Genomic DNA, 288,358 nt, shown 5'->3' on the forward strand with positions numbered 1-288,358 from the left:
GGATCAAGTCACATGCTAAATATGCTTCATACTATAGGTTACAATAAAAAAGATTAAAAATCACTACTGTCATATAATTAATTCTTTCAGATAATATTACAGTATTTTTTCCAAGTTCCAATGCCCCCTACCAAAATTTGTCCATATGGATATGTACTGGCATTATATTAAGGATCACCACCTTTACTTCTCATTTTTTTTTTAAAGATTTTATTTATTTATTCTTGAGAGATAGAAGGAGAGACAGAGCCAGAGACACAGGCAGAGACATAGCCAGAGGGAGAAGCAGGCTCCATGCACCGGGAGCCCGACGTGGGATTCGATCCCGGGTCTCCAGGATCGCGCCCTGGGCCAAAGGCAGGCGCCAAACCGCTGCGCCACCCAGGGATCCCTTTACTTCTCATTTTAAAAAACAGTTTGTCCAAAGTAGTATGCAGGACGTATCCATTCCCATTACATTTTAGCATTTTTCAACATGTTAAAGAAATCTAATTTGGATCTAATATGGATTTGTCTTCTGTAATTTCTTCTCTGCATCTCCCTGAATTTTATTCACTACTAGGCAATATAACAATTACTGAATTTACGAGCACCCTTCACATCAAGAAAATCTTATTCCAAGGGTGCCAGGGTGGCTCAGTCAGTTGAGCAACAAACATTTGGTTTCAGCTCAAGTCATGATCTCAGGGACCTAGCACAAGCCCATCAGGTGCCAAGCTCTACTGAAAGTCAGCTCCAGATTCTCTCTCCTTCCTATTCTTCTCTCTCCCCATTCCTCTCACTCACCCCCCTCACCCTGCTTGTGCATACACATGTGCGCTCTTTCTCTCAAATAAATAAATAAATGACCTTAAAAAAAAAAAGAAAATTTTGTTCCATTGCCACATAGGTAAGAGCCATTTTCCCTGTCAAATGAATGGGCATTTTTATCCTATAATTTTTTTAAGATTTTATTTATTCATGAGAGACACAGAGAGATTGGCAGAGACACAGGCAGAAGGAGAAGCAGGCTGCCCTCAGGATGCTGGATGAGGGACTTGATCCAGAACTCCAGGATCACTCCCTGAGCCCAAGGCAGATGCTCAACCGCTGAGCCACCCAGGCGACCTTATCCTAGAATTTAAAAAGCAACTGACATGTCACTGAGAGTTACAAATAACAATGAAACATCTGCCTACACTGAGAAATTGAAGAAGTAAAGCTTTCACATGTTACCTGGTGCTATATAAACTGTGATAGGAAAACAGTGATGCAATTAAACTCTTTTCTAAACTGAGCATTCATAAATTAATTGTCTCAGTGTTTGAGATACATGCATAAATATAGTTATATAAAGAGTTCTTTTTTTAAGATTTTATTTGTTTGTTCATGAGAGACACACACACACACACACAGAGAAAGAGAGAGGCAGACACAGGCAGAGGGAGAAGCAGGCTCCATTCAGGGAGCCCGATTCAGGACTCTATTCCGGGTCTCCAGGATCATGCCCTGAGCCAAAGGCAGACGCTCAACCACTGAGCCACCCATGGGTCCCTATAAAGTTCTTTATGGTACACTCACCATCACCAAAGCCTCACGTCAGCATGTAATATGTGCCTGAGATGTGCTAAGAACTCGGTATGCATCACCATATTTCAACCCATTCGACCCAGCCAGTGAAGTTTAAATCTCCATTGTACAAATGATGCAACTGATCCTTATGAGTTTACAGACTCACCTAAGTACACAAAACTGGAATGTGGCAGATCCAAGACCAGAAGTCAGAGTTGCTCACTCTTCTGCACTTCAAAAAGGGCAGGCAAAAAATAAAAAAAGAGAGAGAGAGAGAGAGAGAGAGAGTTATTTTATGGGTTCTATTGTTCTGGAAGCCAAGAGACAGGGAGATTTTTTCCCAATGCCAAAATCCCCTTGTGGCACCTGATGCTCTCTCTGGGGGGACTGGTTCCCATTCTCTCCCAGCCATTCCTTCTGCAGCAGCTGGCCCACGTTCAATCTCTCTCCTTTTCCCCCTTTTTCCTGAATTCTCATTTTTCATTCATGTAACTTTTTGAGAGAATAAATGATTCATCTAATTGAACTTCATATTCAGGACAAAGCAAGACAAGTTGAATGTTTTCATTTTTCACTTTGGGGGAAAAAATAAGCTTTTAGTCAAATCAACTTAAGAAACAGCTTGAATTGCAAGATAATACTGCTCCTGTAAGTAATTGCTTATGTGCTTGTCCTATTCATAGTGGAAGAGCTGTGATTTATGAACATTTTTATTTAAAGTATAATCTTGGATTTATTCCAAATAATTGTCATCTTTGAAATGTTGTCAACCTGGCTAGCCACAGGGATGCCAGAATTAAAGTATATATCAGCTCACCACATGGTCCGCCCATTGGGCTCAAGTACGTTTTTATCCGCTTCTCTTTTATCGCAGATTTCCTTACTTCACATTTATATTTAATCCATTGGCTTCTGTGATTTCTTTTATACCAGAGAGCATGTAAAACACAGGAGAAAATGAGTAGACATATTCACTTAGCAGGAGCTTTCTCCCTGATTCTCTCTCACTCTCTCTCTCTCTTTCCGGCTGAAACTCCATTAGGCAAAAGCGCCCCTGGTATTAATCTAAGATGATTAGCTGTGAAGTGGCACACAAAGGCAAGCCCGGGGTGGAGCCATCTAAGGGTGGGAAGATACTTTAGAGCAAAAGGATCAAGAAGAACATGAGTTTAAGAGGCAAACTTTCAAATAATACTAGGCACAGGAAATAACATTAGCTACAGCTGCAAACCAAATGGGAAAATAGATCCACCAGGGTAGAGATGAATACGGGCCTCACAGAAGCTGTGCGGGGAGCCCAGAGAGCTGGGCTGTTGTTGTTATACTTCAGTTACGTTGTTTTACCCTCTCCTTCCCTCTCTCTTCTTTTCTTAAAAATTTAAGCATTTGACACCTTTTCTCCTACATCCTGGCCACATCTTACTCCTGTATCTAGCCTAACTCACCATTGATGTTGTGTTTACAGGCAGCACTGCTCACCATATATACCACACACTCCCCCAAACTGTATATTATATACTCCCCTTGCAATTACATCAGGCCATGAAACTGGTTCCAGCCAATACTAATTTATCAGAGGTGATTTGTTTCACTTCTAGGCCAAAAAGTTAAGAGCTACCGTGCCATCACCACCTCCCTGGGGAGAGGTTAACTAACATTACAACATGTAGGAACCCGAATGGGTCACGTGATGAAAGAGCATCTCCATTCACTGGCATCAGACTTCCCATGAATAATTATTAAAAGTTGTATGTTAGGGGAGGCCTGAGTGGCTCAGTGGCTGAGCATCTGCCTTGGGCTCAGGCCATACTCCTAGGTCCAGGGATCAAGTCCCACATCAGGCTACCCACAGGGAACCTGCTTCTCTCTCTGCCTATGTCTCTGTCTCTCTTGGTATAATAAATAAATAAATAAATAAATAAATAAATAAATAAATAAATAAAATCTTTAGAAAAATAGTTGTATGTTAAACTATTGAGATCCTGAGGTTAGTTTGTTCCTAATCTAGTATATACATTAAGCTATGTTTTATTTTATCTTATGGCGGGTGGGGGGGTGTTAGTGTTATTTATTTACTCAACAAATACATGCAGGGAGAAAGGAGAAGTCACAGCTCTCATGGAACTATCACTCTAATCGGGGTCAAATACAAAGCTGTATAATGTGGCAGGTTGTATTCTTCCAAAAATGACCACAGAGATATTTCTTATATCTTTTCTTAATTTTTTTATTTGCTTATTTTAATTTTTTATTTGAGTATACTTGACACATATGAAGCTACACTTTATTTTTTTTATTTTTTCTAAAGATTTTATTTATTCATTCATGAGAGACACAGAAAGAGAGAGAGAGAGAGAGAGAGAGGCAGAGACACAGGCAGAGGGAAAAGCAGGCTCCATGCAAGGAGCCCGACGTGGGACTTGATCCCAGGACTCCGGGATCACACCCCGGGCGGAAGCCAGGTGCTAAACCACTGAGCCACCCAGGGATCCCCCCAAAGCTACATTTTAAACTAACATGTACATTGGTATTCATTTCTAACATACAAATTAAATGTACAGAATACACCGGCCACATTTTAGGAAACTGGGATTTGACTTCCATCCATTTGATATTCCTTCAAACAATATGTATAGAGTTTCTACAGTACTTTATTAATTGTTTCAGCTATGCCCTGGGAATAGTAAATAAGACAGTTCCTTGTTCTCAGAAAAAGGGTAGGATAAAAATTAGGCAAACAAATAAATTAGTGAGGTAATTCAAAAATTAATGTTTGTTAAAGGTAATGCCCATATTATGTGAGAGAGCTGCAGTAAAATTTTGCAATTTTTAAAGGAATTTTGTGAGTATTAAAGAAATTTTAGTAGGAAAACATACTAATCATGTTTGCATTTTCATCAATTCATTCTGAGCATAGTGCAGAGAATGGATATATTTTTAAGGCAAAACTGACCAGAACTCTAATAAGTTAGATGTGCAAGGTGAAGAAATAAATAAATCAATAAAAGTTCCTAGGATCCAGATCCATGATGATACCATTTGCTAAGAAGAAGGAAGCTGAGAGAAGTACTTGTTTCCAGAGGGATTTATGATGTCAATTACTCATCCAAGTGGAGTTGTTTAATAAGAAATCAGTTGTAAAATACAGAGCACTATGGAAAAGTTAGAGTGAGATAAAATTTGGGGATATATTTATGAAAATTTCATATAACTGGATTTGGTTAAGATCACTTAGTGAGAAGGCTTAGAGAAGAAGAGTCAGCTGAGGATAGAATTCTGGAATATTCCAGTATTTGGTAATTCAGAGTCTCAATTCCTCAATCTCTTACTCAGCCTCAAAGCAGACTACTCAAAATTGCTAAAAGCTTTGCCTTGATGGGATCCAGAGGAGAGATTCTAGTGAAAATTTCAGGTAGGGTGGTAAGCTATTGGGAGAAATAAAATCAGTAGGAAAACACTTTTGAAAAATCTATAAATCATGTTGTTTAGGGGGTTGCTCACTCTATCTGCAGCCTAGGCTTAGGTATGAAATTGTTACCTAACTCAGAGAATCCTCATCATATGGCTCTACATAGGGAAAGTCAGGGCAAACCACTTCCTTTAACACATACAGGCCATACAATCATAAATTCGAAATAAATTATCACCCTGCCACAAATCTTGATTGGGTTCCAATGAACAGCCCACTAGTGAAATATTCACTTGGCTAGTCAAGGAAGTGATAAGGGGGCCAAAGAAATGAGTGATTGTTCCAAGAATGATCTGACCTAGTTTGTTATATGGCTTGGGGACATCACTCAAATTTTCTGTCTGTGTTTTGAAGCAAGTGCTATGAAATGACCAGCAGAAGAAGTTCCATTTGCCATCTTCATGGCCTATTTTCACAGGGAAACCACCATCATTGCCTACCAGGTAGCACATGTAGAGTTGTTATTGGTAACAAAAGAGACATCAGGGACAGAGGCAAAAGATTTCTCCATGAAATAATGATGTTCAGCTCTTGAAAGACCGTTGATGAATTCCAGAACCCCAGCAATAGGACTTTCCATAACACTGCAAGAACTGTATCCTGAACAAACCAGAGAACGAAAAATGTTTGTTTTGCAGTCTTAATTAGCAATCTCATGAAGGATCTAAATAGGAAAGAATTGTTTGAGAAGGAGAAAAATTGTTCACTCAATTTATTTTGGTAATTTCTTGCATATAACTAGTCAATCTCTTATAAATATACTTAGCAAAAGTAGACTTACAGAATGAGCATGGATTGTTTTGATTTGTCATGAGAGATCTTAGTGCCACAGATTAAATGTTGCTTACATTGGATTGCAGTGCAATATGTAGTTGCTGTTATCAGTTCGAAGAGGAATAAAAACAAAGAGAAAGGGAGAAATGGAAAGAGTATAAAGGGACAAATGAATCTTCACCTTAGATGAAGCCTTAGCTCCAGGAATCCAGCAGTCTTCAGATTCATATGAAAGTTAGGATCCTGCCATTCACCATCTCTTCTACAAAGTTTCTCCCATCCCAACACATGCCTAATTTACTTAACAATCTTCCATAAGATTTACCATTTTTTAAAATTTATTTCCCAGTTATACCTCTCACACCTGGAGTTCCAATTCCCTCTGCCTTCCCAGCAAAAATTAAGCTAGTTAGGAATTGGGTGACTTTGAATGTACCAAAGTTTATATCCATTACTAGTGGAACATCTTAGAAGCCAAGATAATACATGGGCTTAGCTTGATGAATATGGTATATCCAGTCATATTGTCTTACTTTTAGATTTAGGATTTATTTTTTTAATTTAAGTAAGCTCTAGGCCCAACATGGGGCTTAAACTCACAACCCTGAGATCAAGAGTTGAATGTTCTACCTACTGAGCAAGCCAGGAACCCTAGATTTTTGTTTAATTTTGCCTGAAATTTTAAATACCAAATACCTTTAGATGGTCAACCAATTAATTAATTTAACTATTAAACATTTATTGAGCACTTATGCTATACCAGGGATCCCCTTATGATATGCTGGGTATTAAGCAGTGAGCAAGATAGATGTGTTCTATGCCCACAGACAACATGTGGTCTTGCATGGAAGTTGGCATTCTATAAAAAATTTCAATGAAATTAGATGACAGTTATGTACAGAGTGATTCTGAAGCTCATTGTAACTATCATTAGGAGCATCAAACAAATCATGTCCTGTCTTAATATGCAGAAAGTCTATGGAGAAATGAATCCCAACCCTCTCCTGAATTCTGATTCACACTGGCATAAATTCCTGACTTTCAAATAAATTAGTATCACTAAATTCTTTGTCTTCAAGGTAATCAACTGATGCATTTCCCTGACATCCCTAAAATGCACACTTTGTTTCCAATCCATGTAAATCCTGAATACATAATATCAGACACAGAAATATCATAGAATAAATACTGTCCAGTAAATCAGAGATGGCAATGTAGTTTGAACTTAGGTGCCAGTCTATACTTTTGAGAAAGATATTTGAATCACACATGAGATCAGCAAGAAAAAGGACCAATAGAAGTATGAGTGATGTGGACCTAAGAAACATAACTCATAACATAATTTTCCATCCCTACGCTACATGGAGCACACCCTTTTGGACTAGATGGAGAACACCTCTATAAGACTGAATTTCTTGAGGGCTAGACAGGGTCCTATTCATTTCTGCATTTATTGAGGAGCTTAATAACTGTAAATGCAAAGACAGTTCTAGACAACCTCCCTCTACTGAGAATTATTGCTAGGAAAGTTCTTTGAAACCTCATATTTTTTAAACAAATGGAAGAAGATTTGTTGGGTTTTTCTTGGAAAATGATTTATCGCTCCACTCTTCACTACTGCGTGATCAAACTGCACCTTTCTAATTCATACGATGTGTCTCACATTCATATGTTGATGACATTATTCTCTAAATTCATGCTCTACTCAGAGAAGATGGAAGCACCAAATGCAGAAAAAATAAGCTATATCAATTTGGCAAGATATGACATATATGCAATAAAAGGGAAACAGTCTTTTCTACTTTTTTAGTGTATTTATCCAACAATTCAAGCTCTTATAGGATAAAAATTTATAGAATAGAGAGAAAAAAGAAAAAATATACATTTGTACTCAAATAAACCATGTATAACTCCTTATAAAAAAAACTCCAAGTTCTGATAGTTTTCTCTCCATTAAAAACATTTTATTGGTAAAGGATCACCTGGGTGGCTCAGTGGTTGAGCATCTGCCTTTAGCTCAGGGCATGATCCTGGGGTCCTGGGATTGAGTCCTGCATCTGGCTCCCCACAGGGAGCCTGTTTCTCCCTCTGCCTATGTCTCTGCCTCTCCTTCTGTGTCTCTCCTGAATAAATAACTAAAATCTTTTTAAAAACACACATTTAAAAAATAAATAAAAAACACACATTTTATTGGTATGAATGCATAATAATTGAATTTTTTACCTGAACAAAATGGCAAATTATTGTGATGTTTGTTCTAATAAGATTTTCTTTGTTTCTTCAGGTAAAAGTGTTTTCACGATTTTCTCTTTACCAGTACATTTCTTAGATCTTTCTCCCCCGGTATTTCTAAGCAACTTGTCATTTCACATGCTTATTTGGCACTTCCCTAAGTGCTTATAAAAAGCCTCTCAAATAATCATTCAACCAGATTAAAATTTTAGAAGAGAATGCAATCGGTAGTTTTGTTGGAGATAGGGTCGGCAACATTAAAAGAAAATTGTTAATGTTGTCTATACCACTTACATTGATTCATGGTGAAAAATGTTTCTTAGTTTATTGCCTCCATCTGAACAGCAAATCTATGTAGAAAATCTGATCAAAGCACACTCTTTAATAATGCATCATGTCTCACTATTGACATTCTTAAGTTGTGTTGACTTTTACAACACTGGTAATGGTAGGAAAAGCCTAACATTAATAAGTAGACTGATATTTAAAATATATATGCTCCACCTGAGTATTTGGAAAGTCATTTGAATGCTGTCTGAGGTCAAATATATTGTAGAAGAAAAAAGTCTTTCCAATGGCTGATGGAATAAATGTAGATGAATGCAGACTAGTATTTGTCTCTATGCATTTTCTTCTCATCTAGTAGAAACATGAGGCTGTGTATCAGAGTTGCACTTTAGCTATTGGGTACCCAGTGGATTGGTCATGAAGTGGCTGATTTGTGAGTGGTGAGTTTTCTGATTTCAACACTAGCAAAGGTGTTCCAAGAGTGTTGTCTCCTCAGTCGGTATTCTAATAACCTTTCAGCGCTGAATTGAGATAAAGCAATGGACGCTACTAATAGAATTTGCTGCAGGGAGGCCCATGGTGAATTGCTGACTTCATCATGAACTCTAGTGGTATAGGACACTAAAACAAAGCTATAGTGAAGGGAAAAAAAGTGAATAGAACATAAAGAGGAAATATAATTTACAAAAATTCTGTATATTCAGAGACTGTGTAAAACATTATGTGGTCTAACATACAACAACTTTGTTCAATAAATCTGGCATCCTCTTAGGTTATATAAGCACTATGGCAATGCACATGTTTTTTATGCTGTTTTGCAGTACTTAAGATGGTATTATACATTATAATAAACAAAATGCAGGAATGTCACAGTTGGCTAAATTCCTATCAATTATGAACTTAATTTTTACACACATTTAATACTTATCTCATTTCAGACTTTGCTATACTGAGAAATTTTCTTTTAAAGAAAAATGGTTTATACAGTTCACTTCCTGCCATAATCAAGGTCTTTCTAACCTGATATCTGAAGGTTATGCTTCAGTGAATAATTCAGTAGGTTAGTGAAACTCTGGCAGCAAAGAAAGTGCTAATCTTAGATGGAAGCTGTGAGGGATATTAAGAAACAATTGCAAAAAGTGACATATTTAATAGAGAAAGATTACGCCGTGCTACATCTATTTAATTTGAATTGATAAATTTTGCCAGTATTTTATGAGATGCAGACTAGAAATTATGTGAAACTTCAGAGTGTCACTTTAGTCTAGGAGAGAGAATAAAGACCTTAAAAATATTTTATTGTGATTTGGAAGACATCTCGACCACTGAAGAGAATTTTGAAGAAACTGAAAATGAATTCACTGTAGGTGTTTATTAATTCGAATTTTAAAAATAAACGATATAGAAGATGATTTGCCAACAGACACATAAGGTATGGAACCAAAAAAGAAATAGTGTCATGTGAGTCCTTGAAATGTGGGAATTCCTTCTGGACTATGACCGAATGCAACTGGCTTCTCTCTCCATTTTTCAAGGGAAATTTAGTTGATCTGGTTGAGACAAGTCTGAAATTATGAATAATTGCAAGTGTGAAAATGATATTGGGCAGTTTGTGGCCTTAATCACTAAATAGATCCACATATGAACCCATCTTTGACATTTATAATTATCTTTTGCAATGTGTTCACCTGACAGTATTTCTAAAAAGAAGGCATACATTCTTCTAATGCTTCAGCTAACAGTCCTTAATTCAGGAAATGTAAAATGGAAAATTTCTTAACAAATGAACTTGAACAACATTTATGTGTGGAGAAAGATATCTAGGATAAAATATCCCAGAATCCATTCTTCCTACCCAGAATACAGTCCATGAAAAGTAGGAGTCCACATCAAATAATCTTGGGGGAAATACATACTCTGTTCTTCCTGACTAGTCAAAATATAATTTAACAAATTAAAAAATCTGAAGTGTCCTGCAGGAAAACAAATACAATTTTTTAAAGTATATATTAACTGAAAATCACATCACTTAGACATATCTCCCTAACTTGTTTGACTTTTGTAGTCAATCCTCTTCCATTTAATACCTATTAATATTCTGCAAAATATATTTTTTTAAAAATTGCTCCTTATATTACCAAACATTTGTTGAACTGAAATTCATATGTTTAAGTCCTAGCCCTCAATGTGATGGTATTCAGAGGTGACACCTTTGGAGACTAACTAGGTTTTAAATGAGATCTTGAAAGTAGAGCCCCTCATGATAGGATTAGTGCCCTTATAAGAAAAGGAAGAGACACCAGAGCTCTCTCTATCCATGCACATGTACCCAGGAAAGGCCAGGTGAATGCACAGAAAGAGGGTGGCCATCTGCAAGCCAGGAAGAAGCCTCTCACCAGAACCCAGTTCTACTGGTACCCTAATCTTGGACTTTCAGTCTCCAGGAATATAATGGAATAAATGTGTCTTGTTAAGCCAGTCAGTCTATGGTGTGTTGTCATAACAGTCCAAACAGATGAAGACAATTGTTTTATCATTTCTCATTTTATATCTTATTTTATCCATATCATATCCTTGGATCACCAAAGTGTCTTCTGTCCTTAACCCACACAGAGACATGCATCTCAATCTTGTAAAAGATAGGGCCTTTTAAAAGTAGAAAGGACAGAGGCCTTGGCATTTATTTTCATATGCAGGTTTTGCTGCTATGTATCCTGGAATAATTTCCATACTGAGTAGTAGTCTTCTCACCTCAAGTTTAGTATAGTAACATTACATTGTAAAAATTAAACAAGTCGCTTTATATAAAGATTAGAACAGATTCTGTAGTCGGTAGACAATTAGTGTGTACCAGGACATCATTATGATCATCATTACGGAAAATCCAAAAACCAAACCAACCAACTCAACTATTACTAGTATGCATGTGTGTGCTATAATAATACCACAGCAACTTTGCAGTATTGCGATATAGTAGGTAGCCTTAGGAAAGAAGTCTGCTGGTTTTCTGATCCCTTTCCTTCCTAGCCCTCTGGCAGATTGAGAGAAGTAACCTTGACTATTTAGTTACAGTGACATGCTGTCAGTGCCTTTGCTCACATCCTGTGGATCTTAATCTTTCAAGATACTCCTGCCAACCTACAGTCTGTAGGCTACGAATGCTTGAGTGGGCTTTTTATCTGGCCACTTGGCCCGTAAGAAGCAGGTTGGACATACTGGTGAAATCAATTATCTAACACCCCCGTTATTCTTTAAGAAATGAGAAGAATAGAGGATGAGAAGGTAATCTGGCTGCAACATATGTTACCCCATTGATCGTCAGAGTTGATTAGGATGATCGTCAGGGTTGATTAGGGTAGGCGGGTGTCACCTTCCTCCCTCACCACTCCAAGTGCATCCCTCTCTCCAGAAGCTGCACCCTCAGGAGAAGAGGACAATCTTCCCCATAGAGGAGGACCTATCTTCCATCAAGATATAGGAGTAGCCACAGTCTCCTGCTAGAACCTCCAAACAAGCTCTCAAGGTCCATTTGCAAGACAATGTAGGGTAGTCAAACTTCCAAGACTCCAGACACATCCAAATGAGATGCTGCATGTGGTAGTCTAACTTTCCTGAAAGAAAGAAAGAAAGAAAGAAAGAAAGAAAGAAAGAAAGAAAGAAGAAAGAAAGAAAGAAAGAAAGAAAGAAAAAGAAGAAGGAAGAAAGAAAGAAAGAAAGAAAGAAAGAAAGAAAGAAAGAAGAAAGAAAGAAAGAAAGAAAGAAAGAAAAGAAAGAAAGGAAGGAAAAGTACTCTTGAGAGTACTCATTTGCCATTGAGTGGGATAATTCTGAGATACGTCCATTTCTGAATTTCCTTGGGGAAAAGAAGCTCACTTCTCAATTTTCTTTTGGTGTTTACTTCATATTCCAAGTAAACTATTTGCACTTGCAGCTTTGTCTCAAAATCTGGTTCTAGAAGAACCCAATCTTGGGATCCCTGGGTGGCGCAGCGGTTTGGCGCCTGCCTTTGGCCCGGGGCGCGATCCTGGAGACCCGGGATCGAATCCCACATCAGGCTCCCGGTGCATGGAGCCTGCTTCTCCCTCTGCCTATGTCTCTGCTTCTCTCTCTCTCACTGTGTGCCTATCGTAAAATAAATAAAAAAATTTAAAAAAAAACAGTTGCACCTTCTTAGAGTGAGTAGGAGGCATTTGTGATATAGTTGTGACACACACAGAAACAGCTTCCTCAGGGATGCTAATTTTTTGATCAACATACTCTGAAATCTAGGCTAGTGACTGCAATTGTTACAAATTCCATTGATTTCATTGCCTTTTCCTAAAAATCTTGAAGACTTATTTTCTGGGAACATTATGAAAACTACCAAAACCAAATGAACAAGCTGGGAACTGAATGTGCACTTTATGTAATGGAAGCACTAAATGTAATATAATTGACCCAGAGTCTGAAATCATCTCAGATCCCTGAATTCCACCATAGGAGAGTCCAAAGTACTTCACAAATTTCTTGAAATTTCTAGGGAAAATTGTGAATTTGTATAATCACCTGTGTCTCGGGGACCATACTTCTATGTCAGATCTTTAATTTATACAAAATCCCTACTCATACAACTTAGCAGTAAGTGATAACTTTACTGAAAACTGGCACAAGTGGAAAATAGTTTGTACTGTAACAAGGAAGAGAGTCATTTTTCTCTCATAGAGCATTACACAACCCATTGTCAAAATATTACCTGGCTATTTTTACACTGTAACAGATTTTACCCTGGTTTTACCGAAAGCCATCCCCTGAAGCATACTCTTTCATGCCCCAATCTCTCTCCCTTCCTTTCTCTTTATACCTCCTCTTTGAGAACCAAATTATTTGTTGCCTAGACCTTCAGGATTTCACCATCTTCCCCAAAGTCACTACAAGATATTTTCCCTTCTCTTAAAGAATTCTGGTGCTACTTCTTTACATCTATAATGTTTATCTTTATCTCAATAGAACAGCAACTGCCAAAATAATGGGTGTTTGTAATTACCTATCTCTTCTCACTCTGCCTGTGGTTAAATTATAGTGTTCAACACAACTTTAGAAGATAAACAAGTGAATATTGTTCATTGGTTATATATTTATTGTATCTCTAGTTGAAGTAATATAACTATAATATTGAGTTTTAAAGAAATTCTTGTGTAGGAAAAAACTACCTTTATAAATTCAAATTAAAATCGATGAAAAATTTTATAAAGTATTCAGTAATACTTCTGACATGGGCAAACTGACATGGCAAGAATTACAAAGGTAGTGTTTGAATAAATGAATGAAATTTTTGAAATATTTCCCTAGGGTAATGGTGACATTTTTGTTTTTGTTTTTAATAGGAACCTAATGTGGGGCTTGAACTCAAGAGCCTGAGATCATGACTTGAGCTGAATTCAAGAGTGGGATGGTTAACTGACTGAGCCACCCAGGAGCCCCTATGGTGATGTACTTAACAAAAAGTGTTTGGGGTTCATCGTGATTCAGATTCTATTTTATTTATTTCAAATTTTTATATATTTAAAAAATGTATTTGCTATTCCCAATTGTACCATTAAATTTATTTTATCAGAGCTAATATACTAACTCCAATTAGTTGTGACTCTGCACTTTACCAATTGTTCAAAGTTTAATACTGACCCTATTACGGAAAGTTAGATTGCTTTTCTTATTTAACATGTCATACACACCCATGCATAGATACACAGATAGAAGATGATAGATGATAGGTGTATAGCTAGATATATGAGAGAGAGAGAGAGAGAGAGAGAGAGTTCCAACTGTGGTATTCTTTCAATGAATTGTCTTCAATATTTCTACTTTCAAAATGTCATCTTCTACCCTTTCCTAAAGTGAGTCAGCTTCTATAGTCTACTGAATATTTGAAATAAAAAGAGTAAATCCCAGGCTAAGTATTTCCTCAAAGAGGTTTCCTCTCTACTTATTCCATGCTTCTTTAATACAAGATTCTTATTCCTTAGCCTCCAAATTTCAGAAACAGTGACAAAAATGACCTTCATGCTGCTCCACTAAGCTTTCATTATTTAACACCTTTTGGATACTTAGTTACATTTAGATTGCTTCAAAAGTTTGGAACAGGAGAGGGTGAAGGTCAGAGCAACCCTCCAGAATGCTTCTCAACATCAGCAGTCATTCATCCACCAAATATGTATACAACATTATGCTATGAAGACAAAATGGATTTTGTTTTACAACAAATATAAATTTTATTTTTTACTTGCCGATTTTCAGAGTGAATGCAGTAAAGTACTCACATTTCTATTAAATGTTAAAACATTTGTCTTTGGACTGAATGAGCCACAGCTTAATTTCAAACTTCACCATCAGTGCAACAGATTTCAGAGACTAAAATAATTAAGCAAAATCTCCTCCATCTGTATTTTGTTTCCTACCTGTCTTTCAATATACATTACACTTTTTTTTTTTCCAAAATATTGCCCTTATATTGACCAATTCTATCCTCACAAAAAATGGGTAGGTTACGTCATTGCCCCAAATTCATCAATGAAGTAATAGATGAGAAAAGCAGCTGGCCCTTAAGAAGGGCAAATATATTTCCATCCCAGCCCCTCCCATTTTGACTGTATCCCCTATTACCTGGTTAGTTATGAACAAACAGTTCTATGAAGAAGTAGTGGCTAGGGAAGCAGTCATTCAGTTGTAAACCTCAACTATCCAACCATTATCTTAAAGCAATTGTGCTTTCACCTTTGTACCCGGTAAAACAGTCCGCCAACACATCTCTCCAATCACTGCTATTGATAGAAAAACAAACAAAAGAACGACCCATCAGCTTTTGTCCAAAATATGTGATTCAGTGGCTCTGTTTAGACACCATATAGAAAGGACATTTGTCTTGTAAGATACCAGCCTTTCCACTTCTGCCCTAAATCCTATAATTTTCACTTACCTTCTATTTCATTTCCTCTCCATCCATCCATCTCCTCACTTCTGCCTTCGAGCACACCCAGGACATTTACTATTAAAGAAAAAAAGAAAAAAAACACTGTAGCTTCGAACTAGTATGTATCTTATTTTTCTTCCCATTGTGTTTTCAAAAGCTTAACTTTTCACCATGTCTCTTAATAAACTTCAAAAGATATGTATTATAAATACTTGAATGTATCTAACATTTGAAATATATTAAATAGCACTCAGTGAAAAATACTTCTTTCTCCCAACGACTGCCCAGCCCCCCTCCCCAAAGGAAATCACTTTTAACAGGGAATACATCCAGAGATAGTCTAAACGTATTTAGGCATGTATGTTTATATCCTGATTGTTTTTTACACAATGGATTACATACAATGTGCATTGTTCTGAATTGCTTTTTTTTTCACCTGATATTAATTATCTTGAAGGCTGCAGCATATCAGAACTTATGAAACAGTCTCGGTTTATGTTTGGTGTTTGTTTTATTTGTTTGCTTATTTGTTTTAATAGCTGCTCAGCTGTCATTGGGTAAGAATACTATAATTTATTTACCTGTCAATGAGCACTTAGGTGTCTCAAAATTTAGATATTTCAATAATACTGCAAAGGTTATACTCTAGAGATACCATTGCTCACATGGGCAAGTACGTATACCAGATAAATTTCTAGGCGTAAAATCCCTTATTTATTTATTTATTTATTTATTTATTTATTTATTTATTTAAGATTTTATTTATTTATTCATGAAAGACCCAGAGAGAGAGAGAGAGGCCGAGACATAGGCAGAGGGAGAAGCAGGCTTCCTGCAGGGAGCCCAATGTGGCACTCTATCCTAGGACCCTGGGATCACAACCTGAGCCAAAGGCAGATCCTCAACCACTGAGCCAGTCAGGCATCTCAAATTGCTTATTTAAATACAGAAAACAAAAACTTCTTTTAAATCTTTTCTCCCAATGTATTACTGAATTATTCTATGCTTTAGTAAAAATAATGACCTACTAATCACTAATCTTCACTACCCTCTTGTTTGCCTGCCTTTCTGCTGATATTCATTTTATGCCCTTTTCTTTATTTGCCTTGACCACTATTTGCAGACTCAGGTCATCTTTTTAGTTAACCAGAATTCACCTGCTTCATGAACCATTCTCTAATTCTTCATTCCTTGGAAACACACCCCTGTCTCTTAAGATCTCCATGAAATCTTCTTTACAGTGAACTTTTATGACACTTATTGGTCCCAGCTTTATAATGCAGTCATTTGTGTTAATATTTCAGTAGATCCCCCCTGGTTTCTGAGAGGGCAGTCTATACCTTTTTTATTTGCTTGTTCCTTAGTTGTGCTTGGCACAGACCAGTGTATTAATAGACTCAATAAACATTTGCTGAATGAATATACATATTACTAAACAAATGAATGAAAAGACATGAATGAGTAAATGAAAGAAATATAAGTTTTGCAGAGAATAACATTTAATTCAGTCTGAGAGGGCTAGGTGCATCTTTCTGGACTCTTCAGTTTGTATCTACTTGATAAATTTTTATCTTCAAAGCCTTTGTTAAGTGAATAAACTCAGGGTTCTCTACCTACTAAAAAACAGAGATAAATTGTAATCTCTTCAATAGTGTTATCCTTATACATTTAACATCCAAATAAAGACGTCGTTTGGAAAGTATTATTCTACTATGATCATACATATATGGTCTACATATGAATCTCTGTGTAGTATTTGAGAACAAATGCATTGTTCATGAGGCAGTGTCTCTACAGCTCATCACGGCTTGAGGAAGTTTTGCCTTCTCTGCATCCCCTGCATTGTTTCATGTTAAAGTCTAGATTCTAGTGGGGTTTGGGGAAAAAAAAAAAAACCACCTGGGCTCCATATAAAGCAAACTCCAGGGTTTCTGATTAGTTCTGTGAGAATTCTACAATTGAGAGAACTGCTATCATGAGGCACTGCTAACCTCATTTGCTAGCCCCACTGTACAAATAACAGAATGTGGAATCTTATGAGATAAAGCACTGTCCTTCACAGACAGCCCATGGAGGCCACTTTCTTATCTCTGACTCAAAGGATTGAGTCAATTGTGCAATATTATAAGCATTAGGAGGGCTTCAAAAAGAAGTTCAGACATGCTCAAATTTTGTAGGAAAAAAAAACTATTTAAAATGCAGTTCATAGGATATGGGAGTATAGAAAAAAAAGACCAATGAAATACAAATTACAATGAAGGGATCTTGTCCTAATTCTACTTCTTTCTCACATTGTCCAGGTCCTTTTCCTCTCTGTCCTCCATCTTCTCATTGAATAAATAACGATTTAGACTAGAAAATGTGAAGGTCCATTTAAGTCCTAATGATCTATTTAGGAGTGGGAGCTCTGCAGATAGAAAACCTGCCTCCCAGATACAGTTCCACTATTTCGTGCTAAGTGAGTCTTGGCAAGTTATTTAAGTCTCTGAGCTTCTGTTGCCTTATTTTTTTTTTTATTTGGAGCTAATGATGCCTACTTTACACAGTTATTTTGAGATTCAAACAAAGCAAAATAAGGAAAAATAGTTGTAAATTCAAAGTCTATTCAAATGTAGCTATTATAACACTATCATTATTTCTCAATTATGAATTGAGACAATTCTCATTCTCATTGCACATAGATAGCGTATGTGGTGAGTAAGCACGATAGGGTTTTTTGATGATGATGATTGGTTTCCATAACCTCAGCTCTATTGTATGTATAAGGTTTAAACCTTTGGGAAAGTCACATTGTCTTCCACCTACAAGCTTTCAATACTTCTGGAAAACAAGCAAACAAAAAATAAGAGAAAGGAACATATGATAATATAAAGGTGTCAAATACCACGCAGAAAATTTTGAAAATAAGCCATCTAATGCCAAAATGTGCTAAAAACATTTCCAGATTCCATATAGTCACTGCCATCATCGTCATAATCACCATCATCATCATTGGTAACATTTTACATTTGAGCTCCAGATACTTTTTAAGGATTTTGCATGCATTAACTCAATTAGTAGTAAAATCAGGTATATATCATTTTCATTTTGCAGGTGAAATTATAAGGAATAGCTTCTTTGATCAAAGTCACATTAGCAGTAAATGTCATTTTAGTTCACACAGTCCGGTTCATAATCTGAGATTATCAATGTAAACAACCTTAATTTGTTGAATAACAACAACAAAAAAAATATAACTTAATAGTAAGAATTACTCCAGTTCATAGAAATAAAATGCAGTATTGAAGCTTTTCTGATTACTCCTGTGTTTTCAAATATAACATGGAAAGAATGAAGAGACAGAGTGTGTGTCTGTGTGAGATGGGAGGTCAGCAAAGCAGAAGAAAACATTGGGAAAAATTACTTGAGAGTTCATGTTGATTTTTGTCTCTTTAAGGTAAACTAAAGAACCACTCTTTCTAATTTATCATTTCTGCGGAAGATGAATATTGATGTTAATTGCAGTTTGGGGACCATTATCAATGACAACAATAATGGATTCAGTACGGAAACAGTATTAGTACATAGCATTAATGCATAAAAGATATTTCCATGCATCAAAATGTAAACAGAATGCATTAGTCAGTTATTTTCTTTGTTTTTCTGCTTTGATTATTTGCATATCTTAAAAAGACTGCCAAAAATATAGAGAGGGAAAATGATGAAGAAATGCTCATTATTAAGCCCATGTGCCTATGCCGAAACAGGAATAGGATGTTATTACTGTTTTTTGTTTCTTTATCCAAGTGTGAAGATTGACACTATTTTTCTTTTTGAAGACTTATTTTATTTGGTAATAGAACGCAACATTTTCATAATCAGTAACATTTGTCTCTCCTCCAATTAAGAATTAAATGAAAAGTCTAAAACCATCAAACATTATTATTGCACTAATGCTACCAACTGGAAGCAATTTGAAATTTTGAGAAACTAACTTGCCTTAAATGCTTTAGGCTTAAAAAGCTTTTAGAATCTAAGGGCAATTATATCACTGATTTTAACAACATGGATTGGTCAAAGACTCAAATTGGTAAAGGTTGTGTTTCACTGAGCATGATTTATTTACTTTCCATATAGAAAATTCTATTTTATTTTTAAAATAATAGGCTGCTTGACATATGCCTGGCTAAAGTTACCATGAGTGTGGGTAATATAGAATTGAAAGGACCATCCGCACAGATAACCACAGAGAATAAGAGAAAACTATTTCCTCAAACCTCAAAGACGTTGAGTTCATTTGCATATGATCAAATGTACTTAATGGGTTTAAACAATTTACCAAAGTGAAGCAATTGAGTTTCTTTGCTTTTGTGTGTTTGCTTGTATGGACTTTGGGGTAGGTGCCTTCATTTACAAATGAACCTTTGTACGTGTATATCCCAAGAGATGAGAAGTGGTATTGTGAGAGAGATCCTTGAACTTCAGGATTCTATTTCTTGGGAAGAGAGGAAGAGATCCTGACCTCCAAGTGTTAGTTACTGTGCTTGGTAACTCAGAGCTTCACATTAAAAACTAGCTCTTCAAGTGTTGCCATCCCTAGATTCCAGGCAGTTATAGAAGTCCTTTGTTTTTAAGTTTAGTCTGTTCTTACCCAGGAAAGAGCATCCGTCTGCCTGAAAATTTAAAAGTCCCAGTTTCCTGGAAAGCACTTGAATAAGATTCACAGGAAACATTCTGTTCTCTAACAAAACAAGAAAGAAGGAGGAAATAAAATGCCTAGATTTCTAATAATATGTAATTAGCAAATTGTTTCCCCTAAAACAAGACAGAAAAAGGAGTCCTCTTAAAAGTACTTCTTTTATTTCTTGCCTTTTAAAAACAAAGTTCTTAACTGTGTTTGTTTATAGGATATGCATACAAGACATAAATTGCATTATATAAAATTCTAATATACATTCAGATATGTGCATATGTATATGTACATGGATCTATATCCATCTAGATGGATAGGAGTATCCTTATGGTAGATATAGAGAGAAAGCCAGAGGGAAAAGAGAAGAAAAGAGAGGAGAAAGCAAATAGAAAAAAAAAAAAGGATAGAGAAGAGACAGATCTTTATGACTTGGGATCTTGCAAGATCTGATAACCGCTTCATTTGCTTTCATTCCCTTTGCTTCCTAGGAGTCATAGAGCTAAGTGGAGCATTCTTACCTGACTCAGAAAAAAGGAAAATCTACCTCTTCTCTAACTCCTCCAATTAAATCCCTGCCAACAACCTGTACTTAGTCTCAAAGCATCGGTACATAATGCTGGGGATTACATTTTATTCTACTCCAGAATTGTGAATACTCATTCAATAGTATTTTCCCACAAATAAAAGTAAATCATAAAACTGAAATCAATTCGATTTGTAGTCTATATTTTTAAATCTATAATACAACACAGAAACAAAAAAGGAAATGTAGACCGATATAAAAATAATATTCAGGAAAAATATAGATTAAGATAAGAGCATTTATGAAGCAACAATTAGCCGGTGCATGTTCAAATTGTGAAAATGAATATTCCTTTCATAGAGCATCATAAACGTTCAGGTCGGCCTAAACCTAAAGAAATATATAATTTTATCTCCACCTAGTGGATACTGATGGTAAGGCAGGTATTAGAAGTAAAATCTAAGAAATTCCCAGCATATAGTATAGCAAAGTAGGTTTGCCCTAAAAATCTTGGAAATGAACCCCAAATTGGTTTATGACGTCTTGAGGAATTCTAAGGAATGCTTCAGTACTCATGTGTTTCATTTTTTTTAAATCTAGGACCAGATAATTCTGTCTCTGGATGTTGGAAAATGGGCCCTGCTCCTCTTTATGAGTGACGGGTCTTTTTTTAACAACATTAAACCAACTTTATATTTGTACATTTGAACTATGTATTGCAGTTGGTCTTAATAGGAAAATATGAACTCTCAATGGAATTGGGATTGCTTTATTTGATTTGGTGGATATTTGGGTGAAATTTTTGTCTAAAGAAAACAGCAAGGTTGATGATTAACATTGGAAGCTGAAGGGAATTCCAGGTAAAATAAAAGCTAAAAGATAGAAAGTGATCCTTAGATTGTATTGAGGACCTGCCTCTTAGCCATTATTTTGATGCTCAGGAAGGAAAAGCTGAACACTCAGGAATACTCATCCAATACCAAAGATTTAAATAGGGGTTATTTAGTCTAACTTAATTTCTTTTTTTAAAAAAATATAAAACTATTTTTTTAACCAGCAAAAGCATTTTTACTCTAAGAGCAAATGAAAAATTTTATTTTGGCTTTCTCCTTTAAGTGTTCAAGGGAATGTTATAAATATTTAAAAGCTGTGATTTACGGCTATAAGATCTAGAAGTACTGGACTGAGGTAATCTGCACCATGTAATATATTTAGCACAATAATGTTCATCACAAAGACAGATATCTGGGGTATGTGTTGGGGGGAGGGTAAAATGCACTTCCTGGAAAGCCAAAGAATAGATGGCATTAAAATACCATGATTTCTGAACACACAAAAATGTGCATTAAAATAAATCATTGCTAGAAAAACAAGGTCATTGGTAGTTTAAAAAAAAAATATTGGGCCCAAACTAAGGAAGACTTCAAAAATCAAAAATTTCGTTTCAAAAATATAGCAAGAGAAAAAAGAGAAAAATTCTTTGGTATCAAACAGTGAAAAATGTTAGAACCTATAGATTTTCCATGGTAGAAAGGGATGAAGACAAGTAATTGAAGGACTAGATAGCCACATATATAGAAAGGTATATTAATACCAGCAAAATATTATTCAAGAATATAAAAATTTTATCACTTAAAACTGTAATTACAGGTAAAAAATAAAATAAAATGACACCAGAAAAATAAATAAAATTCCAAAGTGGTCCAGCAACTGATACATAAAGATTTATTTTGTTTGTGCTTTCATTGTTTGTTTCTTTAGATTGCTCTTTGGTTTTTGTTTTTAATTTCCCAAACTTCTTATATATAACTTATTCCATTCTTTCCATTTAGAAATCTTGGGACACATTAGTTCTTACTTTATAGATCAGACTTACTTTATTGAAACCATACTTTCAATTGATAGTTTCAAATAAAATTTCCTATCCAATTATATTTTCCCTTTGATTAAACGTTATTTATAGCTCTGTACTATCCACCATCCTGCTTATTTTTTATTATTTCTCACAATCCTTTACTGGTTTTATATTTGGAAAAGGTTTTGGATATCATTTTCATAATGTTAGCATATTTAATTTCCCGCTACTTTATTCTACTATTTTCAAATTGGTATTAAAAACAATATTCAGTGAAGATTTAGTAAAGATTTTTATTAAAAGCTTGAAAATGTGGCAAAGATTCCTCTTCTAAAACACTATAATTGGCAAATCTTATACCTCAAATCCCAAACTGAACTATGCCTATCAGTATTTAGTATATTTTTTCAGGCCTGTGTCATGGTAGCTGAGAAAACTAATTTAGTCACATAGTTGCTTTCAATACGTAATAACAGCAATGAAACTTTTTTCTATATACACTTGCAAATGTTTTTGAAATTGTTCCTGGGCCTTCTTCTCATTTCTTGTGAAACTAAATATAGATCCTATGCCTGCTGTTGTCCTTCTACTAAAGATTTAAATTTAAGAAATAATAAATGCCTGTCTAGACAACCCTAAAATTGTTTTAGTTACTGATGTATGGATGACTGATAAATGTCATCTTTTCTGCCTGCAGTGCATTTTGAATCTACTCTACTGACATTTGTCTATAGCTGACCTGTGTCTGCATTTTAGATTTACATGAAACATTTAAGTTTTACAACTATAAACTTTCAATTTCATTGTTCCTACTCTACATCCAATACAATAAAACAATTAGATCCTCTACCATGTTTCTTCCTCCTCACATGGATATTTTTAATTAAACCAGCAGGGAAGATTGTAATCAAACGAAAGGCAATGGAATTTACTTCATCCCTTACCTAGTGAAACAATTATTAAATTCCCTAGCTTCATATTTCTCATACCGATAAAATTAAATCTGCAGCTCTGCTAGGAAGGGCAAAAAAAAAAAAAAAAAAAAAAAAAAAGCAGTCCCAAGTAATCAAAGCCTATAGGTCTTCAGAACAATAATGCAAAATATATAACTCTGTTGTCTGGAAAATTGTTAGCTTACTCCTGTAGATATCATATCAGTTTTCCTCATTTTCACTTTATTGGGAAGTGTTCCTATATTTTACACATAATAACAGAACAGTAGCCCTTAGAAATGTGGTTATAAGACCTAATTAGGTTATTTCTGAACAATGTTTTTATAGAATAATGGCTTACCTTGAGTTGACCCACAATTCTACTGAAAGAAATAGTTTTCTTGGCTTATGTTATATTATAAACAAGAAATTATCAAGAACATGAATATGAAGAAGAGTTTTCCAGGCTGTATGTCTATGAGTCTTTGTTAGACATCTCATTAGCCTGATACACTGTGACATGTGACATTCCCACTTTTCACCCTTTACACTGTTTACAATGCTTGGACAAGTTTAAAAATTTATATAAAAAACAATCATCCTTACATTTTAAACATATGGAGAAAGCAATTTACATAATTCCTAGCCAATAAAGAAACAAAGGCTGAGCGGCTGTAGAAGTGATCACTTCAGCAACATGAGCAATGATTCCTGACAGCCCTCCATCTGATTTAGGTTTACACCAGACATTTAGCTGGCAATGGCCAGTGAAGATGTTCTTTCCAAGTACATATTTCGTTTACAGAGCTTATCTCAAATGTATCAGTATTTGTCTCCATCACTTGACTGAGATTAAGAGCAGAAAACATAACGTTTATCACCATCAAATACTTGACTCAGGGTAGGCACTAAATGAATGTTAAATGAATTAATGAATTAATTAATATTAAAAGAATGAATACACATGGTGATAGTTGAAATGTTGATATTGTTAACAAATCCAGACTCCATTGTCTTTAATGTTAAAATACAGAAATGCTTATTAAGTTTCTGCAGGATCCTATAAAGAAACCTGAAAGTTGCAAATGAGATTAAGCAGCCTATAAAAGCACAAAGACCCTGAAAACAAAGGGAGAAAAACCTCCTAAATGAATACTATATGTGGATAAGATGGGAAGAAAAATAAACAATTACTATGGACGTAATTTTACAACATTTTGATTATGAATTGAAGCTTTAAACTATGTTAATGAAGGAGCTTAATGAAAATTAGGCTGCAATCCTAACTTCATGACTCTCCTATATGATTTATTTTGTTTGGATTCAAAAACGAATCCATTTTCTGTGAGGAATGCAGACTCTAATTTATGGAGTGATTTATATGGGCAGATGCAGACAACGTTGGCTGAAACTGGTATTTGGTCAGAGATCCAGGAAATGGAGTTATATCTGTGGTAAATGTGACTAGAGTCAATGCAAATTTTGCAGACAATATAATTAGTAAGATGATAATGATTTTTGAAAGCAATTTACAAAGATAAATTATGCTATCTTGTACTGTTTGGAATATGGATATGGATATAGGAAATCAAGAATACAGTACAAAAGAAAGTAAAAGGAAATCTTCTCAGGAAAAAAAAAAAAGAATATTCCCCAAAGAGGATATAATGAATGAAATTTTAAAAATGTAGGTGAATCCATTATTATTCTCCTTAAAGGGATTATTATTATCTTCATTAATTTCCTTAGTTATTTTTTAATCAATTTCTTACTTATTCTCTACTAGTTAACATAAAAGGAAAGTATAAAAAAATCCTTGCAACCTGAATAGATAATAAATGAGAAGATAGAGTCAATAAATTTGCTCAGAATGCATTACAGAGAGATTAAAACAAAAACGTACGTACAAGACTTTGAAATATCGTGATCAGAATAGATACTAGAAATGTCTAACAAGTGGTACTAAGTTTAACTTTTGATAATGCCATAAGTTTTCAGTGAACTGACCTTTCGACAACTATTTATTGTTATAAACTCTGGGCAAAATACCATAAACAGGGTTTAAAGAGTCAACAAAAGTAAGCCTGTTTTGGTTGAGACCAGAGCATTGGACATAGAAACTTTCAAAGGATGCTTTGCCTATCCTTGTGGCTTTGGCCTGAAGGCAGGCTGAGCTCAGAACCTGGCACAACAAATCGAGAATATCTGCCATCTTTTTGGCCTCAGGAAAAGGAAGACAGGACAACCAGAGAAGCCAGAAAGCAAGGGAGGAATTTGCACAGAGAAATCTAGAAAAAGGGAGCCCAGTTCTCTATATAAAATCTATCCTAGTCTTAGACACTGGACCCTGCATGTAAGAAGTCCAGAAACCTCCCTGCTAATATAAACCCTCAAACTGAGCTGCCCACAGCAGTTGGAACAGAGTTTGCTGTTTGAGTCTAACCACATTAATTAGATGGCAGATCAAGTGTCGTATTTTTTGGAGGAAGCTAACAGAATCCAGAGACTCCACAACCCAACATGCAAAATGCAAATAATGCAATCCCAAATTGTTCATTGCATAAAGCACTCGGGAACTGTGATTTGTTCCAAAGACAGAAGATAATCAACAGCAATGACTGTGACACTGCACAGATGTTGAGATGAGATAAGGATTTTACAGCAGCTAATATAACTCTGCTCAATGAGACAAGAAAAATATTTTTGTAATTGAAGATAGTAAACTTTCAGCCACAAGCAGAAAGTGTAAAAAAGAATTGAAGATTGAACTGTGTCTCCCCAAAAGTATGTTGGAGTCCTAACCGCTGGTACCTATGAATGCAACCTCCTTTGGATATAGGGCTTTTGTTAAGATGAGGCCAAACTGGATTAGCATAGGCTCTAAATGCAATAAATAGTGTCTTTCTAAGAAAAGACCCAAATGAAGAAGAGACTGAGGGAAGAATGCCACGGGAAGAGGGAGGCAGAGATTCACGGGAGGTTACCACAAGGAGAGGAATGCTAAGAACTGCTAGCGATCACCAGAAGCTAGAAGAGTCAAGGAAGGATTCTTCCCCAGAGCCTTCTGATAGAGGGTGGCCCTGCTAACATCTTGATTTCAGACTCATAGAACTGGGAGAGAATAAATTTCTATTGTTTGAAGTCACCCAGTTTGTGTTAATTAATTTGCAGCTACCCGAGGAAACCGAAACAATAATCAAATGGAAATGTTAAGACTGAAAAGCAATATAAAAAAAATTTAACATTCACTGCATGGGCAAAATAGAATAGAACAAAAAGTCAGTAACTTTGAATCAACCCGGTGGAAAGCATCCAACTGGAAGACTATACAGGGACCTGCAAGAGAAGTGAAACTATCATAAAAAAGAAAGTTGAAAAGCATAAGACAATGTAACCTAGATGAATAACTGTTTCTCTACCAAGGTGTAGGACTTTGAAAGAATCTGCAAGAACTATAAATTCAAAGAAAAAAAATGTGAGAATATACTTATAAGTTTATAGACTTTTTTTTATTGGGACCAAGAAACCAATGATCAAAAGAGGAATAAAAGTGTATTTATATAGAAATGAAAGTAAGGGAAAGGTACCTTGCAGAAGATGCTGGGGATGACCCATTCTGAATGATAGTGTGGTCTCAGTTATAGGTGTGCTCGTGGATAATTGAAGTAGTTGAGAAATTTTCCTGGAATATAAGGATTTTGGAAAATGAGGAACAGCATTAATAATAGAGGCATTAACATAGATATGAAAATCACAGAGGCTGGTGAGAGGCAAGACAGGGAAGGATTAGGGGAGGTAATAAAACAAGTCTTGTTCTAAAATTTCAGAATAAACTCATTTAAATAATATTTGTTGAGCTCCTACTTAGTACCAGTCACTGGGTATAATAAAGAAAAAAAAATAGCTGGTCTAATTTTTAAGAGCCCGATACATAGTAGGAAGTCGAGAAGTGGGAAGTGAAGGGTGGTCCCACTTCTAGGAGTGGGAAATGAAGGGTGGTCCCACTTCTGGGTACTGAAGAAGAAACGGCTGCACTCTTAAAGGGAAATGGTAGAGACAGGAAGAGAAGTACAAATTAGGAAGAAGAGATAAAAAGATGGGAGAAACAATTGTATCATTTCAGAGAAGTCAGAAGGAATTGAAAGCTGTCCCTTAAAGAATCCATAAAGTAGAAGGAAAAATAGTCACAAGCAATTGGTCAAAGGTTGATTTTGAAAGGGACAAATTGAGCTGAATAGAAGTGAGGGAAGTAGGAAATAGATTTTTGTAATTAATAAGTCGGTTACCCAATGGGGTATAAGTCGGTTACCCAATCGGGTATAACTGTAGATAACGGATGGAAGGAACTGCACTGTAGGTGAGTGTTCATGTGACTGTGTACATGTATATGCTTGTGTGTAAGTGTGGGTATAGTGAGAAAAAGCGAGCTTAAGAAATATAAAGGCTAGAGAGTTAGTGTAGCCGATATATTTTTCTTCTAAAAATTGCTTAGATTAATTTAATGAAATCTGGTCGCAATAGAATAGAGTAAGATATTTTTCCAAAGAGTAAGAACAAAGGCATAATGTTGGTATGTGAGTGCAGGTGGTAAGCAATTCAATTTTTAGAAGCTTTTCTTTTCAACAATTAGCCAACCATACCCATCTACTCATTTAAAGTCACTGCTTTTTATTTGTGATGGTACCCCTTGAACTAACACAATATCATAATAACATCTCAGTGGTTTTTAGAAAGAGAATATCTGACTTAAATAAATTGTTGTCTCTATCTTCTGCAAGTACAAATTTACAAATAACAATGTGGTGGGTAAAAATTTACGTGACACAGAATTGAAAGCAGTAGCACATGGAGCAGGAGATGGTAGGAAAGCATAAAAAGAATTTTATAATTTAGCAAACAATCACTATATGTTTTGTTCTGTAACAATAAGAACAAACGTACATCATTATATTTATGAATAGCAAAACTTGTTGCTTTTATGGTTGTAGTTATTTAATCAAGGAATAGTTAGTCCTTTTCACCCAAAATAAAAGCGTTGCCATTTATCACCACTCTGCAGAGGGCGCTGTTGACCTGGTTTCCCACACCGGTCACTGCAATGGGGATAGACAGTCATTTGATCTATTCAGTTTTTTTTTAAGAGTGGGGAGAGGCCGTGGGAGCGGGAAGGAAAGAATCCTAAGCAATTTCCACGCCCCAAGGTGGAGCTGGACCCGGGCTCAATCCCATAACCCTGAGACCATGACCTAAGCAAAAATCAAGGTTGGTCGTTTAACCAACTGAGACTCCCAGGCACCCTAATCTACTTAATCTTTTTTCTTTTTCTTTTTCTTTTTTTTTTTTTTTTTTTTAGATTTTATTTATTTATTCATGAGAGACAGAGAGAGAGGGGGGGGGGGGAGGCAGGGACACAGGCAGAGGGAGAAACAGGCTCCATGCAGGGAGCCCGACGTGGGACTCAATCCCAGGACCCCAGGACTGAGCTGAAGGCAGGTGCCAAGCCACTGGGCCGTCCAGGGATGCCCTAATCTACTTAATCTTAATAGCTTAATATCTAAACTGGTTCCTCAAAGAAATGGAAACTTTTAAAAAACGTTTTTAATAATGCATACTCATCTTTTTAAAAAGGAAATTAATCATAACATCATTTCAAAATAAGCAGGGCTACAATATCTTCTCATATTTTAGAATCTTTAACAATTTCTGCCTTATCACATATAATTTGCTGCCCGATTATTATTCATTTTATGTTATATTGCAAAGCATTTTGCTATGTTTCTAAATTTTTTTTTAAATGGCTTTAAATATGTGACTACCCCATTATTTATTTGAAAGGTATTTTTTTCTTTTTTTTTTTTTCAGTTCATATCCTTAGTGAAAAAGTTAATTACAACACACAATGCTGTCAAAAATATGTCAGCTTGAGCATAAATCTAGAAAACAATTTGTTTGGATACATACAACACACGCATAGATGCATATGAACTGTAGAATTGACCTGGTACTCTGGTGTTAACTACTGAATCCTTCTCATGAAAATTCATAAAATCCCCAGTCAGTTGTGGCTCTGGAGAACATCTCTCTTCTGATTCTGGGTTAGGTCCTCAAATTCTGTTATTCTGGCTTTCAGTTATCTGATTTCCATCTGCCTCTCCTGTAAGAATAAAAACAAATTTGCAAAGAATTCCTTTCCAAGTTTATAAATGTTCAACAGTAATTTTTAAAAGTAAAACATATGTTATAGGCAGTATTTCCAAAGCTCTGGCCATCCCTGTTTCTCCTCACTACTGTACAGGCCTCAGAGGTTCCAAGTCCCAGTGGTCCTTTGCAGGTGACTGGGACTTCTGGGGAAAGCCTTCCTCTAGGTGTTGATAGGGTGACAGAATTTTTGAGTCCTCCAAACCACTCAGTGATCTGGAAAGAGCTGCTCCTACTGGTTCTGTTTGGAATGGAGAAATCCTATAGTTGCATTTTGTGTTGTGTCACCAACATTTCTCCCAGTGGCTGTGATTTGATTAAATAGCCCAAATATTACTTAGGGGTTTGTGTTGTAACTATCTATCCCTGTGAATATTTAAATTAACCTAATCTTTTTTGGAGTGCATAGCACAAATATAAATACAGTTTTCTACAGACCAAATATCCCCTCACAAGGATCTAGAGAGATCTAGAGGCAATTGTGTATGAATGGAACAACGGTCAATCTCCGTTCAGATATTCTAGTTCACTGTAAAGATGACAAACTTATTTTACCGATTTAACCTGCAGAGGTGAAGTGATGGTTTATTTAGAGGATGCTTATCCAGTACTAAAAGATTGATGTGATAAAAAGATATACAGTGGGAAGGAGAAGTATGGTATGAACTTTTCTTGCTGATTTCTTTGTGTTGGTTGGGGTTTCATCACTTGATTGGTTTTATTATCACGTAAGTATTTGCTTAAAACAGTGGGAGTAGGGTATTCTTGCATTGCTTCCTCTGATTCTGCAGTGATTGGAGCTGCTTTAAGACATATGGCTACCCAGAGAAGGCTCACAACCTGATGCCCCTTCAAATAAATGTCAGACTCCTGTTTTACATTTATTTATTTATTATTTATTTATTTATTTATTTATTTATTTTAAAATTTTATTTATTTATTATGAGAGACACAGAGAGAGAGTCAGAGACATAGGTAGAGAGAGAAGCAGGCTCCATGCAGGAGCCTGATGTGGAACCCGATGTGGGACCCGATCCCAGAACTCCAGATCACGCCCTCAGCCAAAGGCAGACGCTCAACCTCTGAGCCACTCAGGCATCCCCTGTTTTACTTTTTTTTTAATAAGAAAGATGCTGGGATCTATAGGTAGAAGGAGGGAAAACAGAATTGTTTGTGGCAATACTATAATGCCTTGAAGGATTCCTCTCCAAAGTCCAAGCTCTAATTTGCATTTTTCTCTTAGCAGAAGACTAAAATTTCTTGAGTCAAGAGGCTAGCATGACCGCTGGGAACGAGGGGTGGGGTGGTGCAGACAGGCTAAGCTCACCCTAAGTATTCCATCTTTCCACTATTGACAGAACTTCCCATGAAGAGAGTTCACGGAAATACAATTTCCTTCATCCTCTAGTGTTTCTGGTGGTGTTTAAGTGTCTAGAGAATATTGAGCAACTTCCATTCTTGTCTTCTCCTTAAACCAGGTCTCATATTTTTAACATTTTAACCTTAGTTGTCTGAATTATTTGGCAAGGATTACTTCTGTGTCTTATAAGCATTACAGATATGATGATTTTTTAAAAAATTTCTTTACTTGCTCAATATACAAATGGGCATTAAAAACATTGGATAGATATGAGTAGTACCAATCCTAAACCAAAGAGAAAGTTAAGCTTACTTTCATCAGTTTTGTCTCTCTCCTTCCATCCCTCCCAGTCTCTGCCTCTCTTCCTCTCTCTCCTTCTGCCTCTATCTTTGTCTTTATCTATCCTATTTCTCTTTCAGCAATCTTCTTCTTCTTCTTCTTCTTCTTCTTCTTCTTCTTCTTCTTCTTCTTCTTCTTCTTCTTCTTCTTCTTCTTCTTCTTCTTCTTCTTCTTCTTTTTCTTCTTCTTCTTCTTTTCTTCCTTTCACAAAGCCCCATGTCACAGCTTCCTTCCCTGGCTTCATTGCCACATGCTAATCCTTTCAGTAAGATTTGTCCCAGCCTTACCTACTCCCTCGAAATTTATCCTTTGGTGTCATGTATCTTTGGAATAATAGTTATGGATATAATGAATAAAAGACACAATGGGATATGGGTAAGTTCCTCAATAATTTATTTGTATTATTGAATTAATTGATATAAATTTTCAACCAGGTCCACAGTGAAGTTTCCTTCTTTCTTTTCTTGTTTTCTAATGGGTAGACCATTTCAAATCCCTTCAATACACCAGGTAGAAAATTTGCAATATTTTTAAGGTAATTATTTATCTAGGTAATGAGAATAAACAGCTGTCAAACATCTCTATATGAATCCAGGTAGGCTATGATTAAGAATCACCTGTGAGTACCAATTACTGACTTTGTGCTCTGAGAAAGCCATGAAGCCTCTCTAAGCTTCAGTGTCCTCACTGCAAAATGGATACTAATGGTACCTATTTCACAGAAGGGTTTCAGAGTCGAAGGAAAAAAATGTACATAAAGTACTTAATATAGCATGTGAGAAATAAAAGACTTATGATAAATATTATCTTTGTTACTTGTCTTAAGTCATCATGAAAATAATCAGATCTTGTTGGTTTAATGGCTTAATTTAATATATTCTGTATTCAAATGTTATAGAATACAGGAATAGCAGAATTAAAAGTGACATAATCTTGAAAGTATCTTCAAACTCTAGGGTCTAATGACTCTATGATTCATACAACTATGAATTACCCTTGCGAATAAGTTCCAGTCAAATACACCTCTAAATATAATATTATTAATGGTTTTTGTTGTTGTTGTTTTCTATTCTTCTTTGTAGATGTTTAACAGAAACCTGATGAAACTCAAAAGCAATGAGATTCTAGGATCAATTTTCTTAGATTTGCTTGAGTATCAGATAAAATAAATGTGGGGAGGGTCCCTGTTTATTGATGTTGAGAAAGTGTAACTAAAATCACCATTGAAACAAATGGAGGTTGATGACTCCCCCATCACTTTAGATGACATCATTGTTAAAGATCATTTCTTTGGGGATGTGTTTGCTGTCGAGTCCTATTGACATCAGTGAGGATGCCTTCATTATCTGGTTGCCCTGACTGGATGTTCATGCCGTGAAACTTAGAGAATGCTTCTGCCAGTACACAGCAACAATTTGATGATTTTAATGTTTTGCTCTTTCAAAACTCAGAGTTGTGGGTTTTTTTTTTTTCTAAATGGCCAAAGGCAGTAATGCCAGACAGGCTGTCCGATTATTTGGTTTAAAAATCAAACTAAACTCCTAAGTCCAGTTATCATCTTTCTGACAGATTTTGAAACAGAGCACCAGAGCTACACTACAAACTGTCAAAAAAAAGTTGTGTTTCAATTCTATAGTTTCCCCAAGGCCTGGTTACCATTTGGTATTCTTAACTTACTTATTGAATTTTCACTCAAGTAGTCTGGGTTTCTGAGAATTGTCAGGCTGTTCTATTAGGAAGAAAAGCTCGTTTGTAGAATGGCAATGTAAACATAGCTGAACTAGATTTATGTCAATTCACTAATTTTTACCTCTTATAGGAATATGTGTCATATTTGAACATGATTGTCACTTGACTCAGGACGATCAATTTCTAGAGAGTTCTCAGTGCAATGAATACAAATAAAAGAGGGATGGGGTTTAATTTTATGCCAAATTTAAATATTTTGTTTCAAATTAGTATATCTATTGCAAAATGGTTTTATGAATTATATTAATAGAATGTAGTTATTTTCTAAAGAGAGGAACATTTGGAATATGTTTTTCCCCCTCAAAAACTAAATGAGTGACAGTAGTAATTTTGCTCTACATTCTTGACATATTTCATTTTCAGGACATTTTTATACTTTCCTATATTCCTTTCAAAATGGAAACATTATGGAAATACCAGTTATTAATGGCCCTAGAAATTCAAGTAATTTATAGATTATGAATAATCTAGATACAAACAAAAGCAAGCAAGCCAAACTTCCAGGTATGTGGCAAATGTTTGCTTATAAATGATTCAGGTGGTTTCTTTGTTTTGTTTAAAAAAAAAAAACAAGAAATCAGGTAGATTTTTAGATGTTCATTTTAGAAAATATATAGCATAAACTTCTCATTTTACAGATATGAGGAAAATACACCAAAGAAGGCAATGAACTTACTCATAGCCAGTCTATAGTGTCACAACAGAAGCTGTCCTATATGGTTTCCAAGAGCTCATGCTGCCACATGTGATCTTTTATTCATTCCAACTTTGTTGACCCACACCAATGAATATAGCAATGAGGATAACTAAGAAGAGTTCTGATAACCATTCACCAACACAAATATCCCAAGATTCTCCATTTATTTCAAAACATCTTGCAAAGAATAGAAAGGCAATTTGAAACAGGTTTATGATGTGAAACTTGGTTCCCTCTAAGATGGAGAGGTCACTGTGGAAACAAATTAAAGCTCCAGTATACTTTTCTTTTAAGTAAACATGGTGATAAATGAGGTGGGAAAGATACAATGGAAAAGGAAAATATTTTATACCTTAAAAATGGAAAGTTGGATATTGATTGACATAAATTCTTCATCTTTGCCCCAAATGTACATCTAGCTGGCAGCTGCTTCACAGCACTACTACTTTTGTATATTTGCATATGTCTATATGCCTACAAAAATAGGCAGAAAAAATAAAGAGGAGAATAAAATTAATCTCAGTGAGTTCATCTGTATGTAATTCATTTCTCATAGCATTTTTGATGTTGTTGTTAATTGTTGACTTTAAAATTGTTGGGTTTTTTAAAGATTATGAGCTCAACATCCAGGATATATTCTTCTCTTCCTTAAGTATTTAGACGTGTCTCCAAAGGTCCACAACTTCACACTATGTTTCCCAACAGTAAAATGCAATGATAGAAAAAACCAATTACCTGGAGTACTGTGTGGATACCATATTAATATTTTCTGTCATTTTTATTCAGGTGCATGAATGATGTACTGTGCAGTTTGTTTGATATTCAATGATAATCTATTTTAATTAAAATGTGTCTGTCCAAATAAACATTATGGAACATATAGTAATTTTACATGCAAATGGAATGAGATGATTTTCTTTTATACCATTTGCTAAGGTGTATTTTATCATTTGGATTTTAAATAAAGCTCTTGCTATATTGTAATGATTTGGCATGAGTTAGTTACAGCATTAGCCCTTTATGAAATCCTCCAGAACCTCTTTGACTAGTTTTGACCATTCTGTCAGGAAAGGAATGAGAGAGACGAGGCAGAGCAAGGGAAGAGTATTTGATATTTCATTCTATGACCAGCAGGCTAATTTGCAATTTGCAGAGTCTATAGCCCAACATTTCCTATCTGCCATGTACATGTGGAAATATGACACATAATGCATATATCTTAATTCCAGAAATTGAGAAGTAAAATTAATTATTTTAATTTATCTTCCTTAAAAGATAGCAATAAAATATAACAATATCACTGTGTCATGCAATTTTTAAACTTAAAACAAAAATCAGTTTTTATCTGTTTCCCTCATTTGTCATAATCTTGCCAGTCAGATTATTGAAGGGTGTCACCATAGTATTAAATAATTTAAGTTTGTGTGCTGCATAAAGTGAATATCGACAATACCCAGTAACTCAAACTCAGATCATACGCACTGGCTTCAAATAACTTTGCTGTGCCAAATGTGCTCTTTCCTTTATAATAGCTCTTTGCCTCTGTCTCTCTGTCTCTCTGTCTCTCTCTCTCTCTCTTTAGGTCAGTAACATATGTACTGTTTCAAAAAGTAAACTTTATTTTTTGTCATAGCTTGGCAGTGTCTTTAACTTTTAATTATTTAAACTAATCTTTGGAGACAAACTTTACTTTTGCAAATGACTGTGTGGAAGATTATATAACTCTCTCTATTATTCTTTCATTATTAATTTTAACAGAGCATTTGCTTTGCTTTGCTTTCCTGAGTAGGTTATGGCAGTCTGAAATCTGCTCAATTGCATGGGTGCTCTGCAAGCAATTTGTATTCATTTCACTTGAAAAGACAAAACACATTTTGAAGCTGTACAAAATATTAAGCCAAAACAAGCAGAAGCTGATCTGGTTTGAAAAATGAAAAGCAAAAGCAAAATTTGGAAAATTCTCTATGGAGTCACTTGATGATATGATGTAGGTAGGAGTCTGAGAGAAGAACAGTTAAGATGGTGCTGGCAAGATTTGTATCCTTTAGAGGTAGCAAGACAGATACCAGGCAGGATTTTGAACATGCAGTAACAACTAAAAAGTTGTAAGGCTAAAAGAGTTTGTACAAAGTTGTATTATTCACAAAAGTTTGTGGAATTATTAGCAATTTCTTCTATATGGATCAGATAAGGATAATTGAGGGTGTAACAGCTAACTGTTGGTTAGCTGTTGGATGATCGGTCTTAAGGTGAGTGGGAACAAAAGCTTTTCCATTTTTAAATACCAAAATCATTTAATCATTTAGTTTCAATTCCTTATGTGGGCATTCTTATCTTGTTCTTGATCTTAACATGATGTAATATATAATATTGGAATACTCTAATATTGTCATATGGTAATATTCTAATATGTAAAATAAAAAGAAAAGAATAAGCTAGGCCCAATGTTAGTATAAGAAGGAAAATAACTACAATCAGAATAGAAATAGATAAAATAGAGAAAAGAAAAACAAACAACCAAAAAAAAATCAATGAAATTAAAAGATTTTTTTGAAAAGATAAAAAGAAAACCTGACACATTTTTACTAGACTAAGAAAAGAGAAGACTCAAATAAATGAAATCAGAAGCAAAAGATGAGACATCACAACTGATAACAAAAATACAAAGTATCAAGAAAATACTATGACCAATTACATGCCCATAAATTGAATAACCTAGAAAAAAGTGGACAAATTGCTAGAAACAAACATCCTATGAAAACTGAATCATGAGAAGATGAAAAGCCTGAAAAAATGAAAAATGAGCAAGGAGATTGAATCAGTAATCAGAAACCTCCCAAGAAAGAAAAGTCCAGGATCTGATTGCTTTAGTGGTGAATTCTACTAAACATTTAAATAAGGATTAATGCTAATGATTCTAAAAGTCTTCCAAAAAATTGAAAAGGGGAGAACAATACAAATTCATTTTATGAGGCCAGCATTATCCTTATACATAAGCCAGACAAGGAACCACAAGAAAGAAAATTACAAGCAAATATCTCTGATAAGTATAGATGCAAAAATCATCAATGAAATACTAGCAAACAGAGTTCAACAACATGGTAAAATGATCATACGCCATGATCAAGTTTGACTTACCAGGTAGGAATTATCCCTGGAATGCAAGGACAGTTCAATAAACATCAAAGAATATGAGACACCACATTAATAGGGTGAAGGATAAAAATCATGTGGTCACCTCAATAGATGCAGAAAATACACTTGATAGTGTTCAAAGTTTTTTCATGTTAAAAACTCTCAAAACATTAGGTATAGAAGCACTAAAATAATATGTATTCTCAATATAATAAAGACCATATATAACAAGCCATAGCTAATGTTAGGCTAAGATCAGGAACAAGACAAAGATGCTCACTCTTGCCACATCTGTTCAACATAGTATTGGAAGTCTATTTAGGCTTCCTAAGTTCAGAAAGAAAGAAAGAGGGAGAGAGGAAGGAAGAAAGAGATGTGGACAGGGGGGAGGGAGGGAGGGAAGAAGGAAGAAAAGAAAGAAGGAAAGAAAGGTTTCCCAATTGGAAAGCAAGAAGAAAAATTGTGTTTGCATATGACATGATCTTGTATATAGAAAACCTGAAAAGACTCCACCAAAAAACTGTTGGGACTAATAAATTAACTCAATAAATTTGCAGGATACATACAATATTACAAAGCTATAGTAACCAAAACACAATGGTACTGACATAAAAGCAGACACACAGATCATAGAACAAAGTCAGAGGGACACTCAGGTGGCTCAGTGGTTGAGCATCTGCCTTCAGCCCAGGGCATGACCCCAGCATCCTGGGATCGAGTCTCACAGCCGACTCCCCACAGAAAGCCTGCTTCCCCCCTCCCCCACCTGTGTCTCTGCCCCTCTCTCTGTGTCTCTCATGAATAAATAAAATCTTAAAAAAAAAAAAAGAACTGAGTCAGAGTCCGGATATATAGGTCAATAATTTTTTTAAAAGATTGCTAAGAGCACAATAGGAAAAAGATAGTCTCTTTAATAAATGGTACTGGAAAACTGGATATCCAAAACTGGTATCCAAAACTGGATATCCTGTAAAAGGAAACTGTATCTGTATCTTACACTATTCCCAAAAAATTAACTTGAAATGAGTTAAAGACCTAAATGTAAGACCTGAAACCATAAACTCCTAGAGGAAACATAGGGAAGAAGCTTCTTGAAATTGGTTTGGCAATGATTTTTTATTATTTTTTCCTTATTTTTATTTTTAGAGATTTTATTTATTTATTCATGAGAGATATATAGAGAGAGGCAGAGACATAGGCAGAGGGAGAAGCAGACTCCATGCAGGGAGCCCAATGTGAGACTTGATCCTGGGACCACAGGATCACGCCCTGAGTTGAAGGCAGGGGCTCAACCGATGAGTCACCCAGGCATCCCTGGCAATGATTTTTTAGATATGATATAAATAAATAAATAAATAAATAAATAAATAAATAAATAAAATAACAACAACAAAAAAAGCAAGTAGGATTATATCAAACCGAAGAAGCTTCTACACAGCAAAGGAAACAATCAGCCAAATGAAAAAGCAACCTATGGAATGGAAGAAAATACTTACCAACCATGTATCTGATAAGGAGTTAATATCCAAAATATATAAGGATCTTCTACAACACAAAAGCAAAATAATAATAATAATAATAATAATAATAATAATAATAATCTGATTTTAAAATGGGCAAAGGACTTGAATAGACATTTTTTTTCCAAAAAATGATATACAAATGCCCAATAGGTACTTGAACAGATTCTCAGTATCACTAATCATTAGGGAAATGTAAACCAAATCCACAATGAAATATCTCACAACCATTAGGATGGCTTTTATCAAAAAGACAAAAGATAACAAATAGAAATGGTGGTAATGTACCACCACGTAAAATGGAACTGACATTTCTCCAAAAATTAAAATAGAACTACCATATGATCCAATAATCTTTTTCCAGGTATATATCCAAAGGAAATGAAATCAGTGTTTTGAAAAGATATCTTCATTCCCATGTTCATTATAAGATTATTCATGATAATCAAAATATGTAAAACAACTTATATTGATGATGAATGCATAAAGAAGATGTGGTATATATAGACAATAAAATATATAATGGAATATTGTTCAGTCATGAAATGGAAGTCTTGCCACTTGCAACAACATGGGCAAATCTAGAGTCATGGATGAATCACATTATATTAAGTGAAATTAGCCAGATAGAGAAAGACAAATAGTTATAATCTCACTTATATGTGGAAACTAAAAAAAAAAAAAAAAAAGGTGGAACTTCTAGAAATAGAGAGTAGAATGGTGCTTACCAGGGGCTAGGGGATGGGAAAGGATTGATGAGGGGAGATGGGGAGATCCTAGTCAAAGAGTTCAAGCTCTGGGTTTCTATCGTACATGGTGACTGTAGTTAATAATAGTGTGTGATATACTTGAATTTGCTGAGTGAGTAGACCTTAAGCCCTCTCACTATACCTACATATTCATAAAAACTTAAGTATGTGTATGATGGATGTGTTAATTAACCTGATTGTGGTAATCATTTTGCAAATATAGAGGTCAAATAATCACATTGTATACTTTAAATAGATACAATTTTATTGGAGTGCTGGTTGAGCAGCTATCTTTGGCTCTGGTCATGGTCCCAGGGTCCTGGAATGGAGCCCTGTGTGGGGCTCACTGCTCAGCAGGGAGTCTTCTTCTCCCTCTCCCTCTGCCTCTCACCCCCACATGCTTTTTCTCTCTCTTTCTCTCTCTCTCTCTCTCAGATAAATAAATGAGATCTTTATTTTTTTAAGATTTTATTTATTCATGAGACACACACACACACACAGAGAGAGAGAGAGACAGAGAGACAGACAGACAGACATAGGCAGAGGAAGAGACAGGCTCCATGCAGGGATCCTGATGTGGGACTCCATCCCAGGACTCCAGGATCACGCCCTGGGCCAAAGGCTGGTGCTCAACCACTGAGCCACCCAGGCGTCCCACTAAATGAAAGCTATATATATATAAAAAGATACAATTTGGGATCCCTGGGTGGCGCAGCGGTTTGGCGCCTGCCTTTGGCCCAGGGCGCGATCCTGGAGACCCGGGATCGAATCCCACGTCAGGCTCCCGGTGCATGGAGCCTGCTTCTCCCTCTGCCTGTGTCTCTGCCTCTCTCTCTCTGTGTGTGTGACTATCATAAATAAATAAAAATTAAAAAAAAAAAGATACAATTTTATGTCAATTATACCTCCAAAAAACTGAAAAATAAAGAAAACTCTATGTGAGTAATATTACCATCCAAAGCAACAAGAGAACACAGAAGACTAGTTAGTGATTTTATGAAGTCATAAACCAATAAATGACTGTCACAGGGCTTCAGAATAAAAGAAAAATGATCTTTATAGATATTTTTGAATAGCAAAAATTGGGATACATTTAGTCACTAAATAAAAGTCTTTTAGCTAGTCAATGTCTTATAAATATTTGACATAACAGGCAAAGTCAATTAAAAATATTATCTACAGAAACATCTCTTGGTTAGCCAATTGATGATACAGTGAACCTATAAAATTTCACCAAAATACCTTGCCAACAAAATGACAAAAACAACATTCAAATTAACATTCTTATCCTTGGTTTTCTGCTTCCACACAAATTGTAGTTAAGTTCTCAAGTAAGGTGATAGTCTTAATACATTTACTCTATAGAAATGCGGCTATGAAAAGAAAACTTTCTGTTTTCTTTAATTTTGTTTTTGGTAAAGTTTGGAAGCATCTGTGAAGTATATAGGGGGTTACAGTCACCCGTTAGCTAATACATCTAAGCTAACTGAAAGTTCCATGAAAAATATATCTGCTCACAATACATTAGAACACAATACATTAGGATGGAAGAGGTGCTTCTATGACTAAGAAATTTAAAATGCTCTTTATTTGTTTCTCAACGAGCTTTTCAAAAATAAAGCTCTATTTATAACATTTCTTTGGCGAATGCTTCCCATGGTAGCTCTTCAAGGGATGTTTAGTAAGTTCTAATGATCCTAAACTGACAGAAATCCTTACAATGGAAAATTCAGATCAGACTAACACCCATTCTTTAAGACTTAAGCTGAGTGAACATCTAAGACGGTTTTTCTCTATTTCTTATGCGTGAATTGTTGTTGCTTTTAGTTGTTTCCATTAATATGCTCATTAGTTGATCTAACGGCTTTTGAAGGAAAAAATTACACTGTGGCAAAGTCATTGAAACCAGCAGATAGACCATTCCATAGTGTGGATGCACATCTCCTCAAGTACCTGAACAAATATTGTAGGAAGTAGGATTGAAAATAATTCTCTCGTTTGTAATATTCCATTGTCTGTCTTTTCTTGTTAGGTATTTTAACATTAATTTTGTGCCTCACTCTTCTCTGTCCCTCTGCCTCTCATAAAATAATCACAATTACCATTTATACATTGACAAAACTGAATTCACTTCCAAATATCTACCTGGTAGTATAAACTCAATACCATTGGACTCCTCGTGCCTTTTTCTGGGCTAGGATCAGTTGTCATATTGAAGGTATTTTCTCTGCATTTGGTTGGAAAGAAAATTTTAACTCTACCTTTTAGCACATTGTTATCATTCCCTCTAGTTAATTATTACTCTACAGTTTAAAGCAAGGGTTTGTATCTGATATTTCTAAATTTCCTTTCATCATCTAAATTATGTACTAATTTTTTGTCATATATAAGTTAGTATATGGGCCCATCGATTTCACGGGATTTTCAAAGTTTTTAGTTGGTTACCTTCGTCAATATCTTACGTAACAAGCAGGAATAATTAACAAAACTATTAACTGATGTGTCCCTTGACTAGCCATCTGATCACATACTGAATCTAACAATTTTCCTCATGCAACACTTACCCAAAAAACCCCACAAGTTATCATCCTAACATACAAATTAGCTCCGGGTTTTCTCTTATTGATGTTTTTGTTTTTAGAAGTTGAAAACCTCAGGTTAGTAGGCAGCAAATATTACCATCAATGATACTGAGTTCTTAAGAAATTACTGAGGATATGAATAATGAAGGCAATAGATAAGAGGATACAAATATTTCTGTACTTAATTTTGCCAAGAACTTTTTAATGATTTATATACTACTGTATGAGCTCTTTTTTTTGGGGGGGGGGGTCCTTGTATGAACTATTAATGGTAGCCACATTTTTAAAAAAATACAACAACCTCATGGACAATGTTATTTCTTCCATTGGAACTCAAACTATTAAATCCATTACCCATTTTTGTTTCCTTGTCAATGCAATCTGTCTCTTTGCTTTGCCCCTATTAACGCCACATTGAAAAATTGAATCTGTTCCTTAAGCTCGTCTCTAACCTCTTTTATTATTTGAAAGAGAGTTTAGTGCTTGGAAACTTGCTCAGGGAAATAGAATTCCCTTCCTAAAATTTTCCACAGCACAAACATCAGTATTGCAAGCATGTTCAGCAGTGAGCCCCTGGCCTGCTTTTGAAGAATTGCTGAACAAAATGACTGAGGTCAATATGGGGCCTCTCAGAGGCTCAGCTAATTCATATGTTACAGGTGATGCAGATCCCATCAGACTAAGAGAAAAGCCACTGTTCTCCAAGGTCCATTGTGTGTGTGGGGTGTAGGAATGGAGAGGGAGAAGGGAAGATTGTTTGTCTGGTCTGTGTGCTTTCTGGACCTAAAGGAAAAAACCTTAATAAATTCAAAGCCAGTTTCAGATACCTTAAAAGCCCATTGCTTTTCTAGTCTAAGCTAGATTCTGTTTATATATATATATATTTATATATATATATATATATTAAATTGTTTTATCACTTGACAAAATTATTGATCATTATTAAATGTAATTTACATATATTGAATCAGCTAGAATAATTTGAGTGCTCAGTATTGAACACGTTCTGTGAATGAGGTCATCTATAAAACAGGTCAAGGTTTTTTTTTTTTTTTTTTCCTCAGATGTATGGGGAGAAAGATAAGCCTAGCAAATTTCAGCCATCTGAGCTGTCCTGAACCCTGATCTCTGCCTTCTGGCCTCCTCAATTCAGTGAGACCACTTTGCTTTGCTTTGGAGTCCTTTCCCAACCTCCTACAGGATTTGGCTGTTTTCTTCACTTAAGGAACTGAGGTGATTGTAGGAATCACATGATTTTTTTTTCCTAAGGGATCATGATCTTGAACTTTCAGCTCTCCAATGCCTAAAAACAGTAGTTGCATTTACTTTATCCACTTTTCTCTCTTTTTAATTATTTTTACAGTAGCAGAGAAAGTCCATTCTCAATGGCTTCCTCAGGACAAGAAGCAGAAATCCCTACATTCATTTTTTAATTCTAAACATTTAATTGCAGTGTAGCCAGTATATAAAAAAAGTACACAAGTCATAAACTCATGGACTAATTTTAATAAAAGAGACATCCATTCACCCAGATTAAAAATAAAACATTACCAATTGCCCAAAGCCCTCTGCATGCCCTTTTCACCTGCCATAACCACTATTTTGACCTCCAACAACATTACCTGTTTTTGACTTTATTTATAGTACATATTCTTGTGCCTTACTTCTTTTACTTGGCATTATGTTTTTGTGACTGTGTGATTGCATGTGGCTCATTTATCTTATTGTCGCAGAATATTCTAGTCTCTTCCATATACATACCACAATTGGGCAATCTGATTTGAAGCTATTACTAGTGGTGCTGCTATAATCATTCCCAAAGAGCTTGTTTAAAAAAACACATGCACATATCCCGTTAGCTATCGCCCTAGAAATTAAATTGTTGGGCCATAAGACATACATTCATTTAATATAAGTATATGTTGAAAAATATTGTCTTCTTCTTCTTTTCATTCTTTTCCTTCCCCTCTTTCTTCTTCTCTTTTGATTGATACTGCATTTACTACATTCACTACTACTGAAAATTCACTATTGTATAGCAGTATGGGAATAAACACTATTGGGTCTTGCAATCTATACATTGGTATATCTTTCCTCTCTACTTTTTTCTCAAAATATTTTTGGTACTCAATATGTGGGTCTTGCATATATTTTAATTTTTTTCTTAACTAAATTTTGATATTCCTGTAAATGGTATTTTTATTTTATTTCCCAGTTGTTATTTGATATACAGAAATAATTGCTTTCTGTTTTCTTCATTCTTTATAGTCTTTATGTCATTTCTTTCTTTTTTTTTTTAGATTTTATTTATTTATTCATGAGAGAGAGAGGCAGAGACACAGGCAGAGGGAGAAGCAGGCTCCATGCAGGGAGCCCCATATGGGATTGGATCCCGGGTCCCCAGGATCAGGCCCTGGACTGAAGGCAGCGCTAAACCTCTGGGCCACCCAGGCTGCTCTGTGTCATTTATTTCTTTTTCTTACTTTAGCCCACTGGATTTAACTTCCAGTAAAATTTTGAATAGAAGTGGTAAGAATAGATATTTTTGACCAGCTCCTCAAAAGAAGAAAATGACTGATATTTTATTATGCCTTTGCAGACTGAAGAAGTTCCACTCTTGCTTTTGTTTTCTGAGAGTTTTGAAATTAATTTTACCAGTTTTTCTCTGCATGTACTGAGATTATCAGATGAGTTTCCTCCTTTATCCCGTTACTGTGCTGAATTACATTTGTTGAATGTTAAAACAACCTTGCATTCTTGGGATAAATTTCTCTTCTTTGTGATATATTATCCTTTAAATATATTGTCAGAACTTATTTGAAAATATTTTGTTCAGGATTTTTGCATCTGTGTTCATGAAAACTATGTCTGTCAGCTTTTTTACTTAAATTGTCCTTTTCAAGGTTAGCTCTCAGGGTTATTCTGGCTTCAGAAGGAAATTGGGAAACATTTTGTCCTCATTTATTTTCTTAAAGGTGTGTACAAAGCCAGTCATATTTCTACTTTAGATGCTTAATAGAATTTGCCACTAAAGTCTTCTGGGCCTGGAAGAAGGTTTTGCATTAAGAATTCAATTGCTTTGATAAATATATGGTTACTTAAATGTTATAGTTCTTCTTATATCTATTACAGAAATTTTTAAAAGAAACATCCATTTCTTATAAATTCTTGTATATTCCCATAAATTGTTAATGATTTTCTGTTTTACTTTAATGTATGAAGAACTTATATTGATGATTACTCTTTCTTCCCTTATGTTGGTACTATGTGTTTTCTCTCATTTTTTCTTTATTATCCTTTAAGGGTTTATCAATTTCATGAATGTTTCCAAGAACAAATTTTTGCATATATTAATTTTCTTGAATATGTGCCTCATCTTATTTCATTGATTTTTCTTCCTCCAGTATTTGTTATTTTTTCTAATTATTTTGGATTTACTTTATTTTGTTTTTCTAGCTTCTTAAGGAGCAAGGGTACTTCCTTATGTTTTTCAACATTTGTTTTATAAAACAAGCATTTAAAACTATACCTTTTTTTCTAAGCAGTGCCGTAGCTACATTCCACAAGTTTGGACATGTTATGCTTTCATGAGATTTCAGCACAAATGTATTCTAATTTTCCTTGTGATTTCTTTTTTGACCTAAGGGTTATAGAACCATGCCACTTAACTTTAAATATCTGTGACTTCCTAGATATGCTAATTTTATTGGTTTCTAATTTGATTTTGTTGGAGTCAGAAATCATATTCTATATGATTTCAGAAATTTGAAAATTATCAAGACATATATTAATGGTACCACATATTGTTTATCTTTGTGAATGGTCCATCTGGTTTTGAAGAGGGCCTAATCTGGTTATTAGGTGTAATATGTCTCAATTAAATAAAATTGGATAATTTTGTTTACATCCCTTCTATCCTTACTGATTGTCTATTTCTCAATAGATTTTTGTCTCTATCAATTACAAAAAGATGAGTGCAAAATCTCCTCTAGCTATGACCGTGAATTTGTCCATTTCCCTCTCTAATTATCAATTTATTTCATTTAGTTTTTAGCTCTGATATTAAATGATGCAGATTTATTATTGTTGTGTTCTTGATTAATTGAATCTTTAATATTATAAAATGTCTCATTAACATAGCCAATAATTTTTTATTATTGAATTTTTAAAGAACATTTCTATCCTTTATTTTTAGTATATTTGTGGCTTCATTTTTAAAGTATAACATCGTATAGTTGGATCTTGCTCTGTATTCAGCCCAAGCATCTCTAACTTTAAATGTTAATTTATGTTAAAGGCTATTATTGATAGATCTGTGTTTATCATTTTGTATTTGTTTTTTATATATCCAATATCTTCTTTTTCCCTCCTTTTCTCATTTCTACTTTGATAGTTTAATTCAGTATTTTTAAGTATATCCCATTTTGTCTCTGTCATTTTATTGACAGCTCTTTGTAGTACTTTTTTGTGGTTGCTCTAGGGATCAAAGTACTGCTGTATGCAATACTTCTGAATTGAATGTCTCTCTTTTAATTAGTGAATTCAACAAACACTTGTTTATGTAAGCTTCATTCCATGTAGCTCCACTAGCAGTACAATGGTGAATAAATTGGACATGATTTCTTGTCTCATATAGCTTACATTCTAAATGGGAGAGAGGGCAAGACAGGAGGTGGATGAACAAATAATAAAATGATCGTTAGTTGAGATACACTGTGTCAACGACAGGGAAGATAACTCTCAGGGGACAGAGTCAAGGAAAGTCTCTCTGAAGAAGTGACATAGAGTGGACACATCAATTATTAACAATATGTTAACCATGTGAAAAGTATTCTGGATAGAGAAAACAGCATGGCCAAAAGCCCTAAATATCACTAATCAAAACTGTCCAATTTTGTAATTTCCTCATGTGTTTTTCTGCGCCAAATTTTTTTAAATGGCTTTTTCAAAAGCTATTTAAAACCTAACAAAATATCTTCACTTGCATGAATTGTAATTTCATTTGTTAAGATGTAACTGTTAATAGTCTTTTTTTTTTATACTTATTGCTACCAAAATGTCAGGATTTTGTAGCTCTTTCTATGCACAAGGTGAATAAATAATTTTTCAGTTTTTCAGGTGGTTTCCTAGAAAAGGCTGTTCTTTGTATCTCACCTTATCTGAATCCACCTGGGAGTCAGGAGGCAGTCTTGGCCCAGAATGACTTGCTGTGAATACTTGGCCAGGTCTCAAAATCTATGTGTGACCAGCACCCTGAACTGTTGGTAATTATAGAAAATTCTCAACCTATAGGAATTAACTTAGAGTGATTCTCATTTACAGCACTCTTGCAATTGCACTTGTGTAATTATTTATGGCACTTAGGGCAGCAAGAACACAGACTATGTCACTCAGACTGTCTGGATCTTAAAGATTGCCACATAAAATTTGGACTCTTGGGGTGTGTACTGGGGGTCATGCTAGCTACCTGGTTCAGGTGCACTATTAATTCTTGGATGAGGATTAACCACTTCCTTGCATATCTATCATTCTCTTTTTTGCCGGATGTTTCTTATATAATAATAGAAATATGTATTAAAGTAGATATTGTATATCCCCTTTAATTATTGTTTATAATGTCAAAATGCTTTTTTCTATACAATACACAGATGATTATTTTTCATTTCTTAGTTCAATGATTATGTTTCTATTCATGTTTGTAAAATGTTGGTCAGCAGGTCCTTTAGCGAGTTTATGGAATTTCCTATTGCAATGCTTTATCACAATATGAAAATAGCATTATCATTTTAGAGTACCATATAAAAAAAGCATAGGCAATATTTTTTTGAGAATTCCTGTATGGGGATGCCTGGGTGGCTCAGTGGTTGAGTGTCTGCCTTTAGCTCAAGGCATGATCCGGATCAAGTCCAACATCAGGCTTCATGCATGGCGCTTGCTTCTCCCTGTGTCTCTGCCTCTCCCTCTTTGTCTCTCATGAATAAATAAATAAATAAAATCTTAAAAAAAAGATTTCCTGTATGCATTTGAGTTATGATCAATACCGGGTTTTGGGGATCACATTTTAATCTGAGATTTTATTTAACTATTTAGAAAAATAGATTTATTCCTTGAAATTCACATGACAGCATTATGAAGATGATTTATCATAAATAGCATGAAAAAGAACTTCATTATTTTCTAAGATGATATTTTAAAGAGAATTTTCTCCAAAACATGTTCTAAGAAACTTGGAAAGGAATATGTAGATGTCAAAATATATTTAAGACAAATATCTAATACTTGCCTTAGATCATGATTTTGAACTAAACATTCAATAATCATAATCAGATATTACTGATTTTTTAAATCTGTGCTCTCAAGCTTCATCCTGTGTACCTATAATAATTGTTGTGAATATTCTTTTTAGTATTTTCTAAGCCTCAGATTCCATGATAACCACATTTTAGAAACTCTCTCAATTCATCCTTATCATAGCCTACCCAATGTTAATAGTATAATCACTCAGTTGTTTGTGTTTTTGTTTAAAGATGAGGAAATTGATACACAAGAAGAAGCTGCAATAATTTTACAGATACTGCACACTAGAGCCCACATTTGAATATAGGCTGAGCCATAATCTTTATGGTACACTGCATCCTAACTTACTGCTTTGTCTGTCATAAATATTAATAACTTGTCAATTTTCCTCACTAAATTTCAAACTCCTTAAGAACAAAAATGTACTTTCTTTATTTTTTGTATTTCTGTCCAAATTCAGCTTAGTACATTAGTTCATTCTTTGAACCTAGTAAGTCTAAAATAAATATTTGTGAGGTATTAGATAGGCTTTATATTAAAATTCACCTTAATTTTATTTTTATTCAAGAATTATCAAGATATATTTTATGGTAAAAATATTTTCTGCATATTGGTAAAGAAATGTAGAGGCGATTCTACAGCAGTTGTGTAGCACAATACTTTCATTTTGCTGCAGAGATGCTGTCATGTTGTGGGTCTTGTGATGGGATTATGAAATGGGATTATGAAATGAAATCATTTCAGATTTTCCTCTGTAGACAAAGCAAACCAACCCTAGATTAAGATCAGTGTTTTTCTAAACACACACCACTACGTTTTGATTTGTGTTTCTGATCTTATTCATCTGCCAGATAACTGCTCATTAGATCTTTACATTTATATTTAAATTGAATTATTATGCAGTACAAGGGCACCAATGACTTATAAATAAAATAATCAATAATATAACCTAATTTCATTTCTCTCTTTTACTATCATTATCTTAGGGTAAATGGGCTTTACATGTTTTTCCTAAATTATCAGTATATTAAATCAACATCATTCCATAGCTTTAAAAAATAAACAGGCAATATTGTAACTATCTACTAACCTGCCTGCAGCCCTAATGTCTGGTATAAGCAGGTGAATGACTTGTGTGAATTACAATTTAGATTAAATGAGCACAAACCCCTAATATAATAAAAAACCCTTTGTGTCTTGATGGTTGTTTTGCTGTATAAAATATCTTTGTGCTGCAAAATATCTTTTTAACAAAGTTTGTATTTTAAAATATGAAAAATAAGTTGATGAAACTGTCTTAAAGTCTCTGAAAAAGATCACAATTTAATAATATAGCAGGGATTAGGTGATAATGTTCCACTTATTAGCAGTAAGTTGAAGGGCACCTGGGTGGCTCAGTGGTTGAGCATCTGCCTTCTGCTCAGGTTGTGATCATGGGGTCCTGGGATCGAGTCCTGCATCAGGCTCCCTGGGAGGAGCCTGCTTCTCCCTCTGCCTATGTCTCTGCCTCTCTCTGTGTGTCTCTCATTAATAATTAAATAAATAAAATCCTTTAAAAAAGTTGATTTTTTTTACTATTTTCACTTTTAAAAGTTAATGTGATAAACTGATTATCTTATAATAATAATGTTACCATTAGCTAAAAATAATCCATTGAATTAGAAGTAAATATATTCTCTTCAGCTTTTTTGCTTTTTGAGCTTTACTACTAACAAAAAAGAATTCACAACTGTGACTAATCTTCTGTCTAACTTAGAAATCACTACTGATCACCTAATAATTGCCAGGAATTTGGTTGAATCTTGGGAATGCAAAATGAACCCAACTTGTACCTGCTCTTCTGGGTTCATTCTAATTGGCAATAAGCAATAATTTATAGCATTGCAATAAGTGCTATAAACAGTATAAACAACAAACAGTAAAACATGTAAAGAAGTCCTTAATTTTACCTGAGAAGGTTATAAAAATGTTTACAGAGGGGTGAAGGTGGTAATGTTACTACATCTTATAGGACAAGTAGGAGCATGCAGAGAGGCTAAAGAAGAGAAGAAAACATCAGCAAAAACAGAAATAGTGTGAAAAGGGGAAGCTAGAAGTTTGTCATCCAGGACTCTTCCATTACAAAATCCTTAACTATCATAACTTTTTAAAAATTTTTTTATTTTAGGGGAGGCAGAGGGAAAGAGAATCCCAAGCAGGCTCCATACCCAGCACAGAGCCTCACTTGGGGCTCATCTCCCTACCCTGAGATCATGATCTGAGATGGAATCAAAAGTCCGTTGCTTAACTGGCTGAGCACCCAGGTGCCCCTTGGTAACTTTTTCTAATGAAAACTCAGATCTCACCAGCTTTTTCACTTCCATTACTATTTCCATACATCTGTAATTCGACTTTGTCGACACTTTCCATGCTTTCTTTGCCTTCTCGTCCATGCTGTAATTGGTACCTTAATTTATCTGAAGATAAATTTCAGAAATGTTTCATGGTTTTCAACATTTCAACATCAATAATTTCATTAGATTATTTTTTATAAGTTTGACTTCTGATGGTATTGTAATCTACACCTCATAAATCTGATTTTCACCAATTTTGTTTTTGATGATCTTGTAATCTGCAGGATTGATTAATTTCATTTTACAATTGCCTATGATAGCATATAAATATAAATGAATTCTTAAATTCATTTCATTCATTTCATTCATTCTTATAAATGAATTCAGGTTGATTTCCCTAGGAATCAGACTCTGAGATTAGGAGGGAAGATATTTAGTGCAGAATGCTTTAGGATGCACACCCAAAAGGGAGCACCCAGCCCACCTTTAGCAGAACAGAAGCTGTGAGATTGATGGTCAAATAGTAACCCAATCATGCATTTCTGGAAGAAAGTCCACTTGAATATGTTATAATATCCTTTCGTTATAGCATTGAATTTAATTTTCCAGTATTTTGTTTAGACATTTTGCAGTTATAGCCATAAGAGTTATCAGCCTGTATGTTTCTTTCAGCTCCCTCCATTTATCTTGGGTAGTTTAATCAAAGATTTCACCTAATTTACTTGTCATTTCAGAGCACTAGTAACTGGATTTATTACAAATTGTATATTTTTTCTATTTCTTAAGTTATATTTTTTTTTACTTTCTTGTTTATGTATTATTTTTATAGCATTAATTAGGTTTATTTCTTGTTCTTTTTGTAATTTTTAAATAATATAGTGCATTTCTCTTTTGTGAACTTTATTGAGATATAATTTATATACAGTAAAATACATACATTTAAATGTAAAGCTTGGCTGGGCACCTGGGTGGCTCAGTGGTTGGGAGGCTGCCTCTGGCTCAGGTTGTGATCTCAAGGTCCTAGGATCAAGTCCCGCATCAGGCTCCCTGCCGGGAGCCTGCTTCTCCCCCTGCCTCTGCCTGTGTCTCTTTCTCTCTCTCTGTGTCTCTCATGAATAAGTAATTAAAATCTTTTTAAAAAAATAAATGTAAAGGTTGGCAAAGTTTGACAAATAATGAACACCACCAAAATCAAGCTGTAATCTATCACTACCCTCACACCCTCAAATGTCCTCCTGCCTCTTTGAAATCAGATTCAAACCTAGGCAATAATTGATTTGCTTTCTCTCAGTATAGACCAGTTATCCTTTCTTTCTTTTTGTTTTTTTTCCACAGTGTATACTTTTGTCTGGTTTCATTTGCTCATCATGTTTTCAAGATTTGTCCATTTTGTAATGCTTATCAGTAATTCATCTTTTAATTTCTGTATTAATTTAATCTGTGTGCATGTACCACAGTTTCCCCACTAACAGTTTTGGATGTTTAGGTTGTTTCCAGTTTTCAGCCATAACGAATAAAAAACTCTGCACAAGTCTTTATTTGAAACATATTTTCAATTCTTTTGGGCAATATCTAAGACTGGTATTTCAGGCTAATATGGTAATTGTATGTGTGTTTTTTTTGTATGTTTAATTCATGTAAGAATATGAAAATTCTTTCCAAAGCTGCTGTACTATTGTACATACCCAATATCAAATTTGGAAGAAGTCTCACTGTGTCTGCTTCCAAAACAGTGATATATATTGGTATATATTTAGTTGCATGTATTTGTACCAAATTTTTGGTACTTTTACCCTAATCCAGAATACAAATATTTCTTTTTATTCCTTTCAGTGAGGATGTTTCTGGTCCAATTTGACTCATTTTCCATTTAGCAGAGTGATTGATTGCAAAAAATCAGTGTGGATCATATTCTGTCCTACTTAAAACCAATTGGTGAATCACATGGAAATAAATTAAAATCTGAAATCCTTAGCATGGCCCTTTAGGAACTGTGTTGTCTGCCCTCCACCCACCTTTATACCTTCTGGTTTTGGCCCTAATGGTTTTTTGTTTGTTTGTTTTGTGTTTTTGTTTAATATTTTATTTATTTATTTATTCATGAGAGCTCAGAGAGAGAGGCAGAGACATAGGCAGAGGGAGAAGCAGGCTTCTTGAGGGGAACTTGATGTAGATTCCATCTACATAGAACTAGAATTCTAGGACCGCAGGATCATGACCTGAACCAAAGGCAGACATTCAACCACTGAGCCACCCAGGTGCCCCAGCCTTCACGTTCTTATTCACTGAGCCTTAGGTACAGTCTTCTTTCAATTTTTCCTGAGAGCTCTTTCCTGATCTCAATGTAAATTTATCTAGGCAACTCAAAATGTCTGGTTATTGGACTACAAAGTAATGATTGGTTATCTGTAATTATTTGTATGACTATGGCTTAATGTTTTTCCTCTTCAAAATTCCCTTAGAAACTGAGAGCTCCAGTGCCTACAAATTTGTGGCAAAGTGTAGAGGTTTAATATATTTCGTATATTATATAGCATCAATGTCACTTACTGGATCACTTTGTAAAGAATTATGTACTAAAGAATTATGTGATAAAGACATAAATGAACTTGTATTCTAATCTAATCTAAAAATAATTATGTCATATCAGGTGATTTTTTTCAACCTATAAAACTTAATGAGATATCAAAGTTTTGTCATATATCTCCCATGTTATTTTTAGTTTTCTGTTTCCTTGATATTTTTTAAGACTCCTCTTTCACGAGGCTGCTCGATTTTTCTTATTCTTATTTTCTACAATGGTATATTCAATTAACCCTATTTTATTTTTTTTAAAGATTTTATTTATTTATTCATGAGAGACACAGAGAGAGAGAGGCAGAGACACAGGCAGAGGGAGAGGCAGGCTCCATGGAGGGAGCCTGACAAGGGACTTGAACCTGGGTCTCCAGGATCATACCTCAGGCTGAAGGAAGCGCTAACCACTGAGCCACCAGGGCTGCCCCACCTAGTACTTTTTTGTCTTGTAGGGCAAACTTTGTGTTTTCTAAAGAATTGTTTTTTCCAAAAAAATGGATCCAGCCGGATATAAGAAATGGAGCACTGGCTACTTTTGACAGGTGGTCACCACAGGAAAGTTCACAGATTTCTTTGGTAACTGTTTATTTTGTTTCCATGTCTGGGTGGGTAGAAAGAATTGTCTTTGTCCCTCATCCTATCCAGTTCCATCCTCCCCACCCAAGGCATTGCCTTCTACTTAAATATGCCTATGTATTTTACAACTTTATCTGTGCCTGTAAGGAAGAACGAGGTCGGGGGATGACAGGGAAGAAGGAAAGCTGTAGGGGACAAGTTCACTATTGAATCGAGTCCCTTCTTTCATATAATTATTACACTACTCCGAAGTTAGGATTGCTCTATCTCTTCTGTAACTGAATACAACTCTCACAACTTGGAAATTGCTGTGGCTTAGACCCTCCTTTCCTGACAACCCATCTGCCTCAAGGGAAATCAGGTGAATCACACTATGAGCCCCCCCGCAGTGGGTCACTGCTGTTGCTCTTTATGTCCTTTGATTTGACTTTCATTGGCTGTCACAAGCTCTTCTCTTGGTCTTAGCCTCTCCTGTAACAACTTTGAAGTTTTTGAGGATTCTATATCTGGAATTTCATATCACTTTCACAGATGCACCATTATGCTTTTGGTTAATCATGGGCAAGTGTGCATTTCTTTTACTCTGATGTCGTCTGCCTTGTATTTTGCAGAAAAAGAATTGAAAATTTCAGGACACGTATAGATTTTTCTTACTCTTAAAAGGCTTTCTTTCTGGGCAGTTCAATGAGATCTTGGAGGGAAGAAAGTGACGTAAGTTAAAAAAGATCAGCTCAAATGCCCCAGTTGAAATGGATGTCAAATTGCACTGGAGTATAGAGTACAATACACCTTATTATTAATATATGCAACATTTTATCTTTATTCTAAATTGCAATCCTCCTGTGACTTAGAGCAAGAACTCTTCTTTCTCTTCTGAATTTCTCTATAAAATTAGAGTATATTTCTTATATTCTCCACAAAAATATAAAAACTATGTTTCATATTTTAACAAGATACACAGTTACTTAAGTAGTAACTACTAAGGAAGTAAAAAAATATATTGATTTGTAAAAAAAAATTGGGAGAATATGGTAGGAGTTGAGTGTTTGCCCAGAGATAGAGCCTAAGACTGAAAAAAAAAATTGAAAAATGGTGATATGATCTAATGCTTTCAAACTATGGAGAAAAACACCAGATAAAACAGCTACACTATTGGAGTGTTTTCGCTGAAAGACAGAATGTGGAGGCAGTGGTCAAATGGGAGTACTGCAGGTTTGCACTATAAATCTTAAATATAATTTGTGTTTTTAAATGATGTGGACATGTTACCATGATAAGAGTAAAAATAAAAGTAGAATCTTAGAAAAATAAAATTTAAAGTCTTCATATTTTAAGAGATTTTACAAAAAAGGTTTAAATACGAATGGAGGACAATAGCAATGAAAACATCTAAGTTAAAAAAGCATTGCCAGAGTATATGTACACAACATTTAAGACAGGCTGGCTCATTTATTTTAATTACTGTCACAAAATTCTCAAGAAAAACTACACAATGAAGTGTAAATGTGAGTATTCTCCCTTTAATCAGTGTCCAATTCTGTGATTATTTGGAGATGTGCTAATTAATTTTGCTCCGGCTTCTAAAGATCAATATTGGTGAACTCTATTTGAATTTAATTAAATGTCCACATAAAAAATATTATCAGTATCTCTAGAATTTCAAAATCATTTTAAACAATAATGAAGCACTCTACTACAGGTTTTTTTTCCTCAATTTTTATTTAGAAAGTTCAGTGAAACAACATATCACAGTTTAGAAATATTTTAATCTCACTATAATTTAACACTTACAAAATTTAGTAAGTTTTGATTTTCAACAATAAAATTTATAAAAATAATTTTACATTTATAAAATGAATCACTATTTCACAATAAATTATTCATACTTATTACCTGAAAAAAGTTTTGTGCTATATAAAAGCAATGTTTTTCATTACCAGTATTTTCAAAATATGCTGAAAACTTTAGTTCCTCTTTGGCCAGCATTTTTGGCAGTTAAGTATACAAAAATATTACATTAAAAATTCCCTGACCATAGTTATTAAAACAAAGTCGTTAGCAATAATTTCTAAAACAAAGCTGTTTAGTAAATGTATGCAGATAAGTTAAAAGGCTCACTAAAAATGAATCTTCTGGTTTTATGTTTTAAAGGTTTTTTTAATATCTATTAAGAGAACAGCACAAAAAGTTAAACAGAACCTACAAAGGATATTTGTATTTTTAAAGATGAAAAGCATGAAATTGAGATGCTAAATTTCCACAAAATAATAATTAAATAAACTTTGCTCTTCCCTCACTCACTCTCAAAGATACATTTTATAGTTTGCAGGTACCAGGTATTGAAGGAATTTTGATTTTATTAACTCAATGATACCTTCTAATCAGTATTCTACTCTGGGTTAATAAGTTAGTTAATAATAACAGAACATTTTTATTTGTAGGGTAAATGGGGGTTATGAAATTTTAGAACTTTTGAGGCTCTGTAAAAATCATTGAATTCAGTCTCTTACAGACTGGGACACTTTCTTATATCGCTGATAATTACTCAACCAGTTTTTCACTACTTCAGGAAATGTGTGTGTGAGAGAGAGAGAGAGAGACCACTGTTTCTTGACGTGGCCCATCATAATTGTTTTTAAATAAGTTTCACTTTACATCAAATAGGGCTCCAATGAACTATACTCCTCAGTCCACTTGATTTTTGGAAATCTGCCGAGTCAGTGATTTGAATTTGTGTTTGTTTTCATCATAACCTATTTTGGATCATATCTTTTATTTTCTTTAATTTGTTTTAAAGTGTTTTTTAAATAAAGTTTTTTTAAAATAAAGTTTTGTGTTTTTTTTTTCCAGAGAGAAGGCATTAAAACCACAGTGGTTTCTTATTCATGCTGCAACAAATTTACACTCATTGATTACATGTGAATATGTGCTAAGGTAAAAGATGGATAGGATTCCGTCATTGCTCAATTGCATATATTTAAAACCATAGTGAAAAATTCACATTTTTCATTCCACCGCAAAGATTTGTTTTCCTTAATGTCAAGCAGACCTGGGCATAAAGGTGGTGGCTATCCTACTCTTCAGGTTTAAGAACTTTGGTTACATATCCTCAAAGCAATAGATGTCTTCATTTGTAAGTGAAAGATAATAATAGCTCTTTGACAGGTACTTGTGAGGATTAAATGAGGCAACGCATATGTGACAGATGGTGGTCTGTCGGCCAATAACAGTCTCTCAAACTGGTGCAGTTTCAGTGGGCACAAAGTTTATCACCTAAACACTGCTCTCTCAGCCTCCCTGGGAACTGGATGCACGTATTCGGTAAGTTTCTAGTCAATAGATGCTGACTTCTAGACTGTTTTAGGAAAGAAAATCAGTGTCTCTCTTGGTCGAGACACTGTATTAAGGGTTTCCCCTTTTTTTTTTTTAACCTTTTATCCAGTATCTTAACTGTTAAAACAAACATGCTTTATCTTAAGATACATCTTCAAATAGAGGCAGATTTCAAGGAAGAACCAGTCATCCTTGGAATGGTTATTTATAATTTCCTAAGCTAAAGACAGGCATATTTAACTGTGAGCCAGAAAGATATTTCTTAGCCACAGGATATCCAAAAGTGATTCTTCTTCAAAGAAATATTTCCTCTTCAATAGCAACTGCTTTATTTTTCTAATTTGCAAGTTTAAAATTGATAAAAACAAAACAAAACAAACAAAACAACTTGGCTTATTTTACACTGATCTGGAGTTGCTGATCTACTGTTCTTAGTCAAAAAAGAACACTTAATTCTACATCACATCACAATGAAGCAATTATTTACAGATTTAAATTAATATCAAGACAACAAATGAAAGTAGTACATGAGATTCAACTAGTTGGGGAACAGTGCGAGGGAAGTTGGAAAAATATATACAAACATACTGAAACTCAGATACACATTGTTTGTATCTGAAAGTTTTAAACAACAGCAACAACAAAAAACATGAGCCTATACACAAAAAAACAAGATACCATCTTATAACAGCACCATGCAGAAGCCTTGGCTAACAGTTTGCCAAAAGTACTATCCTGAGTTATTTCAAGATCAACAAGTTTTCACATTTATGCAGTGCCGTTTGCGAGTAGACACATCCTCACAATTGCTTTTGTTTGGAGAGAGGCTGGTGTGAAATCACTGAAGCTTGGTTGGCAGCTATTTTGTACTGTTCTTGTCCAGAGCCTTGTGGTGGGGAAGGGAGTGGGGTCTCAGGAGTTGCTAAAAAAGAAGCAGAGAGTTGTATGTGATTGTCATCCTAGCCCAACCCATTAAGTCCTGCATGATATCAATATGCATTATTTTTATTTTGGAGATATTTTTAAAAGCCATATATAAAGTATGATTATAGAATACGAGCTCATTGAGGTCCTTTTGGAGTTGCACTGCCTTCTGAACTCCTAGATAGCATTCAAATGGAATAGAGCATGCTTAAACATCTTAATAGTTACTTAATAGTCCCTTATAAGTCACTTCCTGCCTTTCTTAATAGCATTTATGAGTATTTCATTCTTAGAGACAGACCCAGCAGAAAAAAAGTCAATGAAAAGAATTAACAGAAGGTCAGTTCTTTTTTTTTCAAATCTTAAAAAACAACTTCACATTTTTTTCAATAAAAAAATGCACATAAAATAAAATAACTTTGGCTTGGATTCCACTAACTCAAACATATTAGATGATATAATAAGGTAAGATACTTTTCAAGTGTTCTGAAACCTATACTGTAGTTAAAAGCATCTAAAAACTAATGGCTTTTCAGCTTCAAAATTACTATTACAGTTGAGCTCACCCTTCCCTTCCCCATCAATGCAAAGAGCAAGCCCAAGTAATTAAAAAACAAAGTTACGGTTTGAATACTTCATTGTCTTGAAGAGTATTTCCTCCATATTGCAAACTTTTACTGTACAAAGGCCAGGAAAATACACATGAACTTAATTTTTGTGTGTGAATGTGTTTAATGTTTTGCTTTGCATGATTTATGAACTATTCCAAATAGGGGCAAACAGAGCGAATTTTCCTTGAAAAATGATTCTTGTAAAATATTTTGTTGAAAGAGGGAAAATAAAAAATAGGATGTGAATTTTAAAAGATGAGGGTCAGCAAATATGCTTTTAAAAATACTAGAAAACTAACATTTAAAAAGTAAAAGATTCAACCACCAGCAGAATTGTTAAACTTTCTTGCCAGTTGATGCCTATAATGTTTAATATGTTGTTAATGTGTTTTATTTTCTTGGTTTATGAATAACTAATCTCTAAGAGAGATGGTATTGGGTTTGTCTCTCTCTGCTTTTGACTGAAATGAAAATGTTAACATTTACCTCACAAAGATGGTTCCAAATTGTCTTTCAAGTACATTTATATCCACAGGTTAAGTATGTCCTGCTATTTCCATAATTTGTATATTTTTCTAATAATTGTATTTCTACCTGTATGATATAATCAAAGAACTCTGTGTTTCAGATATAATTTACACATGGGTTTACTAGTGCTTGTATCTAAGGGATAGCAGTGGTAATAAGTATTTGATTTAGTGTTAGGAGGAGATAGGTCAAAGGCAAATCTGGGATAACAGTATAAATTCAGAAACAATTCTAGAAATTTTGTCAAATACAGATTTTTAACCAAGGGGTAGCTTATAAACAGAATTTGTGTTAAATCTGTAATACTATCAGATTAACTTAGCTACTAACCTCTACTATTTATAACCATTTTAGTTCCAAAGAGCTTTCTCAGCAGTCCTCACTTTGCACAAATTTCACACACACGAATTTCAGTTATCACAGCTTAGCTAAATAGCACCAGTCTGTGGTTTGAATTTCAGTGAGCCTGGTAACTCAAGGTTAACTGCGAGTAACTGCATATGTACAAACTTCACTGCTAAATCTTTGGTCTATTAATTACTTTGATGACAGATGTGCATTATGATCAGTAACCAATCACATCACATCATTCAGTCTGTTAGTGATTGGCCACTGAATATGTTTTATTCAGTGCATGTACCGACAACTTAAATGTGTAGTTGTGCTGCCTCCTTGTCTCCTAGTGATTAATTATCATGATATTTTGCAAAAAAAAAAGAAAGAAAGAAAGAAAAGAAAGAAAGAAGAGCAAAAAGTCATAATACAGGAGGTGAATGGAGCATGGATGGAGTTACAGAAGTAGCTGCCCCTAGGAATGCAGACACTGCTACTGTTTGAGTCTCTAAATCTGCATTCTGGAGCTTAGTGAAGGAAAACTGATGGACATTAGTGAAAAAACTGATCGTGTTGAAAAAGATGAAGACATGGAAAGTACAAAAGGTAAAATGCTGGCAGCTGATCCAAACTTTCAAAAAAGGAAAATTCATCAAGGCAAAGAAAGGGTACCCACTTCCACTTGCACGTTAGAGGACGGAAAAGCAGCAAGCGCTGTTTAAACTACACGTTATAATATATTTTTAAAGATTTTATTTATTTATTTGAGAGAGAGAGAGAGCATGAGTGGCGGGGAGGGGTAGAGGTAAAAGCTAGGTGTGGCTCAGGGAGCATAACTTGGGCTGAATCCCAGAACCCCGGGATCATGACTTGAGCCAAAGGCAGGTGCTTATTTAACTGACTGAGTCACCCAGGAGCCCCTACACTTCATATATATTTTTAAATTTTTATTTATTTATTTATTCATGAGAGAGAGAGAGAGGGAGAGAAGTAGAGACACAGGCAGAGGGAGAAGCAGGCTCCATGCAGGGAACCCGACGTGGGACTGGATCCTGGATCTCCAGGATCACGCCTTGGGCTGAAGGCGGCACCAAACCACTGAGCCACCCGGGCTGCCTCACTTCATAATTTTTTTTAACAAAGAAATAAAACTCATTAATTCTCAGTGAATCTAATGTTTACATTACCATGTACCAAATAAATATCAGGATTCTTATTTTTCAATTTCCCTCTACATTTATATCCTGTAGTTAAGAGAGTCCTTAATGTTGTGGCAAGCCTTTTTTAAAGGTCACAAGCAAACTATAATTTTCCTATTGATTATTAAGATTCCTTTGCATGGTTCCAGTTTGCAAAGTCCTTTTTACGATCCTACACTACCAGACAAAACCAGGACTGCGTGTAGATCCTGTCATACTTTAGAAACATTTATGCACTCACATCCCATTTCAGGAAGCAAACCTGTGCCTAAGGAGAATAAGTGATTTGCTGAACACCACAATCTCCCACTGTTGAGTCCTAGATAGGAAACTGTACTTGAGTTTTGCAGTTCCTGGGTACTGACAGATTCTTTCCCAAATGCCACTTTTTCTCAGTTAATTAAGTTTAAAAGTTATTATGGTTGAAAAGTAGCTCAGGTACTTACAGATCTGGTCTGTATGAACCAGTGATGACATGGGACCTAAAAGTATAGTTTGTCCAGTTAATGGATCTTGAGACAAATGTGGATGCATGGGATGATGGAGATGACTAGCGTCATTGGAAGCACCTACAGAAGATAAAAAGATGCTTGCGTTAGTGATATTTAATCAGGGACGGCAAGTTTACCTTGCAACAAATGTTTTGATTGACAGCGTGGATATTGCTATTTTTGCAAAGTGCTTTTTGGGATTTCAAAAATAAATTAATAGAACTGCTGCCATATTAAGGACAAGGGCAGCTTTCACTGTGCATTGGCTAGATTAATGTTGTATCATATTATGGTGTGTATTAATAATGGACCTTGTGTGCCGTTTCCTGGAATCATTAGGTTTGCTGCCTGTTGTTAAGGCAATTCCAAGAATCACTTACCTCAAGTTGATAATATTTGGGATCACACTGATAGCATAAACAACTTTTATTTCAGAAAGATGTCATTAGGAACACATTAAGAACCAGAAAACTAAAACTAAAATAAAATAAAATAAAGTGATTTTACAAGGAAATGTAATCTAGATCAGAACACAAAATAAATGATTTCTTAACTTATTCCTGACATTTATTGCAGCAACGAAATCTCATTTTTTCCTTTCTCATTGTGTTATGTCAATTAATTACTTCAGGAGGAAAGTGTTTATTTTTAAGGTATTTACTATGAACATTTCTAGGTTATGTTGCCATGCTGGTATCTTTGAGCTTTGAAAGGAGTCAAGGCTTAGAAAAAAATAATACACTCCGAGGAGAACTAAATATAGGAAATATATTTCTATTTACCACCTTCGAAAAGATAAAAACTAAGGCGAGAGGAACTGGGTGGCACAAAGATGGTGGAAACTAGTAAGAACGAGGATTTCAACACATTCAAGTATTTTTGTCTCCATCCAATGAGTTTTGCAGACTTTCTAAATGTAAAAAATTGGGTTCATTATGCCATGGACAAACAGTAAATAGGTCAACTCTGTATAGAGTGCGATGCTAATAAGTAAAGTGGAAATTGTCAAATGTACTCACCACCCAGTAGCATTTCCTGAAGTAGGTTGTCAATTTTAACCATTCCAAAGAGCTTAACGAACTGTATTTGCTCAATCATTTGCCAAGTGATGCTCTGCAGTGTGGGCAGGAGCAGAAGCAGCTCTCCAAACCGCCCCCGGGAGTCATACTGCCTGTCGTTGATGTAATCCTCCAAACTGAGCTGCACCTGGAACCGCATGTTCTTAATCTTTACTGGATCACTTAGTCCCTTTGCATCTAATAAAGGAAAACAAAGGGCAATCTAAAGATCGAATCTTACTAAAGTGTGAGGAGTAAATGTTCTAATATGAAATTGTTTACTTTTCATTATAATTATTTTTCTAATGGAAATCTGAAAACAAACCTGGATCAAAAAATACAATTGCCTTCAAACAAGCATATTCGTTGTCATCAATCTGAATTTCTTGAAATGGTCGTACTAGCTCGTCTAGAACCCGGTTGGCCACACGGCTGATCTCGACTTCACTGCTGTTGCGGTGAATTACGTAGTTGTTTCCTAGGAGAAAAAAAGATCAGCCGCTGTCCAACAAAAAGATCATCAGATGGGATTTAGGGGTTCTTCCCTTGAAGGAGTAGTAATAGTACTTCCTTCCAGTACTGTTAGCTGGTTATGTTAGAAAAGTTTAAGAACACGTCAAGGATCAATGACATTGATAATATGATCACATGCATTTTAACAGCCCCAGTCACTAGTGATAACACGAAAGTACAGACCAATAACAAGCTAATAATTGACAAGGGAGACACAAAATATAATGATTAGCCTGCCACTGTGTCAGTTATCTATTAGTGTCTTACTCATTAATGAGCGTAACACAAAACCTAAAGAAACTTTCTTGCTTACACTGGATAAAACTAGGACTCCTTTACTGATGTAGGGGTGTGTAGCTGTAACAACTCTTGGGACGCAATTTTAACAACTAGAAGTAGATGAATTCAAGAAAATTCAGAAACTGAATTGAGACTAGACTACCTAATCCCTAAATTCAGAAAATCCCTATCTAATTCAGAAAGTCTCTGGCTCTAAAAGACAAAAACTCCTAGGATAACAGCCTAAACTGTTATTTTCTGGTTTTATAAAAAGCAGTATATTCTGAATTTTTTCACTGCAGGCAAAGACGATTTTCAGTGTAACAACATGTGCAAAATGAACTTAAAAAAATGTAGCCTTGCTTTTTTATGAAAAGTTAGTTATCTAATTATTTGAGGTAAAACACTTTAGAATTAGGTAGCAAGGACATTTGGGTTTTTAAGTATATTGTATTCACATCTATAATGTGTTATAGATGTGAATTTACAATTTAAGTATATTGTATTCACACCTCTTGCAGTTTTCTAAATGCAAGAGAGTGTTTAATAGAATCTAACAGCATAGTCTATGCAGTCATATGCGCTTTAGAATCCTGGCTCTATCCCTTAAGAGATTTGTGATCTTAGGTAAACATTCTCTGCCTGCATTTCTTCACCTGCAGAATAACAGTACCTACCTCTTGGGTTATCATGAAGATTACATGAGGTGTGTGTATTTACATGTAAAGCACTTAGAGCAATGCATCTTACATAGTAAGTCCTCAACAAATATTAGCTATTGTTATATCACATTCAATTTATTTCTATTTTGAGACACAGTATCTATCAAAAAATAGGATAAACAATCTGGTCATCATTTCATACAGCCAGAGAGAGGTGGGGGTAATAATTATTAGAGGGATCTCAACTCTCTCAATAGGAAACCTAATTTAAAAGGCAAGTAAGACTTGGGGATTGGAACAATTGCTTAAGGAAAACAAAAGCTTTCCCTTTGTGCCTTATCCCATTCAACCTGCCATCTTACTTTGCCTCTTCCAGCACTGCAACTTAACTATCAGAATTTTCAGACATAGTCACCAAATTATTTTTTTTAACCTGGGATGTTGCATCATACTGTAAGCAATAAGATTATGGGAAATAAACATGTTCCTTGGAAGTGTATAAAGCAATATAATTATAAGTATTAAGTAGACACTGAAAGAATGTGAAACAACACTGAGATTCCAATAAAGTGGTCACATGAATCACTAATTCTTTGTCCTGATATGATTTAAACATAATTCAATTTACCTTTATTGAGCAACATCTTTTATTTTTAAACATTCTCCCCTAGTTTTATTGAGATAATTGACATACATCACAGTATAAATTTAAGGTGTAGAGCATGATGGTTTGATTTACATATATGGTGAAATGATTACCATAATAGGTTCAGCTAACATCCATCATCTCACTGATAACCCTGAGTGTCTCAATGCCCTCTAAACTTCCTTGTAATCAAGTCAAGGAAATATAGGGCCTTGAGTGAGGACAATATCAATTAAATCCAATTTGTGAAGTGAGAGTACCATTTGACAGTGTCTACGAATGCTTGTTACATACAGAATAGATCCTGTGTAAGGATGAAGCATGCATAATTTCTTTTTAAATTAAAAAAAAAAAACTTACCCAAAAGCAAAATATCTTTATACATCATGGATCTCTTCGTAGCTCCAAGCAGTAAATGTTCCCCTGCGTGAGCTCTCAACAGTGCCACCTTAATGAAAAATTTCAAGTTTAACAATTAATTATAAAATATAGTGATTAAAAGACGCTATAATATATATCTGATTAACTCCGTGTTCTTTAAGTCTGGGACCTTTTTTTTTGTTTTAATAAACTATAATCTCATAGATACTTGCCATCGTGAATGCTTCTATTTTTCCACCTTAGCATGTCAATAGAGTTTTACTTTTCAAAATTTCTAAAACTTCCAAGTCAATACAATGGAAAGAAACAAACAAAAAAGTAGAACAAAAAAGAAAGAAAAGTGTTTTGGAGTGAAATAGAATCTAACAAATCAGAATTCACATTGTGGCTTGGCCACATACTACTATTTCACCTTAGATAAACTAAACTGAAGGTTTGGGACTCATTTGTTTTCATCTCTCACAGGGAGGCAATGATAAAAATCTCAAAGTGTGGTCATGAGGACGACATAAGAAAATATATGTAAAACACTCTGTTACACATAAACTGAATAAATAAAAACAACGCAAAGACTTGTGACATACTGAGAAGAGGATGAGTGATTTGCTTGCTGACACACTTTCTAGACCGAACCTCTCTTTGCACTAAGCTCTCAACTAAGCCTTAAGTGTGTACTCAATTGCCTACTTTAACCTCCACCGCAAAGAACAGGAAGCATTCCAAATATGACACATCAAAGTAACGTGTCTCCAACATCTTCAGCATCTTAGTCAATGGCCCCATCACCTGAAATGCTTGTTAGGTCAGAAACAGAGTCCATTTTTATTCCTTTCTAATCATACAGCAAATCTGGGTGCTGCTTCTCCATTACTACCACCCCAGCCAGAGCCTTTACCATTCTTCTTCTTGCTTGCCTCAAGGCCCTTCACTGAGCTAATGCATATTCCTGCTTCCTTTCTGGCTCCCCAATCCTAAATCCTTCTTGATGGAGTTTCCCAGATAATATTTGTAAAATAATAATCACTTAATATCACTCCTCTGCTGAAAACTTCTACCTGGCTTCTTATTGTCTTTACAATAAAACTCAAACTCCTTAACAGTGGCCTCACGGGGGCTAGCTCAATGCTTTGCCCCCCCACTAACTTCTCTGGTTTCATCTTGTGACAGCCCTTACTCACTTTTCTCCAGGCACATTACTCCTACTTGCCTCAGAGCCTTTGAACATGCTGTTCCTGTTGGTGGAATGCTTTGTCCTCAGATCTGGGCATGCCTCGTCCCTTGTCATTCAGGTGTCAGGAAAAATCTCTGATCTCCAATTTAAAGTGTGTCTTACCATCCCACCCCAGTCATTCTCCAACAACTCATTCCATTCCATTTTATAGAACTTCCCCCACCTAGAATTCACTTAGTCATAATCTGTATATTTTTTATTGTCTGTCTCTCCCAAAGAGAGTGCAGACTTTATGGGAATAGTGACGCAATGTGTATTTTTTACTGCCAAATCCTTACAGTTCCTAACACTGAACTGTAGTCCGACTAAATATTTGTTTGATGAATTTCCTGAGTGAATTTCACTGATCTAGGATCATTTTGAAACACTGTTGATTGGAGATAATAACATTCATGAACTCCAGAGAAGATTAAATAAAATAATATGATATATAATGCAACTGCAAGCTACTTCGCTAGGGCCTTAACCACAATGGGTATTTGCCAACCCATGGCTATTAATTATATTGTTAGTATTCAAGTGTCATTTAGTAAATAAAAACTATTTCTGACGGCTTACTGGATTTTAGTTTTCAAATTTTAAGTCATCGTCTTCATACATAAGTCAGCAACTTTTAAAGAGGAGTGATAATAAAAATATAAAACTGATAAATAACATAACCCTACTTATATGGCTTGGGGTGAGACACGTAGGTTTTAGCAATTTAGCATTATTCACTATGAAATAACCTTCTGAGCCAGCTATCTTTATGGTATGTCAATAACCATGACTCACACCAGGAAGGCAGTTACAGAATACTTTAAGAATGATTTCAGATTTCATAGCACTTTTTATTTTTTTTTGGTCACCGTATGAAACGCTGTCCTAGAAATATAATTGCTAACTTCCTATGATCACTTTTCATTCTGGTTGTGTAAATATTTTGCCTTTCTTGGGTTTTTAAACAATCATGCACCTTTCCTTTTCATTGTTTCTTTGTTTTTATATATTAGTGGTAAAGAGCACTGGTCAGAGGGTGCAAAAATATGCACTGGCTATAATACACACTATGGTTTACTCAATGTGGGGAATTAAAATTTTTCAAATTTCATCTACAAAATATTAACTACTTAGATGTAGGCATTCAAAATGAATCTGAAGCTAATCATCTAGTTTTTACAGACTAGGAAATTAAAATTCTTAACTATTAATTAAAATGTCTTAAGATATATCTGACAAAATATGAAAATATATGTATTAGGGAAAGATAATTGTATCTGAATTCTATTTCTCTGTAGATTTCAGAGTATGATTCTAGAAACATTTTTGCCAGACCTATTATTTTTATATAGTAAGTGTTAGAATAAAATTGACAACATAAAAGGCAAACTTTTATGTTAATTGAATAAAGTACCTACAAAGACACCAACACAACCTATGTGGTTTCTGTCCAGGAGTGGCCTGGTATTTCGGTGGAATTTTATATGGAACCTTCCATAAACACCACGACACAATAGTGTACCATTGCCTCCCAGATATTTACTCTGCCAATACTTTTCTCACAATGGCAGTTCCTTGCTATTTGTTTTTCCTCTTTACTTAAGCTTTTTAAACTCCAAAAGGGAAAAACTGTGTCTTCCTCAACTTCACCCAATTAATACATTTGCAGGACCCCTAAAAGAGAAGTTAAACAGTTGTGCCTCTTGAGAGAACAAAGTGAATGGACAAGAAAACCAATTATTTTTCTCATTATTTAACCTTTCTTAAAGATGGTCAAGTCTATTACACATATAATTTAAAAAACACAAAAACTTAGTAAAGTTCCAAAGACATTTCCAAAAGCTTTCATCAAATCCTTTTAATTTATACCTGATCATCCAGTGGCAACTCAGAGAAGGCAGGAATATATTTAGCCCATTCCACCAAGACTAAGAGCTGTTGTTTCATAGATTCACAGACATCACCGATACTGGCAATTTTCTTAACATTTATGTCAGTGCTTGCACCAGGGCTTGAGACTGAGATCTAGCATTAAGAAGATCACATTAATTTTTCATTTAACATAATATGTGAGCAATACTTCCATGACTGCAATAAGTAAACACCTTTGAAGTGGGCACTCTCATTGCCACAGTATCTTGAGATATATGAAACATTTTAAAATTGAGAAAAAAAAAAAACCTATCAGCACAAGCTACATTGAAAACATTCACTTGTGGGACTCCTGGGTGGCTCAGTGGTTGAGCATTTGCCTTTGGCTCATGGTGTGATCCCAGGGTCCCAGGATGGAGTCCCACATCGGGCTCTCCCCAGGGAGCCTGCTTCTCCCTCTCTGCCTGTGTCTCTGCTTCTTTCCCTGTATCTCTCATGAATAAATAGGTAAAATCTTTACAAAAAAAAAAAAGAAAAAGAAAAGGAAAGGAAAGGAAACATTCACTGCACAGTACCATACTCTGGGAGCAGTACCTTTTTTTTTCCCTCACTGGCAAAACCATAAAAAAAGTTACTCAACTTTCAGGATTTTCCTAATTCACAATGACTATACAAAACGATATGCCACAGTCACATGAAATATGCTCTGTGATATTATTTTTAATTAAAAAATGGTATTTCCACTAAGAAAGCTTATCTATAACTTTTTGAAATATATGAGGAAAATTTTTTCAGTGGATATAGTTTACTAAACTGAAGAAAAAAGATTTAGAAGAGAAGCCAGAACTAGTTATGTTGCTGCATTAAAGGGAGGCCATCAAAGTAAAATTAAGAAACCAACTTTTGACTTAGCAATATTGAAAAGCTTAATGTGTGGAAAAAAATTTCAAATTATATATGATTTCTAAGTGGTTGAACTGTATAAAATATGACTGTATATAAATATAAGTTTTAAAATGTTTTTCTGCTAAAAATTACTTTCTAAAAGTTCTTATAAACTTAATTTTTGGACATGTATGTGGGTGAGTGTGACTTTCTATGCTTATGTTTATTTCTTCACAGCTTCCTTTTAAGGTATTCTGTAAATGCTCTACAGGATCATCAAGTAATCTTCAGTACTGATGATAATGGTGATGTTAGCCTCATCATTCCACCCTCATGCTATCAAAATAGAAAGTAGTTGTGCTGACTCATTATAGAACCTGATTAATAGTTAGCTATTTCATCATTTTTTATAATAGAGAAATATCATTAACTTTTCTAATGGGGCAATGCTAAAATAAACTGTCTTCAAATGTTTCTTCTTTGATACTTTTTTTTTTTTTTTTCCTTAAGGTAGGCTCCATGTCCAGTGTGGAGCCCACATGGGGCTTGAGTTCACAATCCTGAGATCAAGACCTGAGTTGAGATCCAGTCAGATGCTCAACTGAATGAGCTATCCAGTCATCCTTCTTCATTTGATTTTTTTTAAAGATTCTTTTTTTATTTAATCATGAGAGACAGAGAGAGAGAGAGAGAGAGAGAGAGAGAGAGAGGCAGAGACACAGGCAGAGGGAGAAGCAGGCTCCGTGCAGGGAGCCCGACGTGGGACTTGATCCCAGGTCTCCAGGATCACGCCCTGGGCTGAAGGCAATGCTAAACCGCTGAGCCACCCGGGCTGCCCTCTTCATTTGATTTTTAAATGATTTATTTTTATGTATACAACTAATGACAGATATTTTTAGACTTTGGAACTGATATTCTCATTTAGGAATTTAAAATAATTAACCTTTTTCATTGGTTTCTGAATTCTGGCTCTTCCCTTAAATATTTGTTTCCAAAGCAGATGCCAAGGTGAGTTCTTGAGTTCAGAAACCATTTTCATGGAAGGAAGCTCTGATGATAGGAGTCAACCAAGCTCCCCAAAAGTCATAGTAACTGATTTGACAGATTTTATTAGTAAACAACCTACTGTCTCCAGAGCATTGTGCTATGCATTTAGTATTTTAAATCAACCTTGTAAACAAACTTTTATTTAACAATATTAGACTGAAATGCATTGCATTTTTTTCGTTTAAAGACAGAAGTTATTCAGGAAGTATAAAAATTAAGTCAATAGTCCATCTAATATTTTCAAAGTAAAACTGTAATTTATTTTAGAAATGAGCCCATTTAAATGAACTCAAATTATTTTCTAATTATGCCTAAATAGACATTTGATTCTGTTGAACAGGACTAGATACTGAAGTGCAGCAGGTTACCTGGCGAGACCGAATTTCTGCTTGTGCCAGCGTGTTAATGGAGGGGATGTTGCTGCCATCAAATGTGCTTCTTCTGGTGCTTATTCTATCGCGTTCGTTTTGCACAGCTAGGGGAGAAAAATCACAGTATTCACTGGTCAGTTCTTTTCGATATATGTCAGGAAAAATAGTTCAAAGTTTAAAAGTAATAGTATAAAAAATAAGAAGGGGCTAAGGGGCAGAGGGGAAAGTATGGTACAACTGAAGATATTTATCATTTTGTACCACTTTCAAAAAGTAGAAGGCCAGTCCTGTCATTAGAATTCATGAAATATTGCCTTTTGAAGCTTCATGATCATATGCATGTCAGAAAGTGTTGGGTCAGTCAGTTCAACCATGCTGTATCTGTAATAGGACGGCCTTCCATTCTCTCCAAGTTAATAAAACTGTAAGATAAGTAGAGGAAGAGAATTGCCCCTATGATTGACCAACTCAAAGATTATATTCACTGTCAGAAGATATGAGTCATAGATTTTGAAATGTTCATTTTTTTTTCTAAAATAGTAACAGAAATGGAAAGTAAATTTATTTAGTTAAGGTGGTTTTAAGCTTGCAATCTTATGATCTCTCATGAAACAATGTCCTTGGGACATTTTATAAACATTATTAATAAAGCAAAAGTTACAGTAATGGGTGTTTTTTGAGGAGACTGAGATTTGAACATCAGCATTTTGGAAAGGTGGAGACATCTTCAGTATTATATAAAAAGCTTCTTAGAGGGAGCCAGATCTACTTGTTGCAGAAAAGAAAGGAAAAGCAATGTGTATTGAATTCCTTATTGAAATTCCTTATTGAAAACTACATTTTAAATATAAGGAAGAGTGAGAGAGGGAGTATTACCTTGTATATATCAAAGTTAGATTTTGTTTATTTAATTATTTTTTAAAGATTTATTTTGAGAGAGAGAATGAGAGAGAGAGAGCAACCACAGAAGCAGGAAAGGCAGAAGGAGAAAGAAAACATCTCAAGCAGACTGATGTGGGGCTGGATCCCACGACCTGGAGATAACGACCTAAGCCAAAACCAAGAGTTGGATGCTAAAGTGACTGAGTCTCCCAGATGCCTTTCCATGTTAAGTTTTAAAACTTCAGGGATTATATATTCTGTTAACCAAAAAGGATGAAAACAAGGCCTGTACCCCTAAATTATTTACATCAATGCTCTATTCTATTCTGCTGGAGAGATAAGATGTAAAACTATTAGAAATTCTGATGCAATTATTCTTTCTGTAAAGAGATTCACCAATTTCTAAGGATGCCAAAATCTACTATTTACCCAAAACTTAGTATCAACCATCAACCCATTAATCTGGGAGAGAAAATACTGGACTTTTGCCTTTAAGAGTGAGTAGTGTTTAAGTTGGAGTGTATCATTAATATTTTATCTTAAAATCATATTTACTGGTAGCTTACAGTTTTTTCCCCATAGAAATTGTCATTGATTTTCAGCCTAAACTGACTCATATGGAAATGCATATGTAGAGATAAAAAATTAAAAAGTAAGCTATGCTTTTATGAATTTCATTTACATGATCAATCCTCAGAAATGCGGCAAGATATTGTGAACATTTGTAATCTTTTTACTGCTATCATTTTTGACATAAAACCATGTTTATATAGGTTTCTATCTGAATAACCTTGATATTATGCCATTACTGTAAATATGAGAAATATATCTACTGTGAAGCCCAAAAGTTTCTTCCTAATCTATTTGGAAAAAAACTAATGCATTATTCTATGAATGGTTGGAGACATAATTTAACTATTTTAAAGTAATTTTATTTCAAAACTTGTAAACTTTTTTTTTTAAGATTTTATTTATTTATTCATGAGAGACACAGAGAGAGAGAGAGTCAGAGACACAGGCAGAGGGATAAGCAGGCCCCATGCAGGGAGCCCGATGCAGGACTTGATCTTGAGTCTCCAGGATCATGCCCTGGGCTGAAGGCAGACGCTAACCCCCTGAGCCACCCGAGCTGCCCAAAACTTGTAAACTCTTAAAGGAAATAGAGGGTTGTGACTTCCTTATACTTTTGTAGGAGTAACGCTGGAATTCAAGTAGAAATAGATGAAGTTGATTGATGAAGTATGTAATTAATCTCATAAACTATGAAATAGGCCATTAGAAATAAGTCATTTTATAATAACAAAATGCCTCTCTTTTAATTTTGTAAACTTCCTTTTGCCTTCTTTTGTTGACGAGCAATCTGAATGAAACCAATGGAATTTTTGTCTATTTAAAATATTGTGACAATGACAAAATAGGTTCAAGATAAGCTTGATATGTTTTACATTTCCATAGTATATTAATTTGATTTCATTTTTTTATGGTTTCTGAAATAGTCCTGAAAAATATTTCTTTGTATATAATAGGCATAAGCATGTGACAAAACTGATAAGCATATTATGTCGGCAGTGGCTGTCCTCTGCCAAATGTTAAAATGTGTTCAACAGAATTGTTTCCAAATTAACCATAGTAAGAATGTCAGATAATATAATAAGATTATTTACTATGTTCAAAATGAAATTAATGTACACTAATATAGAATCTCTAGTCCACTGTTTCTGTTTCTCCATAGAATATAAACTCCCTGAGAGGAAGGATTCTTTTTCAGTTATGTTCACTATTGAAGCCTTAGCATCTGGAACAGGTTTGAGAAGGAAGTGCTCAATAAGTATTTTTTAGATAAATCAATGAACAAAAAGCAAACATTCAATCAATATTTATGAGATGAATAAAGATATTCAATTGTTATTGACAACAAAAGCGTGTTTAAAAATACATTTATAATTTCAACCTATTAATAGATTTTGCCTTCTGTCTTTTGAACTGGATATCAGGATATTATTTAGATAATGATTTTGTTTCCAGGTATATCACAGTAGTAGAGGTAATAGTGTCTGGAATCAGATAGTCATCAAAGACTGGTGTCAGTGTCCTTGGGTAAATTCTTAAATTGAGGGAATTAAAGATTCTTCACTGAGGAAAATCAGAACTCCTGTGAAAAGGTTATGATTAAATGAAGATGTATGTGTATAACACTTTTCATCAATAATTATCATTATTATACTATATATTGTTACCTTCTTTTTTCATTCCTGCTCTAAAACACTTTCTTAATCGACAATATCTACATTGATTCCTTTTGTCCTTGTCAACAACGCATTGCCGACTGAACCTATAATATCAAACAAAGATATATTAGTTTGCAGAAAACTATTTATCAAAAACAGCAACAACAAACATGCACAAATAAATAGATAAATAGATCTTGCATAAAATAGGTATGGTCAAATTTGGCCCAACAGGAAGAATGTGTAAGAACAATTACCTGCAAATTTTCCAGTCTAATGATCAGCATATACATGGAAATACAAGCCTCACTTCTTTTTTCTTTTTTTTTTTTTTTTGCAAGATTTTATTTATTTACTTGAGATGGAGTACAAGCAAGGGGAGGGGCTGAGAGAGAGGGAGAAGCAGACTCTCTGCTGATCACGGAGCCTGATTCAGGGCTTGATCCCAGGATCCTGGGATCATGACCTGAGCGGAAGGCAGATGCTTAATCAACTGAGCCACGCATGCACCCCACCCCCCCACTTCTCATGTAGTCTTTATAATAAAACAAACCTGAATGATATCTCACTTTCTGCCAGTATACATAGTATACATTATTACTTCTATCCTGAGTCACAAAAGCCAAACCTAGTTTAAAACTCTTTGGCATGTGAATTCTAATTGCTTATTGCTAAATGATTTCAGTGTAATAGAGAATATATCAGAACTTCATTCCTCTGCACTTTTATGCTTTTCTCTTTTTAAATATTCTTCTATTAATTTTAAATGTGCCTCACATGCAATTGAAATCTACTCTGCCAAATTACATATCCAGAGTCAAGTGAGAACAGCATTTAGAGTATGGTCTCTGCACAATTGGTACTACCTCACACCCAATAAAATGGCTATAATCAGAAATAAAAGGAAAAAAAAACAGACACTAACAAGTGTCAATGAGGATGTGGAAAAATTGGAACCCTTATAATTTGCTTTTTTGTAATATAAAATGATGCAGCTGCTTGCAAAGAAAGTTTGGCACTTTTTAAGAGAAGTTAGGCATTAGAATTACCATATGACCCAGCAATTTCACTCCTAGGTATATACACAAAAGAAATGAAAACATATGTTTCCATTGGAACTTGTACACAAATGTCCAAATCATCATTATTCATAACAGCCAAAATGCAGGGACAACCCAAATGCCCATCAGCTGTATAAAATGTGGTATACTTAGACAATGGATATTATTGCTGGGCAATGAACAAGAATGGAGTACTGATACATGCTACAAACATGGATGAACCTTGAGAACACTTCTAAGTGAAAGAAGTCAGACACAATAGGCTACGTTTTATATACAGGCATACCTGAGAAATTCTACCTGTTTCGGTTTCAGACCACCACCATAAAGCAAGTATCATAATAAAGTGAGTCAAATGAAATTTCATGCTTTCTCAGTGTATATTGTTATGTTTACACTATACTGTAATCTATAAACTGTGCAAGAGTATTGTCTAAAATAGCAGTGTAATACCTTAATCAAAAATACTTTATTGCTAAAAACTGCTAACCACTATCTAAATTTTCAACGAGCCACAATCACTGATCACAGATCACCATAATCAACAGAATAATAATGAAAATGTTTGAAATATCACAAGAATTACCCAAATATGACTCACAGACACAAAGTAAACCAATACTGTTGGGATAATGGTGCCAACACTCCCTCAATGCAGGGTTGCCAGAAACCTTCCATTTGAAGAGGAAAAAAAAAAAAGCAATGTCTGCAAAGTGCAATAAAGTGAGGTGTGCCTGTAATTTAATTTCTATCAAATGTCCAGAAGAGGCAAATCTATAGAAACAGAAAGTGGATTAGTCCTTGCCTGTCATTGGAAGGGAGGGAGTCAGGGGAAATGGAGAGGCACAGTTTAAGGGTAGGTCTCTTTACAGGTGATGAAAATGTTCTAAGTTGATGGTGGTGATGGGTGCACAATTCTGTGAACATACTCAAAACCTGAATTTTCCACAGAATGAAAAAGAGTACAGTCTATGGAATTAGATGTGAACTTAATTCCCAGGTCCACTAATTCACTCTTGATGGAACCTGGGATGGTATTTAACAATCTCAAATTAATTTACAGTTGTCAAATTGGAAGGATTTTTTTCTTTTTTTTTAAACTAAAGTTGTTGTGTGAATGTACTTTTGTGGTTTTGGGGCAAATATTATTCAATCATATGGTAAAATAATAACATTTCTTCAAAATTGTGTCATAAAATTACCCATATCTACATGTATTGCTATAATACTGATTATTTGTGACTAATTATTAATGATGGGAATAAAAGAACATTTCTAGTGATCTATAAAAGAAGATATTTCTTCTAAAAATGATGGGTAGCCACTTCAAATGGCACGAATATAAAGCCTCCTATAAAGGAACTGAGTGGGAAGAGAGATATATCTTCAGGATGAGGAAAAAAAAAAAGAATTGTTCACTTGGGAACTCATGGCTGAGGAGACTTCAGGAGAGGGAACTAGATTACCAATATATACCAGATGGAAACACACTCAATTAACATTGATGCAAGAACTGAATAAACATGTTAAGCATCTTCTGTTACAAGATCCTGGGATAGGGATTGAACAAAGGAATATGACTTGTCTCTTCCATTCAGGGAAGCAACAATCTAATAGTGTATACATACAAGTTTGCAAATAGTCATAATAAAGGAAACATGATTTAAGAAGTATTGAATCAGCAATTTAAAGTGCTTTGGGAAGGAAAGCCCAACTTTTGTGTGACGGAAGTTAGGGTGGAAATGAAATCTGTACATCTGAGGAAATGGATCAATTTGAGACCAGCAAAATCTGAGCTTAAAAGACCTTGATGCTCCTACACTTTCATCATTATAATAACTATTTTCCAAATGGAAAATCATAGCATTTGCTTAATACCAAAATATGTAAAGAAGGCTAAGTTGGCAGCAATACTCATGATGGGAAGGTGTGAGGAGTTAAACTGTCCATGTGGTGGGAGTATTTTTTAAATTCCAAGAGTTGCTATGGGAACCTCCTTTCTCATTTTTCCCATACAAGATGGGAAGAAATATTGGTGCTGTTATTTTCTGATTCTTAAAAGTATTTGTTGGATTAGTTGTTTGGATCACACCATTTTTCATATATATGTATTTCATCTTCAATAGAATACATGACTCAAAATATATTGTTTACATGTTATTTTGTATTTATTTTTATTCTTCATTTTGTAAAAGCACTGAATATTTAATGTAATTATAGAAATTAGAGAAAATGCTTTTAATGAGGCAAATTTGGGATGCTTCGGTGTCTCATCGGTTGAGCATCTGCCTTTAGCTCAGGGCATGATCCTGTAGTCCCAGGATCGAGTCCCACATCTCGGACTCCCTGCATGGAGCCTGCTTCTCCCTCTGCCTGTGTCTCTCATGAATAAATAAATAAAATCTTAAAAAAATAATGAGACAAATTTACTTGGTTTATATTTTGTCTCTAGAGCTTTGATGTACATAAAAACAAGAATTATCTAAATATATTTTTGTTTGTTTATCAAGAAGGTTTTAAAGTAGATAACTAACATTTTTTTTTTAAACCAACTTTAAGCTATCCTGGAAAAAATTACTAGAGAACACTAGTTAGGTATTTGGAGAGTTATGTATTAACTTTTCCCAGATTCCTAGAAACCAAATGGCAACATATTGCCAGAGAGGTAACTTCTTTCCAAATGTCTAGCTTGTTTATAAAACAACACAGCAACATGCTTTTCATCAATTGAGCATTGATATTTTTCTGTTAGCTTCAGTCATCTTTTTAATAGTCCATATTTCACATAGATGTAATCTGCATTCCAGAACTGTCGCTCTGAATACTCGAGGTGGAATATTTAATCCTAACTTACACTATGATGTTGACTATTTTTTTAAAAGCCTAGTAGAAACATGTGACATATACAGTATAGTTAAATACATTTTAGACAAAACATTAAGTTCAATGGCAAAATTGTGGCATGAGAAATACATTTAAAATTTTAGGACTGAAAATTTAATTTCATTCATTTACACTGACAAGCTACCAGAAATCATCCCCACTTTTATAATCTTGTTCAAAAGACTCAGGATGTAGAGATGTCGAAAAGAAAATCAATGTGCAGGAAAACACACAGATTTAAATATGTCCACTGGTCCGTGAATATGTGGTTAAACAATAAAAGAACACAAGAAAAGACAAACACCAAATTTCAGACAGTAGTTATCCCTGGGAGAGAAGAGAGAAAGTGATACAGAGGTGTGTTCACTAGAGGCTTTGATTATATTGGCCTAGGTTGGGTGATAACTTTGTGGATTTTTTAAATACATTTTTAAGCCTAAAATATTTAATAAAAAACGAACCACCTGTGGGAATACAACCTGCACTGGCATCCACATATCCTTTTAACACAGCTTGTGGATTTTGTCTTAGAATTACAGAAACATGAAAGCTCTGATTTTTATTTATTTGTTTATTTATTTAAGAGAGAGCGAGATAGTGAGTGGGAGGAGGAGCAGAGGACAAGCACTCTGTGCTGAGTGGGGAACCTGATGTGGGGATTGATCTCATGACCTGAGCCGCAATCAAGAGTTGGGCACTTAACCAACTGAGGCACCCAGGTGCCCCAAAAGCTCTGATTTTATTCCCTTACTTCTTGCACACCATTTTGAAACTCTTCTCAAAGTAACTTTCTCAAAAGGAGCATCTCAAATACCTGCAGGAATATACGTGACTCTTGCGTATGCTGCGTCTGAAGAAGCCCTTGCACCCATCACAGCTTGATGCTCCATAATGCTTTCCTGTGGCTCTGTCCCCACATATAGCACATAGACAGTTGACACCATTGTCTGTGGCATTCATACTTGTTGTCTCTGGAGCAGAGCTATCTGTTAAAGAAAAAGCAGAGTAGGCTTCAAGTTAATACAGAGTATTTCTGATTTATATTACCCTACTAATGATTCACAGGCTCAAAGCAGTCCATTCCTTGACCTCTTGGAGCATACCTATGCTCTCCCTTGAACCACTGGCCACTTCTGCCCATCTCTATTCCAGTCTTCCCTCTCATATTTCTGAAAATCAAACTTTGGGACACCATAGGTCTCAGTCCCTCCAAATATACTCTTTCCCTAGGAAAGCTCTTCTAATTCCATGATGTTAAATACAAATGTATGAGAGAAAATCCACAGATTTTATCTCTAGCCCTGATGTCTTCCACGGGCATCAGTCTGAAATGCCCAAATACCTATTTAACAACTTCACCTTGAGGTTTAATAAGAATTGCAAATTAATGTTTCAAAAGCCAGAACTCTTCTATTTTTCCCCTTGAATTTGTTCTTCCTTCAGTCTTCTCCATGTCACTCAATGGTACCATCCAGTACCTAGGACCAATACCCTGGTGGTCTTCATTGGATTTTCTCCTTCATTATTCATATCCAATCTAATACTAAGTCTATATTTGAAAGACATATCGAATCCATAATTTTTCCCTTTTACCATAGCCACCCTTATCCAATCAACTATAATCTTTCCCCTAGATTACTGCAATAGCCTCTTATCTAATTTTTCTGTTTCCACCCTTGCTCCCCTACTGTTTATTACCCCAAAGTGCTCTTGGAATAAGAAATTCACATCATATTAGCCTTCTGTACCTAACCCTCAGAAACAGAATAAAGCCTATACATCTTAGGGCTGCTATAAAGCCTTGTGTGGTAAAGCCCCCTCCAACCTCTCCGATCCCATTACTTGGTACTACTTTCCATCAGCTCACTGCTCAACAGTATTGCCATTTTAACCCCCTTGGAGTCTGCTCCCATCTTATCTGTTCCTTCTGCTGGAAGGATAGTTCTTCCTCAACAAAGCCTTTGAGCTGGCTACCTGATTTCTGCTCCAATCTCACACTTTCTGTGAAATATTCTCTGAACACACATCTAAGAGTCATTGTTCATCTGCCTTTCAAGTAGAATCTAGAACCCTGATTATTTTTTAAATAACTATTTCATTTTTAAAAATGATATTATGTATTGGTATGTTCTTTCATCATCCCACTTTACCTATAGAATATAAACTTCATGATGTTAGAGAACTCAGATTTGTCATATGCACTCCTGTCTTCCAGCTCTCAGAACTGTGTCTGGCATAAAGTACATGTCTAATCCATAGTTTTGAAGGAAGAGACTTTAAGAAATCCACATAAATATTTTAATTTAAATATTTCTTAAATGGATTACCATTATTGATTATACCTTTAAAATCTGTATGTACTCAAAAGACAATGAATACTTTAAGGTAATTTACTAAAAATTATAAAATTGGGGCAGCCTAGGTGGCTCTTCGGTTTAGCGCTGCCTTCAGGGTGTGATCCTGGAGACATGGGATCGAGTCCCATGTCAGGCTCCCTGCATGGAGCCTGCTTCTCCCTCTGCCTGTGTCTCTGCCTCTCTGTCTCTCTCTTTCTCTGTGTCTCTCATGAATAAACAAATAAAATCTTTTTAAAAATTTATAAAATTGTAAGATAATATAGGCATAGTAACAATTTACCATATCTTGAATATAACAGAAGATAAAATAAAGGCTGTCATGCACCAATTATATTTCGTGAAAACACACATATTCTACTTATTAAAACTTCTGAATAGACAGACATTAACCATACAGAATTTGGTCAAGTTGAGAAAAACCTTAATGAGAATATGTTTAAGGGTTTATCATGTGATGTTATAGAGTTTAAAGCTAGGAATTCTTCTTTTTGGTAACATACATAAAATAGATATTAGAAATATGACAAAAATGTTAGGATTGATTGTATTCTAGGATATTATGGAAATACGAAAAAATTCAACTCTTGCTTTCTGTTTAATGCCATACTTACGTATTGTTAATATTATTACAAAACAAACAAGTTAGACAACACAAAATTCAGTTATGTTAAATACTTATGCTAAATCTGTCCTTATTTAGTAATATACAGTCTTTTTTAAAAAAAATCGTGATCCTCTTGAGACAAATACTATTAAATATCTTAGTCAAATCTAAACATAAGGAATAAAAAAACTGACTTCCTAAGATTTGAACACAGGTTTCTTTCAATTCTCCCTGTGCTAAAATCTCAGAATTCATCTTCTGATGATTAAAAAGAATATTTGCACTAATAAGCTATTGTTTACTATAAATATAATGAGAACAGCAGTTGTAAAATTGAGGAGCACAGCAGAACATTCCCATATCCTGAGTACAAGATACATTCTCAGTCCTGAACTACACACACACACACACACACACACACACACACAGGTTTTTCAAAGTATACATAATTAGTAGATTTCAGGTGTTCTAACAATTATAAGTAATCTTGGACAAGATTTTACCTTGGGAAAAAATTTAAATACAAAGTCAACAGTAAACTGTATTATATAAAGACATGAACTCTAAACAACTCATGCCTTATTTAAAGTTAAAAAGTTACAGTAGATAAATGCCAAGAGCTTCGTGAGGCTAAACATTAGCTTGTCAAGTAGTAAGGTTATAATATAAGCCTTTAATTCCTTTCATATTGTGTTTGGTGCAAAAACTTGATAGTGATTTTAGATGCAGTTTCTCATCAGTGGCCATGGAGAACTGAAATGACAGGAGGAGGCGACCAGTAAGTGCCTCCAGCGTTCCATATGTCATTTTAAATACTGCATAGAAAATGTACTTCACAGCCAGTCTGCCAATATTACTTACTACTGTGATTTACAGTAAATAAAGTAACTGCTAAAACTGTTCTTTTTACCTTAACTGGCCCATGACGGAACGCTGAGGTCACGTTATTATGCATAACTAGACTTTTAAAGAGTCTCAACACAAACCAGCCATAACATTACTAACTTAAATTTTGTGATGAAATGCACAGGCTCAGATATGTGGTCTTAAGAAGCAAGAAAACACAGAGCTGCCAGCTGGGACACTCAGCATTGCCCCTCCCATTATACCCGCTTTCCTTTATATCTGCAAGCAGATGAGAACTCACCATTTGAATTATATAGAATCTGCATAGTTTCAAACTCCAACGTTGTGTAAGTTGGATCCAAAACCTCGCTGTAATTTGCCATCTCCATGTCCAGTATCGGTTCCGATACCCTCATCATTGATTTAGAGACACACATACAAGTGGCACCGCAGGCCAGTGCGTGTGATGGCTGTTGGGCTTCCGATCTGTGAGTGGTAATCCAAAGTTAACTGTAACTGTTAGCAGTGGGTTATGTGCTGCAGTGGGAGGAGCTGTAAAACTGTAAACTCCTCCACGGGCCATATTCTGCTCATTTCTTTCTCTTTTATGGCATGCGAAAGCAATTCCTTGTGATAATCTTGGAATGCTTCATGGAATCACCTTATCTGAAGTGCTTAGTGGACTAACATGATTTCCTAAATTGATATCCAGTAGACAATAAATGATGTCATTAAGTAGTTAAAAATAGAAGAGAGAATCTCTTGGGTTTCAAGCATTTATAGCATGATTTATCCTATGTAAGAGGATGAAAGCACCTACCACATGTTCTAAAAGATGGGCTTTTACTGTTAGAAATTTGATGTTAAGATGGTAAGTGGACACTTGACATAGGCACTTAACAATTTCAATTTTTCTTACTGTAGAATCAAGCTAACTTTGTTTATTTTGGGGTAAAACATTTATGATTTGAAATGACGGGGATTTAGGATATATTCCAGTAGTAGCCTGGACATAACCTAATATGACTTAACATATTCTCCTTCACTATCTACTTACATTCGAATCTGTGTCCCTTGAATGTTTGGAAACTTCCCAAGGACTAGCACTATAGTTGCTAGTACATTGTAGCCACTCTAATAAACAAGAGCCATGTGAGTAAGGTTCCATTTCTTTTGGCTTCTAATGGCTATTAAATTCTAGGCCCTAAACTGAAATAAAATTATCCCTAACACGTGTGGATCTATATACATTCCCATCATCAACCTAATATCAAGCATCCATATAGCACATATAGCTTTTACATGCACATGTGATAGGGGACATTTAGAATTTGGGGGAACATTTAGAAGAGAGTATTCAATGGTTATATTTTACTTCTGAGAATATGTTTATTGATTTTATATTCCAAGAAAGAATTCTAGCCACATTTGTATAATATAAAGTCAGAATCTCATTTCCTTACATTTGTTAAAAACTATGGCATAGAAATATTTCTAATTCAATTTCTTAATACCATTAATTTTGTGAATATTATATCTTAGAAATACTTATATTTTTCATCTGGGAAGCCCGGTCTCTTAAAATAAACTCAAAACCATGTGAAGAATTTGTGAAGAAAACAGTGGAGTCATTTTAGCAACCAGATTCACTCAATCAAACAGTGATCACTGGAATAGTCGCTTGTCTTCATATCTTGTAGCACTCCTAATTGTGAGGGTACTATCTGAAGGATCTATTAGAGGGACTGATTCTCTCTAGTGAAGGCCAACTGTACTTAATCGGTTTTTGGAGACATGGGCAGTATCCCATGGTTTTCATTTGCATGAATTAGTTCTCACTTGTGGTGAAATGACACGGACATGTTTCCTTGTGAACCAAAGCAGTGAACTGTGCATAGCCCACAGTCTTTCTCGTCTGTGTAGTAACTAAACAAGGAGAGGAATATCACCCATAAAAGTGTTCCAACAGAAGGAAAAGAAGAAAAAGGTAGACAGTCATTAATTTATAGGACTCAAAACACTAAGAGAAGTGTGGGTATAGCTCAAGAGAACAACACCATCGTTCTACTTCTCCCGTGCCCACGAGTGGCATCACTATTGAATCAGGGCATTTTCATTGAGTGGAGAAGGGGCTACAGATTTATCTCAGAACAGATCCTCAAGTAGTCACTAGCAATTAATCAGAGCTGGCTTTCAAGATAAAACCTGTTTCCCATCCATGCTATTGTAAATTATTTTCTCCATTTTATAGAGTCAAAAACTTGAGAATTTCCAGAAGATATAGCAGATCCAAATAGCAGGCATATCTCCTCAAGTGGGCAGTTTGTCTTCCTAATGATATTCAGATGTGGAAACACCCACAGCATCCAGTCAGCCTCAGTCTAGCAAAGGGAAATTTCTCTTTAGGTTTTAGAGTCTCAAGAAATTACAAAGTACAGTAGAAGTCTTCTTTTCTTAAATGCTGGCATTGGTAGTCTACTGAACTGGTTAAGCAAATAAAATAATTAAAACAGAATTGAGAATATGGTGTATCCATACTTAATAGAGTATTTGACTTAAATTTGTAAATTGCTACTGTTTTGTTGGATAACCAAGACTTTTTGTTCAAATAAGTATTCACTGCTTGTGATTCTTTATTAAATTTTTGTTTGTATAAATCTCACACACTGCCTTTGACGTCTAGTTCCCCTTTTTTTTAAATGGAGGATAAAAGTCAAAGCTAGCAGTAAAACCTAAATGCAGAAGCCTTCTAGAATTTTATATGTTTTTCAAAACATTTTATACATTTTAATCAACTTGCTTTTAGCCACTTCCAAAGTATTCCGCTAGGTTTTTATTGGGGAAAAAAAATCTCTTTTAACATTCATGTTTTAGCAAATTATGCAATGTTTAACTAAATCATGATGAAATAACAAGAACAGATAACATAACCATGCTATATAATGAATACAATTGATGACTATATATAGTTGGTCAGATGGTGGTCAGGGTACATTGCAATACTATTCAGAATAGCCAAGTTGGAAATAATATAAATGTCCATAAATGGAAGGAAAAGAGTATGCTATACAATGAAATACTATTCAGCCTTAAAAAGGAATAAACTATTGATACATACTACACCAAGGAGAAGCCTTAAAAATGTTATGCTCGGGCAGCCCCGGTGGCTCAGTGGTTTAGCACCACCTTCCACCCAGGGCGTGATCCTGGAGACCAGGGATCGAGTCCCATGTCGGGCTCCCTGCATGGAGCCTGCTTCTCCCTCTGCCTCTCTCTCTCACTCTCCCTCTCTCTGTCTCTAATAAATTAATAAAATCTTTTAAAAAAAGCCATTATGCTCAATAAAATAGGCCAGTCACAGAAAAAGATACTACATAATTACACCAAAATGAGAAATCTATAGTCAAACTCATAGATCCAAAGAGAAGAATGGGGTTGCCAGGGGGAGGGAGAAATGGGGGGGGTGACTAATCAAAAAGTATAAAATTTCAGTTAAGGAAGATGAATAAGCTATAAACAATCACTGTACAACACTGTAACTGTCAATAATATGGTACTGTACACTTAGAATTTTGTTAAAAGAGTAGGACTCATGTTACTGTTCTTACTAAAATAAAATAAACTAGATTTATGAAGAAAATCTAAACTATAACATGGGAAAATGATCAACCTTATCAGTAATCAGAAAAAATGTAAAATAAAACAATGAAGGCTGTTAAACAAAAAAAAAAGAGATTCCTACTACTTAAGGAAGTTAGCCTACCCTGGAAATGAATTAGTACATTCCACAAAAGGAAGTTGAAAACTGAGTTAACCCAGGAAGTTGGCTAAAGGGAGATTAGAGTTTTTCTCATATTGATTTTAACATGAGATAACTTGTTAGTAGTTGATTTCCTTATGACTAATCCCTCCTCTCTACTTCTAAAGTTAATTGGGCTAAATTCAGAATATTTCTATTTGCTTAAAAAAAGAGTAGGGGAAGGACAATGAGATGGATGAGGAAGCAAAGAAAAAAGGAAAAGAAGAAAATGTCAGAGAGAAGCAATTTTAGTCATGGTTACTTTTAGATTTCTAGCTATGTCTCATATCAAAGCAAATATCACATTCTTTAGTATTTTTTGTGTTTTCCATACTATAGTGATTGTGGAATTTTCATAATTTAGTGGAAGTGATTTTTGGAAACATTGTCCATGGCATAATTGTACAAAATAAAAATTATATAATTTGAATGTATAAACCTTAAATACACAAAGTTATGGTATTTGCATATTTTCACATTGAAGTTCAGTTATTTTCAGGAAAAAGACAGATGGAAAACATACAGGGAGCCTTTCATTATTGCTTTACCAAGTACTTCTTAAAGGTAACATTCATTAAGGCTACATTAGATTAAAAGCTTAAGTAGTTATTAAAAGAACTACATTAATTTTATGCCTAGGTGATATAGAAACAATTATCCTTAAGTAAATGAGACTTACTAAACCCGACATTCATCATTAATTTATGAGTACTTTTAAGCTTACTATGAAAGGTTTAATTGGGAAAAACATCAAAAATTCATGCTAATTCCTACAAGTAATTTATAATAAGTAGCATACATTTTCTAAAGTAGAAATATATTAAGTTAATCTTGGTCCAAAAATATAAATGTATATGATAAACTATGACCTACTGAAACTCTCTCTTAACAGAGGTCACTTTGTAGTATATGTTCGGTAAGCTGGGCAAAATATCGCTGTTCTTCAGGGTGCTATCATGGTTTGCAGACAAAGATGTACCCTCTTAGCCTGGTCAGGGTGAATACCCCATAGAGAAAGACACGGACTTGTAGATAAAAGGTCTATTTAAAAAAGTGCAACTTATATTCTTGAAGAATGTTTCTCTCAGAGCAATGGTTTTCTAAGCCAATATGTGAAATACGATATTTAAATTTCTTTAAAGATGAAAACTACATGGTGTTTAAAGAAGACAACAACTCACTTCACTATTGACTATTCAGGATAACAGCAGAAGCATTTCTATCTTATCTGTAAGACTATTAAGTCTGTTAAATTGTTCTATATTCCATATTTGATTTAATCATTCCTTCATAGCATGAGTTAAAGTAGAAAACAGGTAATAAAAATCAAGGTTATTTTCATAAAATAATTTTCGTGAAAATGATCTTGACTTTTCTTAGCCTGTTTTCTAAATTATGTAAAATAATTTTCATGAAAATAATTTGGAATGTTAATATCAATATTAAAACATTACACTTTAAAGTTAGAGTTAGTAAACTTTGTTCTGTAAGCTGATTTCTTTGAGGTTACTTTTCGTTAGCAAAAATATTGTATTAACCCCAAAAGCACATTAGTAGTTTCTCTTCTTCCTATATTTCACCTTTTCAAGTATGACGATTACATAAATGTGATCTCTAAAGGTTAGATGAAGAAGAATAACTATCCACATCAGCTCAGTGTGGTTTTCAATGTAAGGAAACCATTAAGTAGAGAATCTGCCCAGTAAAATGATGTATTAATCTAAAGCAAAGCCACCTTCCACTTCTCAAAAATGACTTAACTAAAAAAAAAAAAAAATCATTATTTTCCTTGCTGTCACTGTCTTAACCTAACCATCAGTCTTCTTTTGAAACAGAAATTTTGTCTCTTCTCTACTTTAATAGGGAAAACAAGCATATTAAAAAATTTAAAGAAACAAAACAGACATTTTAATCTTCAGAGCAAGTTGCGATTACCAACATGCAAAGAAAGAAATTTGGAACTGACTGTAATGATGAGATTCTATTTTCAAAGAGCTTCATAAATCCTTTCTTAAAGTCCAGATTATATAGCATTTGTATATAAACCAAAACAATTTTCCTTGTCTTTTTTTCTTTTTACATCTGACAATCAAGCAATAATCAGCAGAACCACATAACTCGCTTAATCAAAGTCATTCCCAACGTTAAAAATGATCTACTACGATTATTTTGAAACACACTTCTAACCTAAAATTGCTGAAAACTTTTAGTATTTAAACTGAACTTATGGAGATTTTGTTTACATATTTTTATAATTCTCTTTATAAATAATAATAATTATCCATGGCTCATTGTTCGATTTATATTGCTTTTTAAATCATGATCATAGTCCAAGGAAGTAACTGTAAATTGTTATTTTAGATTCATCTTTTATCTGATCAATGCAAATAATTCCCATCACTACTAAAAGAATGCCATTTTCTAGTAAAATCTAAGTACACTGGACAAAGATGCACCCTATGAAACAGCTGAATTAGTTTAAAAATATGTTACTATTCTTTATAATATTCATGATTTACTTCAACTATTCATATTTTTCCGATTTTCTCATTAAAACATCAGATTATTATTTAAAAGTAGTTATAGAAATAAATAAGATACAGTTTTAACTTTAGTCAAAACTGAAAAATAGTGGAGACTGTATTAGCATGAAATAAGTTACTGTTAGGCTAGACCAAGAAGGACTGTACAGCCAAGTTGTAAATGTGACCAAGAAAACATTCTGAGAAACAGCGAAATGGTGATAGGAGAAATCTGCATATATTAAACCTACTTTCAAGGTCAGTTGCCTTGTGATTCAAAACAGACTCTCCTTTTCAGAAGATAAGGAGCTGATTAGTACTAAATTATTAACTGGAATATAGATTATACTGTACGGAAAATAAAAAAAAATCTGGATATAAGGGACGTTAGGATTCGACAGCTACTTATTTCTGCATCGCCTTTTTACAATGGCTATTACCATTGTTGCTACTGTCAACTCAGCAAAGTTAGTCAGAATATTCAAGATTGTGGTTGCATTCTGATATCAAAGTTGCTGCATTATGCAAAATGAAGGGAAGGAAGTTATCAGTGTTGGCCAGTACCTATTTCAAATATGTTCTGAAGAAGTATAATGTTTAATAAAAATAGCAGCAGTTTTACTAGCTGGGTGCAAAGTTAAGATTTGAATATTTTGAACAAACATATTGTGGCCATAAAATTCAGATAGGAACCGTATCTATCCATCCATCTAGCTAGCCATCCATCCATCCATCCATCCATCCATCCATCCATCCACCCAGCCTACTTACATAATACATACATGAGAGTTATTGTTTCTTCATTTAAAAAAAAGTAGTAACAGACTATACACACAGAGTAAAGAACTGCTCAACATTCCTCTTTAATGCTTTTTTATATAATAAAAAGGAACAACATATTAATGTGATACTTGATTTAGATAAAACTAAATAATATTTGCCACTCTGTTTAATAAAGGTAGGTATGTGATTGACTCAACTGAAATATTACATTTATTCCACCTCCTTGTATATACATTTCTTTTTGAAAAAAGCAATTGGGTTTTTGAAAATACCATAATGAAGTGTTTCTTTTGGGATAAAAATACAGGACAAAATTAAAATGATATTAATAGCAAGCAAATATTAATGTAATTTGAACTATACATCATAGTAAGCTTGTGGCCTTTGGCAAAGTGTTGAATTTCAAAATTAAAGTAACACAGGCTATTATCACTCTCAAATAAGTAATTTGCAATTGTTTAATGTTTAACTTGTACATTAGGTCAGTGATTCACAAATTCTGCTATGCATTAGAATCATCTGGAAAAGTTTTGAAGACCTCAAGGCCCAAGTTACATCATATACTAATTAAATTAGAATGTAGGGTGGAGTCAGGTATCGGAGTTTCAAAAAATCTGTAGGTGATTCCAATGTGCAAGAAAGTCTAGAAACCACTGCTTTAAGCTGTAAGTTCCTGAAGGCAAAAACTTTATATTCTTTACTTATTATTATATCTCCAGGCCCAGAATAGTGTTTGCCATATGGTCAACAGTCCCCAAATAATTATTGAAAGTATGAATAAAATACATATGCAAATAATTAACTTTGACACAGCAGAGCATTTATATGGAGTACATAAGTATATTTTGTATGCCAAGCACTTTTCGAGTCATTATGTATTTTTACGTGAACAATGAGAAAATTTCTGCCCTCATGAAACTTATAATCATGTAATAATAATTATATCTTTATAAAGAGATGGATAATTAAAACCACTGTCTTTCCACTGGATCTACAAAGCTGGGCTGAAAAATATCATTAGCATTTTATACACTTAGACTTTGAAATAGCTAACTTACTGCTTTGTAGGTAAATATAAAGAGGTATAAATCCTCTTATTCACTAATTCCTCAATGACTGTCTTAATTTACACTATTGTTTATTCTTAGGTATTTCAGAGGGACCATGCTGCAAAAACTGAATTGGCAAATAGAACCTTTGCTCCTAGGAGAAACAGAGGATTAAGTTCCTGTGAGCCTCTGATCCCATTTTTATCAACCAATCAATTTGCAACCTGGCTTTATGTGGTTTCTGTTCAAGACCCCATTGTATGTATTATCTAATACATACATGTACATATCGTTGATTCATTAACATTGAACTCGCAGCATTATAACTCATGCTTGAATGAAGCTGATCTAAAATGTATTTTCTCTGTAAGGCATATCCCAGCCTTCCTGCAGTTTAGGAATACTAGACAGTACTTTAGCACCACACTTGGGGGGGGCCTTTAAAATAGCAAAATCACCAACAAAAAGCACAAATATGAGAAAAACATGGTATTAAATATGTTATGAAAAGGATATTTATTGGTATGAGAGCTGAAACATGAAGGCAGAGCATTGCCTTATATAATCTCAACTGGGAACATGCTCATCCAGCAACTTAAATTTTTTACCAGTCAGCAGATCCACGAATGACTGCAAACGGACCTTGAATATTGATTTTGAGGTTAGAATATATTTTACAAGTAGGCATATGTGTAATCACGGAATCTGCATATAATAAGGATCCAGTATATATATATATATATATATATATATATATATATATATATATATATATATATACATGCATTATTACTGACGTTTTCAATATGCAAGAAAAAGAAAGATATTCATTGGTGGTGTAACATATTAATTATACATTGAAACAAAGAAAACTTCCTGAGAATTATAAAGTTTTTTGTAGTCTTTCAAATAGAAAGTTTCAAATAGAAGCTATATATATATATATATATATATATATATATATATAGTTTTTAAATTCAATTTTTAAAAAGCTATGTGACCATATATCTGTTATTAGTATTTGGGTTTAAATGTAAAGAAACAATTGATAGATATTAATAAATTCTTTCTCTTTGAGGTTTGTCCATTTCTGTTGATCCAACCTCCTAATGTTTCTAAGTCATTTTATTTGATACAAGAAATCAAACAATAACTTTCAATACTAGGCCCTTAAAAGTAAAACTCTATTTCTAAATCTTTAATATAAAAAAAAAAATCAGCCAGGGCACCTGGGTGGCACAGTTGGTTAAGCACGCGATCCTTGGTTTTGCCTCAGATGGAGCCTGGCGTCAGGTCCGTGCTCAGCACTGAGTCTACTTAAGATTCTCTCTCTCTCTCTCTCTGTGCCCCTCCCCTGCCTAAGATAAATAAATAAATCTTTAAAAAAAATCAGCCAGTAATTTCACTGTGATATTGGGTTATGACAGTAAATGGAATGTTTGTTCAGACAAGCACCTGAACCTTTGCTCCTTGCAGAAATAGAGGGTTAAGTTCCTGTGAACTTCTGATTGCATTCTCATCAACAATCAATCTGCAACCTGGCTTTTTGTGGGTTTCTGTTCAAAGACCCCTTATCTAATTATATTATATCTATATATTATATAGATATAAAATATATATATACACTAACTTTAATTAGAGCAATTTCATGTTTCAGTGATTAATATGCATCATGATAGCAGAAATATTTTCTTCTAACTGTTCTCCTCTCAGTTGTGGAAAAGAAAATGAAAAAGAACGAGCAATTTAGGTTAGAATTATGGACCTTCTGGAAAAATATAAAACACAAATATGTAAAATTTAAATAAATATTTGTATCAGAATACTAGGAGCAAAAACTTATTTTGCTTAAGTGTTAAAAGCACATCATAATAATTTTTATTGTATTATCACTATTTTTAAATGAAAATGAGTAAAAAATTAATATCAAGTAGAGAAAGCTATATAGTAAAGTTGTATAGTATCTGATCTATTTTTCACAAGAGCTGAAGCTTATACAGTTTTGATGGGACTCTTGAAAAGAAATAAATTTCTGGAAACACACTGCCAAGGCCTGGACAGGAACCAGAAGGGGCTCATGCCAGTGATGGTCCTTGAAATTGAAGTTTCATTAGCTTCTCTTGAAATCTAACCCTGACTTACCAAATACAATAACTGTCTTTATTTAAAATTATATTTTCTGATTCTTCCTTTACCTGTGGGGCAACTCCCCCTTTTTTCTTCCTTATCCACCTCATAAATATTTTTTTTTAGCTTACTGCTTATTTTCTTTTGGAATCTCATGCATTTAAAATTACCATCACTATTTAGAAATATGATTCCAAATTTTTATCATGATTACTCCATTGCAAAATATAATTTTGCATCATCTACCAATTGAGCCAACCAGGTGTCCTAAACCTTAATCTTTGGTTAATCCTTTTTACCCTAGAATGCTTTTCTGTCATATACAGTAAAAGTTTTTCACAGTATTATAAGTGGGGACCAAAAACTTCAATCTGGTTACTGTGAAGTTAAAAAAATGATCCAGGTGAGCCTACAGAACTAGTTGGTTTAGAGGTGAAATGTCAGGTGGCTTAATCCAAGTCTTTCCAGGTTTCAGAGGTAGTTTGGACATGATAACATTTGTCCACTATGGCTAAAATATTAATGGAGAAGGTTCTGGATATTGTCATTGGTTAGAATTACACCAAGAATATAAGAATTGCCAAATATTATCCCCAAACTCTTATTATTGTGAAACTGGTCATTGCACATCGTATACATATACATATACATATACATATACATATATATGCATATACATAAAATTATAAATATAAAGTACAACTCATTTTACCACAGCAAACAAAAAGTTTTCCTTGCTGATTTTCCTAACTTGATCCTGGTATAATTATTCTTCCAGTAATACACACACACACACACACACACACAATATTAACAATTACAGCAAATTTAGCCCACTTTAATCTTATCAATTCAATAACCAAGTCAGATTTATCCTAAATAATACGTTTCTCATTTATCCCTAGCTATTCATTCTGTTTCCTAACGCAAGATACAATCACTTCCTGTGTGAGCTATTGCAACAGCCTCCTAATCTTTCACTTGCCCCTCATTCATTTCATTATGTTTATTCTATTCTGTGTATAGGTGACTATTTCTAAAATAACTTTTTTATGATGTTATTCTGATAAAAAATGTAATGACTCTAAGAACTTAAAAAGCACATAGCATGGACATAAACGCATAAGGTAGGTTTTCAAAATTACCCATGATACAACATTAAATGATGAAATATTTCTCAAGACAATCATTTTAGGTCAGACTGATCTTGTAATTTCTGGAGTCTTTTCTCCTCACTGAGGAAGAGGTTAGGTATGTAATTATAGAATGTTTTGAATGGGTTACTCATATCTCCTTTTATTGTCTCCAAACTCAATGCAATTCTTTCTAGGGTTATATAATCTTACCTAGTTATTCATATTCCTTATTGTATCTAGCACAATACTATGCATATAATGCACGTAACAAATTCTTATTTAACGAATATATTAATAGAAAGTCAACCCAAATGAATATCATAGGTTTCTAAAAGGTTCTCATATCTCTGTGTTCAAATTCTAATCTATGGCTAGATGGGAGTGTATAGTTGCAAAACCTTATCATGCTATACTTATGTATCTGTATTATACTTCAATAGAGTATAAAAATTAATCCGCCATAAGATTGTACCTTAAAGAAGTGTTACTATTTCTAGCAGTTTAAGGTAGCCCATATAAAGTGTTTTTATTAAATGTTTTCATTTTTTGGCACACAGCAGCCCATTAAGAATATTCTTGGAGAAGTGACAGTGATTAACAGTTTTATGAAAAATACAGAATAGCAAATATACATACAGAGAGCTATTTTTTCTGGTCAGTTATAATCAATTCATTTTGTTAATGAAATGTCTTGGCAATTTTTTTTACTAAGTTTAACACACTCTTCAGTATTATGGATTTTGGGGAGGTTTTAAAAAATCCATTGAGTCCCTCTATGTAAAAAAAAAAAATCTTCAGTAACTCCCTAGTTCCTTATAAACTACTAGTTTCTTGTATAATGCTATTGTACATATGAGCTTCCCCGTAAATTTAATGTACTCAAAGAAGATTCACATATATACCTCTTCACTTCTTTATTTATTGTTCATCACCAGGGTCCAGAATTCTTTTTTTAAGATTTTATTTATTCCTGAGAGACACACAGAGAGAGCCAGAGACACAGGCAGAAGGAGAAGCAGGCTCCCTGCAGGGAGCCTGATGTGGGACTCGATCCTGGATCCCGGGATCACGTCCTGAGCCAAAGGTAGATGCTCAACAACTGAGCCACCCAGATGCTTCCGGGGTCCAGAATATGGAGACAATTACTTTATTATGTATGTAGCAATGGAATCAATGTGTTTTGTTTGTATGACTGAGGGAAGAAGAAAATGAATTTTTTTTTTTCTATAAGAAGAAGCCATTGCAGCAATAGGACTTAGGGATTACTTAGCCTATCAGAAAATTATGGAGATATAACGTTCAAATCCTTGATTCTAGAAGGCTAAATTAGCATCTAGAAAATGCATGACGGAGGAAGAAATTCATCATCCTATGGATTCAAGGAGGTTACTATTCCTTCGCATCTTTGACTGACTTTCCCTTTTTTATGCCATCTGTTTCATGGTATGCTTCAGTTCACTTTGTCTACCTATTTAAAGACAAGAACCAAACTCCAGTGAAAGTATTTCCATTATGTAGGCATGACATAATTCCAGCTTTATATTAACTTATATGTAATATCTCTCTTGAAAAAAAATGGAATATCATGTTTGAAATACCACTCCACCAAAATTTAGGTGGGCATATTAGGAAAATCATCAAACCATAGCAGTAGTTCTCAATGAATGGTGGTTTTTGCCAGCCCCAGGGAACATCTAAAGATGTCTGGAAACATTTTTGGTTGTGACAACTGAGAGAGAAAGGGAGGTGATACTGATATTTAGTGGGTATAGGCCAGAGATGCTGCAAACACCTTCCAGTGACAGAGTGATGATGGCTCAGGGCAAAGAATCACTAGGTCAAATGTCAATAATGCTGAGGTTGGGAAACCTTGACCTACACCTGGGTTATGTGTCCTCATTTAAAATTAAAAATATTTTGAATGTGGATCAATAGTAATAATGTATTAAGCATTTTGAAAATAGCAAGGATCAACTGTGATCATATGCTTGAGCCTTTTGGAAATTATAAAGAACTACTTAATCATTATTTATTTAAACTTATTATAAATAAATGTTTACATAAATATACTGTGATATATATTCTAAGCTATATATACATAGCCCCTTAAACAGTATCTCCATAGACAGGCAGTAATACATACATAAAAACTTAAATAGGGGTGCCTGGGTGGCTCAGATAGTTAAATGTCTGCCTTTGCTCAGGTCATGATCTCTGGGTCCTTGGATTGAGCCCCCCACATCAGGGGCTCCCTGCCCAGTGGGGAGTCTGCTTCTCTCTCTCCCTCTGCCCCCTGCTTGTGCTCTCTCTCTCTTTCTCTCAAATGAATGGATAGAATCTATGAACTAATATCGAGCATAGCAATTGTAATTGTTGTGCAGAATCTTTTACAAAGAAGTCTAACAATATAGCTTTTTCCCCCCACTGAAAAAGAGCTTTGTTGCCTCCAAAGTTAATTTTAATAACCACATATTATGAAGGGAGACATACAATAACAGGAGATAGGGAGTGAACTGTAACTTTATAATAAATATGTAACAGGAATTTTAAAAGACAGTTTTCATTCAAAAGATAGATAGTGATTGCATTTAAAACAAATTGTTTATTTATTTATTCATGAGAGACACAGAGAAGGAGAGAGAGAGAGAGAGAGAGAGAGAGAGAGGCAGAGACACAGGCAGAGGGAGAAGCAGGATCCATGCAGGGAGCCCGACGCGGGACTCGATCCCAGGTCTCCAGGATCATGCCCTGGGCTGAAGGGAGCACTAAACCGCTGAGCCACCCAGGCTGCCCTGATTGCATTTTTTAATGTCGTTAAAAATACGCTCTTATTATAGTATCTTTGAATTTTCTATTTGTGGGTTTTCTTAACCGGACTGTCAGCCCGATAGTCACTTACACTCAATTTTCTGTGATATCTTTGCTGTTTTAGCAGCAAGGCAGGTCTTACACTCTAAAGTTTGGCAATCTCACCTTCTCTCATGGATGCAATTATATATATATATATATATATATATATGAATACACACATGATATATAAACATATAGATATAGGTATGAACAGGCAGAGAGAGATAGACACAAAGACAGAAACAAAGTCAGACTAACACAGGCCTGTTCTCATCCAGCTGCATCTTGGATGTCTCTCGACTAGCTCAAACTCAACATGCGCTCTATTGTCTTCAGAAAGTACTTATACATTCCTGAGTCGAATCTACTTCTCCAGCATTCTCTTACCCTCTAATTGGCACCATCATCAGCCCTGAAGCCCAAAATAAAAATCTAGTTTTATCAAATTCTCTCCCTCTTCCCACCTCATCTACTCAATAGTTGATCCCCATCACATTTATTCAAAAATACCTCTTGAAAAAAAAAAAAAAAACCTCTTGAAGCATGACTTCATTCCATCCTTTCTATGCTAGTGGTCATGGAGGTGTATTGTTAGGGACCCTGCTCGGGAGGCACGGTTACCAATCCATGGCCACAGCTGCTGCCCTTCTGAATCTCCCACAATGATCCATAGTGAAGTCATGTTCCCAGCGACCACTGTTTCATACCATACATAAAGACTAACATATATATATATATATATATATATATATATATATATAATATTATTTAGCCATAAAAAAGAATGAAATCTCTCCATTTGTGACAACATAGATGGACCTTGAGGGTTTATGCTAAGTGAAGTGAGTCAGACAGGAAAGACAAATACTGTTATGTTCTCTCTTATATGTGGAATCTAAAAAATGAAACAAAACAAAACAAAACAAACAAACAAAAAAACCCCACCATGCTCATAGATATAAAAGAGATTGGTGGTGGTTGCCACTGGCAGGAGGTAAGAGACATGAGGCAACTATTTAGTTTTTATTTTGTTTCAGGTTAAATAAATTAAAATTTAAAAAGTCTTCAATGATTTCCCATTGCTCTTATAATGGAGTTCAAATCCTTCTACATGTAACACAAGACACTTCAAACTTAATGCTGGTCTTCCTCTTCAGCTTCATCTTTTTTCAGTCACCCGTTACCCTCTAGGCTTCAGTATTAATGGATTTCCTCATTTCAGGTGTTCTCTTGCCTCCAAGTCTATTTACATAGTTACAGCTTCCCTGTTTCCCTCATCACACCGTTCTTCCAATATAAGATCAACATTTGTTATTGTAATTACACTGGGTTGTGTTTTTAGCAAGACCCCAAGCTCTTTGAAAACTGGTACTTTTTGTTTTCTTACAGCGGCATACCTAAAACCTGAATTTATTGGGGGATATAGCATAAGATGGGATCTAACTTCCTTTTGATTTGTATTTAAATAATCACTTTTATATATATGCATGTTAATTTATATATAAATATTTCATATTTATTAATATGTATATAAATATATTACATATTAATATATAATTTATATATACATATATGTGTGTGTTTATATATATATAGTAAATCCCTGTGAAAACAAATCCTATTTGGACTTATAATGGCTCAAGGCCTCTGTCCAGGTTTCCTTCTCAAACAGTGTCTCAAAGTTCTTGCTGGGGAAAGAAGGTAGCATAGATGTCGTAGCCTAATCTTACCCCAGGAGAATGAGATTTCTTATCTATAAAGACAGTCTCCATATGGTCTCTCCATTTTTACACTATTGTCTCTGTGTATATTACTACTACTAATAGCATCACTGTAGCCTAATAATATTGTTTAATATTAATACGGTTAGTCTCCATTCATTTTTGTCCTCTTTTTTTTTTTTTTTACAAAATTACTATCTCATTCTGTTTATACCGTTAAAATTAACTTTACAATCCTTTTGACAAGTTTTACCCAAACTATAAATCAATTCAAAAGCTTCTGAATTCTTTACACATCTTAGTTTTCTTACCCAAAAACCTGGCATATCCATTTATTACTTTTTACGTTTTATTCTAAAGCACTTAATTATATGATTAGCTTAAACTTGACACACCTCTGTTCACAATTATTTCCAAACACCATGTATTTTAAAAACATATTACTAAATTTTAATGGGATAGTTAATACTTTTTGAACCAGTTTTGAAACTTTATTATAAATACTAAATAGTTTTATAAAATATATTTGTAAAAAAATTTACTGTTTTCCTCACATATTTAATTATAAAAGCCTTAAATGATTTATCATTAGAAAATGCAAATTTTACAATGTATGTAAATCAAAATTTAAAAGTCAATTTTCCCCTTCCCAATTTTACCCCTTGATGATAGAATAATAGAGACAAAAGTTATAATAAAATAGGTAGGAAGGCAAGTAGATGGGTTATATATAAAAATAGGTAATTATTTATTTCTTCAGATAATCTATATATAAATAAATGAAGTATGTATTTCATGAACACTCATTCTCATCGTAATGTACACACATACATGTAGAATTTACTGTGCATGTAAGCTTTTCATATGCCTACAGAAATTTTCAGCTCAAATGAAACTGTAATGTTCAAGCATCAAGACATGAATATAATACTACATGGATACATGGAGAATGATCTCATTTTTAATCACTGAAAAAAATTATTTTTCCAAAAAGATTTTTCAATGGTTCCCGCCTAAGCTCCTGTGTGACCTTGCATCCCATCAAAAAATTGGCAAAATTGGAGGGCAAAATAATCCGTACGGATTACCTCTTGATAGTATGTAGGGGGAGAAAAGTCAGATTTGGGAAAAGTTAGTGCACAAGCAGCATATTTGGACAATATTTAGGAACAATAATTTTAAGTGTAGTGAGCCAATTCAATCATGAAATCTACTAAGCTTTGAATTAAAAAGGAGGTCAGAGGGAATGATGTTCTAGTAATCAAGATACATGCTACCTACGTTATAGGAATTAAAGGATATGAGAATGAGGTGGCTTGTTAATTATTTCCTCTGATTATGTTACCTATTTATCCCCATGTACATTTAAATATTAATCAGAGATCCACTTTAGTACAGTGTTATTCAAAAGGATAAAATGAGGGAAGAGTTCAAGTACAAGATAAACAGGCACTTACAATGAAGATAAGAGTTCTCTGCTTACTGAACCTAGTATTTAATAACTGCTAAAGCTGCTTGTAAATTTTATGATAGATTTTATTTTTGCTATCTTTAACTCCTGCGTTTATGAAATTAGTCTTTGTTTGAACTTTCAAATTCAGATTTTTATACAAGAATCACTAGATGTACTTTCAGACCTATATAACTTTTAGGCTATACAGCTTCTAATACATTAGAAGATGTGTGCACTGTGGTAGAAAAAAAAGAGTACCAACTGCCTAATCTGGAATTACTTACATCATCATCTTTAAAAGCACACCCACATTTTTCAAATGCAGAACGCTTTCATTTTCATTAAGAGAGAAAAATCACTAAACTAACCAATTTTAAAAGTGCAGTTTCACCTCCAAGAATCTTAAACTCTGGGGATGTCTTTTCCAAATTTTAAAAAATAATAATAATTAAAATGCACCGTGTTAGTTATTACAAACAGACTGTCAAGGGTCATTCCACTTAACATTGAGTAGTAAGCAGAGTTAATTATTTAGAGTCTGTGTATCTACAAAATATTTAAAATGTAACAGAGTTAAATGAATTCACCACGTTCTTCTTCAGATGATTTTTAAACTAGTGGAACAAGTGGCAAGAATCCCCAAATATGTATACTTGCAACTCTTGTATCATGTACTTTCAGTAACCCCTGTATTATGGAGATTGCAATATAATTCTTTTCAGCATAAGGCACATTTGTGTTTGTTTATGAGTAACCGGACAGTGAAACTGACTCAAAAAGACTGCAAGATAAAACAGTGTTCTTATATATTTTGCTTTAACTTTGTCCATATTTTAGTGAATGAATATAATTTCAAAACATTGTGGTTTTTTGAGTTCCAAACTTCTGAAACCTTTGTACTGCTAATCTTGTGCTGAAAAAAGGATTAAAGAATCAGATAAAAAGAGAAGCCAACTCATGGTAGACCGTGGACAATCGTAAATTCATTTGGAAATTCCAAAGGTATATTTGGGAGAAAGAAATGTGTAGTGTAAATGAATCAGAAAGAATTAGCTAGCATGGACCTTAGCGACATCTAAGACTAATACTTCATTTGTGCTTGAGGAAACAAAGAGGTTAAGTGACTTGTCAAAGGTTCACCAACAAGTTAGCAGGAGAATCGGGTTTAGCAATCAGTAACTACATCAAATATTTAGCGGGTAAAATCAGTACACCCAAAAACTAACATCTTTTCGAAAATGTCACCCTACAAAAACAGAGATCTTCTTTCATTTTTTTCAAGTTTTTATTTAAATTATAGTTCCTTCTTTATAAACCCCAATAAACTACTGATAAAATCTTCTGAAAAGAATATTACTCAGTGATAATCATAATAAGTATTAAGAATTGAGTATATCCCAGATTCTGGTAAAATTTCTATAAACACCTTCATTAATGAATGGAATTAAGAAAAATCTACCTTCCTTTCTACTCACAGCCCACCAAATATAATAGGTATAATTCAAAATCACAACATTACAGACCTAGGCAGATAAGAGACTCAAACTAGCTTCCACAATTCATAATTCACTGTATAGGATTCCAGGGTTGCTTATCTGTAAGTAATAAGAGATTATTTAAATTTGTAATAAAAATATCAAAAACTTAATAGTCATCGGGGAACATAAATATACAATTTAGACAAAGGGAAATGTAAACAGAAAACTAATACATGGGAAAATTCTAAATTTCGTGATAAGCAAAGGACATTCAACTCAAAATACAATTTTATGCCTAGCAAATTAGCTTATTTGGTAAATGACAACACTATATGTTGCAGAAAACCAATATGACTCATACAATGCTGATAATATATACTGCTTTCCTCCAAACATGTATATGCATATGGACATATAATGAAATGTTATAACCTTTGCCCTAGTAATGTCAGTTCTAAGAATGTGTCTTTCTTGAGATTTGATAACCACCACTCCACTGGTATCTTAAAAGCAGAAATGCTATTGTTTAATATAAAGGGTAAGGTTATATTTTCTGTTTTCTTTCCTAATCATGCTCAGAATTTTATTGGCCTTTAGGATTATGGAGGTAACTCAGCCTCATGTATTCTGAAAATAGTCTACAAGGATTCCTCAATCCTTAGGTCACCTGGATTTGTATTTACTGACTTTGAACTAGTTCCTATCCACAGCAAAGGATTACAGCTTTTGTGATGACATGATTTTCCCATAAGTTCCCATACACTCCCACTGGCACACCCAGAGCTGTTAGCAATTGCCTGCCCTGTGGGTATAAGTAACTCCCTTTCTAGCCCACTCAAAAATTCATTTCATAATTTCGGAGAGTTAGAGTCTTAATTGGCACAGCAATATTTCAGTTCTTTTTCTTTCTTTTATTTTTTCTTTTCTTTTTTTTAGGATTTTCTTTATTTATTCATGAGAGACACAGAGAGAGAGGCAGGGACACCGGCAGAGGGAGAAGCAGGTTCCCTGGGAGAAGCCTGATGCAGGACTGGATCCCAGCACCCCAGAATCACACCCTGAGCCAAAGGCAGACGCTCAACCATTGAGCCACCCAGGCATCCCAGCAATGATTCAGTTCTAACATAAACAGTCCTCTAACTTTGGTAAAGTAACCTACCAAACAAATTACTCACCAAACCCACAATAATTATAACACATCAGCTTGTCATGGCACCATGAATAGGAAACTCTGACCCAGATTAGCTGTTACTGCGAGAGTATCTTGACATCTCTTACTGAAAGCCAAAACCTCTGCACATTCAATCATTTTGAGCTACTGCTATTGCTAATAAAAATGTTATATAGCATTTATTAGATGATTACTCTTTGCCAGGCCCAGCAAATGTTACTTTACATTCTGTACTTATTTAATACCTACAGTAGCGCTGTAGGTGACCATCATTTTTATCTTTATTTTATAAGAATATGGAGGCAGAGAGAGTTTAAATAATTGCCCAAAATGAATTCAGTGACAAAAATCAAACACAAATATAGGGCTACATAATGTCAAAGCCCATTCTCTTATCCAGTGCTTTCGTTTACCACATGAAATTTCTTCAAATATTTGATAATTATTTACCTATTAAGTTTTCTTTATGAAAAGTAACCTTGCCCTCCTTCCAGATCCCAAATTGTCCTTCCTGGTGACTCTACCACTATTTTTGAGTTTTTGTGTGTCTGCCCAGAGAAAGCCTATGCATACAAAACCTCTGTGTGTGTTAGTGTGTGTGTGTGTGTGTGTGTGTGTGTGTGTGTGGTATGTTTGCATACTTTTAAAACACAAATAAATAATAATATACTTTATGTCCTACAAACGCCTTTTTTGCTTGAGAATATAACCAGGAAATGTTTCCGTATCACCCTCTAGTAGGAAATTACTTGTCCAATGAACAATTAGGTTGTCCCTAGGGGTTTCCTATTATAGATAATGTTATCATGAGCAACTACATTTTTCCTACCAATGTGTGTTTTGCAGAGACAGGTAGAGTCTTTCTTTTTTTTTTTTGGAGGGACTAGGTCAGATGAGGTCAAATTATTTCAAAGTGATTGTGAAAATTTACACTCACTCGAACACTATGTGGTAACAGAATACCCATTTTCTCACAACCTCATCAATACCAAATATCTGATACTTTTATTTTTTGCTAAACTGGACACTAGAACTATTATGTTGTTGTTTACACTTGCATTTCATTAATTATTCGTATAGACCAGGTATTGTAGATACACTCTCACACACGTATACATAATTGAACTTTATAAATGTAATGTGTATACATTTGTAGCAAATATATATTTTCACTACTATATATGTATATTTATAATTAAATGGTTTTAATAATATTCAAAAGGTTGTACAACTATCATCACTATCTAATTCCAGAACTTTCTGATCACATCCTAAAAAACTCATACTCATTACCAGCCCCTGGAAATCACTAATTATGTTTATCTTTTAGATTTCCCCATTCTGGCCATTTCACATGAATGGAATTATACAATATGTGTGTGTGTGTCTTATTGCTTTCGCTTAGCATGTTTTCATAATACATCCATGTTGTGGCATATATAAGTACTTCCTTCCTTTTATGGTTTAATAACACTCTATTTAATAGATATCTCCCATTTTGTTTATTCATCTATCCATTGATGAAAATTTGAATTGTTTCTACTTTTTGTCTATTAAGAATAATGTTTTGGGGATCCCTGGGTGGCGCAGCAGTTTGGCGCCTGCCTTTGGCCCAGGGCGCGATCCTGGAGACCCGGGATCGAATCCCACGTCGGGCTCCCGGTGCATGGAGCCTGCTTCTCCCTCTGCCTGTGTCTCTGCCTCTCTCTCTCTCTCTCTCTCTCTCTCTGTAACTATCATAAATAAATAAAAAATTTTAAAAAAAAGTTTATTATAAAAAAAAAGAATAATGTTTTATGAACACTGATATGAATTTTTTTAAATATTTTATTTATTCAGGAGAGAGAGAGAGAGAGAAAGAGAGAGGCAGAGACACAGGCATAGGGAGAAGCAGGCTCCATGCAGGGAGCCTGATGTGGGTGGGACTCGATCCCGGGTCTCCAGAATCACGCCCTGGACCGAAGGCAGAGCTAAACCGCTGAGCCATCCAGACTGCCCTAATTTTTATACGAATATATATTTTAAATTATCTTGGGTACATACTTAGGAGTGGAGCTGCTCTTTGAAGCACAAAGGTTTTTAATTTTGGTGAAGTTCAATTTATTTTTTATGGTTGTTGGTTGTTTTGTTTTGTTTTTCTTTTGTTGGTACTTTTTGTGTCCTATCCAAGAATTCATTACCTAATCCAAGATCACAAAGATGTAAAGCTGTTTTCCTCTGACAGTGTTATAGTTTTGGGTCTTGTATTTAGGGCATTGATCATTTTAAGCTAATTTTTGGATACAGTGTTAAAGAGAGTTTCAACTTCATTCTTTTGCATATGAATCTCCAAATGTCCCAACACCATTTGTTGAAGAGAAAATTCTTTTCCCAGTAAATTGTCTTTTTTTTTTTTTTTTTTAGATTTTACTTATTCATGAGACACACAGAGAGAGGCAGAGACACAGGCAGAAGGAGAAGCAGGCTTCCTGCAGGGAGCCCAATGTGGGACTCGATTCCAGGACCCCGGGATCACGACCTGAGTCAAAGGCAGATGCTCAACCACTGAGCATGGTCCTTGTCCAAATCAATTGACCATAAATGTATAGTTTTTACTTGGACTCTCATTCTTTTTCACTAATGTACACATCTATTTTTATGCCAGTATCTACAGTCTATTTTTTTCTTAACATTTTTTTATTTAAGTATAATTAACATACAGTGCTAGTTCCAAGTGTGCAATATAATGATTCAACAATCTGTACATTTCTCAGTGCTCATCAAGACAATACTCTTAATCTCCTTTACCTATTTCATCCACCTCTCTTCTGGCAACCACTAATTTGTTCTCTGTATTTATTGGTCTCTTTTTTCTTTGTTCATTTGTTTTCACAAGAAATTAAAAGAGGAATAAATCTCAGTAAATAATATACCTAATACACAGAGGCAAAGATAGCATTGTTTCCTATAGCTATTGAAGAGGAGCTCATCATTATGAATTCAGGGCGAAAATCTTTATTTCATCTTAATTCTTGTAATCAAATCTATTTTCCTTCTGGTTGCTCTATTATGTCCAGTTAGGATTTCTTCCTATGAGGAATCAGATGTGATGTCCTATCCCAAATAAAGTAAAATATGTTTTTTTTTAAGATTTTATTTATTCATTTGAGAGAGAGCAAGAGAGAGAGCACAAGTGGTGGGGAGAGGCAGAGGGAAAGGCAGGAGGAGTAGACTCCCCACAAAGCAGGGAGCCCTGACATAGGGCTGGATATCAGGACCTAGAGATCATGACCTGTGCTGAAGGAAGACATCTAATCATCTGAGCCACCCAGTGACCCTAAAGTTAAATATGTTCTAACAACATACAAACACAAAAGCATTTCTTTCTGCCAATAGAGGGAACAGAATTTGCTTTAAAGTAGTTTTTTTATGTACGTAAGGGACTTTGGATACCTTTAATGTAGGTTCAAATACAAATATACAGCTGTTTGGTTCCCAGTCATTAAACTCTTCTCATTTACAAAGCACTTATACATCCATTCAAATCTAGTGGCAAGAAACAAAGGGCTTTGGACTCAACCTAACCAGGCTATTCTGAATCACAGGTCATTTGACCCGAGGACATGTACTTTCTACAACAAAATGTGTACTTGATTGATAAGACAACATGTCAAAACCTAGTAGACACTGCTTTAGATTTTCCTTTAAACTGCAATTCTCATAATCACAAAATATTATGCTGGTCATCTGAGACAAGCAAAATTTTTTCTACACTCATTGTAATATCATTTGCATATGTAGTAATGATATATTTGATGCTGCTCCATTACAGTATAATTTCCACATGACATTGCTTCTATGTTTTCTGTATCTTTTCCCCACTTTTCTGATTGCAGTGACATTAAGTCCTGTTGATTTTTGTGAAACAAAAGCAATATGTTGCAGGAACTCTTTCATGACAGTTACGAACGGTCATAACATCAGTTTTGTACTTTGCAGGGGAGGTTCTACCTATTTATAAATTAAACGGTAATAACAGGCTCTAACATTTGAGAATAAATCCCCTCTTAATTTTAAGTGGTGGAGAATTCTGGTGCAGCCTGCCCAAAATAATTAGGAGGCTAAAAATGTTCTAAGAGAAACTATAGTAGTAGCAAATGTCTTTTTGTGTGTCTGTGTGACTAGCTAATAGTTGGAGGCTGCAGGGAAAATAAAAAAATCTCCAGGGGTGCCTGGGTGGCTCAGTCAGCTAGGCATCTATCTTCAGTGCGGGTCATGGTCCCGGGGTCCTGGGATGGAGCCCCATGTAGGCTCCCTGCTCAGTGGGGAGTCTGCTTCTCCTTCTTCTTCAGGCCCTCCCCACCCTGCATGTGCTCTTTTTCTCCTCTCTCTCAAATAAATAAATAAAATATTAAAAAAAAAAAGCCCCAGTGTTGTGAAGGCAATGTAACATCAACAAAGTTGAAAAGAAATTAGAAGATTAAGATATATTCAAAAAGCTTCTGGAACCCTGCCAGTGTCAGGTAGAGTTCATGACAAAAACAAAAACAAAAACAAAAACAAAAACAAAAACAAAAACAAAACAAAAAACAAAAGAATACAGACTAACAATGATTAAAATAATATTTTCAAAAATAATTACCTTTAAGAAGTACATTTTACTGTAAATTTAGTTTCTCTTGTAAATAATTTTCTCTGCCTTCCATGTTTTCTTCATTGTCACTTATATTATTAAAATCGGATTTAAATATAAAGTTGTTTTTGAAAAAGTAACAGATTTTACATGTTAGTTTTGATATTATGTTCTTTTTCCGTTAGGTATTTATGTGTCTTTCAATGATAAATTATTAGCAGCACATCCCTATAAATATAAAAGTTCACAAAATTCAAAGGCTTTGTTGAGGAGGGAAGGGATATGCAATTGATAAATAAAAGGGGCAAAGAGGAAAATATAAAAATATAGATAATGTTTTATTTCTTAAGTAGGGAGATAGCTATCCTGTGCCTACCCTAGTATTATTCTTTAGACTGTATATATGACACGTTTCTATACATTATTTCATTGAAAAAGGTGAAATGTTTTACCTTTATGTAAGTTATTGTGCCTGCCTTACACAAATTCCAAAGTGGACAGCAAGCTCAGGGACCTGCTACCTCCTAAGCATAGTGAATTCTGAGGCCAACACTAATTTTAATGGTTAGTACCTTAAAATCCTGTTTAAGAATATCTTCCTTATTCTTAACAATGTAATAGAAGTAATAATAGTGAATGCCACCACATGAGGATATCAGAAATGGAGATTCAGAGATACTATACTTATATTATTAGAGTTTTCTGTATGACTTTGCATGATATGAAATACTGTTCATGATTTCGAAGAAGAGGATAAGATGAGAGGGGTAGGAGGACACTGTTTAATCTTTAAATCTTAAAAATATAATCTGTGTCAGTCACGTAAGCACGAATAAAATGACCATAAATTCATTTAGCTCCAAAATCACTGCCTTTCCCCCCTCTTCTATGACACTCATCTCATTCTGTTTTCAATTTTTGTTATTTGATGACATCTTCTAGCTTACTACTGGATAAAAATTATTAATTGATGGAAATGAAACTTCATGAAACTATGCAGTTTCCTTACCACCAAAAACACTGCCTCATACATAACTGGCAGGCCATAATTTACAATCAATTTAAATAAAAATTGCTACTGTCACCTTCTAAGGTAGATGTTTATTGTTAACCTAAAACACTTTTTTATGATTTTGTATTTGAGTGCATATTTATTTCTACATATGCTGAGTTAAATGACATTACCTTAGATTTGGCCCTTTCAAAAATTACATTTTACCAGCATTTGTTCATTCAAAAAAAAATTAATGACCACTTTTTATGTGCTAGGCACTAATCTAGGCAATAATTTCAAGGATTAATAAGTCATAGTACCTGCACTTGATAAAATTTTTTCTAAATACACATGATTCATGACATTTGAATGTACAATCTTTATTTATTACATTCAATAAAAACAAATTCAATCTTCAGTCAGTAGCAGTATTCTCAATGGTCACAAATTAAAGCCCAATTTATGCAACTATAATAAAAACTTTATTAATGTTCATCTCATTATTTTAGGCAATAAAAATGACTTAAATTTTCACTTATCTACTGCATGATTTTTCCTTAGTCTCCTACATTGTCAGCTCTGTGTCTGTGCGTGTGTGTGTGAGCACTAGGACAGGGAATGCTTTTTCCTCACTCTCTGCAAAAACGCTTTATCTGACTTTATTATATCATTTATTTCATGCTGTCTGTTAATTTATTGAATACATGTTCATAGCCTCATTGCACTCTATTTTCTGTAGAAAGGTTCAATGTTTTATACAACTTGGATTTTCCCACAATTTTTTCAACAAAGTAAGGATTCCATTAATTTTCATGAATGAACTCAAAGTTTACAATCATTTAGTAACCCTAATAAATATCATAATTTAAATATCAATGGGATGCTGCTCAGAAACTTCACCTTTGTTTAAATATTAATATGGTGAGGGTGGTCATCCTATTATTTGGCATTGATGTCTATGTCTGCAAATCTGCTTGAAGTAGGAAATGTAGCAATAGCAAAACAAAACATACTCCTAATTACTTGGGGCAAATTTTCAAATTTCTTTTGGAAATGAATCACAATAAAAACATAGGAAGGTTTAAAGAAATTAGTAGCATAAAATTGATTTTTGCCTAAATAAACTCTTAAAATTTTTAATATGCCTCAGTTTAATTGTTAACAATAGAAATAAAAATAGGTTTACAGGTTTTCACATATATTTCAATATTCTATTATTCATATATATCTGAATATATGGGTGTGTATACGTGTACACACACACATATTTATTTAAATCATGTCCCAGCTCTGTTCAGTCATGCATCTCTTGCAGATAGTAAGTCTGTAGGCTGCCACCTGTATTGGTGTCAAATCAATCTTGTTCAGAGAATTGTCCCCACCTCTTCTGCCTCCAAAAGGGAACAGTCAGAGACTGCTTTGGTTGGATAGTTATTCTCTCACCTTTTCTCATGAGAAATCAGCCCCATTGTTTACTAATCAAAGCTAGAAAATGTCTTTCTGGCCTTCCTCATGTGGCTCCTGTGAGGATGAAGGAGCCACTCTGAGAGATCAGCTGGGATTGACAGAAAGGCAATGGACTTCAGTGTAACTCAAAACAAACCACATAACTTCTTATGGGCTTTGGTTCTTCCCTGCAAAATGAGGATAAGATTCATCTCATAAAATTGTTTTAAAAAATAAATGAAATAAATTATGTGAAAACTTTACTTAATCTCTGAAGCAGTGCGGTAAAGTCAGTTATTATTAGGTGACAGTAGGATACATAGGTAAAACGTTGCACAACATAGAGGATTACTGGAAAGCTCCAGTGTAGCGCTAGAATGTGCGTTTTATCTGAAACAAAACAAAACAAAACAAAACAAAACAAAAAACCCCTCTGCTTTAACCAGGTTTTTGGTTCTCTTTTTAATCTTTCATTATGTAGCTACTGAAGGGACAGTAAAAGAATCTTTCTTGCCTTATGTGTTTCTAGCTGGAAGAATAATTTTACAATAAATAATTATTTAACCAAATAGGATGGTATCTAATCTCAGGTACTAGTTAGGGTGATTCATATTATCAAGGCTGAAAGACTTTAGAAAAAAAAGAAACAAGTGGGTGGACCGATAGGGACAGATTACAGGGAAGGTGGGACTTTAGCTGGACCTTGAAACAGTGAAATTTCAAGAAACAAGTATTCCAAGCTAGAAGTAAAGTATGAAAATAGGTATAGACAACTCATTTTAAAAGCAATTTCCTTCAGTATGCAGGGAAAGAATGAAACAAGGTCATAACAATGTATGTTGGCACAAAACAGTAGACAAGAAAATCAGCATTTCACTGGATCAAACTTTGCCTGGGAAGAATATCACTGACAGAGGCTTGACGTGTATGGCTACAATGGCCTCTTTCTCTAAAGATGCTTGCTGGCTTCCAGCTTTGCTTTTCCTGTGCTCTCTCTTGCCCACAGCAGTCTGTCTGGACTTCCCAGGAAGAGCTGGCTTCCTCTGCTTATAAATCTTATAATGGATTTATAGACCTGTGTCTTCCAACAGATTTGTATTCCTTGTTTCATTGAGAATTGCAGTGATCTTACAAGTATGTTTTCATGTTCCTTAAATTTCTATAATTAGAAAAAAAAATTTCCTAAAAGATGCTATGGTTTTAATGTACCATTATTCACTGCATATTTTCATTATTTTCAACAAGTATCTATTAGTATCTATCTATATCTATTAGTACTATACAAAAAAATATAAACATCATAGGGACGCCTGGATGGCTCAGCGGTTGAGTGCCTGCCTTCAGCCCAGGGCGTGATCCTGGAGTCCCGGGATCAAGTCCCACATCAGGCTCCTTGCATGGAGCCTGCTTCTCTTCTTGTCTATGTCCCTGCCTCTCTCTCTCTCATGTCTCTCATGAATACATAAGTAAAATCTTAAAAATATATATATATATAAACATCATGAAATTAAATTCTTTAGCAAAAATTATGTACAAGTTATGTTATGACCATTATAGATATGTAATATGTGCTTGTGCTAAGACTGTATATTATCACATTTACTCTTCTAATAATCTTTTTGGGTCATTATTATTATTATCATTTCATTTTCTAGAAAGAACTGTTACTTACAAAGCCTAAGTTACTTTCCTCGAGTCATAGAAGCTCTTAAATGGTTGAGATGATATTGAAAACTCTTCAAATATAATCAAATGGATTTTAAGGAATGGATGGGGCAAGAAGTTTCCTGAATTTCCAAACTATAAAGGGTGCTACAATAACTTTAGCCCTAATTCACAAAGTGTATAGGTACTGAGCCTACCAATGTAGGAAACCAGGGGGAGAGGGAGGAAGAAATTCATATGGTTAAGCATAAATCTTTTTCCATTGAGTACTTTTCTACGTGTGTGTGTAGTTTTAGTCAGCTAAAAGGTAGTTAGAATCTTCAAACTGCTGTTTACTCAACACAAAAGTCTGTTTTTTATTATCTGTGTTATGAACATTAAAAATTTTATGGTACATAGAATCACAAAAGAAAACTGAAGAGAATAATTTTTAAAAAAGCATATGGAAATTTCTTTCAGAACACTGACTCTACTACATCAGTGTAAGTGAATCAAGTAGGTATGTCGGACCCAATAAACAATTTTTACTAATAAAAGCTGTTTCCTCCATCATTAAATAAATGGCCTTCAAATATTTTCAGCTTTTTAAATTTGAAAATGCATTGCTTAATTGCCCAGTGCCAGGCTCCGAATTGCCAGCCTGTCTAGTGCTCAGTGGGAAACATGCATATATAAACATTTATGACAATCTGTACACAACATATCAGAAATAAGAATGACAAGAGGTATAATCATTATACGGTAGAACAAGTCATATTTCAAACATAAGGTAGAAAGAAAAACAGTTCTAGTAGAAGGTGTGGTCCACGTACAATGAGACTTTTCAATATATATGAGACCTTAGAAATCATAAGCAAGTCTAACAAGGAGAAAGGAGGTCTTTACAAGGTGTCCAGTAATAAATAATTTACGAAGCAATTTAGACACCTCAGCAGTCACCACTTACAAGGTTGTGGTAAGGGAACGGAGTCTATATTTGCAGAGAAGAGTAGAATCAATACAAGGAGCACGCTGTCAGTGTTTTCTATAGTGTCAATATCTCAGACTGGCTGTGCTCACGGGTGCTCCTGTGGAAACAATCTCCAAAAGTATACTATTGAGTGACACACTGCATGGATTAAATGATTTACTTTAATCCCCTAACTGCATGTTGAAAGACCAATAGCCCAAAAGGAAGACTAGAGAGCCTGAGGACAAAGCAACCTATAATAACAGTGTGATTTTGGAATGGTTTATTCTTAAGAAAGCCCTAGTGCCACAGCAAGTTCCATCCAGAACAACGAGTAAAAATGAGAAGTGGCCACAATAGACTTATAATATCTAGCTACCAGGAGGATCATTCACAACATTGAGAGATCTGATTAAATAGATTTATTGGTCAACTTTCCTGTATGTAAGTCATCAGATAAAATGTTGATTTCATCTTGGAACAGCAATGAGCAGTCTTAACTCCTTTTTAGTCTGTATGTATGGGATAAGATCGGGTAGCAATTTCTGAAGTATGTCTTATTAAACTAAAACATGGCCTGAGCACCAAATAATTAGGTGTAAGAAGTGCTTATTTCATTAAATCTGAAGGTCATAAAATTAAATTGACCGGAAGCATAGAGCAACAGGCAGGTTCAGAGTCACATGGAGTGGAAAACTTTCCATCACTAGTAAGGAGGTAGGTTTTTTAAAGTTGGCTCTCCAATCCCACTGCTTTGTGATTTTGTTTGACCTTTTAAATGAGAAGATGGGTCCAATTTACTTCTAGTTCTTTCCAGCACTAACAATTCTACTGTTATCAGCATCAATTACTGTTCAGTGGTATAGCAGATTGATCATTTGTGAGGTACTGAGGTGTGTGGAAAGGCATCAAATTGTCAGAATAAAGAACTAAAATGTAAATATAAGAAGAAATTTGTTTTTCTGGATCAGATTCTGCCATTTAGAAGCACTTGCATCACATTTAGAAGGTAGAAGAGATGCAGAAGCTATTGTTTCATGCAGTAGTAGGAAGCAAATAAATACCTAAGTTTCACCATATAGAAGTTTCTATAAAGGCCTCTGTTGTTTTTCCTGGAACTCAGCCACCTTGATGTTGGCGATAGTTTGATCAGTGAGGCCAGCTCCTCGGCTCCAAAGTTAGCAGTGAACCTAAAAGCTAATAGCTTTCTTTCCTGAATTTCCTTTCTCTAGGCTTTCCAGTGGTGTTGTGAGCACTGTGTTCTTTGAATTTAATCCCTTCCTGCTTCAAATTCCTAAAGTCGTTTCAGTCTTTCTTACCAAAGCATAAATGTGACACTGTCTTTTAATATTTTTTCATAGGTGAAAGCCATCGCAACACATATATTTCACTTAAAGTTTGAGGAAACAGAATGAAAAAAGATATCAGAGACACGGATAAAATCTACCAGGAATGGATGATCCATTTTGTCTCCATTTAAATCTCAAACTTATTTGTACCATGAAGAATTTGGTATATTAATCCTTAAGATTCCTAATGCGTCAAAGTTCTAAGATCGTATGATTCTAAGCTTATTGTTCAGAATGTCCAAATGTTCAATTTTGTCAAATTATATATAACAGAAGCAATTTCTAAACTCCCTACTAAGTGGTCCTTAGTGAGGAATATCATTGTCCTAGGGTCTGAGTACATAAAGATAGAAAATACACTTTGTATTTTCATGGAGTCAACCTATCTGTGGAGAGAAAACTTGACACAAATAATTAGCATGAATAACTGGGCAATTACATTATTCTAACTTAGTAACTTCTGAAATTCAGAGGACAATTCATAATTGAAGAAAAGAGTGATCAATGGTAATTAGCTCTAACATTGCTTTACGGAATGTGCAAATTTTAATTGGTGAACAAGTGCAAATAAGACTCTGGGGTAAAAAAGAAAGCAAGTAATGGATGTTTGAAAGAATGCATGAGAAACTCACTAGACCTTTAGAGTGGGATCATATTATGGAGGTTTAGAGAGAGCTACACAGATATATTCAGGTTTGTTTTCATGCATGATTGGAGCCCATTAAAGATTTTTTAAACAAATAAGTGTACACATCAAAAGATTAAAAATTATTAAAGATATATCTATCTTAGAAGTATTAAATGTGGCAAGTCCCAGAGCCAAAATCATGTTATAAATTTTATTAGTATAATTTTAAAAAAAGAAAGGCTAATCTGCACATAGAATTACATGCAAAAGAATAGCCTGTCTGTGAGTTGGCAAAAGAAGCCTGTCCCAAGGTAAACATTATCATGAAAGAAATTAAAGATTTTGAAAATGAATTTTAGGGGGATCCCTGGGTGGCTCAGCGGTTTAGCGCCTGCCTTCAGCCCAGGGCGTGATCCTGGAGTTCTGGGATCGAGTTCCACATCAGGCTCCCTGTATGGGGCCTGCTTCTCCCTCTGCCTGTGTCTCTGCCTCTCCCTCTCTTTCTGTGTGTCTCTCATGAATAAATAAATAAAATCTTTAAAAAAAAAAAAGAAAATGAATTTTAAAGCAATGACATCATTCAGAAAAGAGTGAACAAATCTAAGTTTTGTCATATTTTAAATTGATGAGATGTTAAACAAGATAATTAAGTTACTCAGTTTTTGAATTCACTTCTAAAGGTGAATTTTCAAAATCAACTTAAAAATTTTAAGCCTAGAAAAGGTTTTTAAATTTTTGTTTGTTGTAGGACACCTGGGTGGTTCAGTAATTGAGGGCCTGCCTTCTGCCCAGAGCGAGATCCTGGAGTTCCGGGATGGAGTCTCCCATATCAGGCTCCCTGCCTGGAGCCTGCTTCTCTCTCTGCCTCTCTCTCTCTCTCTCATGAATAAACAAATAAAAAATCTTAAAAAATTTTTTTTTGTTTGTTTGCCTGAATTTGGCCAGGTTCCATCTATAAGGATATAGAGTGATTTCTGCAAATGAACTATGGCAAATTATTACTAATTTAACTAAGGTATACAATATGGTTAGGCAAAGACTATTGCTTAAGTGTATTTTGTCTTCTCTCTCAAGGCTTAGCTGACGCCTCTGCAGATAACACAAATTCAACATACATATGACCAATGAAGGAAGAAAGGAAAACCAAATCAGGTTAATTAAATCTAGTTATTAAGATATATTAAAAATACTGTCAATGTTCAGAGAGAAATTATGCTGAGGTCCCTTTAAGAGGGTCAATTAAATATTACTTTAAGATATGTAGAGAGCTTACATGGAAATAATTTGGCAAAGCCTGTTTTTTTTTTTTTTAAGATTTTATTTATTAATGAGAGACAGAGAGAGAGAGAGAGGCAGAGACACAGGCAGAGGGAGAAGCAGGCTCCATGCAGGGAGCCTGATGTGGTACTCGATCCAAGGTCTCCAGGATCATGCCCTAGGCTGAAGGCTGTGCTAAACCACTGAGCCACCGCTGCCTCAAAGCCTGGTTTTTAAAGGCAATCAGGAAGAGCAATCAGGTTCATCTGTAAGGTCTGGGCCAACAAATCCAATGTAATCATCAAGAAACAACAGCTAGAAATTAAGAATCTAGTTAGGGTTCATTCATTCATTCATTCATTCAAGACTGGTAAGCCATATGTAAGAATAGGCCCTGTCTAATCACTTAGGATTTATATCTGATTCTTTGGATCCAGAGTATAATGGGCAGCTGGAGTAGACTTAAGTGGAGCCAGTAGCTTTGACAATCATCAGGATCTGTGTGTAGGCAGCATGCCCTAATTCCATGCCTATCAAATACTATATCCCAAGATATTTTATCTTTTTCTGCTAAAAGTATTGAACAAACTAGAGTGGTAGCAACCTGCTGTTATTCAGAGTCCTTGCTCATTTTTATCTATTTCAAGAGCAGGAACAATCAAAATAGTAATCATAGGAAGGAAAGTCAAAAGAAAAAGTATGATGAAAACTATAGAAATAAATTTTAAATTATGTTACCTTGGTGGGTTTAAAGAACAAAACTAACTTTTGAAAGCTATGTTTATCTTGACTACTAATGCTTGCAATAAATAAAACATATGTCTTTAAAACTGGATGCTATAAATTTGATTGCTAGCAGTGTCTGTGAGAGAAAATATCAGAGAAGGTGAAAGACATATTATAAAGAAATATATTTAACCAGCTCAAAACATGAATTAAGAGTTTCAATGATCTAGACTAAATGTGGCTTCTTGTTCCATGACCTTAGATTTTACATAGAATTTCCAATGGAAATTTTAAAAACACACTTTAAAGATTGACTTTGGATGACATTAAGCAGAAAAGTTGATCAACTGCCAATTATACACCAATTCACAAGAGAGTTATCAACTTTGCAATACACAGAACTCTGATTTTTCTCTTTCACAAAGTCTGTTTACTCAGTGGGAATTCTTTGGGATATGGTGCCAAAGAAATGGATGTGAGATCTAGCTTCACCATTATGGGATGAATAGATTTTAATAACTGTCTTTCTTTCTACAGAAAATGATAAATATTTGGCATAGAAAATCTGAGGAATGTAGAATAATCGGCAGAAAACCCCACAGCAATTCTATCGCTCTTTTCACATATATACAAATTTATATATTTAACATATTTATAAATTCATTATTATTAATAAATAGGAAATTGGTGATATATTACCATTTTTTAAAGATTTTTAAAATTTATCTATTCATGAGAGACACAGAGAGAGAAAGAGAGGCAGAGACATAGGCAGAGGGAGAAACAGGCTCCATGCAGGGAGCCTGACGTGGGACTCGATCCCGGGTCTCCAGGATCACGCCCTGGGCCGAAGGCAGCGCTAAACCACTGAGCCACCTGGGCTGCCCTATATTACCATATTTGGCCTAAAATAAAGCCATTTGTGTAGTTCAACAGGGTATAAATGTCTTATTAGTTGCATTAGTTGTGCAACGACTTACACAATCAGATGCTAAAAGGTCGGGCACTATAATCCAAGATATCAGGGTTTAAATTTAAGCTGTCCCAATTACTTGCTATATAACTTTGGACAATTTTCTCTTAGATTTAGTTTCTTTATCCATAAAATGTGACAAATATCCAGAACATCTTTGTGGGGTCTCAATAAGATTACATGAAATGTTCTCAGCACAGAGTCTTGCATTCATTCATTCATTCATTCATTTCTTCAAAGAGTGTTTACTGAATTCATTTTATGTTCCAGTCTCTGTGCCAGGTAGTTGCACAAACAAGGCTGACATAGTTACTGCTCAAATGAAGCTTATAGTCTATTGAGGAAGATAGATATTCAAGGGATACTACAAGGTGATTAACTATAATCAAAATAAACATGTTAAAGGAAATTTAAATGTTATGAGAATATAGAAGTGGGAAAGGAACATACCCAGCCTGAAGTGACCCTGAGGGTCAGCAAATGCTTCCCTGAGAAAGTAACATTTAATCTGGGACCTGAAGGAGGGGCAGCCAGGCAAAGAAGTGGAACAAAAGAATCCCAGAGAAGGCCCTGAGCCATTTGCACTTTGGAGCATTTAGGCTCAGGACTCAGAGGTACATTTGCATAATTGTGATAACATGCATCGTATATTTGTATATCTTGCTCTTTTCATTTACTATCCTGATATAACAATTGTAAATACTTATACACCTAACATAGAAGCACCCAAATACATAAAACAATAGCAAATATAAAGAAAAACATCGGAAATAATGCAATAATAGTAGGGGACTTTAATGCTCCACTTATATCAATAAACAGATCACTTAAAAAGAAGATCAACAAGGAAACAATGGCTTTGTTTTTTTGGGGGGCGGGGGGGGGTGCAAAAAGGTAGTTTTATTAAAGCATAGGGACAGTACCAAAGGGCAGAAAAGAGCTGCCAGAAACAATGGCTTTGAATGACACATTGAAACAGATGGATTTAACAGATATATTCAGAACATTTCATCTTAAACAACAGAATACAACATTCTTTTCAAGTGCACATGGAACATTCTCCAGAACAGATCACAAATTGGCCCACAAAACAAGCCTTAAAAAATTCAAAAAGATTGAAGTCATACCATGCATCTTCTCTGACCACAATATTACAAAACTAGAAGTCAACCACAAGAAAAAATCTGGAAAGACCACAAATACATGTAGAGTTAAATGACATGTTACTATTTTATGAATGAGTCAACCAGGAAATCAAAGGAACTAAAAAGTACATGTAAACAAATTAAAATGAAAACACAAATGGCCCAAAAAACCTTTAGGATGCAGCAAAAGTGGTTATAAGAGGGAGCTTTATAGTAATTCAGGCCTATCTCAAATAGCAAGAAAAATCTCAATAGCCTAACCTCACACCTAAAAAAGCTAGAAAAATAACAAGAAACAAAATCTAAAACCAGCAGAAGGAAGGAAATAATAAAGATTATAACAGAAATAAATGATATAGAAACTAAAACAAAACAAAACAATAAAAGAGATCAATGAAACCAGGAGCTGGGTCTTTGGAAAAAAAAAATCAATGAAATTGATAAACCTCTAGCCACACTTACCAAAAAAAAAAAAAGAGAAAGCACTCAAATAAATAAAATCACAAATGAGAGAGCAGAAATCACACTCAATACCATATACAAAATACAAACAATTATAAGAGAATATTATAAAAAAACTATATACTAACAAATTGGACAACCTAGCAAAAGTAGATAACTTCCTAGAAACAAATAATAAAAACTAAAACAGGAAGAAATAGAACATACTGATAATCAGCAAAGAAAATGAAATCAGTGATCAAAAAACTCCCAACAAACAGAAGTCCAGGACCAGATGGCTTCATAAGCAAATTCTACCAAATATTCAAAGAAGAGTTAATAACTATTCTTCTCTATCCAAAATACAGAAAAAGGAAGGAAAACTTCAAAATTCATTCAATGAGGCTGGCATCCTCCTGAAAACAAAATGAGATAAACACACCACTGGAAAAGAGAACCATGGGCCAATATCCCTGATTAACTTAGATGCAAAAATCCTCAACTAAATATTAGCAAAAAAACTCCAACAGTACATTAAAAAAGTCTTTTACTGCAATCAAGTGGGATTTATTCCTGGGTTGCAAGGATGGTTTAATATTTGCAAATCAATCAGTGTGATACATTGCAGTAACAGAAAGGATAAAGAGCCATGTGATCATTTCAATAGAAGCAGAAAAAGCATTTGACAAAGTACAACATCCATTCATGATATAGACTCTCAACAAAGTAGGTTTAGAGGGAACATACCTCAACATAACAAAGGCCATCTATAAAAATTCTACAGCTAACATCATCCTTTTTTAAATTATTATTTATTTATTCATGAGAGACAGGAGAGAGAGAGGCAGAGACACAGGCAGAGGGAGAAACAGACTCCATGCAGGGAGCCTGACGTGGGACTTGATCCGGGGTCTCTAGGATCAGGCCCTGGGCTGAAGGCAGCAGTAAACTGCTGAGCCACCCAGGCTGCCCCAACGTCCTTAATAGGGAAATACTGAGAGCTTTTTCCCTAAGGTCAGGAACACAACAGGGATGTCCACTCTCACCACTTTTATTCAACATACTACTGGAAGTCCTAGCCTCAGCAATCAAACAACAAAAAGAAATAAAAGGCATCCAAATTAGTTAGGAAGAAATGAAACTTTCACTATTTGCAAATGACATACCATATAGAGAAAACTCCAAAGACTGCACCAAAAAAATGCTAGAACTAATAAATGAATTTAGTAAATTTGCATGATACAAAAATCAATGTAGAGAAATCTGTTGTATTTCTATACATTAATAATGAAGCGTCAGAAAAAATAATGAAGCGTCAGAAAGAGAAATTAAGAAAACTATCCAATTTACATTTGCCCCCAAAACAGTAAGTTACCTAGGAATAAACCTAACCAAAGAGGTGAAAGACCTGTACTCTGAACAGTATAAAACACTGATGAACAAAGTTGAAGATAACACACAAAAAAATGGAAAAACAAAACAAAAAAAAAAATGGAAAAACATTCCATGCTTGTGGGTTGGAAGAACAAATATTGTTAAAATGTTTATAATACACAAAGCAATCTATGCATTTAATGTAATCCTTATCAATATATGAACAGTATTTTTTCACAGAACTGGAACAATTCTAAAATTTGTATGGAACCACAAAAGACTAAATAGTCAAAGCAATTTGGAAACTAAAAGCAAAGCTGGAGGCATCACAATTCTAGACTTCAATTTATATTACAAAGCTATAGTGATCAAAACAGTATAGTACTGGCACAAAAACAGACACACAGATCAGTAGAAGAGAACACAAAAGTAACAAGTAAACCCGTAATTTTTGTTGAAGTAATCTTCAACAAAGCAGGAAATAATATCCAATGGGGAAAAGATAGTCTCTTCAACAAATGGTGTTGGGAAAGCTGGACAGCAATATGCAAAAGAAAGAAAGTGAACCACTTTCTTACATCATGTGCAAAAATAATTTAAAATGGATTAAAGGACACCTGGGTGGCTCAGTGGTTGAGTGTCTGCCTTTGGCTCAGCATGTTCCTATGTTATTAAAAAACAAGATTTGTAATGGCTGCTTAATGCTCATCATGAAGATGTATAATAATATACTTAACCATTCTCCATTCTCCTATTTAATAATTTGATTTGTTTCTAATAATTTCTATTTTAAGAAACTCTGAGATTAAAAAATTCATATTTACTTGAGATTATTGTCCCATAATGACATGTTGGGACAAAGTGAAAAACATTGTCAGTTTTACTAAAATTGTATTTCATTAAAAAAGATTTACAAAAAAAAAAACACACACACACAAAAAAAAAAAAACAAAAAACACACACACACACACACACACACACACACACAAAAAGATTTACATTCTGAAAGCTGCTATCCACTGGCTTCCTTAACTTTAGTCTTTCTTAACTTTATTTTTGAATCTTTACATATATCTGTAATAAAACTACTATTAATACTACTACTAATCCTAGGGTAGTTATAATCCAATGAGGTCTTTCATATGAATGTATCATCTGCATAGAAAATTGTGCTAGGTTGGTTATTCTTTTCATCAATCCTATTAGTTATTATTGACCAACTATATTAACATACGGGAATAACTCTAAGCAACTATAACTAATAATAATACTTATTAAGATCTTAGCTTGTTTTGTCTTGCAAAGAATGTTATGATAAATCTTCAAGGAAACTATCTGCTATACACTTGGCTTAAAAATATTATCTACTTTTGATTTAAATACTAACTTTCTCCTTGGATTAAGGAAAGTAGACTTCTTAATAAGCTCAGCTTTGTATCAGTGATACTGAACTTCCATGGACAGTTGCATAGACTGTATACTTTTTTAGGGAGAAAAGACAGATGAATAACCTGAACAATTTACACTGTGAAGCCACTTGGTGAGATGCAGGGGGCAGTGTAACAACGGCTGAGGAAAGAAATAGCAGAACTACAAGAGTGTGCAGGGAGGGGCCCTGGGATCCGGAATTTCCTAGGGGAAATTGGTGGATTATCCTTTTTATAAAAAAAAAGATAGTCTCTGTCTACTTTGTTAACAGGACTATTAAAAACCAAAGGTACTGAGTAGTTCAGGGAACTCTGCACCATCAGCACTACTTAAAGAATTACATTTCTGTTAGAAAGAAAATGTGAACTTCTCTTGGCTGATTTATTAAAATAAAAGCAGAAATTTTATTCAAACTATTTGAAATAAATGAATACATATCTAGTAAATCATCACTCGCTTTTTTAAAGAAGTATAATATCAATTTTGTACTTATTTAAGTAAACTGCAAGATGAAAAACAATTAGTGATTTCATCATAATTGGAAAGCCAGCATCATAAACACATCATTTCAAACTTTATTTTGCTGGTGCATGTTAAGTTCATAGGTCACTGAGTTCAGAAGTGTTCAAGCATCCCTCCTAAACACCCAGTCACTACTGAATACTCTGTTTTTTAGTCAAAAGAGAATAAAACATTAGATTAAAATTTCAACTAGAATATGAAAGCTTAATGGGGAATTACTTCAAATAGGAAACAATAATAAAACACTAGTTTAAATCTGGTATAAACATTATCACTGTCATTTAGAGAATTAAAATGTGAGTGCTTAAAATTTTGTTGGGATAATTTAAAATTAAAATTGTTTTGATGAGAATAAGTAAGTGTGATCACCAGCACTTTTTTTTTTTTCTTTTCTTTTTTTTTTAAGTGGGGATGATGTATTCCAGAACTCAAATCCAGCCTGATTGAGCCCTCTCAGTGCAGCGGGATATATAATACCCCTTTTTACCATCTCCCCACCCCATGAAGAATAATGAACTTGGCTGGGAGGATTTCATAAGTGCAGCTGATTCCGTATCAGTTGTGTGCGTGTGGAGGACCCACAATAGGAGAGTAGAGGTGTTCTCCAGGATAACCAGCTTTAGGTTCTCAGGCATAAAGGGCAATACTGGAAAGGGGTTTGGGGCTATAGGGCCAATCTCAAAAACTGAAGCCAACCGGGTCTTCTCTTCAGCCGTCCAGGGTACAGAATGTATCCAGTCTCTCTCCTCCCCAGACTGGAGGAAAATATGTACATCGATGTGCACCAGTGATCACAAAACCCCCAGAAACCCAAGCAGGTGGGGACTGAGGGGCCGGCTCCTCATCAGCAGGGGACGGGACAGTGGGCCTCACAGAAGCCATAAGAGGGTAGAAGGAGCAAGGCTGCAGTCCATGGGGTGTGGGGGGGGGCGGGCAGAGGAGGCAGTCCCTAGGGCAGGGGGGGCCCATTGACACCCGGGTGGTAGAAGGCACAGTTGTTCTCATAGCGGCCATTGCCCTTCATCATGAAGAGCAGATCAATATTTAAAAGAATATAAACTCATCAGTATTCTGGCATATTCTACGGTATTTATGAGTACTAAAGGTGCTCAGGAAAAGCAAAACAAGAAAACCGGTCTTTAATGGAAATTATCTCCTTTAAGATTAACAGAAGAAGGCTGTACTAAAACCCTCCTAAATTTTTAGATGAGACTTTTCTTCCAGGCAACTGGCCAATCCATCTGCCTCTTTCTTAACTATAGTAACACTGTGAAATGTTCCTTAATCTCCTTGTTCTAGAAGGTATCTACATTATACTGCAAAGCATCAAGTAGGGGACACTGAGGTTAAGAGCAAAAGATTTTACCTTTGAAGATGACCCACTTACAGTTCTATCATTTTGAAGATATTGTCCTATTGCTCTTGACAGTCAGGCTTGCACTAGTTTTTATCAATATCATGATTTTACTCAGGCCTATATAAAAAGGCTATCTGAACATTTCTAATAATATACACTAGTTTTTATTGAACAAAGGTATAAATAAATAGACTGCATTCATGTTAAGGAATGAAGACACGCATGCAGTCCAGAAGTATATGTAAGTGGCCATCATTCATTTTTTGTTGTTGTTCTGGCATTATTTGATTTTTATTTTTTAATGTAAATTTCCAAAAGCTAAAACTTTCATAAGACATTCGAGTGTACATTTTTTTTTATTGAAACACAATTGGTAATATTGATTTTAAATTTCCCTGTGGACAGTCTCCAGGAAGCCCATTAAGGCTCTGACCCCTCCTGATGACATATGTGCTCTCCAGGGAGTGCCCTATCATCTCATCATTATCTTTTATTCATCCCATACACTTGCTAGCCCCTGCAGGAATTAGAGATGGCAACAATTCAAAGACATAATAACCATGATAGAATGAAGTACAGGTAAGTGCCTCATAAAGAAATATGCTAACATACTGTTACTAAAATTCCAAGAAAGAAGAGTTTTTCCCTGACTTACTAAGTTTTTTCATCAGAGAGATGGCCATAGAGTTGGACCTTGAAAAACAAGTGTAACCGCAACTGGTACAATGGGTAGATGAGTATCTCATGAAAAGTCTGGGATATAAAGCATTCGTACTTTGTCTAATTCTAGCACAGGAATTAGAAAAGAAGAAATGGATCATATTATGGTAATGGTGGAAGGATTTCCAGATGTAATCTAGTCCAAGGGCTCTTCAAATCTTTAATTTATGGAAGTATCTTTTAAACAAATATCAAGCATGCAACCCATAGGTAAAATACAAAGTATGAATTGTGTGGAAAATAAAAGCACTCCAGATGTGTTGGACTCAGCCGAGCACTGTTTGAAAGTCAGCAACCTAATTCCAACCTCTGATGAGAGAATGAGACCCAGAGAAATGATGTTACTCCCTCAAGATCATTCATTATTAGAACTGGAGACCGAGAGTCCTTTGCTTACGCTGCAGTAATATATATAACACTATGGATTACCTCAGCTGTTTTTGGGCAAGGTTCAAGAAATAAGATAAAATATTATTCAGATATCACACTTAGGTATGAAGAAATTAATAGTGGTGAAGACTATCTTAAACTCCAACTGAGTTTTATTTTAAATGTTATATTTATTATTCACTCTTAATTTCCCTGATGAGAAATTACATAACATAAAACTGAAAATCCTATAGAAGACCTGTATTTGCATATTAAAGTGCAGTCATGTTGTCGCATTTTGCCAGAGCTGCCAGCTTTACTCTCTTTGACACACTTCCAACATGGGTTCCATCGTGGTTGCACACATGTACAATCAATATGTGTCCTGCTCAAAAAAGTGAAGGTTATTTTCCCCAGGTTTGGATTTAATTCAATGCACATGTTAGATATTTTCCAGTTAACCTATTAAGGCTTTGTGTTATTAATTCTTGATAAATTACTTTGATTAACAAAATAATTACCTTATGTATAACAGGGATAAGCCAAATATTACCTATTAGGCAATTAAATATACATCCGATAAAAATTACATTACTCTTAAATTGCACAGGATTGTTTCCAAAAACAAAATTCTTACTTGAACTCCAAAAAATATCTAAACATTAGGGATTGAAAAGATTTTTCAAATTTCTTCAGCTTATGGTAAAATGTTCCTTCATGTCCACACCCACAGTAGTTAAACAAATATAGAACACTTGTTATATTCCCTCTTGTTATCTTGTTTCTAATAAACAAAATGTTCATTCAGCAAATAAGTAGTCACACAGCATAGCAATTTCTTTACACAAAACACCCACACACACATATACCCCCCCCCAAAAAAAACAGTAAAAACAGTGACAGGACCTCGTTAATGACACAGCCTGGTATGATATTCTAGACTGACTTTATCTCTGATTATTTACTGTGCTGTGAATAAGTGGTTGGCTCTGAAGGCAGTCTTCAAACGTTCAAATTCTGGTTCTATCACTTATTAGTCATGTGACCCTGGGGAAATGTACCTAAATTCTTTTTTGCCTCAATTTCCTTACGTGTAAAAATGAAATAATATCATACATAACTAAGAAGTATGTTAATACGTGTGAATTGTTAACTATTGTAACTGACATTTTTAAAATACTCAGTGTGAGTTATTATTAGTCTGAAACTATGAACAAGTGAAGGATTCACACATTTCTTTTTCTCAAAGGCAGAAGAAAAACCAAATATTCCATATGGATTATAAAATAACAACAAAAAATAGATTTTAAAAATTCTTAAGCTATGCAAGAAATAAAAAATTTAACTTGTAGGAAATATAGCCCTCTTCCACCCCTCCTTTTTGGTGTATACAACTGCTGTTAAAGGCAATCATTTCTACTTCTTTAGGCAAAATAATCTTTTGTCTTCATTCATAAGCAAAACCAGGAGAGGCAGATCTGTTAAAAAGGGTTGGAGCTCCTGCAGGACAATTCAGAAAGTTGCATTTGAAAGGAGAGTATTGTGCTTAACACGTAGGAGGGGCCAATTCTGAGCCAGGCATTTTGCGAGGCCCTCTTCTTTCTCATTTAATCCTAATCAGATCCTACACAGTAAGATGTGTTATTGTCCTCAGTTTTATAGATGAGAAAACTGATACTCAAAAGGTGCAGTAACTTGAGCAGGAACACACACCCCTGACAAGACCAAGATTCCAACTTAAATTTATCTGAGACCAAAGGCATTCCCTGGTCACCACGTCACATATAGGGACTCCAGAGTCTAACAAGCCACTTTATTTAGTTTATTTAAAGTGCGCTCCATTATCTAGCTACTCTGTTGCCAGATTCAACATCTAGCTCTTACTTTGCTATAAATTTTACCATCTTCACTAAGACAAAAATATTTGTTTAAAAATCCGATTCTAAAAAAAAAAAAAAAAATCTGATTCTATAAGACTTGGATTTTGGAATCTATATAACAACGAGTTTTAGGACTTTAGGAATGCCTGTGGAAGTATTATTAGAGCTCTCATATATAGGAGTTCCCTTGAAAGATTTTTATCCTCTGTCCCTAGAATCATTTGAATTTCAAAATCATTTGAATTTATGTAAAGTCATGAATAATGGGAATTTGTTTTAATAATATTTGCAATGGTGCAAGTGGTAATGCAAAGAAATGCAAGGTCTAGCAGAATAATAAACACTAGATTTTGATTTTATTTAACTTGGACATAAATCTTATTTAGAACATTTGTATACACAGAAAATGGGTGTTTCTTGCTTAGATATCCTTTAAACTTCCACTCCAAATTGGTCACCAGAAATGAACTGTTCTTCAACTCTTGTGTATATAAAGAAACTTGAAGGATTTAATTCTGAATATACAGGATTCAATAGGCAATAATATTTTTCATTTTCCATGGTGTGATTTTAATAAATATTTTAAAGAATTTTATTTTTTTTATTTTATTTATGATAGTCACAGAGAGACAGAGAGGCAGAGACACAGGCAGAAGGAGGAGAAGCAGGCTCCATGCACCGGGAGCCCGACGTGGGATTCGATCCCGGGTCTCCAGGATCGCGCCCTGGGCCAACGGAAGGCGCCAAACCGCTGCGCCACCCAGGGATCCCTGATTTTAATAAATATTTTAGAACTAAAAGTCTGTGATTCAAAAAGTGACCTAGAATCCTTTCAAAATTTAATGGTACAGTTTAACCACATGGAACACACTCATGTATCAAGTCAAATGGTTTCTTTTTTAACTTCAGGATAATCTAAACAAAACAAAACAAAACAAAACAAAACAAAACAAAACAAAAAACAGGGATGCTGGATGCTGGGGTGGCTCAGCAGTTGAGCATCTGCCTTCAGCTCAGGTCATGATCCCCTGGTCCTGAGATCAAGTCTCACATCAGGCTCCCTGCGGGGAGCCTGCTTCTCCCTCTGCCTGTGTCTCTGCTTTTCTCTGTGTCTCTCATGAATAAATAAATAAATCTTAAAAAAAAATCTAGAAAACCAAAATATTTAAGATACTTGAAGCTAAACTGGCAAATGTCTCTTTCTTTCTTTTTTTTTTCAAATGTCTCTTTCACATGACAAACTCTAGTAGAGGTGCTATCAATAAAAATGGCAAGATGCTGATAAAAAAGTAGAGTAAGGAGGTTATTTAATTCTAATAGATAAGTAACCCAAAGTATCAACTACTACATTAAGTAAAACTTTTGTGCTTAGTTTTCAAACTAGATCTATTCATGAATATTAGGAATATCAATACTTTAGACAGGGGCATCTACTTGTCACTCTTCAAGTCTTTTCCTGTGGAACTGGAGCTGTTTCTTTACCTCACATCATTAATTTATTTACCTAGCTCTAGAAGAGGGGAGGGACTTACCTGGCGGGTAAATTTGGAAGGACTAAATTGGGATGATGAATAGCTCCATCTAAGTCTGCAAGTTCCCACAGAAGTTTACAGTTTTTTTCTCAAAAAAAAAAAAAGACATGAATAAATTACAGAACCATATACAAATTACATGAATAAATTACAGTACATGCAAAAACAAATTTAAAAAAGTGTCTCATTATACATTATTTCCTCACAAATGCTAAACCACATAACCCTGTAAATTTAGCCAATAAGTTCAGCATGTATAAAAGCAACATAAGCTGATATTGAAGTTGATAATAAGAAATACTCAAAAGTTCAACAACTTGCATTGGAAATTGAAAGTAAATTAGAAAGTCATAAACAAATTGCCAGTTAGAAACTACTTAACATATACTTTAGTTCCATCTCTACATTAAAAAGTTTTATTCTATGGTTTATTGTAAATGAAAAATAAGACTGGGAACTGGGCATTTTCTTCTTGGCACTTTAAAATAAAAACAATAAATAAAATCTCATTGAAGCTGTAGGTTTCCAGGCTCATCAACTAACTGATCCAAGGGCCATTAGTGGCTCATAAAATAAGAAAGCTCAATAAAATAATCATAAACTCACATGTTTATTTAGTTCTGAGACCTAAGTGATGGACCTTTGTACCTGACCATGCCTAGAGACAGTTTCATTACACACGCGCGCGCGCCCGCGCGCGCACACACACACACACACACACACACACACTAATGTGCTCTTAATTATGTAAACTCACATACACACATTTATGGGCATCTGTAATGCCATCATATCTATACTTTGGTAAACAACAAAGGGGCATTATTTAGTTTCCTTTTCTAAATAAATAAGTTGAGCAATAGCTTTTTATTTAAATTATAATTATTCTAACGCTTAACTTCTAAGTTTCCTCTGAATGGCAGATAAACCCAAACTAAGAAGAAAGGCTTGACTAATGTGAACATATTTTATCCCTCTCTAATTGTATTTCCAGCTTTCAGAACTTGCTTTATCATTATCAAATTCATTTAAGTAATTTTTAAGGATAGGGGATCCAAAATTTTCATACAATAATCATCTTCTTTCTAACATCCTAACTTACCCATAAATGGAGAATACTCAGAACTTTGTAATTTCTTAAGTGGCAGTAGTGTCTCAGACAAATTTAGGTTTAATAAAGCATATGTTTCCTACACAACAAATACATTGTTTTTACACACTTAAAAAATGTCTCTTGTTAGTAACACAAAGTTTAAATAGAGTAGTACTATATCCTTGATTAAAATAGTTGTGTCTGGTCAATCTTCAACTTACTGAAAGCAATGTTTATTCACACGTTAAGTTTCTATTGTCTACAATCAGTATCCCTCTCATTCCCTCTGGTATTTTCGAAGAAGGAAATTGAATTTTCTTCCTTTCAAGGTGATCTCTGTAGCTAGAATTTTGATATATTCTTCTAGATTCATTTATAGTCATGTTTAGGGGTGTTCTCTATTGACTCTCTCTGCTTGACCCATCCCAGATTCTCACCTCCTTCCCATCTTAAATCTTCTCTTGACTATTGTCCTACTTTTTTTCCTAATTCTTTTCCCCCTCAGTTCTAAGAAATTGCTATTTGGGCTCTATGTCAACATCATCCACTTACTTTTTTTTAACCCCATTTTGCCTCAGTCATGGCAAGAAACTTTTTCTCTACTAGTTATCACCAGTCAAGGGCACAACTCCTCATTCTGTGATAACTCTTTTGCATAGTCTTCTATTTGGACTCCCCAGTTCCAATCAAATTTACCTTTCCTGATGACTTAATCTTTCTAAAGTGTAGTTTGGTTAATCTTTCTAGTGTGGAGTGTAGAAACAGTGGAAGGCAAAAAGGATCCCCAATGATTCTTCAGTAGCTAAAGAACCAAATGGATTCCTCTTCCTCTGGACAAACTTCATCTTGATTTCAACTTCATCTTGATTTCACTATTCTTTTCACCTCTGACTTAGTAACTCTGTTAAAGTTACCATTCTTCCACAAAACATTTATATGCCTGCCTCAAACTTTAGTGTTTCCTTTGTCTAAAACAGTATTTTTCAAACATTTTAAACTATGACCTAAAGTGAGACATAAATTGTGACCAAGTATACACACAATTAAACATATATATTATATGGGATGCCTGGGTAGCTCAGTCAGTTAAGTGGCTACCTTCAGCTCAGGTCATAATCTTAGAGTCCTGTGACTCTACATTGGGCTTCCTGCTCACAGGGAACCTGCTTCTCCCTCTCCAACTTGCTCATGCTCTTTCTTGCCATCTCTCACTCTCTCTCTCTCTCAAATAAATAAGTAAATAAAAATTTAAAAAATCTAAACATATGTTATATGTCAGTATCACATATAAATCCAAACAATCTTCATGACATAATGACACTGGAGCTTTTTACATGTAAATCATTATCCACCAAATTTATTTCATTGCCCAAGAACGAAGAGAAACCCACAGTTTAAACACCCTTACCTATATTTTGTAAATCCCTGGACTTTTTCTAGGTTTGACTTGATTATATACTTCATTACCCCATCTATTCACTTTATTCAAGATAACAAGTAATAATGTCTTATTGGAAGTCAGGCATTTCTGTCTGCACTGGGAATAAAATGACAATGAGCAAAAACAGCCTGCTCTCCTGGAGCTTGTAGAGTCCATCCCAAAAGACAATGATCATTCATGTTCCTCTATTCTTGAAGTATTTACCTATTCCATCTATTTCATAGCTATATCATGCCACTTTACATTTCTTCAGCTTTTTAATCTAAATTCCACCTCCACAAATAGACTGTACTATCCTTCAAGAGAGGGATCTTAATTATACATATCTGCACTCTGTACCATCACTTAGTAAGGGAAACAATGGGGCAAAGTGAAAACACAATGGGTTCTAGCCTTAGCTTGCCACTTACCAGCTTTGCAAGATTAGGACAGGCACTCAACTTTTCTCAAGTTCAGTTTCCTCATCTGTAAAATGAAGAGGTTGCACTATATCAGTGGTTTTCAAATTACTGTGAAAAGTGTTCAGGATTCAAGGCAGGCTTTAAGACATGAGAGGAAGGGTTTTCACTCAAAAGAGGGGCATGGGGACTTGAATCCCCTTCTCTTTTCTCAACTGCAGCTTACAATATTATTTGAAAAAGAGAAAGGTCTTGATGCTAAAAAATGTTTTAATTATTCAATCTCAGGATTTTGCAATCATGTGCTCCATTTTCCCTGCCATACAAGTTGAAGTGGAGGAAGAAGAATAAGGTAGGAAGAAATAGGTAGGAAAGAGGGAAGATGGAAGACAAACAATTTTTAATAGAGTTTATACACTACAATGTTTCAAAAACTGTGTTAGGAACAGTATATATGTTTCCTTATTTTTTCTATTAATAATTTCACAAGATAGGAATTATTAGGCCCATTTTATACATGAGAAAAATGAAGCTCAGGAAGGTTAGATCACTTGATCAAGTACTATAATTAAAAAGCAGTGTGGCCAAAATGTTCTCTCTTCCATTATCCCAAGCTCCCTTTAAAAGAACCTAACAAGGACATTGCATTTGCTTTTTGTTTTTTGTTTTTTTATGTTTCCTATATTTCATTTTAATCCTCACAACTTTGAGGTACATAGTTCTGCATTATTCTTATTTTGCCAATTAGGAAACCAAGGTTCTAAGAAATGAAAGTGATCTTCCCAATGCCAAATAATTCAATGGGAGCAAGAATGGAACTAAATGCTTGAATTCATATTCTGTGCTCTTCCCATATACCAAATTTTCTCCTTTAAAAGAAAGAAAGAGAAATAGGGAAACAGTAGGAGGGAAGGAGCCAGAAAGGAGGAAGCAAGCAGAGAATTATAATTCCACTGCTTATTTAAGAGGTCTGGTGAGTTTAAATGAGATAATTTAATGGAAAGCACCTTGAAAAATCTGAAATACTCTATCATCATTATTATTATTTATTCAAACAATGTGCAGTAAAGTTGACATTTGATATTTTTGTAAAATTCCATGTGGTAACTGCAAATATAAAAGAGCTATATAATGAATTAATTGCCTAGACACACTACAGAAACTCCCATAAAAGAAGGACAATCTGACACTCTTGAGATTATGATACAACAGTTGGTTATATATGCCTGCTTTCTGCTCATGATATACAGTCCCTACTGGCAGTAGAATAATTCAAATTTTCAATTTTTCTTGAATTTCATCACAAACTCAATCAAAGGCATGGAAGTCAGTATTTTAATATCCTTGCACTCTGTGAAAAATAATAGCATGCTCTACTACCTGAACTCTTAGAGCATTTTTTATTTTGATTGTCTTCCCATTATACTGAGAGATTGTCAGGACCTTATCAGGAAGATCATCCAAACAAACTAGAACATTATTAAGGTTCCAGCAGTGCAGTAACTCACTGAATGTATGAGTGATTAAAAGCCATACAGTTGTGACAAGGACCATAAGGAGATCAGACAATAGAGTTACATTTCTTTAAAAGGGGGAAGAAAAAAGAAGGACTAGAATGATTTAACCCTGTGAATCCTTTCCAGTATTTAGGCTGCAGCATTATTTGATCAATATTTAAAGCCTTATGTGACTGAATTCCTTATGGTAAATAATTTCCAACCATCAAAACAGGGGAAGATAGGATTGACAAACAATTACAACATAATTATTGCCTTGCCACAGTGCCAGAGTCCCAAAAATTGATATTTTGATAAAACAAGATGTCTTGACATTAGTAAAATACCACCATTTTTAGAATTTATCATTGACTGTAGTTAAACTTTTTTTGATTCATTGAGATATTTGGACTTAGAAACATATTCCCATTTCATTTAACATTCACAAAACTATTAATTAAATGCCTCCTATTTGCCAGACATTGCACTGTTTACTGGAAATACGGCATTACGAGAGAATAGATGCTCCTTGGAGGAATGAACAATCTAGGGTGAGAGAGAAACAGCTAAATTAATTTTTTACAATGAGATGTAATTGAAAAAATGCCTCTGCCATGTTGTTAAATGAAGCCAATTGACCTTTAAAACAAAACAGTACCAAATTATTAACTGTATTCTCTTAAGCAGAGGAGAACAGTGATTATTATAGACTTTATTTTCTTCTGTATATGTCACCTGTTTTTTTAAGAGTTTTTTTTATACATTTATAATCAAAAGTAAAGAATCCAAGAGAGAAGTTTTTAAATGAGTATTTAGGTAGAATGGGATTAAAATCCCCAGAGGAACACTGACTGGTCAGGTAAAGACTGAGAGCAAAAATTATGTCTGAACTGGCTCTGCATGGCAAATGACTTATTGAGTGTAGAAGACAGTGGATGATAGTTGAAGCAGTGAGAAAATCATCTAGAAGAGTAAAGAGTTTGAAAGTCAGCATTCCATATAGATTTGAGTGGTGGATGAGGAGAGATGGAAACTGAATGTTCCTCAGGAGAGAAAAATATTGAGACTAAGCTATAAAGAGCTTTAAATGCTATTCTAAAGACATCCAGTTTTTATCCTGTAGTCAGTGGAGAGCCAAGGCTCTAGCAGTTGAGGCCTCTAAACATGGGACATTCTCAGAATTCTCTTTTTAAAGATGTTTCTGACTCCAAATGTTTGTGAGGGTAAAACTCTTGGTTGCAGATGAAATATTCTAATGAATAAAAATTGAGTCAGTGGATTTGAAAGGTATGTTGAGTTGGAACTGACAGGACCTGTTCACCAAGTGGATGGAGGAATGAGAAAGAAGATATACCAACACATAACTCAGAGAGATCTGAAGATTGGAAATTGAAGGGCAATAGGATTTGGGCAAATAAAGAGTTAGTGAAAATACTGGTCATACTGAGGAATATTCACTGGATAGTTTGAACACAGGTCTCATACTCATGAGAGAGTATAAGTGGCCCTCTCTTCAGTAAAGTGGCTACTTATATAACATTAGCAAGTCAGTGAGTAACGTTTTAATCTTATCAGTGAAATTCTTAAAAAAAGGGCTTGAGGAAGTTTTTAATGGCAAAATAAACAAACAAAAAATCATATACACCAAGAATACTCATATTTATATACTTTCCTTCTGATATAAATTGGACTATTGTCCCAATTATTCAGTTTCTTATACTAGGATTATACATCCACACCCTGTGCTAGGTACAGTGCCTGTGCTGTGAGTGGAGTATACTTCCCCACCAACTAATGTTGAGGTTGGCCATGAAACTGCTTTGACTAATAGAATGTTAGTGGACATGATGCAACAGAAACTTTGTTTTCATGGCTTGGCTTGCTCTCTTGTGTACCCATCATCTGCCAAAGAATATGCCACTCTATCCACAGTCCCTTCAACTGTACTTCAGACCTGAAATATAATCAGAACTCTGTGGTGTAGCCCTAATCCAAAAGAGCCTGGCCTAGATCAATCCTATTAACACCCTTGAGAGTATAAAAATAAAGAGTAAGTGATTGAGCATTTTATGGCTTGTTGTTGTTGTTATGCAGCATTAGTGTAGCAATCACTGACTAATACAGCTTTTCCTTTACCTCAGAGTAAAGAAAACAGAGGTGCGATTTTTTTTTCTAAAGACTGATTCCTTTTTTTTTATTTTTTTAAGACTGATTTCTATAAAAGCATAGTGTACTTATAGAACATATATATAGGGGATCCCTGGGTAGCGCAGCGGTTTGGCGCCTGCCTTTGGCCCAGGACGCGATCCTGGAAACCCGGGATCGAATCCCACGTCAGGCTCCCGGTGCATGGAGCCTGCTTCTCCCTCTGCCTGTGTCTCTGCCTCTCTCTCTCTCTCTCTCTGTATGACTATCATAAATAAATAATAAAAAAAAAAAATTAAAAAAAAAAGAACATATATATAATGATTTTATACAGAAAATCCCAAAGTTGAAGACAGTATTAACAGACGACTCTATAAATCAAGGTCTTTGCATATTTATTGGTAAGGTTATTGCATTTCAATGAAAATTCATGCATGATTTTTAATGAATATTAATAAGCTAATTCTAAACATCTATGTAGTATTCAAAATAATAAGAACAGCAATACAATCTTAAAAATAATATTTTGTTTGCTTTTATGCATGTATGGTATATTTTATAGTTTAAAAATATTAAAATAAATAATAGAAATAATTATAGAACTGAAGAGATCCTAGAGATTAAACATATAATAACCAAAATACAAAGTGCATCAGAAGCCTAAAAAGTAAGCAATAAAAATATTTCTTATGTAAAGAACAAATGTAGAAAAAAGAATAAAAATATGGAGAGAAAACTAAAAACAAAGAAAACTAACCTGGGAGATCCAACTAACAGAAACAGGAAGAGAAAATGAAAACAAAGAAATGGGAAACAAGTAATCATTAAAGAAAAAGAAAAAACTAGAATATATCTCCCATACTAAAGTAGAATATAAGCTTCAAAATTGAACAGGCCCATGGGGATCTTAAGTCAAAGGATGGATGAAAAAAGGCCCACACTTATCTCCTTTTGAAATTCTCCAATTGTGTTGCGTTGTGAGATTTTCAAAAATATGTAGAGCCCCACAAGGGACGTTTTGGGGGAAGAAAATCTGAGACAACATTAGGCACTGAGGGTTAAAAAAAATGAGGGTAAGGTAAGAGCAAATTGAGAAACAAAAAGAAACATAATTTGAAATTTCAGGGTTAAGAACAAACCTGTCTGAAAAGTTAAAGCCCAGATGTAAAGTAAATGTAAATTTAGAATGATTTCAAGCAATCGAGTTTAATAAACAAAAGAAAGAATCATTTGAGCACATCTAACTTTTTTTCAATGGTATCTTAGGTTTCTGGGGATGAACCGATATCCAAGTATAGCCTCAGCTTTAGACAGTACTTGTGGACTATCAACTTTATTTACATGTTTCCAACTTTTAGAGTCAATTTAAATATAAAAAAGAGGAAGACTTGGTGGTGGTTACTGAAAGAAAAAAATATAAATATAAATAAGCTTGAGAACATAAAAGTTTAGCTGACCAAAAGTAAGCCACAGGAGGAAGGAAAGGGTGAAGAAATTAGTAGAATAATAACTTGTCTTAAAAAATTAAGAGTCTAGATTTGTTGAAAAAAGAAATTAATTTTTAACTGCATTATTTCAAGTTATAAAAGTAATCAATAGGGATCCCTGGGTGGCGCAGCGGTTTAGCGCCTGCCTTTGCCCAGGGCGCGATCCTGGAGACCCGGGATGGAGTCCCACGTCGGGCTCCCGGTGCATGGAGCCTGCTTCTCCCTCTGCCTGTGTCTCTGCCTCTCTCTCTCCCTCTGTGTGACTATCATAAATAAATAAAAATTAAAAAAAATATAAAAGTAATCAATAAAAGAACAAAACGAAAAATAGAAATGTCAAATATTCAAAGGAAGGGCTAGGAGAGATGGGGTAAGTTAAGAGGGACACATCCTCAACTTTCAGAGCAGGAGTCAATTATACTATTTTAAGTAGAGGGCATGTGATCAAGAATTACAGAGTAGCACTCCAACAGAAAAGAATTAAAAAGCAACAGTTAGGAGTTGCCCTGAAAATTTGTTGAGAAGAAAGCAAAGACAAGGCAGAGAGAGAACTTATTAATTCTGTCCTGTAACATGATTGTGATTAATCAAAAAAAGTAATTTTTAAAAGACTGACTCAGAATTCATGTCCCATAAAACTACTAGCTGTATACTTAGAGCAATAAAAAAAACCTTTCATCTTAAAAAAAAATAAGTACCTAAAATGGTATCAGAAGAAGCCATCATCAGGCTAATGAATTAATTCGAATGCCCAAATTTAACATTATAAGGGAAAAAAATGCAGGCATTGAGTATGAGAGGAAAAAAAGGGAGGAGTAGCACAATATTATTTGTTAAATAAAATAAGGCTGACACAGAATGTTAAACATATTTAGAAAATAAACAGATTTTGCAGGTTTAATTGTTATTACTCAGTACTTGTGATATTTGCATGCAGCATGTACTATTTTAACCATTTTCTCTTTGTTATTTTCTAAAAATAAGGGAGAAGAAACAAGCATTTGTTAAACACCTACCAGGTAAGTGTTTAAATATGTTTTTATTTGTTCTACAGAATAAAATTTGGTATAATTTTACCAGCATATTAACTCTAAAGAAATAGCACTAAGAGATTTATCTGAGGTTAGTAAATGATGGAGCAAGGATTTATCTGGATCCCAAACTACTTCTATATAATAGAATATATTAAATTCTATTATATATATATTATATTAGCATAGTCATTTTAGTGATTATTAATCTTACTGATTATATATGGTCTACTAAATTATAATATCAAAATATTAACATTAATTTTATTAATATTAATCTTCACACAACTGTACTATGTTTATCTATATCTTCCTTAGCTTCTGCAATAGGCAAAATAATGGCCTCCAAAAATGTCCTAATCCTTGGAAGCTCCAAATATGTTATTTTACATGGCAAAAGTGACTAGAAAGATGTGATTAAGTTGAGGATCTTAAAAGAGGGTGAATAGGGCAGCCCGGGTGCCTCAGAGGTTTAGTGCAGCCTTCAGCCCAGGGCATGATCCTGGGGACCCGGGATCCAGTCCCACGTCAGGCTCCCTGCCTGAAGCCTGCTTCTCCCTCTGGCTGTATCTCTGTCTCTGTCTCTCTCATGAATAAATAAATAAAATCTTAAAAAAAAAAAAAAGAGGGTAAATATCCTGAAAAAGCCAGATGGGCCTAATGCAATCAGAAGGGTCCTTAAAATATGCAACAGGGAGTCAGAGGAGTCAGAAAAAGGGATGTGGTGACAGAAATAGAGATTAGAATGATCGGATTGTTAGCTTGGAAGATGGAAGATGGAAGAAGGGGCCACGAGCCCCAAGGAGTAGAGAAAAACTCTAGAAGCTGGAAAAGGTAAGGAAATAGATTCTCCATCAGAGTCTCCAGAGCAATGCAGCCCTCTTGAATCTTAAATTCAGTCCAAGGAGACTTCTTTGGGACTTCTTGTGTTATAAAAAAAAAAAAAAAACATATAAAATAATATATGCTATTTCAAGCCACTCAATTTGTGGTAATTTGTTATAGCAGAAATAAGAAGCTAATCCTAGACTAGCTTCAAAATCAGAAAGATCTGGGCTTATGTCTTGGTTCTGCTATGATTTGGGGCAAGCTTCTTAACCTCTATGAACATCTTTATCTGCAAATTTGAAATTATAAAAAACAAGTAGGGTGATCACGCACCTACGGTTAGAGCTCATTCATGGGCAAACACTACTATTACGTACCAATTATGGAAGAAAAATAAAATCTGTAAGAAAAAAAGGGTTAAGATTGTTTTTTTGCTTCCAAAGCCCCAAAGTTAGCTAGCCAGTGATTTTTCATAGCATATTGGCTACAAGTTGAAATATGAAGGAGGAAAACTGTTCCAATATTGAAACCACTTCATGATTTGAGCTCATTCACTGTACTCCTTTAATATCTAGCCTCTTTGGGGGAAGAGGCAATATCCTTGACTGGCTATAAATTTATGAGCGTAGTTGCTTTTATGGCTCTGAATGTAATAGAACTTAAGTAAATACTGATAAGTTCTCTATTCTTCTGAGAAGTTTCCACCCACATAATATTGTCCTATCATTGGAAATCCCCACAGTTTTGATAAGAACGAAGGCAAGAACTCTTTTTTATATAATACTTGTCAATTAGAATCAGAACAGCATTCATCATTTTAGTTGGAAAGGCTTGGTATTTTTTTAAAAACCCACTTGAAGTCTGTATAATGAAATTTTGCTTTTATTGTCTTTGGAGCACCTTCAGCTGGTCCTTGGGAGGTTAATGTTGACTTTCAAGTTTATTTTTCTCAAGCATCCTTTAACATGGTTTGCATTTATAGATTAAATGGTAAACTGGATTAAAGGAAATAAGTATCTTCTGTCTCTCCACATAAATTGACTATATTTGAAAACCATGTCCATCTTTTCAATATAGGGATAGGTACTGCCTTCATTAACTGCGCCTGTAGGGAATTATAGTAACTTTTTCAAACCATTTAGATACCAGTCGTTTTTCAGGAATTCTTTGTGTTCACAGCGTATTTAAAGAGGTTTTTCCTCAGATGCCACATATTAAACTTTCTGTGTACTGTATCATAACATTGAGCTAGTTAATTTCTATCCAAGGGTTCTCACAAATAGGCGAATTCTTACTAAAAAGCAAAATCATTCTAAAAAGTTTAAAATGTGAAAAAAAACAAGTTTAAAATGTGACTAAGGAAAAATGATTTACTACATGATTCCCCCTATTCCATAGTGTATAGTTTTTCACTGGTATGTGCAGCCCTTTATTTATTTATTTTTATTATTTAAAAATAAAAATTAAAAAAATAATTATTATTTTTAAAGATTTTATTTATTTATTCATGAGAGACAACACAGAGAGAGGCAGCGATATAGGCAGAGGGAGAAGCAGGCTCCCCACAGGGAGCCCGATGTAAGACTGGATCCCAGAACTCCAGGACCACGCCCTGGGCAAAAGGCAGACATTCAACCACTGAACCACCCAGGCATCCCAATGTGCACCCTTTAAAACATGTCTTACGTTATCTGAAAAACCTCTCTTTAGGGAACCATCATCATTATCATCATCAACATAAATATTATTATAACTAATAATAATAATAATAATAATGTCTCTACTCCCAGCATGGAGCCCAATGAGGGCTTGAGCTCAGGACCCTGAGATCAAGACCTGAGCTGAGATCAAGAGTTGGGACGCTTAACGGACTGAACCACCCAGGCACCCCAGGGAACCATTACTGATATCAACCAAAAGATCCTGCAAATCCTGCACTTATTTAGCTTTGGACTAAGTAAACTTTTGCTTTGGGTATTTCCTTTCTGGAATGTGAGAATGAGTATCAGACATCACCAAACAAAGTCCCCATATCCTGTATGAAACTAGTAGGTGTTCGTTAAATGCTTATAGAGTTTCATATACATATATGACAGCACACTCACACACACACACACACACACACACACACACACACATGTATGAGTAACATTCCAGAAATGGGGAGCTTTTCCAGACTGCTTCAGCATTCTGAAGACAAATGCCTGTCCATGCTGACATCACATCATTAGTGTCTGAATCACTCCAATGGATAGGAGATGTTATAGATGGAATATGCTTCCCCAAAATGTGTGTGTTGAAACCCTAATCCCAACTTGATGGCAAAGGTGAGACCTTTGGGAGGTAACTAGGTCATGAAGGTGGGGTTTTTATGAATGGGATTAATGTCCTTATAAGAAGAGGGCAGAGAACTCGATAGTTCTTTTTCTGCCATGTGAGGATACAGCAAGAAATCATCTGTCTGCAACCCAGAAGAGGGTTTTCAACCAGAACCCGACCATGCTGGCACCATGGTCCTGGACTTCCAGCCTCTAGAACTATAAGAAACAACTGTTTGTTGTTTAAGGCACCCAGTCTTTGGTAATTTGTTAGAGCAGCTTGAACTAAGACAGGAGGTATGAATAAACATGTATATGATTAAATGCATAAATGAACAAACATTTCCTGAATGAACATATGTATGAATTAGTTCCTTGATTTTACACAAGGACATAGCAGAGTTTACCTCTCTTTGCTTACGCAAAGCCAAAGTACACAGTTCATTTATAAACACCACTATACAAGCAAGATTTTGAAGTGACAACTAGAATAAATATTTTATTACCCAGAATCCTATCACCCAACAAAACAACTATATTTTTTTCATGTTCCTACTAGTTTCCTGATCATATTTTATATTGTTTATTCATATAGCACAGAGAAATCAGAATTTTTTTCTACATAATGAGAACAATTCAGGCACAAGTTTAAAATTCTGCACATATATTAGGTTTCATATTCTTGACGGTCCACAGTGATCTCTCCTTCCTAAGAACTCATGACACTTTACGAATATCCTGCTGACTAGGGATATGACATACTTGGTATTATTACAAGACATACTTGGTATTATTATTTATCCTAAATTCTATTCAATTTTATGTTATTTGCCCAGCTACTGTGAAGCTCCTTCCTATCAGGAGGTAGGAATTATGTTTCCTTATATAATCCCACTTAGCCTAGAAGGATGAGGAAGATGAGAGAGATGACAGATGGGTAGATAGATAGATATTTGTTGAATGACTGTCAAACAGATATAGTCATTATAAGTGAATAAAAATGAAATGAGAAAAATTAAAAAATGCCTAATATTTTGTATTGTTGTATTTTGAATATAATTAAAATGGTATGTTTACCTAAGATAGAAACCATTACTGTTTCTTAAAAATACATATTTTAAGATAAACAACTTTTTTCATTAGTATCATATCTGTTAAGGAGTAGTGAAAAAACTCAGAAAGTCATTAGGAAAATGAGTGTAAGAATGATATTCATTATTCTCTTTAGCTTTCACTTTTGATTTAAAAAGCATACGTGAGATTAAAACTGTTCTTAACTTTGACCCAGTTACAATGCTGAGGCAACATGAACTCTGCCCCTTAAATGCCAACCTGTAAGTGGAGGTTATTGCTGCTTCCAATGAAGGTGTAAATTCGATTAAATAAATATACTACACATATGGCATTTAAGAAATGAAGAAAGAAGACACAATTCCTCAACCTTCAAAGAACTTACAGGATAGTGTAGACATCTATATATATATATATATATATATATATATTTAATTGTCAAAATTGGAACAAGATTTTTGTTTATTTGCTTTTGTTTTGTTGTTTGTTGTTTTTGTTTTGTCTCCAGTGGAAATCATTAAAATTTGATTCCTGTTCCCTTAGGGAAAATAAGCTTTAAAAATGAGTTGGAGTGTCTCTTTGTTCTCAAGATTTCTCTCATTTTGACACCTATTTTCTGTTATAAGTAGATAAAGTGTAGCTCTTTAAACACAAACATACATTGGTCTTCTTTCTTTTGCTTATTTCTTCCTTCCTCATCTCTTTAGTTAGATTATACATTTCTCTCCCACCCTTAATGCAAGACCTGGTCTTTAATTTTATCATGTTTACCTATATACACTTTAATTCAGGAGCCTTATGAACAGTAGGAGCTGCTACTATTATTATTACCTCCCAAATTTATATTTCTAATCCTAAACACCTACCAGTGCCCAGGCTAGTCTTAAAACATAATTAACAGCTCATTATATTTTCCTTAAAATTACTATCATTCTCTAATTTGTTCTCTACTGAAAATGGCCATCACCTCACTTCTGGCAATATATACACATATATGTATGCACATAAACACACATGCATTTGTAAGTATGTATATATATACTTACAAAGTGTATATAGATTTGTATTTTTTTTTAGATATAGCAGGTCTTTCATTCTATATACTACATCTGTCACAAACTCATTTCAATAATTCCTTAGGAAGGAAAACCTAATTTCTGCAGCTTATTAATGACAAATTTTAATTATCTTAAAAATTTTAACTATCTCATGATGAATGCTTCTTTGCTTTACTCTTCTCAATTAATTAATCATCCTATTTTGAACCCAGTCCAGTGCTGATGCCAGGCTCCCCCTGGAGCTGCTTAGGGCCCATGAGCTCACAGTCATCTCTTGAGTTCACATCTCCGTTCACTTTGACCACGAATCTAATTTCACATACAGATGCTCTTTCTAACCACTCCCTCCAGCAAATCAAGCCCTTACTCCATCAGATCTTAGATACTGCTTTCCCTCATCTCCAGAAAGGAGCCTACTGTACCCTATGGTAATGCTCCCAAGAATAAATACCCCTTTGCTGAGCAAGACCTGAGTAGCCACCAACCCTGCTGCCACCACTCCTTCACCCCAAATGTTCCACATACCTTCTCAGTGGTATTCTCTAACGCACACAGAAGATCCATCTATTAGATTTAATGTTATATGTGATGCTCCACGAAAGTTTCAACCTAAGATATTGCCTCTTTCCTCTTTCCTCAAATAACTCATGGTAAAATCTGAGGGAATAACTTTAGAGTCACATAAACCCAGGTTTTAATTCTGGCTCTGCTACTTGTCTGATTCTGGACAACTTCAGTTTTTTCACTTAAAGAAAGATTTACTGCAGGGGTATAGTGGGGGATAGGCATAAAATATACAGCCCATGGTGGGCACCAACTTCCCTTATATCTTAAGGCCAAGAAAGGAGATCACATAAAACTACCTGATAAATCAAGGCTACCTTATTATACTAAAAAAGGAGAAGGGTGGGCAGCCCGGGTGGCTCAGCGGTTTAGCGCTGCCTTCAGCCCAGGGCCTGATACTGGATACCCAGGATCGAGTCCCACATCGGGCTCCCTGCATGGAGCCTGCTTCTCCCTCTGCCTGTGTCTCTGCCTCTCTCTCTGCGTCTCTCAGGAATAAATAAATAAAATCTTTAAAAAAAAGTAAAAAAGGGGAAGGGTGGCAAGAATTAATACACATCCTCATCTTCTCACTTCCTCTTAGATGAATAGACATGTGAGAGATACATGGTCCTTCCTCATGAAAACTGATGCACATGTATTCTCTTTACAATGCAGAATAGTCCATTGTTACTAATATGGAGCTTTGGAATCTTCTCTGAATACAACATACTTGGTAAATGACTAAATTAATTAGTCAATGGACCTGTTCTGGATATATTAGACTTGATAAATACTAAAAACATCAACTGGTTAAAAATAGATTCTTTATTCCATGTGGCTTGCATATAGAGTGTTTATTTTACCTTCACAATACGAGGAAGAGATTTTGATTACCAACCTGGTAAGAATGGTAAGAACTGCATTTCTTATACTTTCTAAGTAAATACTGAAGTCAACTGTCAATTCCTTATACTCCTTTTTTTTTTTTTTTTTTTTTTTGAGAGAGAGAGAGCACATGTGAGTAGCAAGTGACAGGGGAGAGACAGAAAGAGAGAGAGAGAGAGAGAGAGAGAGAGAGAGAATCTTAGGACGGCTCCATGCCCATGCCCACTGGGATATGCTCCATTTTTTAAAAAAGGAATTAGACATAAAAATGGCCCAGATAAAGTAGAATAGCAAACATAAACTTAAAATGAAAACTAAGTAATCCAATAAAACAGAGTTATATTTTTCACAGGAGTATGCTCTCAAGGAAATAGAAAAAAAGGTTTTTAAAAAATCTTGAGACGCCTGCATGGCTCAGTCAAAGATCCAACTCTCAATCTCAGTTCAAGTCATGATCTCAGCATTGTGGGATCAAGCCCCAAGTCCATGCTGGGCATGGAGCCTGCTTAAGATTTCTTCTCTCTCCCTCTCCTTCTGCCCCCCTCTAAAAAAAAAATCTCAAGTATGACAGATCAGCAAATTCTTATAGTAACCCCATAAGTCCCTTCTTGAGTTGTGTTATATATCATACCACCCTCAAACATTTGTAACCTCATTCTTAGTAGGTGGCGCAATGTATTCAATATTAACTCTATACATTCCTCTTTTCCTAATAATATTTATGTTGAATTTTGAATAATTCAACTACGATCTTATACAGAAAATAAGATCCTCAAAGTGTAGAAAATGAGTTTTTTAGATACATGAGGCTCTGGACAAGTTTGTAAAATTTTGAGTATTTCTAGACAAAGAAGTCCTGGATAAGAGGCATTCTACGGTTCCCATAAGCACTTAGACAATAATGCTCACTAGGTGGAAAAGTCCACACAACTCACTGTAACCAGTTCTGACTTAGAATACTTAATCCCATAGAGCTATAACCATATTCAATTAGGATCTTTTTTTTGCTTTGGTTTTGGTTTAGTTTTTTGAAGATAAGATTAAATAAGTTTGCATACGGAAAATATTCAAACATTGCAACTACTAATGTTTTTAAGCTTTATTTATTCATTTGAGAGAGAGAGAGATGGAGAGTGGGGGGCAGGACAGAGGGAGACCTCAAGCAGATTCCCTGCGGAGCCCAACATGGGGCTCCATCCCACGACGCATGGGATCATGACTTGAGCCAAAACCAAGAGTTGGACACTTAATAGACTGAGCCACCCAGGTGCCCCTACAACAAAAGTAACTTATTGAAGAATTTTTGTTAATAGAGCATTATGGTTAGTTTTAAAAATCTTTTTAACATCTTGCTCAAAAATATAAAAGCAATTATCACTTTTATGAGCTTTTCAGTTATTTCACTAATTCAATGGCATTGCAGATGTGTCTGCAAAATGAAACATAGAACTGAAATAATTTATCAAGATAAATGTTAGTAAAACATTTTCTTTAATTACTTGCATATTTCACTTTGCTATACTTTAAGATCAACTACCCGGAAAATTATAGTTCTCTATGTTCATTCATAACACCCGGTTGTAGCAAATCATTTAATTGTTCTCTAGAGCATAAATACTTGAACATTACTCACCACACTGACTGTCACAATTGGATATGTGTGTAACTAAAGATACCAACATTTTATGAAACTTAATTTTTAATTATTAATCCCCTCCTATCCATCTAGAAGCAATGTTATTACCAAATACATCTCTTAATAGAGACAGATGGAAGAACTATATGAAATATATCACTTAGGTTTAAAAACGTTAATAAATTTTATGTTCTCAAAAATCACATTTTGTGTTCTCAAATAGACTGTGTAGTCCAGTGTCCATTTTTTTTTTAGGAAGTCAAGTTCCTAAAAACTTAGTGTTTTACTGTTTTGAGGCTTGATATACTTAATTTGGAAGATGAGTTATTTGTTTGGGTTTTGATGAGATAGAAAAATGCATTTAAAGACTGTTATTGCACAAAAAACATGGGTGTGGCTGAAATAGAGAAGAACTCAAGACCTATATCTCATTTTTTTATATATAATTGACAATCTTATTCCCTACAAAATGTTAACACTTATAGTAATATGCATATACACAAGTGTTTCCAAGTAGTTTGATTTTTTTTTTTTAATTTTACTTAGTTAACCTACAGTGCAATATTGGTTTCTGGAGTACAATTCAGTGATTCATTACTTACAAACAACACCCTGTGCTCATCACAAAACGTGCCCTCCTTAATAGTTTGATTCTTTTTTTTTTTTTTAATTTATTTATGATAGTCACAGAGAGAGAGAGAGAGGCAGAGACACAGGCAGAGGGAGAAGCAGGCTCCATGCACCGGGAGCCTGACGTGGGATTCGATCCCGGGTCTCCAGGATCGCGCCCTGGGCCAAAGGCAGGCGCCAAACCGCTGCGCCACCCAGGGATCCCAATAGTTTGATTCTTAATAGCAGCATTTTCTTATACAATTCCTTCCATTCAGTCAAAAAATAGGTGTTTCATGATGTAATAGACTAAGTTTTCTCCTGAGCACTGGAGCTAGAGCAGTGAATAAAGAGGGCAAAGTCTCTGCCTTCATGCACCTTATTCTTGTAAGCAAGAGAGGCATACAAAATATATATATATTAAAATGTCAGTGACTACTAAGTACAATTAAGAGAGATAAAACAAGATGAGACTACAGCATGATTAGGGCTATTTTTGATAGGCTGATTAGATAAGAGCTCTCTCAGAATTTGACATTTAGGAAAAGACCTAGCAAAAATAACTGGGGAGAAAAGGGCTTCTGTGTAGAGCACAGCAAAACACCAAAGCACCAACAATCTGTGTATTCTGGAAGCTTCAGGTAGACCAATGTGACTGGAGAACAAGAGGATAAGTGAGGATGTACTAGTAAATGTACTAATGACTTAATACACATCTTACTTAATGCTCAGTATTATCACATGTGATATACATTACTTTCTTCATTAAAAAACCCCATAAAACATTAAGATCAGAAATATGAAATAACTTGCCTGTGATTGAGGCAGATCAATCACTTAATTCCAGAAGGGCCAAATCAGTATTATTAGTTCCTGTGCTATTTTGCTTCAAGCAAGGAACAAAACAAGAAATAACCTATAGTCCTGGAGTAGGAATGAGGCTGCAGATATCAGGACGGGCTGGTGGTATAGGGTATAGAAAACTTAAATTCAAGAGGCCTGACATACCGCTACCCTGGTGGATGGTTGTGAGCTACAATTTCATCCCGAAATGGTCCATTTGAACATTAAAACCCCTATATAATCATTCATTTCTTTATTAATTATCCTAAACATGTCTATTAAAGGCCTAATACAGAGTAGGCAATGTGATTAAGAATTATAATGAATAATAATTGAAGGTGCCTTCATAGATCCCTCATTCAAGTGGAAGGCAAATGTATAGATGTATCATTCAAGATAATATAGATTCAATAAATGAGCAGAAAAAGTGCTATGAAAATATAAAGCCAGGAAAATTTGGGAATGAAGCTGCATGATCACACTGGGCCTCTAATATTTTATTCCGTCAGTCACTGCATAACATTCTATGCATCCTATGAGGAAACAATATTGCATAAATTCCCTCTTAAAGTCTAAAAATCTTTTGGCAGACATAAGGCTTTACTAAGTTTTTTCTCTCTTTCCTATAACAATCCCTGTAATTCTAAGTTATTTTTCTAATAATAAGTCATATGCTCAGAAATCTTCACAGATCATGAATTTCTTCATTGATAACAATAATAATGGATGGAAATAATTTAACCTAGGTATAAAATCATGGCCTATTACTCAAAAAATGAAACTATGCATAGGGAAACTATGCATATTCTTCTTTCTTTTAACACTTAAAAAATAAAGTCAAGGTTTTTACGGTATAATTTTAAAGGAAAGATACTTGAAAAGCCCGAACTTATACAAGGGGTGACATGTGTCTTCATTAACAACCACTCTGGATGCTTTACAGCTGGAAATTTAGCTTTTGAAGGTTTGAATTACCTCAAGAATAAGAAAGGAGTCTGACCAGTGATAAGCTATGTGCTGAGGCTCACATAATGAAAATCTAGATAAGAGACTAATTGTAGGAGCAGGTCATTGAACTCCAAGGCGAATTAACTCCACCTTGAAGCAGCTTTGTCACTCTCTATAAAGCATATGCCATCCCCGTGAGGAATTAAAATCCTATTTCTCTAATACAGTACTGGTGAAACAAAGAAAACATACAGAATTCTAAGAAATGAATAATTCTGAGTCAGAAAATTAAAATTTTTGATGAGTTCAAAAGTAAAGTGTTGAATTTTAGGTTGCATCTATGATATAAACAAACTTACCAATGTTCCCAAATGGAAACAAGAAAAGTCAGTTCCTATAGTCTCCATCCTCTTTGACTTGAGATAATATATCATAAAGATGGTAGCAATGTCATTACTAATAGAAGGAATCAGTAAAATCAAATATGTTTTAACATAAATGCAATGTTAAAAGGGGTTTATGATTACTTTGTAATTACTGAATAGCAAATCTTCCATTTGAACATTAAAATTCAATTTGATTGGCTATAGTTAACCCTTGTTACAATGACCAGTAGCCCAAACTTGAACAGGTGACAGTCAGTTGGCCAAGCATAATTAATAATAGCTTCCCTTGCTACTCTCAAGAGTATCCTGATTTAGAAAATAAGTTATGCCACCTTTCTCAAGATTTAAAATAGTAGGATGGGGTGTCTGGCTGGCTCAGTCGGTAGAGCACATGACTCTTGATCTTGAGGTTGTGAGTTCAAGCCCCACGTGGGTCTGGCAAAGAGCTTACATTAAAATATATTACTTCTTTTGAAATAACATTTGATGAAACATTTCAAATGTTTTTTTGCCACTGATTCACTCGACTGTCAACTAAAACTGAACGCCCAGTTAATTAAGCTGAAATCTTATTGGTACTGTGCTACACACTAAAATTAAAAAAAGGGATCCCTGGATGGCCAGTGGTTTAGCATTTGCCTTCAGCCCAGAGCATGATCCTGGAGTCCCGGAATCGAGTCCCACATCTGGCTCCCTGCATGGAGCCTGCTTCTCCCTCTGCCTGTGTCTCTGCTTCTTTCTCTCTCTCTCTCTGTGTCTCATGAATAAATAAATAAAATCTTTTAAAAAATTAAATTAAATTATAAAAAGGAATTCATAAATATGCCCTTCCTGGCAGAAATTAAACCCAAAAAAGAAAATAAAATGGCCCATCAATGGGCATATAAAACTAAAAGCTAACAAAATAGAAATATAAAATCAGCCACATGAAAAGACATGCATATGCTAGGACAATGCACTCATTATTTTTTTTTTTTTTTTAGATTTTATTTATTTATCCACGAGAGACATGGAGAGAGAGAGAGAGGCAGAGACACAGGCAGAGGAAGAAGCAGGCTCCATGCAGGGAGCCTAACGTGGGACTCGATCCCAGGTCTCCAGGATCATGCCGTTGGCCAAAGGCAGCACTAAACCGCTGAGCTACCTGGGCTGCCCAATGCACTCATTATTTAAATAACATGTCTATATATAGAATAAATTCTATATAAATTTAATTCACTTGATTTAATCAGTTTTTCTTAAGAGGTTAGTTGTTTGATTAACATGTGAGATATTATTATTAACACTAGAAAATCAAAGGCTTAATAGTCAGAAAGCATAGTTTTTAATTAACTTGACATTTGATATTTTAATTAAGTTGATATTTAAATAAAATATGCCCAAACAAAATATATGCCTATTATTGAAAATTTTGTAAAATACAGAAAACTTTTAAAAAGCCCTATAATTTTATCATCCAAAGTACCATTTTTAATATATTCTTACATTAGATAGTTATAGATGTATGTATGTGCATATACATTAATATGTATACATGCTATGCATATACATATATTAAGCACGTACATATATCTGCATGTGTACATGTTTAATATATGTATATTATATAGATTATTCTCTATTTGGAGTGTTTTCAATCTTTTATTTTTATACAGTATTACATTGTGAGCATTGTCCTATATCATTATTATGTGAAAACATTATTTGAAGATAGGATAGTACATTAACTGTATTTACTTTGACAATATCACTAATTATTTCAAAATATTCTAGAAGTGGGATTATTAAGTCGGATGATATGAATTTCTTCATAAATTTTGACCCACAGTGTCACCACGAAAGTGGTCTTAATTTTCATTATCCACTAGTGCAGAGCATAGGCTTTGCAATGGTAGTGCCTATGATGGAATCATGGCTCAAACACTCACTAATTGCATACTTTAGTCTTTAAACTCTTTAAAAAATCAATTACTCATTTGAAAAGTAATGACAATAAATGCTTTGAGGTTGTATTAGAACCAAAGGATGTTGGAGACCTACTAAAACTGCAACAATTATTATTGTACCCACTAGTAATGGTATAATGTCAACACTGAATAAAACACTTTTGCTCTTTGAAAATCATTATTTATATCATTTATTATAAAATTTAAAGTAATTTTGAACTTATATGACTACAGTTTGGCAGTGACAACTAGCAATTCCCTTAGATATGATCCTCCCTCGATGGCAAGAGATAAGTAATTGGGCACTTTGGAATTGGAGATCACATTTCTCAGCAGCTGGCTGTAGCTATAGTTTTCACCAATGGAATATGATCATAAGTGAAGCTTGCTACTTATGGGCCTAGGCTTGAAGATATTGTGCATGAAATCCTCCATGCTCCCTCCTTTCTGCAAGCTGAAATACAGATGTGCCTGTGATTTAGCCTCATCCAGGCAGAGTAAAGACAATGCCCTGCAGCAAGGGTCATAAAAATGACAGAGATGACTGTTTTGTAAATAAAGTTTTTTGGAACACAGCCATATCCATTTGTTTGTGTATAGTCTGTGGCCACTTTCACCCTACAACTGCAGAATTAATTGTAACAGACATCATATGGCCCCCAAATCCTACAATATTTGCTACCTGGTCCTTTACACAAAAAACTGCCAACCCGGGCTCCAGGAGATAGCAAACCAATTCAAGAGAAACAATCTCAGTCCCCAGGGTACCCTGTGAAACACAAATAATCATTCAGCCTAGACCAGGGGCTTAGGGGTTGCTAATAAACTTCTACTTTATCACAGCAACCCTTTTGGGCCATTTAGTTCTAGCAGCATAATTTGCATCCTGGCTAATATTCAAGGAAAGCTGGTTTTTATGCAGTTATGCCATTTAAATATGTCATTTTATTAACCTTTGAGAATTTTTCTTGTTCATTTATGAAGTTTTAGTATGTTAGATTTAAACCTGTCTGTAATATTTATGGAAAATAATGTTCATAGATTATTTGATTTTTAGGTTAATGGTATTTCTATATAATTCTAAAAATATTTCTCTTCTAACAAATCTATCCATACTTATGGTTTCTTGTATTTTTTACAGTTAGTTTTTCTTTTTCCAAAACCAGGTAGATATGTCTTTTTTTGTGTGTTTTTTTATTATCTCAATATTTCACTCATCTTTTTCATTCCAAATGTCATCTAGAAGTACTTACTGAATAGTTAACTCATAGATATGTTACAATTACTTACATATTATAAAATATTCAGAATTGTATTATCATATATTATATATTTATAAACATAATTTCAGAGCTTTTATATTATTCCGTTGTTCTTTTCTCAAAGCAGTATCATAGAGCTTTAATTATTATACTTTTAGGGGGATCCCTGGGTGGCTCGGCAGTTTAGCTCCTGCCTTTGGCCCAGGGCGTGATCCTGGAGACCCGGGATTGAGTCCCGCGTCAGGCTCCCTCCATGGAGCCTGCTTCTCCCTCTGCCTGTGTCTCTGCCTCTCTCTCTCTCTCTCTGTGTCTATCATGAATGAATAAATAAATAAAATCTTTTAAAGAAATATTATACTTTTAGAATTCAATTAATATCTAGTATATCAAGTTGTTCTTATTCATATTTAATCTCTAACTTTTGAGGGAATAGGAGTATTTTTTTAAAATTCTATTTTGTCATGTGAGAAATATAAAATAAATTATAATTTACTTAATTTATTTACCATGATGATAAACTAAGATTGACATCAATGGATTTTCACAATACAGGTGGAAAAAAATCACACTACAACATTACATATACCATATGTTTTTATTCTCAAAAGTAAGTCTGAAAATAATCAAATGTCATAGACTTCTTCATTAGAGTACGGCTAAGACAAATAATTTTTATCTTAGTTATTAATACTATTGGTGTTTTCATTTTAGTTACTAGAAAATTGGATTATGCAGTTAAAATCATGAGATCAGTTAGTAGGAGAGCCTGAGATTCAGTGCCCCTGCTCTCTGTCATAATTTCCAGTTTCAGTAATCTGAGTATTAATTCTACAGTGGGTCTGGCCAAATCATTGAATGCAGGCATTTTATTATATATTTTATCCCAGAACACCTTAAAAACCAAATTTGTATGTTGTCATGAAAATCCTTATCTTGAAACTCCATATGCAATAATGACCTCCTATCCTTAACAGACCTTAAGATATGGATATTATTTTTTTAATTTAATTATTCTGATTGGAATTGAAACAAATCTATGGCATTCATGCGAACTAGAAGCTTTATATTTCTGAGTCTTTCCATGCAAGAATCTCTACGTATTTATTCACATCTCTTTACAAGTCTTTCAAAGAGTCTTATTTTTAGTCTTGCATATTTATAATTTTAATAATTTATTATGAAACCTCTGATATATACAAAATAACAGCTAGTATCTGTTCAGTTTAATAGTAATGAAATAAATATCCATATGCCTAGTGCTTAGTTTATGAGGTAGAACATGAACCGTGACTTTGAAGGACCCTGGATACCATTCCTTGATTGAATCCCACTCCTAGAGTTAATTACTATCCTATGCTAATAACTCCTTACATTACTTTGAGTTTTACAACATACCCATAAACTAATAACAGTGTATTGTTTAGTTGTTTCTGTTTGGGTCTTTATATAAATGAAAATGCTACTATAATGTATTTTTCTTTGATTTGATTTTTGAAACTGAATTTTCTGTTTATATGAGATTTATTTATGTTGATGGATAGAGGAGTGATTTATTTTCTCTTTTATAATAAATCACCACGTGAATATACCACAGTGCATTTATCCATTCCATTATTGATAGACATTTGGGGTATTTCCAATATTTGCTTTTACAAACAGTGCTGCTATAAATATTCTGGTGTATGTTTCCAGGTGCACATATCAACACGTGGTTTGTGGACCTACGCCAGTTCAAGGATTGTTTGTTATAAGTCCATGACGGGATAAGTACAGAAATAGAGGGTAAGCAGTTAGAAGCTTTAATAGTAATTGGATTTTGCTGTAATATCTGAGCTCAGAATCAGTCTTATTTAGCAGGGCTTCACCAGTATGATGGTGTTGAACTCCTGTGGTAAGTCACACTCTGGCATATGAGTCATGTGCACTTAACAATCGTGATACTTTTAAGATTACGTTAGCAACTATAATCCAAAAATGTGTAAAAGTTGGATAAAATATAAACACATACATAACTTTATAAGTATCTATACATTCTTTTCAATTGGTAAATAAGTCTGTTTTAAAATTTTATCACTTAACATTATTGCTAAATTAGAGAAATAAATTTCTATAATTTATTTTATTTTATAAAAGATTTTATTTATCTATCCAGGAGAGACGCAGAGAGAGAGGCAGAGACACAGGCAGAGAGAGAAGCAGGCTCCTGTGGGAGCCCAAGATGGGACTGGATCTGGGGTCTCCAGGATCACGCCTGGGCCGAAGGCAGGCGTTAAACCGCTGAGACACCCAGGGATCCCCCATATAATTTATTTTTAATGCCTAATTCATTTTTTTAAAGAATTTTATTTTATTTTATTTATGATAGTCACAGAGAGAGAAAGAGAGGCAAAGACACAGGCAGAGGGAGGAGAAGCAGGCTCCATGCACCGGGAGCCCAACGTGGGATTCGATCCCGGGTCTCCAGGATCGTGCCCTGGGCCAAAGGAAGGCACCAAACCGCTGCGCCACCCAGGGATCCCATAATGCCTAATTCATTGACAGCAATGTAAGCTTCAATTGATTTTTTTGTTATTATTAAGACAAAATATACCTTTTAAGAATGTAGTAGTAGCAATAAACAAAATAAAGACAAAAGAAGTGATTTTAAAGAAATGAAAACTAAAATATTGAAACTATCTACGTATTCAACCTAAGATGTTGGTTGACTATACTGTGATGCAGTGACACAATAGAGAACTATCTAAAAAAAAAAAAAAAAAAAAAAAAAAAGAATGAGAAAGGTCTTCAAGAAATGACAGAAAATCTCAAGAGATATCATGAGGGCGGGGGGGCGGTGGGAAAGAAAAGGCAGAAAGCATGTATAATCACAAATAGAGCTATTTGTGAAAGAGAAAAAAATAAATTAGCATGCATATATCTTCTAATCATACCAAAAAAATCCCAATGAAATTAGTTACATGAGAGGGGTATTGAGTGGAAGGGATACAGGAGGGAATGTGGTTTCTGTAAGGGATCGCTTTTTATACATAGTTTTTACTTTTGAAAGCATAACATACCATATTGGGAAAAAATTAAATAATTAAGAACAAGAATCAGAAAAACAAACAACAAAATCCCCACAAAACAAAAAACAACCCTGAAAGCAAGGTGAAATAAATATAGTTAAATTGTATTACAAATAAACATCATTACCATGCTGGAGGAGAAAGAAGGGAGGAAAAAGAGAAGGGAAACAAAGAGAGAGAAGGAAGGAAGGAGGGAAATTTCAAAACTAGGATTCCTTTGTCCTGAATAGTTCGAGAAGCCCTGCTCTGAGGTCCATTTAGCAGTGGAACTGCTAGCTCACAGTTATTGCTGAATTTTGCCATTCATTCCAAGTAGTTTTCTAAAGCATTGTACACCTACAGCATACGCCAGTTCTAGTTGCTCAGTAATGCTGATATTGCCATTTATTCCTGGAAATAAGGCAAGATATAAACACTCATTGTGGTCTAAATTTGCCTTTCCAGTGTTATAGATTAGAGTCAGCAAATTTACAAATTTTTCTTGGCTACTTTGCTTTCTTTTCTATGAAATGACTGTCTTATCCTCACTTTTTTAATGTGTTGTCTTTTTGTCACTAGCTTACCAAGTTTTTATATATTTTAGATTCTAAATTCTGTTGGTCATGGGCAATGCAAACATTTTAGTCTGGCTTTTGGAACTGTCATTTCACTCTTCCCACAGTGCCTTTAAAGGTGGGGGGAGCCTTGAATTTGAACAAAGTGAAACTTATCAGACTATCTCTACGGTTGTGCTTCTTTCTAAAAGTAATCCTTTCATAAAAACAAATTGGAAACATATTCTGTTATGTCCCCCTTCTAATTTATTAATCTGTTTGGAATTGATTTTTATGTTACATGTGAGTGAGGTGGGGTCCAGTTCTATCTTTTCCATAAAAATTGCTAATTTTCCTAACACCTTCTGCCAGAGGACTAAGCTCCCTCTACTGATGTGCAATGCTAAAAGAACAAGTTTCCATGTATGTGTGGGTTGTTTATGAGCTAAGCACTCTGTTCCAGCAATTTACTCCTGAACTAGCACACTGTAATAATTATAATAGGTTTAAAATAGATCTTGATATCTGATAGGGCAAGGGGTGCTTCCTCATACTGCCTTTTCGGGAATGAATTAGCAATTCCTGTCCTTTTGATCTATCGTATGAATGTTAAAATGAGCTAGTCAGCTTTCATGAAATGTCTTGTTGACACTTGATAGGAATTGTGTTAAAACATGCAACAATTTGAGGAAAATCGCCATTTAAAAAAGTGTCTTTTTATCTGCAGTGAGCCTCTCCATTTATTTGGATGTATCTTTGTGTTTTTCAATACAATTTTATAATTTCCATAAAAAATCTGCATGATTTTAGTTATTCTTAGATACTTTACAATTTATGTTGTTGCTATTAAAAATGGAACATTTTCCAAGTTAAAATATTAACTAAATATTAATACATGGAATTGTGCTTGAATTTTGTTATCTTGATTTTATAGTTAAAAATGACTAATAATTCATTGAGGCATCTTGGTGGCTCAGTCAGTTAAAGCATCCAGTGCTTGATTTCCACTTGGGTCATTATCTCCCAGGTCATGAGATAGATAGATAAATCAATAAATAAATCTCTTAAAAAAAGACTAATAATGTGTAGATTTTTTTTCTTAAATGGGAAATCATGTCATCTACATAACAAATCAAAATTTGTTTCTTTTCTCTCAAAGCTTAATAATTTTCTTTCCTTCCCTCCCTCCCTCTCACATTATCATTTCTGGAATATCTTATTGGTTATACATACAGGTCATGCCTATTCATTTGGGTAAGAGACTACACAAAGCCATGAATACCAACCAGAAAGTGAGGATCACTGGGGTTCATGTCAGAGGCTGGCTACCACATGGAACAATATTTTTTAGAATTTTCTTTGTCTGCTATTTAAAAAGTGAATCTTTCCCCCTTTTTTGGTTACCAATTATTTGGTATATCTTTCCCAATTTTTGTTTTCTATATTATTCAGTTCAGGAGTTTTTCTATTAACAATAGAACTGGGATTTGTTTTGTTTTGTTTTCTGTCCAATAATCTCTTTTAACTGGAAATTTTAATCCATTCATATTTATAATGATTACTGCTGTGTGTGGATTTGGTTCTACCATCTACTACCTTTCTGTTCTTTGTTAACTTTTTTTTGCCTTTCTTCACCTTGATCAATGTTCAGTGATTTTGCTGTAATATATTACAGTGTTCTGTTGATTGTACTCTCCCGTATTACTGGCTTGAAATTTGTTTGCTTTGTGAATATGAAGATAGGTGTCTTTCATAAATTCAAAATCTATTATAGCCCCCATCACTTTGAATATTGTCTCACCTTGATTTTCTCTCTTCCATCTATCTGGCTGTCCAATTAGGTATATGTGACACTTTTTCTTTTTATCCTCCTTATCTCTGAAAGTCTCTTTCATATTTTCTAGCTGTCTCTCTGCTCTATATTCTATTTTCTTCAGATATTTATTTCAAAAAAATTCTCATTTCAGCTGTGTTTCCTCTGCTGTATAAGCCATAAAATGAATTTCAACCCTCATTTGTTTATTTTTTAATTCTCTCAAACTACTGTTTGGTACTTTTTCAAATATATTATTGCTTTTATAGTCTTTCCTTTTACTATATTTCAGAAAATATACTATTTTTAACATATTAAATATAATTAATGTTTCATAAGTGAAAATTCCAGTAGCTACAGTCTTTTTGGGTCTGTATCTGGTGTTTGTTTTTCTGAATAAATTTATGCTTTGTTCTACCTTATTTAGTGCTGATTTCTTAATATGATCTCATGCCCTTTGAAATGTTATCTGTAAGAATTATTTAAGGCCTTGACTTAGAGTGCTTTTCTTTTTGTGAGATTTTTGCTTGCTTCTGCAAAGTACTTGGGGAAATTATCAACCTTAAAACTGGAATTTATTTTTAGATGTGAATTTGAATTACATGAGGGTGAAGTTAGGAATTTTCTTCAGGTAAAACTTCGCTTTGCTTACACTGCACTCAGAAACAAAACCAAGAAAAGTAATTATTCCTACTCTCCTTTAAGAACATATTCATCCTCTCTCTCTCTCTCCCTCTTCCTCTCTCTCCCACCTCTTCCATAACCATTGTATTTGTTTCATCCAACTAACAATAAGAGTTGCCTTCCAGAGATCCTATTGATACAGAGTGCTTTCCAATACAACCCAACCAATTTTTGCCAGCCAAAGCTGTTTTTTGTTTATCAAAAAATGTTCTCAAATCTTAAACTGTATGCCATGAGGAACTGCCAAATATCCCAGGAAAAACATCTGTTTCAGTCCTTGCTAACTTCTCTCAATTTGTGATTTCATGGTGTTCATGTGTTTTTAAAATTCCTTTACCCTCCCAACTCAGCTATACAATTAGTCTTTTTAAAAAACATATTTTTCAAAAACTACACATTCTGTTGGCATTTTTTAGTTTTTACTAATGGAAAGTTTTCTCTAGATATACAGTCCACCGTATTATCAGAAATTAAAGGGAAGAATGACCGTGGGATTTCTGGTTGGAAGAGAGCAATGAAATGTTATGATTCTTAGACTCAGGAAGGCCCTAATCAGCCTTCTCTCTTCAAAGGGGACAGCACAGAACTACTCTTCAAATCATTACACCTTTATGATATGTCAAGATCTTCACTAATACTGGAACAAGCCTAAGAATAGACACCACTTGCTTCATTATTGAGGGAGGGTATTATTTTAACCATGATGAGCAGCAAAGAACCAATAATCCTCCACTATGTTAAATCGAGAGTCAAGAGATTCCTATGGTAGAAGGAAGGGGTGATGGTTAGAAATCGAAATGCAAGAAAGAGGCAAAAAAGACCTCCCTTATATTCACATGTCTGTCTGTTGTCTAAAAAGAGAGGGAGAAAAAAAGGTCTTATGCTGTATTGAATATTCAGTTTAAGACATAATGCAAACAGTTTAGAAACACACTTTTGAAAGATGGTCTAAATTAGATCAGTATCTGCACTCAGAAGTCTAACATGCACACATTTAATATGTATAAATATGAACAGACAATGTAGAGTCCCTATAACCTGTGGTCTTCTTCTTCTATTCCCTCTCTCAGTTAAGAGTACCACCAATCATTCATTTAAGCAAGCTAGAAACTTGGAAATCATTCTCCAAGTATCTCTTACTCACTCCCCAAATCCACTCCATTATCAAATCCCCTACATTTTGCCCTCAAAATTTTTCTGAAATCCATCTATATCTTCTCACCCCCTCTACAGTACCTTCATCCAAGCCTTCAAAATGTGTTTACCTGAACTACTAAAATAGACTCTCCACTGGTCTACCCATGTATACCTTTGCCCCTACCCAGCTGCAGCCAGAATGATATATTCAAAATGTAAATCTGTTCTAATGATCTCCCTACTTAAAACATCTCTAATGCTTCGCATCACTCTGGAAAATGACAAAAGTCTTAACATATAACTATAAGATCCACGTTTTGGTCCCACATACCTCTTGAATAATATTCTTCCCAACACTCGTTTCTCTCTTTGCACCAAAACATTGTCCTTCTTTCTTGTCTTCATATTCACTGTGCTCCTTCCTGCACCACAAAGCCTATATCAGTTTCCCTACAAGAAGTACTCTTACCTTTCTTCCTTCTTTTCCAAGTTAGTTTCCACTCATTATTTAGATATTAGCTCAATTCCCCTTTCTCAGTGAAAGTCTTTCTGCACTTCCTTGATTAGATCATATTACTTATTGCACAGCCTTATGGCACAACGTACTTCTCATTCAATAAGCCTATAGTAATTGCAATTACTGAATTAATGTGTACCTTTACTCTAGCTGAAAGTTCCACGAATACAAAGATATGACCTAATATACTAGTGCCCCTAAGAAGCAGTTTATTTCGTTAAATTGTAAAATATATCAGAAAAGGAAGCATATATATATAATGTATTTGTACAGGTTAAATATTAATAATAAATGAAACACTGAATAACATCACCCAAATAAAGAAAGAACACATTGACAGTCTGTGGAAGCCTCATTGTGCCTTTCTACAATCATATATCCACCTGCCAGGTACATGCTGAAGTAATTAAGCATTAACAGGAGATTTTTTTTTTTTAAAGATTTTATTTATTTATTCATGATAGAGAGAGAGAGAGAGAGAGAGGCAGAGACACAGGCAGAGGGAGAAGCAGGCTCCATGCACCGGGAGCCCGACGTGGGATTCGATCCCGGGTCTCCAGGATCGCGCCCTGGGCCAAAGGCAGGCGCCAAACCGCTGCGCCACCCAGGGATCCCTAACAGGAGATTTTGATCATTATTCTCAATCTTCCCTCTTCACAGAAAATAATTACATTAATATTTACATATTACATAAAACGGTGTTTATATTTTGTTTTTGAAAACATATAAAAGAAATCATACTCAATATATCCGTCTCTGATTTGCTTCTTTCACTCAATGTCAAGTGTCTGAGGTCCAACCACATTGATGGTTTACTTCAGGTTCATTCATTCGTACTCCCATATAATACCCTTTGTATGAGTGGAAAGCAATGTCTTATTTGTTGTTCTAGTGATAGACACTGGAATACATAACTCCTCATACACATGTACAGTGCTTGGCTAGTGTATACAGCCAGGACAAGAACTGCTGGCTTAAAGTGCTACTCAAACTTTCAGAGATCATTTAAATGAACGAATCATGAGTTATATTTTTTGCTATACCTATCATTTATTGAAGTATTATATAAGTTTTATTCATTTTCTACATTTTTCTCAATATACCTGCTGTTAATCTAAATCAAAGAAGGATACATTTTTAAAAAATCTAATCTATTGCATTAATATATTCATTTATTCAACAAATATTTATTGAGACACTCATTATGCATAAGGTACTATAGTAGATGCCACAATATTCTTAATTTTTTAATACTTATTCCAATAGTTAAAATCTGGATGCTATTAGGTGCTCAATACTACAGCCTACTCACTGGTCTTCCGAAGGTAATGTTCATTCTGATACTAAGAATGAGAGGGAGAGCATGAGTGAAAACATACCTGCAAAGAGCCAATATGGGGTATGTTGTCATTTATTGCTAAAACTGTCCTAAAAAAAATCACTTATTATAGCTTCACTTCCAATGTAATAGTAGTATCTTTAAACATTACCTCTCCAATTTTATTTTTCCAAAAGTAAGGCCACTTGTATAACAATATGGAAAAGAACACACAAATTTAAAATGTTTAAATCTGATGTGTATCTTGGTTTTAAAATAAATCATTCTATTTGTCTCCCACCTCACATGACCCCGAGACCTGGAAATGGCTTTATATGATGGAGTTTTAACAGGTGACTATTACTCCTGAGGACTAAAATAAACATTAACCTAGTTTGATCAGTGGCAGGGAGTTTCATAGTACTTAGCCAATCATTATCACTTCCCAACTACTCTTTTCACTTTATACCCTTTTATCTTCCAATAAATAAGAATTGCAATAAAGGAAACATTGTCTGGTGGGAGTTCAATGATATAATTAAGCTTCACACCGGGCTATAATTTGGGAGTCCCAGAGAGAAGATATTTATTGCCAACACACCCTAACAAATATAAAAGCTGCTTAATGACTGCATGAAAGTCGGTGTCAGAGGAATTTTTTGTGCTCACTTCCTGGTTGAGAGGTGTAAGAGAGGATATAAAAGAATCATCCAATTTATTTAGAGAAATTTTTCCCATAATAGGAGAAGAAGATATAATGCATGAGAATAGCTTAAATTCTTTAAAACTCATTGTTTTCATAACCTTACTTAAATAAAAAGCATGTTTTCAAAATTGTATTCACTAATACACGGTAAAGCTCATGATTTGTGTGTGTGGTGTTTGCGGGTGCTGTGCTTACCTAAACTATTTACATGAACTCTATCTTAAACACAGTGCAAGGGTATGGTTTCATGAGGTTCATTAACATAAGCAAATACCTACCTGTCAGCTGGTAGTGTGTATTCAGTACTTACTAAATGTGAAGTGACACACATGGGCAAATTCCACGAAAAGTAGCAGTAAAAGGTGCCTACAGCCAAAGCAGTAATAATAGTTGTATGCCAATTGCATCTCAATTTTAAAAAGGTATCACTATTTTTATTAATATAAAAAAATTTAATAGTTTAGGAATATTTATCTGCAGTAATACTTATATACTTCCATGTATGATAAATTTGTACAGATAGAAAGGGAATTATCTAAGGCTTGTTAAGTTTTGCCATGAACAAAACACAGTTTCTAAACATAACTTGGTAACTACTTTCCTAAATTATTAATTCTCTCCCCTTTGTATGATGAGTATAATATTCTTACTAATTTACAATATAGAAATATTTGTACTAGTATTTTAAATTGATTTTAAATAATAAGAAAATTAAAAAATCTAAACATATGTATCCTCTATGATCCAGTAATTCTGTTCTTGGAAATATACTCATCAGAAATGAGGGCTCAGGTCCAACAAATGACATAAAATACATTCAAGGCAGCTTTATTTGTAATAGCCCCAAACTGGAAACAACCCAAATATCCAGTGACAGTAGGCTTAGTAAATTGATTGCTGTGTATTCATTCAATGGCACACTACAGAACAATGAAAAAGAATCAGCTACTAATATATACAGCAGTACAGTTAACAGGCAGATATAACCTAGGTGTGAGTAAGTGTACCATGGTATTTTTTTTAGGGAACTGGAAATACTTTAGGTGTCAATGATTATGTCTTACATATGTAAAAATTTGAATGTGTCCTTAAGAAAAGTCAAAATTCAATAAAAAAAATCTTCAGTTAAAAGCAAAAGCAATACAACAGTATGTGTCAAAAGCTAAAGAAAGCTGACTTGTTGACTTACTAAATTAATACTAGAGAAATAAATCAACTTTTTAAAAAGCTCTGTCCATGTACAAACATTCATTACAAAATTATGAGTAGGAAAAAAATTAAAATCAACCTGTACAACAATAGGAAAATGGCTAGGTGGATTGTGTTATTTCAACTCAATGGAATTTTATATGATATTGCAAAAAGAATTCAAAAAACTTCTCTAATAAGAAAAAAATTTAATTAAATAATCAGTGAAAAAATCCAAATACAAATTACTCATGGTGAATAAATATAAAAGCTATGCATGCCCATAAACACACATATATATAAAAGAGTAGGTAAAAAAGTACAAAAACAGAAATGTGTGTGTGCTGAATAATGGGAAATTCAATTTTCATTTTAAAAAATTCTTTGAAGTTGTTACAATTCTGCTCTAATAACAGTAAGAATATGTATAAATATATTCAATATTTCAAGAATGAATTAATGTAAAATGTTACTAAGGGATAGATCTAAGCAAAAAGAAAAGGGATTATACTTCAGATAAAGTAAATGGCATAGAGAAGACATAGAGGAAACCCTAAGCATGAAATTATGCAAAAGTGAAAAAATTCTAGGCAAAAAATTGAAATCGATGTGTAATTGGGTGTAGGTTTGTAGATCTAAGCAAAAAGAAAAGGGATTATACTTCAGATAAAGTAAATGGCATAGAGAAGACATAGAGGAAACCCTAAGCATGAAATTATGCAAAAGTGAAAAAATTCTAGGCAAAAAATTGAAATCGATGTGTAATTGGGTGTAGGTTTGTAGAACAGAAGATCAAGGAACAGAGAATCCTGCCTTAAAAGAACAAACTAAGGCAACTGAATATCAGCTAGGTGTTTGAGCAGGTAAGTGTTTCAAAATACCATCTCTGCTATAAACTAGATGTATAATGTCCATCTAAAAATAAGAACAATAATAATAGAATCATTGGGTTGTTTTGAAGACTAAATGAGTTAAAGCAGATAAAGCATTTAGAACAATGCCCGCCAATGATAAGTACTCAACAAATATTAGATAATGCAATAGGAAAATTAAGACTTGCAGAAAAAACAAAGAGTAATTTCATTTGATTTTTTTCCAAATTTAGCCTTTAAAAATTTTCAAACTCACAGTTTTATCAAAGTTATATTTAGTTTGGTAAGGATTTTTCTCATTACTCAGAAATTTAACATTAATTTTATCTAGTATTTGCAGGGGCCTGATTCACACAACAGCAGCTTTGTAGAAATTCAACAAGATACACTAGCTGTATGAGCATTATTCGTTTCATATAAACAATGGTAGTTGTTTCCATGTGATCCTCAAAGCTAATTGTAAGATCTGGAACTTAGTGGGTATTAAATGGCTAGAAAAACAGATAAATTACAGCAGGGGACATATTAGACTGTGGTTGAGTATTCAACAGAGCTATTATTGCTTCCGTAAAAGTCTATCATCTGGACCTAGAATATAGACTCCGTTCCCCACCTCTCAAAGCAAAACATTAGAGGCAGTCATCAGGGAGCTTGTATTGCTCTCCCCTCCCCCCATCTTAGTGACATTTCTTTAACAATTTCCTGTTCTGAAATTTGTTATATGGTTCTCTCTTTCCTCCCCCTCTATGGTTCTTTTGCTCCTCCATTCTCCATGTGAAATATAGCATCATAATGAACGTACAGGTAATGTCCTCCACTAATGATTACCACCCCCCAACAAACAAACAAACACACAAACAAAAATAGTGGTTTCCAAGGTCTCCATCACTGACCACATGACGAAATGAACGGTGCTGCTCAGGACAATCCTGACAAGCACAGTGCCTGAGAGCAGAGGATATGATCTGCACCAGTAACAGTCTTCAGCCGCTTCAGTAGCAGCACCTTAAAGAATACTGAGAAATGCAGATTCTCAGCTCTATCCCAGAATCAAAATCTCTCATGGTGGGTCCAATAATCTGCATGGTTATGAGCTTTCAGGTGATTCTGATGACCACTCAACTTTGCGAATCACTTGTAGATGCCACTCCATATAAACTGCCTTACAACTAAATCTTACAAGTAGCAGAAAGTCTAGCAGAACCATGAATTCTCTGGTGTAAACTAACCCTTATTAACTCTATTTGTCTTCAAACATAATTAAAAAAGAAATGATAGGTTTTTCATATTCATAAATGTAAGAAAATATTTGCCCATGAATTGATTAAAAAGTCTTTGAAAACAGAAATCTGACATATCTAATCTGAAAAACCAATCGTCCCAAAGTTAAATAAAGAGTCAACCCAGGCAAATGAAAGAGTGGTATGGACTGAATCTCATTCGACTCACTACTGGATCCTCACTGACCAACATGGTATGTGGTCCTAAGCACTTGAACTGTGACTAGTGGGAATTGACTTGTGCTGCAAGCATAAAAATGTACTAGATTTTGAAGGCTTACTAAAAAAAAAAAAAAAGCAATGTAAACTATGTCATTAATGATTGTTATACTTACATTGATTCACATGGAAGTTAATACATTTTTGATATATTGAGTTAAATATAATAGATTCTCAAAATTACTTTCCCTTATTTCAACCTTCTTGACATGTGGCGATGTAAAAATGTAAAGAAGCTTCCACATTATTAAAAAAAAAAAAGTTTTAAAGAGATTAAAGAATGTGCCAGACTTTTTTTACTTTATTAAAAATTTTGTATTTCCTTTCTTCTCTTGCTCTCCTAGCCTTTTGTTTCAGCCCTTTTCACAATGTTCACGGTTTCTGCTGCTGAGACCTCTCAGCCAGCTGGGCTGATGTGATTATCTCCAAACAACAATAAATATGAAGAAGGCACAAATCAGAGGAAACTCCTAGAACCGTCTCTGTGGAGGTGACATTTATTTATTTATTTATTTATTTATTTATTTATTTATTTTGGAGGTGACATTTAAACAGAAGGAAAAGGTGAAGACATTCAGGTCATGTTTATGTATGGGAGGTGGTGGTGATTTGGGAAGGAGTTTTGAATGAAAAGGGCCAAAGTTGTGAAAAATAACTTGGCTTTTTTTGATAATGGAGAAAACATGGATGCATGGATGTGGCCAGGAGTAAGAGAATGACCAGGTCATCAAATGCCTCAGCGGTCACACAAAGGGTCTGGATTTTATTCTTGGCACAATGTGCAACCAACTGGATGGGTTTAGACAGGAGGTGATAGGTTCTTACTTATGTTAAGGGAAACACTATGGAAAATGAGAGAACAGTTAATGGGCAGCTGGAGTTGTCCAGATATGCCATTATTGTGGCTTGGATGACACAGCAGCAGAGATGGAGGGGAAGTGGAAATTGCAAGGCTTGTTTGGAGGTGATATTGGCTGATCTCTAATTCAAATTAGATCAGGTATATAACAGAAGAGGGTAACTCCTGGTTTATGGTTTATGTGAAAAATTGAGAAGGTTTTTTTTAATAACTACTTCCAGGATCATAAGAGGAAATTAAACATCACAGAGATGAAAAGAAAGGCTATTTCCATTTATTACATAACTGCCAAGTACTAGAAAATGGTGCTAGGTGGTGTCTTCTATTGGTGTTGTCCAATTTAAGCTTCTCACAACCCTATGAAAGTCTGTAGTATTCCTCTAGATTAGAGACGGGCAAACTAAAGCACAAACAAGTTAATAACTTGTCAAGGGTCACTCAGCAACTCGGTCTACTGTCTAATTCCCTCTGTCTTAAATGCTTTACACATACCACCCCATGCCAAGACTGATAATTTTCTCTAAATCAATGAACTACTGTTCCTAAGATATTTATTGCAAGATGGCTAAAGACATAATGCAACCAATCTTCCACAATTTTAAAACAGACCCACTGGAGTGAGCACACTGCTTCAAATGCCTGTGATTTGCAATTATATCGTGAGTGAAACGAAAAATGTTTGTGAGAATGAATCGTGGCACTTTTATTGCAAGCTGAGTTGTCAGGATTCTACCTGAGAAATTCTGAAACAATCTGTTTAATGCATAACTTCAAATACAGAAATTGCCCTTTGTACCTGAAAGGCCTTGTGTCTTTGTTTATCTCTCCTGACCAGGAAAGAGAGGATGCAGCCATGGATAGCGTCCCTCAGAACTGGTCTGGCATTTTGGCCCTTTTGCTACCATTATCAGTGGTGCTTAGCTGTATGGCTCTTTAATTCATGGAATAACTGGTTAGTAGTCCCTGAATTATTGTATATATTCCTTTGTGCATCCAATGCTTCTTAAAACTTAGTGCTCCTAAATTAAGTTGAGGCATATATGTTTTAAGATTTTATTTATTTATTCATGAGAGAGAGAGAGAGAGAGAGAGAGAGAGAGAGGCAGAGACACAGGCAGAGGGAGAAGCAGGCTCCATGCAGGGAGCCCAACATGGGACTCGATCCTGGGTCTCCAAGATTACACCCTGGGCGAAGGCGGCACTAAACTGCTGAGCCACCTGGGCTGCCCAGCATATATGTTTTATGTGAGGTCTTGGATACAGTAGAGAGTGAAATCTGAAAGAAAGACATATTTAAAATGTTTCTCCAAAATGCAGACACAGTACCTGCCCTATTTTGGAGTTAGCTTAATTGGCCATTGCTCTTTAACTTTTCAGAGTCTCAGTGCCCCAAATATACATACCCACAGAATTTCCTTCTACTGCTACTTAATTAAAATGCTGTACCAGTTACTCAAAGGCCAACTTGGGGAAATAGTAGTATGTACATATGTAGCATATAGAAATTAAAAAAAAGACTTATTATTCATAGTCTGTTTTATTCATAGAAGATCCATCTTTGTATGTCTATTCAGTGAATCTAGATGATATCCTCAAGCCACATCAATTTTTGCCATTTGTCCTAATCAGACTGGCCAAAAGGGAGGTTGCATGAAAGCAAGAATGACTATGTGGATTGGGGGGTGAGTATTAGGAGAGAAGAAGGCTTTCTAGATGTCAACATGAGTGGTTTTGGTTTTGGACTGAGTTGATTTAATTTATAGTCTAAAACGAATATATGCATGTACCATAAGGAAGATCTGAACATATAAGACTGTAGTAAGACTAAATTACTTACGGTTACCCTGCTGTTATGTGATGAATTGTGCCTTCCCCCTCAACCCCCAGGACCTCAGAATATGACTGTACTTGGTAAAACGAGGTCATACAGATGGGCCCGAACATAAAACTGGTGTCCTTAAAAGAGGAGATTAGGGTACAGACATTCATGAAAGAAAGACCAAGAAGAAATCAAACCCACCAATACCTTGATCTCAGACATCTAGGCCCCACAACTGTGAGAAAATTAATTTCTGATGTTAAAACACCCAGATTCTGGTATTTTGTTAAGGCAGCCCTACAGTACTAAAATATCTAGCTTAAAAAAATATTTTATTCCTTAGTTTTCTTCAAGCGGAAAAAAAAATTTTTGAGATAAGTTCTGCATACATTACCAATATCTGGAATACACTATGTAATAAAGAGGAGCTATACAATCTCTTTGGTGTATGTATTTCTATAGAAATGAATACATATATTTGTATCTGTATCCAGGAATAAGTGATTTGTATATTACAAAATTTACTATAAACCAACTTGAATGAGAATTATTATTGTATTTATTTCTCCAACTATTTTGCTAGTTTGTAAACTCTAGGGATCCTATTTATTCCTTATATCATTTAAACCACTACATGTTTTGCACATAATACTCAAAAACTCTTGCCTAATTGAATTATAACCCTTTTTAAAGAAGGATACATTTTTATCATAGCTACTTGTTTCAAATATCCAAGTTATCAATTCAGTTTCACAAAATGAAATGTCAGGTTTTTGACTCACAAGAAAAAATATGTACTTTATATAGGTAGGAAACAACGTTACTCAAAACTGTTTTAGGCTTAAGTAAAAGAACTATGTGTTATGCATGCATACTGTTTGTTCTCCCTTATAAGTTAAGTATTTAATGCAATTTGAGGACATATATCAAACATACTCTCTACTTAGATAACAATTACTTTGCAAGTTGTGTAACTCTCAACTTTCTGGGAATCAATGCATGAATAGAAAAAAAAATTGACCCTTAAAATTCATAAGCCATGTGGTAATGGAAAGTAGTTCAGTATATACTATATATGCTAACTATAAATATCCTTATATTTCTTATTTAACATATCCATAATGAGGATAATTTCAGGTAGCAGGATTCTTTGTCCAGAAAGAAGGTGATCAACTAAACTAAGAAAGAAAAATCATCTTTTAAAACACTCCAGGACTTGGGGCACCTGGGTGGCTCAGCAGTTGAGCATCTGCTTTGGCTCAGGGCATGATCCCGGGGTCCTGGGACCCCACAGGGAGGCTGCTTCTCCCTTTGCCTTTGTTTTTGCCCCTCTGTCTGTGTCTCTCATGAATAAATAAATTAAAAAATATTAAAACAACAACAACAATACTTCAGGGTTTTAAATTGTAAACCTTGCTTCCTAAAACATTTCATTATCAAATAAATAATCACAACTTAGGAAACTTTTCATACTTATCCATGACTCCTGAAGAGAAGATAATAATGTACACACAATTACAATTAAGTTAATATTCAAAATGCTTCAATTCATTTTGCAAAGCTAGTTAAAATTCTGAAAGTCCATCCCTTAAGCATCAGATTTTACTTCATCAAATATGTGCCTATTATCATTACTATCCCTGATTTTAATAAATTAGTTTCCATTAGAAGCTCCAGTTCAGTGTCTTATGATCTATTCCAACCTGTCTCAGGCATCAATCCACCACGGTATTTGTTTACATACAAGTATCAGGTATGCTCAAACGAGCCCAGTGAAATCATTTACATGCTTCACATAAATAATGATGGGATATGAAAAATGAGGAATATATAATTACCTTACTTCATTTTAGCCTAAAAATCAAATGAGATTAACTGCATAAAATCTCTCTTAGAAGAAGAAACCGCTCTTTAGCAGAAGGGCCTCAGTTCGCCCTGACACTTACTTATAACTAGCTGTGCAGTCTCTGCTGGGTCTTTATGTCTTTGCCTCAGTTTCCTCTTCTGCGCAGTGGGGAGATAATAATACTTTAGACCTTATGGTGTTAGTGTGAAAACTAAATGATTTATGTGAAGCACTGGGTGCCCAGCACACAGAAAGTGTTTAATAAATGGTAACTAGGCACAGTAGTTAATGGCAGTCATAAGTTATGTGTATGTGTTTATGTTTACATTTATATGTATGTATATGAAACCTACAGAAATAGGGATAACTATATAGAAATATTAATTTAATATAGAGAAAATGCAAAGGAGCAAGTGATGTCAGTGTTTCCCTTGTGTACCACTCTACTGAATGCTTTAAAAGTCGTCTCATTTAACTTTTTCAAGTAGGCTGTACGCGTAATGTGGGGGTTGAATTCATGACCTCAAGATCAAGAGTCTCATCCTCTACCAACTGAGCCAGCCAGATGCCCCTCATTTAACCCTTACCAACACACTGTGCCCATGAGTAAGGTGGGGCTCTGGTCAGTTGGCTAACATTGCCCCCAAACTATCCAAATGGTATACCCTCAATGAGAAGGATTTTGCAAAGATGCTTTAAAAGACCCTCTGACATTCCAGATTAATTGGTGAGAAAACAGCAGTCCATGCTAAGTCTGCATAAACATATTGCACAGTTCTTGAGCAGTTCTTAAAGTGATTTTGAAATGGTTACACAAAAGATATACAGATAACATACAGCAATGTGTATGGACACATTAAACCTAACTATTAATTTGCTTTTATGTACTCATAAGAGAGTATTTAGAATATGAATGAATCCCTCAATGGAGAGTATGAGTATTTCAGTTACTCTGGATTACCATCCCTTTATTTCTCTACCATGAAAAGAAGCCACAAGAATTAAAGATTTGCAAAAAAGAGAGCAAATGAAGAAATGTCAAAAGATTTGCAAAAAAGGAGCAAATGAAGAAATGTCAAAACTTCTAAGAAAGAAAGAAAAAGAAAGAAAGAAGAAAGAAAGCAAGAAAGAAAGCAAGCAAGCAAGAAAGAAAGAAAGAAAGAAAAGAAAGAAAAAAGAAAAGAAAGGAAAAGAAAAGAAAGAGAAATCCTAAATTGTGAGCCTGTTCAGCACGTAATTTTTTCATATTTCTGAAGCTGACAAATGGTGCACGTCAGTGGTATGGGGAAACAACTCAGTGCCCTGGACAGGACAAGAGAAACAGAATATATTGAACCAAAGGATTATGTTTAAAAACTTCCTTGAAGTTTTTATCTTTGAATTTCCTAAGAGAAACAAACAAAAAAATTAAAGATTTAAAAACTGGGTCATTCTATATATTTCCTTAGCAAATTAACTAACAAATACATATAATTTTACTTAATTCATCTAGAATCAGTTTACAGATAAAGGACAAGTAAGAAAATTCAGAGTCTAGAAAATGCTCTGAGATTCTGGAATTTTTGTGAAATATTCCACATTAACTGCAAATTCTCATTTTACTCCCCAACCTTTACCAGGGTCTACTGTACCATCTCCCAGAACTCAACAGGACACTATCCCCTGTCCTACTGGAAGAATGTCCTCCCAAACCCTTGCAGATCAACCCAACTATCACTCTTGCATCAAACTTACACACACACACACACACACACACACACACACACACTAGCTAAAAAGACACTGGCTCAAAATCTAAAAAGCTATATTTAATAATGACTGCACAAGGCTCTGAGTCTTTGTCTTCCCATGGTTGTCAAAGGACTTAAATAAAATAATGTACGGGAAAGCACTGTAAATTGTGCATATAAAAGAATTCTATAAACTGTAAAGCTCAATTATTAGTATCATTTTAGTTATAATGATATTTATTAATGTTAGTGCTCAAAAAAAGTCTAAATTCTGTGGCATGACATAAAAAAGTCTCTATCTTTAGTCCTTTTCCTATTTTTGTAAACTAACTTTCCACTACCTTTTCTTATTTTACCACACAATGGGGCCTCATAAAGTCATAAAACCAACTTTATTTTTTTCATTTATGTATGCTATTCTTTTTAATGACTAAAATATCATTTATTTTCTTTTCTTGACCCAATCCTAGCCCCTGTATAAAAACAAATTCATATGGGAGAGAATAAACTTATATCTGATAAAGGACTTGTAGCTATACTATATATAGAACTCTTACAACTTGACAAGAAGAAAATAACTCAATTTTTAAAAGACAGGTGGAGATGCATAGTTTTTGAACAAAACTTCACCAAAGAAAATACATGTACATAATCTCAAGAAAAGATGCTCAGATTCATTAGTCATTAGGGAAATGCAAATGAAAACTACAATGAGATCTCATCACACACCTTTTAGAATGTCTAAAATTTAAAAACTGGGCATACCAAATATTGGTAAGAGTGTAAAGAAACTAGAACTATTGGTGGGAGCATAAAGTGGTACAATCAGGAAACCAGTCTGACAGTTCCTTCTATGGAATCCAGCTATTATACTTCTCAATAATTACAGTTGACCTTAGAACGACACAGAGGTTGGGGACCCTGACCCCACACACACATGCAATTGAAAATACACATATGACTTCTGATTTCCCAAAACCTTAACTACTAATAAATAGCCTTCTGTTGACTGGAAGCCTTCCTGATAGCACAGTTGATTAGCACATTGTATGTTATATGTATTACATACTATAGTCTTATAATAAAGTAAGCTAGAGAAAAGAAAACATTATTAAGAAAATCATAAAGAAAAGAAAATACATTCATATCACTGTACTGTATCTATAAAAAAAAATCCACCAAAAAATGGGTCTGTGCAATTCAAACTCATATTGTTCAAAGGTCAACAGTATACAAAACAAATGAAAGGATATGTCGACACAAAGACTTTGTACCCGAATGTTCAAGTACCTTTATTTGCAAAAGCCAAAACTGAAGCAAAACTGAAACAATCCAAATGTTCATCAACAGGTCAATGAATAAACAAAGTATAGTATATCCATAGAGTGTCATCCTATTTAACAAGCAAGCAAACAAACAAGCAAGCATTGATAGATGTAACAAAATGAATGAATCTTAAAACAATATGCTGAGTGAAAGAATTCCCTATGTTCCCATGGATAAACAATTCTAGAAAATGCAAACTAATTTGCAGGGGCAGAAAGTAGATCAGTGGTTATCTGAGGTAGGAGCAGGAGGCAGGGTTTACAAAAGAGCCTGAAGAAACCTTAGGGATGTTGGCTATGCTCACTAACTTTATGGTGATTGTTTCACTGGTATAAACTTATGCAAAACATTTAAATCGTGCACTTTACATTTGTGCCGTTTATTGTATGTCAGTTGTACCTCACATATCTGTTTCTTTAAATAAGGAATAAGTTACTGGTACACACAACAAGACAACGGAATGTTGAAATTATTATGCTAAATGAGAAAAAGGACAACACAAAGGGTATGTACTATACTATTCTATTTATATATTATTCTGGAAAAGGCACTTACCAGAGTAATAGCTTTTTTTTATTCATATCCCCAACCAGACATGAAAAGTTTAGGAGAGAATCATTTCTAGTCATTATTTTACCCTCAAATAGAGAATACAGTGCCTGAAAATTAGGTTTTTAACAAGCATTTTAATTCTTTCACCTTTCTTCTCTTTTATAGTTGTTTCATTCAGTGAACATTTTTTCATTAAGCTTCAGCTAAATGCCCAACTAAAGAATTGGGCAAGAACAATGCAGTTCCTACCCTTGGAGGCCCAACAGTCAGCCTGAAAGAATGATCATCAAACATCCAACCACAGTATGTGATGAAGTTGGTAACAGTCACATCAGGAACAAGATACAAGGAAACTGATATATTGGATCAGGAAAGATTTCAAAGGTGTTTTTTGTTTTGTTTTGTTTTGCTTTGTTTTTAGCACAGACCTGTGAGGTAAGTGGAAGTTGGCTAGGATGATGAGGGAAAAATGATGGTGATGGTGGCTAAGAGTGTCCAGAAGAACAGAAACAGTATTTTGAAAGTATAGAGAAGCATGCATTTGAGGAACCAAGAGATGTATTCCAGCAGAAGCCTAAAGTAAGGGATCTCAAGAAAATCATGGACTCAGTCACTTGGCCCTTCACGCTAAGAGCATTAGAAGTTAACAAATTGTTTTAAATGGAGGGGGAAAAAAACCCTAAACCCAAAAAAGATAATGGTCCAATCTGTATTCTCTACATCTGTCTACTTGCTATCTGGGACACTGACTGGAGGCCAGTAGGACTAGGAAGGGAGAACAGTTATTGCAAAAATTCAGGTTAGAGGGACACCTGGGTGGCTCAGCGGTTGGGCATCTGCCTTCAGCTCAGGACCTGATCCTGGGATCCAGGATCAAGTCCTGCATCGGGTTCCCCACAGGGAGCCTGCTTCTCCCTCTGCCTGTGTCTCTGCCTCTCTCTGTCTCTCATGAATAAATAAATAATTTTTAAAAAAATTCAGGTTAGAAATAGCAATTATTTTGCTGAAAATTAGCACAAAGTAGGGAAACATACTCTATTTAAATACTCAACAATCTGACCCTGAATGCTGCCAGTCAACCTTAAGGGGAAAAAAGAGGGAAATCTTTCATAACCCAACCTATTTATAGACTTTTCATGGCTCCTCATGGCCTAATGGACACAGCTCAAATCTTTGACACCTAGGCACCATCTCCCCAGTATTCCTTCTCCATGTCATCTCTTGCCATACCACCTACTCCAATTGTAACCTCCGCTGCCCCAAACACCTTTCTGATGTAGAAAAGATCCCCACTCAACAACTTCTAATCAGAAAATTATTAGCTCCTCTCTGGCTACTCAAGCTACATGTATCCTTTGTGCTTCTGTTTTCCATGGTATTTCTACCTATTATATTAATGAAATAGTTGTTGCCTTACATTATAGATGATTATATGTGTTTGTTTTCTAAGTAGATTGTTTGTGTTTGAGATCAGGGATGTTATTTTATTTATATTGGTATTTAGGCACCTAGTAAGGTGTATACAACTTAAAATTCCTGCTAAATTAATATATATCAACTTTACATGCAACTTCTTTCTTTTATTTTAAACATTTTTTTTAAGATTGTATTATTTATTTATCCATGAGAGACACAGAGAGAGAGGCAGAGACATAGGCAGAGAGAGAAGCAGGAGAGCCCGATGCAGGACTTGACCCTGGAACTCCAAGATCATATCCTGAGCCAAAAGGCAGACGCTCAACCACTGAGCCACCCAGGCATCCCTTATGTGCAACTTATAACCATGATATCTGAAACAAGTAAATGCAAAAGAAACAAACGAGCAAGGGCAACTGGGTGGCTCAGTGGTTGAGCATCTGCCTTCCACTCATGTTGTGATCCTGGGGTCCTGGTATTGAGCACCATGCATGAGCCTGCTTCTCCCTCTGCCTATGTCTCTACCTCTCTCTCTGTGTCTCTCATGAATAAACAAATAAAATCTTTAAAAAAAAAAAGATCAAATACTGGGACAGATGTCATAATCCTAAGTAAGCTAAGAGCACGAGCAAAACACGAGACAGTGTATGAACTAGAGGAACAATACTCAAAGATTCAAAAATAAAAAAAAACAAAACTAAATTAATGTGCCCAGATGACATTATTAGCCAATACTTTAAATGAGATGGAGAGACATTGCCTAGATGTTTATGTTGACTTTTTGCTTTCATAGATAAATGTGATTCTTCTTTACTGAAATATAGACAAAGTATCAAACATTCAACAGATAAAATGTTTGATATAAATAATACAAGAATTAATACACATATACTTTGCAAGTAATGACTATTATCCTCATTTTATAAGTTTTCAAAACTCAGGCACAGAAATATTAACTTATTCAAGGATACACAGCTGGCAGAGAGCAAGGCTGAAATTTGTGCCCAGATCTTAAGCCCATCTTCTGACCACTGAACATATTTAGGACAATCCTTGGACACTGCTTAGCTAAAAAGCACCATGAAGTCAGGAACGATGTCTTTCTTATTCATCATCGTATCTCTGAGGCCTATTAGAAGGCTTAGCCAGGTCTCTAGGGCTCCATAAACTCTTGAGGACATATGTAATTTGTTTGTGTATGTAAATGTAATTTCTCTAGAGAGAGGGCCAATAAAAACAGGTGACACTTATTAACAACTTACTATAAATCAAGTAGTGCTTTTAGATGCATTATCTCATTCTATCACAATAGCAGCAATACAGAATACATTTTGGGTACTTAATATATGCCAATTGTTCTAATGTTTTCATGTATTAACATATATAATCAGCATACCAATTCTATGATAGGTGTTTATAATTCCATATACTTCAAAAATAAGGAAGGTGGACTTCCCAAGTCCCCTATTCCCTGCTCCCCTTTTAAGAAATGGTTGGGCAGGGATATAAACATCTCAACGTGACAACAAACAAAGCCTTCTTTCTTGGCTCAAATGCCATGAGTTGGTCACCCTCAAAGATCTTCATGTCCTTCAAAATGTTAAGAAAAAGAGAAAAAAGGAAAATATGAACCCCTTATTATTTTCCAGAAAATCATCTTGATAAAATATGATAAAAGATCATGTATTAAATATTCATATACAAATATACACACATTACATCATGTATTATATATGTATTAAGTTAGGGAGTACAGGCAATAAAGCAGATCTATTCTTGAAGGTGTACTCATAATGAATGGGCAAGATAGTACTGAGTTACAAAGGTACTTACTTACATAAATAAATGTGCATATATACAGCTCCTGATACATCAGAAGCAAGGTTGTTATGAGCCCTTATAGATATTTTGTGACCAAGAAAAGTGTCTTCCCCAGGGAACAGTCAGACAAGAGCAAGGGAATATAGCTTGGCCTGGGGGTGGAGGAATCAAGGTTTCAGTTCTCACTTCCCCCTCAGTGGGTCATCTTTATGCAGTGAGCAACCGGATGACCAAGTAGAGCAGCCATGGTTACTCTCATAGCCTTAGAGCCATGGTGCCTGGATTTGAACCTCCAGTTTTATCACCTGTACTTCATTCTTCCCATCTGACAATGGGGAGATTATTATTATGAACTCTAGAAATTTTTTAAAGAATCTAGAAGGAAAAAAATGCATGCAAATGCTTAGAAAATTTCATAGCACATATTAAGAGTTCAGTAAGTATTAACTATATATATATATAAAGAATATTCCTAAATAGGTTGTTCAGCTGTAAGAGTAAGCCTCGCTTGAAGTGCTCCTTATGCCTGTGTATGAACCGATTAATATCAATAGGTGACAGTTCCCATGTGGAGTGTGAAGAGAAGTGATTCTACGTGAAGGTATCATTGTACACACCATTATTTTGTTTGCATCTAGCTTAAGGATCCAAAGGTACCAGTACCTCTAGCCATTCATTTAGTAAATGGATGGGTAGTAACTAATGGAACGGCATCCTTTACAAGCTCAAAATGAGATGGAATTTTGAAACACATATAATTCCCTTTCTACTTTATTATATTTTCATTATTTATTTATATATCTATTTACTTAATTGAGAGAGAGAGAAAGCATGTGCTAACACACACACACACACAAAGGGGAGGGCTAGAGGGAGAGGGAGAGAGAATCCTAAGCAGGCTCCTCTCCCAGCGCAGAGGCCAACATGGGGTTCAGTCTCACAACCCTGAGCTCATGACCTGCACTGAAATCAAGAGTTAAGGCTTACCCAAGTGAGCCACCCAGGTGCCCCTGTACGTTATTATATTTTTAAAACAAAATTCTCAAGCTCTCTAAGTCAGATGTTCCAAGACTGGTTCATATAATTTCCAAATTATAAAACTCCAACAATGAGAAATCATGTTTTCAACCAGTTAGGCAACACTTTAAACACATCAATATTACCCAGTGTTGGTGAGGGCATGGTAAATACACGGTGGATACTTAAGGCTCCTTGAAATATCTATCAAATTTAAAGAGACCATCCCCCTAGATCCAGCAATTCTCATCTCACAATAAATCTATCTCCTTGCAAAGATAATGTACACAGACATTCACTACATCACTATTTGTTAAGGTCAAAGTTTCAGTCTTCACTTCCTCCTCAGACGGTCACCTCTGTACAGTGAGCCTCCCTATGACCAAGTGAATATTCTGGGGGATACTGGCTGGCTACATTGGGTGGACATATGAAAAAAAAAAAAAGAATCTTCAAATATTGACAGAAATATTTGATATTAAATGAAAAATAAATTTCAGAACACTGGTAGGATATGAACCATTATCCAAGCTTTAAAAATAACGAGAGAAAAGTTCCTGTGGTTACACACATGAAGGGATACAAGCCCAACCATCAATGGCAGTTACACATATGAAGTGGAAAAGGGGAGTTCACTTTGTATTTTACTATAGTTTTCATGTTGCTTTATTACTTTTAGATTTCACAGAAGTAACAAAAATTTTCAAAGAAATGGGGCCCTCAAAAATAAAATTTGCATGTGAGTATTAAAAAAATTTTTCAGCAATCTTCAAAATTAATTTGTGTTGTTCCATATGCTTAGAATCACAACTGCAGAATAAAAGGCTTATGAGATCTTAGTAGACATATGTAGTAAAAGTGTTGTGCTACCTTCATAAAGCATGTCGAGAAAAATTCTATTTGTACGCCATAAAATGGAGCTTAGGAGAGATGGAAAGAAGAGAATAACGGCTTTCAGTTTCCATTCCGCCTTTTTTTTTTTTTTTTTTTTTACATAGGTAACCTATACACCCAAGCTGGGGCTCGAACTCAGGACCCTCAAGACCAAGAGCCACATCCTCTAATGACTTAATCAGCCACGCACCCCTTTACTCCACTTTTAAAAGAGAAAAATGAGTAGTTCAGCAGCACTCTTACCTCTGTCTCTTCCATCCCCTCCTACAAATCGAACCAGGGAGGAGCCAACTCTACTTGGCCACAGACTTCAAATACATAATAAATAGATCAGGTGGCCTGATGATGTGTCCATAGAAGAGGAAAAACAGAGGAAGGTGTGGCGAGTGGGTGGGGACAGCAGAATTATTATGTAAAAGCAGCGCTAGCTGGAGAGGAAGACTATTTTAATGTTGAATAAATGTTTGTGGAGAGACAGAGAGACAGAGGCTACGTGTAAAAAGAATGGAAAAGTGAGAAGAGGAACAAAACAAAAACTAGGAAACGTTGCTATCAATGAGGTGGTTAGCTTTCAGGACAGCCCTCTGAGTTTAGAGCTTCTGCATTCTGCCACCCCCTGGGCCTTGGTGTCAAGTCAAAGTTCAGGGAAGATGCAGGCTGCAGAGGGGTCCCCTGACTCCGCGCTGGGCCAGCCTTAGAAACAGGCGCATCAGGCAGGAGGCTCACATCCCGTTCAATCCAAAGACCGTCTCGTGCTGGCCTATTTCCCGTAGACGTGGGATGGTTATGGCTTAAGGGGCGCATTGCTCAAACAAGCTTCCAAAGGGCATCTCTTCCCCAAGGAGGCCAAAAGGATTTCAATAGAACCGTACATAGTTATGATGTATGTAACCATGACACACACCTGGGTGTGTATAAACTATATAGCTTGTTCCGCAACTCATCTCCCAGCAGCAGCGTCCCCGGAAGATGCTCACTCCCGAAGTGTCCCTATGGGGGGGGGCACAAGGTGAGACTAGGCCCGGCACCTCCCCACAAAGCTCGGCGGCCCAGGGGTATCCAGAAGCCCTGGCCTTGCCCCAGGCCTCAAAAACCAAACAAACCCCCCAACCAACTCCACCAAGGGCCCCAGAAACCTGCCAACCACGTGACCCGCCGACGACACCCCCCACTCACCTCTCCCCTCCCCACAGCTTTTCTCTCCCAAACGAATCCAACTTTTATTTTACTTGTCCTGGGTGCGCAGCCCGCGCGTGCCCCCGGCGGGACCTGCCCTCATCCCCGCCCGGCGAGGGGATCGCAGGGCTCAGCCCCGGCGGCGGCCGCTCCGAGGGGCCCGGGGACTCCTCCTGCGGGACAGCGGCGGGGAGCGGCGGCGGCCGGGCCGGGCCGGGCCCCGCGCGGGGGGCGGGGGGCGGGGGGCGGGGGCGCGGGGGCGCGGGGGGGCGGGCGCACCACTTACCTGCGCGGACGCGCTCCCGGAGCTCCCGCGTCGCCCTCAGCGCCGCAGCCGCCGCATGTCCCGGCGGGTCCCCCCCGCCCCCCCCCGGGCCGCGGCGTCCGGGGCCGCACTTTTCCGAGCTTGGGAAGTTGGCTCCGGAGCGCGGAGCTGGGGGTGGAGGTGGGGCGGGGGCGGGGGCGGGGGCGGGGGCGGGGGCGGGGGCGCTGGGGGCCGGAGGCTCGCGGGGGTCGCTGCTGTCTGCTTGGGGCTGGACTGTGTGTGTCGGGGTCTGCCGCAGGGGCTTTCACCATATGCCGCAGTACTAGTTGCGCTCAATGGCGACGGGCAGCGGCCTGACTCCTACCGAACGATCGATTCACTGAGCAAACTGCGACGTGGGTGGGGAGTTAAACAGTAACCAGCAGCCTCGGCGAAAACCGAAAGCGGCCAGGCCGCCGGCGCAGCGGTGTCGCGGTCCCCGGGCCGGGCCCGCCGTGCCCCGCCGCGGCTCCGGGGCCTCCGCAGCGCCACGCGCCACCTGCCCCTTCCGCACCTGCGGGGCGGGCGAGGCCCGGGATGCTCGGCCGCGGCAGGGCCGCCCCCCCGCCCCCGCCCCCGCCCGCTCTGGGGCGGTGCGTTCGCACCGGCGTCGGTGGACAAAAGCGCCTGACCCCAGAGCGGATCCCGCTGCGAGCCAATGAGGCCTGCAGAGGCCGGAAGTGTGGTGAAGGGGCCCGGGTGGGGGCCTGGGGACGGCGCCGCGGCCGCACCCCGCGCGCTGAGCTGCACCTCGGCCGCCGGGAGCGTCTCCCCGGGGCCCCGCCCGCCCCGCCCGCGCCGGCCACCTGTGGCGTGGTCCGCGGCACCTGCGCGCCGTGTGGGGGGCGGCGCGGGCCCCTCCTCGCTCCCCCGACCCCGGGCGCCTCCTCGGGCTCCAGCCTTGGGGCGCGGTCCTCGGCCCCGGCCCCGCCGCGCCGGTCACCTGGATGGGCTGTGGTCCCGCGGGCGGTACGGCCCAGAAGCGGCGGCTTTTAAAGACATCTCAGCAATTTAGCTTGGTGGTTTCGGGAATGAATGACTTCGGGTCGAACAAGTAATTATCCTCATGAGATAAATAGTTACTTAATCCGTAAGGGGTTTTTTTTCTTTTTTTTTTTTTCTTTCTTTTCCGACCAGGGGTTGGCGGTTGTTTTAAGACTCCGTAATAACACGGCCCGGGAGATCAAAGAGCTGGGGGGGGGGGGTTTCCTTTTTTCTCTCTTGATCGGGTTTACTAAACTTTCCCAGTTTCCTCCTTCTGAATCTCTCGCTGAAAGGCTCTTTTAAAAACAAGTCGCTGGTCGTTTTCGTAATCAGAACAAAAGGGAGAAATCATATACTATTTTCTTTAAATCGACCTTCTTGAGCTAAACACATTCTTTGGGTCCTTGATGCCCACGCGGTCTGCAAACCGGCCTCTCCACGCGGGCTCCAAGAAAGCGGCCCAGAGGGCTGGGGCGGAAGAGTGACAATTAACGGGTTGTGCTCATTCAACAATCTGTCACAGGGGTGTCGTTCAAAGATCACCTGTGGACATTCTCCTTAAAACTATTCCCAGACCCCTAGATGCTGATGGTTGTCACACGATCTGCCAAACTGTAAATATAATTCCCATAAAACGTTAAAAGACTCCAGACAAATTCTCCATCCCCATTCGCGGGAGCTTTAATGCTACCTGACATCTGCTGTTCCCAGCAGAGAAACCACGTTTTAGTTCAAGAGTCTCGGTTTACTTCACTGCGGACAATTTACAACGTCAATGGGTTGGGTATGGGGTGATCAATTCATCATCGATGCGTCGTAGAGTCACAGACCTACCGGGAGATGATCGCCAACATGTTCCGTGTTCAAATTTTGAGACCACATGTAGAACCTTTGCCAGAGAATTTTTGTCACCACAAGGATTTTGACTAACGATGAGAGAAATGGCAGCGCAATCAAGGAGGTAGAAAGTCTGTTAAGACTTAGCTATTACCTAAAGGAATTACTGCATTTGTTCGATTTAGAACAATCTCCAAGAGTTCATGTAGCACTGTCAAGCCTCTGTCTTCCAAGGCACGAAGGGGCTGGTTTAGATGCCTAAACAAACAAACTAACAAAACAGGGACATTAAGAACCAAAGGAAGGTTATGAGCACTTGGGCCGGCAGTTGTTACTAGATCAACGGATGCCAGCTGACAGAGCTTTAGAGCATCACTTATATTTTTCCTGAAACTAATTTATTACAGTTCTTCGTGGCATGGGTTTATGATGCTGAAAATGAAAAATGTGCTCTACGGAGGAGTCGTCCTCTGATGCTCCGCGGAAGGAGGTGTGGGGCGAACACCATCAGAAAGAAGAGAGAAGGATAAATGTTTGGGGAAAGGTTCTCATAAGATAAAAAAAAAAAAAGTTCTGTTTCAGGATTTAGTGTTTAGGGGGAAACTATATACCTATGTATTTGTCGTATCTATGCTTAAAACTAAACAGAAAACGTAGATTCAAAACCCCTTTACTTCATTTTCCTGTTAAATGTCTCATTTAGCCTGTTTTTTGTTTCCTTTCTGCTTTGATCATCTTTTTTACACCTTTTTCTTCTTCTTCTTCTTCTTCTTCTTCTTCTTCTTCTTCTTCTTCTTCTTCTTCTTCTTCTTCTCCTTTCCAACGGCACCTGATCGCCTTGATAAGAGCTCGGGTTTGTTTTTTGTTTTTTGTTTTTCCCGCCCCCCCACCAGGAGCGGTTCTGATACGATTAGTTAAAGCAGAAGCCACGGGCCGAGCCGTCCGGGGGCGGGGAGGGTGCTGGCAGGAGCGGGGCACCCAGCGCGGAAAAACTGCTCCAGATTTAAGCGCTCAGGGACCCCATTTCCGAGGGCAACTGCACGTCCCTCGCCCGGTACAGAAACCCACGGCGGGGCGCACGGGAACTGCCGTCTTCCTGCCGAGGCGCTGCGGCTCCGCGGACCTGGTCCAGCACCTGCCGGTCCCCAGCGCCCTGCACCGCCCACCGCACGCGCGGCGCGCAGCCAGCCTCACGCGCCTTTACACGCACGAGGCAAAAGAAGAAAAAGAGAAAAAAAAAAAAAAGGAAAAAGATAAAGAAAGAAAAGGAGAAGTAAAGAACTCATCCAGCTCTCCACCTGCCGGTCCTTTCTGGATTTGGGCTAAAGCCCAGCGATGCCTTCCAAAGTCCTCCTAATCTAAAGGACCGCGGGCGGGATGTAGCCCCGGGGACTCAGGTGAAATGAAAGGTCTGGAGCGGCGCTAGCGCGTCCCCCGGCTCTCCGGCTGGGGTCGTATTTGACCCTGGGGGCGAAACAGCGGGTGAAGCAGCTCAAGCCAGAATTTCAAAAAAAAAAAGAAAGAAAGAAAAAAGTCCCTGGAGGCCGCTGAATGTTTTATGCATCTGAGCGGCAGGCCGGGATTCCGGTCACTGGGACTGGGAGCGGGGGAAGGGCCCGGCCAGCGAGGCTGGGGGTGGGGATGGAGGCGGGAACAGCCTGAAGCCACCCCGGCCTCGCGTGCAGGGCCGGGGGCTCCCCCCACCCCACCCCACCGCCGCTCACGACCCCGGCGGTCCCCGTCCCTTTTAAGGAAAGAACTGTCTTTTTGCTCCCTAGCGCAGCCCAAAGCGAGGGCGCAGATTGCCAGAGCTGTAAAGCTGCAGGCTTGCGCCCCTGGGAGGCGGATGCCGAGTCGTTTTCATCTCCCCTGACCCTGCACAGTTAGCCCCCCGCTAGGTCTGCGCCGGGCTCGGAGCTGTAGCGGACTGGGACGGCGACCCCAGGGCTTTGGCACCCTCGCCTGTTCTGTGGTGTGCCGGACTTTTCACGGAATTCAACGATGGTAAAACGAACAAAACCAGTAGATTGAATACGGAGGAGGGATTGATTAGCATCCCTCCAGCAGCACCACTAGCCACGCCGTGCAGATCCTCAAAAGCAACGTCCAGGATCTTGCCGGGCCCTTCTGGGGAGTCAGGTGCTTAAAAATAGTTGGGGAAAGGCATGGCCTCCAGGACTACGGATCCTACCTGGTCACACCGATCAAGATAAAAATTAGTCCTTATTTTATGCTCAAATCGCAGAGTAAAGCCCAAGTAAGGCCACAGGAATGTCTCCAGACTACCTAAGTTGTTAATATATACCCAAGATTTCAGATTTAATGTCTAAATGGAAACTGCTCTCCTTATGTTACGAATCTGCCTGAGACACTATGAAAATCGAACATTAAATGATTCTCAGTGTCAACGTGTAGTTCCCGTGCCAAAAAAAGCAAACTGTTAGACTGGATCTCTTTTCCCCCCACCCCCTCTCTTTGTAGATTTCCTACTGAAGTATTGATTGCCAAGGTCTCTGCAAGATTTGCAAACTTTTACAGTCATTTATGGTGCATGCAATAAAAAAGAAGTGATATGAGCATGCTAGTTCAAGGTGTAATGCAAAGATGTATTCCGTGCCCTTGGCAACTATCTGTGGGACTTGTTTGTCTTTGCAGAACACGCCCTTCTCTGCAATGAACCCCTCTGTGACAAAGATTGGCCCTTTACATTTCCAAGGCCTTGGCCCCTCAATGGAAAGTCACACGTGTTCAAACCAGAAAATTCGCTATTTCAGCCTCATTTTAAACCCGGGGTGGGGATTTTTAATCAAAACTGTGGAGACAAAAAGAAAAAGAATCTTTTCAAAGTTCCCTACATCCCTACTATCTCCCTATCATAAAGACACAAAAAAAGGAAATCAATTACTAAATTATAATCTCTAACTGCCCCTTGCATAACAGGAATCCACTTCTGTGAGAAAATAAAAAGATCAAGATTATATAGAAACAACACACTATGTTAGGTTGTATATGCTCAGACAAAAACAAAACAACAGACCAAAAAACCCATCTCAAACGTTTTGCATGAAAATACATGTCTTGTTAAATACGGATTTGTTGCTGGATTTTAGTTTTGTAATTTTTCAATTAAGAAAACAAACATGCAAAAGGGCTGTAACTGTAGATAAAACCTAAAAGCCTCATTAGAAACCTTATACCCCCTTACCCGTTTTACCAGTTTTTTTAAGGCTATGTGTAGGAGATGGGGGTGGGGAGAGAACAAGAAAAAAGAGACTAATTTCTAAAATTTCCTACTTTGAACCAAATCGGTTTTCTCATCTAGTGCTGCAAATAAGAATAGCTGATACATAGCTTCTGAAGGTATTCAGAATCCTACACCTGCCATCTAGTGGTCATAAAAGAAAATGCTGATTCTAGACATCCTTTAAAGACTCCATCTGTTTTCTTAGAAGCAAAACAAGTCTAAGAAATGATCAAGAAAATTTAACTTTAAAGCTGAAGGAAAGGAAATATCCAATTGTGTTAGGGACTTTATAACATAATCATTCAATTGAACTCTATTTCCTTTTGTTTTTAGTAATCATTAAGGTTACTGAGCTTTCCTAAGACAATCATTTTATTATTATACTTTTCTTCTGCATATCCTCTTCACATAGATTTTATGTTGTTTGGGTTTTTTTTGGATTAAACTCATTATAAGTTTTGGTGCCAACTGATATTCAAATTTTAAGAAAATTGAAAAGGAAGCTATTGTCTTTCCTATTTGGACTCCTAAGTAAACATCTTCCATTTTATAAGACATGAGAAAGAGAGAAGAAAGGAAGAAATTTGAAAGAAAGGAAGGAAAGAAGAAAAGGGAGAGAAGATGGAGTTAATTATACACTTGATTCTGATGCCTTGTTACAAATATTTTACTCCTTTGAAAACTGACTTCATCAAATATCAAAAAAAGGATAAGTTAAAATCTATTTAGCTATGGCAACTTAAACTATATTTTGTTGAGTTTCATATTATAAAATAGCGAGCATATGTAGAAAGTATGCTGCATAGAATAGTCATTAAAAGATCATCCCTATATTTCAATGAGAGCTGATTTTTTTTTTTTTTGAGTGATTACATTGTGCCAGGCATAGTTTTGTGGGCTTTTAATGATTTAACATGTGGATATTTACAACAACCCTAGAAGATCTGTATTATTAACACCCTTTTATAGGTGAGAAAACTGAGGATCAGAATTATGAAGGTGGCAAATTATAGATCTGGTTCCAGCATCAGGGCTGGCGACTTCCATGTCATACTGCCTCCCATAGAGAAAAGAGGCAAAAAGAGACCACCAAAATTCATGTTATGAGATACAATAGATATGAGATACATCCAAAAGAAACATTTGCTTGAATGTTAAAATTTGGTCTGCACACTATCAGATGTCCAAATGAAAACAAAAATTACCATTCATAAAAACCAAGTACTAAAAAAATATATTGTCACAAGTAAATCACATACTCATTTACCTCATCTGCTTAGTATAATTTTTGACAGATACCATGCAAACCTTTCTATAGATTTGTCCTACAATTTATGTCTACTTATGCTTTAATTTCAAGTAATGAAGTTACCAATGCAGAGCAATAGAGTTCTTGAAAAGCCCTCCCACATACTGCCAAAGATTTATCCCTGAATTTTGCTGGTGCTGTCAGCTTAATTATCTTCCCTCCTTGCCTCATTCTAATTTCAAATTTAATTTCCTAAACAAAATGTATATACACTCTGAACATACTTTTCTCTTTTCTAATTATGCAAAATGCTCTCTTTTCAGGGCGGCTACTTTAGAAATATGAGTTGGCTCAGGAGTCAAGAATCTTAAATCATCACAATCAAATATATTCAAATTCTCTGCATAAGAACAAGCTTTCTCTTCTGGAGGCATATTGATAATTTTAGAAACGGTATGTGAATGATTAGCCTTTGACCCAAGGTGTTTTCTGTTTTGCTTTGTTTTGTTTTAATCCACATCATTTGAAATATTAATTATTAAGTAGCACTGTATCACCTAGGTTGAATTTAAGAGCAGTGAATGTTTTCAAAAGCTGATAGCAGCTGGCTTGGGATTCCTGCCATGGTTTAATACTCACAAATGAAGTCACCAGTTCAGCCTTCCTGATCTCTTACATACCTCCAATCAAGATCAGACATCAGATAAAAGCTGGAGACTACAGCAGTCAGGCCCTTTGTATCTCTCCTGTGTATCCATGTAGATCTAAGTGCACCTTCCCCTTCCCGGGAAGAAATACTGACATTCACGGGAAGGAGAGATTCAGCTCCTGGTTAAATTTAATCCCGTCACCTGTGTTCTTGATCCCATTCCTTCCTGCCTATGCCTGGCCTTGTTCTATCAATTATTTCTTTTTCTTATATCTTCAAACTCTCCCTCTCTAGTGGCTTTTTCCCTGCAGGCTATAAATATGTTTGTCTTACCAACAAACTCAAAATTTCAAAAAGAAAGAAAAAAAAATTAAAGGAAGGAGGGAGGGAGGGAGGGAGGAAAGGAGGGAGAGAGAGAAAAAAAATCTGCTTGCTCTAGTCTGTCCCTTTCTAACATTGCCCTATATTTTTGGCCTTTGTGGACAAAATTCACTAGTCAGAGGCAATTAATTTATTGTCTGTTTATCAACACCTTCTATTCACTCATCAACACACCAAAATCTCGCTTGCATTGGTTCCACTCCACAGATGTTGGTCTTTGGAAGGGCTGTAATACCTCCTGGTTGGTATTCAGTTCATCTGCTCCAGTAGATTAGAGTAATGGTTTTATTTTTCTCACGTAACAGAAAATATGGAGGTAAGCAGTTTCTACCTACCAGGGCAGTTAAACAATGTTGCCACGGCTCAAGCTCTTGCTGTTTTCTGGCCCTACCATCCTTATTGTGGGACTCACATCCTCCTGGTTACAACATGCTTCCTTCATTTTTTTGCATTCCTGGAAGTAAGGAGAAGAAAGAGCAAAGAGCCAAAGGATCATACAGACTATCAAAATCATCTCCCTTTAAACTGCTTTACTCTTTAAATGTCAATGAGTAATTCCTGTTTATACCACATTGGCCAGACCTGGATCACCAAGACCCACTTTACAGCTATACATTACAGGAAGGTAGCTTTGGTAGCCAGATTATCGAGCAAAATATTCTGGGGTTTTGTTAATCAGTATTAGTAAACTGAATTTCACTGTGTAATAAGCTACTTCGAACTTAGTGGTTTAAAATAACAATAATTATCATGTCTCACAGTTCTTTGAGGGTGGTGGGGCAGTTCTGACATGGTTCAGCTGGTCTCATGCTAATGTCTAGGACCTCAGCTGGGATGACTGGGTCTTCTCTCCCCTCATGGGACGTCTCAACCTTTAGGAGGTTAGGCCTTCTTTCCATGGTGCTCTGAGAGTTCCCAGAAGCAAACGAAGGCAAGCCCCAGTGTCCTAGTACTTTTGAAGCATCTGTTTATATCACATTTGTTAATGTCCCATCAGCCAAAGCCATTCATAAGGTTAAGCCAAAGTTCAAGAGGTAGAGGGTTTCTACTTCCTGATAGGAAGATGGTATAGTCACTATGCTTTTAGGGATGGAAGGAACTTGTGGCCATTTTTTCCTGATCTACCATAGTAAGAAAGTACAAGAGAATAGGTATGGGGTGGGCAACAGTAGTGACTGCGCCATCTTACATATTTACACCCTGTTTAAACTGTCAGTATCTTAGTTAATAATACTTAAAAAAAAAAAAAAGGTCTGTCCATTCCATGCACCTCTTTAACTTAACTCTACCTCCAATTCTTAAAGTTTACACCCATTATTGCTAAATTCTCATGGTTTTGCATCACTGAAAATCTGATCAAAATTAGTCTGTTATAGACTGTTTCTACCCCCCTACCCCCTGCCAATCCAAATTCATATATTGAAGCCCTAACCCCTAGTGTGGCTGTATTTGGAGATGGGAAGGACATCTAAAGAAGCAAATAAGGTTAAAATAGGTCATAAGAGTGGGGTCCTGATCCAATAGCATTAATGTTCGTATAAGAAGAGACACTTAAGGGATTGTTCTCTCTCTTCATGTGCACTCATCAAGGAAATGCCATGTGAGGACATAGCAAGAAAGTGGCTGTCTACAAGCAAGGGAGACTGCTCTACCGTGAACCACATTTTCAGATGCCTTGATCATGGACTTCAAGCCTCCAGAACTGTGAGAGAAAAAAAAAATCTGTTTTTTAAACCATCTAGTCTGTGGTATTATGTTATGGCAGCCTGACCATATTGGTCCATGGTTTCTCTCCCAGAGAAAGTAAACAATTGCATAATACGCAGAACTTTATACATAATGTCAGAGTGCGTCTGGACATGTGGAATGCCACCTAGGAACCTCTGAGCCACTCATGCATCCTGGGCTACAAATCCCGTTCCCCAACAATATCAAGATAACTTTCGAAACTATTTATTTATTTGGCACCTGTTTTAAAGCCTTTAAGAGGTTCCCACCAGCTCCAAACTGCTTAGGGTGGCCTGCAAGGTCCTTCCTAATGTGGCTTGGTTCTTCCCTGGTGCCACTGACTGTCACAGTCACTCATAGCTTCTTTCTTCTCCAGCCAAATTACAGTAGTGAATTGCCTTCTGTTCCTGAAGTACCCAAGCCTCCCTCTGTACTTTTTTTTTATACCTGTTGTAACATCCATCTAGAATGTCCTTTCTTACCTTTCTGGTGAACATTCACTCATTATATGAAACTGCTTTCCTATAAACGAGTCTTTAGCTGTAGTCCCCCCCCCCCCCCCCATCTCACTGCCTGCAACAGAGTCTCTCAGTTTTCCCTCCTCTGCTACCTCGGTGTCCTTCTGTACCCCCACTGGTCTTACTTCTTCATCCCTTGAGGTTGTTTATATGTCTGTAATCCATGACAACAGATTTGGTGAAAATGAACTGATAAATGTGGCTTTCACCATCAGAATGTTTTATTCTTCCGTGATTATGTAATATATATTTGAAGTTCCTTTTATATTTTCCTTCAATAAAATGTTAAGGTAGTAATAGAAATTGTTTGCCTTTTGTCTGTCAAAGCCTTACTTCAGAAAGCATCTCATGCTCTCAATTTATTTATTCATCTTACTCCATATAGATAAGCCATTAATGGAATATGAGAAATAAATTTATAATTACTGGTAGCTTAATCCTTTATTTCTTCCAAGGAGATCAGCATTTTAATACTGCCAGGCAATCTTGAGTGGTGGAATTTCAGCCATCACCAAGAGTCGGGCAATGTTGCCCTTAAATTTTACCACATTTCTATCTAACTCTTTCTTTTATGCCTACGATTATCAATATTCCAATTTATACACTTCAGACATGGTAGATTAAAAAAAAATAAAGAACCGGTGAATTTCTGTGAGGCTATTTGTCAAGTTCAATAGATGCAAAAATAACCCTCCTGCTATTACCACCTCTACACAATTACTAATGATGGCAATGATCATCAGTTAAAAATGTTCATGTACCAGGCACTATGCTAAGCACTTCACATATTAGTCACATGTTATTTTATTTAATCCTCATAAGAGCCTTATGAGGAAGCTTTACAGATGCAAAAACAGAAGTATCACGCAAGAGTTAAGTGACAGGCACAAAAAATTGCAGTAAAAGGCTTGAACCCAGAAATCTCACTTTTGTTTCTTTTAAACAGTGATGGTATGGTATACGACTTGCTCAAAAGTGCCCTTTCTGACAAACTTGGATTTGATTGTGCAGGACATGGTGGGACACAAATCAGGTCCTCCCTGTCCCCTGCCTGTGGGCAGAGGTAATGCTTTAGGATCCTCATTATGTTTAGCCAGCATTTTAATGTAGTTCAAAAGGATCTTCAAGCTGGTAGAGTCAGTTCTACTATGGCCTTCAGATACCTGATGTTCCTGTCTCTGTATCATCCAATCTATTTTGCCTCACTGGAATTCTTGCCAACTTGGAATCCATGATGAGCTGTCAGCACTGCTCTCACCAACACCCTCGCCTTCTTACTTCTTGACCTTTGGCATTATGTTCACATCAACTCACACAGTCTCTTCCACCCTCAGAACATCTCTTCTCTAGCTCAGAATTGGAGAAACACAGTGACAAAAACAAGCTTCCCTTTCACACCATAAACTGGAGCTTCAGCAAAGCCTGGCAGGTGTGAATATTTGATTCTTTCTTTACATCTTTGTTATTCAAAATGGCCATCCCAAATCCCCTCCAATCTTCTGAAACATACAACCTCAATCTGTGACTCATGCAAACAAGTTTTTTTTATTTATCATTTGTGCCTCATTCCCCTTTACCCATGCTCCAAATTTCTTTGGCCTGACTTTCTTGAATTCTAACTTTGTATTTCCATCTGTTTGGAAAGCTCTTCACCTGACTGCACCCTACCATCACCTCAACTGAACTCATTGAAATATCGTCTCCCCATAAAATTCTGATTTCTGAGAAAGTAGCCATAATTTTCCACATCACTTGTGCATGACACCTCAGAGTAATTCCAAAGTTCTTATTCTACAGGGCCACTTAGTCACAGACTTCCGGTGTTTTCCTTTTTTTAATTAAGTAATTAACTTATTTATGAGAGAGAGAGACAGAGATAGTGACAGAGATAGCAGGAGAGCACAAGTGGGGAGGAGAGGGAGAAGCAGGCTCCCATTGATCAGTAAGCCTGATGCGGAGCTCCATCCCAGGACCCTGGGATTATGACCCCAGTAGAAGTTAGACACTCTACCACTGAGCCACCCAGGGGCCCCGAATTCTGGTGTTTTTTCTTTGCAAAAGCTCTTGTATCTGTTTTTTCACTTCCATTGAACCATGTAATACATTAACTGGTTTCTTTGCCTTAGTTTCTTCCTTTTCCAAACCAACCAACATGCTATTACTTTCATTTTTCCTAAAAAAAAGTGTACTTTGTTTCTTAAACTCTGTGTGTCCATTATTTTAAATGGCATCTGACTAACTAAAGAGAACTAGTCCAACTTCTAACAGGAGCATACATGGATGTCCACCTCTAGTCCCCACTTATTTCTATGGATTTTTTCCCTGTATTAATTAGATTACACTAGGCTATGTGGTAGCAACACAAAAGTAAAAAATCTCAGTGGTATAATTAAAAAAAAGTGGTATACTTCTCAGGTGAAGGCTGCTTCAGTGCACTTGTACTCTAACAACTGGTAATTATCAGTGCTACTTAGAACTTGTGGCTCTATAGCTTCAGCAAGGCACTTCCATATTCACTACAGCATGAACTGGGAGGGACTGGAGAATCACTGGAGCTTTTCACTGCCTCAGCCTCAGAGAGATACATGCCCCTTTGGATCAGGATTAATTGTCCAGAAATGGCTCCATGGCCCCACTGAACAGTGAATAACAAGGAAGTGTAATTGTTGTGTGCTTAGACAAAAAGCATATGAAGTGGAACCTAGTAAACTCAGCATTTGTCACTTCTTAAAGTAAGGCTTGGGACCATCCATTCATCTGTATTGGTTATCTCACTCTCCAGGAGTATTCATTCCACTTCCCCTTTAAGGCATTACAATAAAAGCTCCATACATTCAGGAAAAACAAAAACTATTCTGATCATCATAATTCAGAGAGCTTTCTATTTTCCTTAAATTCTTAGAGAAATATTTTTTTCCTCTGTCATTCTTTTGGTGCTGCGATAGCTATTGATGGTATCCTCTGAATCTTTCTGATTCTCTGTCTTCTGTACTTTTTGTATGGCATTAAGTAGGTGGGATATGTGACAAGTTGTGAGCAGAAGCAGTGCCACTTTCTGTATGCTAGGTTGATAACTAGAATTAAATTCCAGTAAAACCCACACACCATCTTATCTAAACAGGGGTGTGAGAGCAGACCTATGAACATGGGATACATTGATCATGTCATATGTTGCATGACTCAGAGACAGCCAGGTTCATAGAACTCTGGATCACCCTTCCAAAGGCACAACTGAGGGGATCCCTGGGTGGCTCAGAGGTTTGGCGCCTGCCTTTGGCCCAGGGTGTGATCCTGGAGTCCCGGGATCAAGTCCCGCGTTGGGCTCCTGGCATGGAGCCTGCTTCTCCCTCCTCCTGTGCCTCTGCCCCCTCTCTCTCTCTCTCTCTCTCTCTCTCTCTGTCTTTCTATCATGATTAAATAAATAAATAAATATTAAAAAAACAAAAACAAAGGCACAACTGACGCATGGTGTTAGAGGAAACACCTGAAAGGATGGTGTGCCATCCTTCAAGATAGAAGTATTTGTTAAATCAGAGATTTCTATATGATGATGCTATGTCTACAAGTAGAAAGATACCTGGGTCTAGGAATCAGGAGGTGAGAGCAAAAGTGGCCTCTATCTCATTCTAATGATCCACTGAGAAATATCATGTTTCTTATTCCTAAAACCCTGGGTTCTGTAGGTGTCCTTTTTTTTTTTTTAAGTGTTTACTTACCTATTTGAGAGAGAGAGAGAAAGAGAGAGAACGAAAGAGAGTGCACAAGTGAGAGGGAGAGGGAGAAGTAGATTCCCTGCTGAGTAGGGAACCACACATGATGTGGGGGCTCGACCACGGGATCCCAGGATCAGGACTTGAGCTGAAGGCAGATGCTCAACGACTAAGCCACTCAGGTGTCCCCAGAGGTCTACTTTTGAAGGGGACATAACAGGGTACCTATGGAACTACAAGTTATAGCTGCTATCAGAGCAGCCGGGATTCCTTGTGCCCAGGACAACCCCTGATTAGCAGGAGGCGATAAGAGTACTTTTACACAAGTAAATGCCAAGGTGGTAGCTAAAGGTGAGGGTCATTAGGATGGAGAGTGGAGGAGGGAGAGGCTGAGTTTTGTTTTCAAGATCAAATGTAACAACGGAGGTATGGTTCATCTCACAAGCCTCCCTCTTCTGAAGTTCCATTCGGGAAAAGGAGTCCCTAGGAACCATGAGGAGCTGCTCCCTGATCCTGTGTGAGAAGTACATCTGTATGACACAGGTTGTAGATTATGGTGCCCAAGAGAATGTACCTCACAGGGAACTTAATTGATCAAGCTGTTGCACTTTGATATCTATTACTATATTTACCCTTGTATCACTTTTCCCACATGTTCTCAGAGTTGGTGACTAAGTCTACTCAGGTAGCCCATTTCTAGGAGATAAAAGATTACCCTGACAGCCAATCTTGGCTATAGAAACTCCTTTGACAGCATGGCCATCTAGGATGCTTCCCCCCAATCTTCCTTTCCTTCACTCAGGGTCAGATTCACATCACACGCTGCTATCTCTCCCACCCTTCTCGGGATCCTCCCCCATTCTCTTTCATAGGTTTTTCCCCTTATAAAATAATTACATGTTTATTCCCATCTTGGCATCCATTTCTTGTAGGACCTTAAGGAACACACTATTTCTAGGGTATGGGGTCCTAATCACCATTGGAATGGGGGTGAGAGGAACTTTTTTTTCCACAGATATCCAGATCAGGAACTACATCCAGACCTGCTATAAAGACTTTCATATATCACCCCCAACTTTAAAAACTCTGAAGTATCCCCCAAAGAATGGATAGGAGGTGTTTTTTTTTAAATTTCCCTTCTTTAGAGGGTGAATATGTCTTGACCGCATAAAGGAGAAGGAGCCAAATATCTGATTATCAGATTCTGAGTTGTGGTTATCATAAAAGCTTTTCACTAACTATTTCTGAATCTAAACCTCCAGGGATATGTTAGATAGCATTTCCTGATGCTCTTGTCATGGGGTGAGACCAAGTGACCAGATCTGGCTAATGAGTTCTAAGTAAGTGACAGCAATGTGTATATATTTAGGCCAGGACATTTAATTACCAGATGTATTTTTCCCTCTAAAATGGTGGCAGCAGTGTTCCTTCAGACTGGGTTCTGAAACAGGGACATCATAGAAGAGAGCAGCCAGGTAATACATAAAAAAGGTATCCTGCATGGGCAAGAAATAAACCTCTGGTATTCTAAGTTATAAGAAGTTTATTATTGGAACATAATTCATCCTTAGTTTCTCCAACTAAGTGTGCATCAGAGTTACCTGAAAGATTTGTCAAAATACAGATTTTGGGTTCTCATCCTTTGAGTTTCTGACTTAGTAGATTGCGGATAGTACCCAAGAGTCCACATTTCTGAGAAGTTCCCAGGTGATGCTGATGCTGCTGCTCCAATGACCACACTTTGAGAATCTGATCTAACCAAACCTGATGTATACAAGTATTAGCCCTAATATTCTTTTGCAGCCTATGTAACTATGAGCATGAAGCTGTTTAAGGACAAGCATAATGGAGGTCACCTTTCTGCACAGTGGGGATTCTATTTAACTCCTAAACAATCTGGAAATTGCTTTTCCCATCAATGGAAATGGGAGATCATCCCATATGCTCTCTACAGTGTGGGCAATATACTGAGTCAGCAGTCAAGGCATATTCAGCGAAAGACAGAAGACTTTGGGACCATGCAAATATAAAAGAAAGCATTAGTAGTTGTATTGGTCAGCACTCAGGGAACAGAAGCTAGTCAGTTTAAGTGGGAATGGATTTAGTACATAGTATTGAATAGCTTATAAAAATGTTAAGAAGTATGTAAAAACAAATTATAGGCTCTGTGTCTGTTCTGTCCACTCCTGTATCTCTACTTTCCACAAATGTCTCATACTTAATGCATGTGTTTGATCGAATAATGCCAGGAATTCATAACTTTTATTCCAGTCTCTTATCACCCTGCTCATTGTGCCTCATGATCAGCAAACATATGTAGATTATAGTTGGGTATAATTGAAAACTGTTTAACATGACATTATTTGACAGAAAATTTACTCTTATATTTACTCTTCATCTGTACGGTTATAGGTAAGATATGGATTCTGCTTAGGGTTCAGAATAAAATTTCTGAAGAGGTGAGTTTACAGATGTTATAGATCATTTTATAGAAGCAATCGACTCCTAGCTTTTACTGAAGCCAATTTCAGAGTCACCAAATAAACCTTATTTTAAAATTGGTGTATTTTTGCTGAACGCACCCTTCAAATAAATTATTTCCATCATATTCCAAAAAGGTGATTCAAAAAGGAAAACACATACAAGGATCCTGAAAATTAGGGGGCAGTAAAGAACTAATCAAATACTAGAACAAGAGATTCACTGACATCAAACAAAAATTATTTTTTAATGAATTTTTTTGTTATGAAAGCTGAGTCCATGTAGCCTAGTCTATTTCTACCTTCTGTACATCTTATTTATCATATGACACCTCTCTGTTACAGGAAAACAAAGTTGAATTGAAGCTGGTCAATTCAGGAGTGAAACAACTATTGTTGTTGCTGAATATTAATTTTGTTAAGCTAGCAACCAGCTATTTGAAATCTGAATGATTTGGAAGGAAACAGTTAAAAGAAAGATCATTGTTATAAGGTCCATTTTTAAGTATCTCTAGAACACTGATATGGGAAAGCATTCCTTTTCTTAATCTTCTTTATTTATGTGAATAAACCTGTTCATGCAAACGTCACATGTTACCAAGCACTGTTCTTATAGCAGGCAGTATTCAGTACACACAATATTAGCTCCTTACATTCTCTGTTAGCATCCGTAGAGCATAAATTGGTAATTGTGTGGTAACTATGCAATTAACTCATGACACCACTGTACCTTTTCATTAGCGTCACCAAGAGTAGTATTACCCTCTCAGTGACCCTAGTGTAAGTGATAACATCCTTAGCTGTTAAAGTGAAAAAAAAATTAAGAGAATTTAGTGCTGGGAAGGGTGATGGAGTGACAGCCTTGGAGACTGGAGCCCTTTTTATCTATCTTGGCACTAATAGTGAAAATGCAAACCTCTCTAAGCAGCCTCATTAGTACATCTCACCTCTTTTTTCTAAGAACAGAGGATTTCTTACTTATTCTTTTACTTGCTAAGATGACTTGCAGAGCTATCTATTGAGTTCACGTTGTTTTTTTTTTTTTTTTTTTCATGAAGGTTAATGGCTGAGAGAGCCCTCCCAGTGTCACTGGTTTATTTGTCCGGCTTCCAGACAGTACTCAAGCTAACAAATACACTTGTTATATCTGTTCTTAAAGCATGACTTTGGAAATCCTTATCATTAATTCTCATTTATTTAATGCCTTCTTAAGTGAAAACAAAACTATTAAACATTACTTTTACATAAAAAAGATAAAAGGGGGCATCTGGCTGGCTCAGTAGGTAGAGCATGTGACTCTTGATCTAATGAGAGTTTGAGCCCCATGTTGGGCTTAGAGATTACTTTAAAAAATTACTTTTAAAGAAAATTCATTCAGTGTTGATGAGATTTTTGCTCTCTAGGTTCATGTTCTTACTGAAAGTAAAATTTAAAATAGATTATATATTTAATAGCATATCCTTTCTTAAACTATGGGACAATAGAGAAGGTGTTTATGCTGGAGGAGGTTGTATATCACAGTTATTACAAGTAAGAGCTCAGAAACCAGATTCACCTGGATTTGGATCCAGATGCCCACATTACTGTTTAATGAGAGCATGTAAGAAAAAATAAAGTATTAGGAAATGCTTCTCTGAGTTATCTGCATATGAAGGAGAATTAGAGTTATTTAGGCACAGGAAAGAATGTTCTAGAAAGAAGACTAAGAAATTGGCATACGAAATGGCCCTACTATGAGAGAGGGCTCACCACACCCACCATGAGTTCTAAATGTGTGTATGGTGTGTACGTGTGTGTGTGTGTTATGTGTGAATGTGAAGAGAGGGAGGTGGGAAATGCAAGGGTACAACAGAAGGAGTTTTATAAAATATTTGCTTTTGAAAAACCACACTAGTTGCAGTATAAATAACAGGACAAGAATCCATGTGGGTGATTACTTAAAAGGTTATTGTGAAATTTCAGGCAAGAAAATGAAAGCAGTTTTCACTAGGGTGCTGGCAGTGGGGACAGAAAGATGGAAACAGATTCAAGAGCTGTTTAGGAGACAAAGCTGATGGGACTTGGATATTGGGAAGTGACGAGAGGGAATATTATGGATAACTCCTAGGTTACGGCTTGCAGAACTAGATGGTTATTTACTCACATGGAGGATGCTAAAGAAAACCAGATTTGTGTGGGAGGACCTGAGATTGATCAAGGTGACCTTCAGATTTCCACGAGTAGATCATGAGTCCACAGCATCTTATATCTACCTTTTTAGTAACTTGGATCCACTTTTGTGACTTCCCATACATTTTCCACACTGAGGCCAGAACCATCTTATAAAATCTCAAATTTGATTACCACACTTCTCCTCCTGCTTAAAACCCTTAAATTACTTCTCACTGCACTTAAGATTAAAAAAAAAAAAAAGTTAACAATCTAAAAAGCTTGTCTGATCTCTTCCCACTTCTTCTGTGGGTATTAGATTATGGCACTCTTCCCCTCACTCAAATTATGCACCCTTTACTGCCTTCTCTAGTTTCTTGAAAGCATCATGATCTACAGCCAACATGCTGAAACTTCTTGACTTATCTTCTACTACTTCAGTTATCAGCTCAAACTTCTTCAAGGAAATCTTTTCGATTAAATGTTCTTCTGGTCCTTCTGATTTTCTTTTATAACACTTATTACTATTTGTAAATTTGTCACTATGAGACTATTCAACTTCAGAGTCTTTATGGAAGACTTTATATTTGGGTTGGTAGGATATCACAATTTATTTGGATGCTATAGTGGGCAAAATAGTATCCCCCTCTCAAAGATTTCCATGCCTTAACCTGGAGCCTGTGAACATGCTACTTTATATAGCAAAAGATTTTGTAGATTGTGCCTTGACATGGCAAGATTATCCTGGATTATTTGAATGGACCCTATCTAATTTCATGGGTCCTAAAAGTAGGTAACCTTTTCTGCTGTGGTCAGAGAAAGAGGTGTGGTGGCAGAAGCAGGTTCAAGAGATGCTACTTTACTGATGGAGGAAGAAGGACACAAACCAAGAGTGTAGGCAATCTACAGAAGTTGGAAAAGGTAACAAAATAGATTCTCCTCTAGAGCCTCCATAAAAGAATGCAGTCCCGCTGCCCCTTAATTTTATCCCAGTGAGACCTGTGTTGGATTTAGGATCTAGTGAAGTATAGGATAGTAAATCTGTGTTATTTAGGCCTGTAAGTTTGTGGTAATTTGTTACAGCAGGAATAGAAAACTAATTCAGATGCAATTGTGAATTATGTTTGCACTACAACTAATTCCAAGTCTAGTTCTGGTCCGTAGGTTTCTAATTGAGAACTTACATTGTTTTATCATGATGTCAAATCTTATGAAAATATAGTAGTCTAAATGTATCAATAAAAAATACCTTTAACTTTGATCTTAATTGAATTCACAGTAGCATTCATAATAATATCAAATGTTTTGCTTCAGAAAAAATAAACTTTCAAAGCTCTACACTGATTCCATAAATTGTATGAAGTAATTATTGCTATTATTAAAAATGGCTTACATAATTATTGCCCATCACTCTGATATGAGAGTCAAATTAATTCAGAATAACAGGTTTTTGATCTATATGAAAAGTCATGTACCACAGTGTGATAGGTAAATGTACCTTTTGCCAGCCACACTTATTCAGCCTTTGTCTTCAAGCACCATCTTTTTAATTTAACTGCTGCTTTTTGAAATAGTTGTTAATGCTTCTTCATCAGATTTGTTTCTTCTGTTTTATATGTGGCTAGTGATATCATTACACTCCCACAGTGGATGATAGGTTCCACAAATACTTTAAATCAATTATATACTTATTACCAACTCTCCTGAGAAACAAATTGCAGTACTAATTTTTTTTACAAATATGATTGTTTTTACTTTCTTGCTGCCAAAAGTGTTTATTGCAAAATAAAACAGTATATTTTATGACATTTTATAACACAATTGTTCATCTTCTATTTCACATTTCATGTAGGCCTAACCTTTAAGTCCCCTTGTTTCCCCACTAGCCCAAGTGACTAGGGTCCCATGGAATAACTGGCTGAAACACCAAATGGCCACCATGAAGAGCAGGGCTCAAATAAATAAACTGATGGCCCCACCATCACTAAGATGAGAGGATTAGCTCTCCCTAGCCACATGTGTCCCTCTTTGTGCCATGCATAAATTATACTCTAATCTCCCTGGACCTCTGTCCCTCAACCATCCTTTAACCAAGTCTGTGTGACTCTATTTTCTTTAGGATGATTTTCTGAGGAGTCTTTAGCTTTGTCTCCTTCAAAACTGAGAATTTTGTCACAAAATGCCACTTCATCAATATCCATTTCCTCTCACAGAACATTTCCACCCCTGATGCAAAATACACCTCTTGCTGCTCCCTCTTGCCTACAGTCTGTCAGTCCTGGGCATGTCTGCTTTCATAATTTGAAGAGTTTAGGCCTTCCTCTGGAACCCTGCCATATGCTTTTCTTCAACTCTCTGTGTTTCTAAGTCATTTCTCATGGTAACAGAAACTCACATAGGAAAAGTTTAAAGTCTGGAGTAACTGCCTTGATAATCTATTTTCTTTTTTTTTTAATTTTTTTTAAATTTTTTATTTATTTATGATAGTCACAGAGAGAGAGAGAGAGAGGCAGAGACACAGGCAGAGGGAGAAGCAGGCTCCATGCACCGGGAGCCCGGCGTGGGATTCAATTCCGGGTCTCCAGGATTGTGCCCTGGGCCAAAGGCAGGCGCCAAACCGCTGCGCCACCCAGGGATCCCGATAATCTATTTTCTTGAAAAAAATTTGCTTTGTAAATTTATCAGATATGACTGTCCATCCACAAAACCAGTTGTACTGGAAATGGAAATTTATATTTTGATGCCAAATGTAGTATCTATTTTAAGTTACCAATTTCCATGACAGAAAATTAACGTCAGTCTACTCTAGGTAATCTTAGTTAATTCTGGATCCTTCTTCAGTCCTCTACCTTCACCTCATCAAAATTTTTAGTGGCTTTCTTAATGCCAAACACTAAGCAATAAAGACTATTATCCATCTGTCCCTGTCGGTTTCTCCTAAGTTGCATATGGTTTTGGAAGATTCTTGGTCCTTGGTCTATTAGTTGTTGTGTTATTGTTCCTGGATCCTGACTGCAGGTCTTCTCTAGATTCACTCTTCTTAGCTACTTCCACACTTCTCTATGGGGCACAAGATCTATTTGGATCTTACTCTGTGCTACTCTCAGGCTGCTACTGGCCCATATGCATAGACACACAGACCCTTTCTTCTGCCTCTACTCCCTATTGACCAAGGAGAGTTCTGGGTTTTAAATCTCCCTGAAAAGAATCATATATGGCCAATTAGTATACCCCACCCAAAGAACTTCTGGTCTAAATGATGCAAAGTGGAGTCAGTCACTACCAGAAGCCATGCTTGAGTCTGAAGAGGAAACATACTTCTAAGTCAGAAATGAGGCTAAACTTTACTAGTCTACATTACAATAAAAAGAGTTGCTAACTATCTGTGTGTCTTTATTTTTAGTAAATTAAATGTTTTCTATGCTGGGGTTTAAGACTAAGGCCAACTGTGTTCTTTCATCACTTTCATATTATTTTATGTTCTTGCTCCTCTATATTTGGAACCAAAAATATTATCTTTTTTTTTAAATTAGTTTTAGTTCTTACAGAAGTGATTTACAGACCAAAGAATTATGTGACCTGAATTTTTTTATTTAAAGTTTATTTTCTTTAAATAATTTCTACACCCAATATAGGGCTCAAACTTATGACCCTGAGATCAAGAGTCTCATGTTCTTCTGACTGTGCCAGCTAGGTGCCATGTGACCCAAATTTGAAATTATCTTTACCTGAGGTGTAGAAGAAAGTGATGCATAGTAGTTAGTGGGAAATAGACTTGTTTGATTTAGTTATGTAATTTTAGAAATATATCCAGTGTATTATTAGCAAGGCAACAGACATAGGGTAGGACTGTAATGAAAAAGAAGACCTATGCCTCCACCTTTATCTTAGTAAGGCAGATCAGTTAAAATCTCTTTACGTAGGGCTAGTATTTGGGTTCCAATCTCTACTATGCACTGCTGCTCCAATAATTGGGGCCAGCTCTCCTGCCTTATAACTTTCATGGACTCTAAAAATAAATTCAATTGAGAAAAGGACCCTTAACACAGATGCTTTCCCAGGGAAATACATATATTTGTTTTATTTCAGGTAAGACAGGCAAAGCAGACTTTGGTCATATTTTGAAAGAATACCTTTATTTTCAATTATTTATATGCTATCATTTTCTCCAAAGAATTTAAGATGAACTCCAGAAGGATCTAAATTGTTGTTCCAGTCTGAATGGTGTAAGAAAAGAAATATCTGGTCCCCTTATTAATTTGAAGATATATTTATAGAAGCCAGCAGAGCTTCCCAACCTTTCCTCTCCCTTGATTATATACTTACAGTAGCATAAATTCACTTGTCTATTAAGAAGACAGGGTTATGACATTAATCCTCTTCTTTTTCAGATCTCTAGGAGGATAGTAAACATCTGGCATCTATAACAGTAAATAAAAGAATGCATATTTTGCAAACATTATGTTTTTTCTTAAACTATCTTCAAAGCAATAACAAGATACATCTTACTGAAAGTTTTTCATTCTAACTCTTTACTGTTCACAAACAGCTGAAAGATTTTGTGTTCAGAACTATGATCATACTATGTAGACTTAAAGAGAAGCAGAAGGCATGCCGTTTTGCATAGAAAAATCTAGAACCTGATTGAGATAGCCAAGATATATTTATAAGAGATGGCTAAAGATAATAAACATTCTATTATTCTTTAGTTTCAAATAAATGGTCACATTTATATATACAAATACAAGTAAGCAGAGTGGCTATACAAATACAAGTAAACAGAGTAGGATCAGTCAAAGGAGACTGATAAAGGCTGGAATTCCACAGATCACCAAAATTGAAATGAGGGGCATAAGTTATGCCTAGAATTATGCATAAGATTTGGAGAGACAGAGAAAAGAAAAGTTATTCCAACTCTACAAATAACGTTAATATAGTTTCCTATTATCTTCCACTGATTGATATAAACCTTAAACTCTTTTATTTTTTATTTTTATTTTTTTCCCTTAAACTCTTTTAATTCATTATTTTTACATCACCCTCTAAACATTCTATCATTCTCTGATTTTTTTAAATACAGGTATCTAGCTCACCAATGTTTTTAAAAGAGGTATAAAAACATCATTTCAGTGCAAATACAACTGCAAAACAAAGAAAAATTTCTTATGAATGTATTTTAGAACTCTACAGTTTTAATCAGTAAACTTAGCCCACAGATATTTCCTATGATCAGAGGACCTTTGAATCTACTCTCTCTGTTCTGAAGAGAAGTAGGAAAAGTAAGAAGCTAAAGGATAGGTTATAGTTCTTGCTTTCGAGGAGCTTGTTTTCATCTGCTCAGAAATCCTCTTCTAGGTAATATCAGAATATCCTCACATCCAGCTCCCCCCCACACACACACATAGACTTCAGAGCCTACTTCACAGAACCCTACATGTTCTGATACGTTATGATGGATTGCCAATCAGAATACTCAGCCCAGTCTATCTCATTATACAGCCAAAGGGAGGAACACATCTCAAGCCAGACTAATAATAGTTTTATATCCTCTTGGTCATAGGGTCCAAAAGCTGGATATGTGACCCAAACTGGGACAGAGTCCTTCTTTGATTTTTTAAAGTAGATGGAAAATGGTTCTTTCCTCTAGTATTGTAAACTGTTAAGATATAAACCCAGACAAGTCCCTCACTATATTGAAGTACCTGAGTCAAAAATACACTATGGGAAGTCTAGACTAGTGATGGTGGTTGTGGCTGAAGAGAGAAAGCTGGAGAAAAATATAAGAGAGAGGGCTAATGCTATTTGAATTCCAAACTCCAGCTTGTGTTACTGAAATACACTCTATTCCTATCTTTCTATGGTTTGATTATGTGAGACAATACATTTATATTTAAGATTTCTGAGTTGGGTTTCTGTCACTTGCAACTGGAAGTTTCATAATACATAATTCAGGATGTGTGAATGAATATAGGACAAAAGAACAATACATAACATAATATATAAATACAGTTCAATAAAAGATCATAGAAATAAAGGATACATGTGGGATTGAGCCATAAAAGAAGGAATCATGGAGTACTAAATCTTGTTGAGAATTTTGAAGATAAAATTTTAATGGTAAAAGGAATGAGAATTCTTCACTTATATAAGTACATAAGTAAAGAAGCGGAAGCAGAAAGACTATTTAAAGTACACATAAATTTCAATTATATACATAACCTTTGAGAAGTATTAGTTCATTTTGTCAAATTACCGGAAAATCCATTATGAAGAGTCTAATTTGGGATAGTAAGTCCTTTGAAAAAGATATGAAGGCTTTTAGAAGGTTATCAGTCACTATACTCTGGCATACATTAGTGTGGTTATTTCAATTTTTCTTCAAATATAATTGTTATCAACCAAGTTGAAGGAATGGATGCTATGGTAGAGTCAAGAAGCCAAGAGAAATCATGACAGTCTTAAAGAAGAAAAAGGAAGGAAAATTTGTCCTAACAATGATCAAAACTTATCCTAAAGCTACACTGAGACAGTGAAATATTTGTGCAGCAAAAGAAACATAGGCGCACACACTAGGAATAATGTGTTGATTTAAGATATGTAATCTTTTGAAACTTTTAATAAGTGGAATTCTCTAAATTTTTATTGTACCTTACTTAAACTTGGATCTATATTATGTTGTGTCTAATATAGAATACAGATAAATGGCAGTCCTGTTAGGATGTAGGGCTGTGAAAAACCCTTGCTTCTATAGCAACAAGAGAAACACAAAGTTTTCAAATAAACACAATATCCTATGCAACTAGCAAAGAACATTGAATACAGGGAAAGCTCAATGAATTGAATTCCATACAAAATAAGTCCTCCATATGTGAGCAGAGAACCACTACTGAGAGTGGGCATCTAGTCTAGATAGGGGTGGACAGAGGAAAGCCTTGCCATAGATAGAGAATAAATAGGAAGAGAAGGACTCATCTAGGCCTTATACAAGAGGGTAGACCGGAGAGATGAAATAGAATCTGAAAGAACCCCAAATATAAAACAAATTGCACTAACAATTGTCCCGTGCCTCCTCCCAATGCAAACTTAAATTTCACCCATCACATACACACACAAAAAAAGAGAAAGGAAGAGAGGGAAGGAGGGAGAGGAGAGGAGAGGAGAGGAGAGGAGAGGAGAGGAGAGGAGAGGAGAGGAGAGGAGAGGAGAGGAGAGGAAGGAAAAAACAGCTTTGGAGAAAAGCAGAATGAAATCACAGAGAACCACATTTAATTATGTGATGTCACATGTGTATCCAAGTCTTGATTCAAAAATATCTGAAACTTCAATCCAGCCTCAAATAATAATATGATCAAAATGGTAGCAAAATGGAAGTTTGGGAATTACTCTATGGGCAAATTCAACTGAATTTAAAGCTATAACCCAATCCCCATTTAACTCAATTTTAGGAGGTATCTAAATAATTAACCCTTCACCCTAAACGCCAGACAGAGAAAAAGGTTTGAATTTTATGAGAAATAAATAAAACTAAGTAAAAGAAAATTATATCTTAATCTCTATTGTTCTATATACAAAGTGTAATAGCAATTAAAAGTAACAAAAGAGGAGCGACTGAGTGGTTCAGTTGGTTAAATGTCTGACTCTTGATTTCGGTGCAGGTCATGATCTCAGGGTTGTGATATTGAGCCCTGCATCAGTCTCTGTGCTGGACATGGAGCCTGCTTAAGATTCTCTTTCTCTCTCTCTCTCTCTCGCTCTCTGTCGCTCTCCTATCTTTCACTCCCTGAAGAAAAAAAAAGAAGCAGAAGAAAACTAGAAAATATTCACTCATTCCTTATTTCACAATGAAAAAATATTACCATTATTACCTTACTACTAGACATTTTTCAATAAAAGATATATATTAAACCGTAGAGTTGGCAATTAGATTAGGAATAGCTGACACCAAAATCTTCATTTTTATCTATTTATTTTAAAAAGCACACAGCCAAACTGTGGAAGGAGCCATGATGTCCTATGACAAAATGACAAATGAATGGACAAAGAAGATATGGTGTGTGTGTGTGTGTGTGTGTGTGTGTGTATATATATATATATATATATACACACACACACATATATGTGTATACTTCCACAGTTTGGCTGTGTGCTTTTATATATATATATATATATATATATATATATATATATATATATACACACACACCCCATATATATATATATGGATACACATGTGACATACACAATCAAGACTTGGATACACATGTGACATACACACACACACATATATATATACACCATACACACACACAATGGAATATTACTCAGCCATCAGAAAAGATGAATACTCACCATTTGCTTTGATGTTGAAGGAACTGGAGAGTACTATGCTGAGTGAAATAAGTCAATCAGAGAAGGACACTCATCATATGGTTTCACTCATACGCGGAATACAAGAAATAGTGAAAGGGATTATAAGGGAAAGGAGGAGAACTGAGTGGGAAAAATTAGAGAGGGAGACAAACCATGAAAGACTCCTAACTCTGGGAAACAAAGGGTTGTGGGAGGGGAGGTGGGTCAGGGGGATGGGGTAACTGGGTGACAGGCACTGAGGAGAACACTTGATGGGATGAGCACTGGGTGTTATACCGTATGTTGGGAAATCGAATTTAAATTAAAAAAAGTAAAAAAAAAAAAAAGAGAGGTTAAAAGGTAATATCTTATTAATTACTTATTCACTCATGAAACATTTATTCCATGATTGTGTCAACATCAATGGAAAAAATAAAACTACTTTGCCACTAAAAAATAATAATAAAAAAATAAAAAGCCCATAGTATGAACAAAAACAAATATAGCCCATGGGTCTGAAGACATTAATTAAAGCATAATTTTTTTGATATAGATACCAATATTTTGGACAAAAAGCTTGGATGGGTGTAGGAAATAAAATCTGTTTCATATATAGGAATTCAATTCTTCTCACACATATATGCTTAATTTTTATATCTTCAAAATTTGATGCCTCTAAAGAAGATATCTAATGAGAAATTGAAAATATCTTAAACAATTTAAAGGTGAAAATACAAATCAAAATATATGGGATGCAATAAAAGCAGTGCTTACAGGGAACGTTATAGCATTTAATAAATATGTTAGAAGAAAGATCTAAAATCAATTATATAACCTTTCATCGTTGAAGCTAGAAAAATGGGGGAATGTTAAATTCAAAGTAAATAGAAGAGAATGAATAATATGAATTAGAGTAGAAATCAATACAAATAAAAACAGGAAATCAATAGAGAAAATAAGTGAAACCAAAGCTTGTTCTTTGAAAAGATCAGTTAAATTGATAATCTTCTAACAAGGCTAAGAAAAAAGAGGACATAGATATTAATATCAATATCAATGGAAGAATGGATAATACTACAGATCCTATGGCTATTCAAATAATAAAGGAATATTATGAATAATTCTATGTCCACAAATTTGCTAACCTAGATTAAGAACATAGATCTATGTTTGTATGTTCTAACCTAGATCTATGAACATAGATGCAAAAATCCTTAACAAAATATTAGCAAATTGAATCCATTAATGTATAAAATAATTGTACACATGAGCAAGTAGGATTTATCCCAAGTGTGCAAGGGTGGTTCAACATTAAAAAAAAAAATCAATAAATGTAATCCATCACAGCAACAGGATAAAGGGGGAAAAATCCCAAGATCATATCAACAGAGGCAGAGAAAGCATTTGACAAAAAACCCAAGAGCCAGTCATGTTAAATACTCTCAGCAAACTAGGAATACAGGGAACTTCCTCAGCTTGATAAAGAATATATACAAAAACCCTACAGTGAATGTCACACTCAACGGTAGAAAATAAAGTTTTCCTGTTAAGATCAGGAACAAGGCAAGGATGTCCCTTCACATCACTCCTCTCCAACATTGTAATGTTAAGTCTGAGGTAACGCAATAAGGCAAAAAGGGAGATAAAAGGTATATAGACTGGGAAGGAAGTGGTAAAACTATCTTTGGTTACAGATAACATGAACATTTATGTAGAAAATCCTAAGGAATTAACAATAACAACAACAATAAACTCCTGGAAATAATAATCAAGTATAGCAAAGTTGCAGGTAACAAAGTTAATATACAAAAGTCAATCACTTTCATATATTCTAGCAATGAACAAGTGAAATAAATTTAAAATAAAAGCACGGTACCATTCACATTAGCACCTAAAAGAGTGAGACATTAACCTAACAAAACATGGACAAGATCAATGTGAAGAAAAATACAGAATTCTGATGAAGAGAATGCAAAAACTGAATAAATGGAGAAAAATCCCACATTAATGTATAGCAACACTCAATATTGTTAAGATGTCAGGTTTTCCCAACTTGAGACTCTATGCAATTCCAATTAAAATCTCATCAAGTTATTTTGTAGATATCAATAAACTGATTCTAAAATCAGTTTAGATTCTAAATCTCCATTAGACGGAGAGGCAAAAGACCCAGAATAGCAAACTGCAATAGTGATACAAAAGACAAAATTTGGAGGACCAACAGTACCCAACTGCAAGACTTTAAAGCTATGGAATCAAGACAGTGTGCAATTGGCAAAATAGACAAGTACGTCAATGAAACACCATAGAGAGCTTGGAAATAGTCATGATATAGTCAACCACTCTTTGACAAAGAAGCAAAGGAGAAATTATAGTCTTTTCAACAAATGGTGCTGGATAACTGGACACTGATATACAAAAAAAAAAAAAGAAAAGAAAGGAAAAAGAATATAGACACAGACCTTATATCCTTAACAAAAATTAACTCACAATGATTATAGACCTAAATATTAAATGCAAAACTATAAAACTCCTAGGAGAAAACATAAGAGAAAACCTAGATGGCCTTGAGTATGATGATGATGTTAGATACAACAGCAAAGGTACAATCCATGAAAGAAAAAAACTGATAATATGGACTTCATTAACATTAAAGATTTTTGTTCTGTGAAAGATACTGTCAAAAGAGTTAGAAGACAAGCCACAAATAGAAAACATTTGCAAGAAAACATATTTGATAAAAGCCTATTATCCAAAATAAACAAAGAATTTTTAAAACTCAACAATAAGAAAACAAGTAACCCAATTAAAAAATAGGCTACAGACACATCACCAAGGAAGATACACAGATAGCATTATAAGCATAGAGAAAAATATTCGATGTTGTATGTCATCAGGTAAATGCAAATTAAAACATGATACTGCTACACATCTATTAGAATGGCCAAAATCAAGAACAGGGAATGAACTAAATGGTGGCACATCCAGACAATGGAATATATTTCAGCTGTGAAAAGCAATTAACTATCAAACCATGAAGGAAACTTAGATACATAGTACTAAGTAGAAGAAGCTAATCTGAAAATATTGCATACTATATGCCATTCTGGAAAGGAAAAAACTTGTAGAGACAGTAAAAAGATCAGTGGTTGCCAGTTGCTGAGGGTGCAGGGTGGGAGGATAAATAGGTGGAACACAGAGGATTTTATAGTAATGAAAATACTTGGTATGATATTATAATGATGGATACCTGTCTTTATACATTTGCCAGAACCCATTCGATGTACAATGCCAAAACTGAACCCTTAGGTAAATTGTAAACTTTTAAGGATTTGGTGTATCAATGTAAGTTCATCAATGGTAACAAGTTCATCAATGTCCCACTCTGGTGGAGGATGTCGATAATGGGAAAGCTGTGCATGTGTGAGGGCAGAGGGTTATGGGAAATCTCTGTACTTTCAACTTTTCTGTGACCTAAAATGCTTCTAAAAAATAAAGTCTAAAAACAATTAATGTTTCTATATTTTTTCTTGTCTTGAAAAGGAGAGAACAAACTACCCTGAGAAGTCAGACTTTGAGGAAACCATTTTGATCGGTTTAGCTATGTGCTACTACTAGAATGGTTTTAAAAGTCGTAAGTTTTAATGAGAACTGATTCTATATTAACATTTCTAGGTTGAAATGTTAGAGTTGAAAAATAATTGCTGTTGATTTTTTTAATGTTTCCCTTAGTTATCATAGTGATTGCATTCCAAATTTGCATCCTCACTTGAGTAAAACTTTGTGTATTGCTTCTATAAGTTTTACTGACTGAAAAACTCACTAATAAAATTGGCAAGAAAATTATACAGGATAAAGATAGTACACATCTGAAAATCAATTCTAAGCAGTTTTCACCTCAGTTACAAGTGTATATGAGCCTCCATATTTAAGTGAACATTACATTAAATTTCATATGGAATGATGCCACAAAAAACTAACAAAACACTCTGTTACCAATAAAATTATTGTGTTATGCAAATGCACTAATAATCTCATATACTTGCTTATTGAACAATCTTTACATTTTAATATACTGAGAATATTGTTGCCTTTTGGAAAAAATACATAGATTATTTTTAATAATTTTACATTTATTTTTCATTCTTTTCATTTTTTACATAGACATAAAGCAAAACGTTCCTTTAGTAAATTTTACACATTTGTTTTGTCTCTGCCTACGAAACATCACTTATATCTATAATTTTTCTTCATCATGTTCATGTTTATAAACTTGTTTTTATTTCATTGCTTAGAAATAGCTACATTGAAAAGGAAGTCTCTTTTTCTAAAAGAAATATTCAGAATCTTTGCAAATGATACATAGTATATGAAAGCAATACATACACAGGCTTTTTTTCTGTAATTTCCTTTCTTAGGAATGGCGTAAGGCCTTTCTCTGATTTTCTTTTACTTTAGTGATGCTAACAGTGTTACCATAGGCTTATCTATTACCATACAGATGCTTTTTCATGTTATTTATAAAACTTGAGCTACACTTTCCATATGATTATGAAACTTGACATTTAATAGTATATATATGTAGTATAATATATAGTAAATATACAAAATAGTATATAGTACGTATAATAGTATATTATATTATAAAAAGATAATCCATACAGTTATCCAACTTTAAGTGCTTAGTCTATGTGGGGCTGATCTTTTAGAGAAATTGTTATCTTGAAAATGTAGCAATAAACTAATTTAGAATAAATAACAAAGAATAATGATATTAAGTTGGGAAAATCTTCATGCTTTGAAGAAAAAATAAAAGCAAATATAAATTCAGAAGTAATTAAAATGTTTTAGATGATCTTTAGAATCATACAAATACTTAGTATAAGAATAATTTATTTTCCTTAATAGGCCAATTTTCAAATATTAATGGGAAGATTCAGATGTATTTCCCTAAGAAGCCACCAGATGGCTATATGGGGCCTTCCTTGATTTTGAAGTTCAGTGGGTTTTTTGTTTTTCGGTTTTTTTGGTTTTTTGTTTTGCTTTTTTTTCCCTTCCTACAAAACTAGATTAAGCAAGATTATTTCTTACATAATTCTCATAGAGCTTTGAAATAGCTTAAGTGTGATGCAATGATGGATACAAATGCAATGGAGTGTGCATATGTGTCATTTTTTCTTCTGATTTTATTATAAGTATTAAAGACTAATAATGATGAATTTTAAGGAATGGCCAAATCACAAAACTTTAAACATTGAAATATTTAGCTCTTTTCTAGTCCAAACTCTTAATTTTGCAGGTTAAGTACTTGAGATCTAAAAGATATGCATTTCTCTATCATTTGGGCTTTATTTTCACTGGCAAAAGTAAAGTGCATTTTCTAGATAATTAAAAGACAGGATTGGGGAAAGGACACAGAACTACCTCTAACAGTACTCTACAAATAATTTTTTAAAGGATTATTTCTTTAAATTACTTAAGAAGTTATATTTATCCAAATGCTAAAATTTTCTAAATTTTCACTTTGCTTTCATTCTGTCAGTGAATTTATAAAGAAAATTAGGCAAAATAGAAGGAAGTCTAAAATATTTTTGATTAAATATTACCAGCACATTTTGCTGTGTAATATAATTATCTTAAAAATAATTAGCTTTAGGGGATCCCTGGGTGGCGCAGCGGTTTGGCGCCTGTCTTTGGCCCAGGGCGCAATCCTGGAGACCCGGGATCGAATCCCACGTCGGGCTCCTGGTGCATGGAGCCTGCTTCTCCCTCTGCCTGTGTCTCTGCCTCTCTCTCTCTCTGTAACTATCATAAATTAAAAAAAAAAATTAGCTTTATGTCACCATAAAAATAAAAATAACTAAGCTAAGAGTACCGCAATTGTCTCAAGTACTACTATTAATATAATCAATTCTTAGAAAGCTTTATAAAAGTGCATTAATTTACCACATTTTTATTTTCCAAAAATAACATTTGATATATTTTCTGAACTACTTCTAAACTGTTTTCATTAGTTTGTTTTGGTTATGATTTGAAGTATACCTTATATTTTTATAAGATTATATTTAAAAGTATATTTAATGATACTGAAATGATTTAACATAATCAGCCTTTACTATCCTTCCTGTGGGAGAGTGTAGTTGTACATATTCACAATTATAGGATTTTACTGAGAATGAACAAGTTGCCCTCTACTCTGAAAATGCAGCTGTTAACCTGGGAATGTTAATATTACCTTGCCACAGCCAAGAATGGAAGCAGAGCTCAGAGAGTTCTAAGCAAAGTCTGGGTAATGCCATTTTAGTGAGGACAAAATTTATATACAACTCAGACTTATTAAAATGCAGAATGTATCTGCATTTCTGTATCTGATCTCATCTTACTCTGAAGTACCTTTCTCATTGATTAAGGAGACGAAAAAAGAGGAAAGCACAACCAAACCTTAATCTTAATATGCCAATATCTATTTCTGTGGTTAGTGTCTTTTGGATGGTCATTTTAAATTTCTTCCCATCTGGAAGGGTCTTTTCCTCCCCTCTTCTTTATTAATATGGTATGACACAATGGAGGGCAAAAAGTGCCTAACCTCTTGGTTGGAGAAGAAAAGTCTTCTGGTTGGCCTGCTGTTTTCCTCAGTCCAGGGATGTCCCTGTGCCTTCATATCACTGGTATCCTGCAATAGGGTCACTCTGGAAGTCATGGTCCACCAGCATTCTCATCATTTCCATAACCCCTCTCCAATTACTTACGATCCTCTATGTATGCCATATAGACTATGGGGAACTGACCCACACTTGAAATTTCTACTTTCATCCTGCTTTGGCAGAACCATGATGTTATGATGTGCTCTATAAAATAGTCTTTGTTCAGCTTTCTAAATAGGAAGCCAGGCACAAAAAGAGCCTTTGCTTTCAGTTTCCCCATCACCTTCTTTGGGCTTTATTATTTCTCATCAGAACATCCTACCTTCTCTTTCACGGTTTAGTTGAGAGGTTGAGTAAAGGGAAAGTTGATTCTGCATCATGATATCATCTGCTCCAAATCTTTCCAACCTTACCCCAACACCAAAAGACTATCCTTTCCCTTTCAATTGCAGGGATTTTTCTTACATTGTTCCATCCTCTCTTCTATGTCTTTTTAGAAAATTCTTAAGCTCAGACTCTCAAACTTTGCTCTGTCTCTGCAATAGGAAGTTTTGTGAACTGAACACAATGTTTTCTCTCGCTCTCTCTCTCTCCTTTTTTTTTTTTTTGAAGGAAGGTTTTATTTTTCAAAAAAAAAAAGCCTGATGTTCAAAACTTCCATTTCTCTATGAAAGTATATTTTAAAAGTGTGATACTCAAAGTTGAAGAATAACCACTATGTTTTAAACTCTGTTCACATTACCTCTAAAAAATAAGAAATTAAAGATTTAAATAAGGGGACTTGGAAAACCAGACTCTGTAGTAAAAAAGAAACATACTGATTTCATATTTCAAGCATATTGTAAAAAATAATCCTAAAATTTGTACAGAAACACACACACACATCCACATAACAAAAATTATCTTGAGAAAGAAGAACAAACCTGGAGGAATCATGATCCCAGATTTCAAATCTACTACAAAGCCATAGCAAGTAAACTAGTATGATATTTGCACAAAAACAGACATATAGACCAACAGAACAGGATAGAGATCCCAGAAATAAGCCCATGCTTATATGGTCAATTAAACTACAACAGAACAGACATGAATATACAATGGGGAAAAGACAGTCTCTTCAACAAATGGTGTTGAGAAATTGGACAGTTACATGCACAAGAATGAAACTGGACCACTTTCTTACACCATACATAAAAATAAACTGAAAATGGACTAAAGGCCAAAATGTGAGACCTAAAGCCATAAAGTTCCTTAAAGAAAACAGAGGCAGTAATCTCTTGGACATTGGCTTAACAATATTTTTCTAGATATGTCATCTCAGGCAAGAGAAAATAAAGCAAAAATAAGCTATTGGGACTACACCAAAAAAAAAAAAAAAAAGCTTTTTCATAGTAGATAAAACCATCAACAATTAAAAGACAACCTACTGAATGAGAGGAGATATTTGCAAACAACATACCCAATAAGGGGTTAATATAAAAAATATATAAAGAACTTACACAACTCAATAGCAAGGAAACCCTCAAATAATCCAATTAATGTCTCAAATCCACTGTTACTGTTTCATTATTGACTAAATGATAAAAATATTCATACTTAGTAACTGTTTCTTGATACTGCTCCATAATTCTCAGCAATAATCAAGTGGCATAAAATTTGTATTTGATTGTCACTGTATTTTGTTGCTTGCCCATCTGGAGGGATAAAATAAAATAATGTCTCATGTAAAAAGCTCATTTACTTACTCATTCATATATTCACTTATTCATTCATTGAGTGCCAGATGACTACGAAAAAGAACTACAACAAAAATAACAACACAACACTACGTTTAGCCCAAACATAGTCTCTCTGTATGACAATGTAGCATTTAAAGAAGTCTTCAAAACATTAAAAGGGCAAAATTAGAGCCTCATTTTGTGGTTAATTTTTTCATGGAGCAGTTAACTGGAGAGAATCCTCTGGGAAAGAAATTGGTTCTGTTGCACTTGTTATTACTTTTATAATCAGGAAAAAGAGCATCATAAAAAGATGATTTTTGACCTCACCCTGGCCTAGAATTTGGCAGCTCTAATTAAAAAGTGAATGTACCCAATGTCTTACGAATAAAGCCCTTTTATAACAAATAACCTTTTGATGGAGAAACCACACTGTTTGTACACCAAAAAGCAATTTTAAGGCTTATCTTGAGTTAATGCCAGGGTAAATAGAAGTTGAAGCTTCTTGCCCTTCTTTTCTCTTTACCAAGGAATCAAAGCAGATCTATTTCAGCATTCCACTTTTACAAATATACTACTGTAAATTTTATGCAGTTTGTAAGGACGAAATCCCTTCCAGTGACATTTTGGAGCAAAAATGAAAATTCTGGATCTATGGTTGTGTGGTGACTAGATTTTAACAATCTGTACAGAAGAAGCCTTATTGTGAGGGAAGCCAAATTTAATACTGAAATGTTCCAAAGAGTTGTCAACAGTTCATTTAAGGAAACATTAAGGAAACATCTCACTCTTGAAATTTAATTTTGACCTAGTTTATAAAAGTTGGAAAGCTAGAGTATTTATGTTTTAGTTAAGGAAGATTTTTTGGGAACCCGAGTTTAACTCCACAACTTAAGGTATGGGATTGTGACTACATCAAAGGCAGGTTTGTTTGTATAGGAATTTCAAATTGGCTAGTTCTTAAAAATCCTCTAGTGACAGAAAGAATTTCAACAATCACCAGAAAATCAGTTCTAAAAGAGAAGACTATAATCTTTTAACCACTGATCATTCTATCATGATTATTAAATGACAAACAAGATGAGCAATTTACAGCTATACTTTTTGTCCCAATAAACACTTGCAAACAAACTATCAGCAATGAATATTTATAGACTAAAGCTCAGGAGAGCTTAAGCAGTTCTTCATATGGTACTTTAATAATGTCATTTAATATCCTCATGCCCTTTATAATTTATAAAATACTTTCATGCATTTTCTCTTATTTGGTCTTCTTAAAATGTGGCTGGCTAGCCTTTTAAGATTTTTATGTTTACTACCATTTTACAGATAGGTAAATCATGATAACTGAGTACTTTTAAAAAAGGCTATGTAACTAAACAGAGGAAGAACTGGGGTATAATCAAATGTAATATTTCTGATTCAAAATATTTTGCATTGGTATAAACATATCACTCTTATGTATAAATGTGTCTCCTTTATTCTCACTCAACATTTACAACACCAAGACATCACAGGGGTTTGATTTGGCTAGTTGTCCCTAATGCATTTCTTCTTAGCCCTTAACCACCCCCATTAGTTTTATCCTATAAAATATATCTGGCCAGAAAGAGCAAAAAAGATAGGACATCTCTCTAGAAGACTTCCAGTTTATGTTCCACATGTAAGGAGCCTAGAACACCACTCTATCCTAACAATAAGTCAAAAGATGAACAAAATGAAACATCAATAACTCTTATGGATCCAAAATAGAGTGGAAGACACGGGACAAACCACTGTTCTTAATACTGGAGAAACAGACATGTGAACACAAGGAATACAACCTTAGAGTAGAGACTCACGAGCAGAAGCTGCTTCTTGGACCAATGTCAGGATAAGAAAACCCAAACTGTACCTGGACGGTTTTGGAGACTCAATGTGGACAACCCTGATACTTCAAAAGTCAAGGGGGACCCAGTTATAAAGGGCTCCCATACTTTTTAGTTTTTGCTGTGGGAACCTGACCAGGCTCTCACATTAATCCAAGAAAAATCACCTCATATGATTCAGGCAAGAAGAGAAGAAAAAGAATCATTTTGATCTATGCTAGAGTACTTTGTTTTTATCAAAGTCTGCCCTCAGGGGAAACTAGTTAGCCAGAGTCTAATGTGCTGAGATAGCATCAGTCTAACTGACCTGAAGGAAGGTAAATATCCAATTACGGCCTATTCTAGCCATCCTATTCTACATAAAGGAAGGAGAAAAAGCCTGAGAAACTTCTGTGAAGTTCACAACCCAGAGGCATAGTCTTTAAAAGACTGAGTCCTAGTCATAAGACTGTAGAACTTTTTCCCACATATACCTAACTTCCACATTACTAAAGGCCAATTTACAGCAGTTCCTTCCAACCAATATAGCATGTGTGTCAACCATGAAAAAATTAAAAGTCATATTAAAAGGCAAAAAACACAATTTAAAGAGACAGAGCAAGCATCAGAACCCGACATGACAGGGATGTGGAAATTATCAGACCAGTAATATAAAACAATTATATATATATATATATATATATATATATATATATATATATATATGATACATACTAAGTGAATTAATGGATAAAGTAGACAGCATGAAAAACAGAAAGGCAATATAAGCAGAGACAGAAATCCTAAGTATCAAAAAGAAATGTTAGAGATCAAAAACATTGTAACAAAATAAAGAATACCTTTGATGACCTTATTAGTAGACTGGACAGGACTGAGGAAAGAATCTCTGAGCTTGAGAATATATAGCTATAAACCCCCAAAACTAAAAAGCAAAGAGGATAAAGACTGACAAAAACAGAACAGAATATTCAAGAAATGTGGAACAATCGCAAAAGGTATAACTTATACCTAATGGGATACTAGAGAAAGAAAGAAAGAAACAGAAGATATATTTGAAACAATGATTGAGAAAGTCCCCAAATTAATGTCAGACACTAAACTATAGATCCAGAAAGCTCAAGGAAAATCAAATAGAATAAATGCCAAGAAAACTACACCTAGGTATATCATTTTCAAACTACAGAAAGTCAAAGATACGGAAAAAATTTTAAAAAAGCTAAAAGAATCTTCTTACCTATAAAGGAACAAAGAATTACATCCAACTTCTCAGAAACTATGGAGGCAAAAAAGTAGAGTGTAATATTTAAAGAGTTCAGAGAAAAAAGAAACCCACCAACCTAAAAACTGTACTGTACAAAATTATCCTTTAAAATTAAAGGATATTAAAGAGTTTCTCAGATCAAAATTGGAATTTGTTGCAAGTGGAGATCTGTTTTGCAAGAAATAGTAAAACAAAAACAAAAACAACAAAAAAACTTCAGAGAGTAAAAGAATAGTATGGGTCATAAACTTGATCTAAAGGAAAAAAGAGCAACAGAGAAGGAATAGTGAAGATAAAATAAAAAATTTCATTTTTTATTCTAAGTGATTTAATAGATAATTTATTTGAAATAATAATAGCAACAATGGTTTAGATTATATTATACTTATGTGCATATATTATGTGTAAATATGTATCTATGCTTAGCTTATATATAAATGAAATGAATGGTAGCAATGCTAGTGAAAGACAGGTGGCAGGAATTGGAATTATTTTGTCACTATAATTATACTCACACTTCCAGTGAAGTGATATTATTCGAATGTGGACTTGGATCAGTTGTAAATGCATATTGCAAACTCTAGGGAAATGAATAAATTTTTTTTAAAGTATGACTGATATGTTAAGAAAAGAGAGAAAAATTGAATCATATAAAATGCTCAATTAAAACCACAAAAGGCAGAAAAAGACTGGAAGTCAAGAATAGGAACAAAGAACAAGGCGACAAATAGAAAAAAGTAACAAATATGATAAATATTAATCCAACTATATTGATAATCAGTTTGAATGTTAATATTCCTAATCACTAGTTAAAAGACAGAGATTGTCAGAATGGATCAGAAAACCAGACCCAATTACATGTCGTTTCTAAGAAACCCTCTTTATATACAAAGGTGTATGCAGATTAAAAGTAAATGAATGGACAAAAACATAATATGCGAACACTAATTAAAAGAAAGGAAGAGTAGGTATATTAGTTTTAGACCGAGCAGATTTCAAAGCAAAGAAAGTTATCAGGGATAAAGAAAGGCATTAAATTACGATAAGAGGGTTAATTTTCCAGGAAGATATAATAGCCCCTAATTTATATGCTTATAGTATTAGAACAACAAAATATGCGGGGGAAAAACTGATAAAACAGAAGGAAGAAATACATAAATCCAGTACCATACTTCACTCCTCTATTAGAAATGGATAGAGCTAGCAGGCAGAAAATCAGTGAAGACATCATGGAACTTAATAGCTTACCACCAATTAATTACATATAATTGACATCTATGGATTACTTCATCCAACAGGACAATACACATTGTTCTCAAGCTCACAAGGACTATTCACCAAGAAAGACCAAAGACCAAATTCTGGGCCATAAAACACATCCTAACAAATCTGAAAGAACAGAAATCATACAATGTCTGTTGTCAGACCACAGTGGAATTAAACTAGAAATTAATAACACAAAATAACTGGAAAATCTCCAAATACATGGAGTTTAATCAGTGCAATTCTAAATAACACATGGGTCAGAGAAGAAATCTCCAGAGGATTTTTTTTTAAAACTTGAACTGAATGAAAATGAAGATAGAACTTACCAAAATTTGTGAGTTGCAGTGTAAATGATGCTTAGAGGGAAATTTATAGCATTTAAAGCATATAATGGAAATTTTAAAAATCTAACATCAATAATATAACTTTCCAACTTGGAAACTTGGAAAAGAAGAGCAAATTAAATCTAAAGTAAGCATAAGGTAAGAAAAAATAAGAATTAGAGCAGAAATCAATGAAATTGAAAACATAAGATAGAGAAAATCAAAAGAAAGCAAAAGCTGATTATTGGAAAGGAATAATAAAATTGATAAGCCGTGATAAGGCTTTTTTGTTAGCTAAAAGAAAGAAAGACAGAACCTAAATTACTGACATCAGAAATTAAAGAGGGAACATCATTATAGATCACATAGACATTAGAAGGATAATAAAGAACATTATGAGTAACTCTATGCCCACAAATTGATAACCTAGATGAGAAGAGTCAACTCCTTGAAAGACATGATTTTCCAAAACTTGAAACAAGATGACACAGATCATCTGAAAATGCTTATATATATATATGAAAGGGAAATTGAATCAATAATTGATAATTTTCCAAAACAAAAAGCACAAGGTTCAGATAAGTTCACTGGTGAATTCTGCCAAACATTTAAGGAAGAAATTATACCAATTCTCTACAATCTCTTTCAGAAGACAGAAGCAGAAGGAATACTTGCATACCTATTCTATGAGGCCAACATTACTCTAATACCAAAACCAAACAAAGACATTCCAAGGAAATGTATCTAGTTTTGCTCACATTGCATCTCTGCACTAGTGAAATGACTGGCATAGAGTAGCGCTTCAGAAATTGCAGCTGAATAAATAAATAAATAATAAAGATAGGCCACTCTTCATATGGAAAGAAAGAAATAGTACTTGTTTTTTCTGATGTTGGCGCTCAGCTCTAGTATTGAATTGTGGAACACTGGAAGACAGACCTCAATACCCTCACAAAAGAACAGCAATTTTTTTACTGTAAAATTGTGGCTTCTCTGCCTGGAAACGGGCTGAGGGGACCAGTCTGAAACTGATAACTGGCCTGCAGCCTACATCTGTAAGAGCCCACCTCAATGAATCTAAGTTCATGGAGGCCTGTTTACTTTTGGAGTGGGCCAGGAATCTGATCTACAGGAGCATGGCTGGAGGCTGGGGTCCCTGGGCCAGTCTGGTGCTGACGCAGCTGGGAATCCTGAGTTGTCTGAGTCGGCCTAGAACCTAGGTCCATAGAAGGTGGCCTGGAACTGAGGTGGGCTGGGGGCCTAGGTCCCAGATTCCAGATCTGTGAGGGCTAGCCTTAGTGCTGATGCAGGCTGTGATCCTGGGTTCAGGGACTCACCTGGAGCCTAGGCCACATTGCCAGGCCTGGTGCTAAGGTAAGCCAGGAGCCTGGGTCCCTAAGAGCCATTCTGGGTTTTAAATCCATGGGAGCCAGGCTAGCTCTGGCACAGGCCTGGTATTGGTGCAGGGGTCTGCAATGAAGTTGGGTGCTCACTTCACTCTTCTTCCCCTGTGGGATGAAGGAGAATATTTCTCTTTGTGCTGGACTGCCTGGGCTTGCAGGAAAGGTAATAGAGATAATAGGGTCTTTCTTACCCTCTCCAATGTATCTTCTCTTACTTCTGTGCTTCCCCCAAGTGCTCTAATTCCTCACCTGAAATCTTTAGCTTTTGTGAAAGTATTTTTATGTATAGATAGTTGTACAAATTGATGTTTCTGGGAAGGGACGGCACTAAAAATTCCAGTGCTACCATCTTGCTGATATCACTCCCACAGTAGAGTATTTTTAAAAATTCATCTTTATTTTTTAGCTAAAATCCATACTTTATTCACATTTCCTTAGTTTTTAAAACTTAAGAGTATAGTTGACACACAATGTTACCTTAGTTTCAGGTGTACAACATAATGATGCAATTTCTCTATAGTATGCTCATCTCAAGTATAACTACCATCTGTCACAATACAACACTATTACAATAACTGACTATATTCCCCAGGCTGGACCTGTTATTCCTGAGACTAATTCTTTTTTCAAAAAAATTATTTATTAATGAGAGATACAGAGAGAGAGAGAGAGAGAGAGGGAGAGAGAGAGAGGGGCAGAGACACAGGCAGACAGAGAAGCAGGCTCCGTGCAGGGAGCCTGATGTGGGACTTCATCCTGGGTCTCCAGGATCAGGCCCTGGGCTGAATGCAGGTGCTAAACCGCTGAGCCCCGGGGCTGCCCCCTGAGAGTAATTCATTCCAAAAAATACAGAAGCCTGTATCTCCCACTTCTCTTCACCCATTCTGTCCAACTCCTCATTCCCCTTTCCTCTGGTGACCATCAGTTTGTTCTCCGAATTTATAGGTTTGATTCTGCTTTTTTGTTTGTTCATTTTTCATATTCCACATAAGAGTGAAATCATATGGTGTTTGTTTTACTCAGTCTGACTTATCTCACTTAGCATAATACCCTCTAGTCCATCCATGTTACTTCAAATGGCAAGCTCTCACCCCATTTTATATGGCTGCATAATATTCCATTGTATATACATATACCGTCCCTTCCTTATCCATTTGTCTATCAATGGACACTTAGATTACTTCCATATCTTCGCTATTGTAAATAATACTGCTGTAAACATAGGGGCACACATATCTTTTCAAATGGTGTTTTCATTTTCTTTGGGTAAATACACAGTAATGGAATTACTGGATCAAATGAGATTTCTATTTTTAATGTTTTGAGGAACCTCCATAATGTTTTCCATAGTAGTTGTACCAATTGACATTCCCACCATCAGTGTACAAGTGTTCTTTTTCTCCACATTCTCCCCAATACTTGTTATTTTTTATCTTTTTGATTTCCATTCTGATATGAGTCAGGTGATATTTCACTGTGCTTTTTTGGTTTGCACTTCCCTGATAATTAGTGATGCCAAGCATCGTTTCTTGTGTCTTCTGGCTATCTGTATGTCTTTGAAAAAAATTCTGTTCAGGTCCTCTGCCCATTTTTAAATTGAGTTGTTTCTGTGTGTGTGTGTGTGTGTGTGTGTGTGTGTGTGTGTGTGTGTGTTGAATTGTAGAAGTTCTTTATATATTTTGGATATTAACCTGTTTTCAGACATATCACTTACAAGTATCTTCTCTCATTAAGTATGTCGCCTTTTCATTCTGTCAATTGTTTCCTTTGCTGTGAATAGCTTTTCATTTTGTTGTGGTCCCAATAGTTTATTTTTGCTTTTGTTCCCTTGCCTTAGGAGACATATCTAGAAAAATATTGCTATGTCTGATGTTAGAGGAATTACTACCTGTGTTCTCTTTTAGGATTTTTATGACTTCAGATCATACATTTAGTTCTTCAATTCACTTTGATCTTATTTTTGTGTATGGTATAAGAAAGTGGTCCAGTTCCCCCAACACCATTTATTGGACTATTTTCCTCATTGTATATTCTTGCCTCCTTGGTATAAATTAATTGACCATATAGGAGTGGGTTTATTTCTGGACTCTCTATTTTGTTCTATTGATCTATGAGTATATTTTGTGCCAGTATCATAGTGTTTTGATTACTACAGTTTTGTAGTGTATCTTAAAATTTAAAATTGAAATACTCCCACCTTTTTTTTCCCTAAAAAGTGCTTTGGCTATTTGGGGTCTTTGTGGTTCTGCACAAATTTTAGTAGTATTTACTTTATTTCTGTGACAAATGCTGTTGGTATTTTTAATTTTTTTAAAAATTTATTTATTCATGAGAGAGAGAGAGAGAGAGAGAGAGAGAGAGAGAGAGAGAGGCAGAGACACAGGAGGAGGGAGAAGGAGGCTCCATGCCAGAAGCCTGGTGCGGGACTCGATCCTGGGACTCCAGGATCACGCCCCGGGTCAAAGGCAGGTGCCAAACCCCTGAGCCACCCAGGGATCCCCTGTTGGTATTTTTATAGGAATTGCATTGAATCTGTAGATTGTTTTGGGTAGTGCGGACACTTTAACAATATTAATATTTTTCAATCCATGACAATGGAATATCTTTCCATTTGTTTGTGTCATCTTCAATTTCTTTCATCAGTGTTTTATAGTTTTCAGAGTACAGGTCTTTCACCTCTTTGGTTGCAGTTGCATTTTAATAATCTCACCAAATTATTTTGAAATACACTGATATTTAAGAACAATTGCTTTAAAGAGTAACATCCATAATCCAAGCAGGGTATTCCATGTTCTTAGACATTTGGATCCATCCATCATCTCATCTCTCCTCTATATTTCATTTCTCTTCATGCAACCTCTATTCCAGTCAAACCAAATTCCTTGACATCTCTCAAGTTCACCAAGTTCTTTTCTTCCTTGAATTTGTATCTTTGTTCATGCAGTCCGGTCTACCTGAAATGCCTTTTGTGCTGCATAGATTTATTTCAATTAAGTAGATAATTCAGGCTTTCCCCAGTACCCAGTACATCCTAAAGGAGACATAGAAGAAAGATAACTATTGAGTCTGAATCATTTCCCTCATGATGCAGACTTTGTAGATGTTTTTCTTTCTGAAATTAAGTGAATTATGGAGCTTCTATGAAATGGTGTTGCACTTAATTATACACTTTAACATATACATGTCACTTTCAGACATGAAATATTTAATATAGAATATTTAATATACGAAATTTAATCTTTATTCTTTAATTCAACAACTTTTCAATATCTATATGTGCTTAAAAGATATGAGTATTTTGCTTCTGCCATAAAAAATATCTGAATACTGTAATATCAGAGAATAGCCAATAATGTTTATCTTGATGATGCACATTAAGAACCATTTACTTATATTAAATATCTTCCTTTTATGAAATCAAAAAATTGTTTAAAATATTTGAGAAAGATATATAATTGAAAATTTTAAATTAATAGTAAATACAGAAATTCTACTGTCAGAACTAGACTTTTTATATTCTGTTTTATATGTTTAATCACCTAAATAGCCCTTGATGGTGTCTGTTTGACTTCTGAAAGACCAGCAAAGAGCTGGGGACATATTAGGCAATCAATATATAATTTTCATTGATTGCTGGATTGATTAGGGGCTCTGAGCATTCAAAATTACATTGAAAATATTTTTAGAATGTTAGCTGGATCAAGAGAATTACTCAAATATACTATTCTGTTTCAACTCTTTTAAATGAATGGGTTACATGTAGTCATGCCTTAAATGATTTGAACCAACATCTATATTAAAAAATATACAAGCAAAGAAGCAATCACCATATATATCCCTGGTATTATGGGGCCAATTCTCATTTTTCCACTTTAGTTCTATTTTCAATTGGCCAGATTTGTCAAATCATATTTTGCTTCTGTGATTTATTTCCTCTGATTTCCAACTTGTTCTACATTTTGACTTTCTGCATCCTTTCCATATAGGGCCTTTATCCCCTCTACTGGATTAGAAGTTCACTCCAAAGTCTTACGGAACCTACAACAGCCTCTTATCTCCTTCATTGCTCCACCTACTACACACCCAAGAGGGACTGAGGAATGAAGAGTTTTGGCTCTGCCTATTAACCAGAATATCCCTTAAACATATTTTTAGATACTCAGTTTATCATAGTCACTTAGTGTTGTAATTATTATATTTAAATAACAATAAGAGCAAAACTAAAAATAACCCAAATTATCTATTTACAACATGTTTGCTTGATGTATTGCGCACTTGTAATAATTTTTGTACATATTTCAATTTAATCTTCACAATCTTATGAGATATACTATGTCCTCTCCCCAAAGAAGGCGTAGAAAAAAAATTAAGCAATTTCCCCAAACTCTCAAGTGTCAGTGACAGTTTTGAGTCTGGATTTGTTAACTGTAGGACTGTCCTCTATCATTACATGTTGCAAGTTCTACAAGCACCAAGTGAATCAATTTTCTGTTCATTTATCTGTTCCATTCATTATGTACTCAGTAGTAAGCACTGTGGATATAAAAAGCAAAAGAAAGCGTAGCTTTCCAAAAAAGGTACAAGTTTTATGTAGATATACATGTAAATAAACAAATATAATGTGGGTGATAAAGACTAATGGAAGTAATTGGAAGACCTTAGAATATGATGCGGGAATACGGAAAGGAAAGGTTTGAAGCTTTCCCTGAGGACAAGGATCTAGGTGATTATATCAAACATTCCAGAAGAAGGTGAAGCTCCAGCTAAGCTTAAGGTTGAGGATAAGACAGTCAGGTGATTTTTTTCTCATTTTTTGACATGTCTTTAGTCCCAAAATGTATAACACATTATTATGCGCTTCGATATATATACATATATCGGAAGTCAATACTTTTTTTGATCTTTATGAGAGTTCTTAAGATTTTGAACATAACAGCTCCCTATTCTTGTTTAAAAATACTAATTTGCTCCATTCCAAGTGTTTTTTCTTAAGCGTTATAATTCTAGCACTTATGCTAGCACTAATACTCTTCCTCAGACTGGAAAATTATCTTACATATCAAAACCAGGTCCTTATAACCATGGACTTATGTGTGGGAGTACTTTAGGAAGCAATAATAAGACAGCAAGTGACATAACTACATGAAAACATTCATCTTCTTTTGAAAAAAATAGTGTGGCGATATACTGCCTTGTCCCATCTTCATGAATTGCCTATGGGTACAGGATAAACTTTTGGGCATTTCTGAATTTAGAAAAAAATTCAACTCTAAGAAATGAATGTAAGATTGGGACTACTATCTTATTTCCATTCATATTTCAGAACTATGATTTAATTTATATATATTACTAGGCAAAGCAGGCAGTACATTCAGAAATATGGATGTAAATGAAATCTACAAGTAAATATAGGTAGCAAGTGTCCTAGTACCCTACACATCTTTATATGAAATTGCATTTCAGAATATATTGAATATAAAAAACCTGATGCCTTATTATCATGATGAGACAAGAATAGAAAATGGCAGGGACTATAGGCAATTTATTTTCATGACAAGCCTGCAATCATAAAGAATTGTAAACATAAACCATTCTCATTGGCATTTTAAGACTGTAATCTTGTCCTCCAAAGATGTCACACCTGGGCCTCAGTTGTTTTAAATGACTAATTTCATATTTCTAGATGTTCTTGACTGGTCTAGTTATGAGACCCAACCACTTCTAAAATAAATGTATATTATTCTTGTCTACTCTATTGAATAAAATTATGCCAACACAGAATGAATGCTATGTTTAGTTATGTAGGAATCATCTAAGCAACTTGATAAGAATTAAAGTGATTTTATTAAAAGTCTACTTTTTGAGTTCACATTTTGATGTGAATATAAATAAGTAAACTCTAGAGAAGATGTTATTAAATATACTTCTTAAAAATGAATTAGACATGTTTGTGTGTGTATGTATATGTCTGCATGTGTTTGTGCCTGTGTCATAATTAGAGCTCTTATGAAGTCACCTACCTAAATTACATTTGCTGATATGCCGACATAAGGCCAAGTAAGTGTTAGAAAAGGATATCATATAACCCCAGAGACTTAAATACATTTTGTAACTCAAATATGTATTCATTATCATATGTATTCTATAGGAATTATAGAAAAAAAATTTCAATTTTAACAAGGTGAAGGAGATCATCTTCAATTTCAGTAAACCTGTTGTTATGATATACTGGCTAAACATACTGACTTTGATCTAAAAACACATTTTTGTATTTTTGTTGTGCTATGTTTTTGAGAAATATAATTTTAATATTATATTGAGATAAATATTACTATGTGCCTATACATTTCTATATTCCATTTATTATTACAATTTAGTAGGGATGATTAATGAATGAACTGTGATTTCATTTATTTCTGCTTGGTTAATTTACTTGTTCTCTTATTACCAATTCAAATACTTCTCAGTTAAGACAGATGCTCTGTCAAATCAAAAATATTTATTGGATTCCTAATGTACATTGAGAAGAATTATTAAAAAGTACACTTTAAGGTAACTTGGAGAACAACACTTCAAACTTTTTAGCATAGTTTGTAATCACTTTTTGAAACACTACCTTCAAAATCTGCTGTAAAGATGGAGATGTTCTATCTAGAAAAATCCACATTTGAACATCTAACAAAATTCTCCATGGAATTTCATGCAGTTCAGAGATCTCTTAAAATTTAAGACATATCTTGGTTATAAAACCCTACAAAAATGATGTTGGACTAGCTGTACAACTATGGGAGAGTTAGTTAAACTCATCATGCGTCAGTGTCTTCATTTGTGTGTTCTGAAAAATTTTAGTATTTATCTTTTGGGATTGTTGCAAGGATTAAGTGGATTAATATGTATTAAGTTCAATGCCTGGCTCAAAGTTGTACTATAATGCATGTTTGTTTGTATTATGGTTGTTGTAAAATATTTTAGGTAGGCCAAAGGGAAAGTAAGTTCAATTTTGTAAACCTCATTTTATGAATATATTGAATTTAGGCTAAGTTTTCAGATAATTTTGGATTGGCAGAGGGAAACCGATTGTTTTCAAAAAACTGTGAATATACTTTTCAAAGTAGAATATTTGTGGCATCTGCGTGGCTTGGTGGTGGGGCATCTGCCTTAGGCTCAGGTCATGATCCTGGGGTCCTGGGATGGAGTCCCGTACCAGGCTCCCGATGGACAGCCTGTCTCTCCCTCTACCTATGTCTCTACCTCCCTCTCTGTCTCTTTCATGAATAAACAAAATCTTAAAAAATAAATAAAAGTAGAAAAATTATGTGGCATGAATCACAGAAATATACTCAAAAGCAGAAAGCTCTGGAAATGGAAGCCAGGGGCAGCCAGCAGAAAAGGTGAGGGGCCCTCATCTTTTGATCCCATGTTAAGGAATTTGGATTGGATAAATCAAAGAGGATCTATGTCTCTATCATATACCTTCCTATTTCAACCCCCTATATTTTTACTTTGTACAAGTCAAACAATGGTAATAAGGAGAAACAATACGTTAGCACAAACACAGCTAAAATTAAATGGCAAAGAAAAATTAGTATTTTCAAGGCAGCAGCAACAAACAATTTTACAAAAACGTTATGGCATTACAGAGAAGGAATGGTGGATTAAAGAAAGAAAAAATAAAAGATCCAAAATAGAAAAAATATTTGGCCTTAACGGCGGAAATATGTAAAGAGTAAAGTAGCATGAAGGTACTCTCTGATGCTAATGAAATGCATTACATTCTTATGAATTTCACTGTTATGTGGTAACATTTTGAAAAACATCAAGTCTATTTCTTTTTCCTTTGATGTGACTTTCAACTTGGCAAGCCAGAGGTGTTTGTCCTTTTATCTGGTAGAAGTAAGTGGAAATGGAGAAAGGTTATACTTTGCTACAGGAGGAATAAAAAGTTCTGTTCAGGTTTTTATGCACAAAATGGAATTCTCTAGCAAGATTAGTCTAGAAAGAGGATTTCTCATGGTTCCTGTAATCCTCCTCCCTTTTTAGCATGTTTTAGGAAGTCAGAAGGAAGCAGCTCTTAAGAGTTGCTCCCCAGGATGTCTGGTTGGCTCAGTGGTTGAGTGTCTGCATTTGGCCCAGGGCATAATACCATAGTCCTGGGATTGAGTCCTGCATCCGGCTCCCCACAAGGAGCCTGATTCCTCCTCTCCCTATGTCTCTGTCTCTGTCTCTCTCTCTGTGCCTCTTATGAATAAATAAAATCTTAAAAAAAAAGAGTTGCCCCCCAAGGGGGAGAGAATGCACCTTTTGTCTATGACAGCATGCTGGTTAAATGATAATTAAGAAAATATGACAGAAAGGAAGAATTAAAAAAATCCCAACTGCATCTTTCACTTTAGGAATGGCAAGAAAGAGAGATGAGGAGGAAAGTGGGTATTTTTCCTGCTATATCCTGAAACAAAGACATGTGTTAGATAAGGTAAGGGACATAGTAAGAGTAGAGATCCTGTCCTAGTTTCTTGTTTGGTTCCCTATGAAGAGCCATATTTCAATCTTCTTCCAATACACATCAGTGGACTAAGAGGCTGTTTATTTTTGGGGGGAGAGTGAACTCTTCCTATGATTGTTTTCATGATCAGATCAGAGTAGGATTTAGATTAGATTGGCCTTTTATTTTCTTCCCATTAGCAAGTGAGTAGAATCAGAGGAAGAAAGCTCAATTACTTAAAAACTAAATAAAAGCTATTATATTAATTTCTTGCATATTTGAATATTTGTGTGAGTGAAACTCAGAACATTTTATATGCTTGATCTTTGCACTCACCCTCTACTATGCTCCAGTGCACTAGTGTCTCTAGGGTGGGAATAGGGCATGCTTTACATGAGTCTGGTGCCCTGGTTTTTATGTCTGGTTCCTGTGGTTTTGCAGCTGTTGCCCAGCGTACACTCCTTGATTGCTTGGCTCTGGTGGCTCATGGGGGTTTCATTCTTGGGTCCCACAGGACTGTGGAAATTGGAGAGACAGTTCTTGGCAGGCTACCAAACCCAGGCACTGTGCAGACATAGGATGAGGCACACTCTCCAGTCTTTCAAAGGAATCCACTTTGTTGGTCCCAGAACTTTGGCCTAAAGGGCAGACTTTAGACTTGGCACACATTTAGTGGCCTATGGAGCTGCTCTCAAGGAATATAGAGTAAGGATGCCATCTTGGTGCTTTTCCTCTGTCTTGCTCCAGTTCATCAGTATCACTCAAAAAAGAGTTAAATCCTAGTCTGCAGCCCTAATTTCTGCAACTGTTGCTCAGGGGACACTTCTATATCACCATGCTCTGAGGGCCAGAGGGCTCATGCTTGTGGTCCCACAATGCTGCATGTATTCATATACTTCTAAAAGATGATGCCTTTTAAAAGCTGAGTTGCTTCCAGTCAGCAAGATTCTAGGTGCTAGGTCCTCCCCTATCAAACACAATGAGTCTTGGCACATCCTCAACTATTGAGACTTATTAAAAATATAATATGCTGCTTGCACAAGAAATTCAAGAGTTGACCAGGAACTGTGGCAGAGATGAAGGACAGATTTCATCTCCTACATGAGACCATGCCTTCAGAGTGAGAGAAAGACTGGTTATTTCATCTACCATAAATGAACCAAGGTAGAGAGTCAAACAAAATAAGAAACAGCAGAATATGTTCCAAATGAAAGAAAAGGTTAAAACCTCAGGGGAAAAAAAACTTTAATAAAATGAAGATAAGTAATTTACTTGACAAATAGTTCAAAGTTATGGTCATAAAAATGCTCATTGAATTGGGGAGAAAAATGTAAAAACATAGGGAAAACTTCAACAAAGAGATGGATAATATAAGACAGTACTAAACAGAAGTCACAGAGCTGAATAATATGATAATTGAACTGAAAAATACATTTGAGGGGTTCAATATCAGATTAGATGAAACAGAAGAAAGGATCAGTCCAGTCGAAGACAGGGCAATGGAACTCACCCAATCAGAGACAACAAATAAATGATATGCCTAAGAGTTTGCCTTTCAGGATATTTATCACAATGTTATTTTTTTTAAATATGAAGTTGAGGAACATCAAAGAAAAAATGTTTGATGATACTTGTTAAAGCACAGTAAGGAGGATTTTACTTAAAGGGGTGGGGTGCCACTCCAATAGGTATAGTGACTACCATAATGGGGAAGAGAGTGTGGGCTCAACTCTGAATATTGCCTGGGCAACCAGGAATGTATAGCCAAGGAGCAGGGTGGAGGTCAGCAGACAGAAAATTACTAAGAGAAAATATCAGGGGTAAGGGAGGTTCTGGCTTATCTAAAAGATAGATGGGTATAATCAGACATCACCTGAGGGATGATGGAAGATAAGAAACCCAATCAGATATTGAGGGTGATCAGATATTGAAGTGGGGAGATGTTTCTGTAAATTCAGTTAGCAGAGTTCTTACTAATACTGCATTTTATAAGAAAATGTACAGATGGGCCTAGGAGAGGGTTTAAAAGCCTGACTGAAGTTTGGTCTACAAAGAATCTTTGTCTGAAACTTTATCCATATATTTTACAATTATGAAGTTACTATATTATGTTCCACTTCCAGCACAATGAAATGAAACCAAAGTTCTACAAGTTAAATGCCTTCTGTTAGAAGAATATTCTTTCAGGACAATATGCTTAAACAAAAAGCAAGTAATAATAATAAATATCTTAAGTTGTTTTCATTTCAAACATATTCTATTTCAGTTGTATTAATTATCCTCCTATAGTCAGTCACAAAGAATTGAGGACAATGAATAATATGTTCTATGGTTTTAATTTATCCAGATCTTCTACTTTAGGAAACAATGACATTTTCTCTGAGTATTCATAATGTACTTTACTTTCTCTAAGTAAAATCTGGAAAATTCCCTGTAGAAAACAATAAAATCAAAAGCATTTTAAACATGGAATTTTTCACAAAAGAATACCATGGTAAAATTAGTTCAGGTTACTGGGCGAGAAGGAGAGTAAAGTACAGATTGTAAATAGAAAGACTGCATATTAGCTTCCCAGTTCCTTAATCGATAATTATACTGGAGAAAATAATTCTGATTTTGTAATGTATGAAAATAAAATAAAGACTGATGATTTGGATTTGGGAAGAATCCCAGAAATGACTGAAGGCTGTTCACACATTCTTTTTTATACCATTGCTTTTCACATAGTAGGTACTTAAAAAATGTTTTCTGAATGGATCAATTATCCTTTAAAACACCTGGAATCAGTTAACCTAATACATTTACCTGAACTACAGAGTGCATTTTTCCAGAGCTGAAGATTTGTCTGCAGCACATTTGAATAATACAGCCGTTTCATTTCCTCCATCTCATTTCCCTTCACCTTCAATCTTGGCTTTCCTGTAAATGCCTTCAACTGTGCTGAAAATTTCACCACTGATTTCTCTGTGCCAGTGTAGGGTCTGAGCGGTGGTCCAGGCCCAGACCAATGGCCCCTGGGCATTTCCCTTAAGCAGCTTGAACATTCAGTTCTGGAGTTTGGATTTTAAAATACCTGCCAACAATATGCCGGAGGTACAATGAAGCTTTGGATTTTTCTTTCTTTTTTATTGAAGTGTTTTTTTTTTCATACACTAGTTATATTTTTTAAGAGTTTGCACTCTTTTAAAAATGTTTCCTAAATGAAATTATTTTATTTGACGCAACTTAGAAGGAACTCAATGACAGGATGGTTATAATATTTTATTTTATTTTAGCTCCTGTTGTTTCTAAGGAAGAGCTTCTAATTTAGTTAAGTGTGAATTACCATAGTGAAATTTTAATTTGAGTGTCTGCATAAAAAATGTGTCTTTTCTCAGCTCCTCCATTTACTATAGAGAGTTTATAGTTTAGAGGTCAAAAAACAGCTAGGGGTCAAAAAAACCTAATTCTGAATTCCAGCAATCTTCTATAAAAGTTGTGCTTGGGCAAGTCACCAGACCTCTCCAAGTTTTTGTTTCCTTATCTTTTTAATGACAATAATAAGATTAAATGAGGTGTTGTGTCCAACATTCCTTGAATATCTATAAAGATGAGTTTTACTCTATCTTCTCACTTCTAATTGAGAGACCCCAGGTTACTCTTTGTGGATCTCACAAATTACTCTATCATCTCTGTAATATCAGATCTATTGTCCTAGACCATTTCCTAGTGAACAGAATCAGAGGCAAGGATGCTAGTGGTGATGCTTTACTTGTGGGGTAGTATAATACCAGAAGAGCAAGAGTGAGTGTCAAGGGGAGTGAGGCAAGGAAAGATGTGAAGCACATTACTGTGCACACTACTATTTCATGATGAGCTGTGAAGAGTCACCATGTCACTCTGTGTGCTGGACTTTTCTGGAATGGCTACACAGACAAATTATCTCAGAGTAATTCATAGGAGGATAAAGGGGGGATTTTATCTGCATGACTTCACTAACTCTTGCTTTCCCATTAGTTAAAGTTGAACCTATGAGGAGTTAATGATCTTACCTCACTCTGAGGTGAGGCATTTGGAAGCTCCTTGAAATCCGGATCTCAAGATCTATAGTGGTGTAACATTTCCTTCTAGTTGAGGGGTGGTGACAAGGGCTGGCTGACTGGGTGACTGGTGACTCTGAAGAACAGAGGGTCCAGCATCCCAACAGCAAATATGGATCCTATGTAGGCCCAAGACTGTCTTTTAAGAATATGCATATTAATTAAAGGAATCAATTAAAATTTACTCTATTTTATTCATAAAAATTTCTCTGATTTTAAATTAGATGCATAACTCAAGAGAGATCCAACATCACCTGTTTATAACCTGTCAGCAGCAGTTTTCATCTGAAGGGCAAGGAAGATGTACACCTTCATTCCCTTTCACTATTGCCTTCCTCATGGGATGGCTCTGCATCACCTCCACAATTCTGCTTAGTTATTGCAACTTCAATTTCTCTTATCTTCCCATACTATAAGAGAAATCAACTATCTGCAGATATACTTCAGTATCTGAAAATAACTGGGCATTTCCTACTGTAAGTAAACTCAGCTGAGTGTGCCAACAACACAGGTAGTCACTTTCTGGTTTGCAGGTTTTGCATCTTCACAGCAATGTTAAGTCCTTCCTGAGACTGAGGGAGACAAGCCTTTGTCCATCACTTTATCAATGGGCAGCCCTTCAGTGATGATTTCCTTCTATTGTGTGTTACAGGAATTTTTTGTTGTTTGCTCAGAAAACAAGAGGAATCAATGCTTTTGTTTTTTCTTTTTTTTTAAACAAAGATTAATAAAATATCAGTTCAAAAATGGGGAGAAGATAGTATTAGTCAAAGATAATAGTTATCATGATAGAATAAATTGGGTTTTTGATACTGAAAAGCAGGTTCAAATCCTGATTCTACAATTAATTATGTATCTTACTAGGAACATGTTGTTTAACCTTTCTAAACATCTAGCTTTCCACTTGTAAGTGGTAGTAATATCTCCCTTACAAACTGTCACATACAAAATGAAAAGGTTTATGAATTGTTTAGCATGTATTAAGCTTTTACCACATAGTACTGCATATTAGAACTGGAAAACTTAAAGTTATTATATGTAACTCTCTCATTTTCCAGTTAGGAAACTGAAATATGGCAAAACTATATGACTACCCTCAGGTTGTATGATTGCTTAATGAGAAAGACTGTTGTATAATCTGATTCTCTTAACAAAATCTAATATCCTTTTAACTCTAAAGCAATGCCACCTTCATTACGAGTACTACCAAGATCATATTTTTGACCTGGAGAATGATTACATTTCTCATTGTGATAAGAGCATATTTTGGTAATCTTATTTTATATTAAGTATTTATATTAGAATCTTATTTTGTCTAAAACAAAATTTTGTACAAAAGCAAATGCATTAGCAAAGCATAATTTATTTAAGGACTATATAACTAAATTCAGAACAACTTGATTTCCCTACACTCTCAACTTCAGCAATCAAGGGTAATATATTTAAATCATGATTTAACAGTACTTAGTTGATATATTATTTAATGTATCGCATCGTGTGCCTGCATGATTTCATCATTATCCTGAAAAAGCAAGTCTACTGCATAAGTGCTATGGTTTCAGCTACTCCTTTAGTAGTAGAATTTCTCATTATCCATATCTATTTCATTTTATTCTATGATAATTTTGAAAGAAAATGCCATCCCTTATTTTCCTGTGTATAAATGTATATTTGTATCATGCGCAAAGTAATCAAGATGAAATGGTGCTTAGTATAAAAGTCCTTTCATGATTAGAAGAAATGGTTTTGTAGAACGAAGGTCCAAACTGAAACCATAGCACTACACGTGACGGCCTAATGGCTTTCTTAAAAAATATTTCTGGCAGAGTCAATTTTGTTAAAAATAACCCTGTAAAACTAACTTCACTTCTGAAAAAAAAAAAAAAAAAAAACAGAGTAATAGCTCTAAGGTACAGAATCCATGGTAAATGAAGCTTTTTGGCATAATGTTTCTGTGGTAAAATATTTAAAATCAAATTATGATAGTCATTGGTATATTTAGTGTGTCAGTATCTTACACTCATTGGCCATTTTAACTTTGAATAAATCACTTAAACTCTCTGAGCCTATGGCTCCTTTTGCACAAATCATAAACAGTAATTACTGTCTAGGAATAAAGAGATATTTAAATATCTGTCCTCCTTGGAAGAAAACTATGTCAAATTCATTTTCATTTCTGTATCTTGCTCTATTCTCTTTGCCTAGTAATTTCAAAATTGCTCTTTGCCTTATCCTCCTTAATCAATGCATCAAACCATGACCCTAGTCTCACCAATATTCCTCTACTAACCATAACTCTTTTCCACAAAAGCTAATTTTCTTTTCTTAAAATATTTCATTTATTTATTCATGAGACAGAGAGAGAGAGAGAGAGAGAGAGGCAGAGACACAGGCAGAGGGAGAAGCAGGCTCCATGCAGGGAGCCCAGCATGGGACTCGATCCTGAGTTTCCAGGATCACACCCTTGGCTGAAGGCAGCACTAAACCGCTGAGCCATCGGGGCTGCCCAAAAGCTAATTTTCTTAAGAGAGTTTTCTCACTTTTGCTGTGACCATATTTGAGAACAAAAAACATTAGTAAAACTAAAACTTGGTTAGAGTGCCTGAAGTATAAGTACAGACAAAGTGAGGTTAAAAGCATAATCGGAGTGATTTCCAGATTCTGGTTTAGCCTAGAAAGAGCTAGATTGAGTGAACAAGTAAAAAGCTCAAAAAAACTGAAAAAGCAACAACTCATCTTAGATCTGTCAGAGAAGTAAGGTCACAGGACAAACTACTGCTGCCCTCATAAATGGAGAGACAGGTTAATACAGAGAATCACAACTTACCAGAGCAGAAACTCTCTGGCAAAATCCTCCACAGGAATCACCGCTGGGGTAGGAAAATATGAATTTTAATTTTACAGACTATGAGTTCAGAGTGGAAAACTCTGAGAGTTAAAAACTCCAGGGGTGAACAATCACAAGGGGCTCCCATACTTAAGTGATTTTGACCTCCAGAAATTTAACCAGATTCTTATAGTGAATATCAGAGAAGAATCTCCTCCTGTTTCTAGCAGGAGGAGAAAAAGAACCATCTGGAAATATTCTATAGCAGTCTATTCTTAAAAAAATAAAGTTTATTTCTTTTTCACAAAATACCCGAGATGTCAGTGTCCCAGGGCTGATAGGATAGCTCTGTCACTATCACCCTTGGCTTCTGTGTCTGGTACCAAAGTGGCTACTCCAGCTCTCACCATCAGATCTTTATCCTGAGCATGGACCATGCATACTCATTCCTTTATTTCCTCAGATTTACTGCAGTATAATTTACAAAAATGATATACTTAAGGTAGATAACATAGTGTTTTGATATATGTATACTTTGTGAGATGATTACTACAACTAGCTAATTAACATATTTATCGTCTGATATGGTCACCTATTTTTTTTGTTTTGTTTTGTGATGAGAACACTTGAGATCTACTCTCTTAGCTATTTTTGAGTGTATAATACATTATTGTTCTTACTGTATAAAGTATATTATTTATAATGTAGTATATGAAATATTATATCTTGTGTGTAGTAAGAACACTTGAGATTTAGCAAATTTCAAATGCACATTATTATTTAATATAGTATATTGTACACAGTATATCATTGTACATAGTATATCATATAACATATTATATATTGTATATAATCACCATGCTGTACATACATCTCCAGAACGTATTTATCTTATAACTGAAAGTTTGCACCCTTTGACCAATATATCCTCATTTCCTTTATCCTCAACCCTTAGTAATCATCATTCTACTCTGTTGCTAAGAGTTCAACTTTTTAAGATTCCATATGTAAGTGAGATCATATAGTTTGTCTTCTGTGTCTGGCTTATTTAACTTGGCATAATGTCTTCCAGGTTCTTAAGACTTTCACTCAAGAGAAACTATTTTATCATGGTCTAAACTACTGGTGTTTCATCACAGCCTGTTCTACCTTGGGGGAGAGAACCACAATTCTAGCAGACTGTAACCATCATGTCCCATATTTAATGAGGTAGTGAGAAGAGGGAAGTTCACAGCTAAAGGACACAGATTCATTAAAGACAGATTTAATTGTAGGACTGTAAAATGCTTCCCCCATACACACACTTTACCACCACTTTGCTAAAGGCCTATTTATCCCAGTTCCTTTTAGCTTAGTGTACATTATGTGTGACTATCAAGGAAAAATTACAAGGCATATTAAAGGTAAAAAATACAGTTTAAAGAGACAAAACAGGTACCAGAATAAGATTTAGATTTGGCAGGGATATTGGAATTATGAGTCCAAAAATATAAAACAACAATGTTTAATATGATAAGAACTTTAATGGATAGACAGCATGCAAGAATAAATATGCAATGTAAACAGAGAAATGGTAATTCTAAGAACAAATCAAAAACAAATGCTAGAGATCAAAAACATTGTCACTGTAACAGAAATGAAGATCCTCAGGCTCATTATTGACTGGACGTGGTGGAAGAAAAAACTTCTGAGTCTGAGGGTATCTTAATAGAAACCCTCAAAACTGAAAAGCAAAGAGAACAAAGACTGAAAAATAAGAACAAAATACACAAGAACTGTGGGATGACTACAAAAGGTATAATATAGGAAAATGGAATAGAAATGGAATGTCCCCAAATTAATGTCAGACATCAAACTGCAGATCCAGGAAGCTTAGGAAATAACAAACAGGATAAATGCCAAGAAAACTATACCTGGATGTATCATTTTCAAATGACACTAAATCAAAAATAAGGAAAACATCCTGAAAGAAGCCAGAGGCAGGGGGGGAAACATCTTACTTCTAGGAACAAAGATAAGAACTATGTCCAACTTCTCAGAAACCATGCAAACATGAAGACAGTGGAGTGGAACATTTAAAGTATTGAGAGAAAAAAAACCCACCAACCTAGATTCTGTACCCCACAAAATTATCCTTCAAATGTGAAGGAGAAATAAAGACTTCCTCAGCAAACAAAAATTAAGGGAATTTCTTACCAGCAGACCTACCTTGCCAGATATATTCATTAGAAAGAGAGAAAATAATACAGATCAGAAACTTGATGTATGTGAGGAAGAGCATCAGAGGAGTATAAGTGAAGGTAAAATAAAGATTTTTATTTTTATTATTCTTAATTGATCTAATAGCCAACAGTCTATATAAATTTTTAAATTTTTAATTATTTTCATGAGATATAATTGGCATAACATTGAGTAAGCTTCGAGTTTAAAACTTGTTGATTTGGGGCAACCCGGGTGGCTCAGCGGTTTAGCACCGCCTTCAGCCCAGGGCCTAATCCTGGAGACCTGGGATGGAGTCCTACGTCAGGCTCCCTGCATGGAGCCTGCCTCTCCTTCTGCCTGTGTCTCTGTCTCTGTCTCTGTCTCTGTCTCTTTCTGTGTCTGTCATGAATAAATAAATAAAATCTTGAAAAAAAAACTTGTTGATTTGACACATTTATATCATTTATATATTGCAATATGGTTACCACCATACCATTAGCTACCACTTCTATCATGTCACATAATTATTATTTTTTGCAGTGAAAACAATTGATATCTAGTCTTTTACCAACTCTTAAGTTCACAATATAGCATTATTGACTATAACCACTGTGCAGTGATTAGATCATAGAACTAATTTATCTACTTGTTACACATTTGTACCTTTTAATGAAATCTCCCTGATTCTCCCACTCTAATATGTAAACATAAATTCTTCCATACACAAGAAATAGATATGCATCTGGAACTTTCCTACACTGTATTAAAAAAAAAAAGCTTCTTTGACTTTTTGGAAGAGAAATTTGACATATGTCTGTGATGAATTATCTGTAGGAACTATTTTTAGGTTGAGGACAGTGGACTACATAAATGAATGCATCTTAAAAGAATGGCTTCCTCATGAGCTACCATTCAGGACTAAAGAAATTAGAGATATTAAAAGGCCTTAAAGAAATAACTGAAAAAAATTATCACAGTCTCCAATGATTGGGGATATTTAGTCTTCCTAGCATCTCCCTTGTGGTGAAGCTTTCTACTTCTAATTTAAAAATATAAATATACTAGTTAAGAGTCTGTTTCCTGGTTTGCTTCTATTTTTCCCTATGCTTGTTTTGTTTCCTAAGTTCCACATATGAGTGAAATTATATGTTGTCTTTCTCTGACTGACTTATATTGTATGGCTGAGTAATATTCTATTGTATATGCATGCCACTTCCTCTTTATACACTTGTCAATCGATGGACATTTGGGCTGTTTCCATGACTTAGCTATTGTTGATAATGCTGCCATAAACAGTGAGGTGTTTGTATCTCTGAATTAGTATTTTTGTATTCTTTGGGTAAATACATAGTAGCACAATTGCCAGATTGAAGTGTAGTTTTATTTTTAACTTTTCAAGGAAACTCCACACTCTTTTCCAGAGTGGCTGTACCAGTTCGCATTCCCACCAAAAGTGCAAGAGGGTTCCCTTATCTCCACATTCTCACCAATACCTGTTGTTTCTTGTGTTGTTGATTTTAGCCATTCAGACAGGTGTGAGGTGATGTCTCATTGTAGCTTTGATTTGTTTTTTCCTAATGATGACTGATGTTGTGTATCTTTTCATGCATCTGCTGACCATCTGGATGTCTTTTTTGGAAAAATGTCTAATCATGTCTTCTGCCCATTTTTAATTGGATTATTCATTTTTCGGGTGTTGAGTTTTAGAAGTTCTTTATATATTCCGACACTAACATTTTATCAGAAATGACATTTGCAATTATCTTCTCCTATTCCATAGGTTGCCTTTTAGTTTTGTTGATTGTTTCCTTCACTGTGCAGAAACTTTTTATTTTTTGGGGGGGATGGGTTAAATAGGTGATGGAGATTAAGGAGTGCATTTGTGATGAGCACCAGGGGTTCATCATGTAAGTGTTGAATCACTAACTTGTATACCTGAATCTGATATTATAATATGTATTAACTAAGTGGAATTTAAATAAAAACTTAAGAAAATAAAAATATATAAAGAGAATTAAAGCATATTATTTTGAGACAACTGAATAAATTATTCACAAAGATAAGTAGTTCAGATAAAAAATCTAATTGGTGGGAGATATGGCTGAAATATGAAGAATAAGATAGGTAGGACATAGGATATTTTTATCTTAATGTTATAAACAAATTGAAACTCATTGAAGATTCATTTTTCCCTCTTCATTATTCTTTGTTTTAAAAAACAATCAATTCACTCTTGTCATTAAATTAAAAGAATTTAGAAGTATCCTCAGTGTCCATTAAAGATGAATGGATAAAGAAGATGTGTTGTGGTATATATATATACACACACACACACACAATGGAATATTACTCAGCCGTTAGAAATGACGAATACCCAACATTTGCTTCGACGTGGGTGGAACTGGAGGGTATTATGCTGAGTGAAGTAAGTCAACTGGAGAAGGACAATCATTATATGGTTTCACTTATACAGAGAAAATAAGAAATAGTGAAAGGGATTATAAGGGAGAGAAAATGAGTGGGAAAAATCAAAGAGGGTGACAAAGCATGAGAGATTCCTAACTCTGGGAAATGAACATGGGGTAGTGGAAGGGGAGTTGGGCAGGGGGATGGGGTGACTGGGTGACGGGCACTGAGGGGGGCACTTGACGGGATGAGCACTGGGTGATATGCTATATGTTGGCAAATTGAACTCCAATAAAAAAGTATACAAATATATATATATATAATAAAATACAAATATATATATAATAAAATATAATAATAAAATAATAAAATACAAATATACATATATATAATAAAACATAAAAGGTTCCTTTCATTTTCACTTTCCTTACAACTCAGCTCTAAGTAAGACAAAAATAGTGAATTGTTTGGTTTAAATTATTCCAGAATGTTTTCCTACAAATCCATTTGTAATTTGTTTGGTATATACATGGCATCATACACATTACTTTAGAACTATTTTCTTTTTATTTATTTATCTATTTTCTTTTTAATTTGAAAGAATTTCATCAACATCTTTTCATGTCTGTGTATCTGGGTCTCCTCTGTGCTTTCCAAATACAGTGGTAGTACGCCGCAGGGTAGATAGACCATAATTGTTTTATGTACATTTAAGCTTATTTCACTATTTTGTATAGTTCTTAACTTTTAATTTTTAAATAATAACAGGTTAATCAAATTTATAAAGCTTCCATAAATTTTAACATCTTGCATAACCATAGTACAATAATCATAATTAGGAAATTAAATCAATATAATACTTATAAACCATTAAGAAATTTCACTCAAATGTTTCCAAATTGAACTTGAATTTGGATTTGAATTGAATTCGTGGAATTCCGCTAATGCCCTTTATACTGATGCATACCTAAACCTAAAGTCACTCATTGTGTTTAGTTGTCATGTCTCCTTAATTTCTCCATTGTGGGAAAGTTCTGCAACCTTCTATGTCTTTCAGACTGTAAACACTTTTGAAGATCACTGTCCATTCATATTGTAGAGAATGTTCCTCAACCTAGATTTATGGTATTTCTTCAAAATTTAATCCAAGTTATGTATTTTTGGCAAGAACACTACAGAAGTGATGTTGTGTCCTTCATATACCATATCTGGAGGCATATGATGTCAATTTGTCTCATTGCTGGTGATTTTAAATTGGTCAATTGGTTAAGCTGGAATTTTAAAAATAGCTTTAAAAATATTTTTTAGAGGTTTTACCACTGTAAAATTACTCTGTTTCCTTTGTAATTATTAAGTATCCAAAAGAGAATATTTTGAGAACAAGAAAAATCCTGGTTCTTATTCAACTTTTGCCCACTAAGTTTAGCATCTATTGATGATTCTTGTCTGTAATAATTATTAGTGTTTTTTTAAATTATTAGTGGTTTGTTTACTAATTGATAATTTTCTATTTTATCATTCTGTTTACTAACCAAAATTCTGTTGCAATAAAAAGTTATCTATTCTATTTAAGTTATTTATTTATTCTTTGAGTATAATGTGGGTTATAGTCCATTACCATCAATATTTATCTCTTTACTCAACTTGCCCCATATTTTTACATCGGGAGCTCCTTTAAGTTGTCTTCTGGGTCTTTTTGACATAACCTCATCATTTTTTAGTGCATTCTTAGTTTCTGGACTTCCCAGGACCCAGAACTAGAATCATCCATTTCACCAAGCAGGCTCAGATATATTTACTTACACACCTACACACGTTTCTATTTCTATATTATTTGTGTGTGTGTGTATATATATGTTACACACACAGAAACACATTTATTAAAAATGATGAGTTCCTACTTACATCTTCAATTTCTATGCAGGACCATAGTGTTCACTCTAGCCTTCTTCCTTACCTTATTTGTTACTACTTTCTCCAGCAGTGTATAACCTGGTTCTCATTATCCACACTATATTTACTTATTTGTTTAATCCTAGAATATACATTGTTGATATGTATATGAATTGCTAACATACAATCCTATGAAACAAATTTACTAACTCTAGACCTATATTTGTATATTTTTGTTTGTTATTTAGTCTTACAATATGTAGTTGAAATATTACTTTCCAAAATTACTTAAGTTAGTGTTTTTATCACTCCCTTCATTGTGGTGTGTTATTAATTTATAATGCAGTCATTTTCTATTTTACTGTTTGTATTCCATTTTGGATTTCCCCACATTTGGTTGATCTTATGGTTCCATTATTTTGATAGTACAAACAATGCTGGCAAAAAGTACCTTTGTTCTAACATCTTCATGTGCATCTGTAAGTATGGTTATAGGTCAATTCCTAGAAATGGAACTTATAAGTCAAATACATGCACATTTAAAGTTTCTATATATATTGACAAATTTGTTTCATAAATGTTAATACTATTTGTACAATCCAATCAACTACTTCTGACACTTCTCTGTTGCTTATATAGATCAGCAATAAATTCTGTTTAAATCTTTTTAAATTTTGCTAATTCATTAGCAAAAGTTATATCACTTGTTATTTTAATTTGTTTTCATTTGAATAATTCTAGAGTGGAGTATCTCTTAATAGTATAGAATTTGTTTTTATCTGAATAATGCTAGAGTGGAGTATCTTTTGATATATTTAATATAACTCTGGATATATTTACATTTTTCCTGTGAGTTGCTTATTCATTTACTTTGCCTATATTACTTGGGATTTTTCTGTTCTTTTTAATTTTTGGAGGTTTACAAAATTTACAATATTTACAAAAACATAAATTTATATATAATAGATGTTAACCCTACTATTTGTTACATATGTTGCAAATATTTTTTTCCCAGATCATCATTTAACTTCCAGGTTTCTGGGTGGCTTTTGCCATCAATGTTTTTACTTTTTATGGAGTAAAATCTATCAATTCCTTTATGAATTCTTGTTTTCTTATGAGGTTTAGGACAGCTCTCTATATAGTAAGATAATAAAAATACCCAGAAAATGTCTAAAATAATTCCTCTTCATTGATTTGCGAACATTTATACCATATTCTAAGTTCTTGTAGAAACCTGAACCTGTGTCTGGATGCACAATTCTGGTAGTTTTCAAAGTATGGCCTGTGGACCCGTCAAGTCCATATGACTACAAACTGAAAATAACCCAAATGAACATGAACAGCTAAAATATAAATGTTTTCATGTAATCATATAGTCTAATTATATAAGGCAATGACAGTAAATGATCTGCTGCTATATGAAACCACATGGTTGAAGCTCATAAAAATTAGCAAAAGTAGCTAGGCATGAAAGAATGTATACAGTATGATTGTATTTATGTACCTTTAAAAAAAAAGGCAGGAAGAGCTAAGCTACAGTGTAGTTTTGGGGACATCAATACTTTAGGGAAGAAGTTACTCATAATGGGCCTAGAGAAGATTTCTGCGTGTTAGCAATGTCCCACTTCTTGCTGTATGTGTTAGTCACATTGATGTATACATCTGTCAAATTTCAAGATTTATATGCTTTACTATGCAGATATTATACATTATTTTAAAATAAAAAAGAATATAGAAGATTTGAATAATGCAAATAAAAAGCTTGAACTCATGTGTGTTTATAACGCTGTATCCAGCAACTGTAGAATAGACATTTTTAAAAAGCATATATAATAGTCAACTTACAAAATGTCCACCAACTATCTTTATCTCCTGATAGTCACTGCCCTTGTATAGTTCCTCCCATATGTAATAAAACTGTCATACGTAACATGCAAAATACTATGAAAAAAAACAGAGTATGACTTTCAAGGCTAGGGCATAACAACATTGGGGCTTCTCTCTCTCTCTCTCTCTCTCTCTCTCTCTCTCTGTTAAATAATCTACTCTGGAGGAAGCCTGCTGCCACTTTGAAAGGATACCCCAAGAGTCCTATAGAGAGGATTGTGAGGCAAGACAATGAGGTCTCCTAACCAGAATTAACTTGCAAGGCATATGAGTGAGCTTTGGAAGTGGTTCTTCAGCTTCATTAGTTTGCATTACTGTAACCCCCATCGACATTTTGTCCATAACCATTAATGACAAACCTTGAAGTTTTTGCAAGTTTTTTTAACAAAATATATTTAATTTAAAAGTTCTAAAACCAATCTTCATTCTTTCTGCTTCTTATCAATACAAAGACTGTAGTATGCTTCAACTTTGATCAACCTGTCCCAATTTATATTATGCTCTTGTCCAGTATTTTAGTTGTCTTGCTCAATTTTAACCCAACAATTTAGACTATATTACCATTATATTATTTTATTTATATTATTTTATATAGCCAATGTTTATTTAGATTCACTCAAATATTTACATTTAACTCCTTCTTGTATCTAATTCCTTGTGAGGTTGGCAAATGGTAATTTTATATTTCTATAATTCTTTCCACATTTACGAGTTAGCATTCTACTTCAAGGAAGAACAGCCCCTATTCATTAATTCATTTATTCATTTATTCATTCACTTATATTCACATATATTCATTCACTTATTCATTTACTCATTCACCATATCAATGGTGACTCATTGATTCTTAATCTGTTCAATATATTATAATCACATTTATTTTGATGTATAAATTGTCCCAAATTTAGTATGGTAGTCCCTTCAATATAGCTTCTACAACCTTTACATATGCACCCATCATTCTTTGGGTACTTCTCATAGTTCTGCATAAAAGATGTTTCAGGCTCATGTTTGTTGTTTTCTTTTCATGTGCCGGCTATATAATTGACCAAGAAGCCTTGATTCCTTTGAATCTAACTTTTAATACCTTCTTTGATATATACTAAGATCCCAGGTATACTTGGGTTTGTTTCTTGGTCTTTTATTGTTTGACTATTCCCCACAGTTGCTACACTGACTTAAAGATAATAGGTTTATAATTAGCTTATTCCACAAATATAGTGCTCTCATGTGCAAGGGATACAACAATGGGGTGGAGAAACAAAATTCCATCAGGAAACATATATTTTGTTTGTAGAAGAAAGAAAAAATAACGTGAAGTATAGGTATAACAGGAACGTCTGGGTGGCTCAGTGGTTGAGTGTCTGCCTTTGGCCCAGGAGGGTCTGGGGATTGAGTCCTGCATTGGACTCCCTGGGAGGAGCCTCCTCCCTCTGCCTGTGTCTCTGCCTTTCTCTCTTTCTCTTTGTCTCCCATGAATAAATAAATAAAATATTTAAAATATATATATAGGTATAACAGATGGTATTAGGTCTACCTTATAAGGACAGCTGTTTATCCTTATTTTCATTTCTGAACTACCTAGACTACCTCTGAATCCATCCCTTTTGATACATGTTTTAGAATTAGTTTTTGAGCTCCATAATATTGTGAAGGAATATCTTTAGAATTTCTGTGACTATATACATCAATTTGTAGAGAATTGGCAATATGATATCTAGATTTCATTTCCATATCAAGGCATTATCTTAGTCTTTATCTTAGTCTTTATCTTAGTTATTAATAAACCCCATTTGAATTGTTTTATAAAAAATTGTTTCACTGAAAGCCTCTTGTGCTATAATTTATAACTTTCCAAAAAATTTTATATGTGTAGTCATTTTCTTACACATACACACGAGATTTGTCTTGAACAAGGATTGCAGAAAAGTATGACAGAGCATATCGTTCAATAATGAGGCAGGTAACAGGGAAACTATGATATTGGTGGGAAGAAGAAGAAATGAGAGAAATGAAAAAAGATCAACCAGCAGGGTGTACTAATGAACTCTAGCAGTCTGTTGTGGTATAAGAATTTAGGAATCTTCACGTGACATTGTAAAGAGTTTTTGAGGCAGTTATGATACATGAGATATCAAGGAAAAGAGGAATAAAAAATGTTGAATTTCAATCATTTTGGCATGGTTAATGGAAATCTTAGTGTTTTTCAAGAATTATTTCAATGCAATTTACTTTAAAAAATAAAACTCTAAAATTTTTATTATTTTATTTTTTTGAAAGAAAGAGTGAGCATGTGAGTGGGGGTGGGGGAATGACAGAGAAGGAGAGGGAGAGCCCCAAAATTTTATTTTAAACTATTACAAGGTCACTTGTTTAAAATTGTTTCTACTTAATTGCAGTGAATCTTTTTCTGTACATCTTTTTCTTCCTTTCTAATTTCTTACTAAATTTAAGTCAATTGACCAAAAATAACAAATATCAAACCATTTTTATTATTCAAAATAATCTGTCTTTATTAATGTACATATAAGCACTCTGTATATTTATAATTTTTTAAAAAGATTTTATCTATTTATTCATGACAGACACAGAGAGAGAGAGAGAGAGAGGCAGAGACATAGGCAGAGGGAGAAGCAAGGCTCCCTGTAGGGAGCCCGATGTGGGACTAGATCCCAGGACCCCAGATCACACCCTGAGCTGAGGGCAGATGCTCAACCACTGAGCCGCCCAGACAACCCTGTATAGTTATAATTAACCAATGTATTACTTGGTCTTAAATATATAATTTTATGTTCATTTTTCTTTAATGCTATTTTATACAAACAATAATGTTATTTTATATCCATCAAGATGAGTCAGAGAGCTATGGTTTTAAGCAGGTTTTTAGTATTGATTTTTTTTTCTTTTTATCTTCTGATCCCCTTCACCCTTTTCTCCCCTATCTCCCCACTCCCTTTCTCTGACAACCACCAATCTTCTTTCTATATCTATGAGCTTGGTTTTATTTTGTTTTGTTTTAGATTCCACATATAAGAGAAATCATGTATTTGTCTTTCTTTGTCTGACTTATACCACTTAATATAATGCCCTTGAGGCACATTCATGTTGTTGCAAAAGGCAAAATGTCATTCTTTCTTTGGCTGTATAATATTTCATTATATATTTTGCCCATGCCAATCATTTGGAACATTATTGCTTCCTTCTTTATTTTAAAAAGCTCCTTTTTAGGTAAACATAGACCTTGCTGTCTGTAGATCTTTTGAACATTACATAAACTGATACTTAGTTTATTTAGCAATAGTAGTACAATGATTAGTAATGTAGAAATATTAACCCAAGAAATGTAGGGTGGTGTTGTCAAAATACCAAGTAAAATTTTGTTTCTAAAGCACATTTAATTAGTATGGATAATCTAAAGAATGCATTATGTATCCTATATTAAAAACAAAATAAAACACAGATTGCCAGATTTCCCATTCCATCCCTATTTTCTTTGGGTAGAGGATGGCTCACTCTTTTTGGACTAAATTATAGTTGTTATAGTGAGTATGCATTTACTGCAGCTTTGCCGAATCTCAATCATTGTACCTCTTTCAATTAATTTTTTCTTAAGACACAAATATATACATTTATATACATATATATATGCACAATTTATTTACCATTTATCCATCAATGGACACTCAAGTTGAATCCCTGTCTCGGCTATTGTAAGTAATGCTGTAATCAACCTAGAAGTACATACATCTTTTTGAATTAGTGTTTCTTGTTTCTTCAGGTAAATACACAGAAGTGGAATTACTAAATTGTATGGTACTTCTATTTTTAGTCTTTTGAGGAAACTCCATAATGTTTTTCAGAGTGGCTATACCAATTTACATCCCCACCAACAGTGTGTAAAGATTCTCTTTTCACCATATTCTTGCCAACACTAGCCAGTGTTTCTTGTCTTTTTGATATTAGACATCTCATTGTGGCTTTGATTTGCATTTTCCTGATGATTAATAATGTTGAGCATCTTTTCATGTGTCTGTGGCCATTTTCTATGTCTTCTTTGGGAAAATATCTATTCAGATCTTCTGCCCATCGTTTATAGGATCGTTTGATTCTTTTGCTATTGAGCTGTGTATAATTCTCTCTATATTTTGGATATTAGCTACTTATCAGATATATGATGCCCAAATATTTTCTCCCATTCAGTAAACTGCCTTTTCATTTTGTAGATGGTTTCCTTTGCTAGGAAGACATTTTCATTTTGATATAGCCTCAGTTGTTTATTTTTGCTTTTGTTGCTCTTACTTTTGGTGTCAGATTTAAAAAAAAAATCATTGCTAAGATCTATGTTAAGGAGCTTACCACTTATGTTTTCTTCTACAAGTCTTATGGTTTCAGATTTTATGTTCAAGTCTTTAATCTAAGTTTAGATTTACAAAATAATAATAATAATACAGAGAGGTTCTATATGCCCACACCTAGCTTCCCCTCTAGTTGACATCTTATATTACTATATACTATACTTGTCACATCTAATTAATCAATATTAATAGACTGTTATTAACTAAATTCCAAACTTAATTCACAATTCATTAGTTTCTTCCTAATGTCCTTTTTCTGTTCCAGAATCCCATGTAGGACCACTAGACAGTCTATTTTAAATTAATCTGTTGCTAATGCCATATTCATAGTTATTTTAATAAAACTCTGTCCTAAGGCCGACTTCCAGGCATAAGGAAACTAGTCTGGCTTCATGTATGTTATACTATGATGTGACAATCAAATCCTCTTTATGATTCTCTTGCTTTATGGCCAGACTAAATGTTTATTAAATTTAGATATTAACTGATTTTCCCAGAAGACAACAAATTTGTATTTGGATGTACCTGAAGCTACTGAACATGTGCAACTAGTCTGAAGTGAGAAAATACACCAGGAAGGCCACTTCTTTTGACCTCTGATGCCACTCTGTTTTCTTTCATTCTGTAGTTGCTCAAGGGTCTTAGATAGACCTCTGAGTATAATTTCTGTTACTCCCAGATTTTTGGTGAATAACGTGAGGTACTTACGAATATCAAGTACCATGGTTTGAGTGCTAAAACTAAGAATCAGAAACACCTGAAAACTGCCTTGGCACAGTGAATCATGACTCATCTATATGCTTGCATTCAACAGTAGGGAAGTAGAAGTACTAGCCCCGAAGCTCATGATATATTAAACAGCCCTTAGCAAAACAGATTGGCTGAGTTATTCAATTAGTTTTTCAACACTAATCCAATACACCTGTGGTCATATGCCCAGAGCCTAGGAAAACATTTCCCTGAGGATGAATATTCAGAGTAATAGAATATTTAAAAATAGAAAAATAATAAATAAATTTCCCCAGACTTTTCTTACAACAGTCTTCAGATATTTAAACAATTTTGATTCTAACAAAATATTTTGGAATATAATAGAAAGTATGCTGTTGGGTACTAAAATATTTGGTGATTCATAAGATTTATTCTATTCATTCAAATATGTATTGAGCCCCTAATATGGGCCAACCACTGTACCAAGCCTTGGGGATACATTGGATGAATTGCCATAAGGAAAAAAAGTATCTACTCTTATGAAGCATATTTTCTGATAAGGGAGAGTCTTTGGTTAAATAGAAGATGCATATAGCATTTGTATAGCTAAGAAGAACATCAAAGTGGGACACCTGGGTGGCTCTTTGGTTAAGCTTCTAACTCATGGCTTCAGCTCAGGTCATGATCTAGGGTTCTGGGTTTGAGTCATGTGTTGGGCTCTGCACTTAGAAGGGAGTCTGCTTGGGATTCTCTCTCTTCTTTTCTCTCTGCCCCCCACCCCCCACTAAACAAATCTTAAAAAAATAAAGGAGTATCAGAGAATTTTCAGAAGGAACGGCTGCACTTCTTGATTTAAATTCATAATTATGGTCATTCCCAGTGTATTATAGGTTTTACATAAAAATACATTATGAATTCAAAACTCTTGTTTATATTTCTTTTTGTAGTCACATATACTTTCAACATTTACAAAAACTTTTCTTGTGACAATGAGCTTCTTTATAATCTAAGTACATTAATTGCCATAAGTTTTCAAAGGGCACTGCATAGTTATACTGTAAGGGAGTTCAATGAGCAAGTCATCATTTACCCAACAGACAAGCGTTATATACTGACAGCATGTCTTTCTAAACTTTGAAATATAGTGAGAAAATATTAGGTGACGTTACAGGTCATACAGTAGATAAGCAGATAATTAAACTAGTTTAAAAATCATAACCAAACAAGCAAAATACTGCATATCTGTGCTATGTGCATTTTGGCATGCTATTTAGATTCCTCCATTGATAAAGAAAGTACTTTTAAAAGCATTGTAAGGCTGGATTACAAAGTTGAATACATTTTTGAAAAGTGCATTTTTTTTTCACTACGTAAAATTCTGTTCATGGAAAAATGTGGCCAATGGATTAACAATATAAATATACCATTTTGGAGATGGTTGACTCATAATAATCTAATATGTGAGAGTACAGTGATTTAAGAAATTTAGAGCTTTTATAATGGTTTTAAAAATTTGTAGATGTGGAGGGAGGGGCAAGATGGCGGCGGAGTAGGGTCTCCAGGTCACCTGGTCCTCAGCAAATTACCTAGAAAACCTTCCAATCATCCTGAAAACCTACGAATTCGGCCTGAGATTTAAAGAGAGACCAGCTGGAACGCTCCAGTGAGAAGAGTTCGTGCTTCTATCAAGGTAGGAAGACGGGGAAAAGAAATAAAGACACAAAAGGCCTCCGAGGGGGAGGGGCCCGAGGAGCCGGGCTGAGGCCGGGGCGAGTGTCCCCAGGACAGGAGAGCCCCGTCCCGGAGGAGCAGGAGCTGCACCGACCTTCCCCGCGGAAAGGGGCTCCCCGGGAATTGGAGCAGGATCCCCAGAAAGGCGGGGACGCCCTCGGGCTCCCTGGGACAGTAACAGAGGAACTGCGCCCCGGAGAGTGCGCCGAGCTCCCTAAGGGCTGCAGCGCTCGGCGGGACCCGGAGCAGCTCGGAGGGGCTCGGGCGGCGGCTCCGAGGAGGGGGCTGCGGGGCTCCGGGAGCAGCTCGGAGGGGCTCGGGCGGCGGCTCCGCGGAGGGGGCTGCGGGGCTCCGGGAGCAGCTCGGCGGCGGCGGCTCGGGCGGAGGAAGAAGCTCCGCGGAGGGGGCGGCGCGGCTCCGGGAACAGCTCGGAGGGGCTCGGGCGGCGGCTCCGCGGAGGGGGCTGCGCGGCTCCGGGAACAGCTCAGCGGCGGCGGCTCGCGCAGAGGAAGAAGCTCCGCGCGGAGGGGGCTGCGCGGCTCCGGGAACAGCTCGGAGGGGCTCGGGCGGCGGCTCCGCGGAGGGGGCTGCACCGCCGGGAGCGCGAATCCAACAGCGCAGGCCCCGGAGCACAGGGCGCCGGGACACAGCCCAGGATCCGGCCTCCCCCGGGACAGGCAGAGGCCGGGAGGGCCCAGGACAGCAAGGACGCTCCTGCCTGGAACTGAGCAGATCAGCGGCCCCGCCCCGGAGCCCCCAGGCCCTGCAGACGGAGAGCCCCGGAGCTACTGCGGGGGCTGGATCCAGGGTCCCAGAACTGCCCCCGCCACTGTGGCTTCCTCCCGGGGCCTCACGGGGTCAACAACCCCCACCGAGCCCTGCACCAGGCAGGGGCAGAGCAGCTCCCCCAAGTGCTAACACCTGAGAATCAGCACAGCAGGCCCCTCCCCCAGAAGACCAGCGAGACGGACCAGTTCCAAGGGAAGTCAAGGGACTTAAACTACACAGAATCGGAAGATACTCCCCCGTGGTTTTTTTTTGTTTTTTGTTTTTTTGTTTTTGTTTTTGTTTTTTTTGTTTTGTTTTGTTTTGCGCTTTTTTTTTTCTCTCTTTCTTCTTGATTTCTGATTGCTTCCCCCACCCCCCCTTTTTTCTTTTTTCTCCTTTCTTTCTTTTTCTTTCTTTTTCTTCTTTTTCCCCTATTTTTTTCTTCTTTCTCTTTTTTCTTTTTCTCTTTTCTTTCCTTCTCTCTCGTTTTCTCCTTTTCCCAATACAACTTGTTTTTGGCCACTCTGCACTGAGCAAAATGACTAGAAGGAAAACCCCTCAAAAAAAAGAATCAGAAACAGCCCACTCTCCCACAGAGTTACAAAATATGGATTACAATTCAATGTCAGAAAGCCAATTCAGAAGCACTATTTTACAGCTACTGGTGGCTCTAGAAAAAACCATAAAGGACTCAAGAGACTTCATGACTGCAGAATTTAGATCTAATCAGGCAGAAATTAAAAATCAATTAAATGAGATGCAATCCAAGCTAGAAGTCCTAACGACGAGGCTTGACGAGGTGGAAGAACGAGTGAGTGACATAGAAGACAAGTTGATGGCAAAGAGGGAAACTGAGGAAAAAAGAGACAGGCAATTAAAAGACCATGAGGATAGATTAAGGGAAATAAATGATAGCCTGAGGAAGAAAAACCTACGTTTAATTGGGGTTCCCGAGGGCGCGGAAAGGGACAGAGGGCCAGAATATGTATTTGAACAAATCCTAGCTGAAAACTTTCCGAATCTGGGAAGGGAAACAGGCATTCAGATCCAGGAAATAGAGAGATCCCCCCCTAAAATCAACAAAAACCGTTCAACACCTCGACATTTAATAGTGAAGCTTGCAAATTCCAAAGATAAGGAGAAGATCCTTAAAGCAGCAAGAGAAAAAAAGTCCCTGACTTTTATGGGGAGGAATATTAGGGTAACAGCAGACCTCTCCACAGAGACCTGGCAGGCCAGAAAGGGCTGGCAGGATATATTCAGGGTCCTAAGTGAAAAGAACATGCAACCAAGAATACTTTACCCCGCAAGGCTTTCATTCAAAATGGAAGGAGAGATAAAGAGCTTCCAAGACAGGCAGGAACTGAAAGAATATGTAACCTCCAAACCAGCTCTGCAAGAAATTTTAAGGGGGACTCTTAAAATTCCCATTTAAGAAGAAGTTCAGTGGAACAATCCACAAAAACAAGGACTGAATAGATATGATGACACTAAACTCATATCTATCAATAGTAACTCTGAATGTGAACGGGCTTAATGACCCCATCAAAAGGCGCAGGGTTTCAGACTGGATAAAAAAGCAGGACCCATCTATTTGCTGTCTACAAGAGACTCATTTTAGACAGAAGGACACCTACAACCTGAAAATAAAAGGTTGGAGAACCATTTACCATTCAAATGGTCCTCAAAAGAAAGCAGGGGTTGCCATCCTTATATCAGATAAATTAAAATTTACCCCGAAGACTATAGTGAGAGATGAAGAGGGACACTATCTCATACTCAAAGGATCTATCCAACAAGAGGACTTAACAATCCTCAATATATATGCCCCGAATGTGGGAGCTGCCAAATATTTAAACCAATTAATAACCAAACTCAAGAAATACCTTGATAATAATACACTTATACTTGGTGACTTCAATCTAGCTCTTTCTACCCTGGATAGGTCTTCTAAGCATAATATCTCCAAAGAAACGAGAGCTTTAAATGATACACTGGACCAGATGGATTTCACAGATATCTACAGAACTTTACATCCAAACTCAACTGAATACACATTCTTCTCAAGTGCACATGGAACTTTCTCCAGAATAGACCACATACTGGGTCACAAATCGGGTCTGAACCGATACCAAAAGATCGGGATAGTCCCCTGTATATTCTCAGACCATAATGCCTTGAAATTAGAACTTAATCACAACAAGAAATATGGAAGGACCACAAACACGTGGAGGTTAAGGACCATCCTGCTAAAAGATGAAAAGGTCAACCAGGAAATTAAGGAAGAATTAAAAAGATTCATGGAAACTAATGAAAATGAAGATACAACCGTTCAAAATCTTTGGGATGCAGCAAAAGCAGTCCTGAGGGGGAAATACATCGCAATACAAGCATACATTCAAAAACTGGAAAGATCTCAAATTCAAAAGCTCACCTTACACATAAAGGAACTAGAGAAAAAGCAACAAATAGACCCCACCCCCAGCAGAAGAAGAGAGTTAATTAAAATTCGAGCAGAACTCAATGATATCGAGACCAAAAGAACTGTGGAACAGATCAACAGAACCAGGAGTTGGTTCTTTGAAAGAATTAATAAGATAGATAAACCATTAGCCAACCTTATTAAAAAGAAGAGAGAGAAGACTCAAATTAATAAAATCATGAATGAGAAAGGGGACATCACTACCAACACCAAGGAAATACAAACGATTTTAAAAACATATTATGAACAGCTGTACGCCAATAAATTAGGAAATCTAGAAGAAATGGACGCATTCCTGGAAAGCCACAAACTACCAAAACTGGAGCAGGAAGAAATAGAAAACCTGAACAGGCCAATAACCAGGGAGGAAATTGAAGCAGTCATCAAAAACCTCCCAAGACACAAGAGTCCAGGGCCAGATGGCTTCCCAGGGGAATTCTATCAAACGTTTAAAGAAGAAATCATACCTATTCTACTAAAGCTGTTTGGAAAGATAGAAAGAGATGGAGTACTTCCAAATTCGTTCTATGAGGCCAGCATCACCTTAATTCCGAAACCAGACAAAGACCCCACCAAAAAGGAGAATTACAGACCAATATCCCTGATGAACATGGATGCAAAAATTCTCAACAAGATACTAGCCAATAGGATCCAACAACATATTAAGAAAATTATTCACCATGACCAAGTAGGATTTATCCCTGGGACACAAGGCTGGTTCAACACTCGTAAAACCATCAATGTGATTCATCATATCAGCAAGAGAAAAACCAAGAACCATATGATACTCTCATTAGATGCAGAGAAAGCATTTGACAAAATACAGCATCCATTCCTGATCAAAACCCTTCAGAGTGTTGGGATAGAGGGAACTTTCCTCGACATCTTAAAAGCCATCTACGAAAAGCCCACAGCAAATATCATTCTCAATGGGGAAGCACTGGGAGCCTTTCCCCTAAGATCAGGAACAAGACAGGGATGTCCACTCTCACCACTGCTGTTCAACATAGTTCTGGAAGTCCTCGCCTCAGCAATCAGACAACAAAAAGACATTAAAGGCATTCAAATTGGCAAAGAAGAAGTCAAACTCTCCCTCTTCGCCGATGACATGATACTCTACATAGAAAACCCAAAAGCCTCCACCCCCAGATTGCTAGAACTCATACAGCAATTTGGTAGCGTGGCAGGATACAAAATCAATGCCCAGAAATCAATGGCATTTCTATACACTAACAATGAGACTGAAGAAAGAGAAATTAAGGAGTCAATCCCATTTACAATTGCACCCAAAAGCATAAGATACCTAGGAATAAACCTAACCAAAGAGGTAAAAGATCTATACCCTAAAAACTATAGAACACTTCTGAAAGAAATTGAGGAAGACACAAAGAGATGGAAAAATATTCCATGCTCATGGATTGGCAGAATTAATATTGTAAAAATGTCAATGTTACCCAGGGCAATTTATACGTTTAATGCAATCCCTATCAAAATACCATGGACTTTCTTCAGAGAGTTAGAACAAATTATTTTAAGATTTGTGTGGAATCAGAAAAGACCCCGAATAGCCAGGGGAATTTTAAAAAAGAAAACCTTAGCTGGGGGCATCACAATGCCAGATTTCAGGTTGTATTACAAAGCTGTGGTCATCAAGACAGTGTGGTACTGGCACAAAAACAGACACATAGATCAATGGAACAGAATAGAGAACCCAGAAGTGGACCCTGAAATGTACGGCCATCTAATATTCGATAAAGGAGGAAAGACTATCCATTGGAAGAAAGACAGTCTCTTCAATAAATGGTGCTGGGAAAATTGGACATCCACATGCAGAAGAATGAAACTGGACCACTCTCTTTCACCATACACAAAGATAAACTCAAAATGGATGAGAGATCTAAATGTGAGACAAGATTCCATCAAAATCCTAGAGGAGAACACAGGCAACACCCTTTTTGAACTTGGCCACAGTAACTTCTTGCAAGATACATCCACGAAGGCAAAAGAAACAAAAGCAAAAATGAACTATTGGGACTTCATCAAGATAAGAAGCTTTTGCACAGCAAAGGATACAGTCAACAAAACTAAAAGACAACCTACAGAATGGGAGAAGATATTTGCAAATGACATATCAGATAAAGGGCTAGTTTCCAAAATCTATAAAGAACTTATTAAACTCAACACCAAAGAAACAAACAATCCAATCATGAAATGGGCAAAAGACATGAAGAGAAATCTCACAGAGGAAGACATGGACATGGCCAACATGCACATGAGAAAATGCTCTGCATCACTTGCCATCAGGGAAATACAAATCAAAACCACAATGAGATACCACCTCACACCAGTGAGAATGGGGAAAATTAACAAGGCAGGAAACAACAAATGTTGGAGAGGATGCGGAGAAAAGGGAACCCTCTTACACTGTTGGTGGGAATGTGAACTGGTGCAGCCACTCTGGAAAACTGTGTGGAGGTTCCTCAAAGAGTTAAAAATAGACCTGCCCTACGACCCAGCAATTGCACTGTTGGGGATTTACCCCAAAGATTCAGATGCAATGAAACGTCGGGACACCTGCACCCCGATGTTTCTATCAGCAATGGCCACAATAGCCAAACTGTGGAAGGAGCCTCGGTGTCCATCGAAAGATGAATGGATAAAGAAGCTGTGGTTTATGTATACAATGGAATATTACTCAGCAATTAGAAACGACAAATACCCACCATTTGCTTCAACGTGGATGGAACTGGAGGGTATTATGCTGAGTGAAATAAGTCAATCGGAGAAGGACAAACAGTGTATGTTCTCATTCATTTGGGGAATATGAATAATAGTGAAAGGGAATATAAAGGAAGGGAAAAGAAATGTTGGGAAATATCAGGAAGGGAGACAGAACATAAAGACTCCTAACTCGGGGAAACGAACTAGGGGTGGTGGAAGGGGAGGAGGGCGGGTGTTGGAGGGGAATGGGTGACGGGCACTGAGGTGGACACTTGACGGGATGAGCACTGGGTGTTTTTCTGTATGTTGGTAAATTAAACACCAATAAAAGTTAATTTAAAAAAAAAAAAAATTTGTAGATGTATTTAATACTGCTTACTACCAATAGCTCTTAATTGTATCCCTCTTTAAAAATTGTATATTCTCAATCTGTAATAGAACAAATTTCATTTTATTTGTTAAATTTTATTTTTAAGAAGTTGAAATTGTAAAAATGAGAAAATTAAGTATATTAGTGCCATATTTAAAATATCAAAATCTCAGAATTTAGTGGCCTCAAATACTCAGAATTTAATATTAAAAGAAAAGACAAAAGGACACCTGAGAAATAACCCAGAGGTTATTACAAATGCAAACTAAAACTCTACTCATTTCTTTGGCAGACCCCATATTACATTAATCTACTTGCATATTATCTATCTATCCCAGACCTCAGGAGTTCATGCACTTTAATACTGTTTATAAATGCTTTAAAATCTTAGTTTAAAAACAACCAATCAGCATCTGATCACAGAAGTCACAAGCTTTAAATAATGGAAATCTTATTCCCAAAAACAAGTGATTTTAACAGGCTGGCATCTTGGCACTGTCCATTGAGTTTTACAGAATCACTGGTTTGCCACACAAGGTGAATTGAGCAGTGAGTGTAAGGAATACTGACATTCAGAATAAACATGAACAAACCTAGAACACCACACTGAACAAATACATCATCTGAATGCATTACTCTGAGATCATTTTTTTCCCTAAATTCCCTCAAGATTACTCACAACAGACTTGCTTTCTTCATCATTGTGACCTCAATCACCACCCCAAATGTCTGACTTCATCTCCACTCTGTCCAGTTTTCATTCTCTTTTGTCAGTCTCATTTCCAACTCCCCTTGCAGGCCAGCTATCTCTTTCCACTGTGTGCTTGGGTAGTATGAGTTGGCTTAAGTTGAAGGGCAATCTCGTACATTATTAATGTTGCTGCAAATGTTCTTTCTACTCATCATGTTAAATGAAAGGTGGACCTTCCTCACCACATAGCCTACATTCCTCAAAAATCTAAGCAAATGACATTCATTCTTTTTCCTTCCTCTCTACTTCCTACTTGCCAAGTTCAAATCAGAGAAAAGCTCAAATCAACACTGGTCTGGCTTCTTTCAGTTATTCTCAGACCATTGCCATTTCTTTAATTAAGAATCAGTGCCAACAAATCTCAATCTCCTTCCACTAATCCTGTCCTTGTTCTGTGAAATGCAGCTACAGCTAGTTGGGGAACCATGTGAGTGTATTCCATCCTGGCCTCATAGAGCAAGACAGGTTTCTGGGCACTTGTGATTCTCTCTTTCTTTGGAGGTCCTCTTGCTGCTGCTACAGAGGCCCTGTCCCTCCTCATTCTAGTAGATGGTATAACTTTCTAATTCATTCAAAGGCTTTCTGCAACTCTCCTTTTTTCTCCTGCAAAAGATTATTACCTTCACTTTTCGGCTTTTCTCCTAGTCTCAGAGGAGGATTGGTATTTATTTTTAAGCTTAACCATCTTGCTTATGTTCACAATCAATTGCCTCCTTTTGCTTCAAAAGTGTGTTCTAAAAGCTATCAAATTCTTGTTTCGTATTACTGCTCAACCTAAAAATAGTCCCAATATCCCTTCTTTAAAAAATTACTTTTTCTTTCCATGTTTTTCTATACATTCAAGGAATAATAAATAGCTTTTTTTAAAAAAGAGTTTGAATTAATTGCCTTAACAGTCATTCTCTACTCAAACTTTGAAAATTTGGTTTCTATTTCCTGTTAAAACTACCTCTTGACAGTTCCCAGCGACCATAGTCACCAAGTCTACCATCTCTGTTTTTGCTCTCATGTTTCATTGCCTTTCTTTAGCAGCTAACATGTTTTTTTTCAGTATCCCAGTTTTCTGCAATGTTTTATTCAGTCTCAACTCATTGATTGATTCAATACAATTTTTTGAGACCTAGCATGTGACTGACCCTATCCTGGAGCTGTTTGTGGACAAACAGTAAACAAAACAGACCAAAAGCCTGTCTTCATTGAACAGATGTTATGAGATAAGTAAGTTATAAAGTATATTAGAAAGTGATAAGGATTATGTAGAAAAGTAAAGAAAGGAAAGGAATAGAGAGTGAGGGGCAAATGGGTTTGTAGTCTACAATTTCCTTAACAATGGTTAAGAAAACCTCATCAGGAAGGTGCTATTTGAACAGAGATTCAAAAGAAACCAGGGGAGGAGCCAAATGGAAATCTGGGGAAAGGACTCTCCAAGGAGAAAACAAGCCAGTGTCAATCCAAGACAAGAACATAAAGGTATGTGTGGCTGATACAGAGTGAGCAGAGGAGAGGGAAGCATGACATGAGGCCAGAAAAACAAAAAGAGTGAACAGATCATTTATTAGAGGTCTGGGCTACACAGACAAGGCTCACCTGGAGGAGACAGTTCAGTTTTGTTCTGAATGATAAATAGGAGCGTACTGGAAAGAGAGAACAGCATGTGTAATGTGTCAACATGTTATATGTGTAGGGGTGCAAATGGTTTCAAGTAACTGGAGCGGGGGCCCTTTTGAGGATGAGAAGAGGAGATGAGAAAGGAAGGAGCCAGATCATAAAAGGATATGAGCACGAGAGTAAGGCAGTTGAATTTCAGTCTACAGCCAATAAGGACTCTTACAAGGAGTGTAGCATCCATGATATGGAGAAAGAAATTTGAACCAGGTGCCACGGCTCCTAAAGGCAACAAATTTCCTGACCTCTTGGATTTCCTTAGCACCCTTCTCCAGCCTCCTTACCACATTCCCCAACCCTCACACACATCTAGACAGTCTGCTCCAGTCACATAACCTATCCTTCTTATTCACTTGGTTCCCTCTAACCTTTTTGCATTGGTTATTAAGCTATCGTCTCTCACAGTCTTCCATTTTATGCTTTGTAATTTTGCAGTTAAAACTCAGCAAACCTGTGGTTTTGTTTTGCCAGCTGTTTCCTATTAGGTTCTGCCAATGAAGAAAGATTGGAAGGCTGGAGGAAGAAGGGAAATGTTCCCTTCTTTTTGCTTGCTATTCCCATCTATGTCACCTGAGGAGTGATTCTTAATCCCTCTCAAACAGCAGCAGTTGGCTCAGTGGTAACGGGTTTACAATTTTCACTTTGTTTATTTTACAACCTAAATAGTCATATCAGAGACACTAGCACCAGTCTCCCAATGCTCAGCTTCTCAGAGGTGTGGACTCAGCTCCTTGGGGTTCCTCTGAAGAATTTCTGAGCTACTAGCATCAACAGGACAGCACTTCTTAGAAGCTGTGGATCTCAACCCCATGGAAACCTGTTCCAAGTTTCTAGAGTCTAATGACCAATTGTTCTTTTTTGTTCCATTAGCCCTACAGATGAAGGCTGCCCTTTGAAATTACTATCTATGTGTTATCTCAGTTTTGTTTGTTTGTTGCCTTTTATAGTCCTCCAGACCTCTATTAAATTTCTCCACTAAAATAGGTGGTACAAAAAGCTGTTTTCTTGACTAGACACTTACTGGTACATTTCTTTATTTTCCTTCTCACTTCAAACATTCAGCTGAAAACACTTTATATGCCTTTGTTCCTAGTGAATCTTTAAGAGATCCTTCTGTTTTATATGTTTTTACTTAAAAACTCACTTCAAACGACTAAATAAGAATCTTAGGGCCTACAATGTTCAAGACCTTGTTCTAGACGCTGTAAGAGGTGCATAATATTAGTTGTGGAGCAGTAGTGTTCTCTTGATGGATGAGAGACAGAGATAGAAAGAATGACTAAAAGATAGATATGTCAATATACACGCAGATATAGATATATGAGCTGAACTGTAACAGAAGATCTCCCCATATTGTATTCTACTTTGTCAACCAAAAAAAAAAAAAAGCCCCAAAACAAAAACCACTACTTACTGTCTCAACAACTGGTGAATTTTAATGAACACTAATTCATTAGTGTTTAATTAACATTAATTCATTTTAATGAATTCTTCTTGATATGTTTGTCTTATGCCATCTTAAGATTGAAATAATGTAACCTTTGTATTTATTTTGCATGGATAGTTCCATTCCCTCACATATATACTGAAATAGCAAAAACTTAATACTAAACTGGTTCAATAATAACTCTCTTCATGCAAATGTGCTTTAGAATCCATAGCCTTCTCTACCTCTTTCCTCCATGCCTTCTCTTCTTGACGAGGCTTTGCAAGGGGAAGGGGTGGAGGTAAAAGACAGTTGGTAGGGGACTGTTAATTTGTGTAAACAAAGCAGCAGTCTAAAAATTGGATGAGAAAAATCTGCAGGCCCAGAAGGTGAAAAGAGAGGAAGCTAAAACGGAGGAGTCAGCAACATTATAAAGAATGAACATTGGCTCTAGTTAGAAGCCTGGAAAAGCACATAGCAGTTAAAAGGCAGTTGTTACATGGGGCCTCTTAAGAAGCAGAGAAGACACATTTCATAACCTTTGTTTGAGATGAATGAAATCTCAAGCTGCTAAATTTCAATGAACTGAAAGATACATTATTTGTGGAATATGTTTAAGAATTCCTAAGAGTGCTAGATCAACAGGAACTGGCATAATTTATTATATTCCAGCTGACAGAGTGAAGAATAAAGACAATTCTGTGTAAGGGTCACATGAAAAAGGAAGTCAAGTGTAAAAGAAATCGGATCTTATTTTTTTCCTGATCTCTAGCCAAACATTCAGTTAAGAGGTGAACTTTTCTTCCAGCAAAGAAATGTCCCTTGCCAAGAATGTGGAGGTAAGCTATCTTATTCCAGGCCAAGCTGGGAATGAATTATGAAAGCGAAACTTATATCTTTTGGGAAGCCAGAGCAACTAAAGATCTGATGCAAAATGTTAAAAGGAATTGAATTCAGGAAGATCTGGATTCTAACTTAATCTCAGAGGGAATTCAGGGATTTTTGTGGTTTCCTTCTCCCTCCCCCGCCCCTCTGGAATCAAATTTTATAGCTCTTATGTTTGTAGAAAAAATATATACTGTTTTCTGAAGTTTGTGTATACTTTGTGGGGCCTTTAGATTGCTAGTTCATTTAAACAGCAGCAGATGGTATATTTAATTTATGACACTTCTGTGTAACGTGGGGCAATGTTGTCTTTTGAATGTTCCTGTGGCATCACCAACAATTCCTTTGGCCTGCCAAACAACATGTCCTTGAGGAAAAATTATCAATGATTAAAATCAAGCACAATGGCAATACTTTTTGATAGTAAAAAAATTACAGAAATAATTATATATTCATAATTTGCATATATTAACTATTCAAAGTTACTTTTATTATTTATATTCAAAGAAGAAAATAAATCATTGTCATTTGGCACTTGTTTATAATATAGATTCATTTGTAATTAGCCAGTACTGGATTCTCTTGAAGCAAATAAAAGCATTACTGGTAAAAGAGTATAATCTAATGTAGACAATGTATTTTTAAAATATTTAAAAAGGCATAAAGAATTTGACAGCATAATTTACAGTAATAAATAGTGTCGTTTAAATAATATAATATATGATAGAAAATCATTACTCCCTTGCCTCACATTTTGTAAGGTGAAGATGTTATATCCATTCATTATTAGACTATGTTTTACTAAATTATTGTCTAGATCTAGGTTTCAGTAAGAAAGAATGGGATTTACCTTATAAACCAATCTTCTTTACTATGAGTTCTAGGTTCATTTTTCAGTGTACAAAGTTTGAATCTATATAGCAGAAGGCAAAGACTCTGTGGTCTACTTATCTTAAGACCATGTGCAAATCAGCAATTTCTAAGTGTTTTTTGTGGAAAGTAATGCAAATACAGATGAAATGCCAGTAGAGCTGTTTCTTGATTTCAAGAATATTTTGATGTAGCAGAACTTTGTCTAAAAACATTCCACTGTTAAAAACCACAATGGCATACTGTAAGTCCAGTAAGAAAAATAAATAAATTTGGATCATTTTACCAGTTTTCTTCCACTGGGTATGTTGGAAGTCTATGTTACTTTTTTCTGGTTAGCGTGTTCATGATATTTGAGGTAAGAGTTTGTATTCAAAGGTACCAAGACACTAATTTTCCTGTTAACAGAGATTATGACAGAGATAAAGCATTCAGCAATATCTAGTCAAAAATACTAACATAAAATATAGTGGTAGATAGAAATATATCGAGAATTAAATATATTATAGTCAATAGCCAATATGTAGGGAAGTATGCTAATAAAAAAAGAAGAGTGATTAAGTGGCACAAAAAGGAAGCCAATCACTAGTATAGGAATCCAGATACCAACAAAGAAAGATTTGTCTTTCCTTAGAGAAATAAGAAAGAGTGACAATTAAGAAAAGTAATTGGTAGACAGAATCTAATGATTCTTGTCTCCTACTGTTTCTATCCTTATGTAATCCCTTCTCCTTGAGTGACATTCTACTAAGGGACAGAACACCATAAAGGTGATTGGATGTCACTTTTGAAATTACATTACAAAATGACACTGGCTTCCATCTTGCTCAGTCTCTCCTGCTCTCTTGCTTGCTCTGATGAAGTAAGCTGCTACACTGGGAGGTATCCTGTGCAGAGGCAAAGAACTGAAGGCAGCCTCCACTCAAAAGCCAGTAAGAACCCCAGACCCTCAGTCAACAGACCACAGTGAACTAAACTTTGCCAACAACCACACAAGTGAGTTTGGAAGTGATTCTCTTCCTAATCAAGCCTTGAGATAACTGCAGCCCTGGTGGACATCTTGATTATAGCTTAGTGAGAGTCACTGACACACAGGCATCTGCTAAATTATGCCCAGGGTCCTGATGCAAAGAAATTAAGAGATAATAACTGTTAGTTGTTTCAAGCTGCTAAGTTTTGGAGTAATTTGTCACACAACCATAATTAACTACTACAACAAGGAGAGTCATAAAAAAGAAGAAAATTTCAGGTAAATAGACTTAATTAGAAGGGAGATTAAAGTGTATTCCTTTTTCAGGGCACCTGGGTAGTTCAGCTGGTTGAGCATCTGACTTCTTGGTTTTGGCTCAAGTATGATCTCAGGGTTTTGAGACTAAGCCCCACCTCAGGCTCTGCACTCAGCAGGGAGTCAGCTTGAGGACACTTTCCCTCAACTCCTCTCATGCTCTCTCTTTCTCTTTCTCTCTCAAATAAATAAATAAAATTTTTAAAAAAATGTATTCCTTTATTTAAAAATTTTTATTTATTTAGAGACAGAGAGAGAGAGAGAGTGCATGAGTGAGGAGAGGGACAGAGGGAGAGAGAATCTCAAGCAGAGTCCATGCAGAGCACAGAGCCCAACACAGGGCTTGATCACATGACCCTGAGATCATGACCTGAGCTGAAATCAGGTCAGACACTCAACTGGGCATCCAGATGCCCTTAAAGTGTATTCCTAATGGATGGAATAGCTAAGAAATGCAGAGAGGTAGGAAATTTCATGGTGGGCCTGAGGAAAAGGAATTATTTAAGTTTTCTGGAGTAAAATGTGCATGAAGATATTTTAGAGGTTAGAATTTAGAACAGTACATTGAAGATGTACTGTTTTCCAGGTGATTTGGAAAGTCAAGTTTAGGATTTATATTTTATTTAGTTGAATTATGTACATGAAGGGAGCCAACTAATACTTTATGAAGTTTTACTGAGAGTAATGTATAAGCTGAATTAAAGGGGAAAAACTTCTAAAATGTACTGTTGGAAGACTATATAAAAATACAGGAGAAAAATAACTGACTTTATATGGGAGTCTTGAGAGAGATAAGATACTTGCAAGGATTCAATCTTGGAATACTGGGAAAATAGTGAAACGACATTAGAAATATTGAATTCAGGAGGAGAAGCATGAAAAGACAAGCATTGTTTTTTGACCTTTCGAGGCAAGATAGCAAGAAAACACTGTGGTGACAAATCAAAGCTACTGGTGAACATTTTAGGATAAAATTTGCATATGAGTTATATTTAAAGATGTGTGAAACCATCAAAGTCAGAGTCTAGAGAGAACCTTGGAAAAGGACCACATTTATACAAGAATGAAAAAGCATAAAAGAGCCAGTGAAAACAGGGCTTTAGTAGAAGCAAGTAGTTGGTATTGATGTAGATGCAGATAAGTTCTTACACAAATAGGAGATCAAAAGCATTGTTTCAAACTAAAAACTGTGTAATCAAACTTACTTCACAGCCATTCAAAAAGAAATTTCAGAAAAGCTGCCATATAATCCCTATATGGAACTGCACATGTGTTATAGCTAATGTTTTTTGTGCTTTCCAAAACAAACCAGTTATAAATGAACCTTAGTATCTGAACTAAACTACTTGCAACATGGTATTTTTGAAAAGGAAGTATCTTTGCAAGACAATTACTTAGATTTTAGGTCCTTGTTTGTGGCAAATAGATAAAAGTGTCAGCTGTGGACTTACTTACTTAACAAATCTGCGTCTCCTACCTTCTACAAACAAAGCATCCTTTTAGGTATTGGGGGCATAACAGTAAATAAGATGGATATAATTCTTACCCACATGGATCTTACATTTTTAACAGAAAAGTTTCTAAGTAGGATGATGACTTCCATAAGAGGGTATGCTCAACTGTATATTCACTTGTGAAAAGGGCATGCAGTGACTTGTAGCACTTACAATAACAGGACTTGCTACCATGTAAGAGCCACTTTGGTTGTGCATCTGTGGGGGAAAAAAGACTGGGATTTTTTTAAATCCACCTTGGCATTATCCACTTGATAGCTGCTCCTCCTTCTGGTGGTTAGTACTTCCTATTCTACTGTTTACTTCACATATTGCTGCTCTGGGCCTGCAACTCACATTCCTTTTGGTACTATGATGATCTACATCCCACTCATGGTTTTTGATCCAACTCTCTTCCACAGGACACAGGAATGTTCAGCAGTACATTTCTACACATATGCCTTACTAAGTCAAGAATAGCACCATGTCAGTGGTAGTAATAGTGAGGCAGGGGGGTGGTCAAAGATGGAGTGCCCATCTGAGCAGGCCAAACCAAGTTTTCAGAGTTGGCACTCTAAGTTCAAGACCTGTCCGGTTTTGTTATCAACACTTAGTGCCTGTAAACAATTGATGTGTGATAAATAGCACCCCAAGTCTAATCCCAGGGTAAGGTTTCTCACTTGCATATAGGTAACCAAAGTCTGGGATATTAACCTGTTTAGTAATGTATCTAATCTTTTAAAATAATATGTAACATAAATAATAATTATTGTTGAATGAGTATGTGGGGATATAATTTTATCCATTTTTAAAGTCTATGTATATCACTATTCTTTTTCTTTTGCTTATACACACACAAAACACAGAAATATATCTTAATTTTCTGAAATACCACCGTATAAACCTATAAGAAGAAGGGAAATATTTTCCTGTTATATTTTGGAAGAATATTCCTTTTTTGTCATTTTTAAAAATTTTATTCTAAAAAGAGCGCATACCCTAAGATCTATCACTTAATACATTTTTAAGGGTACAATATATTATTGATTGTAGGCACAGTGTTTAGTATATCTCTAAAGCTTATTCCTCTTGTGTGAGTCAAAATTATGAATATTAGAATATTCCTTTTTATAATGGATTCCATATTTGTATCATTATGCAGAACAATGGTACTTCTTTCTTATGAAATTTTGAACAAAAATCCATCTCTCTTAAAAGATGACTCTAGAAAAAAAGAAAGTATCTTGTTAGGCCCATTGTTTAGAGTGCTTTTTCAAAAAGTGGCCTGCTCAGAGTTATGAATTCCACCCTTGCTCAAGATTGTTTTATAATCCCCTAAATATAGAGCTTTTGATTCTTCCTTGTCTTGAAGGGATAAGATATTAAACAACTGCTATGGACTGAACGATGTGCTTCCCGCCCCAAATATGCTGAAGCCCTAATGCCCAGTGTGATGGTATTTGGAAGTGGGATCTTTGGCAAGTAATTAGGTTTAGATGAGATAATGAGGGTAGAGCCCCCACAATGGGATTAATGCCTTTATAAGAAGAGGAGATACAAGAATTCTCTTTCTCTGCCCTATAAGGATGCAGAAAAATGTCCATCTGTAAGCCAGAAAGAGTGCCCTCACCAGATATGGAATCTATCAGTTTCATGACCTTGGACCTCCCAGCCTCCAAAACTGGGAGAAATAAATTGTTATTTAAGCCACCTAGTAAATGGTATTTTTTTTTTACAGAGCCCAAGCTAACACAATAGTAAAGATAGCTATTTCATTCACCCAAATATATCTTAACGTGATTGTTGTTTATGATACATAAATACATGTTTATACTACTCTACATTACATACTTAGAAAAAGAGGCCAAATGGAATTGTGCTTTTTGGAACATATGTCTTTCTCTTGTGACGGTCAGTGCATCTACATATTTCTGGTAATCAGGTAGCTTTTCTATAGAATTTGGTGATATTTAAAAACTCTATTACTGTCATAAAGTGTAACACTCCCTAATAATAACTATATTATATTTGCTTGAATGAGTCGAACTAATTGATAGTGTACCTGATGATAATTTATCTGTAAAATATTTTGCATTTATTGGCTTAGACTATTTTATAAGAACTTGAAGACATGAGATTGAGAATAGCTGAATGAGGTTGACCAACATCCCTAAGAATTAATATTTTTCATTTTTGTGGGAATTTCTTAAGATTCTTACATGACCATACAGTTGAATAGCAAGGAAAAGGTTTTTATTTATTTTTTAAGAGATTTTTAAAAAATTTATTTGAGAGAGGGACAGAGCAAAGAGAGAGAGAGAGGGAAAAGCAGACTCCCCACTGAACAGAGAGTCTGACACAGGGCTCAATCCCAGGACCTGAGATCATGACCTGAGCCGAAGGAAAACCCCTAACCACCTGAGCCACCCAAGTGCCCCACAAGGAAAGGGTTTTTTTCATTATATCTTCTTTTTTCTTGTATATCTACAAACTTATAGAAAGTGCAAATTTACATTAATGAAAATCTATAGAAAAAGATAAATAATATTATCAATGCCAAGTATCCAAGTACAATATTATTTGTCCCATGATTTATAGTGGGGCTTCTGGCTTTGATTTTAATTTGAAATATTTTAGGTTAATATACATGTCCTCATATTAGACCATATTGAAATTAGAAGCTCCATAAAATATAATTAACACAATCACTGTTCTTAAAAAAAAAGAACTTATATACTGAAGTTATTTAGTGTACTTTGATTTTACTGTCTTCTTAATTTGTGTTGCAATTGGTTATCTGGTTAACTTAGTTCTAGAAAAGGGATACAAAAGAACAGGCTTTAAGTTTTTCCCACATTTGAACTGATTTGCTTTATTTAATTCTATAGCTTAAAACTTATCCCCCGCTGTGGCCAGCAATGCCAACAGTTAACCAATCAATCAGCAGAGCCTTGCTGAAGACCTACTACCATGTGTTCAAAATTGAGGAAGTTTCAATAGGCCTGAACACAATACACTTACTAATCCATGCCAAAAGGGACAAAGAAGACAAAGAGTCAAGCAAAATATTAACTTAGCAAGATTAGTACTTCATTACAATTGGAGAAAACTGGAAAACCAAGGAGTCAGAAATTCCATCTCTATTAAATGAGGTTATTATCTTTTATAGGTAATTCTACCCAAGTGGTAAACATCTGAACTTTATAATGATCAACATTAAGTGAAGCAGAGCATTGGACAATTTCCAGCAAGTTGGGAAATTGGGAAGGGTGGACAGCACACTTTGGACTACTTTGGTTCAATTAGAATATTTTCCTTTTCTATCCTTACTTTGTCTCTTTGACATATTGGTAAAAACTGTTGTAATGGTATAATTTTACATAGTGACAAGGTCATTGGTATTTACTCTTGGTATTTACTTTACTCCATCTTCTCTACATTTTTGAAAAAGTTAACAGTGATGATAGAAAAAAAAAAAAAAACCTGTAAGCTTCTCTCTCTCTTTCTCTGACTTATAAGTAATCACCTTTCTCCATCTGAAACAAATTAACTCCTGGAGAGGAGATGTTCCAAGAGCTTTCACATAGTCGTTTCCAAGGAAACAGCTTCTTTTGTCCACATGCGTCCTGCAGTTCAGACAGTAGATTGCTTTGTATCATCAGACAAGAGTCTAGAGAAGCTAGCTAGTTTACATATAACTTAAAGTGTCAAAATGAAACTAATGGTCCCATTGTAATCAGTACTGGATTACCATTTTTAAAAGTCTCAATCTACTGTAGGGACTTGAGGAAAATGCTATGGGTGGAGCTTCAAAAATATTGTTTACTATGTTGGGTATAATCATAAAATGGCTTCATAAGAGGAACCTCCTCATTTCTGTGGACTATAACATCATTCAGTCTTGTGGAGCCCTCTACTGGATAGTTCTGTGTATCAAACTTATAAAAAAGGTATTTTGTTTTCCAAAATCCATCGAAATGTGAATTATATTGGTAAATATTATTTAATTTTTTCTTATGAACTTATCTGTATTTCAACAGTTCAAAGTTATTTTATCTAAACAGTTGTTCTTAATTTGCTTGCTATTGTTTTCTGTTTGGAGAAGACAATGTTGTTGAAGGTACTTGATCTATATGCATTCCTCCATGTTCACATAAACCATTATTCTACCTGAATCTTTTTAACCTGAAGAATGGAGTAATATGCTCTTTTTTACTGGGAAGTCTTCAAAAAACAAGCAAAATTCAAAATTTGTGTTTCATATTTTTTTAATTATCTTGAGTTCTACTTTTAAAAACCTTATCAATATATTTAAATATAGTAAAATAATATAAGAAAAAATAATACTATATTTAAAGTGACATGATGAAACTTTAAGTGTTACAAGATGAGAACTGTATCCACTTAGGCAAGAGAGATTACAATAGTATTCATCATGCAAAGGACAGTGTGTCAAGGGAAAATTCAAGATTCAGTATAAAGTCAAACAGAGTAATTTTCTGATTGTGAAAATTTACAAATATAACATTTTATTTTAGAAAATGTATCACTAGGTATAGGTTACCATAGGTTACTCCATATTAACTATGCAATACAAAATTAATTGTAATGACATTTGAATAAAAAATACTATATATTTAAATCATATTTAAGATTTAAAATTTATAAGATTATAGGGATGTGAATTAGAGTTCTTTATAATTTATGGTTTCTGACTTTTTTTTTTCAGTGTAAATTAACATAGGTACTTACTGGAAGAGTTGAGTATATAGAAAACCCTTTGTAAATGTTTCCTCATATTCAGAGGATGGATATTCTAGTGACTTCGAGACTATGATGTTTGTAAGCGTGCAAGCAGAGTCTGTTGCTGGTAGTAGCAATGATAGTATCTAGCCCTCTAGGTTTAGTGAGAAACATTAAAGTAGGGTGTTCCTATCATTTATTGTCCAAACCAGGAAGCTTTTGAGAGTAAAGGGTAATTGATTATGCCATGGCAATAGCACAAATCAAAACTGTCTTGGGTTGAGACCTGTAATCACGCAATAGGCAACTCCAAATGTCTGTTGCATGAGGACTTAGTTATTTGAAGCTGAAATAAAAGATAATATTGGAAATCATGATTATCCTAGGTTTTACCATATTTTTCCATTTTTGCACTTAATGGTTTACATGAAGCCATATATTTAGGGGCTCCATATTTTGAAAATATGACTATATCAATGGGCTATAATAATTCTGCTTACTGTTACATAGTACTGATCACTAATATTAAGAGAATAGTATATATTAAGAACATTACCTTGAAGTCAAATTGGATTTGAATCCCACATCCATGTCTTAATGTTTGATATTTAAGCATACTTTTCTCCATGTATAAAGTAGATACACTGTAATATTCATTTCAATAGACTGTTATGAGGATTTAATGAGATAATAAGTATAAATAACAATAAAATGTTGTATATATCACAAGCACTCCAAATGTGAAAGATATTATTATTTATTAACAGGAGCAACATGTATTCATTTAGTGCCTTTGAGTTTCCAGTAATTTTCATATGCACGTTTCAATATTTTCCCTTATGACTCCGGTGTTTATATTATCTATTTGTATTTTATAGGTGAGGGCAGTAGTGTTCACAGAGATTATGTGATTTAAACCAACCTAGGGTCATATTGTGAGATGTAAACACTTCTGGCAGCTATTTAAGGAAAGGAAGAATAGAAAGGTAAGTCAACTAAGTTAGTTAGATGTACAACTAGAGTTCTTTCAAAGGTGTTTCAGTATTTAAACTCATATTTGGAAAAGGGATTAGAGCCCCTCTTTAAAAGAGGGTAAAGTTTCCTTAAACAACTAATTGTGCCACCTACATTGTTGGACTAGAATTAGAATTCCCTATCGCATGCCCCCTGAGGTATGTGACACCTGCTCACCAAAGGTTTCTATGAAATCCTGAGTAAAGTCTGCAACTTGCAGGTTTTGAGGTGCGGTTGTTGCACCTTTTATGCTGGCACTGACATTTGTCAACTGTGCAGTAGCAAATTGCAAGCCAAAATGCAAGTCCTTCCAGTCTTCATTTCACTTGCATAACTGAGTTCCTAAATTTGTCATCATCTTCTCTCCCCCAACTGGAACCTTTCCATCAGTATGGCAGTTAAGAGGATGCTTGGGTACCAGACTTTCTGGCTCAAATCATTGGTTTTGCCTCTTACTGCCTTCACAAGTTTGGGCAAGTTGCTTAATGGGCATCCTTTGATGTCCCTCGTCTCTTATCTGCAACATAGTATATGGGTTCTTGTGATGACTCAAAATGAGGTAATATTAAAGATTCTTGCAAGTGTCTGGGTCATCGGAAGGATCTAAAATATTAATTTTCATTATTGTTGATACTCTTTCCACCTCCTAACAGTTTCCTGATTTGATTCTATTCCACCTGAGCCAGATATAATTGAATTTCATGATAAAGAAAACATTTATTCTAAACTATTTTAGTCTTTTATTAAGGTCAAAATCTGACCATGTGAAGAATTCTGCTCCCCCTGTTATATCTTTAAATGGAGATTTGCTTATTGTCCAAAATTCTATACTTACCGGCTAGGAGGCAATACTGTTAGAATTCTACCTCTTTCCTCCAAAGACCGTATTCGACCCACTCAAAGAAAAATGTCTGCTTTAGGTTTTGGGTGTTCTGCTGTTCCACCTTCCGTCTTGATGCTGGTATCTAGAGCTTCATGGTCAGATGCTACTTGTTGCACCTGGCTCAAGTCTTCTTTCACTCCTAAATTACTACCAATCAAGATGGCTTCAGTATCTCTGCTGATCTATCCAGTAACCTTGTATCAAAATGTATTGCTTTTCTTAAGGTCAATCACCTTCACCTCAATTCTACTGCAGCCAACAACACCCATGGTCATAACTTGGAACTAGTCATTGCTAAGAATTAGCCAGCATTCCAAAATATAAACTCTACCACAACTACCACCAAGAACTCTCACATTTTTATGCTTACATGAAAATGTCTTTTACTTTGACCTCTGGGCTATACTTAATTCATGATTTCCTCTCTTCTCTCTTCTTCCCACTATCTTCTCTCTCTCCCTCCACTCCCTCTCCCTCTGTCTCTCAGTCCCCTAAAACCTCATTACTAAAAACACTAGACTGCTAATATCTCACTGCCTTGTCTCTTATTTCCTCTAAACAAACTTAAAATTCTACAACACCCCCTGAAAACTTTCTAACCCTCGATTAGTCTACTTACTCAGCCTCTCTCTTGCACCCTGTCTGCCAAGAATTCCTATATAGACATTAATTCGAATTGGCACTAGGTTAGTTTCATGGTCTTTAGTCTCAGCTGGAAACCCAATGCTGTCTTACTGAAATTTCTTAGGCCACAATAGAAATTCAGCTCCCATTTTTCAAAACAGACACTTTTAACCTTCTGTACTCTAATGAAAATTCTTTTGTATAACATTGTCACAATCACATGAAACAGACAACTCTGCTTCCTAACTCAGTACCTAAATAAAGGCTATTTGACAGGAATTCCATCAATTCTTGTCCCTTCCTCACTAACAAACTCATCTATCTGGTAATAATCATTTGAGTCAGGAATGGGGGTTTCAGATGCAGGCTCAGAGCTTGCAGATAAGGGTTCTTTGTTGCTGATGGGCTCTTTTTTATTCCATAACACAACTCTTACTGTTTTCCTGACCATAGATGACCGTATCAGCATAAACTCAAGTTGGGTCAATTGGATTATCTTATCTGAGAATTTGAAATTTGGTTTCAGAGATCATAGGCAATCTTGTATGATTGTTTGAACTGCCATTATGTAAACTCAGGAGCCATGTGCACATGGAAAGGCAGAGAAAGTGACATTGAAACAGAGGCACCAGAGGAAGCAGAGATGAGAGAACAATAGCCATGAAAAGAGTGATTTTGGATCTTGATGAGATTCTGATTTCTCTTTCCAGTCCTTCGTGGGGTGGATCCCCTGCTTTGAGATCTTAGCAGATACCTCTGAAGGGCATTCTGCCTCCCTTTATTTAATCTACTTTGAATGGGTTGCAGTTAGTTGGAACCAAAAAAATTCTACTTAGGCAAAAGTTCACATCTATTCATTCTCTTTCTCAAATTTCATAAAATAGTTTTTCTTCTGTTATAGGTGAGTCCCTCTATATGTGCTCTGGATCTATTCTTCTCTTATGCCATTGGTCATTAACATTCTCTCCCTTATATCTTCAGCCTCACCTTTTCTTTCCACTCATAAAATAAGCATCCTTTACCACTACAATCTTGAAAACGTTTCTTTTTTTTTTTTTTTAAGATTTATTTATTTGAGAGAGTGAGAGAGCACATGTGCATGCATGGGGGAAGGGGCAAAGGGAGAGGGAGAGAAAGAATCTCCAGCAGACTCCCCACTGATGGAGCTCCATGTGGGGCTCAATCTCATGACCCCAAGGTCATGCCTGATCCAAAATCAATAGTCGGATGCTTAACTGATTGAGCCACCCAGGTGCCCCAACAACATATCTTTCTTGAACTCCTGCTTCTCACACACAATGCCATATTGTCGCAATTACACTCAGCAGAAAACCTTTTTCCCTCCACTGCCAAACTTCTAGGGAAAGCAGTGTAATCTCACAGTTTCCAATTATTTATTCCTATTTATGTCTTAGTCACTGGCAATTTGCTTTCTGCTCGCAATGCTCTTCATTGACAATTTTCAATTCTTATTTTTTTCTGATATATTATAGCATTTGACATAGAGTAGTTCCCCCTTCTCTTTTAAAATCAGCCCTTTTCTTGTTTCTGACATATTGTAGTCTGTACTATACATATTCTTTGTGAAACTGATCCCTACTAATTTTAATGACACAGAATTGTAAATGCAGAGCTCAGATCTGTCCTCTAAATTCTAGTCACATGCATAAATATACACTTATGCCCATATATATATATATATATATATATATATATATACACACACACACATATATATCTGGTATATCAGCATACCAGCATCAATCACATGCATAAATATACACTTATGCCTATATATATATATATATATATATATATATATATATATATATATCTGGTATATCAGCCAGAAATCTCAATGTCTTCCAGGAGCTTGGAATTGCTAAAAATTCTTAATTCATCCTTCTACCTTCCTTCTACCTTTACTCTTATTCTCTTCTAATCAAGGATTTAAACTGTTGGCAGATAACCTTTCCATATTACATATCTAATTACCTGTGCTCAGGCCTGCTGCTGACAGTAGTGGGCTCAGAACAAGGGTGCAAATGGGGGCTCACATACTACATGTATTTAAATATTTAAAAGTGAAGGACAAATATAACAAGCTGTAAAAATAAAAAAAGAAACTATATCCTCCTGCCTTAAAATATGTGTTTTCAGTACAACAAAGTCACAATACAGTTGAAAGCTATTTTTTATGTATCTAATGTTTGCAGATTATCAGAAAATTGAATGAATCATTACTGCCCATGTTTGGGTTTTCTTATGTTGGGATGATAATACTTGTGTAAGAAATAAAAGAATACAAAATTATTGTATACTTTTTTCAATAAATTTTATGTTTCTTGACTTTAGCTAAATCACAATTATATTGTCATCAGGATTTAATTTGTGTGCTATTGATAGTAATACCAAATTTAAAAAGCTTCCTTTGAATTGCTGTACCTTTTTTTTTTTTATGATAGTCACAGAGAGAGAGAGAGAGAGAGAGAGAGAGAGGCAGAGACACAGGCAGAGGGAGAAGCAGGCTCCATGCACCGGGAGCCCGACGTGGGATTCAGTCCTGGGTCTCCAGGATCGCGCCCTGGGCCAAAGGCAGGCGCTAAACCGCTGCGCCACCCAGGGATCCCTGAATTGCTGTAACTTTTAAATAGCTTTTTATTAATGACAACTTGGAGAAATTTCTCTGCTGAAGCAGTAGCAATTGGAACTGTCAATAAAATTCTAAAAGAAATTCTTAAATCAGAGATGAACAATGAATTTTACAGATGACATTCAGACTCTGAAGTGGGATTATACATGATAAATTATTATTTTGCAGTACCTATTACCAAAATCTTAATTTTATTATATAAATCAATTTTAATCATTTCACATTCTTGCTTCTCTTAAAGCAATATCTAAATCTACACATTAATATAAAACTTAATATCACACGCATACCTCTTTTAAGGTGTATCACTTATTTCTTACCGATTTTAAAAGTTATAAATTGCTTAATAATGCAAAATGCTCTTTGGCTGCCATATGTAACTGCTGCATATATCATATCATTTTGTGAATGCCTCCATACCTTGAATTGAAACACAATAAGCAAGAAAATGGATGCTTAGCACAACTGGAAAACAATAAAGTAATTCCAAGTATTCATTATATTTGTGATGCCTAAAGGGAAAGATTTAACAAGTTGATGAAAATTCTTACCTAAATATTTGTGCAGCTCCAATTCTGCCCATACTTCAAAGTAGTATCTACCTGCAACATTAATAGTGGTATAACCTATAATCCTCCATGGCTTTTAGATGTGGTCACCTTCTGTTTTAAGAATGTGTGGAGGGCAGCCCAGGTGGCTCAGCTGAGTATTGCTGCCTTCAACCCAAGGCATGATCCTGGAGACCCAGGATCGAGTCCCAGGTCAGGCTCCCTGCATGGAGCCTGCTTCTCCCTCTGCCTGTGTCTCTGCCTCTCTCTCTCCTTGTGTCTCTCATGAATAAATAAAATCTTTAAAAAACAAAAAAAGAATGTGTGGAAAAAATATATAAAGAAGCATTTTCCTGGAGCTTGAATGGGTATAGTCACAAGAGTAAAAGTTCAGTTAAGATTACAAATAATGGAAGTCAGGGTGACCAACCTTTCTGAGTTGCTTGGAACTGAAGGGCATTCCTCAGTGCTAAAAACTGAGAAACTTCCAGGCAAATTAGGATGAGTTGGCCACTCTACTAGAAGGTCCATATATTTTTTAAATTATTTTTTATTGGAGTTCAATTTGCCAACATATAGCATATCACCCAGTGCTCATCCCATCAAGTGCCCCCCTCAGTGCCCCTCACCCAGTCACCCCATCCCCCCGCCCACCTCCCCTTCCACTACCCCTTGTTCGTTTCCCAGAGTTAGGAGTCTCTCATATTCTCACACCCTCACTGATATTTCCCACTCATTTTCTCTCCTTTCCCCTTTATTCCCTTTCGCTATTTTTTATATTCCCCAAATGAATGAGACCATATAATGTTTGTCCTTCTCCGATTGACTTACTTCACTCAACATAATACCCTCCAGTTCCATCCACGTTGAAGCAAATGGTGGGTATTTGTCATTTCTAATGGCTGAAGAATATTCCACTGTATATATAGACCACATCTTCTTTTTTTAATTTTTTATTTATTTATGATAGTCACACACACAGAGAGAGAGAGAGGCAGAGACACAGGCAGAGGGAGAAGCAGGCTCCATGCAGGGAGCCCGACGTGGGATTCGATCCCGGGTCTCCAGGATCGCGCCCTGAGCCAAAGGCAGGCGCTAAACCACTGCACCACCCAGGGATCCCCTAGACCACATCTTCTTTATCCATTCATCTTTCGGTGGACACCGAGGCTCCTTCCACAGTTTGGCTACTGTGGACATTGCTGCTATAAACATTGGGGTGCAAGTGTCCTAAGGTCCATATATTTTAAAATAAAATTTGTGTATGTTTGTGATATGTGTGGCTCCAGGTCAGTGATCCATCTTGCCCATGTCTAAGGGTGGTACTATCTATGTCACTCCTTTGCTGGAACTATTTGATCTTTCCTCATTTACACCAAATAAAATCCAAACACCTAAGACAGGAAATATGACTCTTCCTGCTCCTTCCCATCTTTCTAGAGTTATCTGTCATTGCTCCTTAAATCCATACCTTTGCTCTATACTAATTTTTTCATACTTTCCAAACCAGTTATATCTCTGCACATGGTCTTGTCTTCTGGGAATCCTCTTTCCCCAATTTATCGCCTGGGCCATTTCTACTTACTCTTGAAATTCCTTATCAAACATCACCTATTTTCAGGAGACCCCCCTGGGATTAATCACCCCCTTGGGTTTAATCACACACCCCCCCCGGTGTCAGTATAGCATGGCACTTAAGAACACAGGTTCTGAAATCAGATTGCCCACATTTAGATCCTCATCCTACCACTAACTAGGTATGTAACCTTGAGCAAATAATTTAATCTCCCTGTGCCCCAAGCCCCTTATCTGTAAAATAGAAATTGGAATAATACCTACTCATTGTTGTGAGGGTGAAAAAAAAAACACCCTGAATAAATGTTAATTCATTATAATGCCATCCAGACACTATGATTGACTCATGGTGATAATTAATACATATTTTTGAATGTCTGGAACAAGATCATGCTTTCTAGGATATTCACAAGTCACAATGGAATAGAAACAAGAGAATTGATCTAGCTTTAAAATTTTACCTCAGAGTCTCCAGTGATCCGACCATTGGTGTCCAGATGACCTGAAAGTCAAAATTAGGACACTGGAAATAGTCTGATACAAATATTTCCATTTGAAATTTGGAGTACTTGGTGGAATTCAGTAAAGTTATCAGATGAATGGTTGTCATTTAAAGGATATATACTGTATATTAGGAACTCCGACCCTAATTTATAACGCCTTAGGGAGGAAGACAGAAAAAAAAAAGCAAGGTAGAGAGTCGCATTATCATTCACAAATGTTGATTGTCTATTGTATTTCAGAAATTATGCCAGAACTGAGTTTTCATTAGAACTCCAGACCTGAATGCAAACTGTACTACTCATCAGAAGGGGCTCAAGTTTAGTAGAGAGAGCACATCTGCCCTGGCTATCCTAACTGGTAATCCTGTTTCCTAGACCTTTTTTGCAAGGAGGTAGACAAATTGAACAATGTAGGAGGCCTGCAGATGTCCATCAGTCACTGGATTTGAGGAAAAAGAATCTGTCTTTGGCTGTTAGCATGCTCTACTTCTCAGCCAAAATTGTTTATTTAATTGGAATGTGCTAAGAATAAAGTGGAAGCTCAAATGTATGGAGCTAGGTATTTGCAAAGTCTCTGGAAATGAGGCAGAGACGTTTTAAATAGCTGTGTCAGAACTTTAATCCAATTCCGAATTCTGAACTTGTGCTTTTACCATTTTAAAACATACCTGGCCTCATCATTTACTGGAATAAATGTGTTGTAGGGAGTAAAAGTGGAGTAGTAAATTGTGTTTCTATTAAATCCTTTTTCAACATTTTTTCTTATAAATGTGGTGACGTGTTTCTACCAGCACAGCAAGGGAGGACATTTCAGCATCAACATGTCAAAACAAAATGTAGATAACAGCTATTTCATTTTAACCTTACAAAATCCTGAAAGGGAAGGAAGCTACAAATGATTGCCTCTTGTTCTCTGTGTAGAAAGGAAAATGAAGCACAGTGGGGTCAAGTAATTTGTCAAAGGTCACCAAGTGAGTTGGTGAGACTAACAGTCTTCCAATATGCTTTCCACCAGACCATGTTAGACCTAAAAGGTCATGGATACACACTAGTTTCCAAGTCTGAATTGCATTTTGGAGTGTGGAACCAGGTGACTAATGGAGAAATAGTGTTTGGATACCATGTTGTTGAGCTTGGAAGAAACAGTCCTATTTAAGCCAATGACTGAAACTGAGGGAATAACCTGATGGAAGACTTAATGTTCCAAAGCCAAGTGCTGCCTGCCTATGTCAAGATACATGCAGTTTTACCTCTGCACTAAAGAGAGAAACATCTGTTACAATGGAGCTACTCCAATTCAAGGAAGATGAGAAAAATGTTGATTAGAACACTGACAATATCCAGCTAATTCCATAAAAATGCACTACTACATAAAAACAATTTTATTTGTCATAAAAACTGCTGGATTAACCAGGTGGCATTGTTGGATGCAAATCTGGCTTTTCCCTTTGCACAGTAGATATTTAAATGTCAACAGATGATTCCTCCAAGTCCCTTTCACTTCTGTGGTTTATGGAAATGTTTAATTAGCTTTATTGACATTCCATCATCGAAACTGCTAAGGTTGGAACTCCAAACATAGTAAATTTACAGAGGAATATTTATCTTTTATATATCTACATTTTAAATATCTTTACAAAGAGTGATAAAGAATATGTCCTTTCTATTTTCACCTCTTAATGTAGGTGCAATTTTCTAGTCTGGTTGCTTGGATCAGCAGGTAAAGTTGTTTTGGGAGGACTTCTTTGTTGACTAACCCAAGAATCTATGTAAAGAGATAGAGATCACAGGAATGCCACATTTCTTTCCCCACTTGGTGTCTTGTTCCTCACTCATGCCTGCACTAGTGTCTGCCTCATGAGGAGGGTGAGCAGTGTGACTGCACTGATTTAATATGTGCACTTCACTGACTTTTTTTCCAGTGAGATGTTATATACTGTCAGGGGACTTGGTCCATGTCCAGTGTCAGAGCTCCAACCCAAGTTTTCTCTAAGTTAGGTCTTCATAGTTACTTTTAAAAATAAGGTTGACACAAAGTTCTGTGATATTTAAAAAATGTATTATTTGCACGTTAAGTTAAAAAAAATGTGTTCCAAACTCAAAGAGAAATTATTTTTGTGTTTGCAGACAACTGAGAGATGGATTTAGGGATTAATGTGTATTTGTGGTCTAATCCAGTAAATTATGCTTTTTACTAAACCTCAAGTCAACTACTAGGGTCTATCAGAATGGATTATATATATATTCATACACATATGAAAAGGAAATGAGATTGGATGAAAATGTTTTCATTAAAGCTCATAGCCAATAGTGACATATTTGACTTCATTAAGGCAATACACACAGAAATTTACACAAATGTTTGCACAACCAATGCATCTAAGAATATGCATACACAATGGAGAAAATAGGCTGGGAATATGGAAGAAGACAACTATTCGAGATCATGCAGGCACTGATTCTTATTCTCTTCCAACACAGTAATGACAAGATTTTTTTGATGCTGTGCTTGTTTCAAGACCTAAAAAAACTCAGAATAAATGTTTCCCTAAACAGAAGCACTCAATTATTATATTATATACAACAGTATATATATTTATATACAACAATAATATAAGCTCAGAGTATGCAAGGATAATACAGTGGTGAGCACTGACCTTTTTGGATATAGTTAGACCTCACCTCCATGAGATAGTTACTGGGAATGAAGTGCTCTCATTAAGGACTCTCAGCGACTAACGGAAGCTCTCTTGATTTTAATTAAATTCGTTTTCTTGGCTAAATGAGTCTTCTTCCAATCTGATATTTTACAGAAATGTTGCATACATTACATTGAGATGTATGGGTCAACACTCTTGGGTAGGTTGCATATAACAGTAAATGAAACAGCACAAAAGAATCTCACCAGGTACTTAACACAATCAGGTTTCTCCCATTGCCTCACATTCGTATTGTAAAAGGCTGAATGCCCACCTAAGTTTCTAGTTATCTGTTGGCTAAACACTAAAAGGAAAATCATATAGTTTTTCTCATCTTTATTACTTATTTTTGCTAATCAATGAATAATAAATAAAATCAAACTCCAAAGAGATTGTCAGTTTTAGGCCATCAATAAGATACAATCTTTCAGTAGAACACAAATGTAGAGAATTTGTGCTTTAATTTAGTTGTTTATTTATATATTCAGATAGGCACATCACTACAGTAATGAGAATTTCTATAGATTGGTTTGCCTTATAAGACATCTTTGCTCCTTTCAAAACTATGAGGTCACTTTTACTATCATGACTTTACAGATAAGAAAACCAAAGCTCTGGAAGTTAACTGATTTTTCAGAAGTAAACAGCTATTGAAATTGACCAAAGCGGGACTCAAACTCAGGTACCTTGATGCCGTATTCCATAAGCCCTCCATTATACTATACTTGTTAATTTTTTAAAAGATTTATCTATTTGAAAGTGAGAGAGAGAAAGAGAGTAGCGCATTGGCAAGGGGGGAGGGCAAGGGAGAAAATCTCCATAGACTCTCTGCTGAGCACAGAGCCTGACACAACTCTTGATCTTGCCACTCTGAAATCATTACTTCAGCTGAAATCAAGAGTCAGTCGCTCAACCGACTAAGCCACCCAGGTCCCCCCTTACTTATTAATTTTTATATCTGTATTCTCAGCTACAGAAAATGTGGCATGACGTAAAATAGTGGTGGTATAATTTCTGAGAGAAACACTCAAAATAGTGGTTCCAAAGACTGCCAAAACTTAGTTCATCGTCACACCTGACTATAAGACAGGTTTATGAATATAGCATTCATTCTGGGGCCATATGCCATGGTCAGTAACAGGTAAATAAAAAAGACATAAGGATAGATTATGGCATTTTTTTTGCCATATAATGGGAAATAATTTTTGATTCTTTGAATGGTGCCTTAAGAGACCCCATTTGTGTATTTAATACAATTTCCAATAAAAGTTCTTAAAGATGGAAAGGAAAAAAGATTTGCAAATTCTATTTTAAAATTAAATTATTTTAAACAATAATTTTACCACAGGCTATTCTTGGTCCCTTCGAGTTTAATTTAATATGTTTTCACTTGTATATTGCATAGGTTTAATGGGTAGAGGGTTATTTATAACATCTATTTTTATACAGTTTTTAGTTGAAATTCATGATCATTTGAAACTTAAGTAAATAATATCAGTGCTGCTAAATGTGCAGATGTGAAAAAACAAAAAATGATAATGGCAATCTTATATTCTACAAGTATATTGATAATTGGCTTCAGAAAAAGTAGTGAAAAAAAAAAAAAAAAGTAGTGAAGACAGTTCTTTGTTCATTTAATTTGAATATCTAAAGGAGTTATACTATTGGAATATCTCTCAATCATCAGAAAATAGTTATGGTTGGAAAGGAATGCTTTGCCAATGGGCCATAGCCAGGTTAACTGGACATGCATTCTTTTGGGATTCCTACATTTTTCTCTTCAATGAAAATATAAAGAGGCAGAATGGCATCTTGATGCCAAAATGTAAGACATTTTACATTCCTCCATCTCAAATTTGTCTTCAAATGATTGGTCAGAAAACAGATTGATAAATTCTTCTGAACTACACATTTTCTGGCTTTGTTTTGTTTATGGACTATGAAAGCTTTCTCTGCATGTATTTTTCTTTTGATATCAGTCCAATATCTTACTTTTATGCATCACTTTAACATCAAACTACAGGGATTTTCTGACATAGGCTATGGGAAAATTCTGAGGGAGCAAGTTCAATATTAATATTAAAATTTAAATTACATTTATTTCAGTTCTAGTTTTCTCCTCTTAAAAATTAACTGTTATTGGGGTGCCCGGATTGCTCAGTTGGTTAAACACCCGCCTTTGGCCCAAGTGATGATCTCAGGGTCCTGGAATTGAGCCCCACATTGAGCTCCCTGCTCAGCAGAGAGTCTGCTTGTCCCTCTTCCTCTCCCTATGCATCTTCCTGCTATTTGTGTTCTTTCTCATAAATAAATAAATAAATCTCTTTTAAGAAAATAAAAAAGGTGAAGAGGAAGAGAAAACAATGAGTTCCAGGTCCCTAACACCTCTATAAGTGGAGCTTCCAGAAATCTCTAGTTGTACTTTGAGTTGCTACGCAAATATTTTTATGATTAAACACAATAATACTTAAACACAAAACTTCAGTCTAAGGCCATGTTATCTCCCTCTCGTCTATTCACAATGCAACTGCAGAGGATCTGTTTAAAATCTGTCCTGTTCTGATCTGCTCAGAACTTTGTAGCAACTCCTTACTTCACTCAGATAAAAGCCAACATTCATATGATGGCCTAATATCCCTCTCCTGCATATGAACCGACCACCTCTTGACTTTACCTCCTTTCTTCTCCTTCACTGATTCAACTCCAGCCACGGTCACCTCTTTGCTATTATTTGAACAGAGCCAGCATCTTTCCATCTTTAGGCCCTGGATTTAGCTCTTTTCAGACCCAAAAAAGATTTCCCCTCAAATAAATTTACTTATTTCACTATTCATCCTCTTCCTCAAGTTTCTGCTCAACTATTATCTTCAAAATGTGGCCTTCCCTGACCACCTATTTAATTTACTCTCCACCCAGTCCTCTGACAACCTCTTTGCCTTGCCTTTTTAAATTAGTACTTACTATCTTCTAAAATGCTATACAATTTACCTATTTACTATATACATTAATTTACTTGTTTAATGTCCTTTTCTTTCCTACAATATAAGTTCCACAAGGACAAGGATCTTTGGCTTGTCCTCTTTGTTATCAAAAAGGCCTTACATGGTGCCTGACATAATTGTGGGTGCTCAATATTTGCTCCATATGCTCCATAATTGTGGAGTTGAATGAATGAATATAACCAACCTTCTACTCCTAAATACACTGCTCACTCTCTTTTTGTTTATTACTACCTTTCTGTTTCTTTCTTTCTCTGTCTCACACATGCATACTCACACACATATTAACTCAAAAACATAGTAGCTCTTCATTTCAAATCTTAGATCCTGATTAAGTGAGTATACAGCTGGAAGTAGCAAATGGATACTTAGCTCCACAACAGAACTCTCTACTACAGAAAGTCTATTGTAGAAATAAATGAAGACCAATCAAATGAGCAGAAGCAAAAACGTTATTCAGAGTTAGAGCAAGGAATTCAGCCATCATCACTTCTGGGTTTGGCAGATTCAAAGGCAGGCAGAGGAATAGAAGGGAAGCCTTTTACCCTGAGTGAAAGCTGTTAGCAGAGAGAAGATGAAGATGAGCTAACCAAAAGTGGGACACTTTATGTGATTTCTTGGGGGTTACAAATGTGCTTTCTCTGCTTGGTAGAAAGTCAGACAAAAATTATAAAACCTTGCAGTTACTAATCAAGTCTAGTCTTTTTGGTTTGATTGTTACTATTTGGCTCCTGGATTGTTACTTGAGATCCCAGTCTGACCTCTTACAAGTTTGATTTATAGATAGCAGGCTGAATTCCTGAAGGGCTGTTTACTGTACATAATGGATTTGTTTCCTCAGCTGGTTGTTTCAGGCTGTGGGTCTATACTGTGTATGGTCTTGCTGTTGTTCCGTTGTAGTTCAGTATCACTATATATAAAACAAATGGATACACAGAAGGCCTTTTAAAAGATGGAAAAACAGTGCATATCTACCCATCTATTAATGGAATTAATTTTAAATGGTCTCTAAATAATCTTTTTAACAACCATTATCACTTTTCAAATTCTCTTGACTTCCAGAATCTCAGAGTATCACTTATAGGCTGGAATTTAAAAAAAAAAAAATCCTAAATGAAATCTTTTTGGTCTCCACTGAGGTTTTTCTCATTTGGTTATCAACATTTTTGACAGTAAACCACTCAGATGTATTTGAGGATGAGGTAACAATCCATGGATCATGTAAGTACTGTGCTGAGACCTCTATTCATTGGCTTCTACCATCCTTTCTTACTCTACTTCAATTTGGTTTCCATACTGCGACCATCAAAATATGTAAAATCTAGAGTGAAGGCATATCTTACTAAAACATCACCTCATTTAGTCCCCTCATTGATTTATTATTGCTCTGAGAGTAGAGTTACAAGATCATTAATATGACCAACCACATCCATAGATGGCTTGTTGGCTTTACTTTCCTTTTCAGCTTCTCCTCAGCCCCAAACCCCTGGTTTTGTTCTAATTACTCTGGGAACAGCCCCTTCTGCTGGCTACATTCCCTCTCACCATATAGGGTTTCCTTGCACTTTTTCAGTTCCTAAAGTTTCTCTCCATCTCACCCCTGCCATTGTTTTCATTAGATAACTTATTCTCATGTTATAGATGTCAGCTTAGGCTTTAACCCTTTTACTAGCTTTCTATTTCCCTGTTTATGTCTATCATAGCATCTTAACTGTTATTAAGAACCAGACAAATAAATGTTATGTTTGTCTTCTCCACTAGACTGAAACTTTGGAAAGAAGGCAGCTACTATGTTTTTTTTTTCTTTAAGAATTTATTTATTTATTCATGAGAGACACAGAGAGAGAGAGAGAGAGGCAGAGACACAGGCAGAGGGAGAGGGAGATGCAGGCCCCATGCAGGGAGCCTGACATGGGACTCGATCCTGGGTCTCCAGGATCACGCCCTGGGCCGAAGGTGGCACTAAACTGCTGAGCCACCCAGGCTGCCCTACACTATTTTCCCCTTGGTGCCTAACACAGTTCCTGACACACAACAAATACTCAACAAACGATGATGAGTGAAGGAATCAATTAATGAGTGTTAAGAATACACACAAGAGTAAGACAGGGACAGTAATATGAAGGAGCTTACAGTCTAGACAGGAGTTAAAATAAATTAGACATAAATAGTACAAAGTAGTCTACAGAGTACTATGAAATAATCATAGAGCAGGGAACAATTAACTGCAAGAAGAAAGTAGCTTCTCAAAGAATATGTTCCTTGAATGGGTTTAGAGTAGGAGTTTTTCAGATGCTGAAGAAGTGAAAATCAGTGACACCCACTTATCTATGATCACGGTAACACAGACTTCATATATAAAGTATTTTTTGTAATTTTGGGATCTGCAACTATTCTTGATCCTCCATAATAGTGCTCCTCTGTTCATTGGACATGATGATTTATGGTTGAGTCATAAACTATATAAAATATTTTGAAAAGAAATAATGACATTTCTTTTAAAAGGAATTAAATAGCGATTTCCTTTACTATTCTTAGTGTAAATTAAAAAGGGGAAAAGGAAAAGAATAATCTTCCACAATGCTAATAAATCAAGTTATTCAAAGCTATTCTTTGATGGATAGAGAAATATTGAACTAGGCAAAGTAAGATCTGAAAACTCAGAAAAAGTTTGGTTATGAGAGACAGGGCTTTCTTAGGTTTTTCCTCCAGCGCTCAGTCACCCTTGCCATTCACAGTTCAAGAGGAAAAAACAACACCCTGCAAGTTGCTGCTAAAAGTACAAACTTTCCTTATTTCCAAAATATTTCTTCTTTGAAGAACTGTATATTTAAAAGCCAACAGTCTTATACTCTTAAAGAGTGCTGCCTTTTCAAATAGTAACATTTATAGCAGAGATTCACTTGCCCCAAATGTTAAATGTGTCCAAAGCTTTTAGGAGTTGACATATTTTAGGTAATTCTGTACTTAAGTGTAAGTCTTTAACACATGATATCTCTTTTTATATGATGTAAATCGATAAATGTAGTAATGTTGCCCAATTCACAGATTTTCTCCTGATAAATAACAAATTCTTTTAACATTGCAATGATGATCTATTACCAACAACTGTATTTTAGAAGGCCCCTGAAGATAAATACAATGTAATGAGTTCCCTTTAAGTCTTTACTTACAGACAAAATATCATATATTCCTAATCCCATCTGAATATTCAACAAATTTTTCCAATGCTTCTACCTGATTAAATTTCAGCTGAGTCTACTACAGAGAGTAGTTTTGCAACCTCATTGGAAAAAGTGAGGCAGATGTTGAAACACAAACTGAACAGAACTGGCATTTGAAGGTTTTTCAAATTTTTCTACCTCTAATATTATTGTCATGGAAATGAGAGAAGGACTGATGACAATGTCTTTTTAGTAAGAGTCCAGCAGTACTCTGTCTGATGTGCCAATCAAGAGCTGAGACATCTAAATATCTTAAGCCCAAAGGGAAGGGTTTACGCTTCCTTTTTATCTCCTTTAATACCTAGTCATATATTAACCTTAATCAGCTTTTTATGTGCTGATAAATGTCACTCTATTTGCAGAGAATAAAAAAAAAATCAAGCCTTCCACTTCAAGATAAATAAATCTTGACTAGGCTATATATTGAACAAAAGACAATATGTGCAAAGGCTTTCTATGGGGATAAATTTTTGAATGGAAGCTTAATGCTCTTGGTATTGCTTTTTAGCATTGTCTCAGAGCCAACTTAGAAGGCCATGTGTATACATTCCCATTCCCTGTGGAAATGATCTAATATATTGTAAGGAAGATATATCTGTATCTAACTCTAAATCTATCCGTAAAGTGTTTTAATTGCCACATTTATCTCTACTGTACCAATTGTTGATTGTGTACTCAGTGAAACTAAGTAGAATGATTAATTTTTACGTTTTCCCATATTTTGTATTATTGATTTGTGGAAAAATTACTTTTACAAATAGACTTATTAAGCAAGAGCCATTCTTAGTGTTTCACTGCTATGACTTCTGTGTATTAGCTGAGTATGTGACCTATTTTTTTTTTTTTTTAAGGAACTTCTGAGTAAGAACACCCACACAGCTGGATGATCTAACTTGACTTTCTGCCGAGGTCCACACTCAAACTTTTCTTACAGTTCTCTGTGAACATTAGGTGTCAGCATAGGGCAATTTACTGCAAATATCCCCAGCATGCCATTTCCCAAATTAGCATAAAGTCATTCAAATTTTATTTTTGCTTTCTTGATCAATAACCATCTAAAATAGTCTCCTTGTTATTTTCTCATTCTCTCTTTGCCTACTTTATATTTTACAGTGTTAGCTATGATGCCAGAGGCCGAGTTAAATTACTGGGGCCTAATTTTCTTTTACTTAGAGATAGATTTGGTCTATTTACATAAAAAAAATAAAAGAAATGAAGATCAAGGAAATGCTTCCCTACCTATGATGATATATACATATGTAGGTGTGTGTGTGTGTATATATATTTATATACACATATATACACACACATACATATATACATATATACACATATATATTGCTATTCATTAAAACATATTTTGTGTAGGTATATATTAAATATACATATTACAGCATTCTTTAAGTTTATTTTTTAATCAAAATTAAATGTGCACATATTCAAAATATAATTCTAAGACTTTTTATGAAAAACAGAGGAGTCCCTATCTGCCTCCTCTAATTTCCTCTCTACAGAGGCATTTCACTTTTCCAGATTGATAGCATTTACATTTATAGATCTAAGTAACATACATACAATCTTACATCTCAATTTTTTCTATTTTAGACATTATTTTTAAAAAGATTTATTATGTATTTATTCATGAAAGACATAGAGAGAGAGAGGCAAAGACACAGGCAGAGGGAGAAGCAGGCTCCACGCAGGGAGCCTGACATGGGACTCGATCCTGGGACTCCCGAATCAGGCCCTGGACCGAAGGAGGCGCTAAACCACTGAGCCACCCAGGCTGCCCTATTTTATACATTATTAATTAAATTCCCATAATCAAAGAAAGAGATTTCACTCTCTCCCATTTCTTCCTCCACTACACCACATCCTAGATTTCCCCTCCCATTATAATTACTCTTAAAGCACAATTTATAGCTAAGTCATATTTACTCTATAGCATGTCCTTTCTTGTACAAAATTGTGTTGTCCCTGAAAGTAACAAAGATCTCTTTATTATTTCTTCATTTGCTCAGTTCTATATAATTATCTCCATTTCATCTCCAAATTCCAATGGAAAGTGTAAAATTCTTCTTAACACATTTTAGTTCAGAAATGTTTAACAGTTTTATTAAGATATAATTTATATACCATACATTTCACCTATTTGAAGTGTATGATTCGATGGCTTTTATAATATTCAGATGTGTGCATCCATCACCACAATCTATTTTAGAAGACTTTCATCACTTCAGAAAGAAATGATACCTCTTACCCATCACTTTCCAACCCCCATTACTCCCAGCTCTAGGCAACTGTTCATCTATTTTCTGTCTCGATAGATTTGCTATTCTGGACTTTTCACATATATGGAAAAACGCAGTATGTGGTCCTTTGTGACCGCCTTCTTGTATTAGTGATGCCTCCACTATTATTTCTGATGTCAGTTCTTCCTCTTTCTGGTCTGGTTAAAAAAATTTGTCAATTTTGTTTATTTTTTTCAAGAAACCAACTTTTGTTCTATTGTTTGTCAATTTTGTTTATTTTTTTCAAGAAACCAACTTTTGTTCTATTGTTCTATTCTACTTCTATTATCTCCACTTTAACCTTTATTATTTCCTTTCTTCTGCTAACTTTGAGTTTGGCTTGCTCTTCTTTTTCTTGTTATTTACAGTTTAACTTAGGTTCTTGATTTAGCATTTTTTTAACATAAGCAGATATAGCTATAAAATAACCTCAGAGCACTCCTTTTGCTGAATCTCGTAAGTTCCAGTATATTGGGTTTTCACTTTTATTCACCTCTAAATATCTCCTAATTTACCTAATTTATGATCTTCTTTAATCCACTGGTTAAGAGTCTGCTGTTTAGTTTCTACACATCCATAAATTTCTCAATTTTTCTTCTGTGATTGATTTCTAGTTTAATTCCATTGTGTTTAGAGAAGAAATTTTGGGTGATTTCAGTCTTTTTAAATGTAATGAGACTTGTTTTGTGGCTTAGCATGCAGTCTACGCTAAGGCTGTTCCACGTGCACCTAAGAAGAATGTGTATTTGCTGTTGTTGGGTGAAGTGTTCTGTACATGACTGTCAGATCAAATTAATTTTTGGTGGTGTTCAAGTCCTGTATTTCTTGACTGATCTTCTAATTGTTCTATTCATTACTGAAAGTGGGGTAATAAATCTTCAACTGTTATTTAAGAACTGTCTATTCTTTTAATTTTGCCAAGTTTTGTTTCATATAGTTTAAGGCCTTATTACTAAGTACATATATGTATACAATTATGTATTTTTTGATCCTTTTATCAATATATAATGTCGTTCA

At 35.4% G+C, this 288,358-nt stretch overlaps 1 protein-coding gene across 6 annotated transcripts; it reads right to left on the minus strand.

Annotated features, from left to right (window-relative positions):
• Positions 1-55,054: 55,054 nt before the first annotated feature.
• Positions 55,055-177,677, minus strand: HNF4G (hepatocyte nuclear factor 4 gamma). 6 transcript variants are annotated; one of them, XM_041768888.1, is made up of 14 exons: positions 177,516-177,673; positions 176,958-177,043; positions 128,959-129,013; positions 126,015-126,102; positions 80,860-81,044; positions 77,566-77,737; positions 72,817-72,911; positions 69,695-69,801; positions 67,392-67,547; positions 64,292-64,379; positions 62,157-62,309; positions 61,793-62,029; positions 60,729-60,851; positions 55,055-57,609 (listed from the first exon to the last, which is right to left on the minus strand). In XM_041768888.1, exons 5-14 carry the CDS (start codon positions 80,993-80,995, stop codon positions 57,488-57,490), a joined length of 1,389 nt encoding a protein of 462 aa, XP_041624822.1. In that variant the 5' UTR covers positions 80,996-81,044; positions 126,015-126,102; positions 128,959-129,013; positions 176,958-177,043; positions 177,516-177,673; the 3' UTR covers positions 55,055-57,487. The 6 variants fall into 6 exon arrangements, with proteins under 6 accessions (XP_041624822.1, XP_041624817.1, XP_041624820.1 ...); XM_041768883.1 differs by lacking the exon at positions 176,958-177,043 and having other exon boundaries at positions 177,516-177,677; XM_041768886.1 differs by lacking the exons at positions 176,958-177,043; positions 177,516-177,673 and adding an exon at positions 177,230-177,407.
• Between the last annotated feature and the right edge of the window lie 110,681 nt (positions 177,678-288,358).

Source organism: Vulpes lagopus, chromosome 9, assembly GCF_018345385.1.
Source record: "Vulpes lagopus strain Blue_001 chromosome 9, ASM1834538v1, whole genome shotgun sequence".
Lineage (NCBI taxonomy): Eukaryota > Metazoa > Chordata > Mammalia > Carnivora > Canidae > Vulpes > Vulpes lagopus.

Excerpts from the sequence above, each read along its gene's own strand:
- HNF4G (XM_041768883.1), bottom strand. The coding sequence starts at position 80,995 with ATGTGTGTCTCTAAATCAATGATGAGGGTATCGGAACCGATACTGGAC. Across the intron at positions 77,738-80,859 it reads GATTCTATATAATTCAAATG|ATAGCTCTGCTCCAGAGACA; the intron begins GTGAGTTCTCAT and ends TTTCTTTAACAG. Across the intron at positions 57,610-60,728 it reads GGTTCATACAGACCAGATCT|CAACTCCTGAGACCCCACTC; the intron begins GTAAGTACCTGA and ends CTTCTTTTTTAG.